We start from the raw sequence: 288,358 nt of genomic DNA on the forward strand, positions 1-288,358 counted from the left end.
GCTTTGAAAGTTCACAGATTGATCAGTATGTGCCATGCTGCCATGCACCGATCCAGTCCTGCCAAACCAACTAAGACAAGCGAGGACAAATAGAGTCGAAAAGGGCAGCGAACTACCCTCTGTCCCGGGAATCTCTGGAGCAAGCGAACGAAAACAAGTCCTCTGCGCAAGTAGGGCTCGGAGAGAGCTCGGCCAATGAATGCGCGTGAGGGGAAACGAGTGCATGCAGGGAAAACGAGGCTTCAGCTGCCAACTGTTTGCAGCACCGAGCACTGCTTTGCTCCACCCAAGGGCACCCGTAGTGAGGGACCAAGGAGGGGGGGCTCTAGCCCCCCCTGAGATTTCTCCGATTTCTGGAAAGAGTTAATGTAATTCGAATGGTGAATTTGTAGCGATATATTACAACAAAAAATGTTGTTTTCTGTGACTTACAGACAGTAAGTTACAGCAACTATTATTATTATTGTTATTATTATTTGAAGTAGGGTTACATTTAAGCTTTCAGCCATTTTTACACTGATTATCTAAATATGAAAAACAGCTTTTTGGCGGTATAAGTTACGCGAATTGTTTATAGATATACAGAATATGGAAATTACAAATGCATGTATTTTTTTTAAACATAAGTAGTAGTAGTAGTAGTAGTAAAGATGACACGTTCACTTGGTTAATGTCCAAGATCTGAAGAAAGCTGCCGCCACGAACGTGGATGGGGATAAACAGCGGGCGAGTTGTTTTCGTCCAATCACACTTAACCTTCAGCCAATGGGCGCAGCTGTCATTATGCTCGTCTACTCCACGTGGAGTCTCGGTCGCATGAGTGCGGATACGATGTTGCCGTACTTTGCAACTTCAATGTGAAGACCGTGGGAAGGTGCTTGTGCGCGGAGGGACAAGGTGGCGTAGAGTAGATGTGTGGCAACACTGTGGATTGAATGTGATTGTTGCAGCTGGTGGTCGCGCTCCGTGGACTTCAAAGCCAGCAGGTCGTTAACGTAGCTAGCGTGTCGACTATAGTAGTAGTAGTAGTAGCAGCAGCAGCAATAATAACAAAATAATAGCAATAATAATAATAAAGTTTCTGTGACCCTGCCTCCCCTGAGAAAAATCCTGCGGGCGCCCTTGGCTCCACCCATTCGCTTTCTCCCCTTCCCTGCCGTTACGAGCGGCACTGCTCCACAGATTCCACAGACACAGTGTAGATGGGGTCTAATCTCGCATCACGCGCGTCAACAACGGGCTGGATCCTTTCTCGTATGGCTCTATGGCAACACTACAGGTCGAAAATGGCGATAAAGAGCCCGCAAGGATGAAGATGAGCTGTTCGCAAGAGGAGGTCATCTCGCGCTTGGGTCACTCGCAAACATATCCGCTGAGCAACAAAAAGCAACAAGGAGTACAAGTATGTGGTATGCAATGCATGTGGAAGTAGGGTGGTTGAGAATGGGAACTGCATTCCTGAACAAGATCCTGAGAATGAAACTCCAAGAATAGCACAGGAACTGCATCAATCACGTCATTGCCGTTTTGCGTTTATTGTGGGAGAATCGTGACGAAGTAATTGCCGCAGAAATGCAACAGACATATTTTTTTACATACATACGAGGTCTGGCGTAAATGAAGTGGCATGCTTGAAATTCTTACCAACTTGTATAGTTGCAATGTTTGTTCCCTGACATTTAAACTTGAGCAATATAGAGAGTGGTCCGAAAAGGACTTTATAACTTTGTAAGTGTATAACCGTTTAGGGTAAGGACGGGGCAAACGGACACTGGGGCAAACGGACATCCCCTAATAAAAGTACGAATATTTTCGGTTTGAAGTTAGCAACAGTGCAGCAGTTGGAGTTGTGTACGAAACTGAAAGCTGCAGCAAAAAATCAAAGAAGTTTAAACGCACCACAAGTGATGAGTGCCGTAAATGGAAAGATGTGTACAACCAGGGTCAAAATTGGGTGCAGTGCTTAGTGTTCTCTCTGGTTCCATGTAAATTGTGTTGCAAAGGGTAATGGCCCATATTATGTGTGTTGTTATTGTGAGAGTGATCATAGTTCATAAATCATGACGTGTCCATCTGCCCCGATCAAATGTCCGTCTGCCCCGAACGTGCGGGGCAAACGGACACTGCCGCATCCGGGGATTGATCAGACTATTTTGAGCCAGATGTTCATTTGCTTGCATACTATGTGCTATCATTGTGTTAACTGAAGTTTCAGACCTTTTATGCCAATAGTTATTTTCATTCTTCAATAAAAGGTTTCACAGATATTTTGAAAAGTGTGCTTAGGGTGTCCGTTTGCCCCGTCCTTACCCTATTCGGAAACGTTACAGAACTTGTGGTGTCATTATGTAGGAAATCCATCAGGTTTGACTAGCGTTGAGGAATAGTACCGAATTCCGACACCGCAAGAGCCAACGGAAGTTCCACTAAAATTGACTGCTTTCTCAGGCGAGCTCGCTGTGTGTTTTGGCCGCGTTCACGTCCGGCAAGATGGCGCACTACCTCACCGAAGTCCGGGATGTCCTCAATAATCGATTTCCAGGTCGATGGATAGGCCGAGGTGGGTCAATTGCGTGGCCACCTTGTTCACCCGATCTGACACACCTCGATTCTTATTTTTGGGGGTTTCATTCATCGGCAGGGAGACAGAGGCTGGAGGGAGAAGGACGACTGGCCTTATCAGGGATTCGAACTGCGGTCCTTGACTTCACTAGACATACCACTATGCTAGAATACTTCAAGGTGCCACCTGTAACCAGAATCTCCCAGTCACTAACCCTGAACCACATCTCCACATCCGTAAAAAGACAGCCTCCTTAATCCCGTCATCTTTTCCTCGTTCACCATCTCCCAGTTGGTCCAATAAACTAACACGCTCTTCCAAGACTTCACGATTTTTTGTGCCCTTTTCTTCTTTTCTATCTTTCTTTTTTACCACACGATCGAGCACGTTCTGGAGAAGAAGTTCAACAATCTAAATGAAAAAAGAAAGAATTGTCACCCGCTTGGTTGGGCAACCGTATTTAAATGCAAGCCGAAATTCACGTTCCTCGTCTCTCTTCAGAACGAGACAGCAGCAGTGTTGCCATCTGCTTTTGAGCAAATTCCCAAGAATTTGAAACACTTATTCATATCGACTCGTCATTATAGGCTCCCTTTTTTTTAAATGCCTTGCTATAGTTTCATTTTAATTAAATGTAAGTATTACTGTTTTATTTTCTACTGCATTCATTGAATGTTTTATGGAAAGCTTCTCTTGTCTAATGAATTGGCTGAGTTTCGAGTTTTGATTTAAGGCCACTTTATGCACAGATAAGCTAATCGGCACTGGAAATACAGTTTAAACTGGGATCCGAACTACTGTGCCTCCACCAGGTATCGATCCCAGGACCCTTTAATTACAAGGCGACGATGTGACGGAGTGGTTAAAACAGCGCGCTAGGCCAAGGGCCCTGGGTTCGAGTCTCTGCGTGGGCATTTGTATTCTCTGTAAATGTGCCTTCATTAATTTCATCATAATTATCATCACTCGTCCACAAGTGGCAGAAAAGGGAGGTAAAATAACTAACTAAATCAATCAATCTAATGAAAAAAACAGACTAATAAATTGAAACGAGCACCTTGGGCTTTTAATTAAAAATCCGTCCCATAGCCCACATGATATCGTTCGAGATTGCTACGGGTGGCAACACTGAACAAGAGACAGTGATAGTTGGATGGGTATGTGCGGGAGGGGAAAGAGGAAAGACCCATACCAGTTTTTCAACTGGTATGTCGCAATCGCGCTATCACAAGAACATGCTGTTTCGACACAATGAATATCTTGCAAGTTTGGTACATAGGAACAAAAAAAAAGAAACACATGTACACCATTATAAAGATGCGAACATATCTATTACGAATGACATCAAAATTGTGCAATAACAGCCTTTCGCTTGAATGGGAACCGGTTCGTAAGGTGCCGTTCGGTCGTGGAAATGTACAGAGCGATGAGAGAGCCATCTCATGGCTAATTCGTCAAACTTTCTCTTCGTTTGGGATCCGAGTGAGGATTTTGCAACCAATCTCAACTTTCTGCAACTTCTACTGGAATTTTGAGAGTGGAAATATTCACTTTGCAGACGCTTAATTATGCATGACGATGCCAAACTGAATCAATTCTGGTTCGGAACAATTTGGGTAGACACGTTGAAAAGCGTGATGAAATTAGGAATGGAAAAATTACACGACGTAGTCTGTGATCCTATCATGGAAATTACATTTAATTCGAGCTTTTTTTAATGACAACTGACGATCGGTGATCATGAGAGTTGTAGGTGAGAGGTCGCACGACAAACGTTATGAAAAAAAAACTATCAGTTACAGCCTTTTCTTGAACGAGACGTGCAAAAGTTATTATCAAAATGCATTTCAGAAATTCGAGTCTCCCCATTTACATAATGATAATAATAATAATTATTATTATTATTGTTAATATTTCGAATAAAGTTTATTTTTGTTAGTTTATAATATTTATTATTGTATAATAACATTTATATCCATGATAATAATACTTATTATTTTTCTACTATTCAACTTTTATCGATTGCCAGACACACCGCCCCCCCCCCCCAAATTTATGGCGACGCCCATGCTCAGCACATATATGGACAGACAGGAAACAGAAAACAAAACACACAGCTTTACAAAAGATTACAATGGCCGTAGAGCCTTGTTGGGGTTACCGAGGTGTACTACGTTGAAGTGAGGTTGACCTTCTTGTGTGCATTCTCAAAAGGTCACCCCGTGTCCCTACGGGTGTTCTTTGTGTGGATCCCTTCACCAATTTCATCATATCATCACTCATCCTTATCATCGCAATTAGCCAAAAGTGGAAGAAAAGATAACATAAACAAAATCAATCCATAAAGGAAGCAAGGTCATTAGAACTGTATAAGTTGGGACTGTGTGTGGGGGGATTGCCTGATGTATGTAATTACATATTCTATTCCTTTATAGATACATACCTTGAACAGGAAAATGTCAACGAATTATACAACTGACATTAATTTGCGTAAGTTTTGTGTTACACATTTTCACATATTTGCACGATATTACATATTTGCTAATTTAATTTACATAAAACAACATATTTCGGAAATTCTTTCCTATCTTCATCCTTTTTTCTATATTTTCGTTCTCTGAAATGGAAGTCGAAAGAGGCGTTGAAGGAAAAAAGAGAAAAAAAAAACAAAAAACAAACGGAACTGTTATTTATCGAAAGATGCTGGAGTTTCTCTCCCCCCCCCCCTTTCTGGTTACATATTTTCGTTTCACTTTCAGGTTTAGGCAAAGCACCTAGAAACTTGACATCGGTAGACAAGAAAACTGCTTTCCTGTACGTAGCTAGTTACACAATATGCTTGTTCCCTTGTACAAATAGTACAAAGGTAGATATGGATTTTCATTTGATTGTTCTTTCTGTAAACGCATTTTTTTTACAATTTGTTTCGAAAGTTTAAAAGAGCTCTCTTACATATTTACATATTCTACAACAATTTGCAATTTGAAAAGTAATTAATAGTTTACAAAATTGGTTTCTTAAATATGTACACGTTGCTGTGCTTCTTTTGAGTTTATAAATTTGATACAAATTTTAATTTGAATAACTTTATATGTTTTAAATTACGTTGCATATGTTCAAATAAAATAAATATCTAGCAGAATTCTTGAAATTGGTTCGATACTCTATTATTATGGTTACATATTCTATGACACTACATATTTAGTTATATATCATTTTGATAATACATATTTCGGTACATATTTTATCAATTATTGTTACATATTCTATGATACTACATATTTAGTTATATATCATTTTGATAATACATATTTCGGTACATATTTTATCAATTATTGTTACATATTTATCTACATATTTTGTACTTTGATATTACATAAAAATTCGGGATATACTGATGACGTTATCTGGATGTAATATGAACTTATGCACGAGACGAGACAGAGAGGGTGACAGAGCTTCTCACACATGGGACGATTAATACTTTAAATAATATAAACTTTTCAATACGAAGTTCTGCTATAGCCGTAGAGTTAGGCAACACACACAACGCATTGCAGAGGAAGGCAGTATTTCAGGATCTACGTGTCACATTTTTATTGCCGTTGAGTGTACATTAAAATCCATTTTTAAAGATGTGTTGCAGAGAATCAATCTTATTTATGCAGATGACTTCCAACGACCCGCCGCAACACATACCCATACTTACTTGCCCTTATCAATTACTAGTTATGCAACCAGCCACCATTGCAACGCAAGATAGATAAAACATCCCGCATTACAGCATGCTCTGACGATCAGCCCTAAACGCATTGGAACAAATGCTGAATTTGCATGCGAAATTCGCGTCATTTCTATGCGCACAGGGAAAAATTATACGGAGTCCTCACCTCGTGCCGTTAGCAATTCAAACATACAACTCATCGATGCGTGTAAACGTGGTTTTTTAACAGTCAAATTGACCGAGCAGCGCGCTGAATATGTTGGAAATTTGCTTTTGCTTTTCGAATCTACAATTACCGTTGTAAGGGCAGGTTTCAACAAAAAGCTTCGTTATGATGGTGGTCCTCTAAAGATTTTTCATTTGATTCTTCCGTTTACATCGGTTAAACGTGACGACACACTTCTTTTCACAATAATTTCAGTATAGTGCAATTGAAGCTTTTTTACTAATATTGAGAAGTTCATATCAGCGTTTCCCTAATATTCACATACGTGGAGGACGAAGTGAAATTCAAGTTCAATGTCCTAAGTTTCTGATCACACCTCGTACATGCAGAAATTTCAAAGATCGTTCAGATCGAACTTCAACATCATTTCGCAACAACGTTCATATCAGCTTCTCTCATATATCCGCATGGTGAACGCCAACAACTTTCAAGGTCATGTCCTAAATTTTCGATCGCACCTCGGACATGAGGAAATTACAAAGACATTCAGATCGAACCTAAACTTCATTTCGCAACAAAATATGGCGGTGAAAGATTTAATTTAAACGCGGAACAGAACACGAGTCTGTGCTTCCTTAGCAAACGTATTTAATAGAGCGGAAAAACGAATTTAGATATTCTAAATAATCCCGTTGAGTTTTCAGAGACGCATGAATAATTCACTTGGCGAAGGGTGTCGTCGCTAAATGCTTTCCCGAGCCGATAAAATAATCGCTGATATTGCTCTTTATGTTTGTACGGGAACAGAATGCAGCTACGTGAATGCGATTTAAGTATTCAAAGCATGTCGGGTTCTGTTCATATTATGACCGTGAGAAAGCTCCCAATTCGAAACTGCCATCTCGTCTTTCGGGCGATGGCTGAATAAGGAGCCGAGGCTCTGAATAAATGCAGACGTGAGCTGTTACAAGCGAAGGAATTATGTCGCTCGGATTACCTCCCTGGATTCTTTCTCGTCGGCTGAGTCGTTAGCATCGCCAACTCGTATATCGGAAGCAATGGGTGTAGGTAGTGCAGCAAGAGGGGGAGAGGGCTGAATTGTTATTCAATGGTCTTACTCTTTTGGAAATCGGCAAATCTCGTCTCGCAACAATAATAAAATTCAACAAACGGAATGTGCGATTCGGAAAAACTGAATGCGAATCATAGCTTCCACGAATGGCTGATGCTATCGGCTTGTAGCTATAGGGTGACCAGATGTTCCGATTTTCGCAGGACAGTCTTTTTTTAGGGTCATGTCCTCTAGTCTGCGATGCTACTCCAAAAAACCAAATATGTCCTATTTTCTAACAGCGTCCTTCAAAACATCGAGACGAATTGTGTACCTCTGTGAAACTATTAGTCCCTTCTAAATTAACAGTATTGTTAGTATGCCAGAAATAATTGTAGATCTAAACATTTTCGCACTCGCTTCGCTCGCGGGCTTAGTCTTACGGAACAGCACATAGTTATTGCTTAGAAGCAGATATTGCATGCAGTCTGTTCATGATACGATATGAAGGTTTCAAGTCATAACTAAAAGTATATGCAGGGACGCTTTGAAAATTGTAAATAGCTCAATGGTGGGGGTTTGCATGTTTGATGCATTGATCAGATAATTACAGCTGTGACAACACAAATAAATTCTCAGTATTGCTTAATATTTTAATATTATTCCACAATGTATGGAAGTTTTATTATGGTAGGAAAGTAAGATAAAAAACAGTAAGAATGAGAAAGAGAGAGAGAGAGAGAAAGGAAAGTTAGCCTGTAAAATTAAAAAGATAAGAAAAAGGAGGAACGAAAAATGAAAAGGGTAATATGTAAAAAAGAAAGATCTCCGTGGCGAAGTGGTTGAATGCTAGGAAGCCAGGGGTCCTGGGATCGAATCCCGAACAGGACATGGATGTTCTTTGAGACATTAATTTATTCATATTATCACTCATATTTATTGTTGCAATTAGCCAAAAGTGACAAAGGCGACGTTAATTAACACAAATAAAATCAAGAAGAAAACATATTAATGAGAATTGTGTGATATTTCAGGAGACATGTAAGCAGCATGACTTTTTCTTTGCCAAAGAAGGGGGAGGGGCTGCACTTGACCTTGTGATCTTTTAATTATAGCTGCAATCCCCCTCCCCTCGGTACGCATCCATGGATGTCCTGCTTTTCGTTTCAGAAAATCTTGTCACCCTAGCCTTGTAATCAGAGGGTCCCGGTTCGATCTTTAGTGGAGGCGCCGGTCCACGTGGAGTAGTGGTTATCACAGCGCACTGCGACGCAAGGGTTCCCGGGTTCGAATCCCAGCCTGGATATGGGTTTTTCTGCATCTATTTCATCACAACTCAACTTCATCTTCGCGATTATCCAAAAGTGGCAGAAAAGGGAAGTAATATAAACCAAATCAATCAATAAATGAAATTGTACGTCCAGTCCCGATTAGTCAACCTGAGCATGAAGCAAAAAGGTAAAGTTATCCCCTCTACAGTCATTCGTAGGAGGTGGTGTGATCAGCACGACGCTCCGTCCGCCTTTACCTACCGGGCTCATTATTGTAGGCTGGGAGAACTCCAGGGCCGCTCCCTGCAGGGATACTGCTTCTAAAATCCCAACCTGAAATCAATCATCCTGGGAATCGAACTGGGGTATCCTGCGTGATTGCCAAACGTCCCAACGACTGAAGCACAGAGGCTGAAATTACCAACTTTGAAATGCGAAACAGTTACGATTGAACCGAAATAACATTTAAGGACTGATGAATTAAGGTTAGGTAATTTTACGTCGCTTTTTGACAGTTCTTATAAATCGCGAAAGAAAAGGATGAGTGAAGGGACACTCATAAAGAACGCCGTTGTCCAGGCCTGGATTCGAACCTGGGACCTAAGGCGTCGTAGAGCGTTGTGTCAACCACTCAGCCACGGAGGTCGGCAAACAAATAGGAAATTGAAGAAATCGAATGCCTGGCAGTTCGACCTTGAGAGTGATAAATGTAGGACTCGCCCAGGAACAGAGTTCTTGTCGAAGCTTCCCAGGAAATCTGCAGCTTTAGATAACCAGGGGCTGAATGGAGGGGAAAAAACCACCGCCTTCTGGCTGCAGCGATGCAGCAAGGACGACGGCAATCATGCAAGAAGGCGGCCTTGCACTTCGTAATTGTTTTCACAAAACTCGATTCCCTCTTCACTATTTTCTGTGCCTTTTAGAGAATATTATCCACTGTTGACCCTCTTTCAGTGCCTACTATCCGAGGTTGGCTCTTGGTCCTATCCACGACTGGTCCTTTTACACTGCACATTGTGTTATGGTTATACTGGCCCCATAGAAAGCAATGTTGTGTTCGGCTAACATCGTTTACTTTCGTGTCTCGAGGAGCCGAACGCTGCTCGCGGGAGAAACAAAAATAGTGCCAGATACACATAAGAACGGAAAATGTGTTGACACATGACACATTAGAGTGCATGTACTGCTAATGGTTAGGAAGACAAATTTATGGTAAATAAAAACTGAGGAGAGCGGTAAATAAAATGTTCGATCAGCGGTATATAATAGCGGTAAATAAAAAAAAAAATTGGTACAAACTTTTTCATTATGAGAGGAAACAACATACAAAAGAGCTATAAATTGATAAACTACTTCATTTTTATATACTGTACTCATACAAGTACTTAGCTGTCCAACCAAAAAGAAAACATCAACACAAAATAACTTCATTTCTAAATTGCATATCTCAAGTGATTTATTCATTGTATGTATTTAAAGGATATCCTTCCTGTCCAACAAATAAAATAATCACTACTGCACATACACAAACACATGTTGAAAATCACATGATGATAAACAAAATTCATTCACGACTGAACACAAATGACACCATTGTTTCCCTTGATGTGCGGGAACAGACTAATCTTATCGCTGCTACAGCTAGCAAGTTCAATGAAACTGGAAGTTGAGTAGACATTCGGGGGAAGAAAGGAATGCAGCTTGACAGGGAGCGAAGTTTTCGAACTGAGATTATGTGCATGGGAAATCCAAATTTGCAGGGTCTTCCTGATATGATCGAAGATAAAACGTTCTTCAGCTGCAAGTGGTAGGAAACTTTAAGCAAACGTTTCGTTACAAATCGACACTTTGCGCGCAAAACCTCGATTGTCGGTTTTTGCGTGTTTTCTACTTAATTTGATGATATTTCACGGTTATTTCGCGAAAAAGCGTTCATTTCGTGGAAAAGCACACATTTCGCATTACTTCGCGAATGAAACTCATGCATATTTCATCATTGGGGGTGTAGTTACGTGCAGAATGTTCCAAATTGCATCTTTTTTCACTTTTCGCGATTTCGCGCATCGCGAAAATTCAATGTCCCTACTAATGGTGCACCTTTGGGGCATCAAAAAACACGGAGAAATGCATTCAAGGCGTAGCACTGAGTGGCTACAATTACAGAGCCCTCTGGACCCTGTTCGAAGCATCGGATTGCGGTGAAACTTTGTATAGAGGCTATGGAGAAGCGAAAGCTGACGAAAACAAATAGCTCAAATTTTCACCACCAGGTTGATATGTGGCGCTGAAATATGATGCATGGTGAGCATAATCTCGGGAAACGCTTCGTGAGACTGTTGATAACGCTTCCAAAGCTTCATCAACGTTTCCAGGGCGCATACTGAACGCTGATGTACCGACATCAAATTACTGGTTGTTGCTACTGCAGCGCCTCATTTCCACCTAGTGGTGAAAATTTGAACTATTTCTTTTCCGTCTGCACTCGCTTCCCCAATTGTCTCCATAGTCACTCTACCAAGTTTCACTGCAATTCGCTGCTTCAAACGGCCTCCAGAGGGCTCTCAATAAAGTAACTTTAATTGTAGCCACCCAGTATGTGGCGCTGCGGGCGTTCAAGAAAAACAACTCGGATATGTACTGTCAGAGTAAAAGTGTTTGGTTCAACTAACTTATTGTTATTTTTATTACCAAACGGGCACTACTTTCTGGAAGTGCCTCGTAAAAAGTAGTCGCACAGGATTCAGCTGGAGGAACTGAGGAAAACCTGTCACGGTGGCCTCTCTTAGTGGAAAGAACCAATAAATGCAGAGTTGCGCCAAAGTATAACCAATGAAGATCTGTTTTCTTTTTTCGAGCCTCAACTTTGTTCTCCACTTACAAGGGACTAAACTTTTCCCGGAATTTGATTTGCTAGAAGATGAACTTTGCAGGACTTAATCTCATTAAAGACAAGAAGTTCATGGAAGTTCTTTGTATGCAAGGGGAAAAAAAACTTCACAATAAAGAACTGGGTTTCCTTAACAATCGCACACTATTGAGGAATTTAATCTCAGAGGGGAACGATCCAAAGGGAATACTTCTGAAGCCAATCAGTTTCGGAAGAGAAGTCATTTGTTGTCAACAACAAAAGTTTATTTTGATTTCAGTAAAGATATGAACTCGTATTACGGTTTACAGTACGACTATCTGATTACCCAGCGTTCCGCAGGTATTTATTTATACCAATCTTGTATTAGACAAAAAATGTAACTAATTTTAACTGTGATCGTGAATGTCACCAATTAGCTTAGCGACTCCGAAAACTATGGATCCGACACTAATCCAGGTCATTCGTGGCATTTTATTTTTCAACCCCTCTCACCCCCCATGCCGATAGGTGATGAACGTGGAGTTGAACCGCATTGGGAGTGTCACGAAAACTATGGATTCTTTCGCAACACAGCCTGAATGTTAGACAACCCGAGAAACACTATCGTTGTGCGGATTGCATAGAGTCACGGATGTCTGTTTGTGCGGAATTTAATATCGGTGGGTCTCGATTATTTTTACATGTCTCCCCTTCCCACCCCAGCCCCAGGGGTGTCTTACCCCACACAGTATTTATTTCCAGATTGCAAGTGACACGTGTCGAGAAGACCTACTATAACGGCTGGGGATACGTCGGGCTGACCCCCCGACTATTCCAATACTGGTTGAAGATCTCCACGCTTAGAGGTGACGAAGGAAAGCGTGGGAGGGAGATCGGCAGTCGGTAGGTATGCCTAGGCCCTTCATGGGCTGTTGCGCAACGGAAGTGACACGTGTACCAAGTTTGGTTGAAATTGCTCCAGGCGTTCGAGAGTTATGCCGGAACAAACAAATATACACACCCACACACACACACATACATCCATTTTTATATATATAGAAGATTCTAACCATTCGAATCTACCTCCGCGTCCGTCGTCGCTTTGTAATCAAGGATTCCAGGTTCGATACTGGAGCGTGTCTCTTCATCACATCATCACTCATTCTTATCTTCGCGATTAGCCAAAAGTGGCAGAAAAGCGAAGTAAAAGAAACAAAACCAACGAATGAACTACTTTACAATACGCTTCGGCACGTAAAAACATGGCTCAGAGGTACCATGAAGTACAGCAGATTAAGTGGTGTCTGTTTGATATCTGCGCATCGTGAAGAAGTACAAGACGACAAGAACTGTTCATCAAAAAAGTGATAGATTAGATGTTTATGGAAAGGATCCAGTTTATACCAAAATAGAAGACTGGAACCTCAACTTGTATGCAACGCCAAAGTATTTTCAATTCAATTTGACCTAATACCAATATATATAAATGTATGTGTGTATGTGTGTTCAGCAATAACTCTCGAAGCCAGAAGCGATTTCAACCAAACTTAGTACATGTATCACTTGAAATCTGGAAATAAATACTGTGGGGGTAATACATTCCTGGCGCCCCTAGGGGTGGGGTGGGAAGGGGTGACATGTAAATAATCGAGAACCACCGATATTAAATTACGCACAAACAGACATCCGTGACTCTATGCAATCCGCACAACGATAGTGTTTCTCGGGTTGTCTAACGTTCAGGCTGTGTTGCGAAAGAATCCATAGTTTTCGTGACACTCCCAATGCGGTTCAACTCCACGTGGAAGTTGAGGGGGGGGGGTGAAAAATAAAATGCCACAAATGAACTAGATTAGTGTCGAATCCATAGTTTTCGGCTTAGCTAAGTTAATTGGTGACATTCACGATCACATTAGTTACATTTTACACTATAGTCAGAATTAATTGTTTTCCAGTCTAATACAAGATTGGGATAAATAAATGCCCGGCCAACGCCGGCTAATCAGCTAGTAATAATAATAGAACTAAAGTTTCTATGACTGAACAGCAAGACATGAAATCTTACTTTGTCTCCCCCCCCCCCCCTTTGAGGAGAAAAATTCTGCGGGACGCCCTTGTTTCAAGCAGACAAGAAGTGGATGCACAACATGAATGATCTTGTGCTCTCACGAAAAAGACCGGTTGCGTCACGTTCTTTAAAATTAACAGGCACACTGTTAAATTTTAACGGCAGGATATTCTAAATTTTACAGTAACTTCTATCAGTGAATAAGTAAAGACTGTGAGGCCCTCTACGTAACCTAAGATAGCATAACCCCCTGATTTGTTTTTCTTTACATATATTCACCATAACCAGCATGTTCCGTGCTCAAAAACCATGCACAAGATGTTAATGCGCATTTTACATTACATTCGGAGCAAGGCCGTGGAAGGTTTACGAGATTTTTAATCTTTATTACCGGATCTGGTGATTTTTAGTGTTGGTCAAAGGTCTCGGCCTGGCGACACACCATTTCCAACATATCAACGAGTTTCTTGTTAATATATTACATTGTTCGTGTCTTAGTATAAAATATACGAGGGGAAGTCAGTAAACAGGTCACAAGTTGGGGCGGGATAGCTCAAAATAGTAGCGAGTAGTTTCTAAAGGTGTCATTAGGTGGCAGCACAATCCAGCTTGACGATATTCAATGAGCAGTCGCTAGATAGCAGAAGCGCGCATGAGGAGTTCTGTTTAAAAATGGCGACTGTACTCGAGGGCTGTATGTGGATATGTTACGGATGGAGGCGATAGTTCGAGCTGACAGGCGAGTGACGATAGACAGCTTCTCATAGTTTAGCCTACAGCATAATGCATGATCATTTGAATTTCCGAAAAGTGTGCGCACGCAGGCGGCAAACGTTTCGTTGATGATGAAGGTGTTGAACGTGAGGTGCGACTGTAGGTGGGACCGCAGCCCAAAGACTTTTATGCAGCAGGTTTTGGAGGACTGATAGAGCGATGGAATAAGTGTATCATTATGTTTAAATAAACGACTTACCCTTGTATTTACAATATTAAATAACAAATATCTCTACCGCGCCTATTTGCCGAAGTTTTGTTCAGATAGATTTTAAGCCTACCTTATGCACAGACAGGCTAATCGGGACTATATCTACAGTTTAAAAGTGGCTTCCGAATCACTATGCGCCTCCACTAGGGGGGATCCAACTCGGGACCCTTTGTGACAAGGAACAACTTTAGCACAACGTCATTGAAGCGTTTGAAGTCAAGCCATTTTAAAATGTGATGAAGCCATTTTCGCTCGCACACAATACTAGACCAAATGATCGAAATCCCAAAATTTACAGCAGTTATATCAGTCGCAAAGTAAGCGGCCTGACTCATGCTCCCTCCTAAACTATGTCCTATATTTTCAAGTCTTATTGACAATTTGCCCAAGCTATGATCTAAAATTCTCGCGAGTTTAGGTTTTTAAACTACAGGAATCTTAATATAATTGAGTTTTTTTTAGGGGAGCAGTTATTTGCAACCGTCACACTATACGAGGGCATATTTTGGAAGTTTTTAGTGCAATTAGATCTTCAGTCTACTTAACATTCATGTTCATAATCGCGATTAACCCAAGAAATAGAAACGTGACGTAAAGTAACAGAACTAGTAAAAAAGATAAACCTTTAAAGTAAGTCCACAAGATTCTTACATTGGAGCGAATTTACAATATAGAGAAAGTCTCCATTTTTGTTAATTTTCGGTATACTAACTAATTTTGACCTCCTAATCACGAATCTGTTGAAAAAAACCGGGGGTCACGTCTGAAAATTTGAAAAAAACCGATTAATTTTTTTATATATATAGGTGTATATGCGTAGTTTTACAAAAATGTAATCTCCTGTCATTGTGTCCAACCACGCCGTTGTTTTACAAGAAAATGATTTATGATGTTCAATTCTAGTACGATCCCTATTTTTTCGATGAATTTAGGGGTGAAATGAGTGCTAATGGAACCTAACCTTACAGGCCTAACCTAACCTCGTGTGATGGTTCATGGGGCTACCCGTGGATGGTTTTTGGTGCTAACGTCAATGGTTTGTGGCGCTACCCGTGGATGGTTTTTGCGGCTACCCGTGGATGGTGTTTGGCGCTAACAAACAATTTTTCATCAAAATGTACAATTTCCAGACGTGACTCCCGGTTTTTTACAACAGATTCGTGATTAGGAGGCCATAAATAGTTAGTATACCGAAAATTAACGAAATTGGAGACTTTCTCTATATTGTAAATTCTTACCTTACATTTTCCATGCAAAAGCAATTACATGAGAAAAACAAGCAGAGAAAACCGGAAACTACATCCGGGGTTCCGGCAGCCCGGAGCCAGAAACGGCGGGAAGGCGGTAGCTCTCCTTAATGTGTATTATTTTCTTTGGAAAAGGACGCATTACGCCTCGCCGCAACGAACTGCCAGTCCATTCCCACCAACCCTCTAATTTGCGGCCAGCAATCAAGCACCTCGCACTAATGGCTCCACCTATCGGACTACTTCGGAACTAAAATTCAGGGTTCTACGCACCAGCACCACCTCCTAGGAAGTGTCTGCGTGACGGTTGGAACCAGTGTTGCCAAATCAAAGAAAAAATTTCAGGATTCAGTTAATTTCACACTCGAGCATTTGACGAGTAGCATCTTGGTAAGTCTCGTCTGATCTAAGAACTTAGTAATTTAATAAACGGTGGAGCCGGCCCCCCTTGCGGAGTGGTTAGCACATCGCGCTACGACGCCAGGGGTCCCGGGTTCGAATCCCAGCCTGGGCATGGATATTTGCGAGTGTCCACTCATCAATTTCATCATATCATCACTCATCCACATCTTCGCAAATTAGCCAAGAAGTGGCACAAAAGGCGAAGTAAAATAAAGCAAATCAATCAATACTCTGTGGAGACACATTGCACAGTGATTCAGATCCCACTTTAAACTGTAGATCCAGTCCCGAGTAACCGATCTATGCATAGAGAGGACTCAAAACAAATCGCGAAAATAAGGATGAGTGATGATTGGTTTATTTTACTTCACTTTCCTACAACTTTTGGCTAATCCCGAAGATGAGAATGAGAGGCAATAAGATGAAATAATGAAGGGACAATTACGAATATATGGATGACACAACAAGAGCCCCACAGAGGATTATACTGGCCGAGTCCAGACGCCAGAGCCTCGCTAGTCTGAAAAATGCCGTCTAAGGTGTATTACGTAGACGAGAGGCTGACATTTGGCTGTCTTCGAAAAGGGAGCCAAAGACCCCGAGGATGAGTGACGACGAATGTCGGGATTCGAACCCGGGACCCCTAGCGTTGTAGCGCGCTGTGACAACCACCTTGCCACGGAGCGGCATAAATCAAAATTTGAGTCAAATGTGACGACACTTTTCTACTGCTTTAGGTTAAACGCGACGATGAGAATGATTTATGATTACATTAAATCGATGACAAAATACTCGCAAAGGCAGCCACAGAATTCGAACCTGGGACCCACGGTGGGGTGATCGTGAGTGCAGCACTCAACGCGTTCTGACATCGATAAATTGAGATGAAGCGAAAAATATTTTACGTGCTGAAGTATGGAAACACTGACTGAAGTTTCGAGGCACGCTGAAAAAATATAGATAGAGTGAGGCGTAAATGATATATTCAGTCGAAACAGACGTATGAAAAGAAATTGGCGTATCGAATTCGACATGATAACAACAGTAGGCGTTTCACGCTGCCGAAAAGGACGGCGAAATTAGCATGGGTCGGTTGATAAAGAAAGAAAGCTGTGAATTACCTGCTAACACTGGGAGATGATTAAATATGGAATTACACATTCAACTTTTTTTGTTCCGATTTAGTACCAGGTTACCACAATAGATGGCATAGTGGTGCAAGAGTGAAGATCATGAACGATACGTTAACAAAAATACCGAAATGCAAATTTAAAAATACCTGAATTATTCAGATAAAATTAGTCCGCATATAAATCCTCCAGACAGAGACATATAAGGATCATGAATATTAACATAATCTGTATGCAAACTGAAATCGTGGTGTTAATTAAATGGATTATGTGAATAAAAAGGACCACGTATAAAGCTGTTGTGCGTTTCTGTCTTTACGCTCCAGCTTCTTTAAATGATAACATTATGAATTGAAAACATGCATCCCTTGTATTAAATCTGCTTCTCCGCACGCGTTGAGAGATCGACTCATTATCGAGTATGTTTCCACGCACAGGATATATTTAAACGCAATCGATGCATCACATGTCTAAAAATGCTAGGAGCACCAAACTCAACCTTCTATGTGTTACTTTTACGCTTGCTGTTACGCCTAGTGTTAATATTGCCTATCACAGAAAAGCAAATGAATCATTTGGGGGGGGGAGGAATATCATAAAATCTGTAGCTCAGACCAAATGTGTAAGTGCATCATAGAAAGGTGCATCAAAAATGCATCAACTGATGCATTAAAGTGCATCTCGACGGAAAGAAATACTCTCTGGCATCATATAAAATTTATATCAGATATCAGATAAATTTATTACCAAAAGAAAGCTTAAACATTAAATTTCTATTTGTGGAAAAGAGTATTGGACAAATTGTGACCGTTCATGTTTTCACATACAATTATTCTTGAACTAAAGTTTTCGATCACTTGCCGAAGCATTGCACGAGGAATGGCATTGATTTCATCTGCAATGCTTTGCATCAATTCTCTCAAATTTTGTGGCACTGGGGTGTATACCTCACTCTTAAGGTAACCCCATAAGAAAAAATCTGCTGGTGTTAAATCGGGACTTCTCGGTGACCAGTTAATGTCCCCTCTGCGACTGATGGCCCTTTCTGGGAAGAACTGAAGAAGAGCATTCAGTGAATCATTGGTGACGTGAAAAACGTGTTCCTGTTGTAGCCATCATGGTTCTGAATTGCAGAAGTTAAAAAAGTCCTAATCATTTGGCATTAATCGACTTATTCAAATTTAAAGAAGCTGCACGCAGTCTTAACGATTGGCGAGGATCCTCACTAACAGACTGGCGCACACGGTCAACGTTTCTGTTCGATCTTGATGACCTTGGACGTCCCGGCGGTTTACACGTCATAGTGCTTCCAGTGTTTTCAAACTTTCTCACCCAATATTTAATTAAATTTGCGCTTTGGACGTCTCTCATTCCTGCCAGGTTATAATGACGCCAGTACAAACTACGCACAACAACATAAGAATTATTATTTTTTATAAAACGCACGGACACAAAAAGCACGTTGTTGCCCCGTAAAGCGCTACATGGCAACTAAATATTAACAATGTTGCCAAGCGTTTGCGATCTATCTCATTTCTCCGTAATGTGCGAATGGCCCTGAGGGCGGGTTCAAAAAGGAAAATATTTCTGAGACACCCCTTACAAAAATGCATCAAAGAATAAACATGAGTCTTGGCAAAGGACAAAAAACACACTTTAATAGATGAATCTACGAGTTTCTGGTGAATTTTAGTGTGTACGTGGTTAGCTGACGAACATCTGTTTAGGGCTTTTGGTACCTAATTACCGTGACATGTGGATGTATCGTGTGCATGCACACAGATCCACTCATTATTCCATCACCGAATGTTCCGAGGTTCGAATCTCGGTTTTGGCACGGATGCAGCTTTACGAGCGTTATTTCATTAATTCCATCTAATTATCAGTTATCCTCATCTTCGAAATTAGCCAAAAGTGGTAAAAAATTTAAGCTAAATATTTACGCACACAGACAGGTCATCTTCCTTTCCTTCCTTTACATAAATATACACGACACTTCCAATTAAACGCCGATCTCTGTATTGAAACTTTATGGGGAAGGGGAGAATTTTAGGATAAGATCATTGATGAGGGAACCTCCGCGGGGATTCTTGCTGTTGAGTTTTAAGTCCACTTTATGCACAGGAAGGGAAATAGGGACTCGACCTATGCTTTAAAGTGAGATCCGAACCACTATGTGCCTCCACCGGGTATCGAACCCGGGACCTCTTGATTATAAGGTGGCGACGTTACCACTACGCCATCGGGGGGCCCTCCAGAATCAGTGGAATATAACTAAGCTAGATGGGAGACATTAGTTACTTTTTGAATTACTTAGAAACGTTCGCTAAGACCTCTTTTCAAGTACGAGGAAGTTTTCAAGTTTGAAAAACTTTGGGGCCTTCATAGACATATTAATGTTCCAGCTCTTGTATACATCTGTAACATTACCCTCTTCCCTCTTTGAAACGAAATTCCTTTCACAAGTCAGCCGCCTAAAATAGAACCTAGGTGAAAGGGAAACAGATGTGCCAGAAAGAAGTCACCGGCGTTTGAACACAGCCTTCCGAACCACCACATCCAGCAGAAAGCTCCTGAAATTCAAACTTGATGGCCGCGCGGGCAGGAATTTATTAATACTTGCACCGAAAGAGAGATCATAAATGGAAGTTTATCTTTCCTTGCCCAGAGATTTCGGGAAATGCTACAAGAGTTAAAGGGCATTCTGTGGGGATCATCTGGTCTCCTGTTTTAACGGGCTTCGTCATCAACTGGAGGTTGGGTTATCGTGGGTTCTTTTTTATGTGCTTTGCATTCACTTGTAATCCACTGCTGCTTCATGATATATATATTTGTTGTATTATCCATTTACAGCTGATGGTGTGTTCTCCTAGGTCTTAACTTGTCGGTAGTTTCGAGCGGCATAAGAAAGGGATGGGAGGTGGCGATAACCCCGGTCGGCCGAGAGAAGGATGAGTTACAGTTTATTTAATTAATTCTTTTAGCACGTACGTGAATGTATTGCTTTACCAGCAACAGTACTGAGTCTTTACTTGTCTAAGATTTGCACAAGAGATGTCTTAAAGGTGCATAGGCAAAATATCATCTGAGCGCTTGAAATACAGGATCCGTTATAGTGCGTCGAATCACTATCCGTTACACGATGCCTTAAACGGTGCGTCGAATCACGATACCTTACACGGTGCCTCGAATCACGATGTCTTACACGGTGCCTCGAATCACGATGTCTTACACGGTGCCTCGAATCACGATGCCTTACACGGTGCCTTGAATCATGATACCTTACACGGTGCGTCGAATCACGATGCCTTACACGGTGACTCGAATCACGATGCCTTACACGGTGCCTCGAATCACGATGTCTTACACGGTGCCTCGAATCACGATGCCTTGAATCATGATACCTTACACGGTGCGTCGAATCACGATGCCTTACACGGTGCGTCGAATCACGATGCCTTACACGGTGCGTCGAATCACGATGTCGGTAGTTTCGAGCGGCATAAGAAAGGGATGGGAGGTGGCGATAACCCCGGTCGGCCGAGAGAAGGATGAGTTACAGTTTATTTAATTAATTCTTTTAGCACGTACGTGAATGTATTGCTTTACCAGCAACAGTACTGAGTCTTTACTTGTCTAAGATTTGCACAAGAGATGTCTTAAAGGTGCATAGGCAAAATATCATCTGAGCGCTTGAAATACAGGATCCGTTATAGTGCGTCGAATCACTATCCGTTACACGATGCCTTAAACGGTGCGTCGAATCACGATACCTTACACGGTGCCTCGAATCACGATGTCTTACACGGTGCCTCGAATCACGATGCCTTACACGGTGCCTTGAATCATGATACCTTACACGGTGCGTCGAATCACGATGCCTTACACGGTGACTCGAATCACGATGCCTTACACGGTGCCTCGAATCACGATGTCTTACACGGTGCCTCGAATCACGATGCCTTGAATCATGATACCTTACACGGTGCGTCGAATCACGATGCCTTACACGGTGCGTCGAATCACGATGCCTTACACGGTGCGTCGAATCACGATGCCTTACACGGTGCCTCGAATCACGATGCCTTACACGGTGCCTCGAATCACGATGCCTTACACGGTGCGTCGAATCACGATGCCTCACACGGTGCGTCGAATCATGATACCTTACACGGTGCGTCGAATCATGATACCTTACACGGTGCCTCGAATCACGATGCCTTACACGGTGCGTCGAATCACGATGCCTTACACGGTGCGTCGAATCACGATGCCTTACACGGTGCGTCGAATCATGATACCTTACACGGTGCCTCGAATCATGATACCTTACATGGTGCCTCGAATCACGATGCCTTACACGGTGCGTCGAATCATGATACCTTACACGGTGCGTCGAATCACGATGCCTTACACGGTGCGTCGAATCATGATACCTTACACGGTGCGTCGAATCACGATACCTTACACGGTGCGTCGAATCACGATACCTTACACGGTGCGTCGAATCACGATACCTTACACGGTGCGTCGAATCACGATGCCTTACACGGTGCCTCGAATCACGATACGTTACACGGTGCGTCGAATCACGATACCTTACACGGTGCCTCGAATCACGATACGTTACACGGTGCGTCGAATCACGATACCTTACACGGTGCCTCGAATCACGATACGTTATACGGTGCGTCGAATCACGATACCTGACACGGTGCGTCGAATCACGATACCTGACACGGTGCGTCGAATCACGATACCTTACACGGGGCGTCGAATCACGATACCTTACACGGTGCCTCGAATCACTACACCTTACACGGTGCCTCGCATCACGACACCTTACACGGTGCCTCGAATCACGACACCTTACACGGTGCCTCGAATCACGATCTGCTACCCAGCGCCTCGAATCTAGGATCCGTTATCTTGAGCCTCCAAATGCAGAATCCGCCAAGTGGGATCTCACTCAAATATATGTACTTTCTTTACAAAAAAAATCCACACATCACGAATACTATACTATACGAATACTATTGCCGTTGAAATACCAACCAAGGTAACTGAATCAGTATCCAAGATTCGCAAACACAAATCCTCATAGTATGATATTTGTAGGTGACTGATTCCAAGAACTTCCCCCGGGAGAAAGTAAAGTATTCCCTGAAGAGGATTGTAGTGACATGTAAATATAGGTTGATAAATAATACACAGCGTACTTTGTGCAGAATTACATATATCTTTAGTTTCTTTCTATTATAATACACAAAGAATAAATAAGAATTAACCAAGTAAAGGAACTTAGAATGAAAAAAAGAAAATAATCCAAATACTTTTTCTTTTGTCCAATATAGCATATGAAAAAAACTGAATATAACGCATAAATTCGTTCACAGGTGGGAATTTTCATGTGGTCCAAAAAACATACAAATACACAGGCCTTGCAAGTAGTCTCATAAGTCCAGACTGGAAATATCACAACGAATCGTTACAATCAAATACAACATGATACGTGAACAGTTACCCTTGTCCTACATCCAGCAAAAACAAATAACACCTTCACATCAATAATCTGCACGTCCTGTACAGGCACCCGTTATCTTCAAGGTTCTTTCCAGATAACACATAAACCCAGTTCTATCACACCTGCAATATTTTATAGTTGTCAATCAACGAAACAGATTATAGCAGTTGCATCACGCCACTCGAACGAATTCAAAAGCAAAGTTCAATGCATCGATCAGAAAGAGTCCCCTGTGACAACGTGGACCAATTGAAACTTGGTGACTTTGCAAGCTTTGGGAAAAAATCGATTAACGCTAATTACTTTGCAGTGTCCGGGAGCAGAAGTTCGATCAATATCATTCTAAACGAACTATGTGAAAACTATAGAACTTCAAGAGATAACAAAAGAAACGAAATAACAGCAAAGACATGCATTTTGAAAGGCAGTGAAAGAAGGACATAGGAAATCAGGAAGCCGGTAAATAAAAGTAGAAATGGGAAATTAGAAATTAGACAGATGGCGAAAAACTATATAGGTAAGCGGAAATGTGGCAAAAGAGGAGAAAAAGGGAACTGGAAGTGTGGCAAGAAATAAGAAATAGGAAACTGGAAGTGTGGCAAAAGATAAGAAATGGGAAACTGGAAATGTGGCAAAAGATAAGAAATGGGAAACTGGAAATGTGGCAAAAGATAAGAAATGGGAAACTGGAAATGTGGCAAAAGATAAGAAATGGGAAACTGGAAATGTGGTAAAAGATAAGAAATAGGAAACTGGAAATGTGGCAAAAGAGGAGAAATATAAACTGGAAATGTGGCAAAAGATAAGAAATGAGAAACTGAAAATGTGGCAAAAGATAAAAAAATAAGAAACTGGAAATGTGGTAAAAGATAAGAAATAGGAAACTGGAAATGTGGCAAAATAGGAGAAATTGTGAAGTGTGAATACATATAATAAAGTTGTACGTATTACATAGAATATTCCCACAAGAATCAAACAGATACAGTGCGGATTTGACACCATGGTCTATACCCGCAGTAACCGGGGAACACTTTGCACTACTATAGTGCGGGAGGTGGTGGGGCTTGGGAATACAATGAAAAAAAGAAAAACTAGAAAGTGGCAAAAAAAAATGTAGGCATAGTAGATTAAAGAAGTTGTAACGGGGCAGAAATAGGAGAATTCAAATATGCTTTTTAAAAAATGGAAAAAGGTGTTATTAATCTCGTTAATAAATGGGAATTAGACAGGTGATAAGAATAGAAATGTAATATTAGGATGGTAATACGACTGAAATAAGTAATTAGGTTGTACAGAAAAAGGGCAAAATTACAAAGATACCGAAAGAAGAAAACAGAAAATAGTGAACGCAAACAAATAGGGAATTAGATATTTACTGAAGGAGCAAAAATCAAATTACTGAAACAAACATCAAGCAAATAATGAACAAGTTTCTCATTAGCTTTCCGGATAAAACTGGTGATCGAGAATGACTTACATAAGAGACATTCGTTACGTTACAGTAGAGAAGAATGTGTCAAAAAGCTAGTAACATAAGTGTAGGGTATTGTCGACTGTCATTCTCCCCTTCAAAGACCTTCGTTCCAGCATTGTGAGACGAAATTAAGCTAAAAAATCAGTTCCTGAATTGTAACTTCAGAGGTGATTCCCCATCCCTTCCCGATATCTCTCCCCATTATGCAATTTGCGCGCCTCAAAGACTTATTTGTGCGATTATTCAGAAGACGTATGCACCGAGGAGTACGGCGCGGTACTCAAAGGGATGAAGGCGACTTGGCTGCAAAGCTTCTTACGAAGTTTAGTCGCATAAGATTTCGGCAATGAACTAACGAAGAGGTAAGGAGATTACGAACGAAGGTGTAAGAAGATTAGCGGAGGAAGAGATGAGGAAAGCGAGAAGGTGCGGGAAGTACTCGAAGGTGAAATATGGAAGAATTGTCTCGACGACAAAGACTCTCGAGAGGTATGATCCTGGAGCCAGAGATGTTCTTAATGAGTCGTTACTTGGCCTCCTGCTGGCTTCTTAGTCACTACTTTTCACTCCGTATTTATTCATCATTCACAGTTCACTTTGCTCCAATTCACATATTCGCATACAATTCCTCTCTTCATCCCATTTTCTACTCTTCAATCGTATCTCCATTCAACTGTACTGCAATTTATTACCATTCATTATAAAGATTTATATGAATTCCCAAACATTTAAGGATCCCGGTTTCGAATCCAGGCCTGGGCATGGGTGTTCTTTGCGAGTGTCATTTCATCAATTTCATCATGTCATCACTCATCCTCATCATTGCTATTAGCTCTTGTCTCTCATCTTCAAGCATTTATATATTTTTCCTCTTATCTCTATGCAATATTCGATTCCATTCCTTCGTGTATCCATTCATTGCCGTTCCTTTCCCTAATCTCCATTTATTGCCGTTTAGTTTCCTCTTGTCTCCATTCATTGCCGTTCTTCTCTGTCTTATCTCCATTCATTGTCGTTCCCTTCCCTCTTATCTCCATTCATTGCCGTTCCCTTCCCTCTTATCTCCATTCATTGCAGTTCCTTTTTCTCATCACCATTTATTGCAGTTTATTTTCCTCTTGTCTCCATTCATTGCCGTTCTTCTCTGTCTTATCTCCATTCATTGTCGTTCCCTTCCCTCTTATCTCCATTCATTGCCGTTCCCTTCCCTCTTATCTCCATTCATTGCAGTTCCTTTTCCTCATCACCATTTATTGCAGTTTATTTTCCTCGTCTCCATTCATTGCCGTTCTTCTCTGTCTTATCTCCATTCATTGCCGTTTATTTTCCTCTTGTCTCCATTCACTGCCGTTCTTCTCTGTCTTATCTCCATTTCCGTTCATTGCCGTTCCTGTCCTTCATATCTTTACTCATTACTGTTCTCTTCTTTCTTGTCTTCATTCATTGAAGTTCCATCTTACCTCAAAACATTACTGTTCCATTCTCACTTCTCTCGTCTCCATTCATTGTCTTGACTCTTTACTCATTTGAATTTAATCTACCCTATGACAGTTATGTCTTTCTTGTTACATTTTCCTACAGGTTATTTAACAACTTAACGCAGTAATCGCTTCGATCCTGCAGTTATTCAATGCACAGCCTCTTGCTTCTATTCCCAGACTCCTCACCTTCTTTCAGCCAATTCCGATTCACTCAACACGCGGCAGGGCTTAACCAAATCCTCCATTCTCCTTCCGATTTTCGTTTCTGTACAGTCCAAATCCCATTCCTCCCAAGACGTTTCCTTCTTAGCTTAACCCCCCCCCCCTTCCACCGTCCGCAAAAAAAACACCAGGCCGCGGATTTTCTTGTTTATGGCGTATGATGGTTCCAACATTTGCATGTTATTGCCTTCCGTATCAAATTTACTATTTATATATAGCACCCTCAGAGCCTGGGGTAGCCTTGTGAGACAAGCATATAAAACGGCTACTGGCTCCAGGTGGCTTATTTATACACTGTGTGAAGCATGTTGGGTCCCCCCTTATGCTATATCCTATTACATGTCAGGACGGGGCAAGAATGTAAAAGATCAACAGCGCATGTATACAAGAAAGTAGAAAATTTCACGACTGTAATAAAACTGTTCCATTACAAGGTGAAATTTTTGTATGAAGAGAAATAACCACAAAAATGTACAAAATAGCCAAGGGTAAATATGATGAAACTGAGAAGTATATATCTGACAGCCACACGCCATGTTTTCACTTGCTGAAAAAAAATTATGAAGGGGCCTATTGGTGTCGAAGGTTAAAGGTATTGCAACATGCTTTGTGTGGAGGCACTCTCGGCGATTCGTGGGGGTGGTGTGATCAACACCACACTCTGGGCGTCTTTAGCCACCCTCCTGAGTACCCATTTTGTAGAAGCTGGGTTACTAGATGGTATATACCCTCAAATGGAATCCCGTGAGAACCTTCTCAGATATTTTAACCTAACAACTCTCAAAAACAGACGCATCATGCATCAGCTTATTTTCCTCCACAAAATTTTAAATAATCTCATTGAAGCTCCTTTCGCCCTGTCACAGCTCGACTTCTACGTCCCCTAAAGCATATTACGACCAAGAAGGCAACTCTTCAGCCTCCGTCGTAATAGAACAAACGCTCTGACAATATCCCCAACTTGGAATATGTGTAAATTTAATGATACCATCAAAAGTGAAAACAGTGTGGACTTATTTTGCCCGACCGCAATTTTGAAAAGGAATATACTAAAATTACATAAATTACGATAGCACCTAAGACTTATATGTTTGTTAAATGTTTTCTGTCTATATACTACATTCATCTGTGCAATATTTCAATAATGTTATAACAAATTTATTGTATAATGAACGCCACTAATGGGTAATATACCTGTTGCGTTCAATTTCTGAAATAAATAAATAAATCTCAGAGTTGTTACATTGCCACCTGAAATCATTCACCCTCGGAATCGAAACCGGGTCTCCAGTCGCCCTACTGACTGAACCAAAGCGGCTCCTATTGGGCATACCTTTGAGAACCATGCAGTCTCGGTGGTCGATCGCGTTGAGCGGTCTGCTCATAATCTCCCTATCAACGTCTAAGACTTCGAATCCAAGTCTTGTGTATGTGTGGTCCTTGGTGAGCGTACCTTCATCAATTTAATCTAGGGGAGTAAGGGAAGACACGCAAATGCCAACCTTCCAAACTACCAATGATCTGCAACTGGACACGCAGCCACCATAATCTCCTGTAGGGCTTGTATTGCGTCCTGTCAATGCGCGTCTGTGATTGTCCTTTCATCAATTCCATTTTATCACCTGTCACCCTCATCTTTGCGAGTAGCCAAAATCGGCAGAAACTCTAGGTAAAATAAAAACCAATTATTTTACTATTTGTTCATAATACTCTCTCTAATCACTAAGGCTAGGAATAGGATTTTCATAACCTAGCATATTTATTTGGGTAAGGGTGATGTGTTCCCTAAACATATAGAAATTCATATAGTGAAGAAACTAATTGAATTAAGGTGCTTTTTCTACGTGATAGAGCATGTTTTTTATGGATTTTCGGTTATATTCAGCATATGTTTTGAGTTTTCAAGAAATATAGTCATTTTCGAAATGGATTCGTCATTTTTGTTTTTTTACTGTAGCAAAATCTTTTACATTTTTATTTGAAAATTTAGAGAAAGTATTCATTGTGCATTGCAACTCAGGGCCCATAAAGTGAACTAAAAATAGCACGTATGTGAAAATATCTCAGCATTTAGATATTGATGTTTTCAAACAGTCCAGTTATAAGGGCATATTTTTCAAATTATAGTGCATATTTTGTACAATTTTAGGTCATAAGAGCATATTTTATTTTGCATATTTTGGTGATTTTTAGGTCATAAAAATCCTAGACCTAATTATCACTTTCTGATTCTTATGGAAATCGCAGGGATATAACTCTCTTCCATGTAGTACATTCTGGACTGTAGTTTCCTTGCTAGCCATGCCGGCCCCAGTGGCAGAGTGGTTATCACATCGCGCTACGACGCCAGGGGTCCCGGGTTCGAATCCTGGCCTGGGCATGGATGTTTGTGAGTGCCCATTCATCAATTTCATCATGTCATCACTCACCTCCATCTTCGCAAATTAGCCAAAAGTGGCACAAAAGGCGAAGTAAAATAAATCAAATCAATCCTTGCTAGAGTTGACGAGCTGTATCTTTGCGGGTGAACTCTGCCCAAGCCTGGCTGCGCAGTAGCAAGGGGGAGGAACTACCTGCTGCGCGTCATTATCCTTGCGTTCTGTCCTTGCTGTTGACCACCCAAAGGGCGAGTAGGTGGCAACTACATAAACGTATCTCTCTCACACTCTGCGCGGAGTAGCCAAGGCACCCGCAAAGATACAGCTCGTCAACTCTAGCGAGGCTCTGGCGTCTGGGCCCACAACCAGTATAATCCTCTGTGGGGGACGGTGTTGTGTTCTGTCAATGTGAGTCTGTGATTTCATCAATTTCATCTTATCACCCCTCATCCTCTTCCTCGTGGTGTCAAAAGTGGCAGAAAAGCTCGAAAAACAAAACAAAGAAATCAACAATCAATCAATATAGCTTAGTTATCATTCATAATTGCCTTTGCGATTACATAAGAAGTGATCCAAATGCCCAATTGGAAATGCATTACTGCCGGCATGATCGTATGTACAGACCTGTCTTCTTATACAATCTTTTTTTGTGCGAGTTCTTAAATAATATATAGATTCTTATTCTCTCTCTCTCTTATCACCACAATAGAGAGAGAAAAATGAATGATTATATTGTTGGCCATTGATAGCTACTTGTGCCATCAGCTCCAATACATGTCAATTTTAAAATTTTACTGCTGGTATGCTTTTTGGCATTTTAATTTACTACCGGTATGCCACACCGTTTCATACCGGCCCAATTCGATCACTGAGTGACAGAAAAGAGACGCTAGATAACAAAAATACATACAGACAGGCAATCATTCTTCTAAGCAGGCGATACAAAAGAGCCCGTCACATTAAATATACAAAATAATCTGGGGGCGCAATCCATAAACTATGACTACTATTCCATAATGTATACAGCGTTATCTCCCGTGCTGAATTTCTAGATGCCATGTGATCTGTCCCAGGTCCCCAAGCGACGAGAAGGGTGGCCTCTACTTGCGAGAGCTTAATCTTGGAACTGCTAGGTGGATAATTATAGGCGGCACGAAGGGGAATTTTATCCAAGCAATCAGCAGAGAAATCTTAATGTCGTGGGGAAGAGGCAGAGCTGAGAGTTGGCAAGAGATCTGAAGAGAGCCTTCGGTCTGCGAAGACTTCGGTTACAATGAATGCAGGGTGCGCTTGCTGAGACGACGGTTTTGCTAGATTGGGGCACCTTCCATCACCATTCTCGCTTTAAGTTGTAGACGCTACCTGCATTTTTGCACGTAATTTGCATTGTTTAGCGTCGCTTTTCTGCCACTTCTGGCTAACCGTGGAGGTGAAAATACAAGGGTTGGATAAAAAGTAATGACAACACTGGTATAATTGGTACTTGACTGTATTGGCAGAGGAGCACGTGTTACATTCCTTCAAAGTAATCGCCCCTCATCTCTACGACCTTCTGTCACACGTATGGAAGGCGTCGTACACCGTCAGCACGTCCATCTCTGTCGATGTCCCGCAGTGACCGCCCTATAGCACGTATGATGGCTTCGCGCGTGTCGTAGTGCTTCCCGCCCAGTGGTTCCTTCATTTTGACAAAACGGTCGTAATCACACGGTCTCATACCGGTGAATACGGCGGATGTTCCAGTACCTCCCACTACCAGTTATGCAGGAGCGCCGTCACATTGTTCGCAGTGTGACACCTTGCATTGTCAAGCAGGATGATGGGGCACCGTGCAGTCGCTTCCTTCTTAATGCGAGACGAAGGTGGTGTTGCAAGAAGGTGCAAAAGTAGGCTGCGTTGACCGTCTGCCTGAGAGACGTTGTTCTTCTTGCTTAAACATATTGTTAGGGCGCTTGCACTCTCGTCCTCTGCTTCAGAGCACTGCTGTTTTTGACTGAATAACATACAATCGCTCCCACTCACTATACTTCCTCGTCTGACATTCCTTTATCAGCCACGAAACTCTTGTGGCGCTGTGACTCACCCCTTTCACGGGACAGCAGTGTTGCCATTACTTTTTATCCAACCCTTGTAAGTGAGTACGTGAAAACTGATGACAATACACACCCAAAGAGAGAGTCGTTCCCAGGCTCGGACACTAAACGTTCGGCCAGGAGTAGAAAACATATGAGCCGCCGTGGCGCCTGGAAATATACACCTTGCACCCGATTGATTTGGTGTTTTAAGTCCACTTGTTGCACAGTAAGGCTAATCGGGACTGGACATACAGTTTAAAGTGTAATCCGAACCACTATGTGCCTCCCGGGAGCCCTTGATCACAAGGCGACGACGCAACCACTGCGCCATCGGGGAGGCCCTCACCTTGCACCCGAATTTTTGAATTCAGCACTAAAGAATTTTTAAAATATATACATTTCAAGGTTGGTTATGGAAATTCCCATTACCCTTTTTTAAATAACGAGTACATAATGTGTTTTCTGTACCACGTGTCAGAATTTTTTTAAAAAAAAAATTTTTAGCGTAATTTCTTGACTTCTTGTTGCTTTCTTCACTTTTACTTGACTTTCATGACTGGTAGACATCCTGATCTCGTTTCTAATGCAATCCCGCTTTTTTCGCCCCCAGAATAGCCTGAATATTAAAGATACCTAACTAAAGCTGCCCTTACTTACATAACGAAAACAAACTTATTTTTAAACATGGGAGCGCGACTCAACAAGTTGTCCAATCGAGCAGACAAGCCACTTATCCTCGAAGTCCCGAAATCGATTCTCCTCCGTAGAAAACACAACATACTTCCTCTCATCAGACGATGGAACCGCAAGGAATTCTGGGAACCTGCCCGGAAGGGACGTCCAGTAAACACGCCTTCTTTTTCTTTCTCCGAAAACAATCGCCGGAAGGAGCAAAAATCGATATCCACCTTGGATGTCTCTTTTATAGACTCCATTGTTGCGGGTCATTAGTATTCGCGGGGCAGAGGGGACTCATTGTTAGGTCCACTCCGAGCTGGTCGCAAATGATAAATCAATAGCGTCCCGAAAAAAAGTCTCCCAGGAACACAGGTGACTAACACTGACCAATGGTGAACACCTGCAGGCAATTGTCTTGCAAGTTCCGCCAGCTAATCACAGATGGTGCCGGGATCGTTGCAGAGATAGGCACCGATTGTATCTTAGGATGCTAATTAGAAGACTAAAGACAGGCTAATATTTATTAGTCGATATTATGTACGTTACGTTGATGTGTGTCGTTAGTCGAGTGTGTAAACCTAGGGATTTATCTTTACTGTTTTATCTTACTGTATGTAATCAACAGGCCAGAAATTAGGTTTAATTTTACACACACACACACACGCATGAGACGTTATGTTTAATGTATCCATGGACATGGACTTCTTTCTGATACTGCACATATGAACCTACTTTGGAAAATTTTGTTGAGTGTGTTAATGAAACTATGAAACAATTTCAGTATATTTTCTTCCATTAACCATAAAATATTTTATTGTAAATTAAAATACGTTTTTTAGTCTTTGTAGCTGAATTATGCCGGCTTTCAAAAGATACTCTGCAAAATATTATCAGCTGTCATCTTTATTGAGGGTTTACTGATAGATAATAACATTATTTACAGTTTAACATGATTAGTATTTTGGGGTGCAGTCTCTGGGTTCTCGGCTTGTGTATAGGGCCGGTGGCAAGCCACCATCGTGAGGAAATTGGGGAGCTAGGAGTGAGTAGCGTAACCCGGTCTGGGAAATCTCCTATAACGGCTGAGGGTTTGACGTGCTGACCCCATATCATCCCCATTGTTGTGGGAGGGAGACTGGCAGTCGTGAGATAGGCCAAGGCCCTTCCAGGGCTGTAGTCACTGGTTATTATTATTATTATTATTGTTATTATTATTATTATCATATATATTATTATTAACAAACTATTTTTATTTTTAGCACACAAAATATTTCTATTTTTACCAATGAAAATCATTGAGTTTTAAAGCAACAGAAATATAATGTGTTTACAGTATGCACATTATATTCTCCTTTGGTATCAACTTCACCCCCATCAGGAAAATCTAAAAATGACAATGAACGAAAGCAAACCAGGCACAATCCTGTCAACTAACGGCCTCCACAAATCCACAAGGAAAATCCGCAAAGGATGCAGCGCAGATACGCCACTGGTGCAGATGTGAATAGCTTCCATACGATCGCCATTATCGCCAAGGAAAAAAGCATCCATCAATGAAATTTTCAATCCCAATGGCTCCCGGCTCTTCTCTTCAGTTTGTTTTATGACTAACAAGGAGATAAAATTCGATCCCTCACCTTACTATATCTCCCTCCCAGTGGCACGCCTAGAATTTATATCTAGAGACGGAGGGGGCTGGGAATCAATAGAAATGCTTATCTTGCAGCAGCGTCGCCACAAATCCCGGGTCGCCAGATGCAAAAGCGTCCTTTATGGTTCCGCCAAGATAAGTGAATATAAAAAATCTGACCCAAAGAGTGGGAACGGGACAGAATGGAAGCGTCGATGCTTTAGTTTGAGTGTTTAGACACTAAATTATCCTTAAAAATGCCCAGTCTTGCCATATTCAAGATAGTGTAATGAATATGTTTACTCAGATGTACTGCGTGCACAAAGCATTAATTATTGTTCGAATTTTGCTTGCACACATGCCCTCGGTTCCTGCGGCCACTCATCAATCGAGAGGGAAGTCTGCCACTGACTTCACAAGAGAGCACTTCGGACTGGCAATACTGTCTGTCTCTCTTCCTTCAAGCCATGTCTTGAAGTAAATATTATTTATTTATTGAAATTTCCAGTACAGCAGAAGCCATTTTAAACCGGAAAGAAACAACAGTAAAACAGTACACTAGTGTTAAAATGAACACACGAAACAAGATAAAATAAAATAAACAAAATATAAATATAAACAAAAACAAGTCGAGACAGTTCCAAGGTAAACAGACGTGTTTCACAAAAGCATTACTTATATACAATTTTTTCTATGTTGGTGATAAAAGATGGATATGAACTGAATATATCGGTTTGGTTTGATATGACATTGAACTGATTTGGTAGCCTATGAAATAGTGAACGTTGAATGAGTGAGAGTCTTGGAGTTGCAGTGTGGAAAGTTTCCTTGCTCCGTGTTTTGTGTCTAGGCACTCTGAGGGAAAGTTCGTGGAGTGGGATGCTGCATCTTAGGTTTCCATTTATAATCTTATATAGCAATTTTATATCTGCAAGGTTGAGATCTGGACTGCCAGATGGCCAATCTGAGAAAATGAAGTTGGGCGCATTCGTCTCAAGCCAGTGCTGGGTTGTTCGAACCATATGAGCTGGTGCAGAATCCTGCTGAAAGCTCCACTTAATAGGCTGTTCCTGAGATCCTTGACGATTGTCTCCTGATACACTCGGGCTGGTACACTTTATATCACCTCTTTACCTCAACTATGACTACTCGGGTATTCATTCTCGCCGGGGGAAGTCGTTGACTTTGAACACCAGGTGAGCACGGAAGATGTTTAATGTCCAGGAGCCCATCAAGGACCGGAACCTTTTTTTCTCGCACAATTTAAACCCGGTCCAACTTGCGTATTCTTTCATTTCAATATAGAACTTGGACCGTATTTAAATTGATCCGAAAAAAAGGTTCATGGACCGAATTGAAATACGTTACAGATAAAAAGCTTCTTTACGGTCCAGAACCCATTTACCCTTGCTGATTTTCTCTCCTGGACCGGAATTCCTGGACCTTAACAACCCTGCATGTGAGGAACCACCTTCCAAAGCTGTGAAAGACCTCGGGAACTTTGTAAACTGAAATTCTTGTTTCAGTTTGCAGAGTTCTCACTCATTTGCACCAAAGTTTCGGGGGCCTCCCCCATGGCGCAGTGGTAGCGTCATTGCCTTGTAATCGAGGGGTCCCGGGTTCGATACCCGGTGGAGGCACAAGTGGTTCGGATTCCACTTTAAACTGTAGGTCCAGTCCCGATTAGCCTTACTGTGCATAAAGTGGACTTAAAACAGCAACTCAAACCAAAGTCTCGAACGAGACAGAGACTCGTACGTTCTGTGTTTATCTCGCTTGATAGAGTTTCGATCTCAATTTCTACAAGGGCGTCTCGCACGCGGGTTTCCCTGAGCAATGAGCTTTCTGAGCTGCAAAATGATACGTGTAATACAGCCATCTCAGTGCGTTTCAAGACCGAATCGCATGCAATGCCGTTTCACGAAGCACGTAGCTAATGTGAGTTCCCTTGACGTTAAAAGCTGCGCCGACGAGCTGCTACCTGCAGAGCTCAATGCGGTACAACTTCCGTCCGTCAAGACAATATGATGAATGAACAACGGGGATAAAAGGAGAGAGTCAAAAACCAGAAATAATCACACGCCCCCCTCCCCCCAACATCCTCGCCACGACGAAAAGTTTCTCCATTTATCACGGCCAATTAGGGGATAGATAGGGTGAAACAAAAGACGTGCCGATGCAAGGTTCGCGTGCGGACGAAACAAAATTCAATGAAAGAGGGGGGGAAGGAGTGGGAAGGGGAGGGTGCTGACAAGACAGAACAATGAAGCGTGCATGGGAACAATGGCATTCGTTTTGCAATTTTCGCCGATATTATTTCGCGAAACTGAACACCTTCCACGCTCGCACAACTGTAGCGCAACAATGTCCGCCAAAGTGAATTCCCCCCCTCCAATTATTCACGTGAGGGGGTGGGGTGGCAGGCTTGAATGCGGTAGATAAGATAAAACTAGGAGAGTTGCATACAATTCACAAAAAAAAAGCAAAATTAAGGATTTCATTTGACTGTCCCTCGTGTATTCAATAAGTAGGAATTGTTGCGATAAAGCAGGTCAAATTTTCATAATGCCCCACTGTGCAAGATGAAGCATAATAATGCGATAATGTCGCCTATTTTCCATCTAGTGTAAGAACGAAGCTAATGTAAACAAAACGTGACTTCATAAAGTAAAAGAACTTCAATACAGCAGCTGTGTTCAGTGGTAGGCTTTCTCACATTCATTGTCATATATCACAGCTGCCATTCGAACCACGAATATGATCTCTCAGAATCTATGTGTAGAGGGAGATTATTTCCGTAACATCTTTGGCAGTTATGCATTTGAAGCTTAGGAACGAGTCGCAACTCTCGAAGCAGCCAATTAACCAAGCGTCATCTCAACCCAGAACCTATCGCTAAGCCTCTTACTCAGGTTCTACACGCCCAGTAGGCTCGCTAGACAGACTCGCGCAGTCCGCTGGAGATGTTCCGAAAGTAATTCGACTCTACTTGTTTACATTCCTTTCGTTCTTATAGTGGACAGAGATTAGTTAAGAGATGGGAGGGCTTTTTACATAAAATGTAGGTCTTTGTATATAATTAGCAGGGAGGTTAAACTAAAAAAAAGTCTGACCGACAACGTGAACTTTATCTCCACTGCTAAAAGAATCCAATCAATATTTACCGGACACAGGGTCAAGGAAGCATTTCCATGATAAACACTCTCTCTGGGTAGTTCGCCCACATCATAAGACCTAATCAGTTTCACAAAAGGACAAAGGAAAACCCAAAGAAGCACGGAAACAGAGGACAATAGGAATAATGTTAAAATCTCACCTCATCCTACTTTGGCGACAACACAAGCGGATGACGTCACCGCAGTTCAAAGGCCATTGGCTCTCCCTTCCTCCCCATCGCTTTCCGATAGAGAATAGAGAAACCCCAAAAAATCTCTCTCGAGAGGTCAAGAAGGGATCATCGCGTTTTAATTGCATTCTTCGGTATGTGTGAGCCGAGAGAGATTAACATGATGTCGATGGCCTTTTTGGCTTCTCACTGACCTCTGTACGGGAAGGGGCTTTGCTTAAAATGTAGGTCTTTGTATGCATTTAGCAGAGAGAGATATCGCCGAATCGTTTATTGGCTGCTTGCGGAAGAAGATAACGGCGACACTTACGAAATATAAATCAGAACGGAACAGAACTACTCGTTGTAAACTCTTCGGAGGCGAAAACAATTTATTTTCATCCAGTGGCGGATCCAGAAGTTACAGTTGAGAAGGGCGAATTTCATTCGAGTACCACACCTCACCGAGAATCTATACTAATCTACACGTTTACTGTTTTATACTGTGTATATATATCCTGTATATACCAGGGGGTAGACAAAATTAAAAATAGTTCAGGCGCCAGCCCCTTATACTCAGGACCCAGTATTTTCTTCTTTCAAATACGGGTTAAAAAGCCATGCATCCAACTAAGATAAGCTATGAAATGTGATATTAAAACATTAAATTTATTAATTAATACAAGGTTAGATTAAAATTAATTAATTCTTGCACCCGGAGTGGCTGGTAATAACATGAATGACTTTGCAATGAATTATAATACGTTATTCTGATCTAATGATACACATGATACAGAAAACACACAAACATTAAAAAATAGCCTATATATATATATATATATATATATATATATATATATATATATATATATATATATATATATACTGTACTAGTTATTTTTTTAAAAAAAAGGCAATGGAAATTTCCGTAGGCGAACTTGAAATATTAAAAAATATATATAACTGAATTTAAAAATTCAGACGCCCAGTGAAAGACTTTCAGGTGTCATGGCTACCGGGTGCCCCGTAATTTTCCATACCTGATATATGCATCCATATAGCACTGTAGTTAGGAACCAAGCAGGCTTCCATATTCTACATATTAGCGTATTGTTTTGCAAAATTCCAGGGATGGAATAGATCGTTAATGAATTTTAAGTCCACTTTACACACAGATATACTTATCGGGACTGGACTTTCAGTTTAAAGTGGGATCCTAAACAGTATGTACATCCACCGGGTATCGAGCCCGATACAATTTTCCTTTGTATTAAATGGGGCATTCCAGCGTTACGTGTGTTACATTTTACATACAAAACGATTGGATTAAAATATTCAAAATGAACTGATTTAATTGAATTTTAAAGTAATTTCTGATGTCTGCTAACATAAGAAAAAGTTGAGTATGTTGGCATATGATGAATGCATGAAAAGCACTAACAAAAGTATGGTACGTGTGCGACGCTTTAGAAATGTAGCAAATTTTGACTTCATTTGTCTGTGAAGCATAGAGGCTGCAGATGCCAGTAACGTTTATTGATGAAATGTGCAAATTATATGCTTTCACAAACATCTAAACTTTAATGCAGTTAAAAACAATAATAATTTTCATATTGATTCATTTTACTATTTACATGGAGTATGACAACTTTTCGTGGAATGCCACAAATAAATATTTCCCTTGTATTTTTATCCCCTTTCCCTTTGTCTACAGTACTTGCACAATTATAATTCCGATAAATCAGAACAGCTTATAGATTACGAGACGTGAAACGGAAGAAAATATTTTTAAACGCCTATTCTTCTTGATATGTTCCTGTACAAACCAGAGGACAACCCTGTCGAGATGTGATATCCTCTGAAAAAATTAAAGTACAGCCGTGCTGAATTATTATCCATTTCTCTTTAACGCACTAGCAACAATAAAGCATGCAAGTGGTGTATATGGGCAATAATAACGTTTTTGGAGTTTGGATATTTCTCCTCTTGTTGCAGACTTTTCTTTTAAGATTCTTATTTTAAAGTATTACTTATTCGCATATATCGTGTTTAGACATAATTTCTCGGGTTAAATTAAAGTTAAACGCGGAATTTATTATAACAGCAGCATGTAATTAAATGTCGCAAGCGCACGGATACAACTATTGTGCTGCCACCTGCAATTTGCTTTACCTGAACTGCCCCATTCCTTCCTTCCTCGTCGCGTAGTGCATGCGAGTAATCCTACAACGGAAAATTCTTATCTTTAGACTCAAGTGCAAAGGGAGGGAGGGAGATGAGGGAGGGGAGAAGGCAGCTCCCTGGCGCCTGGTTGTAAATAACGACAGAGATAGGAATGAACTGCATACTTCAAGTTGCAAGCAGATGCAAATAAATAAGTGCAATAGCAGTTAATTCACATCTTTTTCTTTAGCTTCAGTACTACAGTGACCAGACATCCATTTCTTTCAAAGCAGTTTCAAACCTGATTGTGCCCGACCCTGTGGCCGAGTGGTTAGCACATCGCGCTGCGACGCCAAGGGTCCCGGGTTCGAATCCCGGTCGGGCTTGGTTGTTTGTGAATGTCTGTCTATTCATCAATTTCATCATTTCATCACTCATCCCCATCTTCGCAAATTAGCCAAGAGGCACAAAACGCGAAGTAAAATCAACTAAATCAATCAATCAATCAAACAAACCTGATTGACTGTTAAACTAAAAACGTGGTGCGTCAGCACAGCACTTAAGACTATTTGAACCAGTCACATTATACGGTGCCAGGCCCTTACTATAACAAATCAACGCACGTCTCACGACTAAAATCTTACAAATATTAAAAGCTGCGTCCGTAAAGAGGCACTCAGCACACATATGGACAAAACACAACTCTAAAACCTCGCTGGCCTGCAGTTACCTGGGTGTATTACGTAGAAGTGAGGTAGTCTTATGGATGCCTTGTTACTCACGTATCGCAAGAACATGGTTCTTTTTGCCATTTGCGAACCCCATTTACGCACCATGCATTCATGTCCAGATATTATTAAATTATTAAATCAATAAGGCCATGTGACACGAATGGGAGAGGAAAGAAGAGGTTACAGGATTCTTGTTGGGAAACCTGACGCTAAGAGACCTGCAGGAAGGCCAAGACAAAGATGGAGGGATAACGTTGAGGTGGACCTAAAGGAAATCGGAAAGGATGCAAAAGATTGGATTGATCTTGCCCAGTATAGGGACATATGGAAGGCTTGTGTTGATGTAGCCATAAACCTTCGGGTTTAAGACGGCTAGAGAGTTTAGAGCTGGTGCTTTAAGTCCACTTTATGCACAGTAAGGCTAATCGGGACTGGACCTACAGTTTAAAGTGGAATCCGAACCACTATGTGCCTCCACCGGGTATCGAACTGCGGACCCCTTCATTACAAGGCAACGACGATACCACTGCGGCATCGGGGTGCCTACAGAGTTTAGAGTTAGATTTACGCACCAAAGGCTAGAGCGCTAACCACTTGCTTACGCGGGAGCGCATCCATGCATAAAATAAACCACCGGTAAAGTTACGAACTTTATACAAAATTTTAACATAATGGAGTTGAATGAGTTAGTTAAAATTTTGGGGTGCGTCGACACGTGTGGCTATTTTTGCACTCTTCAAAGTATACCAGGAAAACATCCTCTCATCTAAAACCCTTAACTTAAAGTCTAAAAGGGGGGTGTAAACAGCTTCTTGATTGATTTAGTTTCATTTACTTCGCTTTTCTGCCACTTTTGGCTAATCGCGAAGATGAGGATGAGTGATGATAACATGAAACAGATGAAGGTTTGATTGACTGATTTGGTGTTTTAAGTCTACTTTATGCACAGTAAGGCTAATCGAGACTGGACATACAGTTTAAAATGGTATCCGAACCACTATGTGCCTCCACCGGGTATCGAACCCCGGGACCCCTTGATTACACGGCGAAACAGTTTAAGGGACAATCACAAACACACAACAAAGTCCCATACAGTATTATACCGGCCATGGGTCGAGACGCCAGAGCCTCGTTAAAAGCAGTCTAGAGTGAACAACGTGGAAATGAGTTTGACATTTGGATGTCCTTGAAAAGGGACATCGCTTACACCACAGGTGCAAAAAGTCTCTTAAATTAATCATTTTGGGTCCGGGGTTATGTCAAGCTTATGATGATGTCTGCGGTCGAGGTTATCCCTCTATAAAAGTCCCAAATCGCACCCCGATCCAATAATCGATACCCCATGTTTGGTGATGGTGGACCGTGGAAGATTGGCCACGAGAATTCGCCTCGGCACTCCAGCCGGATATCCGACAGCGGGAAAGAATTTTTACCCTCAATACTACAAGGTAGGAATAGGGTTACCAGACGTCCGTTCTTTCTCGGACATGTCCTACATTTTAGCCGAATGTCCGGCGTCCGGGAGGAATCTGAAAATTTGAAATAACAAAAAATGTGCTTTGGTCGAAAAGAAGAGCAATCAAAGGAAGCATCATGCATTAAAATTAAAAACTCTCACACCAAGGACGTATTTAGGGTGGGGGGTCCGGACCCCCCCCCCCCGAAACAAGTACTAAGTAGTAAAATTAAATAATGAAATAATAAAATAACTAAAATTAAATAAAGAAAATATATATAGCTATATAATCTAGGTTTATTTACCTCCGCCTAATTGGAAGGCAAGGCTTATATTGGGATCATACGGCTTTCAATGGCAGTACCAAAGATTTGGATAATAAACCTTTTCGAGCAAGGCCTCATCTCCACGAAGCTTATCAACTCGCGGCACCTAGTGACCTATTGAGTGACATGAGTCAAGGCAAAATGGATAATAAACCTTTTCCTGCTCCCACAAAAATAGGCAATAAATAGGTTGGAGAGTTCAAGGAACTAACCGACATCTTATCCTATTAGATGGTTGCAGTAAGATTTATGCAAGCCATTACTACTTATAATATTATGTATAAAACATTACCAGGAACTTTTCCTTTCGTCAACTGGATCTAACATCCTTTTTTGAGATATTCAATAAATATTCAATTTTTTATCTATTTCACATTTAATTTCCTTTCCAGGGCTTCTTTCTTTGCCGACCATAGCTTTACGTAAGCTACATAATGAATACGTGCTGTTGTGTCACAATCCTTATACCGTCTTTTTACCTATTCATGTAATGAAGATATAATATTAACTAAATTGAATATTTCAATTAATACTATTATTAATCATATTTTTTAATTATTGTTATATAATTAAATAAATTTTAATTTAAACATTATCATTATTATTTACTGAGTTGTTGTTTTACGTCCGCTTTATGTAGATATAGTGCATAATCGGGACTGGACCTACAGTTTAAAGTGGGATCCAAACCACTATGTGGCTCCACCGGGTATCGAACCCACGACTCCTTCATTACAATGCATTATTATTACTATTATTATAGACGCTTGGTTTGGACTTACCCGAAATGTATTTCTAGATACTTGTCTGTCTCACACCCAATAGTGAAATTAATTTTGATTCAGACATTGCAAGAAAAGAAAAAAAAGTGGTGCCAGAACAAAGTAATTGAACTAAAGGGTGTTTCATAAAGTGCGCAGTTTTTAAATCGCTTGTCATTTTTTTGTTTGAAGGTTGGCTACACTGTTATTATCACTTACGTAATCTCTGATCACTCCGATTATTACTTGACCAATTTCTTGTCATTTGTTCAGTTTAGTTGCCATGGAGCGGTTCACTATCGAGCAACGCGTGGTTATCTTGAAAACACATTACAGAGACTGCAGTCTTATGCACAGAGAGTTCGTAATCTTCGCGCGATATTCGGACGTAACTATGCCACCACTGTTAGGAGGTTGGTGAAGAAATTCGAGATATCCTGGTCAGTTGCAACCATAAATTCACCTGGGCGAAAACGTAGTCGTCGCACAGATGAAAACATTGCAGTAGTACAAGATAGTGTGAATGTTAGTCCCGCGAAGTCACTTCACCGTCGTTCACAACAGTTGGGTATATCCTTATCCTCAGTGCAACGAATACTGAAAGAAGACCTTCATATGCACCTTTACATGGTTCAGTTGACGCAAGAGATCAAAGCAACCGATCATGCGAAACGAAGAAACATGCCATATGGACATAAAAATAATAATTTGGTAGGCTTTACTAAATTTTTGGTAGCCCATAAACAAATGTCCACGATTTCTAAGAAACATTTGATCTTGTGAACTCGAATAGCCTATTTACGTTTCCCAGATACTAATATTTCTGGTTATTTCAAACAAACCTTTTTATCTCTGTGTAAAGGATGGTATCGAGACTTGGTAGTCTCGGTCTCGTAAATGTCTGCTTCGTTCTCGTTTTCGTCTCGCAATACATAGTATACGTAACGTATGGAATGTGCGGAACGAGAAATTGTTAGGATTTTCATGACTTAGCATTCTTTTCTGTTAAGGGTGATGTGTTCCCCAAACATATAGAAATTCATATTATGAAGAAACTAATTAAGTTAAGGTGTTCTTAGGGGTACATTTGGCCATTTCTTCGTGATAGAGCATATTTTGATGGATTTTCGGTCATACTCAGCACATTTTTGAATTTTCAAGAAATATACAGTCATTTTCGAAGTGGATTCATTCTTACTCCCATGTTTACTAGAGAGTTGTTTTTCTTTTTGGACTGTAGCATAATCATTTTCATTTGAAAATTTAGAGAAAGTATTCATTTATCATTGCAACTCAGGGCCCATAAAGTAAACTAAAAATAGTACATATGTGAAAATATCTCAGCATCTAGATATTGATGTTTGAAACAGTCCAGTTATAAGGGCGTATTTTTCATATTATAGTTGCATATTTTGTAAAATTTTAGGTCATAAGAGCATATTTTATTTTGCATATTTTGATGATTTTTACGACATAAAAATTCTAGCCTTAGTGATGACTAGGGAACGAAACTTTAGGTAAATAAATGTTGTTGTTTTTTCTGTGATACGATAGAGACTCTCGTTCTTGCCAAAATTCTGATCATAGCCTTGCATGTCAATACAAGTAAATTTTATTTTACATAAAAACACATATTTTCCAGTTTTAAGTATGTGAATACATCTTTTGCGAATTTTCATTTTAAATACATAAAATCGCACATCGACTTCAGCTACCTCGAAATCCTCGAAGGAAAAATGTTTATTCTCCGCACCTCTTTCATATCGAGAGTGCTAGGTTTGTTTTGTCTTTGAACACGCTCACTGGAAGGCTTCTGGCGCATCGCTTACGATCCTATTGGAGGAAAATATTACCCCCACCACTGGATCTAACGCACAAGTGCTAATGTCTAAATGTACAAAAAATTTTGGGAACCAAATTGCACGTGTTTTGGAAGGTGACGTAGAGGAAGAGGAAGCTTTCAGCGTTAGTGACATTTCGTGCTTCAAATATGCAAGAATTGATTCTTGTGACGTGGAGCGATCTTTCTCACAATATAAGATGCTTTTTAGAGATAATCGTCACAGATTTACAATGGAGAATTTAAAAAAAAAAAACTATTTTGATCCACTGCAACGTTTCTAAAAAAAATAGCTCACCAAGAGGTAAGCATTTAGAAACTGATTTCAGGTGTTAAAAAATGCATGTAATATTTTGATTTTGTTACCAAATGTTTTTTATTTGTCATATTTTCCTGTTTTTATCACATATTTTCAACATTTATGACACATAAAAATATAAATATTTCTGAGTGTTTTAGCACATAAAGTTCCGTTCCCTAGTGACGATATGAATGATGAAACTGATGAAGGGACACAAAAAGAACAGATAATCAGGAAACGCCGCTTACAATGTCCGAATATGCCGAACAATAAATTACTTTTGGTTTTCAAATAGTATACATAATAGTCCATACGGAGAATAAAAACTCACGACTGGCAACCCTAGCCCAAAAGCATGATCACACCGCAAACAGTCTGCAGCAAAGAACGTCTCTTCCCAGGGAAGCAGAGACAGGAACGAACCTAAACAAGTAAACACAAGACTCCAGACAAGTTAGATGGCCACGTTGATAAAAGAGGGAAAGGGGCCCGTGTGCAGGTTTCGACTTGGGAGGAAAACAAAGATAAAGATCCGCCACTCTGCAAATGTTTACCTGCCGGCCTACTTTCCTGCAGGCCTGCAGGCCTGCGAGTGAAATCCAATGCAGAAGTGCGGTTTATCCCCGGGGGCCGAGGGGAGGGGGTCACGCCGCAGACCAAGGTTCGATTCCCACGGTGAGTGCTCTCAGCAGGGTTGGCAATTTTTTAATTTTCTTTTTCTTTTGTTTTGAACATCAAATAAAACGTTTAAAACATTAAGCCAAGAAGATTTATTTTCTAAGAACAATGATTAATAAAGAATCTGTTAATCGTCCAAGGATGGGCTGTGTTCCTATTATAAAGTAAACACTGAGTGCACAGTGGGATCCATGAGTATTACCGTGCAAATCGTCCATCACCATGTTCGGGCACTTTATTTGATCCACTAAGAGCTTCAAGAATTAAAAGAAAACTCAAAACAAGCTGTTGACAACTTCTGCATCAGCATACATAAAAATCCATGGCTTAAAAACACATAGGATGTAAAAGAAAAATTAATGAAAATAGTCGTGGACAATTTGCACGATAATAGGATGGATCCCACTGTACGTGGTAGCTACTCTGACTTTTTTGTTTGTTTCTTTAATATATTTTATTGTGAATGTGACTCATATTATCAACAATGTGCACATTTTGCAGTGTGTTAAGTGAGGAACAAAACGGTTTAATTCATGTAGTATTCAATTTTGAAAATATTTTAAACGCCCGTAAAAAAAATAGCTAGGTGCTTTAAACGTGACCCTGGTTCTCAGGGAGTTTTCCGCTGGTCTCCTGGGGAAAGCGGCTCTGGAGCTCATTCAGCCTCGAGGGGGCAATAAATGCTGCAGGATCGTGTTGTCGATCACACCATCTGCAAAATTTATTAAGTAATAAGCAGGAGTGGCTCGACATAAAATGTTCACCAGGCCAAGGTGGAATTTTCCAAGTGTCTCTCCATCAGTTGCATCCAACCAGCATTCATCGTTGTCGTATCAATTAGCCAGAAAGAAGATTACGAAAATACTCAAAGAATTAGTACAAAGGCAACTTTACTTTTATTATAATTAGGAGCCCTATGCATAAACTAGGGCTTCTCTAATTGCGTAGTGGTAAAGTCATCGCCTTGTTGGGGTCGCGGGTTGGATACTGGCTGGAGGTTATTAGTTCGGATCCCACTTTTGACTGTAGGTCCAGTCGCGATTTGCTTACCTATGCATACCGTGCACTTGAAGCAAAACTCAAACAAAATATATCATGCTCCCTACTCTCTCTCTAGGACATGTCTCTTGTATTAGAAAAATTAATTTACATCAAAACACACATACTACAGCATGCAGCCTGTAAGCATGCAAATGGAATACTGCTTGACACATTCAGAAAATGTTAGCATCATTTCCATTTGAATATAAATTGATTGAACTAATAAATCTTGTCTGTTTAAGTTCATTATATGTTCAGAGAGGACTCGATCTACAGTTTCAAGTAATATACAAACCACCAAGGAATATACACTAATGATATCTCTTGGGAGATATCTGAAACAGGGTCAGCTACATCACAAGTAAGAATTTTCACATAAAGTCTTATCAAGTGATCTTTGCTGCTATATTTACCCATTACCACCCTCCCTCCCCATTAACAATCCTTACCACCACCCTCCAAAAATTGAAATTTCAATACAATTACCTAAGTAAAATGCATTTGAAACAAATGTAATCTATTCAGAAATACGTACCATTAAAAACTAACTCAAAATGCCACCAGAGATTTTGTAGGTATAGAAAATAATATCCAGTTCTTGCTCATAATGAGCATGCAATTGTGATTAATATCAGTGCATGAGAAATAAAGAGTAATGAATGATCCATATCTATGAAGGGGTTTAATTATTAAATGATGGATGTATTATGAGGATTGGATTTGAAATTTTGAAGTCTGCTCTATCGATATTTGGTACCTGTGCTTGTGATTCATGTGTAAATATTTTGTACTTCTTCTATTTGTTAAGTCCACTTCATGCACCGAAGTTAATTGGGATTGGACATACGACTTAGAGTGGAATCCAGTGAACTTGTTATGTTCACAGCAAGGTATATATGTGCATGTGTGTGTGTTTAAGTTTTTAAATTTTTGTTTCTAGGCTAATCAGGACTGGACCTACAGTTCAGAGTGGATTTTGGATTGATTTGATGTTTCAGGTCCACTTTGTGCACTAATCGGGACTGGACCTACAGTTTAAAGTGGGATCCGAACCACTATGTACCTCCACCGGGAATCGAACCCGGGACCCCTTGATTACAAGGCGATGACGTTACCATTAAGTCATCAGGGAGGGTGTTTGTTAGGTGTGTACATGTAGTAAATGTACGTGTAAATATGATTGCTACCTTTTGCAATTGGAGACTTGTCTCTGTTGATGGAGAATAGATAAAATAGATTCTAATTACAATTGTTATTTGAAGCAAACAGCCTGGGTTCGATTCCTGGTGGAATATACAAATTTTCGGTGTTGAGAAATCACAATGAGAACAACTGAGAAGCTACTTGAAAAAAAGGTAACCGAATTCAGTATCGAAAGCCAGCAAACCACTCAATGTGCTGACCAATGAAAAAGCTGTTTCGCAAACCTTGGTCCTCAGAGAGAAGGTAGAAACATTACAATTATCAAAACATGCTATTTTAACTTTGACCAGATGTTTCTTGAACACTTCATGGTGCCCTGCAGAAAATACTCCGAGATATTTTGTCTTGTGGAAAAAAAAAATAGCATGTATTCTTTCCAGAAATTTGATCCCCTGCAAGTGCAGCTGAGAGAATGCATCCATTGTGCAACTGATACTATAGCAGAACAAGTCTTACTACTGGGATATTATCAAGAAAAGTATGAATCATAGGAATGGCTACAAAGCGAGAGATCTAGAACATCCAACAAAACCAGCCAAGAATTACACGTTCATATTTTTTTACACAAAGACATATGTGTAAAATGAACAGGTATTTCTGTACTGACAAATTGGCCCTAATTAGAAATTCTGGAACATTCATTTAATTGTGCACATTCATTGTATTCTTGTCTCAATATGTATTAATTTCATGCTACCAGAAACATATTTTCCATCACAGATATATTCGAATAAAAATGTACATGAATACTATGGGAGAAGTGTTGAGAACTCCAAAGCATTGTTGCAGTTATTTGAAATGTAGGCATATTTTGAAAATGTATCCTCAGAGAAAAGTACAGTTAGCCCTAGAGCATAGGAATTAATCAAGGATTTTGGAGGAAAGATCTTTTTTGGTTGATTGAGTTGGTGTTTTAAGTCCACTTTATACACAGAAAAGCTAATCGGGACTGGACCTACAGTTTAAAGAGGGATCCGAACCACCATGTGCCTCCACTGGGTTGGAGGAAATAGGATAAGAAGAGGGTAGGTAGCCGATGTCAAATTTAGGCCTAGGTGCCCATGAATTCCAAAGAAGGAAATTGCTCTATGTCTGCTTTATTTCTTGTTAAAATTATATTCAACTACCCGACATTTTGCATAAGCACTGAAACTGGAGTAGCCAATCCCAAGGAAAATTTCCAAGTGCTTTCGAATGAAAAAGTCCTACTTTAACTTTTGGAGAATTATCAGTGAATAACAGAATATATGCTGTTTAGTACTCAATATCCAATCCTGTGAACCTTGCCACTACCAGTATGAGAATTTTAATAAGCATTTGGGGCATTCCATGTGTGACATTCACACATTACAATGTAAGGTTCCAGACATGTAATTGGGTTAAAATAGTCATAATGAACTGATTTTATAGAATCATGAAGTACTTTGTGTTGTGTGCTAACAAATGAAAAAAAAAATTGAGTGTGATGACAAGGGCTAGGATTTTAATAACTTAGCATATCTTTTTTGTTAAGTGTGATGTGTTCCCAAATTATAGAAATTCATATTATGAAGAAACTAATTAAGTTAAGGTGCTTCTTCAGGGCATATTTGCGTGATATAGCATATTTTGATGGATTTTCGGTCATATTCAGTATATTTTTGCATTTTCAAGAAATTCAGTCATTTTCGAAGTGGATTCATTCTCACTCCCATATTTACTGGAGTGTTTTTTTTTTTACTGTAGCAAAATCTTTTTCATTTTTATTTGAAAATTTAGAGAAAGTATTCATTGTGCATTGCAACTCAGGGCCCATAAAGTAAACTAAAAATAGTACGTATGTAAAAATATCTCAGCATTTAGATATTGATGTTTGAGACAGTCCAGTTATAAGGGCATATTTTTCAAATTATAGTGCATATTTTGTAAACTTTTAGGTGCATATTTTGCATATCTTGGTGATTTTTAGGTCATAAAAATTCTAGCCCCAGTGATGATGACATATCCTGAATGCATGAAAAGCATTAAGAAAAATGTGTTATGCACGTAACGCTTTAAAACTGTAGCAAAGTTTGAGTTCATTTGTCGGTGAAGAATATAGGTTGCAGATGCTAGTAACTTTTGTTGATGAAATATTCAAATTATATGAATTCACAAAAATCTTAAAGCAATTAAGATTGATTCATTTTGTTATTTACATAGAGTAGGACCACTTTCCATAGAATACTCCATTTGTTATATTTGTGACAAGAAAACAGAAATATGTTTTTGACAAAGCTAGAAATGTTTTTATTTACAAACAACAGAAGATAAAACATTGGTGCTTTTGTGATTGTTTTCAACTTAACAACAGGTTTCCAGGCAAGGAAAACTTATTGTGTTTTGATGAAGTCAAGGGATCGTTATCAGGTGTCAAGGAGTAAAAATCAACATAATAATTAGGATAGGGCAAATGAGTCAGTACACTATCAGTATTGGCCACTATATGCATTTCAGTTTCTCAGTAAAATTAACAATGATTTTAGTTATGTGATATAAAGAGCCTGAAAATTAGTGTTGCCACTTTCTTATTATTTTTATGCAGATGAACATGCCACCCATATCATGGTTTTGTAAAGTAAATATTTAAGTATATGGCTCTATTTCAAAGATAAAAACCCATTGTAGTACTCTGTTTACATACATTAATTAAAAAGGTTAATGAACTAAGGTGGATTTTAGGAAACATTTGCAATTTTATATGAGACCAGTAGGATATCGAGGAAAAAATGTATATCTTCCCAACCCCAATAAAATAATAACTCACGAAACAGAAAAAAGAAAGTGTGGAAATAAAAAAAGTGAGTGACATAAAATATCTTTGATTCCTGTAAACTTCAATTAGATAGGAAGGGTGGGTGGTGGAGTGATACCGTAATAATCAACCACATAAAAAATGGGAGAGGGACTCCAACTTTGCACCAACCTAGGGAGAGAAGGGGTCAACATTTTAAATGACCCTTTCAGATACTGAACAACAGTCAAGAGAAAACTTGAAGGTAAGCAAATAAACTGTTACTCTAAATTTAGTAATGATATGCATGTGCACACCTCCTTCAATTTTGAGCCTTTTGTAGGGAGGGTTTTGGAAATATGATAATGAATGTCTGGAGTGTGCAGGGGTGCCCACAGGGTTTATGGTGCAGGCTGCGCCATCGAGATTTTTGGTGGGATTTTTTCCCTTCAAATAATATAAAATTCAACATTTATATCTTCTCCAAAATATATGTCAAAATTTTACACCTTAAATGCACCATATTTAATCCATTAGATGGGCTCTAAGGGGGATTCTTGTGTATTACTATTGTCTTAGACTGTTGTGGAAATTGTGGTGTGCAGACTGAGAATTAATTTTTTGGAGGAGGCAATATCCACTCTTCAATATTAGCAGTAAGTCTAAAATTGGCACGGACATTTTGGTGGTAGGATTGAATATGAAATTTAAAGGGGGAGATAGAAAGCTCTTGATAAAGTGTTAAATCTCAGATTGTCAAGAGATTTCTCTAGTGGAGAGAGTTTGAACATTACATTTTGGAGACTGTATTTAGCGATAAGGCATCCACACTTTTTCGACCCCGAATGTGCCAAAGGAAAAGTCTAAATATCCCGTGATCTTAAGAAAGTACTGACACCCCATTAAATTAATATTCTTCAAAGCCTGCAAAGAAATGAATGTAAAAATTTTCTTGCTCGTTCCGCTCGCAATAATTTCTTGCTTTTTGTGCTTGGCGCTTTAATGAGATGAATATGAAGTTTTTATACTAAAGCTACACTACAAGACAAGCGATATTCTCAATTGATTGATTTGGTGTTTTGAGTCCACTTTATGCACTCTAAGACTAATCGGGACTGAACCTACAGTTTAAAGTGGGATCAACGCGATATTCTCGATTATGATGAATGATTTTAGGGGTGGTCTTGAGTGATGGCACCCCTGTTTAGGGAGGAGGGGCAGATCAATTATAATGTTCAGTAAAGCTAAGGAAAAAGTTACCTTCGGTATACACGCTATCATAATTAAATATTTTGTGGGGATTAGGACATGGTTTAAGGGGGTGAATGATATGATTTGGGGGGGATGCACCATTGGCCTTGGGGAGGATAGGCATCCCTGGGAGTGTGCAATTATTTTCAAGAATATTGTGGGGGGGTTACATTATACTTGCTGCAAACTCCAGATGTAATTCAACCAATACATAAATAATCTAATGACAAACATAATGTTAAGCAACATACCTGTCATATTCAGCATTATCCTCATCACATCTCTCATCCTTGAGGTCTTTCCAACTTTTCCCATGTTTACACGTGGTAACTAACACTATATCCTTCCCGTTATGAAGGTGGTAGAGTGAATTCCGGGTCTCTGAACCAATCCCATGCACATACCGCTTTCCTTTGAAAGCCAATAAATATTTTTTAGTCACTGGGAAATTATTAGTAGTCACTTGACCAGCCTCGCCACCCCTCTCGGGGTGATTTTTATGAAACAGGGGGATAGATACATCGAAACCTGGCCTTATATGCTGTTTTGATATGCTCGCCTTTGCTAAAATGGCCATCCCAGTGTCGAACCCTAACTCTTCTGCATAATCGGGCCAGGTTCCTGAATATAGATTAAATATCACATGGTTTTGGCCATTGTTCCACAGCCTTAGTTTTTGTATTTTAGCTGGAACGTTGCGCACATAATCATTGGACAAACTGTCCCTGTCCAGCGTATCTATGCTCAACACAAATATACAAGCCTGACTAGGATCTGACGTGTAGTATCGTGACTCTTGTATCACATTTAACACTTTCTGATATGCAGGACTGGGAACGTGGGATTCTTCCTGGGGGTATATGTACACTTTGAAATCACCTCTACACCGACTATAGTCAAAACAAGTCTCCATACGACACTGTTGATGGCTACTGTACCTCGATAGTTTTGCAGACCTGCGTACGTGCGGGGAAAGCTCGATGTCTGTTTCATACAGCAAATTGTTAACATCGAAATATGACGGCAGGTTTTCGTATTGTGGAGAACTAGAGCTTTCGGTTTTTAACCGATAACCGCCGAAATAGCAGTAAGCGAGAAAAGCACATGACAACAACACTAGTAAATAACGTTTCTTAGCTTGCATGTTTTTCTGTGACGGTTCACACGAACGCTCCCATTGTTTTCGCTGGTCTGGGGTTGTTTTATCTGCGTACGGTAAGGCCGGCGTGTGTACACAGAGGGAACACTGCTAAACTGAGCATCTCAACGCCTATATTTTCGTTTTCACGCCATCTTACAACATTACTCGCCTTGCACACAAGTCGCCACAATCCATACACGCGCGGCGCCGTCAGAACACTTCCTACACATAACCGCACTGATTTCACACGTTTCGGTGCAAAAAAACGAAAGAACACAAACTTAAAACGTTGACGATTCAATCCCGATATGTTACACAGCAAAGGTGCATCATCCTCCTTCAAATTCCAAGCGATTTTTGCCAGCTGCAGCGAACTACACCTGCTTTCCTTGCAGAGTTTTGATTACTGGCGCAGTGCTGGCTCCTGGTGGTAGGAGAAGGAAGCGAGCGGCGAACAGCCGAAGTTCGGCTGCGCATCACAACAAAGTCCTGCAGGAGAAACAAGCGAAACTCGCACGTGCGCTCGGATAGCTGAAACGTGATGACAATGGCGTACCCATTTCATGACGTTACAAAAATGATTACGTAAAAGATGGAAAAGCGCTGACATTTCCTTTCTAAAAAACAACATTCAGTGTTTCCCTTCGTGATCAACAGGGAACGGATTTATATGCAAATAAATATGTTCATACGATGTTAAAATCAATCTCTTATTTTTTTATTATCTTTGCGAATCGTGGTATGTAAGCACGAAAAATTCTATTTTACTCTCTATACGTTTGCATATTTTATTTTTTAGCTCATATTTTATTTTTAGCTCATATTTTATTTATTGTTACATTTAATTTCCACAATCTTAAACATTTTCAGACATATTCCTGTTATCACTACATTTTTTGTAAATAGCAGAGGTTTTCCGTTCATCTGTTTTTGTTTTTTTTTTTTTTTTTGTTCTTTTTTAAATCCTGACAATAGACAATACATAGAGTAGCTACTCTGAAGACGGAGGCAGATTAAAATAAAGCACAAAGTTGTATCTTAATTTTGCATCACAATGGACATTTCCACTCAATTTTTTTTACAACAATTTTAAAAACTACACCTTGGAAAAATGACCCCTGCAAGTTCTCGCGTTTCTCTGCGTCCAGTTTAACGCAGAAACGAGACTTCCAAAGTTGCGAGGCTAGCGTTGCGCTGAAAACACGCCGCCGCCATGTTACTACGTCACTCCTTAGCGAGAGCTCGTTTGTCGTCTGCTTCGAGCGTCCAGATCCGGATTGGTAGCCCACGGTGAGCGAACACGTGCAGCAGTTTTACAAATTTGTACCGATTTAAATGATGGAAGAAGGAGCGATAGGAGAAAGGAAAGCTATGCTTTGTAATGATCATTCTTCTATGAAATATCCGTGCTGCTCACGTGCAAGATAAATGAAAGGGTTCAGCTGCGTGTGTGTTCTCAGGCCATGCGAAAAATATTGCTTATATAATTTGGTTGCTGACCAGACACTCAAAAATATTTTCTAAACTTATATTTATCGATATTTACCGTAACCTATGTAGTGCAAAATAGGAATTTTCACATTCTTCACTTTATTTATAAATCCTATTTAACTTTCTTTTCCATAAAGCAATTTCAGTTTGTGTTCCATTTCTGTTGTGCAAATTATGATCAAATATTTTTGTGCAGATAAGAGAAAATACACTGAGAAGATTACATTAGTTGCACAGTACATATCTATACTTAGTTTATGTATAATCATTACAAGGAAATAATGTGTATAACCATGGGCGCATTTAAGGGGGATTCAACGGTCCAACCCCCCTCTTTTTTTGGTTCACTAAATTACCAGTTTCCTTGTTCTATCCGCTTGTTCATAAAAAATTCCTTCGGACTTATTTCATTCTCTTAAATTAGAGACGTATAGGACGGGATACGGATGGGAAGAAAATTTCGTAATTCCACACACCAGATGGGACTGCAGACCAATATCTGCAATTTCCTGATAGTTTCGGAATTTCTGCGATAAGAAACTGCATTGAGACTGTCAAATCAGTTATTTTTCCCCCCTCGAATCATATTAAAGAAATTTGGTTCTTAAAAACGTAGTGACACAAGATGAACAGAAAAGTATCAATACTAAGTAGCGTGACTTCCTGACTACAAACACACAACTTTGTCGGGTCCAACATCCCCTCCCCCCATGCTGCCCAACAAGCTTCCGGCCAGCAGTGTCCTGGATTTTCACTTACGAAATAAAGCAACCCTAATCATACCAAAAGTTGATCCATCGCTCCCCCCCCTGTGAACTATATATACGTCCATGTGTATAACAATATCCCATACCATCATGTCCCATACTGGAAATGGTACGATATAATTATTTTGAATTTTGTACTGCGAAAAAAGCCGCCTCTTCTCGTTACCCCGAACTCATTAATTGGTTGGTTCACAACTTCACCACTAAGGATCTTATCGAGACGAGACATGGCCGCCTTGGTCTCGTTCTCGTTGAGAGTTGTAAATGTCTGTCTCATATTTATTTGTAAATGTCTCATTGACAGTCTCGTCTCAATTTATAAACATCCGTCTCGGTTTGGGAGGGCAATTCTCGTTCTCGTCTCAAGTCTAGAAAAATATAGAATTAACACGTATGCAAAGGCTTATCATTATAAATACAAAAAAAAACCTTTCTTTTTATTATTTTTATTTTGCCTCCTCGTTTCGACGGTACAGCCCTCGAAAACTAAATATTATCCTGCTTATATATGCAAACCAAATTGCAGATTCAGAATTACCAGGAATGAACTGGCGTTGTAATTATTATACACAAAATTCTTGATTTATCTGAGGAAGTCGCATGTTCCAGGTTTGACTCTCGACCTGGGCATGACTGTTTCCTTGTGAGTGACATTTCATTGAACTGGAAATTGTTACATGGGAGGATGTTTGCGTTTGCTCGAGACTTTGGGGACAACGCTCACGAGACGAGGCATGTTCCGTCTCGTCTCATAAAAGGAGATGGGACAAGTGAATGTTTTCGAAATGAGATGGGACAGAAGAAAAAGTTCGTCTCTTATCATGGCAGGTTGGGTGATACTTAGATTGTGCAGTTGGTGGTAGTGTGTGTGGGGGGGGTGTACTCCTGCATCCCGACTTCGAATACTGCTTGTAGTTATTCATCTTCATTGTAGCGATTAGCCAAAAGTGGGAAGAAATGTGATGTTAGAGATGATACATAATAAATTAACCATGCGTTCTCATCGTTGCGGTTAAACAAAGTGAACGGAAAAGCGACGTAAAAGTAGGCTAAATAGAAAAATTTGCAATATATACGTATATATATATTAACTGAAGAAAACTGTCATTTACTGCAGGAAATTTAAAAACTCACAGTACCTTTTTATACCGTATCACCTCTTATATTGTAGAAATTGGCGTGTAAACCAGTGTGTTCTAAAAGCATTATCTTAAAATTTGTGAAGAAAATATTATGACGAAAATAATTGTAATTCCAGAAAAGGCATTCCTATAACATTAAGTTCTTGCCAGTCAGAACTAACCTATGTATTCGCAATGAACAAGGCTCTTCACGTGTTTGCTTTGTCACCCTAATGGGAAAACTCTCTACCGAGTGGCTGAATTATCGTAAATACTACTATACTGCTAGGGCATAATTCATCTCCAAGAAATGGAGCACAGATTTTTGCACTGGAAGTTGTAAGATACTTGTTTTACACAGTAACAAGTGAATTTGCTGTCGATTCCCCGACTCATGCTAAGTTGACGGGACGAGCAGAAGCCCCGCCTACACGCATTTCTAAGTGATGACGTCAGAGGACCTCCTGTCTGTGGAGAGGACGTTTTCAAATCCGTGACGTAGTAGGTGAATTTCAGCGGTGTTTGAAGGCGTGTTTCTCGAGAACCGAAACAAATATCGCCGAGATATTTTGCACGTCTCATGTTTGTGTCATTATCTGTAAAATGAATGGATTTAAAACGTTTTTCATGTCAAAGTGGAAATGTCCATTAGTGTCGTGTAAGCCTAATGCATTTTATTTAGCTAGATGAACCGCTTGCTTACTGAAAATTCCATTTTTCACAATTGTAAGTCCATATTTAATTCGATATTTTGAATAAAGTAAATAAATATTTACATATCTAACACTTCTTAGTACATATAAATCCATTCCCTTGTGATATCATATTCATTCGTTCATTGCTCTCTGTTATCATTCCCTGCAGTGATGGTGCCCTTACTGGAAGTTAAACAGGTTTCTACATATTTATCTATGTATTTTTGCCTTTGTGTTCAGCCAGAGGAAAAGTACCGGTACAGAATTGCAGAAGAAAAACACTATGTGAATGTATAAATATATGAGGGGGAATTTCCCGCGTGACTGTTGCATCCCCTTCTTGTTGCTAATTTTTCTTATCGGACCTCAACTCAAAACGAGTTACTGAGCTCTGAATGAGCTCCAGGGCCGCTTTTCCCAGGAGACCAGTGGAAACAACAGTTTTATAATGGAGGCTGGATTTACACTTTGGACATGCGTAACGATACCGAAATTAGACGAACACATCATTTTATGGCAATATGTATTTGATATCAAGATTGATATTATTGAGATGAAAATTAGGTGTGCTCAAGGGGTGCACAAACACCCCTTCGCATCCCCTGGCACCGCCCATGATGCTCCCCCTTCATATACCACATCATACACTGTAACAAGTTTACTGGAGTTATAACGGTCTAATTGATTGAATGATTGATTTTGTTTATTTTACTTTGCTTTTCTGCCACTTTTGGCTATTCGTGAAGATGAGGATGAGTGATGATACGATGAAATTGGTGAATGGAAACTCCCAAAGAATACTCATGCCCCGGCCGGGTTTCGAACCTTGCTGGCGTCGTAGCGCACTGTACTAACCACTCCACGGAGAAATTCTCTCACTTCAGTCCCAAAAATTTCCCAGTGGAGGGAAAATTCCCTCCCTCGAAAATATTCGGCGAAACGGGACCAAACCATTTCTATAATCAGAACAGACCCTAAGTTTGAATATTTATTTCATCTAGCATAATGATAGATGATCATAAATTGCTGGTGTCTGCACCATAAATATATTTTAAAAACATAATCATTAATATAACATTAATAACGGTTAACTGTAATAGCCGGTATTACTTTAAGAACGGCCATGGACATTGTACGGTAGTTGTATGGAAACGAAAATTGAAGGTCTTGGACCGTTATTAGCCGGCCTCCCTGGTGGAGTGGTTAGCACATCGCACTACGACGCCAGGGGTCCCGGGTTCGAATCCCGGCCTGGGCATGGATGTCTGTGAGTGTCCATTCATAAATTTCATCACATTATCACTCATCCCCATCTTCGCAAATTAGCCAAAAGTGGCACGGAAAGCCAAGTAAAATAAAGCATATCAATCAGTCAATCCATCAAATACATTATGGTACATATTGCCATAAAGTGTTATGTTCGTTTAATTTCGGTATCGTTATGCATGTCCAAAGTGTAAATGTAGCATACATTATAAAACTGTTGTTTTTTCTACCATTCAAAATTATTAACCTTTTAGGGAGAATTCACACCGAAGCGACAGGCGGCGACACGTATCGCTTGGGAACGACAATCAGCAGCAACGCATCACACCTTAGCGTCATGGTAGGCCGCACAAGCCTGCATTTAATTGGTGAAATCCTAAAGCGATACGTGTCGTCTGTCGCTTCGGTGTGAATTCTCCCTTAAAGCTGTCACGATCAATTCCATTCTTTACTTCTATTTTAACCTTAGATTATACTATTTTCCGAGTTAAATTTTCTATATTTTGGCTGTACACTATCAGCATGAAATATATTAACATTAAGCTTTTTTATGTGTAGAACTTTCAGAGCAGAGCGATAGGCTACAAGCAACACGCGAAACATGTCTATTGGTTTGATTGATTGAGTTGGTGTTTTAAGTTCATTTTACGCACAATAAGGCTAATCAGGACTGGACCTACAGTTTAAAGTGGGATCCGAACAACTATGATTCTCCACCGGTTATCGAGCCCGGGACCTCTTGATTACAAGGCGACGACGCTACCACTACGCTCACATGTCTCTTGGACACCAACCTTCAGAAATAAATGGAACTTCTCGAACCGTAGGACACGACAAGCTGTATGGGTCGCTTGCCGCTTGCGTCTCGCTTGGACTGGGTCGTTTTCTCGATACTGTGCATCGTGTCGCCTAGATCTGTTCGCGCATGCGCTGTGAATGCTTGCTTATAGATTGAAGATGCCCGTGTCGCTTTTCTCTTCGGTGTGAACCCGCGCTGTCGCTTGTCGCTTTGGTCTGAAACATACCTTACACGTAGTCAGTGGCGGTGATTAGGGGGGCGAGGGGGGTAGTTACCCCCCCCCCCCCACACACACACACACATTCGGCACTTTTGCTCCCGCACCATGCTGCACGTAGTTGTAAAAGACAAAGACGTGTCTTTGTGGAGGTGTCCATAAATTGAAAGAAAAATAAATGATAAGTATAATTATTATTATTATTATTACAATCCTAGACCTTTATTTAAATCCGGATACCTGTTTAACATGTCAATAATTCTTCTAAATTGCTCAACTGTTACTGCCGACTTGGCAACATGCGGTATCTGGCAACGAAGATTGGACATATGAATTATTAACGTTCCACTCCCCTCAATTTTTCGTCTCTTTCGAGAAAGCCCGAATAATAGCCTTCATTCATCATTAAACTTTAACACCCTAGCTCAAGAGAGAAAGTAATAAAGCTTCGCCTGCAACGTCAGAAGCATAGAGGTTTTATAGTGTCATGTTTTCAGTAAAATATGAACAATTCACCAATCCTTCGGATAAGAAACCAACGTGAAAGATGGAGATTTTAATTAACACTTCGTGCTGCCATCTAGCGGTAATATTTTAAACTGCTCTTATGGAATTTCTACAGAGAATGGCTGTTGCGTTAGTCATGTAGCCGTCTGAGACACAACTTAATCTTATTTCACTGAAATATATACAGGATGTATCCGTACAACACTGACAAATGTTCACAGAGCGTAGGGAACATCCTAATACTGCTAACAAGTATTAACAATTATATATTTTATATATTTCATTATATCCCCAGCAACCCTACTACTATGAGATAAAATTTTAAAAAAATGACTTCTTGACTGAAATTTTAAGTGTATGTCTTGAAAACATAAAATAGAATGTAAATATTCTAGAAGTCTTCACATTCTAATTATTATGCAACTAAATATAAATTGATACAATCAAGCCCCTAAAACCAAGCGAATTTTTAGCAACTTTTGCTCGCTGAGGGACCGTTTCGATACTAAAAACACAGGAAAAATTAGCATTTTCTATCCTGTGCGTATGCAACCACATAGGACAGATTCACGACGGTGGACATTGGTATTTACTTTCTTATGTGGGATAATGTACTAAAAAAACTTAACGAGCTACGGACAAACTGTGAAATGACTGAATCACTGGGTGCGTTCCAAAAGTCTTAACGAAACGAAGGAATCGAACGAAAGTAACTGGCCTCGTGAACCTGGTGAAACCAGTTATTTTTCAGACTTATGGGCAGCGCCGGGTTTTTTTTGTGTTTTAAAACAATTCGTAAAAAATATATAAAATATCGTGTTTATAGTTAAAAAATATGGCAGTAATTTCGTGAAAATTTCGTGGTAATTTTTAATGCCATGCACTTATACATAATGTTACTAAATCAATGCATGATTTTATACAAGGCATAATATTTGCAACATTTATGGGAAAATAAGCTTAAAATAGTAAATAGTAAATTTCACCTTCTGAAAATCTGCCTTAGACTTAGGTGGTTAAATAACTCTGATGATACAAATGTAAACAATTATAATAGAATAAAGCGAGAAATTAACCGCACGTTTAGAAGTAAAAAAAGAGATTACGTGAAAAGCAAAATTAACGAAATTGAAACAAACAGCAAAAATAAAAATATCAGAGATTTATATAAAGGTGTAAATGAGTTTAGAAAGGGGTGGCAACCTAAAGTAAACTTGATAAAAGATAAAGACGGTGATTTTCTAGCTGACCCAAGCGATATTCTAAATAGATGGAAGAACTATTTTAATGACCTTTTAAATGTCCGTGTAGGAGATAAATCAGAAGTGAATGAAGTACACACAGCAGAACCTTTAGTTCCAGAACCTAACTTGACTGAAGTTAAAGATGCTATTAAAAGGCTAAAGAATAACAAAGCACCTGGCATTGATTTAATACCAGCTGAGTTAATTAAATATGGTGGAAATACATTAATATGTCAAATTCATAAATTAATTTGTTTAATATGGAATAAAGAAGAAATCTCTCAACAGTGGAAAGAATCCATAATTGTTCCTGTGTTTAAAAAAGGTGATAAAATGAACTGCAATAATTACCGTGGAATTTCTCTACTCTCAACAACATATAAAATATTAACTAACATTATTTTAACAAGACTAACCCCATATGCTAATGAAATTATAGGTGATTATCAATGTGGATTTAAACGCAACAGATCAACTACAGATCAAATTTTTCACATCAGACAGACACTGGAAGAAAAGTGGGAATATAATCAAAATGTCCATCAGCTATTCATTGATTTCAAAAAAGCATATGATTCGGTCAAAAGAGATAAATTATATAATATATTAGTAGAGTTTGGAATACCTAAGAAGCTTGTTAGTATGATAAAATTATGCACCAGTGAAACAGAAAGTAAAATTCGTGTGGGTATTAATATGTCTGACAAATTTACAATTCATGATGGGTTAAAACAAGGAGATGCATTATCTCCATTGCTCTTTAATTTTGCCTTAGAATATGCTGTTAGGAAGGTAAACGAAACTAAAGAAGGACTAAAATTAAATGGTGTGACTCAGTTGTTAGCATATGCAGATGATGTAGACTTACTGGGGGATGATATAAATACAATTAAGAATAATGCTAAAATATTTTTCAAAACTGCTAAAGAGATAGGTTTGGAAGTTAACAAAGAGAAAACTAAATATATGCTTACAGGTCGAAACCAAGTGTTAGGTAATAATCAAAATCTAATTATTGATAACAACCCGTTTGAAACAGTTGCCAAATTCAAATACTTAGGAGTAATATTAACAAATGAAAATTATATTAAAGAGGAAATAAAAAGTAGGCTTCATTCAGGAAATGCATGTTACTTCTCTCTTCATAAACTTTTGTCTTCTCGTTTAATATCTAAGAAACTAAAAGTTAAAATATACAAAACCGTAATTTTGCCTGTAGTATTATATGGGTGTGAAACTTGGTCCCTTACATTGAAAGAAGAACATAAATTGAGAGTATTTGAAAATAGGATCCTTAGGAAAATCTTTGGACCTAAAAGGGATGAGGAGACAGTTGAGTGGAGAAGGTTACATAATTTAGAACTACATAATTTGTATTCATGTCCAGACATTATTAGAATAATTAAATCAAGAAGACTTAGGTGGGCAGGCCATGTGGCACGAATGGGAGAGGAAAGAGGAGTTTACAGGATTCTTGTTGGGAAACCTGATGGTAAGAGACCAGTAGGAAGGCCAAGACGAAGATGGAGGGACAACGTCGAGATGGACCTAAGGGAAATCGGTAGGGATGGAAAAGAGTATATAGATCTTGCTCAAGATAGGGACAGATGGAAGGCCTGTGTTGCTGCAGCCATGCACCTTCGGATTTAAGAAGGCTAGAGAGTTAGTTAGTTAGTTAGTTAGAAAATCTGCCTTACTCAGTTATATTTATATTTTAGAAAAAGTGGAAGGTAACTTTCGGGTTACTGTGCCTTTCTCATTTCTTTGCAGCCAACATCTTAAAATCGAATATATTTCTTAAAAATAAATTTGTAAAAAATGCCACTTTTTCGTTTTTATCATAAAAATGAAAATGTTCCCAGAAACGGTCAATTATCGCGAAAATTCGCGACAAAATTCCAGCCGTAAATCAGTCACATTTGTGATAAATCGTGCATATACTATTTGCTGCATCTCTCAGTTACATTTCGCGTTTATCGCTAACAACAAACAAAACCGGCCCTGCTTATGGGACGCTCTAGACGAAAGCGCAGGTGCAGCGTTTTGTTTATAGAAATTTTCCGCATGGTGTCCAGCGGAAGGCATTTCCTTCTGACAGAAATAAACTCTACTGCGGATACTGTTACTCATTTTAAACACATTGTAAGAACAGTTAGGGCACACTCATCTTGTGCGTGTTGCTTCATATCGCTCTCTGTTAAAATTATAATACAATTCCCGAACTTGTGCAGTTTGAATCCATCATGCACGCGCGTTGTCTGCAGCAGCAAACGATTCTCATCGAACAAACCAGCCTCCTGGCCCGTGCGTTTGGTGAATCTCGTTCTTTCACGAGACGCACGGGATGCGACTTTTGGGACAGCATAATGAACCTCACGAAACGCACGGAAGCACTTATGGGACAGTCAGTTACCATAACACGTTGAACCCGTCCGACTTTCGGAACGGACCCATCATGTGCCTCCATCGGCATCGAACCCAGGAGCCCTTGATTACAAAACGAATGCGTTATCACTGCACCATCAAGTAGGCTCAAATTATGTATATTATAATAAAATAAACAAAATATAATCCTGCTAAATTTTGAAATATTAAGTTTTTAAAAATTTAATTGAAGTGAAATCCGAAATTAATCCACACACTCTCCATGAAACTCCTCTTCATTCAGAAAAAAGTAACAGTGTGGTGTGCATTATCATCTCGTGAAATCATCGGCCCCTACTTTTTCGGAAATGAACACGGTAACACGGTGACGGTAAGCGCTGGACGTTATGCTGACATGTTGATAACCTTTTTCCTGCCTGCCCTTGATGGCTATGACCCAGATGAAGAAACACTCTTCCAGCAAGATGGTGCAACTAGCCTACTGTTAGAGTGTGTATGGATATGCTTGGACTCGCATTTGATGGTCGTCTCATCAGCACAGTCGGCGATATTCCGTGGCCTGCCCGTCCACCCGATTTAGCGGTTCCTGACTTTTTCCTTTGGGGTTACCTCAAATCCCAAAGGTATTCAAGGACAACCCTCCAAAAACCATGGATAATTTGAAGAAGCGAATTCGGCAAGAGATCCACAACATTCCTTTGGAGATGCTACGAAGCGTCATGGGCGGATTTACTCTGAGACTCCGACAATGTGTGCAAAACCAATCTAACTGACACCATATTTAAAAAATGAATATTTTTCAGGTACACTAGTAATTTCAACTCATGTACAGTACATTCATGTTCAAAAATTAACTAAAATTTGCTCTCTCTATTTTTTGTGATTTTTTTAAATCTTCCCGTTTGACTGTCTCACCCTATATATCAGTTTAACAATTATTCAATTATTCTAAAAAGCTTTGTTGATGTACTTATGATAATTTGAGCATTGTAACCTTGTTTATAACACGCAATGTCAAATAATTAAAGTAATGAAAGCTTTGTTAGTGAAGCTCAAAGGTAAATTTCTTAAAACTATAATGTTTTTTCATTTAATTAACATTATTATAATGACATCAAGACAAATAAATGTAGGAAAGTGATTCAAAATAAAAATAAAAATCATTTACAAATTAATGTTCATTAAAATTGTGAGAAGTCATACTTTATCTGAAATTTTCAATTCTGAGTGAGCCCGAATTTTGAAAGTCGTACTTCTGATTCATACTTGTACACACCTTGTTCTTCAGATAAGAACGGAAATGCCTAAAAGACGCCAATTTCACTATTCTCAGTATTCATTCGTTTTTTTTTTTTTTTTTTTTTTTTTTTTTTTTAATCTCGATCACACCATATCTGAACTCACCCCCTTGCACCTACATTCTACGAAAAGGACAAACGACCCACTTGATCTGGGAAAGACAAACACCACTCCTTGTCAAGTGAGTCTGTAAGTAGCGTCACTGGAAATCGAACAGTTTGCTGCAATTATCTACCTTGAGCTTGGAGGAGCAAGTGTTGCCAACTTCCTACTCGTAAATCTAACCAGTTACATGCATATTGCCAGGCTTTGAAAGTAACGAGTTTACATGTAATGTAGTTAAGGAAACGAAGAGTTACTTGTACAGTTACTTTCTGTATACGTTTCTGCATGATAGGAAGTTTTCTTCAGCCATATTCTTGCAATATCTTGAACCAAATGCTCGCCAGAAGAATAAGCGGATTTTAAATAAAATATTAACCTTTATTTGTCAAAGTTTCTATTGCATTTGTGACTTCCCGATTGCGCAATGGTAACGTCGTCGCCTTGTAATCTGGCGGTCCGGGTTCGATACACCTGTGGAAGCACATAGTCGTTTGGATCACATTATCAACTATGGGTCCGGTCCCGATTAGTCTTTCTGTGCATAAAGTGGACATAAACAAACTCAACAGTAATATGGATTTATTGCAATATAATATTGAGTGAAAATATCTAGGAATCCTTTCATGGTAATGAGAACTTCAAAAAAGTATAAACAACGACAGAAGCACTTTCGTTCACCTTCTGAATAGAAACTACAACATACCGACTCAATTTCCATCAAAATCGGTCACGTAGGCTATTAACAGAGATATGAGATGAGCAGTTTTGTGATCGAGTGGTGGCCATCTTTGATGACGTCATAGCGGTAAAAGGTACAGGGCGGTTCACCCTGTGTAAGACCTGCTTTAGACGAAAGCATTTTCATTAGCATTTTTCTTAACATTTATGCCATGACCAAAATGCTACCGTGTAAAGAAATCTTATGGCATTTCTCAAGGATAGGATCCGTCCTATTTCCGTAGCATAACCAATCAGAAGCGACCTCTAGATCATTAGCGCAGTTGTAATGGCGGCCGCGTGAGATGTAAACAACGTATCACTTCACATTTTTAAAACACGATAATTATTCAACCGAGAGGAATTACGCTTCATATTAAATGGTTGTAGATAGAGAAGAATGGCGCAATTTCCATGACGCAGGCACGTCATGAATCCCCCCTGTGGGCACCCCTGACTCAGTGCTTAAAGTGTAAAAGATGACAAAAAGTGAACTTTCTTACTTGTTCTACCATATGCAATGAACATGTGATAGATACTGTAACGTTAATTTGTAATTTGAATTTCTCTTGGTAGTTTATAAATTTGTTCTACAAATCTTTCAGAATTTTTAGGTCATTTTTCTAAGTTTATAGGGCATTTTAGGTTATAAATGCACTTTTTAAAAGTCATTTTTTTGGCAACTTTAAGGTCATCAAAATCCTAGCCCCAGTTATCAGCTTTTAAAAATGTGAAGTGATGCATTCTTTATATCTGACGCGGCCGCCATTACATCCTCATTCGTGACCTAGAAGTTGCTTCTGATTGGTTACGATACGAAAAATGCCACGGAAATAGGACCGATTCTATCCTTGAGAAATGCAATGAAATATGCCATAAGATTTTTCACTTTACGTGGTAACATTTTGGTCATGGCATAAACGTTAAAAAAAAATGCGAAGATGACGTCAGTTCGATTCACTGTTTTGGCGTGAAACAAGACGGATCGTCACCGAGGCCAGTGAAAAAATATCTGGATTGGAAACACTGCCCGAGAGGAACAGTGCCCCTCTGTTTTACACAGATCGCGAGCGGGTGCTACAACAACACTGCGAGAGGAGTTTCCGTGCAACAGATTTCGGGGCTTGCTGCAGCATCTGGTTCGACACCAGACTGCTCGCGTTTGCAGAAATGCTAATTTGAGAAAGAGAGGGTGAAGGGGAAATTTGAAGGAAGAAGGACACAGCTGTGGGACTCGAACATAGCGGGATTGTTCTGTTCCTTACCACTAGCGGTTTCGCGTATATTATCGTACTGACTTTCGCTTTTAACATTAATCTTCATCGCGTTTAATCCTTGTGATGATTAATCCATATCGCGATTAATCCTTATCTCGCTCATCCCATTACTTTTGTTCAGTTTGTTAGTCCTGGGTTCCCAGGCTAACAAAGAAACAAATTTAAAATCCACTTTATGCTCAGATAGGCTGATTAATTTAGTTCATTTTACTTCGCTTTTCTGCCACTCTTGGCTGATCGCGAATATGAGAATGAATGGTGATAACTGATAAGTAGAGACCGGATTTTAAAGGGAAAAATTTTACTCTAAAAAGGACAAAAAAGGGGGAAATTATGGTTACAGCCGGATTGCGCACACTTTTCCGGTTTTATCAGTGGTATCTGATAAGACGTTGACAAGCTGTCATGATGTACAGGATTGCGCACAAAACTTTTGAGTTTGAGTAAATTGGTATTAAAATTGTATCTTGAAAACATCAATAGTGACTTACTGTATTATGTAAATTGGTATGAAAATTGTAACTTGACTTGCTGCATTTACTGGTCAAATTATATTTTTTATTTAATCCTTAAGAGATTTACTATTTTAATTCTAATTTCTCTCTCTCTTCTTGTATAAAGAAAGAAACAGTTTTGCGCACAGACTTTAAAGCTATCAAAGTGGCAACGTTCGATCAAAATCTGTGCGCAATTCTGGATCTAAGGTGTGCGCATTTCGGTTGCGGCGGAAATTATTGCCAAAAAAATGGACATCAAAAAGGAATATGGTTTATTATTTTAAATGAAAACACAATATATGCCATTCATATGTTAAGAAGGGATTCATTAAATTTCTTGCATTTTTACTTTACCTTATGAAGTAAAGTAAAAAATGCAATACTTTAATGTATCCCTTTTTATGTATGAATGGTATATATTGTGCTTTCACTTAAAATATTTTTAGTGTAGTGCAAATCTTCCTTGAAACAGCTTACCGCAGTTACTGTCACACAGTAAATTAACACTATTCTAAAAACTTCACAATAAAAATCTAAATCTAGCAGACAAGTACATGTTCAAGTGCCGCCTATAATGCGTTTGTTACTACTTAAGTCCAGATTGCATTGTTGTTGCAACAATCGCTGCAATGTAATCCAAACACTTATGGAGAGAAGGTAGAAGGCGCTGGTTTTTTCTAGTCTAAGCTGTACGAGATAGACAATTGTTGAATGTTTTGTTCCTGGAAAATAGAGTCGTACAAACTTGTCAATAAAGGGACCAAGGAAATGTTTCTAAAAAAGGGAAAAATTGACATGTAGGCTGAAAAACTTGTCAATAAAGAGACCAGAAAGGAAAATGTTTCATAAGAAGGGGAAAAAAAGGGAATGTGGGCTGAAAAAAGGGAAAAAAAATGGAAGTGAAAACCATGTAATCTTGTTGGTGGAAGATAATTACCAACACTGTTATTATTTATTCCATGATCCGTGTTGAAAAATAAGAAAGGACTTCCCTTTAAAATCCGGTCTCTAGTGATAAAATGAGATGGATGGAGGGACAATCACGACACAACACGAGCTCCACAGAGGATTATCCTGGCTGCAGGCTCAGGCGCCAGAGCGTCGTTAGTCTGCCTAATGCAGTTCAGGGTGTGCCACGTGGAAGAGAGGTTGACATTTTGGTGTGTGTAGAAAGGGTCAGCCCTTACACCCAGCGCTTGAAGTGGAAATGCTTAGCTGGGGGTTGCATGAGCCTTGGAGCTAGCTGGGCGGATGTCCCTATGGTTTAACACGGGGATAATGAGATAGCTGGGGAGATGCTTTATGAAAATTCCCGCATCCCCCTCACTTCGAGTATTGCGTCACACCTCTAACCCAGATTGGCGGGGCCCCCCTTGGCGCAGTGGTAGCGTCGTCGCCTTGTAATCAAGGGTTCCCGAGTTCGATTCCCAGTGGAGGTACATAGTGGTTCGGATCCCACTTTAAACTGTAGGTCCAGTCCCGATTAGCCATACTGTGCATAAAGCGAACTTAAAACACCAACTCAATCCAATCACATAGGCGGGACTGAACCTATTCTTCAAAGTAGATTTTACTTGATTTATTTAGCGTCGCATTTCCGCCCCGTTTGGCTAATCGCGACGATGATGCTGAGTGATATGAAACTGATAAAGGTACACTCATAAAGAACAACCAGGCCGAGATTCGAACCCCGGATTTCCGGACCCCTGGCGTCGCAGGGCACTATGCTAACCACTCCGCCACGGAAGTTGGCCGGTTAAAGTAGAATCCGAGCCACCGTGCCTCCACAGGGTATCGTGGCTAGTAGCGACCACGAGGATGAGTGATGATACGATGAAATTGAAGGACACGTACAAGGAAAACTCATGTCCAGGCCGAGATTCGAACCCGCGAGTATGGTATTTAGGTCAATGCAAAATGCAACAGCCTCTCCCTCTGCTGCCTTTTTGTTATGATGCCGTTGCTAAGGCAGGGTGCGAAATTCCGAGGGCGACGGGGGGAATTCCCCCCACCAACAATCTCGTCCTGAAATTCCCCCCCCCCACCAAATTCTTCCGGGGGGAGAGTTTTTGTTTTAACACCAAACAAAAACAATTAGTTTGGGATTCGAACATATTGACTGGAATAATATCGAAAACATACAACAAAAAATAGGACAACAAAGAGCCCCCCATCTCTTAGGACACTGAACCCAGCAATCCCCAGAACACAGAAATTAGACCGACTTGTTATTTCTTCTCCATTTCTCATCGCCTTTCGTTAGCAACCGCGAAGTATATAAATACACTTTTGTTTTAACACCAAACAAAAACAATTAGTTTGGGATTCGAATATATTGACTGGAATAATATCGAAAACATACAACAAAAAATAGGACAACAAAGAGCCCCCCATCTCTTAGGACACTGAACCCAGCAATCCCCAGAACACAGAAATTAGACCGACTTGTTATTTCTTCTCCATTTCTCATCGCCTTTCGTTAGCAACCGCGAAGTATATAAATACACTGCCTGATAAAAAAAGTTAAGCACCCAGAAGGAGTGGTTGGACGTGAATGAAACTACATATGCTGAAAGTCCATGTACCTTTATTGAACTGATTACAATATAGGATGCAAGAGTCAAGCCCGTTGGCAGTTACAGGTGGAATGGTGGCGCCAGGTCAGTAGGGTGTCGCACCCCCTCTGGCCGCAATGCATGCCCTTATGCGGTTCGGAATAGTGTCAAACAGCCTTTGGATCCTCTCCTGAGGCACGTTCGTCCACAGGTGTTGCAGCTGTCCCTCCAGATCCCGCAGGTTGGCACTAGGACGGAGTCCCCGTCCAATGTCATCCCACACATGTTCAATGATGGAGAGGTCCGGGGATCGTGCTGGCCACGGGAGGACCTCAACATGCTCTAGGCAGTCCATAGACACATGGGCTGTGTGTGGGAGTGCATTATCTTGTTGGAACACTGTCCCAGGGTGCTGTGCCATAAGGGGTAGGACGTGTGGACGCAGAATGTCTGTGACGTATCGCTGTGCCGTCAAAGTCTGCCGAAGCACTATTAGAGGTGACCTAAACGCATATCCAATGGCTCCCCACACCATGATGCCAGGGGTCACACCTGTGTGTCTCTCCACAATGTAGGCAGGATGTGCCCTCTGCCCTCGACGCCGCCACACCCGCACACGATGGTCATCGGAGGTCATGGAGAAGCGGGACTCATCACTGAACATGATGCGACGCCATTCGTCCTCTGTCCATGCCTCCCGAGCACGGCACCACACCAACCGCAGGTGTCGGTGTTGTGGTGTCAACGGCAACCGGCGCATGGGGCGGTAGGACCCGAATCCGGCGGATGCGAGTCGTCGAGACACTGTGCGGGAACTCACAGGATGTTGTAGAGTGTCCAGTACATGTTCTCGGATGACGGGTGCCGAAGTTGTGGGATCCCGCACTGCTTGGAGCGCCATACGACGGTCCTCCCTCGGGGTGGTGTTTCTTGGTCGACCTGAACCTGCACGACGTGCATGGGTGGCCTCATGTACCCATTGATTCCAACATCGGACCACTGTGACATCTGAATGGCCCACATGCCTGGCAATTGCCCGATACGACCAACCCGCCTCATGCAGTCCCACAATGCGGCCTCTGTCAAATGCTGTCAATTGCTGGATCGGCTGTCTAACGCGTCTGCGAGGCATCGCCGGTACTTCGTTTTCCTCTCTGAACTTCGTGCTGCACTGTCTGACTCACAGCTGGTGACTGGTCCCACCTTATCAGCAACAGGAGGTGACGTCACAAATGCCTTCTGGTGGGCGTTCTACACATTACAGATCCTTGTACATCTAATCATTTACTCACACATCAATGGTATGCAGGTATACCGAAATGGGGTAATCTTCGACCACTCCTTCTGGGTGCTTCACTTTTTTTGTCAGCCAGTGTATATTAATGAAACACGTAATGCATTTGTATGTGGATTTTATAGAGGAAACTATTATCTTCTTAATGTCTCTTAATTTTTGCCCCTCCTCCCTTACGCAAATCATTGTTCATAGCATCAGTAGTACATCAAAATCTTCAATTTGCAAATTACATTTTGAATGAAAGACAGTCGATATAATATATTGTATATTTTATAATATAATTTAATTATTTAATAATTGACATACATTTAATGGCATTATATATACGTGTGTGTGTGTACACACACACACACACACACACACACACACACACACACATATATATATATATATATATATATATATATATATATATATATATATATATATATATATATATATAATTTGTGTATGAGTTCGTGTGTCTGTCTTTCTGCTCCCCCACCCACCAATCTGCAGTGCTTTCGCACCCTGTGCTAAGGACGAAACAGTAGAGAGGGCAGAGACAAAGCAAAACACGTGTGAAGACACCACGCGACGGGCAGCTGGCATTGTCTTCCGTTTGAAAGCCCTCTGGACAACGAGCACCCACCGTGTCAATCGGACTCTTGTTGAAACAAACTCCAAACCATCGAGAGCTCGCTTCCAATTGTTCGGGGGTCCGGTAACTCTGCCTAATTTATTGCCAATTGCAGGTCACAGAGCTCCCCCGAGCTCTATTCACATACTGATTGGTAGCAGGTGCAGCGACCGCTGTTTCTGCTTCATTCTATGGCTCATTGAGTTCGGACATCCCCTCGGCTTGGAGCGTCCATGCTGCAAAACCTATTGGAGAACTAACTATTGGATGCTCGCGAACGATGCACAGACTCCATATTAGCACAATAGTCTCATTCGGTTAAAGCTATACATTGTTAGAAGCTGCCGTAAAGTTTACAATGTTCTACTTTTAAGTTTAACAGTCTAGCTCAGTGGTTCCCAAAGTGTGCGCCGCGGCGCCCTGGGCTTACAGGGCGCCGCGAAATGTTCCAATATTTTCATTGAAATGACACTTATTCCAAATACCGGGGGTGTTCAAAAAAATGTATACACACTTTAAAATGGAATAGCTGCTATATTATTGTGAGTATTACAACAATACAAAGGGAAAAGTTACAACATCGAACACAGTTTCTGCGTGCAATTACAATAAGTGCTCAAACTGCAAACCACCAGCCTGCAAACACCTTTGCACACGATGCTGTACATTCCTGCTCCAGTTCCAGAGTAGCCACAGGGATTGCTGTACCAGGACGTTGGATAGGACGAACGGGCCCGCCCCGTTCGCCTGATCTAACCCCCCTAGATTTTTACTTGTGCGGGACCGTCAAGGACGTAGTGTACAGTAAGAAGCCACGGTCACTAGTGGACCTACGCCATGAAATTGAAATGACTTGTGCAGCAATCCCTGTAGCTACTCTGGAACTGGAGCAGGAATGTACAGCATCGTGTGCAAAGGTGTTTGCAGGCTGGTGGTTTGCAGTTTGAGCATTTATTGTAATTGCACGCAGAAACTGTGTCTATGTTGTAACTTTTCCCTTTGTATTGTTGTAATACTCACAATAATATAGCAGCTATTCCATTTTAAAGTGTGTATACATCTTTTTGAACACCCCGGTATGTGCTTATTTAGTACTTTTTACATGTAAAATGTTTTGAATTTGAAATATTTGTTTATTTTTAACTCAAGACAAGCAACCTAACCACACTAACTGAGCGTTGCAAGTGTTAGATGGGTCTACATTCTGACTTGGGCACCGCGGAAAAATCTTGAAACGCTAAGGGTGCCGTGAAACGAAACAGTTTGGGAACCCCTGGTCTAGCTGTCAATTTACAAAAAAGGGGCAAAGCCGCTTTCTTCGTGACCACAGGCGCTTTGATGTCTCTGCTGTGGCACGCGCCACACACACACACACTGAAATTTTTCACCTGGCACCTGAATTTTTAAATTGAGTTCCATTTTTTTTGGAAATTTCCGTTGTCTCTTTTTAGTTTTTAAAAAACTGGTACAGTGTGTGTTTTTTAATGTTTGCATGATTTCTGTATCACTAAATGAGAATAATAAACGTGCCATTTTAGAATCTTCCACTGTTGCTAGACGAATCGGTCATATATTATAATGTAAAAAGTAAGGTAAAGTTCCCATGAAGGTACATTTTTAGGGGATGTGGGGATAGGGCTGCTTTTTGCGGGGACAAGGCCCGAAAAATTCCGACCTTAGATCTCCCACCAAAGAAATCGAACCCGGGTCCCCAACGTGGTAGTCAGACGCCCTACCGACTACTCCTCTATATTAATGTTTTTTAGGGAGACCACTCCGACGCAATGATTAGTTAGGGGAAGGTGGGGTACGATCGGGTAGTGGGGTGAAACCGGGTACCTTGGTTCTGGCGTCATTAGTTCTCCTCTCTAGCGGACAGATTGTGAACTACACTCCACTAGTCAAGAAGAAGCAGCGGCCATATTGGCGTGTTGTTGCTGTTGAATTCACGGCGTCTGTGTAGGTGAGTTTGTTTTACGATGTCATCTCTCTAATGTTCTTTTGTTTTCAAACCATTTTTATTTAATAGTCATTACAGTTATAAAACGCTCTTTAGTCTAGCTTATTATATGTTTACTCAGGATTTATACTCTAACATACAATACGGATTTAGTCCAATAGTAGCGTGGTTCTGTTTAGTTTTTCTAACCTCTGCACTCGGGGCAAGACCGGGCACTACCCATCATCGCCCCATCATTTAAGACTAAATTATATTTTTTGTAATGATGTATTTTCTAACCCAGAACAAGGAGAAGGGTGGATCCAATGTGGAAAGTGTCTTGGCTGGGCCCACGAAAGCTGCAGTGGAGCGGAGGAAGAAGACAACTACTTTATTTGCGGTTTCTGTAACTAATATTCTTGAATTGTTCAGCTAAGGCATGAACCAACTTGTCATAGGTATGAAATAAAAATTTCTGCTACCTTTCCACTGAAAATCTCGTTTTTTTATTTTCCCATGAAGTTAACATATGCACCCAGACCGGGTGATTTGACTTTTTTTCAGAAAACAATCAGGAATGATATATAGCGTACTCAGTTAAACAATACATATTTTACTTAAAACTGACAAACTCTAGGTCGCATAGTTTAGCTCCAGCAAGCCTTCGAGTGTTAGCTACCCGGTCTTACCCCACTTTCCCCTACTTTTAATCCACTCTTGTATTAATTAATAAGTTAAATGTTTTAAGATCACATTTCGTAGCTTATGTTATTTGGATTCATGACTTTCTTAGTTCGTATTTTTTTAAAAAAGAAAAATGCTGGCTTCTGAGGGAAAGGGGCTGGGGCCTGAATTATTTTTATATTTAACCGCCCCTGTAACTGTAACGGATTTACTTCTTGGGCCAACGCGCCGGTAACTCATACTCTGTTATTTTTTTAAAAGGTAGCTTTTCTCAAAGATTAATTAATAATAATAATAAATTAATAATAAAAATAAACTTGCCTCCACAAGAGAGTGAATTTCGTAGCACCTCCCTCCTGCAAAAAAAGCAAACAGTTTTTTTCACACACTGAATATACGACAATACTTCGTTCCGAACAGCTTTCAACCAGTTTTATGCTAAACGGGGGATTTCCCCGGCAACAATGATGGGCGATTGTTGTCGGCTGAATTCCGAAGCAAACCTCAGCTGAAAATGAAGGCTTAACAATGCGACAAGAAAAGCCTTTGTGTTGTGCAATTGACTCTGATACTGTCACGCCTATCGTGCAAACGGATTGCGAATCAATTTCACTCCCTGAGCGCGATAAATCGTCAAACGGTTTCGGACACTGATTGTTGGCTTGACAGTTGGGCCTCATTTGGCGGTAACAGGCTTTTTTTGTTTCTGATTTTTCAACGATTTCTCTCCTCATTTATCCAGTACTGCGCCATTTTGCTCAGTTTCAAAGATAATTCTCTGAAATTGCATTGATTGTTGACCAACGGCGTGACAAAAATCGATTCACAAGTTTTAGAAGACATAAGGGAGGGTGGGTTAATGGTGAACACTTAAGGGAGATGTGCGTTTTGGGTTACTTGTTAACAATTGAGGGGTCTAGTGAGAGAGGGAGCTATGCCACTTTGACAAGAAATGGAAATAAATTGAGTTTTCTAAAGCATTGCGTTGAGTCATAATTTGTATAACAAAGGGTATTTTTTTTTGCTGAACATATTGTTAGGTAAATTATTCAAAAGGAAAAATATGAATTTCAATATAAATACCATTTATTATGAACATGTATGGTATATTGTTGTAGTATACCCATGTGAAAAAATCAATCTAGCACATCAAATACTTTGAACAAGGCTTAACAGTAGCGTACGCAGGATTTCATCAAGGGGGGTGTTATTTTGAAAACTTTCTACAAATTCACATTACGATTGTTTTATTATACTTTAATTATTATTAATAATAATAATAATAAATAATTCTTATAATTAATTAATTAATTAGTTTAATTAAAATAATAATTACTAGTAATGCAGCAGCTATTTATGAAAGAAATAGAACAAAATTACATTTCTTTTGTTTCTTTGTTACAAAATAATTGTCTAGTCAACGGTTATTTGTATGTGATAAGTGAAACATTTTAAGTGTGAAGAAAATCCATAAAAACAAGCAAATATATTAAATTTATTGAAATAATCGAAATATGAAACTCATTCAAGGAGCCGCGCTGGTCTAGTCTGTCAACTTCGTGGGAGATCCAGGTTCGATTCCCGGAATTGGTTTGAATTTATCCAACCTTGTCTCCGCACCCAGCCTGATGGCAATGGGTACCTGAGAGCAACCCTAGGGGATGAAGGCTGCCGGAGCATGGTGCTGATCACATCACCTGCAAAATTGTTCGAGATCGAGAATCTTTGGGGCCCACCACACCACTACGTGCGCCTTCATGGCACGGCGCTATATGCACGGGGGAATTTACATTACCTTTACCTATGGAACTCGCCCAGGATGATGATGAAGCGCGAGAATACATGTTGCTAAATTCCACTGAGTCTATGTTTTCGTTGAAAAGTAAGTTTATAGACATTCCAACACATTTATCACTTCTAGGTGATTCACAAAGCACTTCTTCAACATTATTTAATGATGTGGATGTAGACTCAGCATCACTTGAGAGTTCACAAGGGGATGTGAAATCATTACCGGGAAGAACGTTTGCAATAAGGACAAAGCAAGGAATTTTCACAATTCTCGCGAGAGTCACTGCGCGACTTTTTGCAAAAAAAAATTGCAAAATTGAACTTTGTGGCTGCTTAGATTGTGTTTGGAATGTTGTGTTTTTCTTCATGCTGCATGGGAATAATAATTCAAATTATTATTATTATTATTATTACTGTCGCAGATCTTTGACTGTGATAAATTAGCCATTTTTATTTTTTTTCTACAGCATTTTCCATAACATTTCAAAAGTTCAAGGGGGGGGGTTTAAACCCGGTAACCCCCCCCTTGCGTACGCCACTGAGGCTTAAATAGTTTTGCCTGAGTGTAAATCATGTTCACAGGGTTACACATGATCTACATAAAGACAACTTCATATGTCTTCTGGAGGATCTTCACTGTCCATTGTTTCTGTGGATTTTAGTTTTTGGTAAACACCATGAAAAACTGGAGGAATATAAGGCATTATTGCCATGAGGTCTTTTAATTTCAGGGCTGATATTAAATCTTGCACTGGTTACTGCAACACAACCTCTGCCACTCCTATTGCAGACACCATCAGTAAGTGGCATAGCTCCTTCTCTCACTCAAAATGCTGATGAGGACGTATTCAAGAACTCAGAAAATCTGCTGCAGAACAAGCGGGAGCTATGACACATGGTTGTAGTTCACATGATAGATGACAGATGGTAGGAGAAGACTGAAAATGGCAAAAAATAAAATTTTCAAGATTTGTGGCATAGCTCCCTCTCTCACTAGACCCGTCAATTAAAATGCTTCCTCACATGCAATAATTATAATAAATAGGTTAGATTGTCTATTAAAATATTGTTACTTAAATAGATCCCTCCCGAAATATAGTTCTAGATACGTGCCTGTCTGGTTACCCTAATCATTCAAATGCTTTGAGCATTTAGATAGAAGAGATGGCAGCGAATCCATTGTGCTTTCATGATGCACAGAGAACAGACGCCATGTTCTGCTACACGACTTCCGCCCCCAAACTCTTGACCCACTTGAAGTAGAATAATAGGCGCTGACCGCGCTGAGAGCTGAAAACCACAGACAAAACACTACTACAGTTTTTCAACGCCGCTCTGGTGGTCACAGTCGTAAGCTAAAGCCAGCAAACAAGCTACATTAATCACCGAACTCCCGGAAATGCAAAACACGAAGGTCCATTAGACGTAACTGGTTCCGGTGCAATTTTTCGTTCGTAGCGACACAGATGCCGTCCCTGCCAAACGTCCGTGTAATGTGCCTCCTGAGAGTAACCTAAAACAAAACAAAAAAGGAAACGAAAAAAAAAGCTCAAATTGAAAAAGATGAATCCCTTTCTGTAATTGAATCAGGAAGGACAATATTTCATGTTTTGCGGAACGGAGTTTGGACCGCGAAAAAATAAAATAAAAAAAGTACTGGAGACGGTTGACCAGCTGCGTCACCTAAACAGGCGTAGCGTTCTAGTGGAAGCGAAGAGCTTCTTGCAGCGTCTGAATTTCCCCAATAGAGAAGCATGATCTCTTGAAACACTTGCTTTTAAGCTCTTGGTAATATATGCCGTGTTATTCGTGTTAAAAAGTCATGGTATAACTTTGTGATTTTCCAAGCAACGAAGGGTACAGTGGGATCCATGAGTATTACCGTGCAAATTGTTCATGACTATTTTCATTAATTTTTCTCTTACATCCCATGTTTTTTTAAGCTATGGTTTATTATATATGCCAGTGCAGAAGTTGTCAACAGCTTGTTTTGATTTTTCTTTTAATTCTTGAAGCTCTTATTGGGTCAAATAAAGTGCACGAACACGGTGATGGACAATTTGCAAGGTAATACTCATGGATCCCACTGTACCTATTATTCTCAACCCTTCGTTTACCACCGACCTCTTTCAAGCTTCTGGTTCATTGATTTGCTTTATTTTATTTCGCTTTTCTGCAACTTTTGGATAATCGCAAATATGAAGATGAATGATGATATGATGACACTGATATACCAACACTCACAATGAACAGATATGTCCATGCCGGACTCGAACCCGGGACCTCCTGTGTCGTAGCGCACTGTCCTAACCACTCCACCAAAAACTTAACATCTGAAATCCTAAAGTGCGTCAAATATTTATTTCAAGTTGGTCTTCAAAGATCTCTTTTTTTCAATTAAGTAGATTCTTTTTTAGGTGCTATTTTGATTGTAATAATGATGTTGATAATAATAATGAACAGTCGTTACGGAAGGAATCAATTAATATCTTCCTATGTCTTAGAATCAATTTCTTATAACGCCCTCTCTCTCTCTCTCTCTCTCTCTCTCTCTCTCTCTCTCTCTCTCTCGTTGACTATTTCTTTTATTAGTCTACCTTTAATCTTTTTTTTGTTTCATTTTCCTCCTCTAATCTCTTCCACCTCCCTCTCTATCGAACTCGTTTTACTTACGTCTCTCTTTTATATTTCGTTTCTTATGTTTATATCTAGGATGTTATTGGGGGGGACGAAGCACTTCAGTCACAAATTGCTATTTCCTGTGACACTGAATATTTAAATAAAATATTGAAGTATAAATTTATATAGGGCATGTGTAAAGATTCTTAACAGTAATGATTGATTCAACTTGTACACGTACTTGAAAGAATTAACATAAGTAACTGCCTGCTGTAAAATTTCATTTTTTGACTTAAGTGCCTTTTCTCCCGAACACACTATCTATCTTGAACTCAATTTTTCTCCTTCTATCTCTTACTCTCACTGTCAAACTCCACTCTCAATCACTCGGTTTGTTTTCTTCCTGTTTCTTTCTTCCTGTTTCTTTCCTTAATTTGTGGGGCCTCCCCGATGGCGCAGTGGTAGCGTCGTCGCCTTGTAACAAAGGGGTCCGGGTTCGATACCCGGTGGAGGCACATAGTGGTTCGGATCCCACTTTAAACTGTAGGTCCAGTCCCGATTAGCCTTAGTGTGCATAAAGTGGACTTAAAACACCAAATCAATCAATCAATCCTTAATTTGTCTCCTTCCTGTTCCCTTGTTAGTAGACTTTAGGAAACCTATATCGTGACGTCACACGATATTCAATATGGGCATATCCTACTTCAAGATACAACTTTCGAAACCCCGCACCTCATGGTGGATTTAAAAGTTCTCCTCCTGAAGCTGCCATAATGATACACGGTAGATAAGAGGTATAGTTCCAACAAACGAATGCAGAACGTCGATTCGCTTAATTTAAAATTGAAATCCGTTGCGGATATTGAAAACTTTGGGATGCAAAAACACAGTCCTTTCCCACTCCGACAACCAAATCCTTCCGCCTTAATCTCGATTCAGTTCGTTTCTTTTTATTGGCTTGGTACCACTGATGGCGATTAACTGCCTTCCGGTCGATTTTAACTCCATGCATCGATCTACCCGTGGGAGATACAGTGTAGCCAGGTTGATCAATTAAAAACACAGAAATAGATTACTGTTTTGCGGACGAATGGTAAAGCCCCGTGTATCGCAGAGCCAGTTGTTTATTGGTTCCCGTTATTCCAGGGAAACTCCTGGGAGTGATTAATGCAGAAACACGATTTAATTGCTCGTCCACTTGCTGCTAGGGACATCGAGTGGTTAGGGGCGGGCGGGCGGGAGCTTTTTGGGGATGGGGGTGGAAAAATTGGTCAGAGTATTGGGAAGAAGTTTCCCCTCCAGGCTTGCATTAGCAACAATGATCAATTGAACGCGTGTAAATCACGCACAACGGCGAAACGTTCGAAAAGAATATGGATAAAAAATGTTCATATTTATTTCAAATGACGTTTGCATAATCGCTCCTGACAGACGTAAAAAAATTGAACCGTGGTGGAAAAAAATGAACGTCGCTACTCGAGTATCGTTTCCTCGCATTGGAATCGTTTGAAATATTATGTTCTCTTGTGTGCAAGTGCTGCGGATGTAGTGCACATAAATCAAGTGATAAGCCTTTCCAAAAACGATCTTGATTTTTCGCAAATGCGATAAGATCGAAAAATGTTAATTGTTGCCAAAAAGTGTTTATGTGTATTGCCATGCTCTAAATATATTTTTCATACATTCGACAAAGCGAAATAACGCGAATTTGGCATAAAATGCGAATTGTGACCTTCTTCGCAAATTTCAACACAAAAACGAAAAATACTTATCGTGTTTCAGACTTTAAAAAATTATAATGTATCATATGTATTTATATTTATGGGCGTTTTCCAAAATGTTATCCCACCATAAAACTATGATGCGGGTTACACACGGAATAATTTCACCACCTTAGTGAAACCACGTGTAAGTGGATGTTAATTTTTCACCTTATATGGGAAGGTTTTGCATCACCGAGCTAAGTCAGGACTCTAGCGGAAGCTCGAGTGATCACCTACCGTCACACGGGAGCCGTAACATCGGTAGAGACTAATAATGGAAATAATTGAAAACTATTTTTGTGGAAGTAATTTTCCAAGTATGAAACTGTCACAAACCGGCGTATGGTATGTTTAAGAGTACAATGAAGATGTAATTTTGGTATATTTAGCAGAAAAGTGTGCTAAAATAAAAAAAACGCGAATTTTGGAAAAATATAACACCGAAAAATCAAGGTTTCTACCTACTACCTTCTCTCATTCTCTAACACTTCTTTCATCAATCTTTTTCCTAACTCCCTGAAAACACATCATTTTTATGATGACATGTAAACATGATGTCTAGACCTTTAACTTAAGGATGAAAACTTTGTGCAGGTGCAGATTGTATTTTCACCTATAAGAAGTCGTGTAGAGTAGTCACGGCAAGGATAGTGAACGGGTAGAAAAGGACAAAAGATGATAGAGAAATACAATCAAGCATTTTAAAATGTAAATGTCGTCTGCATATTGTAAATCGGCTGAAATTTTAGTGCTGCATTCTAACCCATGCTTGGGCAGCAGCTGAAAGAGCCCCACTTTTAATATAAATTATCGCAGAACGTGGAGCATCTTCTTTGGTAAAATCCTAGGTCCAGACTTTCGAGGAAAGGATAGACTCTCTTTAATCCTCGAATAAAAGTCTTTTTCAGTGGCGGGGCAATTTTTTTTTTCTGGAAGACAAAAGCGGCGGGTTCCAAGATGGGACAGGGAGTGTCTTTTCCAGTTAACCCACTTGCGAATTCCAGGCGATAGATGGAAAAACTTGGAATTTTTCCAGTCTCCCCTCGCTCTCTTCCAGTAGACTTATAGGCATTGCAATGCTGATGTCTGCGTTAAAGAAAATGCTGTCGCTGTCTTCATAAGCAGTGATTTATGCTCGTACTCCCTACTTTTCTCTTTAACCCCTTAACCGCGGTGGAACTATATATAGACTCTCGAAAAATGGGACTATTTTGCGGCGCGAGTATATATAGACGGTGTTTGAAAATTAACGGCTGTTGTATTGCGGCAAGTCATATTTATAAGCCCCTCTTTTTAATGCTTTTACAGGTCTGTGCAAGAAGTTTGCAAGCAAACAGTCCATTTTTATGCATTGTTGGTACCGAAAAAAAACAACTTTGTATTGTAATTTCACCATTGTTACTATATGGACTCTATTGAATATCGTATACTGCTTTGTGTTAGGTGGCTTTTCTTTTAGTTCGAGAGCTGCTTCCAAAGAGGAAGTTTTGTTAGCTAGTGGTGTGCATTGTGCAATGGTACATATTTATTTTGTGTATTGCAGACAGAATTTTTGCAATGACGGGGAGAAACCTCAGACGTACTGATATTCAGCATCTACTGGAGCATGACTTAGATGATGATTTTCTGGATGAAATCTCTGATGTTGAAAGTGAAGGTACTTGCAGTGAAGATATTGTTTCAAGTGATGAAGATGCTCGTAACGATAGGACAGGAATTGAAGAAGAAGATGGTGAAATTAGCGGCAGTGAGTTGGAAGATGAAACTGCATCTGATACATGGACTGAATCTTCAATGGTAAGCAGAGACCCTTTCCCATTCACAGGTGACAGTGGTGTGAAGTTAGTGCTTTCGAATCCACAAAGTTCATTGGATATATTTCAGTCTTTTTTTGATAAAGTTCTGATGGAATATATTGTGAGCGAAACAAATAAATATGCTAGTAAAGTAGGAGATGACAAAAGAAGATCAGGTAAAATGAGACGGAAAAGCAGAGACCTTTTATGGAAGGATGCAAGTGTTGGTGAGATGTACGTCTTCCTAGCTCTCATTATTCTGCAAGGGATTGTCAGAAAGCTGACAATCGAATCTTACCACTCTACCAATCATCTGATATCCACTCCTTTCTTCTCCAAGTGCATTAGTAGGGACAGGTTCAGCTTATTTATGAAATATTTGCACTTGTCTGATAAAGTAGAACAAGATGTGCCAACCATAAAATTTCGAGATGTGCTAGACTTTCTTCTCGGAAAGTTCAGATCCCATTACATTCCAGCTAAAAATATAAGTATTGATGAATCATTGCTCTTGTGGAAAGGAAGACTCAGGTGGAAAAGAGAGCCAGGTTTGGCATTGAATGTTACATATTAGCAGAAGCAGAAACTGGCTATGTTTGGAATCTTCTAGTTTACATGGGTAAAAAAACGACTTATCCCTGTAATATTCCAGGAATATCTGAAGAAATTAGCAAAGGATTCACCAAGCCAACGAAGATAGTTTTGAGTCTTATTGAACCATTATTGAATAAAGGATACACTCTTGGAATAGACAACTTCTATGCCTCTCCTGAGCTTTATGAGATTCTTGTCACTAACAAAACAGATGCCATAGGAACAGTGCGTTTCGCGAGGAAGAACCTTTGCAAGGAAGTAAATGACAAAGTGTTGAAAAAAGGTGAAACTGTTGTTAGGTTCAAGAGTAAGCTCATGCACATGAAGTGGAGAGACAAGAAATATGTACATATGCTGAGCACAATTTATGATGACACGAAGGAAGAAGTCCAGGTTGCAGGAAAACCCATTAGCAAACCCACAGTGTGTGTACAGTATAAAAGGTGTCACATGGGAGGAATAGATCTAATGGACCAAATTACATATGCTTCCTCGCCTACAAGAAAAGGAGTTAAGAAATACTACAAGAAGATATTTTTCAGATTGCTTGAGATAACTCTTCTCAACAGCCACATCATTTACAGGCGCAATGGAGGTGGAAAGAAATTTCTTGATTTCAAAATGGATCTCGTTGAGCAGCTCATCAGTGCTTATGGAAAAGATATGTACTGGATTAGAAAACCAATAGGTCCCCTCAACTTAGGAAAATGTCCCACAAGGCTTACACGAAGACATTTCCCAGTCGAACTTCTTACAGGTGATGCACCTGGTCCCAAGAAGAAGCTTCAAAGAAGATGCATGTTTTGCACACTACAAAACAAAGTTAGAAGAAGTATCTATTGCTGTGACGTATGTGAGTTGCCATTGTGCATCAAACCATGTTTTAAAGAGTATCATACAGTGGAGAACTTACCAAAGTAAATATGAGCCTGAGAAAAAAAAGACTATTGAAAGTGACATTATATATTGAATGTAGATCCCAATTGCAATTATTAGTTCTTTTTATTGTAAGTTAGGTATATACTGACTCTATAGCAACAAAAGTTTTTGTGGCATTATTGTAATCAAAATATAAAAAAATTCACTAATATTAATTTTGTAATTATGTGTATTTTGTTTGTTATTGAAGAAATAAAAAAAAAATTTGGATAAACAAAAAAAAACTATTACACATTTTACCCTATGAAAATAATTAAAAGTACAAATTAAAAATATGTCCATTTTAAAAATATAAAAATAAAAATAATTTATGAATCCAAAAATTAATATATAATGGTAAATTGCGGCAGAGTCTATATATAGATTGTTTTGATTAACTTCATTTTGCAGAGAGTCTAAATATAGTTATTATTTATGATGAATTTATTTTGCGGTGGCGTCTATATGTAGACGATCTTTTTTTTGTCGAACTTCTCTTCAAGGCTGCCGCGGTAAAGGGGTTAACACCCTTTTCCCAGGACTGTGGTCGAGGGTATACAGCGATGTACGCAGCATACCCTCTGATTAACCTCATTCACTCGAGTATACCCTATGCTACAGTGCGTCTACTTTCGTCTTGTTTATATTTATGTAATTTGGCCAGTGTAAAAATTTATAAAATTTCCAGGCTAGTCTTTGTTTTGGGCCCTGCTGACATCATCATTATTCTTATTAATAGTTTTGTTATCACGGTACTTCATTTCTGGGGTGTAAGAGGTGACCCTTCCACGTAGTACACCCTACCTGCATTTTGCAAACTAACGAGGCCCTGGCGTCTGGACTACGGCCAGTACAATCCATGTGTGTTGTCCTGTGTTTTGTCCTTATGCACGCTGAGTGCCCTTTACAGCCTCAGCAGTAAGAATATTTTAGTCCTGTGACATTACAGTTATGATATACAACCTTTGTCAGAAAAGTTGCAGGACTGAGCTCGTAAAAAGTAATTTATTCAACTTATGGACTAATGGTCCTAGGTTGTCAAAATAATTCCCTCGGCTGCCTATGCACAGCTGCAACCGTTTCTGTAGGCCATGGAAGCAAGCAGAGAAAGCTTCATCCTGGATGCTTCTCAACATATCTGTCGCAAATTGTTTGGATTTCTACAATATCTTCATGACACATCCCTTTCAGCGGCTTTCACATGGGGGAAACAAAAAAAAACACACGGCGACAGTTCGGTTGAATATGGGGGATGTGGTAGAGCAGGGATACGATGCTTGGCCAGATTCTTCTGGACTGATAAAGCAATATGGGGCCTTGCATTGTCGTGCAATAAGAACCACTACCAAGATGCCGACAAATTAGGACGGCTCCACCAAATTGCTTGGCAAAAACGTTTCAGCTCGTCAATATAAAAGTTTTGATTTATCGTTTATCCTTGAGGCAGATATTTATGATGCATCAAACCTTTAGCATAAAAAAATGTAATCAACATTGTCTTTGGATCGTCTTGAACTGAATCTCTGCCCTCCCAAAACCTTTTGTGCCAATCAAAGACACGGCTTCTCGATAATGCCTTGTCACATATACTTGCTGTATCATTTTCCATGTTTCACTAGAGGTTTTCCTGGCTTAACAGTTAACTTAATGTTAACTCTCTGCTCAGGATCCACGCCCATCAAGTCACTCGAGTAACTTCCAACTAAATATGCCAACAAGCCGAACAGTGGGTTGCAAAGCACAGTCCTGCCACCTAGTGGGTTTAGATGGAAACACTTCCAAGGCCATGTTTATTCAGAACACATATCAGGTAACTGAATAACACCTATTTCTCGTGTTTCAATATCATAGGTAAATAAAAAAAAATCAGTCCTGGAACTTTTCTGACAAAGGTTGTATTTAAGTTATGGAAAAGGGCTGGACCCCGTATGATGTGCCGGGTGAACAATAGCCTAAGTGCTGACGAACCCAGAATTTTCATTTGAATCAATTAATCTATCTATCAATCATGGTACTTCACTCCCACTAATTGCATGCTCTGTATTACTAATACTTGTAAACTTTGAAACACAGACATATCTGATTCAAAATTGTTCACTAAACTTCGATGAAACAATACGCTTAGATCTAACGAGAGAACACTCAGCTACAACTGCTTCCTTCAACCTTCTTTTATGAAATAAGCAAGTGAAAGGACTTGGCACGTTGTTTTATTAAGGAATGTTAATAGTCGATGGTCTTTGTCACTTCTCAGCTTCTCATTTTTGTGTAGCCTCTCTGGACTTGCGGCCCTGCTGATTGGGGGTAAAGGTATCGTGCATAGAAGCTGGTCTGTTATTGGATGGTTCAAGGTCAAAGTCCCGTTTTCATTTCTTCGGTCCGGAGGGTTGGGTGAAATACACAGATGATTTCTCAAATCGCCACAAGATGGTGCTAAGGGTTGCCATCTCGAGAAAGAACTGACCGGGAGGACAGCAAGTTCATTTCTTCGAGATGGGAGAAAAATAAATATTAAAAAAAAAACAACTAAAACAAAGCATTTTGAAACTGAGCCTTGCTGTACTGCAATGCACGCGCATGTGCGTAGATACATAGAAGTTTTTAGTTAGATGAATATTACACAATATCTAAAGCTTTGTGAATTTATCCAGGTGAAAACATCGATCAATACGTATATAGCTTATGTATGAATAAATTAGCCACACACATGACACATCCCTTTGTATATGTTTAAATAAGTCATGCAGGAAAGCAATTTTGACTTGCACGAGATTTTCACACACTATGCAGTGTTGTTTTAGTAAAATTTCGAACGCCACCTCGATTTTACAAGGTTGCCTCATTATCACAGGGAGAATACACGGAATTTCATTGGTTCCTCAAAAAAAACCGACCAGTGACGTCACCAATGAATGCGCTCCCGCAGTTTAGTATTACAAAAGCCTTCTAATTCCCGCGCAAACGGCAAGTCGAGTGTTAATAATCGAGACAGAGTGCAAAGGTAAAAAAAAAGTTAAAAGAAAAATAAAAGGGGGGTAGGAAAAGGAAAACTTTAAAGGGTTGACACAAAAGAAGAATTTCCTGCGCAGATTTCTGTCTTCTTCTGGGAGGGATATAATTAAACATTCAAGTGCGAGGATGCCGCCTCCCCCCGCTCCCCAACGGTCGGAATTCAACACGACGAAATGAAAGTCTAATTAGGAGAACTTCCGGTTTTCTTTCATCCTGGCCCACGGCCGTGCCGAAAGTGTATTATGACACCTAATTATTCTTACAGAGATTACCCCCACCCCCTTTCCTCCTGCGCGTTCGTTCTCCGCTCTGCGCTTTAAGTCTCTTCCTCTGCCTTCCCTTTCTGCTTTTGTTTCACTGCGGTGTCACTGTTGCCAGTCCGGTTCTCTTGGAACTAGAGATAGGCCGTGTCCGAAAGGTGGACGACCGTACTTGAAGCGAACACGCTCCAAGAATGGTCAGTCTTGAATCTTTGGACTGGAAGCGAAAATCTTTCGAACTGTACTTCGACTGCAGCGCCAAATACGGCCAGTACAGACAAAACTAAGACCACATTGTTTTTCCTGCGTTATAAGCACTTTGTTTTTCACCATACAAATCACATAGCATTTTAAAACGTTCTTGGCCTTACATTACCACAAGATAGAAGAGCCACAACCAACATCTGACTTACATTCGACTTCCGACAAGTGAACAACAAGAGAACGAGTGAAGTGAACAAGTCTGGAATGTCGCGTACTGCACGCTAAAGACTCGTTTGCTCGTGTAATTGGCGCTTTGGAACTTCACTAGGTGACGTCACATCAGGTTACGCGTACTGAATAGACGGTCTAAGAAACTAGAGCTACTTGGATAACACGTATTTACAAAAATTGTAAAAGAAGAAATCGCACACAACATTTACAATTTTAAATAGAAAATTGGTAGAAAGCATTATGATTAGGACTGATACCACTTAGAACCGATAACGATATTCTTATCGATTCTCACCGATATCGATTAAAAGTTGTTCAAAGTAATGACTATTATTAGTGGGTGAGTATTTCACTCTTATAAACATCAATTTACCATCATTTTTACTTTAAAATATTTAAAAAAAAGACACCAGAATATAAAAATACCTGTTATGTAACTATAAAATACCGTATTTTCACAATGATAACACCATTAACCCTTGTTTCCATGATAACCAAAAGCTCAATATTCTGACCAAGTCAGAAATTTATTTTATTCTAAAACATAAACTAATCGTTACGTTTCAACCTTCTAGCAAAGTCTTCTTCAGACTCTGTACCAAATACAAATTAAATAAGGTACATATATACATAAAGTGTAAACAATGTCAGAGTGTGTACATAGGAGAAACAAAAAAGAGGCTGAAAGACAGGTTGAAAGAACATAGGGATGATGTACGACTTAAGAGAGAGAGAAATGAGATATTTAAGCACACGAGAGAAACAGGACATTACATAGAGTGGGATGAGGCTAAGCAGATAGGAAGGGAGAAGAGAGTACTAGTGAGAAAATGGAAGGAGGCCAAGGAAATAGAGAAGAAAGGAGAAGAAGACACAATGAACTGGAATGGGGGACTCAAGATAAACAAAGAATGGAAGAATGTCTTTGAAAAAGTGGAAAGCAGAAGAGCAAAGGAAGAGAAAAAAAGGAAGAGGAATGAAGAAAGAAAGGATAAGAAAAAAGAGCGTGAGATAAGGAGTCCAACCACGTTCCAGATGAAAGGAAATGTTTATCTAAATCGCCTGTCAGGTGAAACAACAGTTGACAGGAGAAGGCCACCTGCTGGAACAACTGGAAAGGAATGTTCCAGATAAATATCTTTCTAATAATCTTGCGTCTGAAGGGAATGATTTTTGTGTTTATATATCATCCTGTTTTGTACCTTATTTCATTTGTATTTGGTACAGAGTCTGAAGAAGACTTTGCTAGAAGGTTGAAACGTAACGTTTACTTCATGTTTTAGAATAAAATAAATTTCTGCCTTGGTCAGCATATTGAGTTTTTACAATTTTCACATAATATTGATACAAAATCAATGGAAACTTGGAATTTTGCACAACGTCCAGGATAATTTTTATCCGCAAAAGTGTCACGTGGAATTTTTGCTGACCCCGCGAACGATCAAAACGCCGGTATCGGTAAATAAAACCTACAGATACTTTCCGATACCTCATCGGAATCTGTATCGGCCTAACCGTAATTATGTTTAGTTGGTGTCTGCCTTCTGCTTCGTTTTGTGTCTCCAGAGCGTGGCAGGTGACGTTCCAACTGATACCTGGCGGGAAAACTTGCAACTATGCTACTCGGGAACCTTTCGATCCGGACACAACGGGGAACAACGTGATATGATCCATATTTTTATGTGACGTCACAACTTTAAAATATGTCACTAATATATTTATATTGAGCAAAGAAAGCGTAATTTTTGTGTTATTAAATGTAAATTGCACTTTGTTTATAATGTATATCCTTTGCTTAATATTTATTGTATTTTATACTCTTTTATGAGTAATTGAATGTATCTTTATATTTGAGAGAGTGCACTATGTGAATTTGTATTTCTAAATTTATGTAGATGTCAGTTTTGTTGGTAGCATCTTTTTGTAGATAGTAAGTGATTCATCTGTACTTGAATCTGTGTTCACGAAAATAGTATAAAATCGAGTATATCGCGTAAGAAATAACACACATTCGCCACCGATCATCGAGGATTTTAAACTTAAAAAGAACTCTTCGGTGTTGTGCATACATCTTGGTATGGTAGTTCGGGGCGCAAGCTAAGCCTATGTGACTATAGGTATGCCTATGGCCATGCATTGATGCTATGCACAATACTGCAACCATTCTACGTTAAGAAATAAAGCTAGCCTAAGGATTAATTTGTGATAAAAGTCTTAAAGAGCAAAAATTGGCTCAGTTATTATTATTATTATTATTGGCTCTTGGTGTGGTAGTTCGGGGCGCAAGCTAGGTCTATGTGATCATAGGCACGCCGATAGCCACGCATTGAGTTTATGCGTTTTAGTTGAGTCAAGTCATCGTCAAAGCGAAATCCTCACCTTCGTACTAAGCCTGTTTGTATTATAATCACAAAAAATAAAGAATAAAACCTTTCATTATATCTACTGCAATAATGTGGTTTTATTCCTCTGTGCTGTGAAGCATTGTCTTTCCTAACACTATCCCTGTACCTGAGAGAAGTCCGTGTACTTCGCCGAGTCTCATCGTTCATCGTTCATCACTGAGTATTACTGAGTTATTAATAATAAGAATACCACAACGACATAGTAACAAAACTAATAATAATAAGTTTTAATAATATAATCTAAGAACGTATCAAACGTAGCGTCAAGCTTGCAAATTCGCACACGGTACAGGATATCAGTTAAGGAAACAGCCAAACATATCAGCCACGAATTTAAATATCTTCTGTTCTACGAGTTAGCAACACTGAAAGAAAGTACGGAGAAGGGAGGACAGTGCTTTAAGTAAACATTTATTACGATCTCATTTCCCCGCCGTTTCCTTTTGTCTAGTCCTTTCACCCCCACCCGCTCAGATGACGAAATGAAAGTCCTCTTAAGAAAGAAGAAGAAAACTAAAATTTCAAAGTTAATAATACTCCCCCAGACTCCATGAAAAAAAAGCAGGGAGGGGTAGGGTTTTTGTGCGTGGGGTTTCGATGAATTATTGAAAATGAATTGCCGACTCGAAGGAATGAATGCGAGAAAGCGACATCTTGGGGCAATGCAGTGAGAGAGGAGACGAGAGGGTGGGATAATATAGAGGATCGGTAAAATGAATAGAAGAAAATGGCGATTGTTACTTACGAAACATATCTTTAGTAGGAATTGTAGTTGCGCAAGTTCCATGTATTTGCATTATTATTATTATTATTATTATTATTATTATTATTATTATTATTATTATGGCAGAATTCTCAAACAAAAGGGCGAAAGATAAAGTGAGATTATTTCCGTAACAGCTCTGGCCGTTCTGCGCTTGCACCTTGGGAGCGAGTCATAACTCCCGACGCCTCCAATCAAGAAGTGAACCGCTGACGTCATATCTACTCTGCGCATATAGCTAACTCTATTGATCACGCTGTACATTGCTCGTAGGCTCGCTGGCTAGACTCGCGCAGTCAGCTGGAGATGTTCCGAATGCACGCGGACTCTACCAAATATTTTGGGCAAATTTATGTTTCTGGAAATTGCGAAAGGGGGAGGGGGGATGGAGCCTGAAATATTTCTACCAAAAAATATTCAATTCAAAAATGTTAAACCAATACGTAACACCTAGAAACAAGACGGATTCATACACGATAAAACGAGAAAATATGCTCTTAAAATGTCAAAATATGTATTTCATTATTTATTTATTCAAATTTCAGATACAGCACTTGTAAGGCCATTTTACACTGGAAATTCTAATAAATCAACAAGAACAAGTCAAGATGGTTTTAGGTAAAAACAAAAAGGGATACATATAAACAGATAAGACATAAACAAGGAAACAAACAAAAGATTTACATATTCGTTCGTTAGAGAAGATCGGAAAATACTTTCAGGTGCAAAAATATCGATGTTTGTATGTAGTTTATTATAGAACTGTGGCAGTCTGTGGATCAGAGAGCGCTGTATAAGGGAAAGCCTAGCCGTGGAGTTGTGGAACAGTTCAGTGTTCCGGGTCGATCGAGTGGGAACTCTGAAGTTGAATTCTGTAAGTAGAAATTCAGATCTTAGTTAAGTTACTGCAGTCACTTTTAATGAGTAACTAATGTAACGAATGACGAAATTTACAGTAAAGATAACTAGTAGTTACACTTGAATTAACTTTACATGGAGTTACTTTTCAAAACTGGTAACTTACCAGAACTACATCCTGAGTTAAGTAACTCTCACAAAGTAACGTCCCGAAAACCAACAGCTGCGATTGGGTGTTAAAACTGGGGGGTGGGGAGGACAGTTTAATTTATCTCGGTAGACAAGGCTTAGCATTAAAAGGCCATAGTGCCAGTAGCTGCTGTGAAGATCATGCTAGTCATGCTCGGCATACTGTGTCATCCTTTTTTTTACTTATTTTTCTTTCGAATTCTTAGTTTTTCTTAGGCGCACGGCCAGTGATGTGCCGTAGACTATAAGTTTACTTCTACATGCGTTGTCTACACGTAATCTACGCGTAGATTACATTGGGTTGTAGTTTACATAGACTACGTAGACAATCTAAAGTGCATTAAAATTAATTTTCAAGGGTTTCATGAAAGGAAAGTGACATTTTCAACTATATTGATTCGTAACGAACTGAAAAGAATCCTATTTATAACAAAATTTCTCTTCTCTTCTATTATCAACTACGTAAGAAAATAAATAGTTTGAAAAAAAAAAACAGATGGCAGTCGTGGGGGAAAAGTGGTCTTTTCCCATAAAACACTAGAATATTTCCTATATTAGGTTTCTTCCTAGGTGAGAAATTGTTCGAATTTGGAAGAAAGAGTATGAAAAGTTCTCCTCAACCATCAGCAACTGATACGCAGTATAATTTTCTTCTAATTCCACTGCGCCCTTTGCTAAGTTATCACCTTTCGCCATGTTGTTTACATAGATTACGTAATGTACGTGTATAAAATAGTCTACGTGTAGAATGTAGAATATCGTTGTTTACGCGTAGACGCACATCACTGCGTGCGACCGTCATGCTCCTCGTTAGAATTAGTACTTTTGCAATGGAAACGTCGTCTGCTGCAGAAGCTCCCGTCGCTTCGCGTTACGTGGGAAGTCATACCATTCTCCTTAGACAGTACTTTTCTCTGATTGGTCGAGACTTTGACAGCATCTACGCTGACACATGCGTCACCACAGTGGTTTGAAAAGGGCATGCGCGCAAGCGATTTGGGTCAGCTGCGGTTCCTCTCCCGATGTCCAAGTAGTGGTTTGTTATGGCGTTCGAATATAATATAATTTATGTGTCTGTCTCAACGCGATTACTAAATTCAAGCGTTCTGCTAATTGGTGAGCATGACCATATTGATTTCTTTCCAGCCGCCAATGCATAGTGCGGGTACAGAAAATGGCAAAGGGGAGACGGCAGCTGCCCCCCACGCCGCCGATAAACGCCGCCACTGCCGAAAACTAGTACGGGTCATTTTTTTTCCAAAATGGCTTTTCAAGGCGCAAAAATGCAAGAGACGTCAAAACGAAACCAAACCTTGTAAAGAAGTGGCAGAGTAGCAAGATGATGATTCTTATTAAAGCATAAGTTGCATAATTATTGTTCTGCTGTGCTACCAAAGCAGTGATGCGGAAACCAAGGCTAAAAGACGAACACTTGGGAATCACTCTGTGCCTTGAAGAAAAATTATCCCTGCTGAGAGAATCGCGGGATATCTACGAGGTGTTCGCGGTATACCGTTTGGCAATCCTGGTAAATGCAGGCAGCGAGGCGAGGACACATCTTACGTCAGCAGAAAATGAAAAGTATAATACTTGGTAAAAATCCGGCTGACACCGAACTGTTGCAAGCGGGAAAAACGATCTCGTTCCAAGACGCCACTGCTCCACGATCAGTGTTGCCAGGGTTCCATCTGAAAATATTATTATGCAAATTAAAATGATGTATTCCTGAAAAATGCTAAATCGAAATAAATTATATCCCCCCCAACTAAAAAACTAAAATATAGCATGATAAAAACCTAACTTACTTCATAAGAGATAGTTTAGCAACGGCGATTGATTGATTAAGTTTATTTTACCTCGTTTTTCTGCCACTTTTGGCTAATCGCCAGGACGAGGATGAGTGATGATATGATGAAAGCAAAGAAGAGACACAAAGAACACAATTCCCAGGCCGGGGCTCTTGACGTCATAGTGTGCTATGATAACCACTTCTCTTAAAATAATATAATTACATTTTGTAACGATTTCTGTATATAATTCCAGATAAATCAACGTACAACCACCGGCAATAAACCTGAAACAGGCCCGTACTCAGGGGAGGGGCCATGGGGGCCAAGCCCCCCCCTCGAGCTATGATATTTTTATATGCGAACCAATAAAAATCTACGAAAATAACATCGATGTGTTCTCAAACTTGCAAAAATTAAAATTTTGTCCTTGCATAAATGAATGTGTATGTCGTGTAGAGAGGCAGTCTCCGAAACCTGCAGTCTGCGATATTGGTAGTTTTATAACCATTGGTGCAAGGTTACAAGCAGTGTCGGCGATTAGAGGGGCATGGGGGCCGCTGCCCGCCCTTCCCCACTGTTTCTACCTTTGCTCCTGCACTGTGGCCTCCTAATGCTAAGCATTGTCTAGGCAGACCCGGTGAGGTACATAGTGGTTCGGATCCCACTTTAAACTGTAGGTCCAGTCCCAATTAGTCTATCTGTGCATAAAAGTGGACCTAAATCAAAAACTCAAACTCAAACTTGTCTACTAAGAAAAAGTGAATTGTCCTTGCCCCCCAATTTTGGCACCCAATCGCTGCTATTGGCTATCAAGTCAAAATCTCTCTCTCTCTCTCTTTTTGGTTAACCACAGTCCGCTGCAATCCTTCGTAGCAGGCTATGGGTTAACTCACATTTAGAATTATTTATTGTAATAATAATTGCGAAACTCAGAACTGTCCGAATAAAGTTATTTTCTCTTGGTAGACAAGCATTAAGAGGGCACAGTACAGGGGCAGAAGTGGCAAAAAAGTCGAGGGCAACTGCCCCCCAGGTCTCCCCAAATAGCCGCCACTGTGTATTTAACATTATCCCCTCCCTTAAAAAAATCCTGGGTACGGGCCTGTCCTGAAATACTGGTTTCCCTCTGTGTTGCGTGTTGCCTCACTCTCAGGCGCTAGCAAAACTTCTTATTGAAAACTTGCTATTGAAGTTAGTCCATCGCCTTAAAGTTAGGCAATACTAAGGACACTTTTGGTGTGTATAGCTACTAGGTTTGGCCTTCACGGCTAGAAGAAAAAGTAGTAAACTGTCCTTGCATATCCTCCTCCCCCAGTTTTGGCACCAATCGCCCCTACTGAGAATAATTAATCCTTGGCATTTCGACGCAGTGTCCCAAGTGGCGAGGCTGAAATGACTAGAAAGCTTCCACGTCTAACCGTAGTTACAATCTTGAATCGTTTTCTACAGAATAATCCGAACATATAGATCTGGCAGCAATTCGATAAATTTAGTGTACTTGGCAACCCTGTTCGTAACGGACAAGGGTCTTCAAATTTATGTTCCCGCCATGGAAGAGAGCTTCCGTGCTGCCACCTAGAAGCGTTTCACTGAAATAATGATGGTTCCTCTTGTCTTCCAAAGTTACTATTTTCTCTTTAGGCATCATCCCCTTCCGATGGGTCGGAAAAATTGAAGTCATATTTTATATAAATTATGCACGTCAGGTCTGAAGGTGTATGATGACACCTGGACTCCATTTTTGGAAAATTTTGCACACATTCTTATGTAGCCAAAGTACAAATATGTGAAAAATTTGTATAAAATGAAATTTTTCGCGATCTTCGCTTGCTTTCTTCATTCCTGTTTTTTTTTTAGGTTCGAGTGGACCCCTCCCCAGAAAACGAATGATGAAAATTTTCATTCTGATTATTTGCTTTTTTATGTGGAATGTAAAATATATGTTATTCCTTTTCCAAATAAGTCGAAATATAGCATTGCCTCCCTGGGAAATTGTTGCTTGGCTCTCCCTGCAAAAGTGTTGTATGTCCTCCTGATATAACATATATTGCAGTTCGATGTAAACGCAATCACCCACACCTTCAAGTATGTCGTGGTAGTTTTAAAAGTTCCCGGTAGATGGCATGAAACGCACCGATCATGACATCTGCCGACTAGCCTACTAAACTTGTACAAGAAACTCTAAATAAACTTTTGTTTTTACACGTAATCGTGGGTATAATGAAAGCTAGTTACGTTCAAATGAAGCTTGGGAGAGCAATTTACACCATTACGTTATTTTCTAGTTTCTATATTCGTTACATTGCATATCAGATAGAAGTATTATCCTGGTGCATTCTAATATAAGAGGAATGCCACTGCGATGATCTTCTTTCTACCACTCACGGTACTTTTCGATTTCTCCTTATTTTTTTTCGGTAAAAGTCTAGTGAATTAATGGAGTTACGAGCACGAGACTGTAGTTTGAAATATAAAGTTTTTCACATTATGGTGCATTAAATTTCGATTTTATTACCCACTTTTCATTTCATCTTAATCACTATCAAAGATTTGTAAGTCACAGATCCACCATACAACCGCCTTTCGGGGCTGAACTCCTACCAGAATCTGGGCCCATGAGAGGTCCTTAAAGCTCGGTCTAACAGTAGCTCAACATTGAGTAATCAAAATTCGACAACATAATTCATTCTGTCAATACATTTATTCAAACCGATATGTGACTTAATTACATAGTTTGGGTTCAACATTTACTTAAGAATACACATTCAGTGGGAGAGCTCGCATGAGAGAGAGAGAGAAGTTCCTTTCTTGAAAGTGGTAATTTGAAAATTCAACTAATTTGACTTTCTTTGTCTTTGGAAAATATAATCAAAACGTCACAATACCAATAAAGAAAGGTTCCTTTTAGATCTCCAAAAATAATTTGCATTGCTCTAGCTAGAGCGGCTGAACCAATCGCCAATCCGAAGGGAATAGTACGAAACTGAAATTGATTGTCTTGGGTTACGAAGGCTGTTAATTTGCTACTCTCTTCGTCTAACAAGATTTGATGGAAAGCCTTTTTGCAATCCGAAACAGAATCAACATTTCCTTGACTTAAAATTGATAAACTTTCTTCTAGGTTACTAGGGGGAAACCCATCAAACAGTATATGTTCATTTGTCTTAGAATAATTAACAACTAAACGTTTAGATTTGCCTTTCTGATCGACCAAGAAACAAGGTGCAGCATAACCACTATTGGGTGGTTCAATTGCATTTTGTTCTAGCAAATCTTTAATTATATCGGGTGGGCTGAAAAGTTCGTAGGCTGACTCATAGATGGCGTTACTAGAATTAAATCCATGTGATTTTTTCTTAGTACTAACCTTCAAAAGATACGTGTATACATTTCACAGCTGCCGGATAATTAGTTCGTGAGACATAGCATTGTGAGTGAAGCAGCTTTTGTTATTGTGAAAAAATGGATAAAAAGGAATTTCGTGTGTTAATAAAGCATTGCTTTTTGGCGAAAAAAAATACTGTTGAAGCCAAGGCTTGGCTTGATAAACATTATTCGGACTCTGCACCAGGAAAATCAACCGTTGAGAAGTGGTTTGCTAAATTTAAACGAGGCGAAATGAGCATCGAAGACGATGCACGCAGTGGACGCCCCAAAGAGGCTGTTACCGACGAAAACATCAAAAAAGTCCACAAAATAATTTTAAATGATCGTAAAGTGAAGTTGATCGAGATAGCTGAGACTTTAAAAATATCAAAGGAACGTGTTGGACATATTGTGCATGAATATTTGAACATGCGAAAGCTGTGTGCAAAATGGGTGCCGCGCGTGCTCACAATCGATCAAAAGCAACAACGTTTTGATGATTCGGAGCAATGTTTAGCGATATTCAACCGTAATAAACACGAATTTTTCCGTCGATATATTACAATGGATGAAACATGGCTCCATAACTACACTCCAGAGTCCAATCGACAGTCAGCCGAGTGGACTGCACGTGATGAACCGAATCCAAAGCGTGGAAAGACGCAACAGTCGGCTGGCAAGGTTATGGCATCAGTATTCTGGGATGCGCATGGTATTATATTCATCGATTACCTCAAAAAGGGCCAGACCATCAACAGCGATTATTACATAGCGTTGTTGAAGCGTTTAAAGGATGAAATCACGAAAAAACGGCCCCATTTGAAGAAGAAAAAAGTGCTGTTTCATCAAGACAATGCACCGTGTCACAAATCAATGAAAACGATGGCAAAATTATATGAATTAGACTACGAATTGCTTCCCCATCCACCATATTCTCCAGATCTGGCCCCCAGTGACTTTTTCCTGTTTGCAGACCTTAAAAGAATGCTCGCTGGAAAGAAATTTAGCACTGATGAAGAGGTAATCGCCGAAACTGAGGCCTATTTTGAGGCTAAAGAGAAATCGTACTATAAAAATGGCATCGAAAAATTGTATGACCGCTATAATCGTTGTATCGCCCTCGAAGGCAACTATATTGAATAATGAAATCGAATTTTGTCAAAAAAATATTTTTTACTATGTTAGCCTACGAACTTTTCAGCCCAACTGTTAGCGTTTACTTCTTTCATTTTTTTATAGTGTACACAAAATCCTTAATTCAACCTATCTCATCAGTTATTACATCACTGTACGTTCATCTTAACTCACCGATTCTTTGAGTGTACACATCGTCAGGAGGATCGAATGAAGTTGCTAAAGCATTCATCTTTGTAGATAATCAGTGGTGATTTATTCATTCTAGTTTTTGGACTTTTAACCACTGTTGTTTTTTAAAAGAGATTTACCTACGTTTCGGAGGCTGAATCTGCCTCCGTCTTCAGGGTAGCGTGTAGTCTGTTAGATCATATAAATGGTCTATAAATGGTTGCCTTTTCTCCACCACGTCTGTCGGTCACATGGACCTCTATATACATAAAGTTGCCAGATAGGATTATCAGTGACCCAGGACCACTTCGTCAGATGACCACGTCAAGGTGGTCAAGGTCACGATCAAGGCTTCGTGTGGCACCGTGCTCTCCGGGGACTGGACCGCCCCAGATTGCATGTTGACGTAAAGGATAATGGATAATAAACCTTTTCGAGTAAGGTCTCATCTCCAGGAAGCTATCAACTCACGGCAAGCCACGGCACCTAGCGACCTGTTGAGTGAGACGAGTCAAGGCAAAATGGATAATAAACCTTTTCCTGCTCCCACAAAAATAGGCAATAATTAGGCTGGAGAGTTCAATGAACTAATCGATCTCTTACTACCCACTGGTAATGATCAGGCTGGAAAGTTCATACGAACTAACCGATCACTGATCCTTCTATAAATATGTGCACATGTTGACGTAAAGCGGGGTTGGTGTGCAATATAATGAATAGTCTATAGAGACTATGCGTGAGATCTTATGTGTGTGGAGGGATAGTGTCCGAATTTTGTACCTGGTCCGGTTGTTGTTTATGATTTTTGTAGAAAATATTATATTATTGATTAATTGATTTGCTTTATTTTTGTTCGCTTTTTGTGCCACTTTTGGCTAATTTGCGAAGGTTGGGGATGAGTTATGATTTGATGAAATTTATGAATGGACACTTACAAACATCCATGCCCAGGTCAGGATTCGAACCCGGGACCCCTGGCGTCGTATATTATTTTATTACTTTTCTTGTTTTATCTTATTATTTTTATCGTTATTTTATGTTGACGTTCCAATGTAAAATGGGTAACGATGTATTGGAATCTTCTTCTGTTGAATAAAAAGTTAAGAAATAAAACATCAATTGGTGCTCACTCACTGCCTAGTCCAGCAACAGCCCAAACCCCTGAACCTAGAATTGATTGATTGATTGATTGATTGATTTGTTGTTTTAAGTCCACTCTATGCACAAAAAGGCTAATGGGGACTGGACCTTCAGTTCAAATTGGGATCCGAACCACTATGTACCTCCACCGGGTATCCCCTGAACCTAGAAACCTGAAAGTTTGGGATATCTTCCACTTGTGACGTAAGCAACGACCGAGAAAAGGTTTTCCTATTTTGAATCCCCTGCTAGCGGGTATGGACATAGAAACATGAAAATACTTATTAACAAAAGTCCTCGACAGATGGCGTAGTGTATATTACATAGTTCAGTGGACTAAGCTGCAGGCGTGTCGCTAGTATGTTTGTACCTAGAAAAATAAATAATTTCACAAAGAAATTAAAGATATATCCTCAATAATAGCAATAAAATGAAATATTAAGTACAATTTCAAACATAACATGAAAATAAAGGAAGATACGAATGGAGATAATGCAAGTAATATTGTCTTCGTCACATCGAGGAAAAAAAAGTACGCGTCAAATCTCCTGCATATGGCCTTGAACGGCTGAACAGCACCAGCGAATCACAGACGTGCGGCGTTGCCTAGTTCTGTGCTCTCTGTGACAAGGGGTTTCGCTCAACCGTGTGAGATTTCGACATGGCACCGCTGCAGTGCGCTGCTATTGGCTATCGCTATATGCAGGAGATTTGACGCGCACTCTAAAGGGTGTTTCGTATAGGACGCCGAATTTGAATCGACTGCTATTGTTTTGTTTCGAGGTTGGCAGACCTGTTCTTACCAATGTTGGCATCTGTTGTCATGCCGATTAATGTAGCCTCAATTGTTTTGACTCGTTTGTTGTGGTTTCCTTCCGAAAATCCTCGAATAATCCAGGAGCGTGAAATCCATCCATCCGCTGAGAACGACTGTGTGGTGTGGGTTTTGGGCAGGTGGAGTGTGATCTTACAGCCTGTGATTTCTCCGTATGGGGGTTTGTGGAATCACAGGTGTACGCCAACAAACCACGAACCCTTTTGGAACTGAAGGCGGAAATCATACGGGTGATTGGAGGCATCGGGACAGACATGTGCGAGACGGTTATCAATAACTTTGTGGAGCGTATAAATGCATGCAGACTCAGTAGAGGTGGACATATGCCTGACATTGTCTTTCATACGTAAATGGGAGATATTTTCCCTATTTCTATTTAATTTTCTAATTCGGCGTCCTATACGGAACACCCTATATTTCATCAATGTATGATTCGTCCATCCTCAACCTTGCTAATTAACTAATAATAATAGTTTTAAGTCCACTTTATGCTCAGGCTAATCGGGATTGGACATACAGTTTAAAGTAGATTTGTATTTTTGTTATTTACTTTCTTTTGCCACTTTTTACGTTGATGAGGATGAGTGATAATTAGATGAAGTTGAGACTAATTCCACATTGTGTAAATCGTATAATCAATTCTTACTTTTAAGGAAAGAAAGAAATGTAATAGTATGCTGTTTTGTTGCTTAGCAACCAGTTGTTGAAAGAAAATGAACAGATATAACAAGAACGTTTTGTGAGTAGTTCGCATCACACTAAATCGAACATAAGTTAATGTATTTATTTAGTGCAAATAATAAGTATATTCACCAGGGAACGATGTTGTGATTTTGAACTCTCGTACGTACATTGCTGTTACTTGTATAATTTGCTGGAAGTGGAGCAATGATTAACTGAGCACAATGTAAAATGCCGAAGCCTCTTCGACATTAGCAAAGTTGGTGAAGGGTGTGACTGACCCAAAGATGTTCGTTTATTTCATTTATTATGTTTTGTTTAATTTTGTGCTTAATACGCACGATGATATATCTATGTTATCAATTTCTGTTTTGTTATATTTTGGAAAACGTTGTTGCATTAATATGATGTATAATTAATTATAATCACATTCTTCATAATGTACAATTACGATGTATACATTTCTATATACATTTTTGACCATAGCAACGAAAAAGAAACAAAACACAGTTGATCAATATGTGAAAAAAAATATATATGGAAATTTTAAAATTAGTGACTTCCGAGTTTCATTGAAGTTATAAAAATCCTAATTGCTATTTCGTAAAGTGAATACTAGGATGCTTCGTTGAAATTCAAGTACAATTGTAAAAGGCTTGCTTCAAGGGCTACTTTAAAGTGGCACTGAGAATCGAACCCCGGACCCCTCATCATTGCGACTAACCCAGTGTGTAGAAAAGCGACGTAAAATAACCTAACCAGAACGATGTAACAATAAAATAATACAAAGTATATTGCACTTAGGCTGTAGCCACAACCCCCTCCCCCCCCTTCCGGTTAGAAACTCTTATACGTTCTCTGATACATATTACGAGAGAATTGCAACGTGACGTCCACAGAGAAATTACTTTCGCAATCTCATGCAAATGGATCCTTAATTAATGGAATTTACTCGTAAGAAGGCTGGCTGTAACTGACCTGGATTTTTTTCAGCCGGTTGATGTTTGCAGATCTGTTTTGCACCTGCTTTACTCTACTTCACCTGTCTCATTACGCAATCAAATATGTCAAGGAAGAAATGGATCACGTTGGTTTCCCACAGCGTCCCCACCCCCCTTTTCCTGCCGCTCTTATCGCCACTGATTCAATTCGACCTGGTTTCTCTGCAGCCTCGCTTCTTGAGTTGGAGTCTTTTGAAGTCCTGGACTGGGACTGGACCTAGAGTTTAAAGTGGGATCCGTAGCACTATGTGCCTCCCCTTGGGATCGAACTCGTGACCCAATTATTCGAGCCGACCGCGTTACAAACGGCATCCGTCGCCCACCGTGGCGAAGTGGTTATCACTACGACGGCAGGGATCGCGGGTTCGAATCTCGGTCCGAGCCGAGCATGGGTGTTATTTGTGAGTGACCCTCTTCAGCATTGGATTGTATTGATTTGGTGTTTTAAGTCCACTTTATGCACAGTAAGGCTAATCGGGACTGGACCTACAGTTTAAAGTGGGATCCGAACCACTTGTGCCTCCACCGGGTATCGAACCCGGGACCCCTTGATTACAAGGCGACGACGAACCCTCTTCAGCAGTTTCAACATGTAGTATAATAGATTCACCGAGGTTTGAATTCTTTTGGATAGGGAGATTGAGCAGGAAAATGAAACTTCTTCAGTTCGGCTAACAAAAAATTAGATTTTCTTTTTCAACAGCAGCATCTTGCGTCTGTCAAATTGTTTGAAAAGTGCACTACGGGTAAAATCGCACCTTGTACTACGTGCGTCACTGGATGTTACTGTAAGGAAGAGGTTCCTAAAGGCAATTGTCTGGAGCATGTCACAATAAGGATCTTCCGAGAGACACTCGAAATCTCTTTAAGAACTTTCTCCGACCAGGCCTCATCTCCAGGAAGGTATCTACTCGGGACAAGCTCCGGCACCTACCGACCTGTTGGGTGAGAATGAGTCCAGGCAAGGACTTTAAGAATCTTTTTCTGCTCCCCTAAGAATAGGCAATAGACGAATTATACCATGGCCCTGCACGCTTACAGTCTGGACCGGGAGCTTGTGTAATCCCTTCCAGGACCAGCTTTATAGGGTGCGGTCCCTGGTCCCCACTGGAGGAAATTTGCTTTGAAAGTGCCACAAAATGATGGGGGGGTATTGATAATTGAAATGTGGTCAAAGTTTAAGTCCATTTTACGCACAGATAGGCTAATATTGACTAGACCAGTGGCGTGCCTAAGAGGGAACTAAACCTCCCCTTTGGCCCAGTATTCCTAAAAAGAACGTCACAGGAATTGAAAATATGGCAAAACGAGAGCTGGCTGCTAAAAAAGTATACGTAACTCCGTTTCGAAAACCCTGGGCACGCCACTGAATTAGATCAACAGTTTAATGTGTTTAACACAATTACAAATACTACAGTGATTGAAAGTAAATACAGCTGAGTCTGAAAATATCTAATGCAAACTATTTTTGGCGGACCAGGACTATTTCATGATTGGTTAGAGACGATCTTTACCCAACCAATGTTATCATGTCTGTTCCAATACTACCTTTCGATTTTTTTTCCGGTCAACATCACTGTGATTTCAAGAGCATAAGAATTTAGCAAAGCAGTTTTAAAAAAAGAATTCAAAAGCTCCAATTCGAAGCAATCGATTAAATAACTACGCAACCAGGTTACGTAACCATAACAAATGATGTTGCGAGGCGTTGTAAAATGCTCAAAAAGCCTTGCATGACTGTTGCATGAATGTCACACGTACTTTTTTTTTTCGGCTGACCTCTCCCCCCTTCTCCCCCGCTACTTTTCCTTTGCCGTACACACGTATAGAAACAACACACACCCTGGAAAAGTCCAACTAGCCGACGCATTGCTCGACCTTAACCGGCACCGGATGTTGGACAATGGGGCCGGAAGTAATGTAACAGCACCCCTCCCTCTCGGGCCCTCGGAGGGGAAGATACATGTTGTGCGGATGCAGGTATAAACACCAGTATGTCCCTGAATCTTTCCTGTTTCGTTTCACGTGAAAAAGCGTCCTGTGTATGTGCGTTAACACGCCCGTGCATTGCTGACGACATCTCTGAATCTAGTTCACGTCACTGGGGATAGGCCTGTCCAGCAAGGAATCCGAATTTTGCCGCAGGATGTCGCTGCTGTCTTGCCCTGTTGATCGCAACATCTGCACAACGCATCTGTGCCAGAATTTTTGAACGTTCCGGACAGATTTTAATTACAAAATGTCCTAGTGCACGCAACGATGGGAAAGCACGTTTTGTGTGGTATATGGCAGTGCCGCGTATGTAACGAATATTGATAAATTGTTTCATTTTGTGCCCATGGAAAGTGTTCACGATGTGCGTGTACTATGATCTATTATTGACAATGCTAGTATTCAGTGTGGTAAAATGCCAAGAACCTTACGTCACAACAAAGCGTGGAAATATAAGAGGGGTGAGTACAAAACTTTAGCAAGATTTTTATCACTTTGCCTCATTTTATTCCTTTTTGACAGAAGTTGCAACAGGACTCATATAGCAGCAGTGGCGTACCCATGATTTCCGAAAGAGGGGAAACGTATACATCTTTTAGTAGTCAGCCCTCATTTTGACATTTTTTCGTACCCTTGAAGTTATTTTTTAGGAATACTGGACCAAAGGGACCGTCACCAACCCCCCTCCCTTGGGCACGTCACTGTATAGCAGCATGTTTGGATTAAGGGGGCGGCAGCCCTACCTAATGAACGCCGTGGCGTGGCAGAGGCTTGGTGGGGACGACCTCTAATAAATAATAATAACCGAACGTCGAATTCAGTGACGATGGCAAATCTTAGCATTGACTGACAAAAAAGAAGACATGGCTCCCACCCCTGGCTACGCCAATGATTGATTTTAATTTATTAGTGATTATTAAAAGTTGTGTTAAAGTTTTAAATAGTTAAATGTTAACGCTAATAAGTAAATGTGAGTGTTTTCATGAAATAGATTGTTGATTTCGTGCAATTAAAAGGTAAGGTGCAATTTGCACCATGCCGTGGAGGCACATTACAGGGCAATGTATAGGTCGGTTCCCACACATTCTCGATCTCGGTCAGTTTTGGAGGTGATGTGATCAAGGCTGGCTTTACTCCCAGGGTTGCCTCCAGGTACCAATTTATTTGAGACTGGGTGAACCCCAGAGCCGCTTTTTGTAGGGATAATAACATAAAACTTCCTACCTTGGTACACCCATACCGGGAGTCATCGAACCCGGGTCTCCCGGGTGGCAATCACAGCCTTACCGACTTCTTAAAGTTTCCCCTCTTATTACCTTTTTTCACATATCCGTTTTATTCAATTTTCTATTTTTTTTATGGAAGACAAACACAAACATCCATGTCTTACGCGGGATTCGAACCCAGCACCTCTTCCGTCGTAGCGCGCTGTGCTAATCACTATGTCATGGAGGTCGATAATCGACTAGGCAACCGTAGCTCCTGATTCATTGCAATTAGTATGTATTAAATTATAAAACTTGGCGTTTTATTACAATTTTGTAATTGTATTGCGAGTTCGTTACATATGTTGCATCTTTTGATGTTGATAAGAGGACAGAAGAAGGTCATGAATGACCAGTGGCGGCGCTTGGGTTCCAAAACGGAAAGGGGGGGGGGGGTTGGGCAAGGAAAGTTTACGCGGAGGCAAAAAGTGGAGGGAACCTCCGTAATCGCCGCTACTGTGAATGACTATCAATGAATTAGCTTGATGTAACTTACATGTCATCAATTTTGATCAACCTGTCAACTTTGTTTTGTAGCTTTGCTTATTAGTTTGAATTTGTTCCTTTTATCATTCACCCTTTTGTTCTATCTGGCTTTAGCACGTCTCTGAATCGGTGTTACAAAAGCCAATTCGAATCAAGCTCATGCGGGTATTGGTTCATTTATCCACTCCCCCCCCCCCCTCCCAGTTGTAGACGCCCCCTTGAACATCGAGATGCGGGTTGTTAGCTGGAGTTATTTGTGTTATCAGGTGCTTGTTTGATTTCCGATACACGACCACGCGACACTAGCGCCACGAACAGAGAAGAGTTTGTGTCTATGCTCCAATGTCTTACCGTCTTCATTTGTCTTCATTTATTATCTTTCAAGTTATTATTTATTTTACGTTCGTAACCAGTTACATACCTAATGCAGAATTGGAATAACGAACAATAAGAGATGTGAATGTGGCTGAGAAAGTGCAGACGCGCAAGATATAGGCCCAAAATATAATAGAGAGAGAAATATCTTGTATAAAACTTTATACTATAATCTAAAGGTTCAGTTTCCAATAAATCTGTGAAGTTTGCTTGTCAATTCAGATGTACGGATGGGTTATAGTTTGTACATTTTTAAGAAAGTGTAACATACAATTGTAAAACGTCGTCGCCTTGTAATCAAGGGGTCCCGGGTTCGATACCCGGCGGCGGCACATAGTGGTTCGGATTCCACTTTAAACTGTAGGTCGAGTCCCGATTAGCATTACTGTGCTCAAAGTGGACTTAAAACACCAACTCAACAACAACAACAAAAATTGTAAAAGGTAGAGTGTTCTCTTTTTTTTAAATCTAATATCTGTAAAATAGGGGAGAAAGACTAAATTTTCATGTAAAACAAATATGTATATTTTATATGAATATTATAATGGACAAAAAACGGCATAAAAGCTGTTAGGTCCAAAAAAAAAAAAAGGAATAATAATATGCGTACCTGATGTTCCTGCTGCGGGGAGACAAAATAGTATTCTGTTCCATGGAATTTTCGTGTGTCATATCTTTCAAATAATGCTTCCCGCTACATAGCACGGCGAATTTGGTTGCCTACAGAGAAGGTGCGAAATTGCTATATAAAAAGCAATTTCAACCAAACTTGGTACACGTATCACTTACAATCTGTAAATAAATACTGTGATGTCGCCCCTGGCTCCCCTAGGGGTGGGGGGTGGGAATGGGTGACATGTAAAAATAATCGAAAACGACCGATATTAGTGTGGAATCCATAGTTTTCGGGGTCGCTAAGATAAATAGTAACACTCCAAATGCCGTTCAACTCCAAGTTCATCGCCTATCGGCATGGGGGTGAGAGGGGGTGAAAAATAAGATGTCAAAAATGGCCTAGATTAGTGTCGAATCCATAGTTTTCTGAGTCGCTAAGCTAATTGGTGACATGCACGATGACATTTATAATCAAGTTTTGAGTTAAATTAATGTTTTAGTGAATTTCTAAAATATTTTAATTTATAATTTGTATACTGTACTTATACTTTTAAATGTCTATAAATATAATTGGTTAAATTTTACACTATAGTTAGAATTCATTATTTCCCTGTCTAAGAGAAGATTTGGATAAATAAATACCCGGGCAACGCCGGCTAATCAGCTAGTACGTGCGTCCATTTCGATCTTCAGCCGAGAGATCGGGAGAAGCGTGGCGGGCGGCGCTGACGGAGATGCCGACATTTGCGGCCTGTAATGCCCGCTTATTTTTATGGACATACGCAGACATTTATATAAATATTGCAAAACGAGCACTAACCTGTGTTATAAGATTACGGGTTTTAATTTTAGTAGCTTAGTGGCTGTATGTGCCGATGATTTTGACACGCCCACCTCTTTTGAAACACGGCGTAGAGGTTTGTTTGGAGAACGTTCTAACGTTGCATCAATATCATCGAGTTTTGCTTCGGTTAGAATCCGTCGTTTTTGCTTAGGTGTTATAAAATTTAACGATCCAGTTTCTCGTAATTTAAGGACAAGATGTCTAACCGTATCTCTATGTGGAGTTGAAACGCCTGGGAATTTCTGTACAAATTGCCTACACACGTCTCGATACGAGTCTGTTTTCATGTACGTGTCATACATAATAAATCTTTGTTCTAACGTGAACCTTGCGGCTGGCATTCCAATCGTCTCACTGACACAACACACATACACACTGCAATAACACAAGCAAGTAACTGCAAGTAACCAAGAATAACACTCTTGCGCACAGTACGAAATTAACACGCTCTTGGTTTACATTGCTCTTCACTATATTTACAACTCTGGCTTCATCTAGTCGCGAAGGAACAAAAAAACTCGAGCTCGGAGATTTCGGATTACAAGGAAGCTCACGAAAACCATTCACTTTTAACGGTTTCGTCTGCAGCGTAATCTTGATACAGTGTTGCACATTCGAAACCTCCAAACGATTCCCATCGCCACAAAACTCTTTCAAGGATATAAACTTAAGCAGGACGTTACTGGTCAAAATTATGATTAAAATGTTCTATTATCTGTGGCTCTTAACATCGTTTCTAAAGCGTTTTTTTTTGTGTATATAAGGGCAGAACTTGGATGAATTACAGATGATAAATTATAACACAGGTTAGTGCTCGTTTTGCAATATTTATATAAATGTCTGCATATGTCCATAAAAATAAGCGGGTATTGCAGGCCGCAAATGTCGGCATCTCCGTCAGCGCCGCCCGCCACGCTTCTCCCGATCTCTCGGCTGAAGATCGAAATGGACGCACTGTATTATATATAAAAATGCCGGTCACTGAGAAAAAGGAGCTGGGGACTGAATTATTTTTAGCTTTGCTTTTGTCTACTCCTGCCGTGTGTGTATTAAAGTCAGGGTTGCTAGAGGTCCAGGGATTTTTAATGCAATCAATTCCGGTCCAGGAGAGAAAATCAGCAAGCGTAAATGGGTTCTGGACCGTAAGGAACCTTTTCATGTTTTAAGTATTTCAATTCGGGATCAATTTAAATACGGTTCAGGAACCTTTTTTCCCGGATCAATTTAAATAGGGTCTAAGTTCCGTATTGAAATGAAAGAATACGCAACTTGGACCGAGTTTAAATTGTGGGAGAAAAAAGTTGTTGCCGAAACCCAATAGAACCCATTAGAATTTATTGGTTCCTGAACCTTTTAACAACCCTGATTGAAACATCATGTAATCAAGAAATGTGAAATTGCTTACGTAAATACGTAAGTTAACTTATGTAAATTTATTGCATTAAAATATTTTATATCTTGCCATTCAAAAGAGGAAACTGGTCCAATGCAGGAGTTGCCTTAAATCTGGTATCCAGCTTGCTGCTCATTTAGCTGCCAGGATGGCAATTTTCTCTCGCCCTGTCCCCCGTAACCTGCTATCTGTTAACCAGTGGAGCGTAAATCCCTTTTTTCACGCTCAGAAGGAGATAGTTATCAAAAGAATTGCGTGGATATCGCTGCGGTTTTTGTGGTCTGCGTATTAAACGTTCCTCCCCAGTTTGTATAATCCTTCTGACATAGGCAACGAAAGAGAAAACGTACTGGCTTCACTGCTTTGTGATTTCCTTCTCTACTTAACTTCCTCACTTTAGCATCTTCTTTGCTTATCTTCTTTCATTCCTCTTTCATTTCATCTCTCCTCTCTTCCTCTTCTGCCTTATATTTCTGCTCTCTGTTTCTGCCATTCTCTCCCGCTACGTTAGTGTGTTATTATCTTATTTCCTCTCCTGTTAATTTCTCACTTTCTTATTTCCTTTCCTATTAATTTCTCACATTCTTATGTCCTATCCTATTATTTCCTTTCCCATTAATTTCTCACTTTCATATTTCCTTTCCCATTAATTTCTCACTTTCTTAATTTCTTCCCTATCAATATCTCGCTTACTAATTTCCTTTCCCAGTGGCGTACCCAAGGGGAGGGGTCATAACCCCCTTTCACCCCGAATTCCTAAGAAAAAGAAAGCCAGAAAACTGAGGACTAACACCTTCTCTTTCAAAAATCCTGGGCACTCCACTGTCTTTCCTATGAACTTCTCACTTCCTTATTTCCGTTCTTATTAATTTCCAATTTTCTTATTCCCATTCCTATTAATTTCTCTTTCGTAGTGGTTTCTACTTCCATTCTCTACAAATACTGTTATATCTCGCTCTCTGTCTCCTTCCTCTGTGTCTACTGTCATCTCTTTGTTGCTGTTTATCCTTTTCTAAGATTCTCATTCTTTCTATATCCACTCCACGCTCACTCTTATAACCTTACCTCTCCATGCTTCTCTTTCTTCCTTTCCAATTTATCCACTAGTCGGACCCTTTTACGATAATGTTCAAAACAGACATAAGGCATAAGCATATACATAATCAATCCCATAGAGCAGTGGTTCCCAAAAGTGTGCGCCGCGACGCCCTGGGGAGCCGCGAAATGTTCCAATATTTTCACTGAATTACACTTACTTCCAAATATGTACTTATTTAGTGCTTTTTACACATAAAATATTTCTAAATTTGAAATATGTTAATTTCTTAACTTAGGCAAGAAACCTAACCACACTAACTAAGCGTTACAAGTGTTAAATAGGCCTACATTCTGACTAGGGCGCCGCGGGAAAATCTTGAAACACTAAGGGCGCCGTGAAACGAAAAAAGGTTGGGAACCTCTGCCATAGAGGATTATATATATGGTGATTAAAAAATCCCTTAACACACCTATAAAATTTCAATGAGTTAGGCTGGGTACAGATGGTCATGATAGAAACAGGTTAGGCCTAGGGGAAAGCATATTGGTGTGTTCCAAGCGTACGTCCGCCATAATATTGGCCGCCATATTTAATTCAAATCAAAAGTTTTTAAATCGGAAGGGGGTGATGTGACACATCAAATCAGGCTAGAATTTCACGAGAAATGCAATGGTGAAAGTTGTTTCGACGTATCTTTAACCAGTAAAAAGTTATGATTGTAACAAATGTCTCATTTTCCAGGTGGCTCGTTCCCAAGCGACATGTCACGGTACTGAAATCTTCCTAAAACTTTAGATCCAGTCCCGATTAGCCTATCTAAGGAAAAATAATATTGTAATAAAAAAAAGTGGACTTAAAACAAGCTTTCGACAATGATGCACACCGTAGGTTCGAACATGGGACCTTTGGCTTCTTAGCGTGTGACGTTGACCATTCCGGCATGGATACAGACAGGGAACGACATGGAGATCAGAAAAAGGGGTGGAGGTTCCGATCATTGTCCGGTGCGGATATATTCGCGTGCGTGCAGTTTCGTCTTGTGTGCGTGGTGCCCCATTTACCACATGTTATCGGTCTGGCCGCGGTTGGACGGTTGCGCTAACTTTTAGTTCAGTGACTTTGTACGCGCCACGGAACTTAAACAACACCGGAACTTCCCGCCGCACCCACGTTTGCTTTGGGCACGAACGCCCCTCCAGGCCAAATATCCTAACGTTGTTAATAATTCCATAATGGACTTTTCCGTGTTCCGCCGAACTTGAGCGTTGAAGTCGTGTATTTAGTTTTCCATTGTTGCGGAACAATTTGCATATTGTTTAACTGTTGAAGTTTCATTGTGCGAACTTTACGAACCTCGGACTTTGCATGCAGCTGTTTTGGAAGCAGTTTACCCAGTTCTGAAATTTAACAACTTTGCAGCATCGTCTAATGTTGTTTCTTATGTCCAGAGTTGAAGAATGTGTGGAACCTCCAACTGCTGTAAGGTCCGTTTTATACGAAAGCTTTTTCCTTAACATTTATGCCATGACCAAAAAGCTACCGTGTAAATTGAGAAATCTTATGGCATTCAGATGCCATGGCATATTTCATGGCATTTCTCAAGGATAGGCTCGGTCCGAATCATTTTTCGTAGCGTAACCAATCAGAAGCGACCTCTAGGTCACGAGTGCAGTTGTAATGGCGGCCGCGTGAGATGTAGAAAATGTATCACTTCACATTTTTAAACTACGATAACTATTGAACCGGGAGGAATATCGCTTCGTATTAAATGGTTTTAGGTAGGGAAGAATGGCGCTGATTAAATACATATTTTACAACGTTTACTGTACACGTATGGAAGAATATTTTACCTTTTTTAATTGTAAACACCGTGCACACAGTGTAACTCGACGTGCACATCTATGTACAATACACACAGCTAGCAGAAATGTTCCATAAAATGCTTTCGTGTAAAGTACTACCTGTTATAAGATTTTTGGAAGCATTTACGTAACATTTATGCTAGCGAAAATGTTAAAGGAAATTCTTTCGTCTAAAGCCGGCTTAAGAAGTGGGAGATGCTAACCAGCAAGAAGCGGAGGAGGGTGCGAATTAATGGAGGAAATGCTACCCACCCCCTACTAGAGGGAACTCCCACCTATTGTTGATCCCCAGAAGAGTGACAGTTTCGCAGCAGTTGTGCATTTACTTCAATATTATCGGAATGGGCACTGCCACTAAAAAGAAACCCGACTACTGTATACAGGAGAGTATGAATTTCTCCGTATGTTGATAGTGGAAGCGATTTTTTCAAGTTGATTATTAAGCTGGACACAATGTTTGAATAAGAATTTTCATATTCTCATGCATTCCTTATGGAATAAAGATAGCGCGACTTCAAGTTACGGCTAATCAAATGGGAGTTTCGACTTTTCCGACGACAAATCAAATCTTCCACGTGTCCTCTATTCGTTCATGTGTTTTCCTACGCCATCGGAAGTTTGGTATTCCCAAGAGAACAAGTAAAATAATACTCCCATGGGCGTGATGTTAAGTTTTCTCCCCCTCCTACAACCATCGGGGGAAGGGGCAGTTTAGGGTCCTCGCATCTGACTGTACAGTAGGATCCATAAGTAATACAGTGCAAATTGTCCATCACCATGCTCGTGCACTTTATTTGACCAAATAAGAGCTTCAAGAATTAAAAGAAAACTCAAAACAAGCTGTTGACAACTTCTGCTCCAGCATACTTAAAAATACATCGCTTAAAAACATATAGGATGCAAGAGAAAAGTTAATGAAAATAGTCATGGACAATTTACCGAGCAATACTAGTGGATCCCACTGTACACAAACTGTTCCTGAGGCTTATGGCAACAATGTTGTCTCGTGGTGCGTAGCAGAAGACGATTTTACAACGCATTGAACGTCTGCTGTAGTACACGCCGAAACTTGTATGAGAAGAATGAAAATTCCAGGACAAATCAATGACCTTAAGGAACTCTAATTTTAAAAGTAATTAAAGAGAACACGTAAAATGGTTATGAATATTTGTGTACTCAGAATATTACTAACTTCTCAAAACCTTACATTGCTTCATCACCATAGGCGTAGCTAGAACTTTATATTTTGGTGTGCACAAAAAATATGAGGTCTTGTACCTTTTTAATAGCACATTTTGCAGCACAATCACTTGGCTCTTTAACTGCACTGATGTTTGTAAAGGAATATAAATTCACTAAATGACAGTGTTGGAAAAAAATTAAATTGCATAGAAATTACACACACACAAAATGTTCATAAATGTTACAAACAAATACATCAAAATACACGTCATCTATAACAAGAGACGTCTGTCAAAAGGTACAATTCATCAAAAACTTCATTTACATCAATAGACTAAGTTTTTCCTGTTCCACAAATAGCAAGAGCAGGGCTTCCTGCTTCTGAGTTGCTCTTAATTTAGTTTTAACTTGGGTAAGCTTGGAGAAAGCTCTCTCTCACACGTGCAGCTTGTGACAGGTATAGAAGAAAAGCGCTGTTGTACAGAGTAGAATGCAGTAAATATCTTCTTTGTCCAATGACATAAAAAAATCGAAAAACTATACACACTCGTTTCACCAGCCATAATGCACACGTTTGTACCAAGTAATGACATTTTCAACTTCTTACAAACTGCCGATTATTTTCTCTCTTATTGAAATATCTGTTTTTAATTATCTTTGATAAAGCAGCCCATTAGGGTGTGCCTAGGCACACCCGGCACACCCTGTAGCTACGCCTATGCTCATCACAGCTTCAAGAACCACTCAAAACAAGAAAGCGTAAGCAGATGCAATAAACCGCTCATATCCAGGGAAGGCTGCTGATGAACTTGCCTTCATTCTTCCCAAGACGTGTTTGCAACAAGTGCTGTTACCTTTAGCCCCCCAAATCGCGGAAAACATAAGAAACGAAAGTAAAACCACTAAATGATACCGAAAACAGGACGAAACTGTTAACGAATATCGAGTAGAAATAGCTGTTTAAAACCGTGTCATGCTTTAGACTGCCGATACCATAGAGGTATATTTAAATTCGTAACAAGCAGCGGTTGTTTGTTTGATTGGGTGTGGTGGAATGGACGTTTGTGTGTGTGAACTGTGCAAGATATATTTGCTTGCTCCACGAGAGGCCGAACAAATTCCGGACATGACACACACCCTTTCTGCATACAGAATTTCCTGTTTGATGCTGTTAACAATAAATGTTCCTTTGTCCACGCACATTCGCTTTACAATAGTCACCCAACTGCAATTCTTCCTGAAACGAAATTGCGAATTCCTGCAACTAGCCTAACTGGAAGGACGGAATGAATTATTATGAATTGCACTAATACAAAATTCAATCCAAATTAACAATGTTCATAGAAGCAGCGTTTCAGCATCACTTATGAAGGTTTCGTCAAACTAAAGGAAAATTCCATTGTCATGTGTATAGCCAAGACTACTTTTTTTTACATTAAAGTAACAATTTTCCTGATAGTTAAGCAATATTTTTCTTGCAGTTTCTGTTCAACGAATTATGAAACAAGTGAACAATTTTGTGTCACGAGTGGAACAGAAAGAACTGGCTTTTTACTTAATAAGTAACTTATTTTAATTTCTGTGAATTTCCAAATTATGAAAAATAAATTATTTAGGACAATGACCTTTGAATATTCTAGTGGAGTTGAAGGGAAAACGTAACAGTCAATTACAGGAGAAATTAATTGTCTCTTTGTGACACGGGTTGGACACAATACAAAACAAAAGTAAATCAAAAAGTTAAAATAAACGAACAATGTGTAAAATACCTCATACATTCTAACATAATTATGAAAAACTCAATATGCTGACCAAGGCAGAAATTTATTTTATTATAAAACATAAACTAAACGTAACGTTTCAACCTTCTAGCAAGGTCTTCTTCAGACTCTGCACCAAGTACAAATGTTTGATTGAAGACCTTGCTAGAAGGTTGAAACGTTACGTTTAGTTTATGTTTTATAATAAAATAAATTTCTGCCTTGGTCAGCATTTTGAGTTTTTCATATCATGGAAACAAGGCTTAATGGTGTTATAACTTAATTATGTACAACAGTTGAATTTTTATCCAAGATAGGGTGAAGTTACAGCACCGGTGGAGGCACATAGTTGTTCGGATCCCACTTTAAACTGTAGGTCCAGTCCCGATTAGCCTTGCTGTGCATAAAGTGGACTTAAAACACAAACTCAATCAATCGATCAAAGTTAGAGCATTTTATTTAATTGCAAAAATTGAGAATGACATGGAATGTCCCTAAATTATTTTACGATGATGTGTTTTCCACACAGGTTAATAATATGTGGTGTTCATATTTGAACAGTTACTTCAATAAACTTATTTGAGAAATCTGTGTTACATATATCGGCGTAATAATTATTGTTGATCTTTCAACTATTCAAGTTTTACCAGTGGCATGGTGTGATTAGCACAGCGCTCTACGATGTCAGGAGTCCAGGATACCAGCCTCGGCCTGGTCATGGGTGTTCTTTATGAGTAGGGAACGGATTTTAAGGTGCAGCACCTTTCAAAAAATGTATCCGTTTTCATACCGATCGCATTTTAGGACATGAAATCAAATACAATAAACACACTTTGTTGCACCTTTTCGTGAGATTAGTACATTTATCCCCTTATTACCCCTCTTTGATGCTCCAGCACTTTTTTCCTTCCTGTTTTGTTAAAAAAAATGGACAGAAAAATAAATGATTTTCACTCTTCTTGAGCAGCCACATAAAATCCTATAGTCTCATCTTGTAGAACAGAACGATAGCTATAAAATGGTGTAATATAATCATTGCAGCCCCAATAGTTCAAGATAATGTAGCAAAACCCGCGAGAGAAAACATAAACTTCAACAAAACCTATTCCGAATATGCAATCTAATTACTAATTATGTTATTTGCTACAGTGTTGAATAGAGAATGTTTATGTAACTGGTTTAGACCTGAATAATGGCATTTTATCAGCACCTTTTCTTTCTTGCACCTTTTTGAACTCATTTTCAGAACCTTTTCTTTCTCTTTTCCGACCATAATTTTGCACCTTAAAATCCGTTCCCTATTTACGAGTGTCCCTTCGTCAATTTCATATCACTCATCTCATCCCCACCGTCGCGATTAGGCAAAAGTGGATGAAAAGTGACGTAACATAACTTAATTCGATCAATAAATCAATCAAAAACCAATCGCCTGCCCTCCCCTCACCCTTTTACAGAAAAACAGCCATGCTCACATCTTGTCCGTGAAGTTTTATGTTTGCGTAGATAAGATACCAATAAAGGAAAAGAGCGTAGAAGTGGGTTTTTTTCGCATTGTAACAAACCTGCCGTCCTGCGCCAGCGATGTTGCATTGTTTTGGAACCTTCGTGTCCTGCGGATATTCACACTTAGTGATCTCAAGGTCGTTCAAAAGCGTTATCCTCGAGCTCTTCTGACCCATATTAGACTACTGTTACAATGTCACAAGGACGCTGGACGCCACTACAGGGATTTCCCCTCGAACTCAACAAGCAGTTAAGCTTTGGAAGAAGGGGAAGACAAGTGAAGTGTATGTTTTTAGCATGTGGCAAAGTAGCACAGGCCAGGATGGTAATAAGGCCCAGGCACGTATCTAGGAATATATTTCGGGGGGGGGGTCCGAACCAAGTGTCTCAGGAATAATAATAATAAAATTAAATTATATTAATTAAAATATGTAAATTAATCAATATTGTATTGTTATTAATAGATGAATAGGTAAAAACACGGTATGAGAATAGAGATATAAGAACATGTATTCATTATCTAGCTTAAGTGTAGCTAAGAACGCCAAAATTTGCATGAAACTATTGCCCTGGCAAGGAAATTAATATCAAATAGATAACGTATTGAATATTTATTGAATAACAAAAAAGGATCTTCCATCCAGTTCACGAAAGTACAGTTCCTGATTAACATTTTATGCATGTTAATATAAGTAGTAACATCCCTAATTCTTCTTTGGTACTGTCCATCAAAGTTCTATGTTCTTTATCTAATCCTTGTCAGCATCGATTGTAGAACAAATGTGAAAATAATTATATCTTGATTATTTCATTTTAATACTACGTTCCTTTTTGGGGGGAGGGGGGTCCGGATCCCCTGGACCCCTCCCCTTAAATTCGTCCTTCAATTTAGGTCCCTAGCGAGGGGTAGGCTAGTTTTTGTTTTTATTATTATTATTATTATTATTATTATTATTATTATTATTATTATTATTATTATTATTATTATTAAAGATAACAAAATCCGAATATTGGACGGAGAAATTTACATCGGCAGAGGTAAGATCAGAGGGAAAAGATACAAGGTGTTACTCGGCCCTTCTTTCCATGGAAGATTTTCAAGAGATATAATTTATAAAATATACACACAAACCTCTTTAAATGACCCCCCCCCCCGATTAACATGTTTGTCTTTGAACAATTTTTAAAATGAGGAATAGAAATAGTAATTATGAAGTATCTTATGGTGTATTCCGCCCCCGCTTGAACATAGCTATGTAACATCCACATTTACAACTCCAGCCCTTTCCGGAAAAAAAATCCTGCGTACACTAGTGTCTGTCGCGGTGGGGGGAGGGGGATGTTGGATCACAAGTGATGAGAGATTTTAAAAAAAAACATATATACAATAACCGCTCCCCCGGGTATAACAGCAAGAAATCAATGCTGATGGCCACGTTGACTTGAAGAATACATATGGTATTAGACTGTCACGTGTATTGATACGGTTCAGATAAATAACTCCCAATAATTAAATTAATAATGCATTGATTTATCGACATTAACACACAGATACAATTACCAATTGATCTCAATATGATGTAAATTTAATTTAAAACTACGTCGTAGAATGGTTTAAACCAGTGATTCCCAACCTGGATGCCGCGAGATCGGCCTAGGGGTGCCGCGATATATTTTAGGGATAAACGAAAAGAAACGAAAAGAAAAATATGATTAGGAAGTAGACAAAAGAAATATTAAGTCGAATTACAAAACAATGGACACACTTTTGCCCTTTTCAACTTCATATTTTGTGAGAGCAAGCCTTCACTGGTATGGCGACAATAAAATCCAAAGCAAGAAATAAACTGCATAACATTGAGGATGAGGATGAAATCAGACATTTGTGCTCTAAGCACCAATCGCAAGCCTCACATTAATAAAACAAAACTCTTTTGAGTGATTTCCATCGTAGTAAACTTCATTCTATTCTGATGTTTGTTCCTTCTGTTATCTTTCAATAAATGAATAACATTAGTACTGGAGTAGGTATTTATTTGACAATAAATTTAACAGGGTGTCTACCAAAAAAAAAATCAAAAATTCTTGGCTATTTCTTGACCTTTTATTCCTTTTTCTTGACCATTTTATTCCCCTTTCTCTTAACATTTATTTAATCGTCTCCTACGTAGGTACAGTTGGAAATAAAGAAAATATATATTATTTTTCAATGAAAAACTCCTACCGCAAGGCCGTTAAGATCAAAACTGAAGCTGAAATTTAATAACAAGAGATTTAGACTTGATTTAATTATTATTAATGCATGTAAAAATTAATGCTTCAGACTTCATCCTAGATGATGAATGGCTACATAACTTTAATATTTTTACAAAACTTCACGCACACAAGAATGTAATTCTTCAGAAAGAAAGTGAAAAAATCTTAACCACAGTTCAATACAATTTTAGATTTCCAAATATTCAATTTTTATCAAATCTCAATATACTCTATAAAAAGTAGCAAAAATTCTTGACCAGAAGTATAATTTCTTGACTTTCTTGACCTATTGGTTGATTTCTTGACTTTTTCTTGACTTCCTTAACATTCTTGACTGGTAGACACCCTGTTTAACTTGGTCAAAATACCATACTATTCCACTTCGATTTAAGATTAAAAATTGGAAAATAAAAGGAGCGACCACAAGGAAGAAAACCTTGGACGAAAAGTTCCCGCGCAGCTTTCCCTTCTTCCGTTCAGCTCGGGCCATAAGGAAGCATGGTCCACTCTCCCCCTCCCGGGAGTACGGTGCACAGGAGTCGTGGGTCTGCGCAGGTCGTTTTACTTGTGGTTCCACTTATAACAAGAGTGCCCCAAGTTTTAATCTCATTCCTAAGGGTGCCGGGAACGTAAAAAGGTTAGGAATCCTTGGTTTATACTATGAGAGTTTTCAACACGACATTTTGTAGGATGACCAGAATCCTGGACATAGAATGGGGTGTCGGTTACGTAAGGATTCAAAACACGGCCAGAAGCTGTGTAATTTCACCGGAAATTCGTAATTAAACTCTCGGATTTGAAATGCGGAAGACTACGCTAATTTCCATTTACAATACGTAGTAGGCTGGAATTAGGATATGATCCGGAAGCAATTACTAAAGAAATGATCTTTGGAGATGTTGTTCATCTACTTCAGGGCAACTTATAGCCAAAATGCTTAAACCGTACGCCTTGGGCAAATCTAGATATCTAAGGAACAATAATAGAGGCTAAATTGCCTTTGCCACGAGTATTCTGAAGAACACAAAGCTTTATCAAAAGGTTGTTTCTCATTCATGAATTGTAGCAGTAGCTGGAATGCGTTACATTTCAATGTATGAAGTTATAATAGAGTGTAAAGTCCGAATTGTAGAAGTACAGGGTGGGGCATAAGTCGGTTGACCCATGGAACTAATGACGGAATGAAGAAATAATGATCGAAATGACATTTCGTGATCACTGATAGGTTGGGGTTGCCTTGCAATTTCGCTTTGTGAGGAATGGTGACGTAGCGTGATTGTGACCGTTTTGGTGAACTGAATTTGCGCCACCTTGTATTACAGTGAAAACATGTAGTGGAAACTTATGTGTGCTGGCACGTTGTAACACCAACGCTTTGAAATGTTTTAAGTCTATGTGGAAATATAAATGTATTTGAGCATAGGTCTAACGTGGCGGGCGCAAGGGGGACACTACTCCCCTCCCATCCAAATGTTCAGGTTTATGAAAATATACACGTAATGGTACTTTTGTTAACCTCCTTAAACCTGAGAGAGTAAAATAACAAAATTGTTACGATTTTGAAATTTGTAATGGTCGGATTGACCATTACTAGTTTTGGTATATTGTAGGTATATTGTAATAATTAATTGCTGGCCAGCTACAAGGTGTAGGGTTAAGTACTATGTTTCCATGAGTGTACTTTTATGTTATTATTGCATGTAAGTGTATATGCTTATTGGATTGTGCTTTGCTGGATATTAGATTCCCCCTTTTTTATCTCCCCGGTTGGGGGAGCTAGCTGTCTTACAAAAGACCGTTGGCAGTGGAATTTTCCAACGCTACGGGGTCCACGTCCACGGACGTTTATCCCGACTATAAAAAAGGCCAGTGGGCTTTAGCAAAAAACAGTGTTTCCCCATTGATCGACGGCGAGGAACGTCTCCTCAAGTTTAGTCCACTTTTGGTGGCTAGACTGGATATTATAATGTAGCATTTGGTGTAAGCCAACCCCTGTTGCTGTCCCAAGTCCCCTTTTAGAAACAGCTTTGAATATGTGGATATTTCCGTATTGAATAATTGATGCCCAAAAGAAAGAGTGAAGGCGTAAGGAAACGTATTTGTATGAACGGAATATCATCTAAGCTGAGGGTAGGCCCGCAGAGATAGTTATGCTAACTCTGCGGTAAAGGAAGTGCCGATGGTGTAAGCCATAGGTGCGCAATTATGTTGAATTAAGGAAAGTTGTTGATTATGTAAATGCACACGTGGAAGCAGTATGTAAATATGTAGATATATAACAACGTATAATAAACCAATATATCCTGCTAGAAATGTTATGATTCCAAGAACTACGGGCCTCCCCCATGGCGCAGTGGTAGCGTCATTGCCTTGTAATGAAGGGGTCCCGGGTTCGATACCAGGTGGAGGCACAAGTGGTTCGGATCCCACTTTAAACTGTAGGTCCAGTCCCGATTAGCCTTACTGTGCATAAAGTGGACTTAAAAACACCACCCACCTCCAAGAACTACGGTACTGTCCATTTTAAACCAGTTGTATATTCACTTGCTGTACATGTGTAAACGAACCAGGGACTAAAAAATATAAATTGTTATGTGAAACCCCCCTTTCGTATTATAATCTGCTCGCTTGGCACCCAGGGTAAGGTGAAAGGAGAGATTTGAAGGATTAAGACAGGAAGTAATCCAGAGGGCCGGAAAAAACAAGGGACTGGGGGGCCGAACTTTCACAAATTGTAACCGTTAATTATTAAAATAGTCTTGGATGTACTTTTATAGGCTTGAAAACTTTTTAATTCTGCCCCCTCCCCCAAGTTAAACTCCAAGTTAGATTCTGCTTCCCAAAGTTATGTCTATGAAAGTTACAAAAAAAAAAAAGTATGAGAATATTGTGGTATAAAAGATAAGTAGGAACTAAGATATTACCTAGAGACAGTGTAAACGATCCGTGGTTCTCAGAAATTTAAATAATTGGTTAAACATTGTCATCTCTTCCCAACATGGACGATAAGGTGTCGGGAAGAAGAAAACATTCAGGATATTAAAAACAGCGCATTCCATAAGAATGTGTCGAACATTTAAAATAACATTAAATACACTGTAGAGCGGAGGTTCAACTATTGCAGATCAGAACTATATGGGTGGGAAGGCCATGTCCAATGAGAAGCCGACTTAATATTATCCCTTCTCTGCGGGAAGGACGGTGTGAGAACGTCATGCACCAATGATGTGATCGACAGTGTGGAGCTTGTTCCCTGTTACCCCATCCTGCCAAATGGGCCTCCCCGATGGCGCAGTGGTAGCGTAGTCGCCTTGTAATCAAGGGGTTCCGGGTTCGATTCCCGGTGGAGGCACATAGTGGTTCGGATCCCAGTTTAAACTGAAGGTCCAGTCCCGATTAGCCTTACTGTGCATAAAGTGGACTTATAACAACAACTCAATCAATCAACCCATCCTGCCAAATCACATTTTCAAGGTGCCTGGCCTATATAAGGTGGAAAGCACTTCGGAAGACTTTGGCAGCAGCTGCAGCTGCTTTGTTGCCATTAATGCCCAACCACAGTTACGGAGAAGGACGCTCACCATCGAAGAATTCACTGACCTATAGGGACTCCGGAAGCGAGTGGTACCAGACTCTGGAGCACACTGAAGTAGGGATGCCCACAGGGTGGTTTCATGACGCTTTTGCATCCTGGGAATTTTTGAGGGACAAAATTTAATACCAATTCTATATATCTTCACACAAATATGGGGGTGGGTTATCGTATCGTTTGATTGACTTGTTATTGATTTTTAGTTTTTGTTATTATGTATAGTTTTTCTACCTACCTGTGGGTGATCGCGGCGATAGGGTTGAAATAAACACCACCTCTTATGCCTTGAGAATCTGTTTGGATGGAGGGGAGCGTGGTATTCGCATTAGTACAAGGTTAATCGAGCAGACAAACTGTGCAGAATAAGGTTGACTAACAATGGCAGTGAGCCTAAAGTATCTAAAGTAAACATATACAGGGTGATTCTAAAGGTATAGTACAAACGAAAACCACAGATACCTCCCATGAAATAGAGACGAAAGTTCCCCTTCCACTTTGCCGAGAGATGCCTCCGTGAGGAGCTAGACAACGCCGAAAACGTGTGAAAATGAACTTCACACCTCTGTACAGCCAGTACCAGTGAAGATAGAAAGGCGGAACAAACGAAGTCAAAAGGAACACCAAAGTCGCCCATCCGAAAAACACTAGGCGGCAGCTGCGCAACGCATGCGCATGGGGTTCCACAAAGGAAATAGGAGTGTCCCGCAAGACAAGTAAAGGGAAAGGGTAGCGATCGACAACGGTAGGGACAAAAGAAGCAATGAAGCATGAAGTAACAATTGCACAGCGGGAAACAAACACATGCAGCGCGTGGGGAGTCCCCAAACACAGTGGGGAGACACCGCAGCAAGAACAAAGCACGGTTCAACAAAAGAGAAAGAGGACCTGACGGGGAATGGTACCTGTCAAGGAGACAACAAATGCGGGACGAGGGATTCTCCGTAGCAGCACCGAGGGGGTGTCACACAGAGGTCGTGCGCCAGCAGGACAAACACAGCAACTACGGGCACAGGAGGTTTATTGCCACGCAAAGGTGCACTTACAGATAGGAATAGTACGTAGTACGTAGTCGTACCCCGGACTGACGTTGTTACAAAAGTTGCTCAAATTGACGACCACCACATTCAATGCAGGCATTGCAGCGTCGCAGGAAATTCTGGCGAACCCTATCAAAAATCCCTGGCATGGTACACACCTCGGCCGATGCTGCAAGTATCCGCGCTACCAATGTTTCCTTGTCAGGCACCGGGGTCTCATAGACGAGTGTTTTCACATGGCCCCACAAGAAGAAATCCATTGGTGTGAGGTCAGGCGAACGGGCGGGCCAGGGGACGGGGCCCTCTCTGCCGATCCAGCGCTGTGGGTAGGTACGGTGCAAAAGGGTTCGCACTGTGCCATCAAAATGTGCAGGCGCTCCATCCAATTGAAACCACATACGATGTCGCACGTTGAGGGGTACATTTTCTAGCAGCTCTGGAAGGACTGATGCAAGAAAGGTGCGATAGAGGCGGCCATTTAAACGTGGTGGCAGCAGGTATGGACCGATAATCTGTTCATCGATGATACCTGCCCAGATATTCACTGCAAACTGGGTCTGATGGTGCACCTCGACTGCTGCATGTGGATTTTCATAATCCCATACATGGCTGTTTCGGCAATTGAAGATGCCCTCACGGGTGAATGTTGCCTCGTCCGTGAAAAGCACATGGCGCAAAAAACGGGGATCGTCGGTACAAAACTGCAACAGTCGTTGACAGAATTCCACACGTCGTGGGTAATCCCCAGCATGCAACGCGTGGACTCGCTGTCCAGATCATCATGAAGGACACGCCACACTGTCGACTGTGCTACTCCCACTGCACGTGCAATGGTACGGGTGCTAGTGGACGGTGTGTCGTCCACGCGAGCAAGTACGTCCTCCTCGACCGCCGCGGTGCGCACATGTCTTGGGTGACCGACATGATGGCCTGCACGTAACACACCCGATTCACCAAGGGTACGGTGCACGTTCGAAAACAACCTGCTGTCGGGTTGTCGCCTCTCCGGATACCGTCCGCGATAAAGGCGTGCAGCTGCTCGGCCATTGCCATCTGCAAGGCAGTAGACAAAATGCATGTCCCTCAGTTCTACAAATGTGTAGCGTTCCATGGTACGGTGAGGATAGTGCCAATTATGGAATACTGTACTGCAGTGCACAGGTGGCACACACACACACACTGGTCACAACGGCTTCGAAACAACGTACTCAATTGTCGTACGTCAAGCACACCACCATCGCACCGGCTCTTTCACTGACACGCTCCCTGACTCAGCACTTCCAATCAGCCCACACGTCCGCACGGCGCTGTGGTACAATCAGCTGACGTTCCTGAGCCACCCGTGCCTGTGCTCTTCACTACCTGACCACTGCCGTCAGGTGGGGCCATGTACTCTGGGGCCTTGTTATTGTGGAACACATGTAGCGTCCTTCATTCTTGCCCCATTCACCCATAACACGTACTTCGTCCGTCTTGCTCAAGCCGACGGGGATCACTACGTACGATCGTGTGGTGTTTGTGTACACCAATGTGGGGTAACCCAGCAGTTGAACAGACGTGCATACCCCCACGTAGCTTCATTACACGATTGTCCCACGCAGTTTATCTGTCCAGCCTTGCTCGGCCCGGTCTCACACCCACGCGGCAGTGTGCGGCTGCGGTGGTGTGAGGCCACGCTTGGTTTCGGAGCGGAAGGCTGCGGCCGAGGAGGGACTCGAGTTGTTCGGCTGGGGTTGCGCTCGGAAGCAAGCAGCCGCGTCAGGTCTGGGAACGGTGGACCTGGTGATCGGGATGGAAACATTCCGACCTCGTCCATTAGTGTCGTCCACCGTACGGAGTGGTGGGGTCCGTACGACACTCCAGCAGCCTTTCGCCCCCTCCCACCCAGCGAGGTGCCTCCGGCTTCATTTCTAAGAGGCTGATTGGGCCCCATCACGACGTTTGTTACAACGTCAGTACGGGATACGTGGTCCTATCTGTACGTGCACCTTTCATTAGCAATAACCTCCTGTGCCCGTAGTTGCTGTGTTTGTCCTGCTGGCGCACGACCTCTGTGTGACATCCCCTCGGTGCTGCTACGGGGAATCCCTCGTCCCGCATTTGTTGTCTCCTTGGCAGGTACCATTCCCCGTCCGGTCCTCTTTCTCTTTTGTTGCACCGTGCTTTGTTCTTGCTGCGGTATCTCCCCACTCCCCATGCTCTGCACCGCCAGCGCCGCCATTTCTGCCCGGAACCATGTACGCGTCTGTTGCCTGTCGAGTGTCACGGACCACTTTGCTTGCACTCTCGGTGTGTTTTTACATCCTACGTCGTCCTCCCGTGGTTCTGCAACCCCGCACTACTTTTCTCGACTGCACTGCTTCAGTCATGGTGTTTGTTTCCCGCGGTGCAATTGTTACTTCATGCTTCATTGCTTCTTTTGTCCCTACCGTTGTCGATCGCTACCCTTTCCCTTCACTTGTCTTGCGGGACACTCCTATTTCCTTTGTGGAACCCCATGCGCATGCGTTGCGCAGCTGCCGCCTAGTGTTTTTCGGATGGGCGACTTTGGTGTTCCTTTTGACTTCGTTTGTTCCACCTTTCTATCTTCACTGGTACTGGCTGTACAGAGGTGTGAAGTTCATTTTCACACCTTTTCGGCGTTGTCTAGCTCCTCACGGAGGCATCTCTCGGCAAAGTGGAAGGGGAATTTTCGTCTCTATTTCATGGGAGGTATCTGTGGTTTTCGTTTGTACTATACCTTTAGAATCACCCTGTATTGCTTAAATATGTCTATATTATACAGTGACGCAACCACAGGGGGCAGGTGGTCACCCCCCCCCCACACCAACCTTCGATGGAAGTCAATTCTAGGGTAGTAAGGGTGGACAAACATTGACGGCCAAGGGCACCTCCAGGGGGGGCACAGAGGAGCAATTACCCCTTCGATTTCAAATTTTATGCAAATAAAAATTCATTTTGTAAAATTTTCTTGCTTGCTTCGCTCGCATTATCTGCTTCTCTCGTTTTCGTCAAGTTCAGAGCTGTAGCTAGGGGCGGCGGGAGTCGGCCATGGGCGCCGAATGATCTAAAAGAGAGAATGCCATGGCGTGCAGTGAAATTATTTGCGCCCTATTAAATCAATATTGTTTTCAATTGCAAAACATTAGATCTAAATATTTTCTTGCTCGCTTCGCTCGCATTCTACTTGTTTTCTGTAATGTAATGTAATTAAATAATATGTGTTGTATATTTGTATTGAATAAGCTTTGAATGCGTACACGATTTAGTGTTAGCTTGTTGCATATGTATTTTCTATTTTATATCGCTCCATGTTGCTTATGTGTAAAACATATACATGAAAGTTATACATGTATCTAATATATTTCATATTATTACCTAAGAGTAATAAAAGTTTCTATTGTTTCTTTTCATTTCTGATGTGCCAATAGTGTGACGTTCATTATATTTACAAAACTGGATGGATCAAACTATTGTTTTGCGTATCAAAGTATCAATGGTTTATCATATCCAGTAAGTGGTAAAAAGGGTTACCTTTATTTCTGAAAGTTCCACTATCCACTGGATATTCATTAATCTGGTATTTCGAGTAAATAGAGTCTCCCCAAGGTTATGATAATAGTAGTTTGACAAAATATTTACGTTATTATTATTATTTAATAATAATAATAAATTTAATATCAATGGCCTGATATCTACAAAAGAATTATGGCAGCACCCATGGCATTTTATAATCACTTGCAAAAATATTAGCTGGTTATGAATTACAAACTCACTCTGCGTGGTGAATTATAAGATTTGACACATTTTTACACTAAATCCAAGAACATGTAATTATTTTCCCTCTTTCTCTTTCCAGAACCACATGTTAACAGATGCCCGAATAGCAGTTAGCGCGTTCTTAGGAATTCCTTATGTCGAACCACCAATTGGCCATCTTAGATTTGCAGTAAGTATACTCTGTTGCCAGTCTTTGTTCAAAAAAGTTAACTTTTTTTTTAACGTAACTCAGTTCTGGTAACCCTACTTTAAGACGGTAATGACAAGTAAATTTTAGTTACCTTATTCTAGCTAAGATATAACTCATAGAACATGTTACATTATTGAACTACAAGTATGCTGGTCTTTTCTTTGCTGAAGACTGGAATTAACATACATTTTATTTAAATTATAATAAACTTCATGTATTTAATTATGAAAAGTAGAGGAAACAAAATGTAAAGTTAAATCCTTACATTTGAAAAATTAAATGCAGCAAAATATTTACTTGTAACAAGCACAATGTTCTTCATTCTTTTGAAATATACAATAAAAGTACCTGCATTACAAGTTGTTACCCATACATTCTGATGATTTTCTGGAAATAGTTCATTACTTTCTATGTTCCCTTAACTTTGAGGACTATTCCCCCTCCTGGACACCTCCATATTGCTTCTATATTTATGTTAGAATATGTGTTATTTCAATGTAAGACGTAAAAACCTAAGCCTAATTAAATAATTATTTTTTTAGCCACCTGAACGACTCTACACTATCAATGGAACATATTACGCTCGTGATTTTGGACCTGCCTGTCCACAACTAGACATGGGTCCTTCAGAAACTGATGAAGACTGCCTTAGACTCAATGTATGGAAACCACAAGTAAGTGCACAGAACATGGTGATTTTGTTATGAAAAATTAATCACCTGTGTATCCCTTTACAGAGAATAACAAATCTCATATTTCTTTATTTATTTATGAACACGTAAGATATTGACGATGGTCAACTGAGGACAAAATGATATTATTATATTACTCAACACTCACCTAAGATGTTACTTATGGCCATTTTGAAGTTAACATGCTAGATTTAAAATTCTGAATAAACCACTAGATTAATCAAGTTGTGTCAGTGAATCAGAGCATTTTTCAATGTTGTCATATAATTATACAATTTAAAGACCAAATTCTTAAACGCAATACAAACAGGATGAGGAAAAATTGTTACAAAGTATTGTTTGCCAACTTGTTACTTAAATTTTTAATGAATAACTGTATTTGTGATATCACAAGTGTGAATGCAGTATTTACTGTGAATCTAAATAGAACACACACTTCCATTACTACAATTACAACAGCAGTAAAAAAAGTTAATTTGGTTGTACAGACGTAGACTGTTCTGTAAAGAGAACTCATTGTTATTTTTTTTTCTTTTATGTAGATGGCCATCACCTACCATCCTGTATTGCTGCCTGTGGTTATATTCTTTGAAGGTGAGGGATTTAGCACTGGATCAACAACTCAGTTTCCGGCACAGGACTTGGCAGCTGAAGGCCTGGTGGTTGTGTCCGCAAACTACAGGCTGAATGTCTTTGGTAAGATTAAATACGTTATTTTTCTGCCTCATCAGCTTAATCACAACAATGGAGATGGTAATTACATGGAACTGATGAAGGTACAAATATACAGATACACCTAGCCCAGGATTCATCCCATGGATGGCACCAGGATCAAAAATCTATGGGTGCAGAGCTTACTGTGAGGGGTGCGATGTTATTTTTACAGTATTGTTTTTACACACATAAAAGTGTAATATTAATAGTTCTCTTATACATTATTCCCCCAATAGTATGTAATCCAGTGCTCGAAGTGAGGGGGTGTCTGAAGGGTATGATATCTTTCCAGCTGGAAAATTAGGAATTGCAAAGCATCTTCCCAGCTTTCTCATTGTCACCACGTTAAAACATCAGAGAATCCTTCCAGCTAACTCCAAGGCTCGACCAATCATCCCCCCAGTTAACATGTTCCGCTTCAAGCGCTGGTATAATCAAAATATAGATAATGAAATGAGGCAGTAACAGAATCAGAAAAAAAGTATAACATTAGTACAAGAGTAAGAAAAAAAGAAATCACTCGTAACTGGTTGACAATGAATGAATGAATGAATGAATGAATGAATGGATTTATTTTATTTTGCATTAGGTTGAGAATGAATTGTAGTCAAGTAAGTATAGTTATATTACAAACAGGCTAATCTGGACTGGATTACATTTTGGACATGTATTACACCACTGAAAATGGAGGCGTAGGTCACTTTATCGCAATCTGTACTAGTTAAATTCTCCTCGTGTTTGATTTACTGTTAATTGGTGCTATTATTGGTGGCATGGCAAATGGGGATGTTGAACAGGGTGTGGATGTGAAAACAAAGACTGAGAAAGAACCCCCTTTCACCTCTCTGCCAACACCTTTATCTCAAACTCAAGACTGTTGGTGGCAGAGTCGTGGGTTGAGCTCTCGACAGCCATAACCACATGGTGGTATAGTGGAACCACAAGCAAAACAACCTGCGCAGACCCTCGAGTCCTGTGCAAAGTACCCCCGCGAGTAGGGGGGGGGGGGGAGAGTTGACAATGCTTCCTTATGGCCCGAGGTGGGGGGAAGAAGGGAAAGCTGCGCGGGGACTTGTCCTCCCAAGGTTTTTTTCCTTGTGGTCGATCTATATTTTGGCTGGTACTTTGTGCACTTGGACTGGTAGTATTATGGCATAAGTAGCTTAACTTCAACTTTACAATTAGTGATTTTAGTGTCATACAAAAACTACAATAAATTTATTTCAGTAATTTCTGAAACCACTACGAACCAGGCCCATAGCCAGGTAGGGGCCAGGGGGGCTGAGCCCCCCCTGGAACTGCCACCCCCCCCCCTCCGGCACTGTCATCAGCTCCCTTGACATTAGGTAAAATTATTTTGTATAATTTGTTTGCAGTGAAGAGTGAAAATGTAGAAAGCTCACAACTTTAAGGATAAATCTACAGAACATGAACAATAGGTATTACATTCGCTCATCTTGTTTATGAGCTGAAGTCTAAGTAGCTGCAAGTATTTAGAACATTTGTACCTTCACTGCCCCTCTTGCGGCCTCCATTTATACAGAGATCTGTGACTGTCATCATGCAAATTTCCTTCGCATCTGCATCAAAGGTCAAAAGCTCCCAAGTTTTGGGAACGAAGGGAAGTTTTATTGCTTTGGCCGGGGATGGAATATACTGTAGGCACTGTGATTGAATACTGTGCATTTTTTGTGTGATATAAATATCTGTACCATCTAAAGCAATATGGAGTGTGTAAGGGAGGTTTCAGTAGCAGTCAATTAACACTTCAAGAGATATTTTAAAAGATGTAGAAATATGTAGTATTTGTGTGATATTTTTAAATTTTATGTAACGTAATGACCCCTTCCTCCCCCCCCCCACACACATAATGTACCTTCACTTAATAGTTAAATTTTTAAAAAACAGAATTGGTTTACAAAGCCCCTCCTGATAACCTGCGAGCCCCCCTGGAGATCAATTCTAGCTACGGGCCTGCTACGAACACTAAACATTACATTGATATATATAAAAAAACTACTACCATAAGTTTTTACAGTTTACCACCAAAACAGTAACAGGTTAGTGGGGGTGCCAAAAATCCACCATGTCCAGGTGAAAATTTTATCTTGAGTCTATATATTGTATCAATTTCATTGTTTGTTTTTTTAATCATTTGACTAGCTGGGAGAATAATTTTAATTAGGGAAAGAATCAGGCATATGCCACAGTTTGTTAACTGTGCTAACAGAAACACTCAGAAGAAATCTTCAGCTGCAGGTAAGCATGAGAAATAAACAGACACTGACTTTGTCCTTGAAAAAAGGTGTGATTATAATCTCTGTAACAAGCATCTTCACCAAGCGTGCAATATATACACAACCAACAATTTGCAATTTCCTCCCTACAACTTTGTCGCTTTCCAGAGATGAAGAGTTTCAGCTACTTGAATTAATAAGATAGAGACCAGTCAACATTTTAGCCGCCCCCCCACCTGGTGGAGTGGTTAGCACATCGTGCTGCAACGCCAGGGGCCCCAGGTTCAAATCCTGGCCTGGGCATGGATGTTTGTGATTTCATCATGTCATCACTCTTTGTAAATTAGCCAAAAGTGGCACAAAAGGCGAAGTAAAATAAAGCAAATCAATCAATCAATCAATCAACATTTTAGCACTAACACTTACAGTTTTTCCTCAATAAATTTATCTTTCAAGGGCGGTTACTGATATTGTTCAACAATGACCGGATACTTTACCATGAAATTTCATAATTTTTGTTAGCAATTTTTTCACAATTTCCCTATTAAATATATTGAATATAAACAAAAAACTTTGCCCTTGTTTCAAAAAGCTAATTCCATTATGATCTGTTAAAAAGGAGGAGGCAGCCTATGAGGTTTCACAGTATATGAGTAGACACACACAGGTGGTCGTTGCATTGCTGAAGCAACAGCCTGATTTCTACAGCACGTGCTATTGCAGTGAGGTTCAATCCTCTTCTTCCTATTCCTGTGCTTCAGTCCGCTGGTCATTCCAGATCGCCTGCAACAAATGCTGGGATGTTAATTCTTTTACACGCCGTAAGAGAGCAACAGCATGGAAGCAGTAAGCAAGGTCTTTGGATCATTGTCTTGCACCGTACAGCAACAGACAAAATGTCCACATTGAGCAAAGATAAATATTTTCTTTTGTGGGGAATCTTAACTGTTTCTGGTACAATGCTGTTACCTTCTTTGTTGACAATTTAGCTCTTTGGAGCCAAATCCGGCTCTTTCGTATACTTAGCAAGTAAAATTACCCCAAACCTGGGTTTCTTGTGTGGGCAGCATTTTCCGTATAAAAGAAAACAAGCATCACAATTTTCTTATTTTTATCTGTTACAAAGCATCGTTTTGCCACACACTCTATTAATCACATGTTCAATGTCTATAGACAGAACTGATAATGTAGTAGTTCAAGATGTGGTCTTCTAATTAAGGAATTCTGAGTTAAATTCCTGGTGGGTGCATTTTCCAGTAACTTGAATTTTGCTTTAAAATGTAGATCTAGTTTTGACTAGCCTATCTATCCTAATGTTTGGCATTCAAAGCTGAATCCTGGATATGAAATCTAAATTGAAAAAATCTTAGAAAGTTAGATCCTAGATTTGGTATCCAAATATCAGATCCTTGAAATGGTAGCCACTGGATCTTGGATTCAGTATCCAAACCTTGGTTCCTGTGTTCAGTACCTGACTCTGGGATCCTGGATCCAACACCTGAATCTCAGATCTGATGTCTGAATCTTTATCATAAGAATTCATTAGGATGTTGGAATCTTTGCAGGATATTCGAACCCTAGTCTTATGTGATTATCCCACATTTCATAAATCTACATCCTTAAACTGCATGTTAACTCCATTTTAGGTGAGAATTAGCTCTTTTGTACTTATTTGGTATAATGAATACTGATCAACTTATGAAGAGTATACAAGAAGTATTTGATACAAATATTGTCTTGTAAAATAACAGAATAATCTCTCAACAGGGTTTTTCTGCCTCGAGGATAGAACTGCAAGAGGGAATTATGGTTTGCTCGACCAGTATTTTGTTCTCCGATGGGTTCACGAAAATATTGAAGCCTTTGGTGGAGACCCAAGAAATGTTACTCTGATGGGTCATTCTGCAGGAGCAGCAAGCGTGATGTACCATTTGTTGTCACCTAGGACTGTAGGTATGCAAGTTTAGTATTGTATGCTCAGATGGAATACGGAATAGATATATTCTCCATGAAAAGTTGTTTTATATTGGAGCGATACACTATCAGTAAATTTTATACCAACGCCTTACCTTATCTATAAAACAAAAAGCAGTGTTTTGAATGTTACTTTTTATAAGTAACTTCTGCAGTTACTTTATTCCAGAAAAGATGTAGCTTTTTTTCATTCATGAACTTCAAGCACTTTTCCATTTTTTTTTACTCATGTGACCATCTAAAATTAGGCCCCCGCATAGCCAAATGGATAAAGCTCTCACCTATGATACTAGTGGTGGCAAGTTCGATTCCCGATGAAAGCCACTAAAATTTCAGCATTGACTCAGCATCGTGAGGACAATAGATACTTGACAATAAGAAGTAGCAGGCTCCGGTCTCGAAAGCCAGTAAACCAAGAGCTCACAGACCTGTTACATCATGGAGTTTGAGTTTTGACCATCTAAAATTATCGTTGATTTTCATTAACTTATGACAAAGGTCTTATAAACCCTTATACTGAAAAATGTTACAGCACTAGCGTAACGTGGTATACATGTTTGCGGTTGTTAGGAAATTCTTATTTTGTTCATTACTGTTGAAACATGCAGAAAAGCAAATGTAAAAGTAATTATGATTTTAGTTACTTGTTACCTGAAATAGTAACAGTTACATTCCCAAGTAACCACCACCATTGGGCCAACGTCAGTTTTTACATGGGTAAGGTTGGCTTTACGTTGGTCTTACGTTGGGCCAACAGTGGTTGCCAACGTTTGACCAACCATGGAAACGTGAGTCAGTTTTATAAACAACTCTTTAATGCTAAGAAGACAACTTTCAGGAGAATGCTGAAAATTCTAGAGTGTAAAATAAGTGACATGTAACAGTGTTTCTTTTCAAATATTTCAGTCACAGCACATACTGGAAATATAATATATTCTTAATGAAAGTAGAAGCTATTTTTAACTTGCAGTCACTCACCAGTCCTTTGTCAGACGCCATGAATGAAGGATGTGTTGGGAATTGCTTATTGTTTGTCTCTTTTGCTGTAGTAGATCAACAACATTCTTACAGGTATTATTGTGAAGGTGGTTATGCGCAGACTAAATTCCATGAAAGGTGGAAATCTAAGTAAACTCTAGAAGGTTTTTGTGCTACCAATTGAAGGTATGGTGCCTTGAAAATAATTCACGTGACTGAGAAAGGGCTGTGTATTTTTTTTATTTTCATAAATAACTTGAACTACATATTGTTTACATTTGGTCTTAAAATAAATTATGTATATATCAGAAAACAAACCTATCCATTTTTTAGTTTTCAGTACGTTGGCCCAGCTTAGTAGAACCATACGTTGGGCCAATGTAGTAAAACCATATGTTGGCCCAATGTAAAAGCCACACGTTGGCCCAACGTTGGAACCACGGCCAAAATTACCGTTGGCCAACGGTATATTCTTGCGTTGGGCCGACCACTTTTGGTTACTTGGGTTTACTCATTTCTAAAAGTACCTAGTTACAGTTACTGTATTAAAAGTTGCAAATAATGAAAAAAATATCATAAATTCTGAATAATTATATCATTATTGTAGTCGAATTTTTACAGGTGTTCATTTTAAGTTGCAATTTCCTCAACAGGGCTCTTTCACAAAGTCATCTTGATGTCTGGAAGTGTCACAGCTCCTTGGGCACGGTCAGAGAACCCAGCCAATGCTTCTAGATCTATTGCACGAAGTTTAGGATGCTTAGCTTCAAGCTCCTATTCCATTGTTCAATGCCTTCGTGCGAAAAGTGTAACAGAAATTTTACGAGCATATGAAACTCTATACAGGGTATGTATGTACTGTTGATCTTTATTATGTAATGATCCCAATTCATTGTATTAGCCATCCCCTATTGTAGCTAAAAATGTCATTAATAGTTTATAAGGTTAGGATCAGCATTGCTAACCTCTGAAGGCATCAAAACCTTCATTCATTCATTCATTGTTTTCTGCCCAGGGGCAGGTCTTTCCTTGCAACCTCCATGCTGTTCGATCTTGATCCTTTCACTTTGTAGATTCATAGGATCTACTTATTTTGATGTCGTCAATCATTTGGTATCTTCTTCCTTAGATTTTCTTTCCATTGATCATCCCTTAGAATACAGTTTCTTCTCATCCAGTAACCCAACTGATTTCTTTTTCTCTTCATGATTATCTCCAGCATTTATTTTAGGGATGGGACCGATTAATCGGTACTCTATCGGTATCGGCCGATATAGGCATATCGGTTTATTGGTAAAATTACCGATTATTTTACCGATCCGATATATCGATAAATATCTTATAATTTAGTGCAAAATTCTGCCATTTTGTTGTAATTTTTATGGATAATCTCCATGCCCTACTTTCTGAAAAAGTAAATGTCTAAATATTCAACTTCTTTTGCGTTGCAATCAGCTTGAAACACACATTTATTACTGAGATCAATGAAAATTTCAGGGTCTTCAAGGACCATTTCTAATTTTATATCGGATCGGTAGAATATCGGTTATCAGTATCGGTAAATTTTATATCGGTACTGTATCGGTATCGGCCAAAAGTTCATATCGGCCCATCCCTAATTTATTTATTTTCCCCAACTCTTTCTAGCACCATTTCACTTCTCACATTTTCTGTCAATTTTACCATTCCATTCAACTCCATAGCCACATTTCTAGAGCTTCCAATCACTTGTTCTCAGTGTCCATGTTTCCGCACAATATAGAGCTACACTCCATACAAAGGATTAAATTATTCCTTTCCTCAGTTCTTTGTAAATAGATCCACAGAAAATATTTTCCTTTCTATTGAAACCTTACACACACGTTTTTGTCTCCAACGATCATATACTTGCATTTTAGATTCCTGTGGGTCATTCCATGTCAAATCATCCAGAATTTTGTGAAAATGTCACCCACTATCCCCGATTTTGATGAAATTCGGTATGCTTATAGAACTTTTGATGGTGATTACAAAATTGACAACTTTTTTAAAATTGGTCAAGGGGATCAGAAGTTACGCGCTTTTTAAGATCTCCGTTTACGCCACATGCGGCTCCACTTTGAATGACACGCATTAGGTTATAAACGATCGTATCTTCCCTCGGGTTTGCCGTAGAAACTTCGACTTTGTTTTATTTTCTTCAGAATAGTGTAAGCTTTTATTTAAATAACGTTTCAGATTAATGCATCAATAAACATGTATTTTTATATATAGTTTTATGTATTTTTTTAGAAAAATAAATTACTAACTTCAAGAGCGAATTTCATGCAATGCCCCCCCTTCAATTTCCCCCCAATTTTATATGTAGGTAGCTCAAAGTGTGTACTAATGGCTGATGGAAAAATTGGGATGGGCGGTTCAGACACAGGGTGATAAAAAAATCATTTGCATAAAATGACATTAAAAGTAAATCTTATTAAAAATGTTTATGTATTTAGCACAAAGCCTGAAGTACAATATGTTTCAAGCTACAATATTCAAAATTTATGTTCACTATGTGTGAATGTAAGCATAAGCGTAACCTGGCGGGGGCAAAGGTAAGTTCTTGCCCTCTCCCAAATTTATAGATTAATTAAAATTTACAAGTTAAATATATCTTGTGATCCTCCTGGCACTTGAGGAACAAACGAATAAAGAGTAATAATTGTGATTTTTCAAATGTGTTTATCAAATAATCCTGTCCACTATTTTTATGAGATGGAAAACTTTGTGATTATCTCAACCCAAAAATAGTTTCCAAGTGACACCCATTAAGATAGTACCTCAAAATTATACTCTATGCAATGCCAAAATTTCATGTACTATAAATTGTGCTGTTCACATTTTACATGGATATTTTGACCATTTCAAACACACTAAAGTATTTGACTTATCACTAAGTACATATGTCCTTCCATTTGTGTTGTTAATGTTCTCACTGGACACAGCATACTTTTTGGCTAGTAGTAGGCAGTTGATGGACCAAGTGGATGCAAGAATTTAATAGCTTCATCGCCATTTTCACGTGGACTTTTGAAGCAATCCTACAAACAAGTTGAGTCACGTACACACATGCTACTACATAACTGATTACAGTTGGAATTCGGAAAGCCACTCCTTCACAAAAGTCAAACCATACAGTTACAAAACATATTACATCAGCACTTACTATTTTTGCTATGACTGTTAAACAACTAGTGTTTGGAAGTAACTAGTTACAAAGTTACAAGTAACAGTTACTTTTTATTTAGGAATTCTAACTGTAAGTAGCTACTTTTAATAGTAAGTTAACAACGGTACAGAGTTACTTTTTGCAGTAGGGAAATAGCTAAATTGGACAATTCTGTTCCATACTATAAAAAAAATATGTACCTTCTCCAGATGCTACGTGAAAGGATTTTCTTGGAATTGCTGGCAAGGAAGCTATGCTTTGTTGCATGCTAAATTTAGAACATCCACGCTTTACTGTAATTCATTTCTAATTGTATGTGAAAACTCCATTGTTTTTGGTAGACTGCTGCGTTCGTTTGGAATGTGGTTGTCCAGCTAGGAAAAAGTCATTGTCGAGGGAGTGGATCTTTGGATCTTGTTGAACTTGGAATGGAGGAGAAAGAAATAGGTGCAAGGGGAACCAATGACACCATATTCAAAATACCGCGGTCAGCACACAAATGATTTTTTTAATTATAATCGTTCAAGCAAAGCTGACTGTGTTTTCCATCATTTATTAGCAGTAATAATGTAAATATATGAATACATATTATGTACTAGAAACATAAGTCAAACATGAAAGTCTTCATGATCATTGATTGTGTGTAACTTTTACATAAATCAATGATCATTAATAGTACGTTACTGTTACAGTAACTGTAAAAGAAACTCAGTCACTTTCAAAGTACCAGTAACAATAACTGAGTAACTTTTTAAATGAGTGACTGTAACTCAGTTACTTGTAAAAAGTAACTTACGGGACCTGTAAGTTCAAAATTATGCATACTTTCTGGTACTGTTGTAGTACTTTGCAATCGCTGACACATTGTACTGTGTGTCGTTGTTACCCTAGATGATTACTAAGAAATTTATGCCTTGAATACTACTTCTATAGAATTGGTACATAATTGCCGCACTTGTTGCTTCATACTATAGAAGTCTATACAAGTATTTTTACTGTTCCAACCATCCCGTCACAAGGATATTTTCTGTGGCATGTGGCGAAAAAGCTCCATTTGATAAAAACTTCAATCAGCACAAATGTGTAGTATTCATTCTTACTTCATATTACGTATCCCCATGAAGAGTAGCCAAAAGAGAACTTCCATATTGAGATAAAATGCACAAAAAGAATGTTCTCGAAGATAAATTTGCTAAACTTGGGAATGTTAATAATGATTATATATATAATTATATAATATATAAAATTTTAAAGAAACTGAAGACAGTTGAAACTAACTTAGATACAGTGGAACCTCGATTTTACGTTATCCAGGAGAGCAAGCTGAAAAAAAATAATACACGGGAAAATGTAAAAATCTTGGAAAATTTCTAAACAATTTGCTATGTTGGGACCACCAAGATTGAATGCAAAATGAAGGAAAATGTAAAATCGAGGAACTTAAATCGGGGTTCCACTGTAATTATTACTTGCAAATTTTAAATTAATCTATAAATTTGGGAGAGGTCAAGAACTTACCTTTGCCCCCGCCAGGTTACGCCTATGCTTACATTTACACATAGTGAATATAAATTTTAAATATTGTAGCTTGAAACATATTGTACTTCAGGCTTTGTGCTAAATACATAAACATTTTTAATAAGATTTACTTTTAATGTCATTTTATGCAAATGATTTTTTTATCACCCTGTGTCTGAACCGCCCATCCCAATTTTTCCATCAGCCATTAGTACACACTTTGAGCTACCTACATATAAAATTGGGGGGAAATTGAAGGGGGGGCATTGCATGAAATTCGCTCTTGAAGTTAGTAATTTATTTTTCTAAAAAAATACATAAAACTATATATAAAAATACATGTTTATTGATGCATTAATCTGAAACGTTATTTAAATAAAAGCTTACACTATTCTGAAGAAAATAAAACAAAGTCGAAGTTTCTACGGCAAACCCGAGGGAAGATACGATCGTTTATAACCTAATGCGTGTCATTCAAAGTGGAGCCGCATGTGGCGTAAACGGAGATCTTAAAAAGCGCGTAACTTCTGATCCCCTTGACCAATTTTAAAAAAGTTGTCAATTTTGTAATCACCATCAAAAGTTCTATAAGCATACCGAATTTCATCAAAATCGGGGATAGTGGGTGACATTTTCACAAAATTCTGGATGATTTGACATGGAATGACCCCTGTGTGTGCACGTGTGTAAACAGTGATTTATCTACACACCCCAACTCCCCCTAAAAATTCCCCATAAAAGCCCAATTTATGGTCCTTTTGACTCTAAATTTACCCTTACCCCTCCCACATAATTCGGTGTTGTACGTACTAATTTTCATAAAATACAGTTGATTTGTAAGTAACCAAGCTACAACAATGTCACAGAAGTAACAGTTGCTACTGGTCGGCCATGGAGAACAGCAAGATGAAAAGTTACATGTTTGACCAGAAAGTAAAATTTATACGGGAAGTGGACGCCAATCCACATAAAACTAAAACTGAAACAGCTGCAGATTTAAGCATGGCTTATACCACACTTTGCACAGTCGTAAGTAAAAGAAATGCTATTTTTGACAATATTTTAAAATTGGGTAGTGAAACTATAAAACTTTAGTGTCTAGTCTACTGTAGTATTTCAGTATCAAAGTGTTCACTAATAAAGTGGCAAATGTAATGTATTTAAGAATCAAACTTTTACATTTGTTAATTTACCACTCTATGACAGAAATAACCTGTATTACGAATATCTTGTTCCTCAAAATATATGCAATTACAGTATTTTAATAATGATATGACATGATGCCTAAATCTGATTTGTAAGTAATTCTCAGTTATACATATTATTTTGTCTTTACCTTGACATACTTGTAACTCAGGTTCAACTGTAGGCAGTTAATTAAATTCATACTCATTTGAAGAGCCAAACAAATTTATTTCAAATAAACATGTTCACTTCTTTCAACTAATTTCAGAATGGAAACTCTAGTGAACTAATGATGCCTGTGGTGGATAAATTCCTGTCAAAAGGTGAGCAATACTTGCCACGGGATCCTGAGATTGCTTTGCAAGAGGGAGCATTTCCCCCACTGCCTATTCTCACTGGTGTCACGAGTCATGAAGGAGCTATTATATTGCGTAAGTAAGAAACTAAGATTTCTCTAAATATATTTTTTTAAATTTTAAAAACAAAATGCTTTTGGGTGTTTTTTCTACTCTCCTGGAGTTTCATCCATAGCATAATGGATTTACACGATCGTTTCTCAACCTACGGGGCACGACCCACTGCTGGGTCCCGAGGGAGTGTTTGGTGGGTCGCAAATTAATGCTCGAAAATTTATTTACTGTCTCTTAAAAATCTATTACATTTATATTACTACGATATATTGTTTTTAACATTTAAATTCAACCCATGGTGTACGTAGTCTAAACTCTACATTTGTGTTATTTGCGCTCTACCATTGCACATTAGTTACATTAGTTCGGTGAGTACAAAAAAAATTTGTTTTCAATTTGAGCATGTGTGTTTAATTAGATGTTAGACTAGAGTAAATTAGTCCTTCAAATTACATATTTACTTTTCTAGAATGAAGTATGTGTAATTTGTTTAAGCAAGCATAAAAGAGGGCTTCTTAAAATGCTATATATTAGCAAAAATATGATTATAAACTGGGTGCACACCTCTACAAGTAATTTTGACGGCGCCCATGCTTTTGGGTCCCATGAAGTGTAATATCCTTCAAGGTGGGGCCCGGACTGGAAAATGTTGAGAACCACTGATCTACACAATATACAGCATTAACCTTAGTGAGGCTGGACAAACCTAAATCTTGAATTTGTTACTTGAATCCTTGCCAAAATTCTAAATTCTAGTTGCATTACCTAAATCTTCACTCTAGATTCCCCACTCAAATTCTAGATCCTTTACCTGAAATTCCATTATCAAAATTTCCAAGGTTATGATCCATCCAAGCCTAATTAAAAAATTTAGGCAGCTGGGTTCACAACAAAATATCGAACAATATGCTTAATTTTTAGAATACTTAAAAATATATGACAAAAACAAATGAACATAAATTATACTGTGGAATATAACATTCATTAAAAATAGGTTTGATTTGATTTGATTTAGTTTATTTTACTTCGCGTTTTGTGCCTCTTGGCTAATTTGCGAAGATGGGGATGAGTGACGAAATAATGAAATTGATGAATGGACATTCACAAACAACCAAGCCCGACCGGGATTCGAACCCAAGACCCTTGGCGTCGCAGCGCGATGTGTTAACCACTCGGCCACAGGGTCGGGCTCCATTAAAAATAGGAATTGTAGCTTTCCTGGCGACATGATTCGAACAGGTGTTGTAGGGTTACCTGGCTGGTAACCTGAGAACACCTGTTCGAACATTCATTAAGTATTAACACATGTTTGATTTTCTCAGTTACCAATATGTAAATAAGATTTTCAAATGAAATATGATTTGGATTCCACCAAAATCTGTAGGTCCAGTTCTTTATTACCCTTTCTGTGCATAAAGTGGACTTATACCAAAAACTCAAATTCGATATGTAAAATTACGTTCCAATCTTCCTTTTCTGATATTTTGAATTTTATTTATTTATTGAAATTTCCAGTACAGCAAAAGCCATTTTAAACCAGAAAGAAACAACAATAAAACAATAGACTAAGATTAAAAACAAAAGAACGGATAACATAAAATAAACAAAAATAAAACAAGCCAAAAAAAAGTACCAAGGTAAAAAGATCAGTTTCACAAAAGCATTACTTATGTACAATTTTTTCTATGTTGCTGATAAAAAATGAATATGAAGTGAATATATCTATTTGGTTTGAGATTATATTGAACTGATTCGATAGCCTATGGAATAGTGAACGTTGTATGAGTGAGAGCCTGAGAGTTGTAGTGTGGAAAGTTTCCTTGCTCCGTGTTTTATGTCTAGGCACTCTGAGTGAGAGTTCGTGGAGTGGGATGCTGCATCTTAAGTTTCCATTTATGATCTTAACAGTTGGGCTGAAAAGTTCGTAGGCTAACATAGTAAAAAATATTTTTTTGACAAAATTCGATTTTATTATTCAATATACCGGTAGTTGCCTTCGAGGGCGATACAACGATTATAGCGGTCATACAATTTTTCGATGCCATTTTTATAGTACGATTTCTCTTTAGCCTCAAAATAGGCCTCAGTTTCGGCAATTACCTCTTCATCAGTGCTAAATTTCTTTCCAGCGAGCATTCTTTTAAGGTCTGCAAACAGGAAAAAGTCACTGGGAGCCAGATCTGGAGAATATGGTGGATGGGGAAGCAATTCATAGTCTAATTCATATAATTTTGCCATCGTTTTCATTGATTTGTGACACGGTGCATTGTCTTGATGAAACAGCACTTTTTTCTTCTTCAAATTGGGCCGTTTTTTTCGTGATTTCATCCTTTAAACGTTCCAACAACGCTATGTAATAATCGCTGTTGATGGTCTGGCCCTTTTTGAGGTAATCGATGAATATAATACCATGCGCATCCCAGAATACTGATGCCATCACCTTGTCAGCCGACTGTTGCGTCTTTCCACGCTTTGGATTCGGTTCATCACGTGCAGTCCACTCGCCTGACTGTCGATTGGACTCTGGAGTGTAGTTATGGAGCCATGTTTCATCCATTGTAATATATCGACGGAAAAATTCGTGTTTATTACGGTTGAATATCGCTAAACATTGCTTCGAATCATCAAAACATTGTTGCTTTTGATCGATTGTGAGCACGCGTGGCACCCATTTTGCACACAGATTTCGCATGTTCAAATATTCATGCACAATATGTCCAACACGTTCCTTTGATATTTTTAAAGTCTCAGCTATCTCGATCAACTTCACTTTACGATCATTTAAAATTATTTTGTGGACTTTTTTGATGTTTTCGTCGGTAACAGCCTCTTTGGGGCGTCCACTGCGTGCATCGTCTTCGATGCTCATTTCGCCTCGTTTAAATTTAGCAAACCACTTCTCAACGGTTGAATTTCCTGGTGCAGAGTCCGAATAATGTTTATCAAGCCAAGCCTTGGCTTCAACAGGATTTTTTTTCGCCAAAAAGCAATGCTTTATTAACACACGAAATTCTTTTTTATCCATTTTTTCACAATAACAAAAGCTGCTTCACTCACAATGCTATATCTCACGAACTAATTATCCGGCATCTGTGAAATTTATACACGTATCTTTTGAAGGTTAGTACTAAGTAAAAATCACATGGATTTAATTCTAGTAACGCCATCTATGAGTCAGCCTACGAACTTTTCAGCCCAACTGTTATATAGCAATTTCATATCTGCAATGTATCTACGAGTTTCTGGAGTATTAATATGCAGATTTACAGTACAAGCAGATCTCTCTTAGGCAGGTGTCTCAGGGCAGGCACTCTATATCGAACGATGGAGAGGAAAAAGCTGAGAACACTGTCGATCTTGGAGGTATGAGAATGGACAGCCATGTTCCAGATTGATGAACAATATTCTAGAATGGGGGATACAAATGTCTTGAAGTAAATGGAAAGTGCTTTCGGGTTATTGATTTCGGTGAATCTGTAAAGTAGGCCTAGCATATGCATTGCCTTTTTTGTGATGGTTGATATGTGCAGGGTTCCCACACACCTGGAAAACCTGGAAATCTCAGGGAATTTGAAAAAAATACAAATCTCAGGGAAAATCTTGTAATTGATTAATGGTTCCCAATGAAGCAAAACTGAGGGATAATAATATGCTCCTGTCTGTGGATAATCCAAGCTGTTGTATCATTTCTCTTTCAGCAAGGAACTCATATCTATTTGTTTGTCTGTTTCTTATTTTTAAATGTGATTCCAGGGCTGGTGACCAAGTGTATACCCTCATAAATTTTGCACTTTTTAAAATTTAATTAACCGATTTCGATCTTTTACATGACGTAAAATATATTTCAAGATGTGGAAAACGCATAATAAAGATAACCTGATGTCTAAATTAACCAGTGTTCATCTGATTTCCCTTATTAGGTAGTAGTTTTAAGTTTTTCTTCCTTCTTTTTTACAAAATAGTAAAAAAATGGAGTGTCCTGTTTAGGGAAATATTTATTTTCTGCCATCTTTTGTGTACAATATTGTTGATTGTGTATTTACTGCATTTAGAACAGAATTTTAAATATTTACTTACTAGTGCCATATATGAATTATGTACTGTTCATATACTGTACAATATTGTTGATTGTGTATTTACTGCATTTAGAACAGAATTTTAAATATTTACTTACTAGTGCCACATATATGAATTGTGTACTGTTCATAAATACTTGTTCATATTTTAAGTTTTTGATCATGTTCAACTATTGTTATAGTCATGACATGACACGTGAATTTTTACATGCCTCAATAGCTCACATATGTGTAAAATCAAAATACTTGTAGGACCAGCAGATCTACATTAATATCATGTAGTGAAATAGTTTTCTCAACAGATATGTCAGAATGACATATTTGACAATGTTCCAAACCCCCAAACCTATGTTCCCATTTCTTCATGACTCCCTAGAAAGTGTTGTTAGAGATGTAATAGGGAGATTCATAAAAAGTGACATCTTGAACAATGCAAAAAATAGTTCTAAATTAATGCAAATTGAAGAAGCAGCTTATGTTTTACTAGCTGTAGATTTTTTTTGCAACCAACGACAGAGAAGATTGTGGAACGTAGTCCCTTAAGTTCAGGTTGGTGAGAGCCGCCAGTTGTTTAGTTCCGAAGCAAATGACTCAGTTTCCAAAGCAATGTGCTCAGCGCATGGAAGACGTGATACAGGAACTTCTCAGGAGAAAGAGAATGAAGGCTGTAACTGGTGATAAAGTAATTCGCCAGTTTAAGACATTGTTGCACAATGTCAGTAGTGAAAAGGAATTGAAGAGAAGTTTTGTAACTTTTCAATCAAAACTGATGCACTAGATTCTTTTTTTAACAAGTGTCATGAAGGGCAAGGATGACTTCTCTGAGTTATGCAGCACTGTTAAGTTGGTTTTGATTTTATCACATGATAATGCATATGTGGAAAGTGGGTTTTCTGTAAATAAGCAGGTTTTAATAGAAAACTTGAAAGAAGAGTCTGTTGTGGCTATTCGGCAAGTTTATGATGCAGTGAAAGTGGTAGGAGGAGTGCCAAATGTAGAAGTAAACACAGATATGATCCAGAGTGTTACAGGTGCACGTATTAGGTACGAAGAAGCATTGCAGAAGATGAGAAAGAAATGTGATCACAAAGAAAACAAAAGGAAAGAAATGAAACGTAAAGCAAGTGAGATCTGTGCTTTACAAGCCAAACAACAAAAGATGCAAGAAGAAGCAAAGGCTATTGCAGAACAATTGAAAAAAACTTGAAGCTTCTGAGAAGTAAAGTTTCTTAATTTGCTGTATCCGACATCAAGTACATTTCTTGTTTTATATTTCAGTCTCAATAACTTATTATTCCTTTTTAAATTGGTACTAATAATTGTCACTTCATTTTTATATGTTTTAAAAAATCCAATAATTTGTTTGTCTTAACTATTATTGTACGCATTACAGATTAATTGATATTGTATCCGTTTATAAACATCTATGAAAGTGTGAAAATATTTCAGTGTTCTATATCAGATATGTTAGAAATTGTTTCAGAGTTGTTTAAAGTTCTAGAAAACTGGTCATCTTTGTTCTTAATTACATGCAAAGAAGTGTAATTTTATTTTATTATTGAACTAGTATTGTTGTTATTTGCATCAGAAGACAACAGTAATAAAGAAGGTGAGGATGGTATGGCTGAGGGGAAATGGAGGAGGCCATTGTAAAATTATAGTAGTCATTTACTGTGCATTCAATACTCTGGAAAAAAATATGAGGATTCTGGAAAACTCAGGGAAAATGGATTTGGAGTTTGCGTGGGAACCCTGTATGTGATTATCGAAATTTAGTTTTGAATCTATGAGGATACCTAGATCTCGGTGTTGTGCTTCTTTTGCTAGAGGGAGGTCGGTGAGTGTATAATTAACTTCAAGAATGTTTTGTTTCAATGAAATTGTTATGCAAGAGCATTTAGAAGGGTTTCTGGACAGTTTCCATCGCTTACACCATTCAGAGAATCTGTTAATGTCATTTTGGAGAATTTGCATATCTGATGGCTGTTTTATTTCTCTCATAATCTTGCAATCATCGGCAAACATTGCAATTGTGCTTGAGATGGGGGAATTAAAGAGGTCTGTGAGATCATCCAGATATAATACAAATAACAGAGGGCACAGATCAAAGTACACAACATCTAACTGATTATGATTAGTAATTGCGTTTATGGCACAGAATTGCATAGAAGACAGATTGGTAAGGCATGAAGAATTTGGAAGAAAGCCGTGTTGTGCTGGGTTAATGTAAGGGGATGTGAATTTCAGAAGTATTTTTTTCAGAATTTTTTCACAGACAGTAGCAAGTGTGGAAAGGAGAGAAATGGGCCTATAACATGTAGTATCATTAGCATTTCCAGATTTAAAAATAGGAATGATATTTGCTTTCTTCCATTGAGTGGGAAAGCAGCCTTCAGAGAAGCACCTATTGTATAACATTGTATTGTGTGGTCCAGATGCTCGGTGAGAAGAAAAGGATGTAAGGAAGTGCAAGACTTCACCTGGTTCTGTAAAGATGGTAGAAAGAGAGTGAGAGCAGATAGTTTTGGTAGGCAGATGATCTAAAACATCATTTGCAACAAAATTATTTTGAAATGTTAGATTAAATAGTTCAGCTCTATCATTACCAACAGCTGAAATGTCATTGTGTGTTACTTCTAAAGGGATGCGCTTGGCTTGTCTCCGTGAATTTATTATAATGTCCAGAATCTCTTTGAATTAGTAAGGAGTTCGCTTGTGACTGTGTTGACATATTCGGTGCATTTCTGTTTCATAAGGTCTTTACTATGCTTTCGAAGTGCTTTGAAAGTGTTGTGTGTGTGGGGATTGGGGAAATGTTTCCACAGTTGCCACGCTCTTTTTGTTATGTAACAGATGCTGCAACTCTTTATTAAACCAAGGGTGGAACTTTTTACTTTTCATTGTTTTATGTATCACATAGTCCTAAATTAGAGCATGAATCACGTCCGAAAACAGTTCAACAGCCGCGGTCATGGTCCTTTTGGTGAGCAGGTTTCAATCGAAAAGGTCAATGGCTCGACGGACGGTGTCCCATGGCATTTTCTTCCACAAGGGAGTCTTATGCCTGGGGGGTGCAGAAGGGGAGCTTTGCGCTTTCACTGGAATTTCGAAAATAGCACAAAGTGACTCGTGGTCCGACTGAACGAGATTCAACGAGGGTGTGACCTCATAGTTTTCAAAAGAGGAGAGAATGTAATCGAGGTTTTTATCCTTCCTGGTGTTGTGCATATTGTGCTGGAGAAGACCTAGTCCATGAATAAAATTGTCTATGAACCAGTCATCGTCTCCAGTGGTTGGTATGCCATTTACAGGATTATTCCACTTTATATGCATATTAAAATCCCCACACAAAATAACTTCGTGGCTGGATAGAGCTGCCAGAGTAGATTAATAGCAACACTCTAAGAGTTCTTTGGGACTCCGCCTATGAGGCTGATAGAAACAACCTACAAGCATTTTTCTATGGTGGTTTGTACTTACTTCTATTCAGAGTAATTCACAGTCTTGTTGTAAATCCAGTCGTATCTTGCTGCGCCACTTCTTGTTCACACACAGCACACACACCATAACACCACCACCCCCACACATTTCACGATCTTTGCGATAAACATTGAACTGCTCATATAGCGATGCTATATGCTAACCAGTACTGAAAAAATAATAACTGCAATGTAATAATGACTGTAGTTATAAATGCGGCATACTAGTGTACTTTAATCTACCACAGCACAATCCATGTAAGCGGTTCATTAATAATATTTATACTACACAAGAAGTTAAAGTAGGGTAAGATCACTGAAAGTTATGTAATTGATTTTAAAATTGTAATTCAGTAAATCAAATTATTATTGACTTTCTTCATTTTCATCTATTTTCTTTACAGACAAGTGGGGAGACTTAGTGAGGCAAGGTTTTGACCAGATTCGAGACTTCTTTGAGACGTCCGCCATACCTGCAGCAATTTCTCAGTACAAGTTTAAAAGAAGAGTAAAGGTGCTGCAGGAAATCCTCAGATTTCAGTACATTAAAAGGGCACGAGAGGGAGACACCGCAATGCTCGTCTCACAATTAACTCAGGTATAGGATGGGAGATTAATTATATCCTCTTGTGGAAGCAATTGACATTTTTATTTGCATTTTGTGTTACCACCAGTTCTATTCGACAAGAGTTTACTGTTAGGTTGGGCAAGGTGTACAGTTTCTATCATGAAGCGTGTCAAGCTGTACAAGAGAGAGGTCTAAGCAGCCTGGTGTCAGATGGAAACTAGAATTTAGATGAAGTGCAGGTGCTGGAATCTGTACCAATGTTGAGTCTGAAGTCTTCAAATTTACCTAAAATTTTAGTATTTGTAATCGAATTTCCCTATGTATTTGTTTTTGCTAAATAATCATATGCAACGTTGTACATCGGAAATGGTTCAAAAATTTATCAGCAAAAGCAGCAACTTTCATGCATTGACCAAGTATGAAAAATAACTAAAATACAAGCACAACTGTATACATATACCAAGAATACCATCCTCAAGGTTTACAACTAAAATATGACTGCAATATTTTTCTTTACTATTTCATTGTTAATAAAATATGAATTTACATACTACCAGTTAAGACGACTGGTGAAATAACTTATCTATTTTTCTTTTCAGTTTTATTCGGATGCACTATTCCTCGCACCTCATCACAAGCAACTGAAATATCTGGCTAAAGCAGGAACCTATCCATATGTATACTTCTTTGGACAAAAAGGACCGAGTCCATATGGATCATCACTTAACATTTCAGGTATGTTCATACAACAGCACCAGTTTACATTTACTTGGAAAAACATGTTAATTTTAATAATAATGTGGGGGCTTTTGTAATGTGCTAAATTTTTGTAATACTGTACTAAAAGTTATTGCTGGGTTGGTGGCCAAAGAGTTGTGGCTGACTTTCAATTTCCCCACCAAAGTTCCCAGGTTTGAGTGCTGGCCTGGATATGAATGTTCCTTCATAACTTTCATCTAATCATATCTCATCCTTCATATTGGCAGAAAAAACGACGCTACATAGCAAAAATACAATACAAATACAGTTATTGATTGTACATGTAATATCATAAGTTCTTCCAATTTATTTTAATAACCCAAATCTTAAGAAACAAATATTGTTTGTTTGAATTAGGTTATGATGTAGATTTTATGCCACTTTTGGACAATCGCAAAGATGTGGATGATATGAAACTGATGAAAGGACACTCACAAAGAACGTACATGCCCAGTATTAGATTCAAACCCTCTACTCCTGGTGTCATAGCACACTGTGCTAACCACTCTGCCATGGAGGTCAGTTTTAAGAAACAAATAACACTGGCTAAAGGAGACATCTGGTCGCAATGATGAAGAAAATAGTGTTATTATATGCTGTAATAGTCAGTGGTGTAGCAAGGGGTGGACGACCACCCGGGTCTTCGCTTCCCATGAGATTGATAAGAACAATGTAAGCGAGAAAAAATGGAAAGTACTAATTTTTGTGTGAAATAAAATTAAAACATTCTGTTTTTATCTGGTTTTAAATTGTAGTTAAACATTATAATTTTGAATGAATACGTCAAATCAGAGGCATCGTAGCATACACGCAGACGGGCCCTAACCCCATGGGGGGGCCTGAAAAAAAAACATTATTGTCATATCTCTCATGTGAAACAATTACGCAAAAATCCACGATAATTTGCTTGGACATCTTTACCCATTTATTCTTGTATTGAATCAAATACACTTTCTTTTGTATTTTCTTCTTTCCCTTGACCTTGCACTTGCAATTGCAAGTTTAATAAGTTAACAATAAACCATATCCAACTGCCATGAAGCAAGTGTGAGGCATACTTGCGTTGTTTCATTCCTTCCTCTACAGCAGACACATACCCAGGATTTTTTTGAGGGTTTTTATATATTCACATTATAATATTTCACAGTTTGAGGGTCACCATTCCTCAATTCCTGGGTACGGGCATGTCCTACAGCTTCAGATTTCAGCTCCCGGGTGAGGTGAAATTATTAAATATCATTTTCGTCAGTTATTTATTATTATTATTTTGTAAATATGATAAATTGCTGATGTACATACCCCTGAAGATCTTGTATTGATTCACATTAAAATTGAAATTTAAAGAACAGATGTGGGCCTCGCATTCTAATCTCGCCAGGGCCTCCCGATATGTTGCTACGCCACTGAACACAGTTATGTTAAAATAGTTATAAAATCAAGTTAGGAAAAAAATCAATTCATATGTATTTTATGCACTGTTCCTGGGATATTTGTAGCACTTAGAGCATATACTCAATTTTATTACCATGATCCAATTAAATACTAAATTATGACAACTCTTTCGTTGAACAGGAGCTGTACATGGATCAGAATTAATATATTTATTTGGACCCAGCATGCTATTGCAAATTGAAAAGAGAAGATTTACTCCACAAGAGGACAGAATAAGTAGAGCAATGAAAAGACAATGGGCTGACTTCATAAAGGAAGGGTGAGACAAGTATATTACATATATACACCATAGATTGGGTAACTCTCAGGTCTGTTACCTCATTTGTACAATGGTTACTAAAACAAAAAAGTATTGTTCAAGTTGCTTAATCAATTCATTGAACTTTTGAGGAAAAAATGCAGCATAAAATCTGAAATTAATATTTGAATAGATACATGTATAAAACCACAAAAATACATGCATGACACTTACCTGGCGTTAAACCCTTCCATCAAAGCACAATAGTAGATGCACTTCACATACAGTAAATTCCACCACACCACACTGATAATAATCACATCAAATGTGTACTGAAGTATTGAAAAAGAACAAAGATAAGGCCTGCAAGTCAATCCACGATTTTCAACCAACTTTTAAATCAGTAACTTCAATTGTTCCACTTGACAGAAGTTAATTTAAAGATATTAAACGTGTATTACTTTTAATGGTTAAAGAAAGTATTTGTAATACACTGTACATACAAGGCACACACTCAATTGTAAATATTATCAGTTGTATATTTCATATCTAGAACAAACTTAATCAGTGCTGCCAGGTCAAAAGTGTGGACTGAGAAATGCCTTCATATACATGACAAAGAGAGCATTCATTGCTTTGTACAGTCAACGGCAAAGATAATGGTAGGCAAATTGTCCACCACTACTTTCATTACTTTTCCATTCTACATCCTGTGTTGTTTTAAGGAATGAAACTATGTTGGTTCGAAGCAGGCATTGTTCTCTGCTTATTGACGTAATTATTTCAATTCATTGTCATCACATTGTGTAATACAGACCGAATGAAAATGGTGGTGGACAATTTGCATACTGTTTCTTTTGCCATTGGGTGTACACCACATTTGAAAAAGGTGGTTTAAATAGTTTCTTTTTTCTCAGGGGGGCAGTGGTCGAAGACCCCCCAGTTAAGAAATTCTCATAAAACATCCTCCACTAGGATAGTTTGCATAGAAAATCCCCACCCACTGCATTTTCTCAATGTTTATCTATGAAAGTATCCCTGACCTGGTTTTTCCGGGTATGTCAGGGAGCTCTTGCTCTTCTTTCATGCAATTATCTTCCCACTTTTTTATAAAAAAGCAGAAAACGCTATTAATCAAGCTTACTAATAGTAGATATAAGGTGCGTTGCAAAATGATAAGAACGAATCAAAAAGTAGGTGTGACACGTTTACTAAGTTACAGGTACAGGCACACAGCAAATTACAACACTCACCTAATGCATGCCATGTGCATCTTGGCCCAGGACACACGATGCTCCTTGTGTTGTGCTGAGAGTCGTGGCTGTCGTTTGGCCTTGCGATATCAGAGACGATTGCTGCGTTTCACAGCCCGTGATAGTGTTGATTGATGCACATGATATGAGGATCACGAGCCAACTGTCTGAGGGATGTTTCACCAGCAGCCACCTTCCTCAGGACATCACGTTCCTGTCGGGGCATCAATTTCCACGACCTTCCTGGTGCTTTCTTCATTCCATACCAGTCTTCAAGTTTTAGGAAATTGTTCACCACACAGGCGCTGCAACAAATTCAGCATGCAATCTCATTCCTTATATGCCAATATCTGGCCATTTTCACGTTCCGACAATCCTGCTCGAAGGCCCATTCTGCACCTTCATCAATGATGTCGTACTCCTCAACAGGGCATGAATACCTCGCGATCTGCAGGCTAGCTGCAACAGCACCCTCTGTAGCTACTGGCAACATCTACTGGGGTAACCCCACTCAGTTCTTATCATTTTGCAACGCTCTTTTGACTTCGGCCTTGCCTACTGTTACACATACACCTCTCCCTGAACAGTACCAGTTTCCTTTTTGTTCCCACAATATGTTCAAATTCCATACCGTTCTTATCATTTTGCAAGGCACCTTACCTAAGTGGAACATTCACAAGTTGACTGCAAATGCATTTTACAATGATCAAGTATGTGTTAAGTGCTTTCATGGAATCCTCCCTGAAGTATTATGTTGTATCGTGATGCTCCTTTGTTTAGTGTTATGGAATGTAAGATGATTCACAGGTATTGAACTGTTTAGGGATTCCAATCAGCTTCTTTATCTTGTGGACATATTGAACCCAGTCTATGATGTTATTAATGCAAGTAATATGAACAAATTAGCAACTCCATACATAATGATGCAGCACAACATTGTAGGTTACTTGGTACTTTTATAAGGTAACACACAAAATTAGTTTCACGGATTTAGTATTTATTGCAGGGAATGTAGGTTCATTAAGTATTTGTAATTTTCCATGTATCTACATTAAAAGTAGAACTAGTAATATTAATTAATTATATTTGTAGTACTGCAAGTTCATTCGTAGTAATTGGTGTTGGTGAATAGAGGTAAGAAAAGAACAGCCATCACCTATGTATTAGTTTCATGTGAGACTGGAGATAGTAAAGTCTAGATTGCTAAATAAAAACCAAACAATTTGCAGGCGATAGTTTTGTGCACACATATTATTTATCTATCCACATCTTAGGTTCTCAAAGTTATTCAGTCTTAGGAACATTAACTGTTGGTTCCTAGGTACATTTTCTCATTATTATAAAGCTTAAATAATACTTCACCATCTATTAAGACATTTTGACCTTTCATCTATTCCAGAAAGTTTAGAAGGCAATGATCAAATACCTGATAGTCCAAATGATACCACATTGCACAATGCACAAAAGAATAAGTGGCTTACCTTAGCTGCTCCTATCACATCAGCAATAGCTCTATGGTGTCACATTTTGGTGGCTATGATCCTACTTCTAACTACAATCTCAACCACATTATCCTTGCATTAACTTTAGCAACCTGATATAAAAAAAAAAAAGTAACAAAGTTGAGCATTCACCCAAAGCAGCACGACAACCTGCAAATCACCCATCACTTGCAGGTCACTCAGACTGGGCCATTTTCCCAATAGTATGCATCCTGTTACCTTTGTTGGTCACGCATGTACAGTCACGGACTCTTTTGGGTTGTAACAAATTCATTACAATCCAGCAATGTCCGTGACTGTACAATGAATGTTCTTTTTATAGACTGTGCGCCCCAGTGTCACTTGTCACATCAGGAGGAACACTCATGTCGCATGTCACTTGTCTGAAAACTCCCATAGTACTTTGTGTCATTTTTGTACTTCTCTGAATTGCAATGAGGAGGAAAAACATTATGTACATAATTTACTTGCAGCATTTGCGTTCACAGTTTATACTTTGGATGTCTTTAATCTTGAATACACCCAAAAACTTACTAAATTTATTTTCTTGCACAGAAATCCAACACCAACACGATTTGATACTCTGTGGAGGCCGTATGTTCCTGAACAAGACAATTACTGGATCCTGGAATTGCAACGCATGCAATCGTCGCTCATCAGCCACCAGTTGGATTTGTGGAATGAGTTGCTACCTCAACTGGTCAACATTGAAGACTCAAACACTGAGAATGACATCATCAACAATCAGGAACCACGTACAGGAAATGGTGGTAAGCATCATTCGGGTTTACCACACCAGATACTTTCAAATTAGTTCTGCAAATGCGAGTACATCAGCAACACAGCATGATGATGGGGCAAACACAATATTAAATGATTTGGTTTATTTTTCTTTTAGCTAATCGCTAAGATGAGGATGTGTTAATATGATGAAATTAATGAATATACACTCAAAGAACACCCATGCCGGAATTTGAACTCGGGACCCATGGCATCGTAGCATGCTGTGTACGTCAGCAAAAACAAAATACATTCATGTGTTATCCAGTGTTCAAAGCTGTGACTTCTAGCTGACCACTCTGCAATGATGGAGGTTGTCAGTATCCAAGGAATGTCATCACTGACCTCCATAGCAGAGTGGTTAGCACAGAACACTACAATGAGAGAGGTCCTGGGTTCGAATCTGTCTGGACAAGTTTGTTTTTTTGTGTCCCCCTTCATCAAAATCATCATATCACCACTCATCCTCACGATTAGGGCCACACGTGACAGAAAAGCAAAGTACATTGTAGAATAAAACAAATCAATCAAAGTAACGTCGCATCCAATGCACAAACGATGTGTGATTGTTTTGGTTGGATTTATACAGATATTCAACGAAAGTGACAAAGCTACTATTTCACGAAACTCGTGGATCTGCAATTTCATTACAAACTTGCATTTTGTAAAACAGGCTTCAAAATGCTTGCTTAGCGTACTTGATATTACTAAACGATTGTTCCAACCTGGTTTCATTTTTTTTCCCAGATCCAAGCCAGCCGTTCAGGAGCGTTATGTACACACTTATCGGAGTAGTAACAATTCTACTTATTCTGCTCATTTTGTGCCTTCTCTTCCTGAAGAAACGCTCCAAAGAAAGGGACGGGAATGCCTTCTGACAACCAGACGGCAGGGCAGCAGGAGCTTGGCGCTACAACCTCACAACAAACAGGTTGTAATATACATTTCGGAACAATAAGAACTTCTAAATTGCAAATAAAAATGCCTTCCCTGTCATCCAGAGAGAACTAATTATGGTTAACCTGCCGTTTAACATTGCATTATAATCTCTACTGCATGTGCTCAGATATCCCGATAAACTTCGCTCTAGAGTCAAATTTTGCAAGCTGTAGCAAAACTAAATAAATTCTGGCAGAATGTAGTTACGATAAAAATTGCTGTCATGAAATCATTAAAATATAACCTAAGATTCTTGTAATATATATATAATATATATTACCACTTGGCAGAAAAGCCAGTGGTAATACACAATGCAAGGCATTTTTCAGAATTATTATAAAGAATATGAGATGTCGATGATAAATGGTATGTTAACCTTAACAGTGCTTAAAAAAACAAGAAAATGCACTGAAAATGCCATTGTAAACAAAAAAACAAAACAAAATATATTAGTACTATCATTACAGTGCATATCTAACTAAACAATTTTCTTTAATTTGACTGGGTGATGGTGCAAAGGCTTGCCAGAGCTTCTCTGTCCTGCCGATTCTTGAAATGGTAGGTAATCTTTGTATTAAAAACTGCTGTGAAAATATTTGGACAATACTATAGTTGAAATTATACATAGGTAATAGTGGATTATGTGTCTGTGTTTGTACCTAACTTTTAATACTGTAAATGATTCAATATAATATTGCTGAATAAGAGTTTTCAGGATGGAATTATTTTTTTAGTAAGTGATTTATATATTACTGTAAATTATTTCTTCATGTGTATCTTTAATAACTATATATGCACTGTAATATACGTAGTTCTTTCTAACTTGCTTGTATGTTGATAATTTCACTTGTAACTAGAAGTTTAATGGCTTTAACAGTTAAAGTTTAATCAAATTTGTATTTTTAAACTATGCATTCTGTGGAAAATTTTAATCACTTTGACTTGTATAGATTGTCATTATTACATAAACTTATATTAGTGATAATAAAGCCTTGGTTTAAACAAGTTCAAAAAATGCTATTCTCAATATCAGAATGGATTACAGAAATAAATAATTTGCAGTGAATTTAAATACAATAAATATCAAAATTAATCACGTTCAACTGTATATAATTTTATATCATGTGCTATCCTTGTGGTCCCATTATGCTAAAGTATATCCATTATTCATAGTACACGCAACAAATGTAAATATCAACACATTTACTTCTCTGTTCCTTATAAGTGTTGTGTAGGGCAAATTTCATTTTGTTAAGACCGTGTTTATGTAGTAATCAATGGCAGCTGTTATAAAAGGAACTAATACATGTATGAACCTAAAAATAAAGTTGTTTCAAATTAATATAAATTAAGTGTTTCACATCGGCTCGGCCTTATTTTTCACTAATCACAGCATTGTTAATCATTTTTTGTAACAGCCAGTTCTTCAACATTTCTTATTTCCGTCCATGTGGTTTGTTCAGTTATATATTAACCTTTAGTGGTTGGCTGTTAAAGATGGCTTACCAAACAGGTAAGTCAGTTTGGACGGCTGGTAAGATACCTTTACCAGCACCACGTGGAAGCAATTAACACAGCATTTCTTCAAAACTACACATGATATTTCATTTCTGTAGTTTTTGTCCACTTGTATGCACATGAAGGTATGACATAATTACATCACAATCCATTGTTACCAGCATTAACAAACAAGAGTTAAAAAATGTTGGCCCTGTGGACACTCGATGGACCAAACATGCAGCGAAGCACAAAAAAAAAAAAAAACACTCTTTGGGACATGTAATGTCCCTTCATACAATTTTGAAAAAAAAAAAAAAGAGAAATTTCGGAACATTTTCGAAAGTTAATTTTTGGGGAATTGGGCATTTCCACTGGATCCCTAATTGTCGTACGTTGTTAAAATGTTTCTTTTCTTCCCTTATTACATCATCATCATCCTTCGTAGGGTTACCAGATCACTATAAGGAAAATGTAGGACATGCTGTCCCAAAATGTAGGACATTAAGTCAAAATGTAGGACACAAAACATTCTCAGTAAATAATACATATTTCTATAGAACACGTTAGAAAGTAATTGAAAAATGACACTTTTTTAAAAAATGAATTCGTAAATGCAAAATTTCAAAACTTGCAATCATACTAAACAATGCACCTCTTACTACATGATTTAAGTAATACTTCTCAGAGAGGCACGTATCTAAAAATATATTTCAGGGGGGGGGGGGGTCCGAACCAAGTGTCTCAGGAATAATAATTATATTAAATCAAATTAATACTAATTACAATACATAAATTAATATCATATTATTATTACACGATTAGGTAAGAAGACTGTAGCTATAAAAATAGAGATATAACAGTGCATATTCATTACGTAGCTTATCTTTAGTTAAGATCGGAATAATTTACAAAAAAACAAGTGCTCTGGCAATGAAATTAATGGCAAGTAGATGAATAATTGAATATTTATCAAATAACAAATATGATGTCACATGTAGTTTGAGAAAAGTAAGTTTCTGATTAAAAAAAGTTCAGAGAAAATTAATAACCATCGATTACGCAACAAATGCTAATATTTTCATTACTTAATTTTAGTACTTGGTAAGTCTTTAGGGAGTTCGGACCCCTGGACTCCTCCTAAATAAGTCCTTCCTGTTCCTCAAAGCTGTATGATCCCAATGTAATCCTTGTCTTCCAATAAGTTCAGAAGAAATTATACAACAACAGCTACAAGAAATAAATTTTTCATTATTTAATTTTAGTACTTGATAAATCTTTCGGGGGGAGTCCGGACCCCCCTAAATACGTCCTTGTTCTCAGAGGAACCAATTTTTATAAAAATTTCAGGTTTAGTCAAGATATATTTAGGTTAGAGTGGACAGTCAAACTCTTGAAATTATAGGGACTAGTACCAAACATTTTACAGACTTTATGAAAGAAAATCATTACTCTTGTGAGTCTGTTGTGCTGATTGTAATGAAAGTACTCTTGTCAACATCTGCATTATGACCTGTAATGGCAAACAAATATTCAGCAATTTGTAATTTGAAATGGTTCCAAAAGTTTCATCTTGGGTAGTTTATAGTTCAACAACAGGGTGTCTACCAAAATAACACATCCAGAATTCTGGACTTTTCTAGACTTTTTCAGTTTTTCTTAACATTTATTTATTCGACCCCTACTTAGGTAAAGTTGGAAATTCGTAATTAAGAAAATAAATATTTATTTAATGAAAACCCCTAGATGAAAACTGAAGCTGCATTTAAAAAGAGAATTAGATCTGCTTTATCTATTAATGCAGCCTGGACTGTTTTTGGCAGACTAGCGAGGCTTTGGCATCTGGATTGATTGATTGATTGAGTTGGTGTTTTAAGTCCACTTTGTGCACAGTAAGGCTAATTGGGACTGGACCTACATTTTCAAGTAGGATCCAAACCACTATGATTCTCCACAGGGTATCGAACCCGGGACCCTTTGGCATCTGGACTGATCCAGTATAATCTTGTGTGGGGTTTGTGTCTTTTGTCCCCTCATCTTCGCGATTAGCCAAAGGGGGAGAAAAAGTGAACTAGAATAAACTAAATCAACCAATCAGTTATGGTGATAACAAAAATTCTTGACCACAAGAATAATTTAATGCCTTTTTATTGATTTCTTTCCTTTTTCTTGACTTCCATTACTCTCTCGACTGGCAGGCACCCTGAATAACTTTGTTCTCTATACCCCTGCTTTACAATCAAAATATTGAATAAGAATGGGAAGCACCTTATTTCATCAGACGGAAAGAAATTGCACTTAGGAATTTAATAGTAACATCATCAGAAAGTGGTCCCAAAACTTTGTTCATTAATTGCTTTCATTTTATCGTTTGTTTTCTAGCAGGACAAACTTTCATTTTCTTTTTGGGCAATGACTGTATCAAAATAAATTTCACTATTAAGTTTGGAAGGGCAGGCCATAGACTTGTAACTTGCATGATTTTTTTTTTGTTACGTATTTCCCTAATTTAATTAATATTATGTGATGCTTGAAATGTAGGACACTTATGATATTTTTCAAATTCCTCCCAGACACCGGACATAAGGCTAAAATGTAGGACATGTCCGGAAAAAAACGGACGTCTTGTAAACCTAATCCTTCGTCGTTTCCTGCCTCCGGCTCGGTCAGACTCTCCAGTTTTTTGGGGTCTTCCATCACTCCTCTTTCCAAGGTGTTCCAATCTTGTCCTCTTCTCCTAACGTTTCTCCGCTTCATACTTAATTATTGGAACATAGTTTGTGTTATATATTACCTTCTTGCATTTCATAGGCACATCCCTGTTCCATATTAATCTTCAAATGCTTTGAGTCATAAATTCTATTCCATAATACTCAAGAGGAGGGGGGAAATCGACGTTTTTTAATTCAGTTTGTTAATAATAGTAACAATGGATGAATTGTATTGTGATTGGAGTACACCATACCTTCACATGCATAAATGAACAAAAAAGATAGAACTGAAGCATTATGTGTAGTTCTGCAGAAATAGCACATTAATTGCTGCCATGTAGTGCTAGGACAATTTTTTTTTTAAAAAAAATCATGATTTACACAGGTTTCCTGCATTGATAGAAAAAGTAAAAAACAAGTTTCTTTGAATAATAAATCATGTATGTAATCAAAAATAAATCTAAATTATCAAGGGGCAAAAAAACACACATGGAATTTTAATAATGAAAAACACAAGCATTGCAGTGACTACATGTACATTAAAATCTTTAAAAAAATGTTAACCATCTTTCTTCAAAAAAATACATGGAGGTATTGCACAATTACACATAACAAATCTTAAAGGAAATCACCTCAAACTTAAAAAAAAAAAAGTTTTGGTTCAACAAACCATTTTCTCTCATATTCTGCAACCTCCATTTTTTTCTTTACAACGAAAACTTTGGCAAAGCATCAACATTTAACATGGAATGTAATATTGAACACTAGGGAAAAAAAATACTCGGATTAACAATTCAAAGATAACCTGTACACATATGTACATACTCTTGAAAATGAACATTGTGCTGTATTTCTGCATGAATTATCATTTGCATAATACAATAATCATCTCAATATGCCTGACAAGCAAACACACAATATCAGACCGTTTACATTATTGCAAAAATATTGCATAATAAAATGGGTTTGGATACTGAGGAAGAAAATACACATGTACACATGCACGTTCATAACATGGTGAATATTTATACTAATGAACTGTAACATATCTGCCGTTTATTATAAATAGCATGTGTAACTACCTTGTGGCATGCATATTTATGCACTACTGCTTGGAAATGAACATACAGATATAAATGAAAACCTTTTATACCGGAGTAACACAACAAGTTGTACATGTTGCTCGTCACCTCTTCTCTGTCAGTCGGTAGCGAATGCTTACTTACAGACTAAAGCGGCCTGTGTTGATTGTCATTTTTGTGCGAACCCCCTGGGTTGTATATCACTTGTTGTGTAGCTTCAGCATGAATGTTCCCATACAGTAGAACCTTGGATTGACGTTTTTCAGGGGACCAAAATTTAAAAAAAAAAAAAAAAAAAAAAACTTAAAAAGTTAGAAAATTGTTCTTGCATGTGCGTATTGCTTGCATTGTAGAATTATTTCTCCTGTATTTTACGTTTTATATAAGCACATAAAATAATTTTTATGTAACGTTTCGGGAGAACACATGCTCCCAAAGGATGATATTGAATTACCTGATATTTGGGACCCAGAATTAAAATTTGATAACATTCATTTAAATAATATTTTTATAAAAAGAAACAAATTGCTTGTTCACAGTTAATTGGTTGTGTTTCAACAATGTAAGATTATTGACAAGATTCCTTATGTAACTACTTCCTACTTTTGTTAAATTTACTACATTGTTATTACTGTAAAATTAATCAAACTAAGAAAAAATGTCAGATGATTGGAGCGTGTCTTTTCCTGGAAACGTTACATCAAAAATTGTGTTTATGTGCTTGTAAGTTTCGAAAATGTAAAATACAGGAGTGTAAAATCAGGGTTGCACTGTATGTAATATGAATAAAGGACAGTATTCATAATTTTAATACTCAACAAACTATGGCTACACAAAGGTGCATGAAAGTAGTAAAATATTAGAATGAAGAAGTTTACTGAAAATATAAAAAGATGCATATTTATCGTGACTTGTTTTACAGTACAGTCCTAACAGGAATATGAAAAGATAGGAAGAGAGGAACAAAGATCGTCAAAGGTTCCATTCCAGAATTTATCTGTAATGGCGAAGAAAACCTGAAAACTCCTGGCCTCTCAAATCATTTCAATGTTTAAAGTTAAGATTTATAGAATGGGAATTTCAACAATGTATTTAAAAGTGCATTTGCATTGGTATTACTTTGGGAAGTGTGTAAAAGTTTACAAGTTAGTACGGTAATAACAAAACTAAAATACTATTTGATGACGTCATCAGTACTACCAATAATTATGTACGCAGCAGAGACTTGGACAATGACAGAGAGAGAGAAAAGAAAGATGCAGGCAGTGGAGATGAAATTTTTAAGGAGTATATTGGGGAAGACTAGAAGGGATAGAATAAGAAATGAGGAGATCCGACAGACAGTGGGTGTGGTGAAGCTTCAGAAGAGATCAGGCACAGATGAGATGGTCCGGACACATGAAGAGGATGACTGCAGAAAGACAGCCAGTAAGAGCAGACAATGCACAGGAGTGGGAGTAAGGCCAAGGGGGAGACCAAGATGTTGGTGGAAAGAGCAGATAGTGAAGAGTGTTAGAAGAGGACAAGATTGGAACACCGTGGAAAGAGAGGTGTGGTGGAGGACCAGAAGAAATGGAGAGGCTCTACTACTATGCCGACCCAGATAGAGGCAGGAAACAGCGAAGAATGATGATGATCAGTAGTTCTTTGCTATATTTGAGGACAACGAACATACTTTCAACATACAATACTGTCCCAGAAATGGTTCAGAAATCTGTGAACACAATCAGACAGAGAAACACAAAACAGCCTTCTATATAATAGTCTTTCCAAAAACTTCTAGTATTTTAATTTTTCACTTCCTGATCAACACACACCTCCATTAGCGAAACAGGACAAGTAACAAATATATCACCACATTGATTAAGTTACATGTTAATTACAAAAGGAAGCTAATTTATTACTTATTGGATGCATGATTGCACAATGCCATTTTGTCTAGGCACTGATTTGTTGAAAGATTAAAAAAAAAAAAAAGTTATTGTTTTCATATGTAAGACACAAAAAGCACGTCATAAAGAAGACTTGATCCCTCTTAGTTTTAATAAAACAAAATTTTTAAAATGATCATTTCCAATTACACTCAAATAATTTTGTGGCAAATGAACTACGAACATAATCCTCAATCCTATTCTGCATTTTAATGAAGAAAGGTGAAAATTATTATTATTATTATTTATTTTTTTTGACAACTTACATTTAGAATATTCACCAGATTACGAAGATGTATATGTAGCTCTTGGATAATCTACATGTCTTTTCTTAAACTTCCTAAATCAATAATTCCAACTGAAGGCAATTGCATTTTATTGCTTTAATACCAAAAAATAATAACTGAGGTAACCAACAGAAACATAATCTGTAAATTACATTAGGTGATCACCTTGAGCCTTGGGCAACTGTTGCCAAAGCTTTGATATTGATCTTCGCAGTGCAGTCTTTTAACACCATTTTAAAAAGCATGACAAACAACAAACAAATTATACAATCACAGCATCTTTGCAATCACTGCCCTATTACTTTACAGGCAAGAACATGAACACTAAGGACATCTGTTTCATAATTACCTTATGCACAATATTTACAACAATCTGTTGTTATGAACTTTAGCAAAGGGTCTTCGTAAGGTAATGCAAAGTTAACCAATGGAAAGTGCACCTCTTACCTGAACAAATTCATGTGGGTAAAAAAAAAACGGAACAGAATTGAGCTTAACTTCCAGGTACCATAGACAAATAGAAAAACATATCACCGTGGCTGCTCGAACTATCAATGGTGGTGCTAGGAATTTTTGGCTTCTCTTTTTTTACTGGAGAAACACCCCATCAATGCTGGCTGACAATTATATCTTCGAATATTCCAACACCACTTTAGGTAAACACTGCTCTACCTTCTTCAACTAGTAGTTTATGGACAAAAAGGTCCTTATCGGGATCACTCGTGTCAATCAACTTCAATCCGACAACGGTGTCGTTGGGGTTAATCAGATCTGGACCAGTCTCGTGTACCGTAGACACGAAAGCACGATCAACCACCAGTTCCTGGAATCGCAGGCAATCCTCAACAGACCAGTCACTATGCTTTGGCACGATTCCTAGAAAATAACATAAAAATTTACATACCTGATAATGATATTGATCGAAAATAAGCCCACTTGTATAAATAAGCTGATGGCACTAGCACTATGATTTGCGATTGAGTGTGACTTACTGGAATGTACTCAAACCTTGTTACCCTCTTACCCTTTAACACATTGGGGTCTCACGACGGGCATAGCCTGCAGTGCACTTACAGTCATGTGGACGAACGACAGGCATAGCCCATCCTGCGGTATGCAATCGTTTTGCCGATTGAACTACGGGCTATATTCATACTTCATCTCATGTGCATGTTCATTCAAGCCTCTTTGTTGAAATTCCGACTGCTAGGTGACTCATGTGCTATTTTTATCTCGCACCTGTGACTGTTTGTTGTCGGGTCGTCATTAGATCCAGACTGCATAGCAGAAATTCTGCACGAGAATTCCGCCTCAGAGTTTAAAGTTAGCGACGATTTTTATGATGCAGATGAATTTGAAGATTTGGAAGGTAGGTTATATTCGTAATAATTAATTGTTGACAATATAAACAGTGTTGCAAACTCTAGTATTTTATGAATGAAGTGAGAAGAGGTAATTTTTTTGGGTCTATTCATCTTGCCTCTTGCTCGATTCTCCTACATGCACTGTTACATTTTTAGTTTCTCCATTTATTATTTTGTATAGTGTATGTCAAATGAAAATTTATTTCATTTATTTGTTTAATTTTTACAGATGACGCAGAACCAACTGATACATCGTCTGATCCTGCAGCCACTTTTTCATACAAAAGCTAATTACCTGTAATTTGTAATTATTTTTTGTTATGTGCACATAAGAAGTATTCTTATGCAAGATTCAAAAGATGTATAGATAGTTTATGGAGTTAATTATTGAAAATTCCTGATTACGAACTTAAAATATCTCTATATTAACATTTGTTAGAATGTTGTACTTTTTTTTTTCACAAAACAACATTGCTGAAAAAAATATTTAAAAATGTTTGAAAATGAAAAGAAAATTTAACAAATTTTTGTTCATTGAAAAGAGGAAGTTTTGTAGATTTAAGAAATGTGTGGTAAATAAAAACATATTAAAAATATTTTTTCTATGATTTTTTGAAAAACAACAAAAAACCGCAGACCAGAGGTAAAAATGCTGTATTATGAGGCCAGACCCGAATGTGTTAATTAACAAGCTGATGGCCAACATAGATACTTACTCGGAGGATATTCTAACAATGATGTAAGATTTAGTTGTAACAAGCCAGCTACTCCAGCTCCAAATCAATATTCATGCAGTTTTTCAGGTAAATATCTCTTACTTCAAGAATTTGCAAAAAATGTTAGTGTACATACATATTTTTCTTGTTTTCTGTAATTTATTTGTTACTGTATAATCTCTGGTACATGTAATGAAACACAGCATATAATTAAGGATTCATGCAACACATTACAACCAATGACACTGTTCAAATGCTAATTCTAGATATAACAACAACCCATGGTGAAGCAGCCTTGCGAGGGCTAGGGCCTACATACCAACTGCCAGCCTCACTTCCACCTGCCGAGGTGGGAAATCATCCAACAAGTTACAGGGTGACGTGTGGTCAGCACGACGAACCCCCGGTCATTGTTGTACAATTTCCATGACCAGGTGACTACTCATTCGTAGCTCACCAATTTCCTCATGATGGTGGGTGGCCATCGGTCCCCTTTAACCAACACACCCTCTTGTAAATGCTGTAAAATAAATCAGTTATGCATGCTACCATAAAACCTGGACTCAACCTAGATGCTCAGTAACCATCCCTATTCCAACCACTTCAACCCCAACCACATCCGATATTGTCCATCCCACCTCACCCAGCAAAAAGTCAAACACCGGTAAAAGTACCTTTCTAGTCTAATGTAGTGCCTTTTCTGTGGCACACCTCAACACTTTTTTTTTTTATTTATTTGAAAAGTCCTGAATACAGAAAAATCCATTTTACATCAGGATATCAACCGGAAAAGAAATAAACAAAATAATAAGATGGACACATACACACACATATATACATATATAACAAGAATAACAACTAGGGCAAAAGAATATTACTTACTCTTCAGCTGCTTTATGCACGCCGTTCTGTAAATCTGTTTTGATAAATGGAAGCCCGGAGCATCTTTTAATGAGTTGTAAATGGTTTGTAGCCTGTAGAGAAGTGATCTTTGTTCTAAAGATAGCCTTGAAGATTTAATGTAAAAGAAGTTGTTGCATTTACTGTTGGGACGTGGGATTCTGATATTAAGAAGTGGCAAGAGTTCGCTGGTGAAAAGTTGTCCATTAATGATTCTGAAGAGTAGTGTTAAATCTGAGAGTTGACGGCGAAGAGAAAGGTCATGAATTTGTAGAGTGGATAGAATTTCTTGTTTGGAGAAGTTTGCAAGGGCTGGGCATCTGTGTTTGACTATTCTGATGAAACTTACTACTTTGTTTGTTTTCTTTAAATTGCTTTCACATGCCATTGACCAAATACAGGAGCCATATTCAAGAATAGGAACAACACACATTGTAAAGTAGGTTTTGAGGGCAGAAATGTGTGTTATGTCTGTAAATATGTAAATTAGTCCAAGTGTTTTTATTGCTTTCGAAGTTATGTAGTCTATGTGATGGTTGAAAGTCAGTTTGCTATCAAAAATGACACCAAAATCCTTGTGCTGTGGTACGAATGGAATAACCTGGTTGCATAACTTGTAGGATGGCGCTGTGCTATTGGATTTTAGGGTGAACCTCATGACAACAGATTTATCCGGATTTAATTTCAGATTCCAGTCTTGACACCAGCGTTCAATGTGTTTGAGATTGTTTTGGATGTAGCATGTGTCCTGAAGTGAGGTAATGTTTCGGAATAATTTGCAGTCATCAGCATACAATAATACTGCACATTCGGAAGAAATATATTCGTGAATGTCATCCATGAAGAGAGAGAAACAGAGGGGCCCCAGAGAACTTCCTTGGGGCACACCGGAAACTACAGGAAGCCACGACGAAGAGCAACCAGATATGATAACCTTTTGCTTTCTATTGTGCAAGTAAGATGAAAGTAGTTTAAGAAGAGCCCCGTGAATATTGAATCTATTTGATAATTTGTGGATGAGTTGCGTGTGAGAGATAGAGTCAAAGGCTTTGGAAAAGTCTAAGTATATGACATCCATGTCTTGCTTGGCATTCAGGCAGTTAACTGCTTTAGTAAGCAAGCAAGCAAGGTTTGTGTCACAGGAAGCATGAGGGAGAAAACTGTGTTGAGTGGGAGAGAGAAACGGAGAAACATGTGCAAGGATACGATTAGAAATGATTTTTCCAGCTAGCAGTGCAAGTGCAGGAAGTAAGGATATCGGCCGATAGAAAGTGACATGAGTTTTGTTTCCGTGTGTGAGGATAGGGACTATATTTGCTTGCTTCCATGTACAAGGAAACACACCTTCGGAGAAGCATTTATTAAAGATCGTGCTTATTGGTTTGGATAAAATATGGGCTAAATGTTTCAGAAATATCGCAGGAATATCATTAGGAGTGGTAGCTTTGGAACTTGAAACAGATTTTAATAATTCTTGAACTTCATTGCAATTGGTTGAGATTTGAAAGAGTGTGTAAGGAATAATGGACTTGACTTCTGCTGGTGTGGTAGCAGCCTTCTTTGTAAAGTTACTATGAAAGTACGAGTTAAAAAGCAATGAACGCTCATCCTTTGTAGCAGACTTATCGTTCCAGGAGACTTGAAGGGGAATACGATCATGTTGCCGGTGTGAGTTAATTAGCATCCAGAATGTTTTAGGATTTTTAGCAGCACTTTCTGTTACACTTTGAATATAATTATTATAGTCCCTTTGAATTAAGTTTTTACTATGCTTCCTTAAGTAAGTAAAAGTGTTCAGTGTATGAACGTTCGGAATTTGTTTCCACAGGATCCACGCATTCTTTTTGTTCTTTAGCATAAGCTTAGTCTCTTCAGTATACCACACAGGGAATCTGGATGTTTTTGTTTTCTTTAGGGGCATGTGATCTTTAATTACAGCCTGCACACAGTCCACGAGGAAATCCACTGCTTCTTCCGCGGGGAGGGGGTACATCATTATCCAAGGAATGAGGCTGGTGAAAAGGGAAAGTTGCTCCCAGTTGACTATTTTCCAGTTGTAGACTGGTCTGGAGGAGGGAGAGTGCCTGGCGGCTTTTCCAGGGATTTGGAATTCGGCATGCACGGGGGTGTGGTCTGAGGTGATGAATTGCTCACCGGGAGTGGCCGTGACCTTTGTGTGCGAGAACAGCAACAGGTCGAGAGTTTCTGTGCATCTTGTGGGAAAATCTACAAATTGTTGAAGCCCGATCGCCTTGATGTAATGGTCGAAAAACCACCTACCATCATTGTCTGTGCAGAGGCCAGAGTTCGATGATGACCATTTTATATGAAGGTTAAAATCACCCATAAGAATGATGTCAGTTTCCTCCATAGCATTTAGCACAGAGTCCAATAATGTTGACAAGGTTGCAGTCCCAGATTTAGGGGCTCTATAAAAACAACCGATTAAAAGTTTATTTGAGTCCATATTAACTCGCATGACGTTTCGAGGTCCAGGCATCTGATGCAGGGCCACTTGTTGTTTACGAGTAACATAACTCCGCCTCCACGTGAACCTCTATCGTTACGGAATACCTGAAATTCCGTCAGCGGTATTTCATTATCGCCGATCATTTCACTGAAACCAATCACATCGTACTCGTTAAACTCGCTACAGAACATTTGTAGAGTCGATAGCTTTTTTGTTAGGCTTTGCACATTTTGATAGTATATTTTCGCACCAGACTCATCACGGGAAGCCACCTGGGGACCAGGGTTGACATGAATGTCGCCTGCTAGCAGAAGGGTGAACGCAGCCATGATGAGGCCGTGCTGGGCCGAACCACGTGGCTGGCGGGAAGCGTTGTTCTTGTGGCTTCCGAAGACTGCCCACACGAGGCTCCGATCCGAACCCATGGCTGAGAAAGAAAATTGCCCGTAACTAAACGACCGGTCCTTCACACACTTGCAGTTATCCGGCATTTCATGTCTCGCAATACTACGAATCCACGTCACAAATAACACAAACACAAAAGCACACAAACAACCCGAAAACAGTTGAAATTTCGGAGCACTAAATGCGTGTGCATCAGGCTTCGGCGCCATCTTCAATAAATAAAACATATACAGTGGAACACAGATTTTATATTCCTGGATATTACATTTTCCCACATTATAGATTCAACCTTGATGGTCCCAACATAGCAAAATGTTACAAAAGTTTCTTCGATTTTACATTTTTCTGCATTTTAACCTTTAAAGGTCAAGCCGCGACACGGGTGTCACAGCAGGATTTCCCTTAGGACCATGACCCAGGTGTCACCGCAGGTATTTCCCTTAAGGATGACTTGTGACACCGGTGTCACAGCACCTTTTTCTCCTACTATGTTACTTTTCTAACATACTGTAACTTGGATAATGATCGGAGGTACATGTTTTGAGTTCTGCATGAGTCTAGAGGCATGTAATCAACAATTAGTAAAGTTTAATTTCATTGTTACTATTTGAAGGTGGAGGGGCGATGTCCGAAAAATTGTGAGTTTTTTCTTTTTGTGATTTATTTTCATTGGTTTAGAAAACATCGCTTCTTTCTTAATTTTGGCGTTTCAAAACACACTTTTGGCAAACATACCAGGCACTAGGCACTATGCAGGTACCTTTTGGAGATTCACTTCCTGGCCTACATGGGGGTCCAATGAATTTTAAATTTCGTGTAAAAAAATAGTTACTTTCCCTTTTTTCTTCTTCTTCTAACTGATTACAGAAAATTATTCCTTTTTCCATCAGGATTATAGGGCAAAGTATACTGAACAAAACGAGGTATCATTTGTACCTCTAATGTTCTTAGTCCCGGAAATATAAAATGTCATTTAGAAGGATGCTGAATGCTCGGTGTTTAAAGGTTATTTTTTTTTTCAACTTGTTCCCCCCAAAAAACACAAAATCGAGGTTCCAAATAGTAATTTCATTTAGAAGCAGTAACTTCAGAAAACGTTATAGGTGCTGACCATGAGATTGATCCTGATATAGGGCTGAAACATCACGTGTAAAGTTCTTAGTGTATAAACTGCCTTAGTCAGCAACTGCACTGTTTTTTAACATGGAAACAAGGGTTAATAGTGTTAGCATTAACGTAGTGCAAATATGATGTAATACCCACAACCAATTCGTCAAGTTAATGACCCTGAATGCAAAAAAAAAAGTTTGGGCACCCCTGGTAACACCTGTAGCTATATTCTGCAATCATGGCAACACTGCAGTATGATGTCATCTTTGTTTTAACAACGAACGTTCAGCTATGGTAAAAGGACTGGCAAATTCGACAATAACTTCATAAACCAATACATCTATGTCGGCCAAAAGACAAAATGTAAGTTCTGTAACAATAAGCTTTTTCTTACCTACAAGTTTTGCCTTTATTGCCTGGTAAGGTAGCTGGTAGAAGTGCGTTGCAAGAGGCTGTAGCTTATCCAAACTAAGCACACAAATATCCCCAAAATCCAAGAAGTAAACAGACGCTGCGTTGTCCATCACATTGGTTAGGCAAATCCTGGAGAACAGATAATTTCTTTTACACTTCTTCACTAGTGAAACCATGCAAGAAGGATATAACTAATTCTGATTTCTTACTTACACAATGCAACAGAAACAGTCAAACTTGTGTACATGTATGAAAATTGTTTGAAATGAAGTGCTTGTTTTCAATCCATGTGTGTACACTCTGATAGTGATGTTAGCCTCATCTCCAACACTATTTTTGGATTGTTAAAAACATTACAAAACACACAAAAACATCTTGGAATCGTCATCAGGGCTGGTCGAGATGGCACAAAGGGGATGCCATTGAGATTCCACTGGTGCTTCTCAGTAACTGCTGGAAGATGTTGTTGCAGTGTTGCAGGATTGGCAAGTTCTTGTTTGCTGAGAATGATGGGTTTTTAAGTTTGACTGTGTTATAGCATGATAAATAAAGATTTACACATAAATTGTTGTTGAGATTATTTGTGTTTTTAATCATGTGCACACCTTCCTAAACATTCCATTCTATTTTTTCTTTAGCATGTCAAAAAGAAAATGCAATCCTGTTGTTTTTTTACTGTCATTCAATTTTTTGTTATGTAATTTGGAACCAGGACACTAAAAACTGTACTTACATACCAGTTTGATTGATTTGCTCTATTTTACTTTATTTTTTGTGACACTTTTGGCTAATTTGCGAAGATGGGGATGAGTGATGATATGATGAAATTAATGAATGTACACTCACAAACATCCATGCCAGGTCGGGATTCGAACCCGGGACCCTTGGCATATACCAGAGTTTGTTCATTATAGACCAGACTATAAGATCATGCTCATAGGTCAGATATGTTTTGTAATTAGATTATTTCAAATGAAAAATTAATGTTGACCTTGTCCCCAGAGACAATGTCCACACTTCAAGTTTAAGATTGGTGGTTACATGCTTCACTTCACAGACAATAATAATGCACTTCAGGTCAAGTAAATCTCTCACCCACTAAACCTGCCGCAAAATTAGTTTGGTATTGACACTTGTGAAGCACGTGGAGAAATCGGGCCTACGTCACTGCGGGAGGGTGGGTTGCTGGCATGCGAGCCAATCAAAATCTTCCCAGTTTTTCACCCAAACCCTGGTTACCTAGCAACAGAAAACATTTATCTCGGTGTTGCCGCTTATTGGGCGATTCTTCCTGCGATCAGTTTTCATGTTGTTGGGAGAGGGCGTGATGTTTGTTTGTTGCGTTGCTGTGATATTTTAACAGGTCCGTTTGTTTGGTGTTTATTGAATTTAGAGTATTCTTTGTTGTATATAGCATGTTGTTTTAGTGCGTTATTTTTTTGCACATAATTTTCTGTGTCGTGTGCTTGTGTGAAGAATTTCAAGCACAGGAGGCAATACTCGAGATGACAATGTACCAAAGAGGCCATGCACTAAAAGAAAAAGGAATTCTTCTCAATGGACAAACGCGGGAGATGGTTTGGTCTGAGCGCAAATAATTTCAGCAAGAGAAAAACAATGGAGGTCCAGTGTCTAAGAACACTATTTTTACATAGGGAAATAAATAAATAAATGCGAGGCTTCAAAACTGGGAACCCCAGGAAAGAAGAGGAATATGTATCAGTAAAAGCGTGACATATTTAGATACCTTTCAGCTAGATGCTATTTGTCGCCATGTTTATTCTTATTATAGGAGGAAAGATCAGCCCACTGTTGGGAAACTGCACGTTTCATTGAAAGATTCAGGACATATTCAAGGTAGGGAAACATCTTTAAGGACAGTCATAAAATCTCTGCGATTCTCATACAAAAAAAAATAATAGACGGAAAATAAAGTATGGAGGCATATGGTGTTGTGGAGGTAGGGCTCCACATATTCTCGACCTCGGCCATATTATGGAGGTGGTGTGGTTTGCCAACCACCTTTACCCCAGGTTTGCCCCAGGTGCTCACTTGGGCTGAGTCGACCCCGGAGCCGCTCTGGATATTTGAAAAAGTCCCACAAACCACCGCGGGTCTCCCGCGTAAAAGTCAGACGCCACACCAACTGGACTTTGTGCAATTCAGTTGCGGTATAATTGAAAGATGGGCAGACTTTAACGGCAACTTCGGAAAGAAATTATTATTGAAAGTGTAATATATTCAATATTTTCAGAATGGATTGAAAAGGTTAACATGTAAACAATGTTCGTTTCGTTAATTCATTCATGTTGTAAGAGAAATAGAAATGAAGAGAGAAAACAATAACACATTTCATCATTGTTGTTGTCATCGTTGTTATCCAGTTTTCCTCGAAAAACAATGACACATTTCATCATTGTTGTTCCTTTTCATAACACGTGTTCCTCGACACAGCGTCAGATGGCTGCACTGCGTACCGTACCGCCGTACCGCATGATATGGCAACACCGTGACGCGTGTTCCTTCAGCTCTCAATACCAAACTAATTTTGCGGCAGGTATATTTCTTCAAATGGCTACAGTAGTGATCAGTTTAGTCAGAACTAGAATTAAGAATTGGTTGGAAAAATTATTTATAAAAACAGATTTATTTCGAACCATTATCTCTGCTGGTATGTGCCAGTAATGTACCAGTTAAACCTCTACAGAAAAACCAACATGAAACATTCCCATTTGCATAATTAACTGATGCCATGATTCAATGATCTCACCCTCTTCCCACGTTATAATACCTACTTTTAGCAATGATCCCAAATCTCTGCCAACCTTTTTGTCCCAGTCATTGCAACTTACCTGTACCACTTGCCATCACTATGATACGCAGCATACAGTCCACCTTCCTTGAGTTTATCTTTGGTTTGCGGATTGTTCGATATCTCGTAATATCCTTGCATTTCTTTCATCATTTCGTTTAATTTGAATCTGTCGCTATATGGCTGGACCTGGAATGAAGAACATGCATCAGTGTTCCATTTGGTGATGTTACATAATTTTTCCACATATGTTAATCATGATAAAGAGAATGAATAGATGATACAACAAATAGTGAAACTCGACTTTACATTTTTCAGGGGATCAAAACTGGAATTATGTCTATTAAGGTTTTTTCATGATGATATGGAGAGCTTCCGTCAAGCTACTGATTCTATTTCATTTATCACACGAATAAGTTTATGATTACATATTTAAAAAGTACTTACAGTGAAATTCCCTGGATTAGCAGCCATCGTTACATAAACATCAAAGTAGCAGCCAATCTCAGGAATCTGAGGTGGGCTCAGACCTCTCAAACTAGCAGTATTGCCTGCAAAATAAAATAAATACATTAAATATATGAAACAATGGAAACTGGGAAAAATAAATCTAGAAATGTATGTAAAAATGCAGAAAAACATGAAACCGACCAAGCCAGTACTGTATTTATTATACACAGAGGCATCTCGTGAACGCATGTGGTGCATGCGTCAATTGTGGGAAAAAGGACAGCTTGCTCTGCGACAACATTCATGAGCGTTTCTACATTCTAATTTCTTCATATAGGAGAAGTATTTATTTTACACGAGAGCACTGAACTAAGCTTATATTACATTTCTTGGATCTGAAGTGACGCATGCATCAATTGTGGGAAAAGAATTATTACTTTATTTCGCTTCAGATCCAAGAAATGTAATATAAGCTTAGTTCAGTGCTCTTGTGTAAAATAAATACTTCTTCTATATGAAGAAATTAGAATGTAGAAATGCTCATGAATGTCGTCGCAGAGCAAGCTGTCCTTTTCCCCACAATTGACGCATGCGCAGAATGCACCACATGCCTTCACGAGATGCCTCTCATTATACACTAAAAACACTGTGTGTAACACTTCAACCTTATACCTTCAGACTACGAACTAAACCACAATATTTTAGTTTAGTTCTTATTCTGAAGACCCTGACATAGGGTTGAAAGATTGCATGTACAGTGTTTTTAGCATATAATAAATAGTGCCTTGGTCATCATCTTTAATGTTTTCCTAACATGGATACAAGGCTTAACAGTGTTACATTAAAAAATGCAGGCTCAATTAGGATTTGAACCTAGGCCCTTCCATTGCTCAATCAACTTAGCTGCCAAGCCAGACCTGTTGTTGTCCATTTTGTTCACTTCCGCAAGAATTGGCTTGATGATTTAAATTGGTGTTTTAAGTCCACTTTATGCACAGATAGGCGGATCAAGACTGGACCTAAAGTTAGTTTAAAGTGGGATCCAAACAACTGTGCCACGTGTCTCCACTGGGTATCAAACTCGGGACCCCTTGATTACAAGGCGACAACAATAACACTACACCATCAGGGAGGCTCAGAACTGGCTTGTTAGCTGTTGGTACACCACTGGCATGATATGCCAAAGACCTATGTTCGAATCCTGGTTGAATCTGGTTGTGCGCCAAATTATTAGATAATTCAAAGGTAGGGAAAATAACTGTATAATCAGTTTGATGTGAACACACTTAATGACACACACACACACACACACACACACACAAATGCATAGGGGCATCATCAACAACAAAAAAGTACCTACTTGTCCAAGGTGAATTCTAGAGGAGGCAGTTTTTGTCCACTTATAGGGAGGGACTGAAAGCACACTCTCTTTGCAGCTGACATATCAGTAACATGAACAGAATGATAGACACAGGATCCACCATTTAAATCTTAAACTGCAGCAAGAGTCGTGCATAATAACTTGTAATGATAATGAGACTTCATGGACACCCTGTATTTTTGCAGCATGGAAGATTCATTAAATTTATTCCATGAATGGTGCTTAACCTATGGATCAAAAAAATGCTGAAATTTAGACTATGATGTGACAAAAAAATTATACCGTATGGAATATTTGGTTCCATAGTAGAACTGGACCGAGAGCTGCTGCGAGAGAAAACTCCGGAATCTGTAGATGGCATTCCACCCAAGCTGTGGGCTCTCTCCAGCTTCTTTCTTGAATCTCCGGCACTTGTAGGCCTTGGAAGCGTAACAGGCCTATTAGAATAAAATCAAAATTTTATTAAGTACATGGTGATAAATAATCCTCCCACTTCTTAGCCAACCAATAAATATTTTTTACACACAAGTAAGTTATTTAGGATCGGACCTACAGGTTTACATTTGTAGCCACTGAATTGTGACATACTCAGAATTAAACTGTGATATGTTGATCACAATAACTGCTATGCTACTGTGAAGGCTGAACTGTTATTGCCAGATGAGAAATGAAAGTCAAATTTGGAAAAGATATTTGTGATTAACACAATATAATACACATTTATTATACTTATAAATTTAATTTAAATAGTATACATGGAATAGTGGCCGCGATGGCTCAAATATTACAAAAAATGAACACTTACTTGAACAGATCCTTCTCATAGGCTACAGTACTATTTACAGAGACTAGGAAATTGGCAGGTTGTATTCTTCTGAACAGCTCTACTGATGCAGGCTCTGTATCAGTCGCTGCCAAAATTACTTTTAGCAAAACAGGATCTTCTTCTCCAACTAACTCCTTCAATCTCTTCAGGGTTTTGTCACAGAACATCAAATCATTGGAAGGAGGAATGTTATGAAGTTTGCAATGGATGGCCTGAAAAAGTATATAATCCATGAACATTCTGTAAAATGGAAGCAAGAACAATCATAATGGCATGAAGTCAATATTTACACTTTCATAAAATAAATAATGTACGAATCAACAATAACACTAGCAGGTTATAATTATAATACATCACACACAGCAATGTTAATTAATTTAACATTTCATTAGTGAGCATTTTTAAGAAAAAAACATGCGTAACTCACCATTATATGTATATTTTTAAATTTCACCCAAACTTAGATGCATCCAGAAACAGAGTGTCCCATAACGATGGTGCACATTTTATCTTTAACTTTCAAGAGCATGGCCAGCCGCTTATCTTTATACTGTATTGTATTTCCAAGTCTGAACTTGGAATTAATGTTGGTCTCCTTCCCAGTCATTGATCCTAGATGATGCAACTGTGGACACCAATGGAAACTAAGCATTCTTCATCAGCGAAGTTTCATTTTCACAGCACAAAGGTGGTAAGACATCCAGAAGAGTAGAGCACCTCTCTGAAAAGTGATTAGTAACTTCCGGAAGACAATGCCAAGAAACAATCCTCTGGATGACCTCAAACATCTCGTAATAGATGAATAATAGTTTTTTCTTGTATGTACGCATTGCTTGCATTGTAGAATTATTTTCCTGTAGTTTACGGTTATTACAAGCATAAGAAAACAGTTTTTCTTTGTGACGTTTCAGAACACACACTCCCTTCATCAAACATTTATTTTCCTTTTGAATAAAGATAGTTATAACAATGGTTAGTAATTTTTCAAACAAAAAGAATCCGTTACATAATGGATGTTGTCAATGTTACATTGTTGTAATATAGTTACTTAACTGTGAAAAGAAGCAGTCTGTTATATTTTTATTTCAGATATTTATATATATTTTTATCACATTAGTTTTTATTTACAATTATGAATCCCAAATATCATCAGGTAATTCAAATTCATCATTGTTTTCACAAAGTCTCTTGATGTTTTCTGTTACATTAAATTTTAAAGATGGTGGCTTACTCCATTTGTGAAAAAGAAAACTCCATACTGGATCTATGTTACCTTTTTCATTATTTAATTTATTCCAGTGTTCTTCTGCAATGAATGAAGCTTCCCAGACATTCAACTCTGTGTTTCCCGTTAATCTTTTTAAAACCCTTCTCTTTTTAAATGTCTGATGAAGGGAGTGTGTGTTCTCCTGAAACGTCACAAAGAAAAACTGTTTTCTTATGCTTGTAATAACCGTAAACTACAGGAAGACAATCAAACATCTCGTAGTGCAAAGAAAATTGAATGCGTGGTAAATGAAATTGAATCAAGTATCAAGAAGTCTGCCCACCGATTGGCCCAACAGGTTAACGTTATTCATACCAGCATGCTCTCTCACAAAAAGAGAGGAAGGAGCGAGAGAGAGAGGGGGGGGGGAAATTGACCTCTCTTCCTCTCTCTGCACCCCCTCCCCCTCTTGCTCTCGCTCTCTCACAGATGATTTTGAAAATGACCTGAAACCACATCCCAAACAGACTGTTGGTGGAACTCCTTGTAGATGGGGTCACGGTGACGTTCAGCGAATGGTTTATTAACAAGTTCAGGGAGAAGTTGATTTTATGAAGCACGTGATCAGATGAAGCTCATTTTCAACTATCAGGTTATGTCAATAAACTGTGTGCTTTGGGGTAAAGAAAACCCACAAGGCAAGTTCTGGAACTCTAGTCAAGATAGTGACCATCTAAGGAATGTTATATTCAAAACTTAAAACTACTAAATACTCCTGTACCTTGGTTATGTCTTGCACATAGTTCTTAATAAAGGTACTTCTTCAAATCCTAGATAATTCTGTTTAAATATGTCCTATCAATATGGGACAGCCTGCATATTTTTCAAGATAATTAAAAACTTACGGAGATTTCAAAACCAAAGTGACAAATGACACCCAACTCACCCCTAGTGCATTCACTGCACATGGACAACAAACAGATCAATGACACATAAAGAGGCCTGCTCTGAGTGAGATGTACACATGTCATGTCACACTTCAGTGTAGAGTCCAGCACAGTTATTTCTGCCGTGCGATGCGCGAAACAACTAAAGAAGCAGTGTTGCTAATGGAGCAGATAGAAAAATCGCTGCAGTGCTCCGATGGACAGCTGTTACGTACAACAATAAAATTAGAGAATTCAGGTCTATCTAACGTTCAGTTTTAAACGTCATGCATTATACCAGGACTAGGATTAATATGTACTAACAAGTGGCTTTGTATGTAGCTACATACATATGAACTAAAAATTCGCAAAATATGAACTAACACATAAGTAAAATTACCAAAAATGCTGCAAAGAAGACTTCTTCATACGATTCCTTATTTGAGTGATTTCAAACAAAATAAAAAAAATATATACGTATATATTATTTTTCATTGCATTAATGCACTGGTGGCGTTCTAACTTTTCACTCCCAAAACCCGTATACACTGGTATGGAACTGCAACGGCAGATAATAACATGCCAACGTGTTAAACCGCTACAATTGCACCATAACACTCCTCCTCAAACAGTATTATTATTTCCTCCTTAAAATCTGCGACAGTCGGTTGCCTTTGTTGTACATTTACAAAGGATGCCGGCTTCGACAACAATAACAAGTACATATACTGCCACTAGACGATAAGCTGCGCGGCTTTTTCTTTTGTTATGAACCAGGGCCGGCGCTAGTCATTTTGCCTCCCTGGGAGGTGGCGGCAGATGCCGCTCTATTTCGACCCCCCCCCCCCCCCGGTCATTAGGCAGCAACGGAAAATTGAAAATCAATATATTCCTAACTAAAACATCAAAATATAAAATAAATAATGAGACTTCTTATGCTATTTCAATACTATTCAGCGCAAAAGAATATCTCGCTCGATCACAGTTTTCAATAGGCTTATTTTTTTCTTCTCTTCAAATTTTGCCGCTCGGTTCGCCCTCCCCTTCCGCCGGCCCTGCTATGAACTTGGTCACCCATCAAAGCATGGCAATTTTAACACAGAAAACAATATGTATCGCATTAAGCAGCAAAAATGACAGCCTCCTCTATGCAATTTCTACAAGAACACCTGCCGGAGCCAGAGTTGAATTGCTTAGAATTTCCCGAGCTTGGCTATCCAAGGTTTTTGATTTCAACTTCGAGAGAACTGGAGGCATTATGGAAATTAACGTTCATTAGCAAACACACACTTTTACATACACACACGCACACAACGTCAAACCGGTCAAATACTTAGTATAAAATAAAAATATGGTGCTTCCAATCCAACAAAACTCACCGCAACGTTACCTGCCTTTCCCTTCCGTGACAGAAATAGTGCTTCATTATTACAGTTGGTAACACTAGTTACTAGCTAGCCAATGAACATGCACTGCATAAAAGAAGCAACGACTAGGCCGTGCTATATTGCCACATTACCGTCCCTGCCGAACGGTATGAACCGCGAGCTGGAGCGCTATTCAATTGTTTTCAATGATGTTTGCGCGAGTGTGTCCAGGAATGGAATGACAATATGGCAACAATAGCGAAGGTTTTCGAGCAGGGTAGAACACGTGATGCTAAGAGAGAGGGAGACGAAACGAAAATTCGTTTCTACGCAACGGCAAATTTACGTGTGTGGCACTCTAATGTCTTCTTTAATCCATCTGTAACGATCTCTTACCACACGCGTATCATACGCCAGGGAGACTCGTACATGCAATTTTTCCGAGAAATAACCGAACACCACACCAGCCCTTTCATTTGAGATACAATTACTTGTTTACACAACTTTGTGATGAGAGAATGACAAGAACTGTAACAGCACATGGTCTCACATAACTTTATAACATACATATACTTACCTTTATGATTTTGCATGGTTCCACACTTCCATACTGACTTAATTTTGTTCCTTCTAGCACGAAATGACATGAAACTCCCTACATAATACTGTGAGGGAGAATGAAGACATGTTCAAATTGCGCTTGTTAGTAATAGCAACAATGGATACATTGGTTCGTAATTTGAGAATGTCATATATTCGTATGTATACAAATGAACAAAAAAGACAATGAAAAATCATTAGTAGTTTTCATTTGCTGCCAAGTGGAGGTGGTTTTGAACAAAACCAGCCATCCAGAACAGCATAATTTGGGTGGTTTAGTTTAAAAATGAGTGTAAATGTGTGCTCAAGGAGCGAAAGCTTCATCAGAACAGCCTTACAACTGTCCAATAAAGAAGAATCAACAGGCAGATTCGACCAATCCAACAATAGATGCGTAAACAAGAGGAACAGTGAGCCAGTTTATGATGAGATACAAGCCATTAAGGATAAAGACATGCCTTAGGATGATTCTCTGTGTTAGTTGAAAAAACAGTTCTCCCATATAAAAAGAGTGTATATGCATAATAATGTATTATTGCGATGAAGTGATTTTACAAGTCTAATTTTCAATGTAGTCAAGTATTTACAGTGTACGGAAGGTACTACATGGACTTTCACATATATTGTTGATGCAACCTATTGATAAAAAGCAACATTTCGAGAATGTACCTCTATGGGTAATTTATTCCCAACAATTAAGACTGACAGCAGTGCTCCCAGTGCAGTGTAACATAAACAACAGTGTGTGAGAAGTCATACAGAGATATAGAAGCAATTGTAAGAATAAAATATTTATTAAAAAAATGTTTTGTCAGAGGTAGAAGGATAATAAATTTTTTCCTCAGTTCCAACTTTGTATTTTTTTAAAAATAATAATAAATGTAACACAAAATTCCATTCTAAGAACTGCTTTTAATGTAAGAACCATAATTTATGTTTCATATCTTCACTTATATTTATACTTAAGCAGTAAATTTGTGATTATCATCTGCTAAAGAAGCTTTGTTCAGACACTGATGCTCAATTTGTATATTGCTATATGAGGAAATTGGCTGCTTTCGGCTATTTTCTATCTTATTTTTTGGTGAAAAAATTGAATATATTGTGAACCAGTGGCATATCCAGGGATTATACTGGTCCTGTACTGAAGTGAACCGTACTTTCACAAGTAAACAGAAATTGAAGAAAAAATATAACATTTAAGTATGTGCCTTAGTCATTATCACAAAGTTTTGAAAAATGAAACCAAGCAGTTGCACTGATTAATCCAATACTTTATATATATATTTCTGCTAGAAACAACAATTGAAATTGATGATACTAAACAATACATCTCTGGTCCAATTTTAATTTTCAGAATTTATGAAATTCCCAATAACTTTCAAAATGTGTTCTGCATTTAGTCTTAGTCTTAGCACACATGTTGTTCTGTGCAAAGTAGAAACTGCTATCAGTGTCATGAGCTTACTTAGCATAATTTTATGCTATGTCTAGTTGTAAATATTGAAAGAAGAAAGTGCCATTTTTTTATTGCAAGTAATTAATCGCTTTAGGAAACGCTGGATCAGTGTTACCAGTGATATATTTTTTCAAGTGTTTTCCACAGTGTCACGCACATGTACGTCGTGCAATGAGATGCCGCCGAGACTACCATAAGTGCCGATTTTGGTTCCCTTCGCTTCGGAATACACGACAGAACAGTGCTACACTTCAATTAGTGTATTATCCTTCGTAATGTACAGGGCCTGTCAATATGACACTACATACAAGCCTACTGTCCTATGATGAATTGTGTTATATACGGGGTGCAATCATTTATTCAGGGACTGGTCATTGTACATATTTAATCATATATTTTTTTGTAAATAAAGAAATGGGCTTGTCCCCTGGTCAACCCCATTTCTTTTGAGGGGGAGGTGGACCACAACATCTTTAAACGGTAGTCAAGTGCCATCCATACCTTTTGTAGCATTCCCTGTCAATGGTCATCATAGCAGCACTGATGCATTCCCTGAAAACTACCAGTGTTGTTGGCAGTGGGGTATGTAAACACGGTCCTTACAACACTGGTAAACACATTTGTAATGTGTAAGGAAAACTTGGTGCCTTTCCAGTTCATTTCATGTATGGATGGATCATTATTGTACGTGTAATACTTTTGAAAATACAGTGTTTTGAAATCAGATATCATTTATAGTAGCCCTGTATTGCAAACAGAAAATTTTCTGCTTTGTCTTCACTATAACAAGTCGTACATTGCATTCTTTTCAATCATGTACCTAAAAAAAGCAACAGAAAACACAAAAAATGTATCCAAGAAACAATTTTCCATGCACAAACTGCAAAGCATTTCAAAAACATTCACATTACGCTGTTACATAAATGCACCATAACTTTCAGAAGCAAGTTACATGGAGAAAAATGTTAAAGGAAAAGGAATGACTGCACAAGCAATAAGTTACGAGGAACCAATCTTACCTGGTACGGCATTCGAGTTAGTAAGGCTTTTGGGCAGTCCAAAGCAATCAGTTTGGTCAATGTGGTTAACTGAGTATTCCCGAAATCAACAAAATAGACTTCCACCTACAAAGAAGAGAGATTTCTAAATTCTCAGCCGCAACCGAAAACTTGTCATGTAACCTTCATAAGCATGCTTTCCCCAGCATGAGACAAAGGTTAGGAAGGGCAGATTTTGTGGGTAAGGATTACTTATCAACTGGATGTGACCTTTTGAATACAGGAAAACCTCGTTAATACGAAGTTTTAGGGACCAAAAAATGCCAACTTCGAATTAAACGACTTCGAGTGATCCAAACTTTCAAGATGGGACCTATTTTTCAGGTGTAAATAAAGTAGAGTATAAATTACCCCCACAACGGATGTTTTATACTTGGTGGTAGCCCAGAAAATAAGCTTTATATGTACTATATAATAATATTGTACGTTTCAAAGGAAGTGTAAAAAATGTTACACAAAATGAGAACACGAAGCTTACGCGGACACAAAGATTCCAAGAAGACAGTTAACACCATTTATCCTGCCTAGTTATACAACCTGTTATGCACGGGATGCATGTTGTGGCAAAAAGTCTTAAAAAACGGTATTTCTTTTAATTATGTAAAGTTGGTGCCCTTCCACGAAATTCTTACAATTTTAGTTCACAAGAAAACAGTTTGCACGGAGACCTACGGAAAGGAAAACAATCTCGTTTATTGCAAGAAGTGAAACTCGGAAGAATCTTTACAGTAGTCTCACTGGCGCGAGCAAGAGATGGGAGATAATCGGACAGAATGAATATTGTTTTTTAATGTGCATTCACTAGAACATTGTCCTTTACAGGATTAACTGGTAAGAGAAGATTCTCTTGGGAGAGAACACAACCTTTCCCTGGCACAAAAAAAAGGGGGGCTGTAAATTTCGTTCTGGTTCGGCTGTCTAAAACACATCGTAAAAAAAGTCACGTTTTCTTTGCTACAGTTAACTTCATATTCGCCCCTCCCCCTTTGCAGGGATCAGTCCAAACTCTTCCTCAACTTGCATTGTAATCCACTCTGAAAAAGTAAACACACAACTTGCGATCTGTTTGCACCGAATGTGTATCCTAGGACACATTAAACAGTGCTGCACTCGATAATCACCCTGGTTTGGATCCCACTTTAAACTGTATATTTAGTCCCGCTTAGCTCATCTGCATAAAATGAACTTAAAACAAGATTTATGAAACTTGCGTATTTTCAGATTAATCAACAATTTATTGTAGGATTCTGGAGGTCAAACACTCGCTCTGCCAAAACTTTTCCTCTGGTATTCCTACAGTGAGCAAGTTTTTTTAAATTTTTTTATTTTTATTTTTATTTTTTTACAGCAGAATGCTAATGGTTCTGAAGAAAAGTGACGATTATATAAACTTTATGTGCATCAAGAAGTTGTTTTAACTCTTGTTTTTCTTTCTGGAGATCGAATTTCGTTATCGTCAAATCAAAACAGCTTTGAGAGATTCAAAACAATGACACTTCCTTGGCTCTGGATGAGTCATTGCCGATATCGGCAAACGACAGCTTTCCAGACACTATACTAAACACTGGTGCCAGATGCAGCGTAAACACAATGAGACCGGCTAGAAGTTAGAGCAGCAGGTGGGAGAAAGAAAATCATCCTCATTTTAAAGATAACACATTTTAAAGATAACGCAATTGTCGAAGACCAAACTTTTATCAGCAGTGTGAAAAAGAAAAATGATCCTTGCATTACATTTTACCATGCACCAGACAATAATACGGGCAATATTTCCTATCCAGACAGCTGCATTCAAACAAAAAAGAGGGATCTGAATTCTGCAATTACCGCATTACCATGCACACCAGTGGCGGATAATGAGCTGTTGTATCCTGCGGTTTTTGTTTGTTTTGAAGACGTATTCAGAACTGGTTGCTTCATTTTAGACACCAAAGGAAAGGAGCCCGTGTGCGCACACGAGCAAGAAAATCGTGGCCGAAACAATTAGCAACTTCGTATTAAATATTATCCGTACTGAAATACATTATAAATCCTATCTTATTGGCTGGGGAATGGGAAGAACTTTGGATTAAAGGGTACTTCATATTAACCAATATCGTATTAACGAGGTTTTCCTGTACATCTTTTGTAAATAACTCTTCATCCATACTGAAATGGTACAGTACTCCTTGTAAAAGATGCATGACTGTTAGTGAACATAGGGACTTATTTGGACTAATAAGTAGGGCCTGGATTTTTAGCTAACTAAATATGCACATAAATATGAGTGTGTTACAAATTCTCATCATGGCAACTAGAGCCTAAATGTGGGTTTTAGTTCAAATAAAAATGTGTCTATGTAAATATATATTTGTTTATGAGTGCACAAAGCACATATTTTTGTCTGAAATTCAAGTAAATTCTATAATTAAAATTTTCTTAAATTTTTCTCAAGATTTACTGTAATTCTAATATCCTGGTTAGAATTTATGGTTGGGTTGGTGTTTGAAGTCCACTTTATGCGCAGTAAGGCTAATCGGAACTGGACCTACAGTTTAATGTGGGATCTAACCAACGTGCCTCCACCGGGTATCGTTGTACATATTAGTGAAGGGTTTAAATACATATCAATCAGGTAAAAATATAGTTTTACAATAATATTTATGTTCTAGCCTATTGTTATGTAATTGTAAAAGTGGAAATGGCATATTAGTTAGGAACCCGATATGAATCAAAAAAGATGAGAAAACGAAGAGTAAGTGGATAATTTCGAATATTTCCTAGAAATAGCAACCATTGATAAGTAAACCTCCACCCTAATTATAAAAAACTTGGCTGTTATATTTGACATGCAACAAAAAGGACAAGCATGTTAACATGGGCAACAATCACTTAAGCATTTACATCACCGCAAGACTAAAAGACAGGGTAAACTGTTCTATGCAACTGTCAATTGCATAACCGAATAGAAAAACATGATACATTAAAATTTCATGGCACTTTTCATACAAAGTACATATGCGTTCCTGAAGTATCGTAACTGCAAGAGAATAAATTATATTACATGGAAGAAATTGTAGATTGTACACCATACTTTTCTAATTTAGGCAGAAGGAAGAAAAACTGGTGAACATGTGAAATGTTACAAAGATGGCCAATGTTTTGTCCACTTCCAGCAATCATTTTCGAAATGAAAATAAAAGCAGCATTAGAAGAGTAATTTACACATAATGGAAACACCACGGAAATAACATATTGATAAGTAAACCTCCACCCTAATTATAAAAAACTTGGCTGTTATATTGGCTGCATAACAATTTAGTTCCATCTGCAATTTTAACTGTAAAATTTATCAAAAAGTGGGCAAAACATAGGCAATATTTGAAAGAACAGGGTTCTCACATGAACGCTAAATGTATTGTTCCTGAGTTTCCAGAACCCTCAATTTTTTCAGAGTACTCAATTCAATGTGGACTGCTATTTTAAATTTCTTTTACAGTAGCTTCCTTCATTTTCCTTCATAGCCATACCATTCTCACTTTATTGTTATGATTATTATTATTATACAAGGGTTGATCAAATGAAAAGGTACGAAACGTCGTAACAATGGAATCGTTTATATAATACCGATGCCGCGATGGGAGGGAGAACATAGCGTAATATGTAGGGGTGCGATTGGAGTCGCCACGCGGCATCGGAGCATGCAGGGGAACGCGCATGCGCAGGAAAGAGCAGAGGCTCCGATACAGAGCGCCGTCCAAGTGACGCGGCAGTGCGTGTTCGGACAGGATGGCGTTAACATTGGCAAATTCGACTGTTGAGGAGCAGCGAGGCGTTATCCGTTTTCTGACAGCGGAAGGTGTTAAACTGGCCGATATTCATCGCTGGATGGTGAACATATACGGGGAAGACGAACGAACGGGGCTGCTCACGGAGGGTGTGGTTCTGCTCCATGATAACGCACATCCACACGTCTCCAGAGTCACACACGCGGAACTGGCCAGGTTCAAGTGGAAGCAGCTAGACCATCCGCCCTACAGTCCGGACTTATCCCCCTGTGACTTCCATGTGTTTGGTCCCCTGACAAAGCATCTCAAAGGAAAGCGCTTCACCTCGGACGATGAACTCAAGGACGATGTGAAGGACTGGGTCGCGTCACGGCCAAAGGAATTCTGGGAAAAAGGAATCATTGGGCTCGTTCATCAATGGGATCAATGTGCTCAGGCCTATGGAGGATACTTTGAATAAAGTATTCATTTACACAGACAGTGTCGTTTTGTACCTTTTCATTTGATCAACCCTTGTAGATGGGGCAGGATAATCAATATTCTAACAGTTTTTGCCGATACATGCACATCAAAGTATCGGTAATATTACTGATAATTCTATCAATCGAATATACCGTATTTACCCATGTATAATGCACACTTCTTTCCACAATTTTTGCCCCCAAAAACTATGGTGCATATTATGCACGGAATAATTCAGAAAGCCTTGCATTGATTTTTCATGTTTAAGGAACATTATCATGTTATAGATCGTTGTAAAGCTTGAATCCTGCAGTTTCTGAATATAGAAATAGTATTCCATACAAGGTAACGACACTAATGTGAAATGCGATTGAAATAAGTTCATCAAAAAATGAAGAAACATTCTGATTTTTATGGTACTTTGGATGAAAGAAAACATAAGGAAAAAGATAATAAACATTAAAATGTATTACTGGCCAAATAATATGACATACATGGAGTGTGTAAATTCCTTAATGGAAGAAATCTTGTTAACTGCTATTTGGAAGGTCCTGAATGTGCCTCGTCTAAATGTTACATTAGTCACGGAAAGAAAAAGTACATATTTTGAAAATGAAGGAATGAGCAATTGAATGGGTATGACGTCATTCACTCTTGATCAGCATAGCAACAGCTTTACGACCTACAACTAAGAAAACCATTTCTTGAAACTGGATTGTACTGCGCATTATATACGAGGTATAATTTTTTCACTTTTACCCATCCAAAACCAGAGTGCACATTATACACACACACACGCGCACTATACACATGTAAATACGGTAATTATAAATAGCCTGTAATTTCGTGTGATATTCTGCCATTTTGTTGTTATATTTATGGAGAGCAGAATTTTGCACTAAATTACAGGCCATTTACAGGTGCGTTGCATTGGTAAAATACACTGTACCAGCTAGACACCAACAGACAATGAACAAGCTACTTGCAAGGAACAGCAGGCTCCAATGTAGACAAAAACCTTAATCTGTCAATGAGATAAAATGCAATGACTATGTATCATGCAAAGCAAGATCCCTTAGCATGCATTCATCTGTACCGGGCTGTGGCACCTAGATAAGAAACATTACACACACACATTGATACAAAACTTGCTTTCCTAATTGGTTAAAAAAAAAATAATTATATTGACACTGCAGATGGTCATCTTTAGTTTCACACACATACCCTCTGAAGTGTATCGGGTGTTCCCTTGATGGCTGCCCTGTACCAGTTTCCATCCAAGTGATACTGGGCGAGATGCAGTACCGACGAGTCCACATCTTTAACTCCTTCTGGTATTTGACCTTCGTTAATCTGCTCGGTGATCTGTTCCAGTAAATTCCCTAGGGTTGCTTGGCTATCAGCTTGCATTTGAACGTATATGTCCCCATCATCTGTGAAGTGCGACACGAATACCTCCTTCACTTCTCCTACCTGCGTTGAAAGAATAAAATTTTTTTTACGTACACCACACACAAAAACTTACAAGCAATTTATTCCAATTGTAGTTATGCTGTTTTTAGACTTATGATCTTCCCTAGTATTATTAGATTAAATAAAATGAACACTACTGAAAATATTTATGAGTGAAATCACAGACATTTACACAACCAAGACAAAGTAACAAGAAGTTAGATATCATTGGGAAAACATTTTTTGTTGCTTCAAATATGAGAAGACTACTTGTGCTGAAAAGTATATAATCAATCATAACTGGATTAAAATCAATAACAAAAAAGCAATACACTAATAATAATAATAATTCTGAGACCCTTGGTTCAGACCCCACCAAAATATATTTCTAGATAAGTGTCTGGTCGCAATAATGGGAAACTGAGAGTCATTCTTCTTGTTAGCATGTTAAGAAGCAAGGTGATCATGATTAGGTGGTAAGTTATCTGATTTTACTGTGCATAAAAAAAAGTAAAGTGTTCCCCTGTGCTTAGCACCACGCCATGAAGGTGTATAGGGGGTGTGGGGGTAACGCCCCACACTTTCTTGATCCGGTCGTGAGTGGGGGTGATGTGATCAGCACCACGCCCCTGACGCCCCAGGTATCCCCAGGTACCCATGTTATTCGACGCTGGGTGGCCGCCGGGGCCGCTTCCATCGTTAGAAAAGTTCCCGGATTTGAACCGGCCGGGGATCGAACCCGGGACCTTTAGCATGGTTGTCAGACGCGTTACCGACTGAGCCACCGCGGCCATTTTACTGTGCATACGAGGCGAATTTTTTAAGTAAGTACAGTTTTGATATGTACAAAAAACAAGTAAACTTTTTGTAACAATTTTATTGTTACATGAAAGACCACACTTTTATCTACTTTTCCACATAATTGCCACCAATATTAAGGCACTTATCATATCAAACAACAAGCTTGCCACCTGAGTTGACAGGCACAGCAACACGACCGTTTTGAGGCTATCGTAGTCATCGTGGCGCTGACCTCCGAGATGCTTCTTCAGTTGCAGAAACACGTGGTAGTCACTGGGAGCTAGATCGGGGCTGTATGGAGGATGATCAAATTGTTCCCAGCCAAATGATGCGATGAGATCTTGACAATAAAGTCAAGGCGCTACCTAAACATTTGCTTTTGTGCACCTCAGTTAACATTTTTGGTACCCATCGTGAGCACAATTTTCGATAGTTTAAGCGTTCGGTAACAATTTCGTAGATAACGCTTCTTGAAACTTCAGGGAACTCCTCTGATAACGAAGAAATCGTGAAGCGTTTGTTCTCTTTCACTTTTTCGTCGACTTTCTGCACCAAATCGACAGTGATCACTGAGGGTCGCCCACTCCGTTCCTAGTCATGAACATTCTTTCGGCCATCTTTGAAAGCTCTTACCCATTTGCGTACCATTCCATCACTCATAATGTTTTGTCTGTACACTTCACAAATCTGACGGTGAATTTCAACTGCTTTCACGCCTTTAGCAATAAGAAAACTAACAGCGTGTATTTCACAGTCGGCGGAGGCATTTTAAATACGCAAAAGCAAATGTATACATGATCGATTGTTGCCGCAATGGCATCTGTGGCTTGCCAACAGATGTAGGTACACAGTGCGCATGCACAGGACACCGACCGCAGCCCTGCAGCGGCGGAATTTCAAAACGGTACTTACTTTAAAAATACGCCTCCTATTTACATGTTTTAAACTTAAAAAAGTGACATCCTCTGTATGTTGCAGAGAAATTAATAAGAATATATTTCTTGTACATCTTGTTTATAAACCAAGAAATAGTCATAGAAATTCAAAGCAAACTTGGTAGCTCGCTAGGCATTTTCAAGTGTGGGAAATAGCTCAACGGTTCATGGGGTTTGAAGACCTGTCAAAGTATTGAAAGCAATTCTGCTTAGGGTTACTAAATGTCCTCTTTTTCGGATCCTAAAAATGTTCCTGGTTCTTTTTAGGAAAATAGAGAAATGTTCTCTTTTTTTGTGGTATCGACAACAAAGAATGAATATAGTTTATGCACTTCATTATTATGTAATATTCTCCATTCCCGTGTTTCTTCATTTGTTCTAGGTCCAAATATTCTTCTAAGTTAGACCAAGTTTCCCAACCGTATAATACTACCGGCATAGTAAATAAATATTAGAATATTCCGACATTTGCCTGTAATGAGACCTATTATTAGTTACACTGAAATGGTGTAAAATTATTTTACAGGGGTGTGTAATATACAGTACAAACTCCCCAAAACACTAGTAAACACAAAACTTGTGTTCGAAGTGCTACATCTAAAGATGTCCTTACGTGAAATTTTCTAAATTTCACCTAAGTAATTTTAACCGCGTTTACTGCAACCATCATGAATAAAGATGTCCTCTTTTTAAGATTATGAAATCTAAAAATGTTCTCTCTTTTAAAGTTTGTCATCTGGTAATCTTAATCTAGCGGACATATTGAGACACATTTATAAAAAATAGATGCTTGAGGAGTAATCTCGAAACTTGACAATTGCGTTAAGGATATTTTTCACTCTTCCAGTATCTAGAGATACAATGCTTGCAAGGGGGAGGAGGACCCTGAGGAAGGTCTTGCCTCCCTTGGTATCCCGCCTCTTAGTAACCAAGATGAATTTTTGACTTTCGAAAGTTTCAGTAAACTAAAACTAACAAAAAAAAATTCTTAGATAGCACCATGGGGGCATAGAGGCATAGAAAAATAACCAAAGGAGATTCCGCAACTCTTGATTAAATTCTGTGGTCTTCATTCAGTAGCGACATCTGTCCGTTGGTAAGATGAACTACTCTCCCAACCTGACCATACATTGTTTCCTTCCTTCAACAATAGATGGCAGTATGTTAAAAAAACCAGAAACTGGATCCAAAATGTGAATTTTTATTAGATCTATCAGGCCAAATATACTGATATTTTACCATAAAAGTTATATTTAACCCACAATTTGTTTATTTGTTTAGGGAGTATCAATGATTTATGCATATATATGGATCTGTTGGGAATCGAAATAATTTTTGCTGCTCAGCCGGTTTACAATCTCTTACATGGCAACGAGTTTTTTCCACAAATCGTACAGTTGACAAACATGAAACAAATAATTGTGACATGGACAAATATAAGGTGCGCCCAAATGAAAAGGAAACTACGGTTATATCTAAAGAGTATTATAATACAGAATATTTGCATTACATAATATGTGAATTACAATTAATGTGTAACATGATACCTACACATAATTGCCATTGATATTGATGCACTGATCCCAGCACGTAGGAAGGGGGTGGATGGCTTCAGTGTAGAAACTCCTGGGTTGCTTACGGATCCAGTTTTCCACGGTGTTCTGCCTTCCTTGTCACAGGTGAACCGTTGACCTTTCAGTGATTGTTTTAAGGGGCTGAAGATATGGGAGTCACATGGGGAAATATCGAGGCTGTATGGAGGATGTGTGAGGACTTTTCATTGTAATGTTCTCAGCAGGTCGAGGGTCTTCTTGGCCACATGTGGCTCAGCGTTGTCCAGGAACAGCACTATCCTCTTCGAGAGCTTACCTCTGCGCTTGTTTTTGATGGCCTGTGTAAGCCTCAGCAACGTGTTGCAGTACCGCCAGTCGATGAGTAGAGGTCCTTCATCCTGCGATAAATTTGTTAAGCATACTCGCCTTTTGGGCGAAGAAATTGGATTACAGCTCTCTGCACTGATCTGGAGGAATCCACAATGCACCTGTCCTCACAAAACCACTCTAGCCAACAGCAGGTGAAGCCGTTCGCTACATCTGCAAACTGGGACAAAGACTGCGCCATCTATCAGCAAACATATTTACCTTCTTCGATTAGATACAACACCGATACAGCAAATCTCTCCTTTTCATTTGGGCACACCTTATACAAGCGAATATACTCATGTTAGAAAAAACGCGACAACAAAACCAAATACACGAATAGGCAACAATGTGAAAATTTTTCAGCACATGCATCAGGATTTCAGTTTCACTCCAAGCACGATGTTCGTACAGTTGACAAACACAAAACAAATGATTGGGACACGGACAAAGACAAGCGAATAGAATCCCGTTAGAACAAACACAACAAAAACAAATATACGAATATCAACATTTTTCAGGACGTGAATAAGAACTTTCGCTTCGCTCTAAGCACGATGTTCTAGCATCTCCAGCCGGCAGCAAACTACGAAAGACCGTAACAAAAGCAGCGTAGACAAAGCAAAGGGTCTCCCTCATCGCACAACGTGCTACCAATCTTCCGTTCTGACGTCAGCACGGAAAGCTTTCATTGTAACGCTAAGTGATTAATTTTTTAGGTTAGGCTTGTTAGGTTTAGTTCACGTACTATAAGTAATACATTTACAGGGTATTTATGCTAAGAGAACCAAACCTAAATGACCTAAACTAACAACATAGTCTCGTTACCTCTGATGTCAGAACACGAAGTTGGTAGCGCGTTTGTGCGATAAAAAGAGGCCCTAGAACAAAACGCAAGTGGGCCTTCACTGCCATCTAGCATGCCAGTATAGAAACAATGTGAAATAACTCCTCGTACTAACGGTTAGATGTTGCTAACGTCGCAATGACACGAGAGCCACACGGACAAGCCTTGAAGTTTCACCCCCATGCACAGAGACTTACAAATTTCAGTATAATCTCCATAGAAAATAAGAGAGCATTCTAAATCTGTTACAATGATTATTTGCTGATGAAAAAAAAAAAAAAATCTCAAATTAAAGCTCTGAAAATTTTGATGTTTAAAAAGTTCTATTATTTGATTCATTAATGTACTTATCACTCACATCACGTAGACAATGTTGAATCAAACTGGGACATGTAAGTTATGACTGAGAATTGTCATAAAAAAAATTAGTGTAACATTATTTGCATATTTTATTTCTAAAACCTTAACTAAAGTATGATTTCTTCTACCACTCTTTGAGTACATGCAATCCCTATCCCGCAATTTTGGGAGGAAAAATGGACATTGTGCACTTAATTTTACAAAAATCATAATCTTCTGGTAATTTTGAAAATCTGTACTTCCCCCAGTCCCAATTGTCTCATCCTGGGAAAAAATTGTTAGTGTAGTATGTATGACTGTATGTAACAGAATAAAGTTTCGTTGGCATGCCATGAATAATAAAGTGTGTACAGTAAATACAAAAAAAAAAATCTATTGCAATTATGTACTCTATTTGAGAAGTCTGTGTAAAGGGGGGGGGGTGAAATTTCAATTTTAGGTTTTGCAGGGGAAATAACCTAAAACATTGGAAAATGTGAACTGTCAGAAAATTTAACATTTTGCTCTACTTCGATTATGTAGATTGAATATATATATATGTAAAAATTGTGTTTCCATTGCATATCACCAAAATACACACACATTTACCTCTGGCAACTGTGGACTCATCACATCCTGACTAATCTTTTCCAGTAAGATGGCATTCAAATTCATGTCTTCGTCTCCACTAGTGTCATAAAGAACAAGTCCCACACCATCATCTTGAACGACGACGTCAGCTACCAATGTCCTTCCGACAATAGTTTGGATTAAATGGGATGCAGCACATGCGTTATCACTATACTCTTCAAGACCAGTTAGGTAACACTGCAATGCCTAGAAACATGGAACACATTTGGTTACACTCATGCCTTTCAAATAATTAATTAATCTTAAATATGACACTAATTCACAAGGGGCAGTCAAAGAGTTCCCAAAATTGTGATATACTGCTGTAATGGTAGGTCCTTCACATGTAAAAGTAATAACAAGAAACCAAACAGAATTTGACTGTTTGAGATGGGGTATCTGGGGTGAGCTTATATGTTGTTTAACATACAATGTCTACTGTAACAATCAATAACACTCAGTATATCAAACTGAAGTATAGTTGTCCACAACAAATTGAAATTTTTTTGCTTGTCTTGCATTTCTTTGCTAAAAAACCTACTTTTAGTGTAATATGTGACGATTTTCTACGCGAACTTGATTTTCAAGTATAATGTTAAATTCCGCGTCGAATATCCTCACAGTTCTCCTCATACTTCCGGTACGCTTCGCGTCAGTGTTTTCAAATTCTACTTAATTGATTGACCGCTAGAGGTCACTAGTGACTTTCCCCTGCTTTACGAACTTGATCGACGAAAACGGCAGTTCCGTTCCAGCTTGCGAGTCGTGAGGGATTTCTTGGTGTGACGTCATGGACTACGAGAGAAGTAGCGGCTCGTGGAACTCAGTGCTTCTCTCTCTCGTCGATCGCAATTTGTAGGACGCCACAAAATAAGTTCTTCGAACATTACGAGGAATCGTTGCTTTGTTCACGTATAGTGCTAGTACGTCTGAGAAGTGTTGGGATCTTTTGGAAAACGAACGTTGAAATAGAAGGATGGCAAATTGGAGCTTACTTGACCATTGACCTTTTTGACCGAACACAACTTTCCTTGGTTCGCCTGCCGGAACTCGAAATATGAAGGACGGATGGATTGGTTGCTGAGAAGGAAGGACACGAGTGAATAGAGGACAATACCTTTCAACGTGCGTGAAAGTGACCAATTTGATGACGTTCCCGTTTTCCCTTGATCCAGTGGATTTTGCCCCACTTGATGGAGATGAACAGTTATCCAACGAACTGAGGTATGTACACCATGACTACTTTTTATAAGTGAACAGTGAATGCGTGTTTTTGGACAAGAACGTCACTCTCCCCTTCTTTTTCCGTTCTTTTGCGACGGGGTAATAAATTGAATCAAGAAAATAACGCGTGATGGACAAGAACGAATTGTATGTAAAACAATTAATCGATTCAATTTTGGAAGATTGGACGTTGTAATGTTGTGGTCAGCATAATGGAGAAAGAAAGTGACGCTTGGACATGCCCCCTTGCCCCCCCCTTTTTTGCATAAAAGAGAAAAAAGACGAATCACTCAATTAGAATCACGTGAGCACAACCTGGGAATACGATTAACATGATTACAAACTAATCCGTGAGCTGAGATAACTTTTGCGAAATGTATCTGACGAGTTTAAATAAGAGCACCAAAACAATTAATATGTCAAATGGGCGGTTTCTTTTTGAGTAACTTGAATTAACAAAAAGAGTTGTGCTAAAATGCAATTGTATATTGACCTTAACGTATTTTAATTAATTGCATATATTATGTCATTGTAGTTGCCGGATGTGTTCTAGTTTTATTATCTTGTTATTTGCCGGAAACAAAGAATTGTTGATCCACCTTCAAGTCACTTATAGTTATATGTTGAAGGAAATAATTTGTTACGATTAATATTATGTACACGTTGTTCTTGGAAAACGCCAGCCATTCTTCGCTGCGAGGTTTGGCGTAATAAATTTCGACTAGAGTCGCAAAATTAAACTAAGTGTACGTAATTATCCCTTATATCACAAAACTAGAGTATTAGTTTAATTTTGACAATACGGGAAGAGAAATCATGCTCAGAAGGACAAGAGGTTACATTCATTGAGTGAGAAAAGAGTTAATTCGACTTCTGCCTTTTTTACGTGCATCGTTTCGACCACGTTTACTTTGGTCAAGTTGGTTCTCAGTAGAGACTGAGGCGACAGTCCAAAATACTGTCATTAGCCTCAACAAAATCCCTGACTATTGTAACTGATTGGTTTGTTTTCTTGTTTATCGTGCGAGTAATTGAATTTCCACGGACCTCTACGCTTTCGTTGCAAAATCTTGACTACTTCGTTCCGCACGCAACCACCAGGTTACAAATATTACAAAAAAATTGACTTTTCCAGAAACCCAGTACATCTCCCCAAAAAAAAAAAAATTTCCTGACTTTTCTAGGATTTCCAGACTGGTAATATATTTGTAAAACTAAGTCTTGAATTTTATTTCACATACTGTACTATTGAAGCGCACACATACCTGGCATGGCAAGCCTACAAATCTCTTCTCCAGCATTTGAAGGTCCTGCAAACTGAAGGTCTCTTCATCTCCATGGTCAACATAGAAACACCTGGCGTGGCCATCTTCTATTTCCAAGATTTCAACACGGTGCCAGGATTCATCGAATTTCACAGCACAGAACATACCAGCTTGCGGGTTCTCCACTGGCAAATTGTGGGTCATGTAATATATTTCCATGTCAGTCACCATGTTCTCATATTCTTCCTGCAACAGTTTAATTACACATCAGTTGCATTATTTGATAAAGTGTACTTTGAAGCGGACACACAAAAAAATTCAAATTGAAAAAAACAATTATTTATTAAAGAAAAACAATAAAATAAAACTACTGTTTCATGATGGTTGCGGTAAATGTGGTTTAAAATTACTTACGTGAAATTTAGAAAATTTCATACTTCCGCATTCATTATTAATTTCGAAGATCCACTGTCTTCATTCACAAAAGGGTACGGCGTTTGAAGCGGAGATTGTACCGCGTCACTGCATTGTTTGTTCCCGGGTAGCGGTAGATGAGATTTCTCCTGTTCGGCAGCGCTGGCGTGCGCATCCTGGTTTGCGTTGTCTGCTTCCTGTTGTCAGGTGGCGTTGCCGGTTGGGGGGCTGGGTCGTGCTGCTCGGCAATGTGCGGAAGTGCGAAATTTTCTAAACTTCACGAAAGTAAGTTACTGTACTATGGTACTATTATGCTTACAGGCCGAAACCAAGTGTTAGGTAATAATCAAAATTTAATTACGTATAACAACTCATTTGAATCAGTTTCCAAATTCAAGTACTTAGGAGTAATACTAACAAATGAAAATGTTATTAAAGAGGAAATAAAAAGCAGGCTTAATTCAGGAAATGTATGTTACTTTTTTCTTCATAAACTTTTGTCTTCTCGTTTAATATCTAAGAAACTAAAGTTATAATATACGAAAAAGTAATTTTGCCTGTAGTATTAGGCGGATGTGAAACTTGGTCCATTACATTGAAAGAGGACCATAAATTAAGAGTATTTGAAATAAAATCCATAGAAAAATATTTGGACCTAAAAGGGATGAGGAGACAGGTGAGTGGAGATGGTTACATAATTAGAACAGTATAATTTGTATTCATGTCCAGATATTATTAGAATAATTAAATCAAGAAGACTTAAGATGGCCAGGCCATGTGGGACGAATGGGAAAGCAAAGAAGAGTTTGCAGGATTCTTGTTGGGAAACCTGATGGTAAGACCTGTAGGAAGATCAAGATGAAGGGACAACGTTGAGATGGGCCTAAAGGAAATCGGTAATACAGAAAAGATTGGATAGATATTGCCCTGGATAGGGACAAATGGAAGGCTTGTGTTGCTGCAGCCATAAACCTTTGGGTTTAAGAAAGCTGGAGAGTTAGTTACTGTACTACTGTGGGGAGCCAGTGGTCTAGTTGCTATGGTACCTGGCAGGTTCCATTCCCAGGGTGGGTGATTAAGGTAAGAATTATTCCAGCTCAGGGCTCACCCAGCAGTGAATGGGTACCTGGGGAGTAAAGGCAGCTGCAGCATGGTGCTGATCACATTACCTCCAAAACGGCAGAGGTTGAAGAATGTTTGAGACTCTACCCCAACATCCCCTATATATACCTCATGGCATGGTGCGAAGTGCACGGGAACTTTACCTTACTGAACTACAGTGTAAACAAAAAAAAATAACAATATTCAGTGGACCTTGCCATAAAAATGGATGTATTTTGTGCATGGTCCTATAGTGCAAGCGAAAACAATTCTCTCACATTAATTAAGCTACTTATGTGTTTCCTCTGCCTTGTAGGCTCCAGCTCTCCACATTTTTCTTTATTTTTCATGAAAGATGATATTCTTTAGCCTTTTTTTCCCCTCACACCTCCTTCCACTTCTCTTCGAACCTGTACTTCTTCTCTGATGTTAATGTAGTGTACGTGCCATGCTTCGACACTATGAACAATGCACCTTGACTAACCACAACTGACAACTGAGGGCTGATAAGACTTTCACACATCATTCGCTACTGGATGTTCAAGGATGAACGCCTGCACTCAAAAGGGGTGGGCAATCTTACTGAGGAGAGAGTAGAGGCTGTGTACCAACAAACGAACTTTCTCTTCCCTGCGGCTGTCTCTGGATGTAATTTGAATTTTTAACATTGGTTTCAATAGGAATTTCAACTTCTGTTTGAATTACCGAATAATTTGAATTCTCCTAGTTTGAATTAGAAATAAAATAAAATAAATGTGATTTTCTTTTTCAATTTTTCTTTCAACCTCACAAACTTTAGCTGTCAGATATTGAATTGGTTGAAGAAAGATAAAACTGGGGGAATTGAAAGGTTAACATTTTTTGACACTGGATAATATTGTCAGGAGCTAAAAGATCAATTATGGGTGATAATGAATTTCTTTTGACCTTTGAAATAACCTCTCAAAAATTAATGCATTATTTACTGACATTTGACATACCGATGCCGATATTTAACAGATTCCGATACATAAGATTATTAAACATAAATGGGATGTTATTTTCTGCATGACAAAAATAAATTTGCTATGTACATTTCTATTGCATATCATATGTATATACATATATATTCTCAAGAGATGCGAATGTACATTTGCATCTACAAAAGGTTATGTGAACCTAGAGATTTAACATTAGTACACAAGCAGTTCTTTGAAATGCAAAATAAATTCCTGTTCTGCCAGATTGAACTTCAGAAATACGAGATTTGGAAGCACTTCAGGAAGTAACCTACTTCTTCTCTTATCGCAAAATCTGTTCAGCAACAATGAACACTCAATCACTGAATACTGGTGCAGCAGGTATGCCCAAGTATTTTCTCAGCACTTGCTTCAGGTTTGAATACTCATTTTTGAATTTCCAATACAACAGCAATGTACTGTTTTATTTCCGATTTATAGTTAGGTTGATCCTCTGAATGAGAGTTTGCAATAATTTTATTACAAAAACTCTACAATAATGACAAATCATAACCAAATTTTCAATAAATCTTACAAAACTAGAATATAAAACCTGTTAGAAGGTAAAACTCTAGTATAATCTGTACCAGTTTAAATATCGGATTTTTGCCGATTCCGATACCGATATCTCAATTTCTGCCGATTTTCATACATCTGTAATTGGCTTTGGCACATCCCTACCCCCACCCCAAGGTACCCATTGCTTTGAGGCAGTCATTTTACGCAGGAACAAGATCTGAAAAATTCAACCCTTAGATCCCCCACCCTGGGACTCTAACATGGGTCTCCAGCATGGCAGTGAGATGCCGTACTGACAAGATCACTGGGCTGAGTTAAAGTATCAGAGGGCAATAAGAGCAAAATGCCTACTTGAGCATTACATAGTAAATGGGGACCCAATTCTGTTCACTGATGAAAAAATGTTTACTGTTGAGGAGGTTCTTCAACTTGCAAAACGATAGGGTGTATGCCACAAGATCACGAGAAGCAAGTTCAAAGGCTCCAAGGATCTAGAGAGGCCCTGCTTCAATCATGGTGTGGAGGGGGTGAGTTATGTCGTCACCACTGAGCTCCATTTCTGTGAAAAAGGGGTAAAAACTTCAGCCACAGTTTGACAAGAGACAATGGTCAAAGATCTCAGCAACACTCTCTCAGCAGAATTCTGCACCAGCTCACATGGTTCTCGAACAACCCAGCAGCGACTTGAGATAAATATGCCCAACTTTATTTTACCCTCAGATTGGTCATCTGGCAGTCCAGACCTCAACCCTCTGGATTACAAATTGTGATCCATGCACGAAGAGACACATCTTGCCAGATTGAAGCACTGACTTGTGAAGATAGCAACATAGTTCCCTCTTAATATACTGCGTAATGCAATAGATGAATGGACACCGAGACTTAGGGAATGTGTATGGGTCAAATGTGGTCATTTTGAACGATGCATAATGTTTTGAGTACACAATATAGCCATGTTATATTAAATCAAGCATAAAACCGAATGTATGTATACATTAATATAATATGTGTACTTCTGCTTTCGCATTGTGAATAAGGTTTTTTAAAATGTTCTGAAATACCTGATAGTTTAATTGACATCTGTTTAATATTATACGATGTCTATCTTCAAATCTGGCAACATCTTTTGAGTATGCATACACACATGGAAAAAATAAGTAACTATGAGCAATGGCAAATATCTGCCTCTTAGCTACTTGCAAAAAATATGGCATTACGAAACCTCTAACTCTCTAGCCTTCTTAAACCTGAAGGTTCATGGCTGCAGCAACACAGGCCTTCCATCTGTCCCTATCCTGAGCAAGATCTATATACTCTTTTCCATCCCTACAGATTTCCTTTAGGTCCATCTCAACGTTGTCCCTCCATCTTCATCTTGGCCTTCCTACAGGTCTCTTTACCATCACGTTTCCCAACAAGAATCCTGTGAACTCCTCTTTCCTCTCCCATTCGTGCCATATGGCCTGCCCACCTAAGTCTTCTTGATTTAATTACTCTAATAATATCTGGACATGAATACAAATTATGTACTTCTAAATTATGTAACCTTCTCCACTCACCTGTCTCCTCATCCCTTTCAGGTCCAAAGATTTTCCTAAGGATCTTATTTTCAAATACTCTCAATTTATGTTCCTCTTTCAATGTAAGGGACCAAGTTTCACATCCATATAATAATACAGGCAAAATTACTGTTTTGTATATTTTAACTTTTAGTTTCTTAGATATTAAAGGAGAAGACAAAAGTTTATGAAGAGAGAAGTAACATGCATTTCCTGAATTAAGCCTAAACTCACAATTGAAACTAAAATGAAATAGGCTAGCAGCACCTGGCAACAAAATCTATAAAGTTAAAATTTCAATTTTTCTCCGAAAGTTTGCTTTCTATCGGGGAAGAAAAATATCCATTAAGAAAAAGCTAATTTCTTGGCAATTCTACTTACACTAAACAAATCTCCAATAAGCCTGATCCAAACAGAGCATGTTGAAGGTGCTGTTGTCACGAAAATGTCCCAGTACTGGTCTTCCGGAAGCTGCAGTGATCGAGGCATGCATGAGTCATCTGGAACGGGGCTTAACGGCTGTGCACTTTGCTCTTGCGTGGAGTTGGCTGATGGGAAGACAAATGGAGCCGGAGGTGGACTTTTCTGAAATAAATGAAGGCTGCTAAAAAAAACTATCCATGCAATGTTATCATAAATTATATTACTGATAGAATGATATGACTTTTTTTTTTGCCAAACAATGAACTGCCAATTAGGGGTAGAAAAACAAACTAATTCAGGTGCCAGTCCCTATTCTCAGGAGCCAGTGTTTTTTTTTTTAAATCTGGTCTAAGAAAAAGATAAAGATACACATTTTGAAATATGATATTAAAACATTCAATTTATTAATTAATACGAGACTGGATTAAAAGTCATTAATTTCTACCTGAAGCATCCTCAACTGGTAACACCATGAATAACTGTGCAATACATAATACTTAGAGGCATGCATATTTAGTTTTTGACAAAAATACGAAATGTGAAATAACACATGTTTCCAAAAGGTGCGAGGTCCATTTTCCTACCCTGTTTTGTTATGAAATAATGCGAAATGAACTGCAAAATGCAAAATAGACTCTTAAAACACGAAATTTAGAGTTTATTTACAGATGCGACACTTTGTGAAGTCAGAATTATCCTGTGAGTTATGCAATTCACAGAAAATTGATTAATTCTGCTGTAAATATGAGAAAAAAAGTGGACCCCTTTATACAGGAATAAACTTAATAATCTGATACTGATATAAATGTGCTATTATGTTTATTTTGTGTAGTAAGTGCAGTTTTTAAATCAAATTTGGGATTATATTCACATTTTTTAAAATCATAATGTCATTTTATATACAGTTTTTTCACCGCTATAACAGCAAAATTTTATTTTATTTAGAGCTTTTGAGCCCGAAATTGACTCTGTTTTTGTACCGAAATTTTGCTTTTTTATTTACCAAAAATATGTGCCTCTAATAATACTACATGGCCGAGTCTACCATATTGCTGAAGATTTTAAAATTTGGCTAGCATCAGTTCAAAAAATTGTAATGGCATGTTTATTATTCTGATTTAATGATACAGAAAACACACAAAAATGACTATTTCTTCTAGAATCACTATGGACATCTGCCTACAAATCCTCAATAAAATTACTAATCATACTTACCCTATTCTCTTGCCTTCCATTTTCTGGATAGAGAATGTACCTATTATCAGCAACCCGGTCAATATTAATAAGAGGATGTCCTTTGAGAAGATCTAGCCAATCATCGGGTAATTTTTCATGATAACTATTCTTATAATCAAGGGGTACTTGAGTTGCCCAGAGACCATTTGGACGACCCTCTAGCACCTGAAATGGAAAAACAACCAATTATATGGCACGAAGTATCATACAATATTGTAATACAGTAGAACGTTGTTTATCGACATGCCAATTATCCGCAACATCAGTTATCCGCACACACAAAAAAGCAAGATTCAACGAGTGTTTTCTCATGTCTTTTGTCTTCTTGTATTATACGTATGTAGTACTGTGTACTGTATGTATAAAATAAATCTGTACTGTAGGTGCTTTTTTTTGTTAAATAAACACATGTTTGATTATTCGCAAAACCTTTGGTACCAATTAATGCGGATAAACAACGTTCTACTGTAAGTTGAAAATGTTTAAAAAGCTGAATAAATACAGTAGTCTTGATAATCGGATGGTCCATACAGTTTGAGGCAAAAAATATGAGGTTTCTTCTGTTAATTGCTTGTGAACAGAAGCTATGCATGGTTCTGAAGCACACAACACTTAACCAAAGTGTAAGTTCAATGTCATTCAACTACCTATTTGTTTCCTAACATCATTGTTACTACTGTACTGAACAATGTAAGCACAATATTCACAATAATAGTGTAGTTTTTGTTACATTTGTTTTCTTTCACCCCTTCTGATTTACCTAGGTTATTCTATACAGCTAGAGTTGTTTTTAAATTCAAGGAATAGTGTGACCAAGAAAAAGAATCTTCGCGTACCTTCCCCTTAATCCGTTCAGCTCTGGCCATAAGGAAACATGCTCCACTTTGCCACTCTCCTCCTCGTGGGAGCATGGTGCACAGGAGTCACGGATCTGCACAAATCATTTGCTGGTGGTACCACATCATATTATCTGGACTCTATGGTAAAGTCAAACTTCAAATACATGGTGGACAGACTCATGCAGGCCTCAACTCACGTTCTCAGATGTGAACTTTGGCCATGATATTAGAGATGCAGTTCCTCAATGCTCGCAATTACTTTGGAGATTCATGTTGATGTGGTAAACACGATCTAAGTATTACCTACGTGAAGTTTCGTATTTCCACTCTGGAGCAGACGACGCAAGCCAGGAGAAGCACATAGTGCCGCCAAACGGGAGAAAATGCACTACCACTTCCTGGAAACTAATTACTCGCTATCATCTCTGCTCCAGATGCCGTACACTTAGTGAATGAAACCCTTCTAAATTAATCAGTAAAAACTATACAATCGTGCAATGCGGAAACACAAAACTTCACATACCTAATACTTTGGAGATGTCGACATGTAAAAGTGAAGGAAGGGAAATAAGTATGTTCACTTTCTTGAAAAGTTTACAACTTAAAAGTTCTGTGTGTTCATAAATTTCCATGATAATTAAACTCCCATCAACTCCATGAAAGTGTCATGTGGAATTCTTGCTGACCTTACGAAAGAACGCAATATCGGGCAAGTATCGGTTGGTATAAAATCATTGGGATTGGTATCGACTGAGTCCTAGTCCTGTCCCTAATAGAAATAAAGAGAAAACATGAACACTGAATTCGAATACTGAGAATATGTACCTGTACTACTCTCTCAACAATGAGTTTGGCATCCTTTGTTTCAGCATAGTTCTCTCCCAAGTCCCCATACATATTTATGAGACCCTCCAATGCGGCTTTGGCTGCCAGCTGTATAGCCTCATCTGGATTCGGAGTTTCATGCGGATAGGACGAATACGACCCATCACCAGCCTAGGAGCAAAGAAAGGTATTAAACATTCTTTATTGCACAAAAAATCTACAAAACTTCCCTGTGCACAATATTATGATTCAATAATTGATTCATTTACTTCGCTTTTGGCCAATCACGATTATGAGGATCAAAAGTGCTGAAATGAAATTGAAGGGTTGCTGGAAGAAGAGCATAATTCAAGCTTCCAAAAATTTTGATTTATATCCTCCTTCTATGGACATAGTCCATATTAGGGATAGAACCGATTAATCGGTACTCGATCGGAATTGGCCGATATAGGCATATTGTTGTATCGGTAAAATTACCGATTATTTTACCGATCCAATATATTGATAAATATCTGATAATTTAGTGCAAAATTCTGCCATTTTGTTGTAATTTTTATGGATAATCTCCATGCCATACTTTCTAAAGAAGTAAATGTCTTATATGCAATTTCTTTTTCACTGCAGTCACCTTGAAACACACATTTATTAAGGAGGTCAATGCATGGACCATTTCTAATTTTATATCCGATTGGTAGAATATTGGTTATCGGCGTCAGTAAATTTTATATTGGTTCTTTATCGGTATCGGCCAAAATTTCATATCGGCCCATTCCTAGTCTATATATATACATGGTTATTATAAATGATGGACCCATTTTCAAAACATCATATTTATTGAGGTACAAATCCAAAGTGAACAACCTATATACCAATGGAAAGAGGAAGGTTCAAAGTTTGTTACCACAATGTTTGTAACTGTTATAAATGTTCAATGTGGCCACTGTTGGACATCGTCCTCTGACACACGCGGTCGGCCTGTGCTTTTTCCTTTGCACACACTTCCAGTCGCTTGAAATTGCTGAAACCAACGGCTAATGCTTTTCCTAGTTGGTGGTTTGCTACCGAATTTGGTATGGAATGCCCGCTGCACTGCAATTTGCGACTCACTTTTCACGAATTCAAGCACGCAGAAAACCTTGTGCTCCAAGGTCGCCATCTCGCTCACAACTGACAGAGACGGTCCTCTCGCGAACTCTACCGGCCGCTGCCTGCCATAAACTTTGAACCTTCCTCTTTCCTTTGGTATATAGCTTGTTCAATTTGGATCTGTACTTCCCTACCTATGACGTTTTGAAAATGGGTCCATCATTTATAATAACCCTGTAATTTGTATTGCTGTGAATATTCTATGTATAATTTCCCATCAGGAAGTCTAGAAAAAACATACTCTACAATAATGAGGATGATTAAAACGTACGATTTACAAAAGAAAAAATCATTTTTACAGTTTACTAGACTGCCATCACAAAATGTGGTTTCATGTTACCATTTTAACATGGAAGACATGTACTATCACAATTTCTCCAATACACAGCGTCATTGTGCAATATGGTTACAACAAAAGGATGATAACATCCATTCGTTACTCTCCTAGAACAATGCTGCAAAAAGAGGGGATCAAACTACATCTATATGAAGAAAAGAGAAAACATTTCTTATTCCTATTAATTCCCCCTCTCCGTTCCCATATTTCAGTGAATTGTAAAGTGGCAAGCAAGCCATAAAAATGACCTTGGTTGTGCAGTGTTTACGTTAAGAGTAGTGTAATATATAATATATAGTAATCGCAACAATAAACCAACAAGCAAGAGCCCTTGAGGAGATCATCCAATCAGTTACGGGTTATGTGGGGTCAGTATGTCAAATCCCCAGTTGTTGATGTAGGTTTCCGTGACCGGATTACTCATTCGTAGCTCCCCAATTTCCTCACGATGTTGGGTGGCCACCTGGCCTATAAGCAGGCCAAAATCTTAGGAGCAAACTTGTTACGCTTCCCCCAGGAGACTAGAACCTGCATGTGTACCATAGTCGGAGTCCAAAAAATGATGGCTTAGACTGCATGGGACCATAATAATAATATCACAATTTCTCCAATACACATGTAAAACGTTGAAAGTTTCTTTTCATTTTTATTTCTGATTTTGTAAAATCCAGCACACATTGTGGAACATGATCTTCTATTAGGCACATCCAGAAAATAAGTTTCCCCTCGCCCACAGGTGGGAGGCCATGCATATTGAAACCAGTTTTGCACATGCGTGAGAGGCACATGCCCTGGCTAGTGAATGTCCTAGAAGATGTCTCCCAAAAGTTTTCAGTAGCGTCGCGGCAGCGATGATACATGGCGGCTCTTACTCCATCTCCCGCTGCGTGCGACATTCGTTGGGTGATCAAGTTCTTGAATGCACAAAACATACAGCCGATCGAAATTCATTGTCAGCTGTGTCAGGTGTATGGGCGAGACATCATGAGCAAGCAGATGGTGCGTCGTTGGTGCAGGACTTTTACTGAAGGCCGGCAAAATGTGCATGACGATGAGCGCAATGGGTGGCCATCGGCCGTTATGGACGAGCTTGTGGAGCAGGTGCAGCAGCGCATATTGGGAGTATCGTCGCGTCACGATCACTGAATGAAATAATGTTTCCTTTTTGTGCATGACCCCAGGGAAACTTACTTTCTGGATGCACCTAATACAGAGTGTTTCAAAAGTTGCACAACCCAAACTTTGAAAATTTATATCATGAAAACCATAAGATATATTTGCACCGGGTTTTTTGCATTATAATATCTCATCATCCATTGAGATATTTTTCAATGCTTAACATTATCAATTTATTCCATACAGAAAATTAAATACATTAATAACTGGCGGAGGGCAGCTTTAAAATTTTTCCAGAAATGCACTTTTGGGTGAGAAAACTATGTAAGAAATTATCGGAGAGTCTTGGCACATATCTCCGTAGCTGGCAAGACTAGCAGGTCGAAATTTTGTCACCCGACGCATGCAACATGTGCCTAAGTATTGCCCATACATTTACGTGAAAAATCTTAAATCATGATTTTGTACCGAAATTGGACTCTTTGATAGAATCCTACGCTGCCCCTGGCTACCCTGAATTTTCTTCGCTCACGCTTCGCCACTACAGTGCCTGGTTGATTCAGCATGGCATATTCATTGGAGCAGCGCATGTGCATTGTTGAAGAGTATTTTAATTATCCATTCTTACATTCATGTGCAAGAGGTTTTCCAGGAAAAATATCCTGCTTCTACTGTACCTCACAAGCAACTGTTTTATGACTAGTGCGTCGATTTCCAGAAACCGGCAGTGTATGTGACAAAACACGAAGTGGTCGCCCATCGGTTTTAACCCCTGCCGCAGTGGGGGATGTGCGTACATGTCTGGAACAATCTCCAACCAAAGCTTGAGGAAACTTGTGTCCCAAGCAGACTAGTCACTTTCCAGTGCTCATAGGGATGTGAAGAAAACTACCCTAACACCATATCATGTTCGCGCTGTTCAAAAACGCGAAACCTTGAAAAGGATAAACGCTTGAATACTGCAGGTGGTTTCGATCTCTCATCGAAGAAAATGGCATCACAATTCTTCATTTCGTTTTCTTTCACTGACAAAGCTTGGTTCCATTTGAATGGTTATGCTAACAGCCAAAACAGCAGAACATGGTCTGATGATGATGATGATGAAAAAAAAAAGGGAGTTTTGTGTAATGTGACCAGGGTTGGCATGTTTAAAACAAAAACAACTTGTTTTAAACACCTGGCTTTGTTTTTTAACAAATGTTTAAAACAAAGTGTTTTAAACATGTTTTTTTCAGACTTGTTTAAAACACGTTTTGATGCTTGTTCGTTTGTGGTTATTTGCGCGTTTTGTAACTTTGCCTTTTCATTCAATCCGTGTGGTTTTGTTTATTGTGCTTAGAAATCTGTTGTGGCTGAACATATATATTGAATTAACAAAGAAACATGTCGTGATGAATACCTGTGGGCCGTTTAAAACACCTGGCTATGTTTTTTTTCCAAATGTTTTAAACATTTTCAAAATTGAATGTCATATGAATGAAACCGTTTTCTTCCTCATCTAATATATTCTGCACATAGTTGTTATTCTTGTTAAAGTCAAGATTTTGTTGCATTCACGATAAAATGTCAAATTTTGAAAAACAGAGTAGCTACCACGTGGACTGAGTGGGGCCTGGCAACTGTGGATTTGTTGAAGCTTCTCGAAGAGCCTACAAGTGAGATTTAAGATTAACATAATTGTGTATTTTAAAGAAGTTAGTCAAGCGTTTACTTTATAATAGGAACACAATCCAGCCTTGGATGATTAACAGATTCCTTATTATTCATTATTATTAGAAAAAAAGTCTTCTTGGTATTGTTTTAAACAATTTAAACTGTGACACACGAGTATTGCACTTACTATTGTTGTCAGACTGTTTTTGTTTTCCGACTTGACATTTGATTGATTGATTGATTTGCTTTATTTTACTTCACTTCTTGTGTCACTTTTGGCTAATTTGCGAAGATGGGGATGAGTGATGATATGATGAAATTGATGAATAGACACTCACAAGCATCGATACACAGGCCAGGATTGATTCAAACCCAGTACCCCTGGCGTCGTACCGCAATGTGCTAACCACTCCGCCACTTGACAACAATCAACAATATTAAACACCAACAAATGATCCCACATATTGCTAAGAGTTAGTATTTACTGTTGAAGATAAATTCTCGGAGGTTTTCAGCAAATTAACAATGTTTATAAAATATTTTAATTGCTTTTATTTGGATAAATTTAAATAATAACAAATTTATTAACCTAGTGATAGCCTACAGATTAGTTTAGTGATTTAATCAGAACACTTAATGTCCAAATTGTAAAATTAGATGTTATGATTTTGATTTTTCACGTATATGTAGGGACAATACTTAGGCACATGTTGCATGCGTCTGGGGACAAAATTTCGACCCGCTAGTCTTGCCAGCTACGGAGATATATGCCAAAAATGGCACTTTTTCACTCAACTCATAAAATCGCCAGTCATAAATCCATCAAATGATCATTTTTTGTTGCAAATGGCAGATTTGCATGGCATCACTCATTAGACATCTAATTATGACTCTCCCATAATTTCGTACATAGTTTTCTCACTCAAAAGTGAATTTCTGGAAACATTTTAACGCTGCCCTCTGCCAGTTATTAATTTATTTAATTTTCTGTATGGAATAAATTGATAATGTTAAGCATTGAAAAATATCTCAATGGATGAGGCTTTATAATGCAAAAAAAAAACGGTGTAAATATATCTTACGGTTTTCATGATATAAATTTTCAAAGTTTGGTTGCACGACTTTTGAAACATACTGTACTTTTAATCCCCCTTTTCTCCTCAGGGACGGGTGAGAAAAATACAGAACTCAGTTATATATTGGACTGCAAGAAATTAGACCACTCAAGGTCACATAATTTCACACCTTCCCTATGTCTCTTCCAACAGCAATGGCCTGTAGCATTGCTACATATGTCAACCACCACGCACATATCATTAGTCAGCTTAAGATAAGCACAACATCGATGCACACCAAGACTCATTCAAATAAAACATAGCTGACATGTCTCACTACAGATTGTGCATGTGTTTTCAAAATTAGTTTCCTATGGACTCAATGGAATTTTTACACGCAAGTTAGCCAGCAAAGATATTTTACATCACATAGCCAGCGAAAACTTTGTGACTCTTATAACATTTTTAATTTTTTACTTCAAATGCTTTGAAATTTGTGTATAACGTAAGTATTCGAGGCATCTATGAACCATCATAATGTCACACTAATTTTTTCAACCCTCTACTGTCACTGGTTCTAACATTTTCTACAGGTTGAAATAAAATTCCATGGTAACATGTTCATATTAAGTTTTTCTTTTCGCAAAGACCAATTATGTATTTCTATTGAAAAATACATAATCATATGCTTTTAAATACTTTTGCCAAAGAATTTGTTCGGTACTATTATTGAAAGTTGCAAAGTTTTGTGTGGTTACCTTTATTCAAAACACTCATTCTGCCCTTTATTTTAAATGAATATTTATTTATTTTACTTTACTTTCTATTAATGTATATATTCATCCTCATACCCATTTATTGGAGACTAAGCCCCGCGACAGGTTAAGTTTGCAGCAGGTTTTATGTATTAATCCGCGTGAGAACGACACTGCACCTCCCGTGCCAGTCTTGCCTCAACCATCGAGCTGTTCATATCGCAGACAGTTAGAAAATCGTCAGTATTGCAGCATAACTATATTCTGCGTGCACGTTTGGGTCTATATATGCAAAACGTTGCTGCAAACTTAACCTGTCGCGGGGCTTAGGTGAACACAAGAGGCCCTTTACCCACCCTGGTTGCACACCAATGAAATCCACTTACAAATAACACAATGTACTACTTTGCACTATACATCGTGATAATTCATTTTTCAGGCTACGTGCAACTTACTCACTTGATAAACAATAAATAAAATAAAATACTTATTATTTTTACTTATGTTCAGTGAGTATGCCTTGAGTAATTGACAACGTTTCAGGGACCACTGTTCCCTTCTTCAGGTCGGTTTTTCGGCTTCACGGTTGCCCACGAAGCTTCGTCGATAGCAATGGCAAGGATTAGGTTTACATGTTTAAGATAAAAATTGGGATTCCATTACAACTGACCTGTACTATGTAAAATTACCCATTAAAATCCCACTGTTACACTTATTATAAAAGAATCCCTCCGGCCTTTTGCCGATCACATGTTAACAGTCAATGTCTTCCTTGTGAATGCCGTGTTGGGTGCTGTATTTACTTGCATGAAGTCTTTGTTCTGTTTCATGCTTTGGTAACAGGCATACTTTACTTCACAATAAGACCTTCCGCAAGCTAAAAACAAACAAAAACATGCATAAACAACATAATCTTCATAAACCATGCAAAATATTTCACTTTCTCAAGTGAATACTGAGGGTCAAGGGTACCGGTAATATCATTAATTACTACACCATCAACAAGGTGCATGTAAGTATTTAAATAACAAGTACTACAACATACATACCTTCACAGAGGTAACGTACACTGAAGGTCCCTTCTTCGGTTTCCTTATAATAGTCTTAAACACTGCTTTATCCAATCCTTTCTTTTCAACAAAATTATCCAGAGCTGCTTTGTAATCAGCATCAGTTGGGTAGATGTGCGGCTGTTCACTTATAGGAAAATCTACCGGCGAAAGTTGGGGACTAAAATCTTGAATGGGACTCTTACTTTGAAACAACATTTCATTGAGAGATTGGCTATTATTATTCTCAAAATAAACAGTTCGTGTTATATTTGCCTTAGAGATATCTATACTGCATTTTAACGGCCTTCTCGGTGAGTATTCAACAGTTCTACAGGAAACGTCTGTTGGTTTTGGGGCTTCAACGGTTTTCTGTGGGCGTTCAACACTTTTCTGCGTCGACTGAACAACTTTGCGAGGCTCTTCAACAGTCTTGGGGTTGTATTCGATCGTAGGGCCACGATGAATACCAGAGCCCTTCCCAGGAGCCAACACGGTGGTAGTCCTGTGAACAAGCTTTGCATCATTCGATTGCGAAACAGTTTTCTGAATGTGTTTTAAGAATCGGGGAGGCACTTCAAATGGGCGAGGAGACACATCGGCATTATTCGGAACGGTGTTTCGGTACTTTGTTGGTTTTGGAGGATCATGGGCATTCCTCTGCGACAACTGCCTTGGCTTCTCAAAATTTCTAGATCTGCTTGGTGGAGGTCTAGACCACGAAGAATGTGGTCTCCTTGCTGCACCCTATTAAAGAAAATAGAATAAAAATTAATCCAGCGATTACTCATCCGAAGATACATTACGAATGCTCAAAAAATCTTCTTCAGAGCTAGGTGCCAGCTCTAAGAAACTGAGCCAGCCCCATGGCTGAGTGGATAGCACATCCCACTACGACACCAGGGGGGGTCCCAGGTTCAAATCTCGGCCTGGACATGGATTTTTGCGTGTGTTTATTCGTCAATTTCACAATATCACTCATCCCCATCTTCGCAAATTAGCCAAAAGTGGCAAAAAAAGATAAGTAAAATAAAGCAAATCAATGAGAAAAATATCAATCTATAAGAAGCTGAGCATCACCATATTCAAAACATCGCCAAATCATGTGAGAAAATGGGAAATGGAGGGGTTAGGGGACAAATTGTAAGAAATTGTTACTGATTGTATGGAATGTTCACAACGGTATAAAAAATCACTTGCTAACTTACGCTGTACTGCAATTTGAACTCAGAATTTTCAAAGTTTTGTACATGCAAACTTAAAAAACAATAATATTACAGCAAAAGTCACAATCGCCAGGCGGAAATTTTTTAGTCGCCATGGCAACAGAGATTTTCCGAGCCCTGTATACATTACTGTGACGGAAAGGGTGATTTTGTGTTCTATAATTGTTAGGTTAGGCCTGTTAAGTTAGTTCCTGCTCTTAAATTGTTGTAGCTCTATACTTGTCCTTAATCCATTGGGCAGTATGTATGTTCAATTGCAAGTGAAACCCCCCCCCCCCACCTTTTCCTCTCCCTCTTACGGTAAGGGATTTTTTAATGCATCAAATTAAACATTGGATTACAATCATTTTATTGATTGATTTGGTTTATTTTACTTTGCATTTCTGCCACTTTGGCTAATCGGGAAGATGTGGACGAGTGATGAAATTGATGAAGCGATACTCGCCAACACCCATGCCCAAACTGAGATACGAACCTGGGACCACTGGCATTGCAGCAAGATGCGCTAACCACTCTGCCAGAGAGACGCTGCAATTATTTCTATTTTCATAATTATTATTATTTAACATGAATGATATAAAATGACACCAAGTGTTATACAGGAAAACCTCGTTAATACGATATTGGTTAATACGAAGTACCCTTTAATCCGAAGTTCTTCCCATTCCCCAGCCGATAAGATAGGATTTATAATGTATTTCAGTACGGATAAATCGAAATACGGATAATTTTTAATACGAAGTTGTTTACAAGACCCTTCCGCAAAACTGGTTTCGCTTAATTCGAAGTAGACACCTGCGTAAGTCGACAAGAGAAGATCGAATGTGGAGAGAGCTTGGACGTTATTTTAACTTGACCTTGACATGTTTCCTTGTCCTAAGAGCTGCTGAAAACTCGAGGGAAGCAGCCCGAAATGCCCGCTGGACATTGACATTCTTTGTCAATGTGCATGGGAGGTCAAGCTCTTTCCCCGCTGAATGCGCCACCTTGGAAATATTGACCAGTGCCAGATGAGAAATGCGAGATAAGATCGCACGAATGTTCCAAAATACAAGACGCGTGGCGCCTGGAAGTCTCACCAATCTGTCTAGCTCTGAGCTAGAGATACAGCAAGTTCCCGTGAGCGAGCAACTTTTGGCCTGGTAGCAGACAACTTCCGGTGTTCTTTGTGCCCTGTAGAACTTCATAAAAAAAGGGAAACTGTTACAGATAATCAAAGCCGCATAGGCCAACTAAAGATCATCAACCCGCTTAATGCGTTGTCATCTAGGTTTCCCGCAAAAGTTGACATCGATCTTACGTATGTTGCAACTCCAGTTTCCCGCTTCATACGCTTCCCAACTGTGCCGGTCATAAAATTTGCCAAAACAGCGTTTTGTTGTCTGAGTGACTTCTCCCCTTTATCTATCATCAAACGGGGGGGGGGGGGCAGTGGCGTGCCCAGGATTTTCGAAAGGGAGGGGTTATGTACACTATTTTTGGTAGTCATCCCTATTTTGCCAGCTTTTCCTACATTTGACGTTCTTTTTTTTTAGGAATACTGGGCCAAAGGGGGTGGTTATAACCCCCACCAACCCCCCCCTTGGGCACGCCACTGGGGGGGGGGGGGTCCGTTGCTAATTGTTTCGGCCACGATATTCTTGCTCGTGTGCGCCCACCGGCTCCTTTGCGTCTAAAAAAAAGCAAACAGTTCTGAAAACCTTCTTTAAAACGAACAAAAACCGCATGATAAGTAAAAGAAAAGTGACCCCTTCCTTCTCCTACAACAGCTCATTATCCGCCACTGGTGTGCATGGTAATGTGATTTTTCACACTGCTGATAAAAGTTCGGTCTTCGACAACTGCGTTATCTTTAAAATGCCGATGATTTCCCTTCTGCCACCTGCTGCTGTAACTTCCAGCCGGTCTCATTGTGTTTACGCTGCAGCTGGCGCCAGTGTATAGTCTAGCGTCTGTAAACCTCTGGCTTGCTGATAAATGCAATGACTCATCCAGTGGGAAGGAATAAGCTTCATTGCTTCATTGTTTTGAATCTCGCAAAGCCATATAATCCCCGCTTTTCTTCAGAACCATTAGCGTGAAAAAAAAAAAAAAAAAAAAAAAAAAAGCAATGCTTAATGTAGGAATACGAGAGGAAAAGTTTTGGCGGAGCGACTGTTTGACCTCCAGAATACTCCTGAAACCTACAATAAATTGTAGATTAATCTGAAAATACGCAAGTTTCTTCTTTTTAGTTCATTTTATACTGCTGAACTAAGCGGGACTAAGTATACAGTTTAAAGTGGGATCCAAACCAGAGTGATTATCGAGTGCGGCACTGTTTAATGTGTCCTAGGATACACATTGGGTGCAAACATCGCAAGTTGTGTGTTTACTTTTTCAGAGTGGATTACAATGGAAGTTGAGGAAGAGTTTGGACTGCTCCCTGAAAAAGGGGAGGGGGGCGAATATGAAGTTAACTTAAGCAAAGAATACATGACTTTTTTTTTTACGATGTGTTTTAGACAGCCGAACCAGAATGAAATTTACAGGCCCGATTTTTTTGTTTTGTTTTGTGCCAGGGAAAGGTTGTGTTCTCTTACCAGTTAATCCTGTAACGGACAATGTTCTAGTACATAAAATCCAATATTCATTCTGTCCGATTATCTCCCGTCTCTTGCTCGCGTGTGACTACTGTCAAGATTCACTTCTTGCAATAAACGAGATTGTTTTCTTTTCCGTAGGTCTCCGTGCAAACGGGTTTCTTATGAACTAAAATTGTAAGAATTTCGTGGAAGAGCAACAACTTTGCACAATTAAAAGAAAATACCGTTTTTTATAAGACTTTTTGCCACAACATGCATCCCGTGCATAACCGGTTGTATAACTAGGCAGGATAAATGGTGTTAACCGACTCCTTGTAATCTTCGTGTCCGCGTTAAGCTCCATGTTCTCATTTTGTGTAACATTTTTTTACACTTCCTTTAAAACGTACAATATTATTATATAGTACATATAAAGCTTATTTTCTGAGCTACCACCAAGTATAAAATATCCTTTGTGGGGCTAATTTATACTCGACTTTATTTACACCTGAAAACGGGCGCCATCTTGAAAAGTTTGGATAACTCGAAGTCGTTTAATACGAAGTTGACATTTTTTGGTCCCTTGAACTTCGTATTAACGAGGTTTTCCTGTATTTTTATTCTTCCATTGATTTTAATTGTACAATTATTTACTGAAATTTATAACATGTATTACATAATAAAATAAAAATTGAATAGCGGTACTCCGCAACAGAGGCATGTACAATCGTGGAAAGAAATACTTCCTGTTCAAAGCAATATTAAATGAGAATGAAGTTCTAATGTGTGGTCAACACATCACAGAATACTTAGAAATAAAGTTGAAGCTGAATATCACATTACGTCAGTACTGCTATGGTGCTAAGTTCAAAATGTATGTGTACATCTGTACTGCAGCAGGCCACATCATCAGACGTTGCAAATGAACATCCATCCTACTCAATGGATTAATGTGAGTAACATTAGTGTGTTGTGCCTCACATGCACACAACTTTTTTCAGCATGATTTTCTTTCTTACAGAAACATGTTTTAAGTTAGTTTCAAGTCTTGTGGTGCAACAATACCCTGTAACAAGTTTCACAATGTTTCCTTGAGCATTTACTTAAGTATTGGAGGGGCCTCCTGATGGCGCAGTGGTAGCGTCGTTGCCTTGTAATCAAGGGGTACTGGGTTCGATACCCGATGGAGGCACATAGTGGTTCGGATCCCACTTTAAACTGTAGGTCCAGTCCCGATTAGCCTTACTGTACATAAAGTGGACTTAAAACACCAAATCATGAGTGTTGTGTAACTCACAGCCTGCCAACTATCAGCCATGACACATGATAATTTTTTGTCTCGTTTTACAGACAGAAAACATAAACATTGTTTCCCTTACTGGTAACTATGAATATAATGTTAGTACATAATACAAGTTGTGATGCATACTTAACACTTTGCAGTTTACAATTTTCATTTTCAAGTATCTTCACTCATCAAGTTTAAACTAATTTTATGTAATACATGAACCAGTTATAATTTCTTCTTCATGTTATTATTCTTATTTTACTTGCAAAGAAAATTAAAACTTTTGTCCACAGCTCAACACTTCATGTCTAGGATCATTTTGCACAATTTGCTGCTTACATTCTTTACAATTTTTGCTTCAAGTAAAACTTATTTTAATTTTAAATTGATCTTATTTTCAGAATGCAAAAATTAATCCACAAATATAATTGTTTCCAGCAGTCAACTTAGCATGTTTCAATATGGAAAATTTAAATACATGTAATATATACGAGGTGTGGCTAGAAAAAAAAACTGATTGATGTTGCGGTCGACAAACGACAAGCACGTCAAGGTCAAGCGGTGCATGAGTGTATAACATGGTACAGTGTTGCCAGAAGCAGTTGATACAAATGTTAAGTACTTTCACCAGTGTGTACTGCATGGTGGCTGGTTTCGGGGAGAAGGGGAAGGGGAAAGGGTTATTGGTTGGCTAGGCTGAATCCAGGGGCAAGGACATATTTTTTTACACCCCCTTATTAAGTACAAAAATTAAATGAAAATATACTCGTTTAGCCTTTGTTGTGTAATTTCCTCTGAACATATTGAAGACAAGGATTATATTGGGATCATACGGCTTTGAAGGACAGGAAGGGTGCATTTAGGGGGGGGGTCCAGGGGTGCACCCCCCAAAAGACTTACAAAGTACTAAAATTAAGTAATGAAAATATTAGCATAATCAATGGTTTTTAATTTCCTTTGAACTTTTTAGAAGGCAAGGATTATATTGGGATCATACGGCTTTGAATGACATTACAAAGAAGATTTATGTACACTACTACTCAATATGCATAAAATATTAATCAGAAACTTACTTTTCTCCAACTACATGTAACATCATTTTTGTTATTCGATAAATATTTAATTATTCATCATCTATTTGACAATAATTTCATTGCCAGGGCACTTGTTTTTATGTAAATTATCCCGATCTTAACTACAGGTAAGCTACGTAACGAATATGCAGTTATATCTCTATTCTTATACAGTATTTTTATCTATTCCTGTAATAATATAATATCAATTTATTTAATATAATTATTTTAATTTAAACATTATTACTGTTCCTGAGTTACTTGGTTCAGACCCACCCCAAAACATATTTCTAGATACGTGCCTGTTCAGGGGGTATAGTGGTGTGCATGCCTGATATACAGGCCTTTTCCCATAGCCTGTGGAAAGAGGCATGTCAGAGTGGGTGGGAGGGGGAAAGATGAATGATGGCGACAAGGAAAATTGTTGAAGGTGGTATTATGACTGTTGGTATGGATGGCAACTGTGAAGTCGAAGTTTTGAGTGGAGGAACGATGGTTGTTAATCCTAAGGTTCAAGTAGGTGGAGGCACCCAGGTAGAAGTTGCCACAGATTTCGCAGACGAGGATGTAAAACAAGCTCATTTACATGCCACTATACATATATATATATGTACAGTGAAACACAGATTTTACATTACTGGATTTTCCTGTATTATACATTTAATCTTGATAGTCCAAACATATCAAAATCTTATAAAATTATCCTAGATTTTACGTTATCCCACACTTTAATCTTTTTTTTTTCAGCTTGGTTCCCATAAAAATATTAAGGTTCCCATGTATATTAGGGTTGAAAATCAACAAGAGGCAAAAATTTGAACACAAAAAATGTTCAATACACACACATAAAAACAACACTAGCTTACCCCTCTACTTCCACCACGGGTTTTACGACCAGCAGTTTTCTGTTTAGATATGAGATTTGCTAGATGCTCCGTACTCTTGTCTGGCAATGCTTCTACCATAACCTCACCATCCCTGTTCCGGGTGACTGCAATATTTGGCACGCTTCGGAGGAAAGCTTCCAGAGAGTTAAAACCGAGATCTCTGTACGCTATTGGTTCTCCAACGAGAGACAGATAATCTCCTGTAAAATTAAAGGTAAAGTCTAATACATATTTATGGTGAGTAAAAGATAATATTTAGGAACAAAAACTGGGCACATTTCAGGATCAAAAGTGGTATTTAAAATTGCATAACAGTGTTAAAAATATGATTTGCTTTGCTTTATTTGACTTCGCTTCTTGTGCCACTTTTGGGTAATTTGAGAAGATGGGAATGAGTGATGATATGATGAAATGGATGAATGGTCACTCACAAATATCCATGCCCAGGCCAGGATTAGAACCCGGGACCCCTGGCATCGTAGTGCGATGTGCTAACCACTCTGCCTCAGGGGCCGGCTGTTAAAATTACTAATATAACCCTATATTTGATTTAAAAATTACACTTATTACACAAAATAAACATTTCCCTTCTAATAACTAGTTATCACAGTATTAATTTTATTCCTGTGTCAAGGAGCACGTTTGTGCTTCTCAAATATTTATAGCAGAATTGATCATTTTTATGTGAACTACATAACTCACAGGATAATTCAGACTTCAGAAAGTGTCACATTGGTAAATAAAATCTAAATTTAAAATCTGTTGATTAAAACAAAAATTAACGGTCCCCTTTCATCAATATGGATGGTGTGCATTGTTTTTTGAGCTTCACTACATATTCAAAATGGTTGTCAGGTTGACTGTCTGGAATTTTCTAATCTTGCAATCTCTTGAAAGGAATCAATAACATTTCTCATTACATGAAAATATTTCCTCAAACACCCATGCATTCTGAAGAGGATGCTGCCATGACAGGAAATCGAATTACAAAATCGGTTGCATTGAGACTTCAAAAACTGAATGAACAGTCACTAAAATAAAGACATAAAAAATAAAGGAGCAAATGCAGAATATCTCCAATTTCGTTAATTTTTGGTGTACTAACTAAGTTTGGCCTTCTAATCACGAATCTGTTGTTAAAATGTGGGGGTCACTCTGGAAATCGTGAAAATAGCTGATGTAAGTTGAGATTTTTTTTCAAGCTGTATCACATTGTTTTGCGAATAAAATTTTAAATAAGCTTGCCTAACCTAACCCAAACTTAATGGAAATGGTTCATGGGGCTATCTGTGAATGGTTCATGGCAACATATATAGACACGTAAGTGTACAATTTTTTCATGTGACATGCGTATTTTAACAACAGATTCGTGATTAGAAGGCCAAATTTAGTTAGTACACCAAAAATTAACGAAATTGGAGACATTCTCTATATTGTGCAATCATACCAAAATAACTATTTATATCAGACATTGAAACTTGGGAGGCCTAACTCGAACCAAAGTTTGAAATTTCGTGTGTGGATGAGGATGTTCATAGACGTAATTTTAAGAAACGGGACATATTTTATACTTACGGTTAATCAATCCTACAGGAACACCACCTTTACTCGAAAGTAGACATGCATTGAGCATGCCTATCACTTGTTTTCTTTTCGCTTCCATATCTGGCTTCTGTCTATTTGCCATTGTTAAGGCCTGGAAATACATGAATTGTCATTATTAAACACATGCTCATCAATTTCTATTAATATACATGTGTTGATTGAATTTTTTTATTTAGTTTCTTTTCTCCCACTTCTGACAAATCAACATGATGAGTGATGATTACATGAAAACTGGTGCAAAGAATTCCCATGAACAGAATAGAACTCGAACATTGGCTCTTCGGAGGTGATATCAAGAGGACCATTTAACATTCTCAAGTCACTGGGCTGATGCTTCTATGCATTCGTAATTCAAGTTATAAGTATGAGCAAAATTTCTTGTTGATCAGAAAAGCAAAAGCCGATGTACAAATGAGTTCAAGAAAGAAATGATGATCATTTTGTCGTGAAACTGTTCTTAACAGTCACGTCTTACACAAACTGTGCAAACAATTACAGAAATGACATAATGGTAAATTTCTTAAAATTTACAGGAGAAATTACTTACCGAATGCCGTTTCTTTATAGTTGTGGACGTTTGGGGAAGTGTTTTCTCGCATCGTTCATTAATTTTGCCGGTAAATCATCTATTTTTCGATATAAATGTGTGACCGATGCACGAAAGCTCTTGCATCCATTTACTTCCAGGTGGATGTAGCCTGTGTGATGACATAATCCGGGCCAGTTTCCAAACATGCATTTAGGTAACTGGTCACACGTTTCAATACCTATGTTCATTTGAACGTATTTAAAATGACGTGTGCAGGATGCGTGGTACAATTGAAAGGCATTGAAGATGTAGTTGAAATTCCATTATAATGAAGCAGAGCTACCATGTCTTACATGTAAGTTGAAAAGAGAATATATGTTACCGTAACATGGATTATTTCTTTTTCTTTCTAATATGCAATAACAATTTTAACTGTTAGCCTAACCTAACTTCACCTAACCCAACCTAGCCGTGCATGTTTCGTGATGATGTATCACGATTGTTTGTGATTTTACATTTCTAACATGCCTTTAACAGGGACTCTATAGAGAAAGCCGTGTAGCTGGAGCGGAGCCCGGAATCGTTTGAAATTTTTGGGTCCAAATTTCCCACTGATTCTGGGCTCCGTCCTTGGGGTAATTGACATACCGCGGCCCCGCCTACGCTCCGGCTACCCAGCTTTCTCTATAGAATCCGTGTTAAAGGCAAGTTAGAAATTGGCCGGAGTCACCTGGCCCCAAATGAGTTCCAAACTTCAACTGCACATTCACTATTAGGAGACCAAAATTAGGAAGTATAACGAATTTCACATTGCCGACATTCCTCTTCACCGGTAAATAAGGAGCAATCGTGACGATCGTGGACCATTCAATTTGGCTTATCTTGCACTTTCTATGCGTCGTGAGGTGGAAACATTGCATAATGAATACGGTGGTGAAACTATGACGGGCATTTCGCATGTTATGGAAGGGAAGAAACAACCAAGAAAACTTAATCGATATGTCGCAAATATAGATTATTTCCGTGAAATAAGCGAAATGCCACCTTAAACAATGTTTCTCAATGCAGAATATGTAAGTACGAATATTGAAATTAAAAGAACTAGCGAATTTCATCAGTTTTCCGGATATAAGAATTTATAGACATCATTTTTAAAGCTTTTCTGAAGGCAAACAAAGAAGAGATTCAATTGAGATATATATCATCCAGGCTGTGAAGGATTACGTAGAGATATATACATGAAATGTTTCCAAACATTTCTGATGTTCAATCCTTGAGGACAAGAGCAACATGGACAAACCTGGCTTACCGTAATCTATATCATTTAACACATAATAAACAAGAACTAAATTCCATGGTGCAGCAGCTCTCTCTCTCTCAGAGCCAGGACCTGCCAGAGCAGGTGAAGCATGGTCAGAACATCCAGTACCATTACCACTATATTCTGGCTTTTGTGACAGTAGCTTGCTACTACTTCTTTTCAAGTAGATTCCCAATTGTCCTTACAACCCTGAAATTATGGGGTGGCCCACTGGGATTCAAGCCTGGCATCATTCACACCAAAAGCGAGCTCTAACCATTTCGCTACATGGGAGCTCCATATAACAAATAATATTTTAGACACATATACCTGACCAATCCTTCCTGGCATCAGATATTATACCTTGTTCAAAGGCTTGACCAGCGGCAACAATTCCTACTGTGAAGAAATCGAGGTAAGGAAAAATGAGGATCTTGTGTGTACGGTAACAGTTTAGTATATCGGAAACACATTTCTTCATTTTTACAGAAGAAACTACTTACGGAAATGAGTTTGTCTAAGGATTACAACGTTCGTCGAGGTATTTTCTTTCATCGTGGAATATATTTGACCGGGAAATCATGTAGAGAAATATCTCACCGATGCACAATTGTCATTATTTTCATTTGCCTCCCGTACCTAAACCGGATGCAGCATACATTTCATGATGTAAGCCCCTGTCAGTGTTTCCAACCCCCATTTTTTTCACTATGCTTGCCTAACCTAACCAAATCTAACCTTATCGGAAATGGCTCGTGGGGCTATCCGTCAGCTACCGTGCCTAATGGTTTGTGGAGCTATCCGTCAGCTACCCATGCATAATGAAAAACTAAATATGCTGACCAAGGCAGTAATTTATTTTATTAAAAACATAAACTAAACGTAACCTTTCAACCTTCTAGCAAGGTCTTCTTCAGACTCTGTATCAAGTACTCTGTATCTGTACTTGATACAGAGTCTGAAGAAGACCTTGCTAGAAGGTTGAAAGGTTACGTTTAGTTTATGTTTTTAATAAAATAAATTACTGCCTTGGTCAGCATATTTAGTTTTTCATAATCATGGAAACAAGGCTTAATGGTGTTATAACCATGCATAATGTACAATTTCCACCAGTGACGAACGCGATAGTAGCTATTTTTTGGTGAAGAAGGTTGGAAACACTGTATATCCACAACATGAGTCAAATGTGGCCGCCATGTTGTGTGTTACGGAAGCGAGGAAAGGATTCAAAGAAATCAGTCTGTATGTGAAAAATTGTGTTTGTTTTCGTGTAAAAAGCATAATGGCACCTTGAACTAAGTTCCGCAATACACAATTGGTAAGTACGAACCATGTGAAACAAAAAATATCCGATTTTAATGTGTTTCTGATATACTAAACTGTTACCGTGTGTACTTATCAAACATTGTTAAATAGGAAGAGAAAAATGTATGTAACTGACGAAGCAAGTCTACAAGATAGAATTGGATTAAGTGGCTGAAGTTATCTAGACTAACCAAATATGACAACCTGGCCAAACCTTAGCTCATTACATGTAACATAGCAAAAAACAGTTTAACCAAACCTACTGTAATCAAACACATATAATTAATCCTAACCACCAAAAATACATAAACTAACAAAAAATCAGAGCGAAAATTCACATGCAAGATAAAGATTGTTTACTGGAGTGAATTGACAATATAGAGAAAGTCTCCAATTTTGTTAATTTTCAGTATACTAACTAATTTTGGCTTCCTAATGACGAATCTGTTGTAAAAAACCAGGAGTCACATCTGAAAATTTGAAAAAAAGAGCCGATTGAATGTTTTTTTATATATATATAGGTGTATATGCATAGCTTTACGATCGAAAATGTAACCTCCTGTCATTGTTTCCAACCACGTCGTTGTTTTACAAGAAAATGATTTATGATGTTCAATTTTAGTACGAACCCTATTCTTTCGATGAATTTAGGGGTGAAATGAGTGCTAATGTAACCTAACCTAACAGGCCTAACCTAACCTCGTGTGAATGGTTCGTGGGGCTACCCGTGGATGGTTTTTGTGGCTAACGTCAATGGTTTGTGGGGCTACCCGTGGCTGGTTTTTGGAGCTAACGTCAATGGTTTGTGGGTACCTATGGATGGTTTTTGAGGCTAATGAACAATGTTTCATCAAAATGTGCAATTTCTAGACGTGACCCCCCGGTTTTTTACACCAGATTCGTGATTAGGAGGCCAAAATTAGTTAGTATACCGAAAATTAACAAAATTGGAGACTTTCTCTATATTGTCAATTCTTACCTGTTTACTCACTGTCAGCAAATCATCTACAGCGCTGAACTTTACGAGACCATTACTCTAGAACTAGAGACTTACACGAAAAAAAATGGAATTGTACTAAGTACATTATTTAAAACTGTACCACGTAACTACTGCCTGATGGTAGAACCTACTTAGTATTCCACACTACGTGCCTGAAGTATAACGCACGGCTTATCCGGCTCTTCCAAAACATATAACATCCTGAAAACATTTCCATAGTCATTCCCTCCGCAATATTGAGATACATCCAAATGAATTTGACTACACAAAAACAGTAAAAGTATGCCCGTACAGTTTCCCATGCAACTGAACCCATGCGTTAACGCTTTCTGTAACATACTTTCTCATGCCAACTCTTTCCTGGGCAGATGCAGTACTATACTTTACCATTTTCGATGTAAACATACCCTCCCAACAATTCCACGTTTCTACTCAGACACGTCGCTTATAATCAAACATGTTTAACCATATTTTATACACAAATTGTTTCGAGCTCATGAGTACACAACAGACTCCCGCGCAAGATTAGCCTGGTAGGAGAAACAATAGGCGAACTGCACAATATTTATGTTTTCGTCATTTTGCACGCATAAATTCCTGTATATGTTATTTCTTGTGGTTCTTTTATCTTATTGGTACTTATACACTCACGATCAGACTAAATCATACAAAATTAAGCAATTGATTTTGATTATATTAACAAGTCTGTGAACTTTACATACCTTTCACCATCCACCAGGCCGACCGACACGACAGGATTGGCTATGGCTAATCAAAAGAATGTCTATTTTCATATACGAATTGCGGAATTTGCAGACGAAATATGAAATTGAATAAAATCTCCCTTGTTGCTAAGTAAAAATTGTTATCATTATATTATTTACCCTAAAATCGCATGTCATGCACTCTGCATGTTAATGAAAAAGCACCTTCCTGAAAGTCAATCAGGAAGACTAGGGCAAGCAGGATTGCCAGGCATAGATATATTCAAAAAGTGATCGCTCGTAATTTTGACTGTTCATTTTCGTTTATTTGTTCGGCTAGGAGATGAATAGAGATCGAAGAGTGAAATGGAATAGAGTATGGCTACAAATAGAAATAGAAAGGTCTCAGTAGGAAACTTACAAATTTACCAGTAACGAATTCAATTCAGATTTTAATTTGCTAAGTTTAGATTTACACAACTTGTTCTTATTCAGGGACAAATAAAATAACATTTTGTTTATTTTTATGCATAATTAACATAAATATTATTTGAAATATTAATTTACTCCTGGGCAGTGAAATGCTACCATGGGGCGAATTGTTTTGAGGTGATCGCCCCTTCCCCCTTTACGGGACGTTGTGGGTGTCTCGAGAGCAGGGACGGCGACAGGGGTGGGCACGGGTGGGCAAGCGCCCACCCAAAAATTTCTGTGCCCACCCGATTGCCCACCCAATCAAATTCAATAAGTACATATACTTGGGGATATATGAATGATTCAATAAATGAGTGTATTCTGGTGTTCATAACATGTATATTTTACTTGTGAATATTATCTATGCTGAAGTGTTCATATATTATCAACCCATAGAAAACCAATTTTGTCATTAAAAAGTGAAAGTAATTACTAGGGTTATTGAAACAAAAACTGTGATCAAATGAATATTTCCATGATTAAAAGCAGCTAGTAGGCTTAGGAGGCTCACAATTATCAGAATTTAGGGCGAACTTGAGGACTGCATCTCCGGACCTCCACATACGTATATAAATCCCGGCCTGGGTATGGTTAAAATAATCTCCAAATAAACAAATAAAAACATCATCTTAGCGTTACTTTCTTCAGCAACACAATAAATTATTTCGACTTTTTAATTATTATTATTAGAATAATTTAATCAAGAAGACTTAGATGGGCAGGCCATGTGACGTGAATGGCAGAGGAAAGAATAGTTTACAGGATTCTTGTTGGGAAACCTGATGGTAAGAGACCAGTAGGAAGGCCAAGACGAGGATGGAGGGATAACGTTGAGATGGACCTGAAAGAAATCGGTAAGGATGGGAAAGATTGGATTGATCTTGCCCCGGATAGGGACAGATGGAAGGCTTGTGTTGCTGCAGCCATAAACCTTCGGGTTTAAGTATGATAGAGAATATAATAAAAAGTAATGTAAAGTGCTCCCCTGTGCTCTGCACTACTCCATGAAGGCATATAGGGGGTGTGGAGTTAGGGCCCAATACTTTCTTGATCTCGGTCGAATCTGGAGATGATGTGATCAGAGTATAATATAGTTTTAATTAGCTCTGCATTGAAATTCCAGAAGTGTCCCTTTTTTATTTCATTACAATTTTTATATACCTGTCATCTTCATATATCAATATGGTATTCGAAATATCAACTTTATATTCATTCTACTAATAAGTAGGAATCACAATAATCACTACAATACCTAAGTAAATAAATTTTAATAAACCATTTATGTGTGGAAAAAGCTACAGAATTATTCAATTGCTAATGAGTGGCTTATCCTATTTAGAAATCCTCGTTCCACACATAAATTTTGCCACATGAATCAGCCGAAAATGTCAACAGAATCTGTAGATGCTGCTGAAGTAAAGAAAAATAAAGTTATGTCACGAAGTATCCAGAAGATGATTTTGTTAAGTTTGTTTTTAAGCCCACTTTTATGCTCATATAGGCTAATCGGGACTAAACCTACAGTTTAAAGTGTAGTCCGAACCAGTGTGCATTGTGCTTCCTCCAAAGGAGAGGGAGTCGAACACATGACCTCTCTATTATAACGACAGCGTTATGCCATTGGGAAGAAAATATATATACAGAAAGAACTCGCACCAAACGTGTCATTTTATCACCACAGAAGATGCGTCCATTTTAAGAGGGTGATTGCCTCGGACATATATTTGAGACTTTCGGAAAACAACGTCATTGTTCACGGAATTAGCTGCCTTGATCCACTAATGAAACGCTGTGCAATTGAAACTACCACCTCAACTTTCTAAGAGCTATGGACTAATGAAACTCCATTTTTGGAAAAGAGTAAGTTGTGGTTGATTTGTTTTATTTTGAGTAATTTTTCTGCTAATTTTGATAATGACGACGGTAAGGTTCAATGGTGATTAGATTAAAGTAACGAAGGGGCGAAAACAAACACGTGCTGACACTCAAAATACAAACCCTCATAAATTATTACTTTGACAGTGGTTCCAGGCGCCAGGGACTCGTTGCCCTGAAAGAATAAAGTTTCCAAGGTATGCTGCACAGGATAGAGGTTGACATTCTAGTATGTTCGAAATGGTCATGACATACAACCCAAGACATCTATGAAAAATAGATGAATTATTACTGGCACGGTGATCAACTTCTATGAATTCCTTGTGTCCTAAATAATTTTGTTACCTCAAAAAATATGTTCATGTAACCATATGTGTATTGTTTCTCCCGCATTAGTAACATGACTGTTCAGAAAAGGAATAGCAACTTAGCTAATAATCTCTTCAATTCTGAACAGATTTTTAAATCTTACTTGTTTATTACTTATGAGTGATATTTTGTCAAAATAGCCTTTCATTAGCCTAGGAATATTTCATGGACAATGAACAAAGAATTGGTTTTCCGTGTGTGTTTTAAATCATTAATAATAAGACGTTCATTTTAATCCAATCATTCAGTGGCGGCGATTAGGATGACCGGGAAGTGGGGATGTAGTTCCCCAGCCACATTTTGCCACTTTTTGCCCCCGCACTATGGCCTCTTTATGCTACCAAGAAAACGTTATATTGTCCTTGCCCATCAAATGTTGGCACCCAATCGCCGCTTCTACAAACATTCAGATAGATTTGTCAGTTGTATAAACCTTGAATGCTAAGAAAAGTGACCCCCAAGGAGTAAGAAAACTCTTTCAGTCAAAAACTCGTACGATGAAAATACTATGCTCAGGAACATGCATTTAAATTACGAGAAACTTCACGATTGTCTACCATCGCACTTTCTATCATTGTCGCCGAATACATAAAATCAAGTATGTGCCTTGTATTTGCAACACAAGCTTAAACCTAATTCACATTTCTTTCACTGTATTAACATGCATGGAAGAATGTGGTTAGAATGTATGGCTGTGCATGGGTAAACACTTCCTTGAAATGATTGTGTCCATCAGAGACAAAGGAAATGGAACAAGATGCGAGAATAGATAAGAAAATAATAAAGAGGAAAACAAGAAAAGGAAAGGAAAAAGAAGTAAGAGGAAAATCGGGAGTGTAAGAGAGAAGGAGGGTCTTACTGCCCACCCTAATTTATCAATATGGAGCTTCTGCCCACCCGGTCGAAACTTTCTGGCGCCGCCTCTGCTCGAGAGCCTTATTTTATTTTTCTCATATATGTTGATAAATAATTTGAACAGTTGGAATGAAACGAAACAAATATTGTATCATTTTGAGCGTATTAAAGAGGAGTGGAAGGGACTTCTTCCGAGGACCCTGAGGGGCGCTGGTGGGAAACAGAACCACAAGAGCCTTATTTTAATTTTATCGTGCACTGATAAGTAATTTGCACATATGGAATGAAATTAAACAAATAGTATAGCATTTTACGACAAACATGAGCATAACAAGGAATGCACTGTGGCTAGAGGGCAGAGGGAAATTGCCTTGGCCCTTGGGTTGATTGATTGATTTGGTGTTTTAAGTCCACTTTATGCACAGTAGGCTAATCGGGACTGGACCTACAGTTTAAAGTGGGATCCGAACCACTATGTTCCTCCACGGGTATCAAAGGCGATTACAAGGGACGCTACCTACCACTGCGCCATCGTGGAGGCTGGCTAGCCCTTGGGTGCTGAACGTTGCGAGTGGCGATATACTCTCTCAAAAGGAGTGGGAGTGGCACAGGGGGTGACTGTGAAGGGCCTATTTTTTTCCAGATATTGATAAATAATTAGCACAGTTGGAACAAATAAAGCAAACATTGAGGCTTTTTACTACACATGCAAAACACTGTGAACAAGGAGGAAACCCCAGTTAAACACTCTTCCACCCTACCACCCCCTCCATCAAACGAGGCCTCCCCAATGGCGTAGTGGTAGGTAAAATGAGAAGTAAGTGTTATATACAGGGTGTGAATTAAGCTTGGGGAGAGTGTGGCCACGCAGTGAAACAGTTATATTTATGATTTCATTTCCGGAGGGGGGTAGTTTTTTTTGGCTATGCAAATTTGTGTATGTTACCAGTTAGTAAACTCTACTATTGTCTTCCAGTTCTAAGTACCTAGAACATTAAATCTTATGATGATAGCATTTAGACGTAATTTAGAAACAGTTATATTTACATTACAAGAAAACCCATACACAAAAAGAGCTATTGAACCCAGAGAAAATCTCAAATATCTATTGCCCGTTCATCTAAATGACGGACGGCGTGCGGCGAGAAATGTGATATACCTCCAATGAATAAAACTGATGAAATCAACCAACTCTAAATGCCATAGCGGAAGGTTTTCCTAGATTATTTGACAATGGTAGACAGTAGCAGCGTTAGTCAGCTCTTTTTAAAACCTATGCACTCGACGACAATAAATAAATAAACAATGAGCTATTTAAAAATATAACTTCAGACGCGAAGTATGATGCAATTCTTTTGAAGGTTAATTAACTGTTTTCAAAATGATTTTTTCAGTGGTTTTTTTTCCCTAGTTAAGAAATGGAACCCTATATGCTTTCAATTCCAATTTTTGGTGTGGATAAAAGCATCCCTGGGAATGATTTTTTTTAAAAAAAATCTTCTGCTGGGGGATACATTTTTTGTGTGGGGGAATTTCACAAAAATACTTGCGATATATCATAGCATGGCTGCTTATAATATTCTGCATCCGCCTATACGATAAGCCTACTAAATCTTTCATTGCATATGGCAACACCGCTGCGCTGTCATGGTCATACCACCCACATCCCTGCATTCCAATCTTATCTGTCCGCACTTGTTCAGTACTTCCTCTTCCTCTCATACTCTTAACTGCAACTCAACTGCATGCAATGTTTTGATTTTGATACACAAACAAAGAGGGAAGTGGACTAGGGAAAGAGAGTTAAAAGGTCAACCTTGATAACAGTAGCCAACCTGAAATCGACAGTTACTGCGACGACTTGTGAACAACCACAGTTTAGCGACGAGGAAAACATTTTCTGCCACTCTGAGAAGTTTTCCCATCGTTTTCTTTTTCAGTCACTCCAATCCAATGGTACGGAGAACACGAACTGATTTCCTCTCTAACCTACACGTAACTGTTAACTTAATGGTACAAATTACCAATATTCATGTTGTTTGTACATTTCCTTTCAATGTTACCGCAGGTTTGACCTTACGCTCCCCTTCTATGGATTGAAAAGTCTACATAAACCCCTAGACATGAGACCAAGCGTATGAGGTACCAAGAAGGAAGCGGGACTGATTTTCTTCACTTGTGGTTTGCGTCCCCCCCTCCAGTGTTTTATCCGCATACCCGTAACACTCCCCTAAAATTTCGTTAACTCCCACCAAAAGTTTTCACGAAGGCCCAAATTATGATCATTCTAGCTCTAAATTTATCCTTCCACTCCTCTAAATACGAACGCACACCCCCGGACAGATAAACCCATGCTGCCCGCATTTCGGAGCACTGGTGCAAGAGGAGTGTGTAAACTCCACATCACCTTCCATACCCAAAATTTCATTTCAATAGCACTAATTTTTGATGTAATTAATTCATGGAAGAAAGTTATGCAGTACATGATGCGTTAACGTGATGTGCTTTGATCTTTGACAGGAATGGATATGTGTTCAAATTGTAGGTCCAGTTCGGTTTAACCCTCTGCAATACAACAACTATTCTTGATCTACGCAACGATCCATATCTTCCATTTCGTCTACTTTATAAATTAGTTACAAAATTGCTTGAATTATATATCGGTGTTATCATTCTTTCTGTTATGTTATTGACTTGTTTCGTACTTTACGATTCGGTTATACTCAGCACATAATAATATGTTGGGTAAATCTTGATATTTAAATCATATTAATTTATGTGAGGCAAAGATTGTGTGTATAGTAATATAACATATACTTTAACTTCACTGCAATTTTAGTGCTAAACCAGCTGTATAAGTATTTGTAATAATGGACTAGTATATATGAGACTAAATAAATACATAAACTTCATATACATCTTCGTACCCCATCCATACACCCCTATTCCAGGTCCTGGTGCTACGGTGCGAGACCCGAATGCTTATGGACAGTGGTGTGCTCAAGGGAGGGGGTGTTGGTTTGGGTATTAACCCTTTTTTGCCAAGTATTTCTAAAAAAAAAATAAATGCGGGAAAAGATGACAATACGAGGACTTGCTATTTAAAAAATTAAATTTGTGTACCCCACTTTCGAAAAGACTGGCACGTCACTGTTTATGGAGCTAGTGCTATTTGTAGTTTCAGTACAGAAGTTGATTACATATAATGCCCATTCAATGTTAAGCATTTCCGTGTATGCAAATAAGGAACATTAACCTTGTTACGCAACTCGGTTGCTATTCATTGCGAATATTTCCACGTGTTTTTGAAAGTAGTGTAATGTTCATCAATACTTTCTGCAACAATACACGCGAATAACGCACAGAGAATCTTCCAAGAATGTAATTCCAAATAGTACCATTCTTTGAAACTTACTAAAACTCTGAAGCCGAACTGACGATCGCGTGGAGAAAATGCTGTTAATATTCACGATTCAGCTGATCAGTATGGATAGTGGAATAACTTTCTCCAGTTAATTCTTGACGAATTCATCACCCGATAAAGATCAGTTGTAATTGCGAGAAATTATAGTAAACCATCAGATATACGGTTAACAACGATAATTTAACTGCTCACTCTGGCAACCCTGACTGGAACCTGACCTCATTTCCTCGCAATAACACCAGGTTGAGACATGTTTCAATGCACCGGACAACCGCTGGAGGGGGGGTTGTAAGGGAGAAGTATTTTGAAGGGGGAGTGTCTGGGAGAACTCGAGAGAATTGTATCAGCAATAGCTGCGGGGAAAGAGACAACCAACCAACCCACTGACCGCGCTAAAGACAAGCGAAATTTGCTCTGAAAATCGCATGACGTTTCGTTTCGCTCTTTGACAACCTTGGCCTCTATCACGATAAAAATTAACCTTGTATGCAAAAATGAATGTTTTTTTATATATATATATTATTATTTGGTTTTATCGAATGAAATCTTCGGTCCACTTCGTGAATGAATGAACCGTGTCAAAAGTAAGGTTGCCACATGTTTCGGTAAAATTGACCGAATTTTTACTCTGTTTCGGTTATGGAAATATGGTTTCGTCTCATTATACAAAATGTCCCTTTTTTAGGTAGTAGTGTAGTGAACAGGTTAGGTTATAAATACTGAAAGTAATGAAAACGAACTTATGGATCAAGTTACAGAATGCGTGATAAAAAAACAACAACTGCTTCCAGTAGCGTACGCAGGATTTCGTCAAGGGGGGTGTTATTTCTAAAACTTTCTCCAAATTCACATTACCTTTGATTTATTATACTTTAATTAAATAATAATAATCACAATTAATTAATAATACTTATAATTAATTAATTAGCTGAATTACTACTAATAATACTACTAATACCACTACTACTATTATGTAGTAGAGATCTACATAAATATACCATTTATGAAAACAATAGAAAGAAATTACTTTCTAATCATTCAATTTTTATCAAATCGTGGAAGCATTTTTTTGTTTTTGTTTTTTGTCTGGTCAACGAGGTGAGACATTTTAAGGGTGAAGAAAATCCATAAAACAAGAAAAGATATTAAAATAAATTGAAATAATTAAAGTATGGAACTCATCCATGAAGCTGCGGTTTTCTGGTCGGTAGAGCGTCTGACAATCACGTGGGAGATCCGGATTCGATTCCCGAAATTTGTTGGAATTTTTCCGGCTTCTTCCCCGTATAAATGTTCCCGATAATTCACATCTGGATTGTCTCACTGTTCTTGTAAAATTTTCACTTTTTGAGAAATTGTGTTGATTTGAGTCAAATCATTTGACATGGAATGACCCAACTATTTATATATAATCTTTAAATAACGGCCCTAATAACTGGTACACAGAAATATTCAGTTATGTCAAGGGGGACTCTCAGGCAAAAAGTTTGAGAAACACTGTCTTAATGGCATTTCGGATTTTTATCTATTTCCAAATTTTCGGATCTGGCACCCCCCCAAAAATACCAAAATTGTTCACTACGAAGTTTTATTCCTGTATAGAGGAGTCCAGTTTTGCTTTTCAAATATTTACAGCAAAATTAATCAATTTTCTGTGAATTCCATAACACACAGGATACTTCAGACTTCAGAAAGTGTCGCGTCGGTATATAAACTGTAAATTTCGTGTTTAAGAGTCTATTTCGCATTTTGCAGTTCATTTCGCATCATTTCGTGACAAAACAGGGTAGGAAAATGCACCTCACACCTTTCAGAAACCTTAAAAATTAACATTGCTTTCAAATTTAGTTTTCTTTTTGTCAAAAACGAAATATGTATGCCTCTACCGATGATGCTACAGCCCCTAACAAAATTTTGAGAAAATCAGAATTTTCAAATAAAAATCCGTTAAGAACTTTAAAAAATCAAAATGTGTAAATACGAAACCTCTTTTAAAGTGAGTCCCGATTACCATTTTTGTCTTTGAATACAATTTCAATAGACTGAAAAGCTCCAAAAATACGAAATATTTTATTATGCATCCTGCCCTCCAAAACGAAGTCATGTGTTATCCACATTTACTATTCCGGCCCCTCCCCCCAAAAAAACTGCGTACGCCAGAGTATTGAACATTGCTTCAACTGAAATACGAAACATCTTATTTCTCTTTTAAATCATAGTTACCCTCATATTTCACTTTCAAGAACTTGTGCTTATTTTCAAGGCATCACTCTGAAAGACGCGTGTGCTTGGAATGCTGTGCTTTTCTCCATGCTACATGGAAATAATAATTCAAATTATTATTATTAGTGGTAGTAGTAGTAGTAGTAGTAGTAGTAGTAGATGTAGTAATAGTAATAGTATTGTCCCAGATCTTTGACTGTGGTAAATTGGCCATTTAATTTTTTTTCCACAGCATTTTTATAATATTTCACAAGCTCAAGGGGGGGGTTTAAACCCCGTAACCCCCCCCTTGCGTACGCCACTGACTGCTTCTTGAATTTTAAAAGGTATTTGTCTTTTTTTTTAACCTATGACGAATAGATATGGATTAAAGAAATATCCAGCCCTGGATTTGATCCCAGAACATCTGGTTCCACCAGTCCTGACAGTTCATTTCTTCTTATGGCCTGTTGTTCTGCTTGTTGCTAGCTCATGAGGGAAACAACAACACGGACAATGATGAGAGTATGCAATCCCTTCAATCAAGTTAGTTACGATAAGAGGTTTTTCTTCAACTTTTATGTGGTATTGAAAATTTTAAACTGTTTTCAGGGCCGGATTTACCTCCTTGCCGCCCCTAGGCCAAACAAGCTCTGCCGCCCCCACACCGTTTATCAAGAACGAAAAAAAATCATTATTTTCTGTATTACTATTTTTACTATTAACGGCATGCAGTATTAATTAAATGATAGTTACACACAGCGTATGTCCTCTTAGATTTACTGAAATCCATTTCCAAGACCTGTTTGACGCCATGTAGTCACGAATTTGTTCATCAATTTTCCACAATGCTGGGTCTGTTAGATTGTGTTCTTCAGTAACACTTACGCTAACACTGCCACTTCTCTAGTTTCAAGTTTACCAGAGTTCGCTATTGCAACTGAAGAATCATTGGGTGATCCGCCACTGATGACTGATACCGATGCCTGAGATTCATTGAATGCATGAGGAACATCTGTAGAATTGACAGCACACACACTGGGCTCATCAACGGCACTTTCCTCACTTTTTCCTGATTACATTTCTATATAAAAAAATAACTGATTTTCGGAACCTTCTTCAAAAATGCTTCCTGCTTTTCATCTTTCTCCGCTTTTCTCTTTTTGTATTGTGGCCCACTGAGTCTTACTCTTTGATCACTCATATAATGAACGTAATGACGTTTTTAACATACCCCAGAGTCATTCCATGCGAAATCAACACAGCCCCCAACCTGACCATCTCCGATTTTCATGAAATTTGGGGGGTTGAAATTATGCACGGAACTTGGTAACTATGATTTTTTTTAGTTTCGTTTGTCTTGTAATTGTTAAATTATTCAAGGTCAAAGTTAGCAGAAATTGCCCTTTTTGAGCCCGCTTAGCTATACTAAATGTGCTGTAACTCCGCCACTATTTCGCCTAAGACGCTCAAGTAAAGCTTATTGTACAGGGAATTGAACTAGCTTTCCAGCGATGTATAACAAGCCTACCTTAGGATAAAAATATAATTTTGTCACGTGACCTTAACTTTTGACCTTGAATATCTCAAAACATGTCATCACCAAAAATCATGAAAAAAATATATTTGGTCCCTCATACCATACTCTAAAACATATCAAAAAAATCATTCTGGGTCTGCAATGCGATCACAAGATACAAAATAATATGTGTAACTATGTGACTGATAAAAGCCCCATTACATGAACTATAACGAGTCAAATGTCCCTTAACACCCCCTACAAAATGTAAAGGAGTTATCCTGCGTATAATTGGTCATGAAAGAAATAGGTTAGGCACAGGGAGATCTCTAGCCGTGTGTGTCAAGCGCAGGTCCGGCATATTGTTGACCGCCATATTGAATTCAACGCAAAACTTTCAAAGGAAAATGGGTGATGTAATATATCAAATCAGGCTAGAATTTCACGAGAAATGAAGTAGCGAAGGTTTTTCCAACTTATTTTTAGGCAGCAAAACGTTATACTTATATCTTTCACTTACGATATATGCACATTATAGTGTTGTCAATATTCCTGTGAGCACACTCGTTGACGTCTCTCACACTCACATAGAACATTTCGCAATGTAGCAAATGCAACATCATCGCAAGCAGCAACTATGCCTTCTCTCAGATGGTCAATATCAGGGACTTTTAATGCATGCACCATTCTCTTCAAATGTTTATGAAGGTAAAAGTCCTCCTAAGATGTTAGATCTGGGGAATTTGCAGGCCTTTTAATAGATCCCCGTCTGCCCATCAATCTACCTAGAAATTTACCATGAAGAAATTGCCAAAATGTTCACATAGTGTGGTCACACACTGTCCTGTTTCAAAACTCTGTAAAAGTGTCATATCCCGTAAGCAAGGATAAAAAACCTGTTCACTTAACACATTCAAGAAGCCCTCACCATTTAAGGTTTCGTTGTTGAACACAGACCAATCATTCCAGTTCTCCATACACTATACCACATCATTAGCTTACCAGTAACAACCATTCGGCTGGGCAAATCACAGGTATTGCATATTGTTCTTATTAACTTTACCGAGAACATAAAAATTAGCCTCGTCACTGAAGAATTTTTTATTCCAAAGGAAGGGTCACGTAATTGTTTGAGATACTTTTCCCAATATTCTTCACTATTCAACTATTTGGTGAATGTCGCTGATTAAAATCATATGCAATGGTGCGTATACTTCTTTCTCTCCCGACATGTCAGCGTGATCTCGATGAGTTCGTAACACGTTAGGACCATTCCAATGCTTTGTTTTTAACACCTCGAAAAGGAGAAAATGGTTACGACCATGCAGTAATAACTTTTTGCTGGTTAAATATATGTTGTATAAACCTTCGTCAATGTATTACTCGTGAAATTCTAGCGTGATTTGATATATCACATCACCCCTTTTCCTTCGAAGTTTTTGCTTTGAATTCAATATGGCGGTAGTAGTAAATTGCTACGAAGCACTCAAAGAATTTTGACACCAAGCACTCAAAGAAAGATGATAAGAAGAGAGAGCGATAAAAGAGGGGGAATATAGAGAGATAGAAAAGAGCACACACACACACACACACACACACATACATACACATACATACACACACACACACACACACACACACACACACGGAGAGAGAGAGAGAGAGAGAGAGAGAGAGAGAGAGAGAGAGACGGAGATAGACAGAGAGGATATGAGAAAGAGAGAACACACACACACACACACACACACACACACACACACACACACACACACACACACACAGAGAGAGAGATAGAGGATATGAGAAAGAGAGAACACACATACACACACGGAGAGAGAGAGAGAGAAAGAGACATGTAAATGTATGTACCTTCACGGAAATTTCGAAGAGGGCGCCCCCTGCGGAAATTTTCGCGAGTTTTTCTAAGCGTGTGTGGCGCTGTGGTTTCAATTTGCAAGCAAATTGAAACCAAATCGCCACACACGCATCGGGCACGGATTAAATATTTGCGTTGGTGGCCATTTCACTGAAAAATAAAATCTGGATAAGTCTCAAAAGAATTATTTTTTAATTTTATAAATTTACTACATATAATACAATTTCAGGGAATAGTTATGTGCAGCAGCAGTTAAATATGCTAAAGCAGCTCTCTGGAACCAGCATGGAGGAAAATGGTGCCCAGTCCTCTTCCACATGGAAACCACGGAAGCAATACCTGTTGGAGGTATGTTACCCTTTGAGTAAAACTGCATTCAAGAGTGCAACTGTTGGATTTGATGTGGAGAACGATTTTTCTGTGTGTGTGCGTATTGCTCGCCACAACAGCCAAGGAATTGTGTTGTGTATGGAAGAATGGTGTACACTGATGGAGTTGGGGGGAAATATATCTAATTATTTATCTAGTGAAGAAGAGTTGGTTTTGTCGCCTGCGTTGCTAGGTGAAAAATACATGCTTTTTTTTTGGTAAATTGTACAATAAGAAAGTTATTCAGTTTGTGGATATTTTTGATTCGGAAATACCAATGACAATGATGTTAACTACCTGGACAGAGCTTTTACGCTGATTGCCTGTTACCACTCAAAGAATAAGAACATAAGAAAAAAGGGATAAAGATGAGAGAGAGAGAGAGAGAGAGAAGAGGAAATGAGAAAGAGGGTGAAGAGAGCGAGTTGAATAAGTGGTAATTGATGGAAGAATATTCACACAAAACAGAGAGAGAGAGAGAGAGAGGGGGGGGGGGAATAAGAAAGTGGGAGAGAGATAAAGAGGAAATGAGAGGGAGAGAGAGAAAGATGAAATAAGAGGGAGAAAGAGAAAATGAAAATGAGAAAGAGGGAGAGAGAGAGGGAGAATTGAATAAAATAGTAATTGATGGAAGAATACTCATACAAACCAGCCATGTTTTGTTTGGGAGTCGAACACGGTGGTCAGTTTGAAGGCGAGAACGAAATCTGAGCTGATTGAGAATATAGGAAGAATGGCATTGCTGATCATCCGTGGAACTGTTGTGTTGTGCTGGATATTTGAAAGTAAGGAGGACATTTCCGATGTTGTTTTGAAAATACTACAAGAATGGAACTGTGACACCCTTTCTCCAGCATATTTACTGGTTTCCAACGGGAAAGCGTTTGAAATGTAGAGTAATGACACATTTTTTTTTGGATCTATGACCGTTCATCGACAGGAAGTGTATTTCATATTTTGATGGCGATTGTCTGTTAATACCCTGAAGTGTTAACGGGAGACGCACTATTTCGGAAGATTGACTTCCCGCAAATTGGTGTCGTCGGTTTAAAATTGGAGACAAACATGCACAATGTGTTTGCGGAAAATTTTGTGCACCGATGACGTTGAAGTAGTTACTGTATCGACAACAGTATAAAATTAGATGATTGTCACCAGTTGTCACATTTCCGAAAGAAGCTCAAGAAGACGCAAGCTGTATTTGCCGACTTGTATCTGTAAATTAATAACAGGTAAGACTGTAGTAAGTTGTTATAATTTTACTGATTAATATTGCATTGTGTATTTGAGATAAAAGCTTAATGCGAATTTTGTGCATTTTGTTAATGTTTTATTAGATTGGTTGGTTGGTTGATTTGTTGTTTTAAGTCCAATTTATGCACAGTAAGGCTAATTGGGACTGGACCTACAGTTTAAAGTGGGATCCGAACCACTTGTGCCTCCACCGAGTATCGAACCCGGGACCCATTGATTACAAGGCGACGACGCTACCACTGCGCCATCGGGGAGGCCAGAAATGTTTTATTAGACTAATCGCGATGATGATGATGATGATGGCAAAATGATAAAATGGCTTCTAGAGTGTATTTTATGCTCGGATAGGTTAATCAGGACTGGGTGTATATTTTAAATTAACATCCGAACCAGTGCTTGGTGTTTCTAGACCGATATTTTAATACATTAGTCGCAGTGAGGGTTCACGAGTAGGAAACACCACAAAGATGCGAACTTAGATTTTTTTTATTTTTTATGGGCACTGTATGTTGTTAACCAACCGCTACTATTCTTAACTTTTTGCTTTGTAGCTACTGTCTCGGAGAATGGTAGCAAGACATCTGGATGTCTTTCAAAATAAAATTTGTTGTGATTTTCGTTTAGAGCAAAGATGAATTGAAAAATTTACCGAAAACACTAATATTATTATTATTATTATTATCATTTTCAGATTAACACTGCAGAATCGCCCTTCTACTTTGTGTGAAGCATATTTGAAAATAAAAAATCGGCAAGTAAATTTTAAAAGAACATTATTCTTTAAAAATAACGATTCAGTGATCATTGTAGTGAATATATTTATATTATTTCTATGAATTAGTTATTGCTAACTTGAAAAAACGAGTCAGTGTGCAATATTTTTCTAGACCGAGATTTTCTTGAATACATCGCGACGATGAGGCTGAATGTTGACAAGATGAAAACTGCTTTATTAAGGTTATTTTATCAGAGGCGGCGCCAGAAAGTTTCGACCGGGTGGGCAGAAGCTCCATATTGATAAATTAGGGTGGGCAGTATAAATGTAAGACCCTCCTTCTCTCTTACACTCCCGATTTTCCTCTTACTTCTTTTTCCTTTCCTTTTCTTGTTTTCCTCTTTATTATTTTCTTATCTATTCTCGCATCTTGTTCCATTTCCTTTGTCTCTGATGGACACAATCATTTCAAGGAAGTGTTTACCCATGCACAGCCATACATTCTAACCACATTCTTCCATGCATGTTAATACAGTGAAAGAAATGTGAATTAGGTTTAAGCTTGTGTTGCAAATACAAGGCACATACTTGATTTTATGTATTCGGCGACAATGATAGAAAGTGCGATGGTAGACAATCGTGAAGTTTCTCGTAATTTAAATGCATGTTCCTGAGCATAGTATTTTCATCGTACGAGTTTTTGACTGAAAGAGTTTTCTTACTCCTTGGGGGTCACTTTTCTTAGCATTCAAGGTTTATACAACTGACAAATCTATCTGAATGTTTGTAGAAGCGGCGATTGGGTGCCAACATTTGATGGGCAAGGACAATATAACGTTTTCTTGGTAGCATAAAGAGGCCATAGTGCGGGGGCAAAAAGTGGCAAAATGTGGCTGGGGAACTACATCCCCACTTCCCGGTCATCCTAATCGCCGCCACTGAATGATTGGATTAAAATGAACGTCTTATTATTAATGATTTAAAACACACACGGAAAACCAATTCTTTGTTCATTGTCCATGAAATATTCCTAGGCTAATGAAAGGCTATTTTGACAAAATATCACTCATAAGTAATAAACAAGTAAGATTTAAAAATCTGTTCAGAATTGAAGAGATTATTAGCTAAGTTGCTATTCCTTTTCTGAACAGTCATGTTACTAATGCGGGAGAAACAATACACATATGGTTACATGAACATATTTTTTGAGGTAACAAAATTATTTAGGACACAAGGAATTCATAGAAGTTGATCACCGTGCCAGTAATAATTCATCTATTTTTCATAGATGTCTTGGGTTGTATGTCATGACCATTTCGAACATACTAGAATGTCAACCTCTATCCTGTGCAGCATACCTTGGAAACTTTATTCTTTCAGGGCAACGAGTCCCTGGCGCCTGGAACCACTGTCAAAGTAATAATTTATGAGGGTTTGTATTTTGAGTGTCAGCACGTGTTTGTTTTCGCCCCTTCGTTACTTTAATCTAATCACCATTGAACCTTACCGTCGTCATTATCAAAATTAGCAGAAAAATTACTCAAAATAAAACAAATCAACCACAACTTACTCTTTTCCAAAAATGGAGTTTCATTAGTCCATAGCTCTTAGAAAGTTGAGGTGGTAGTTTCAATTGCACAGCGTTTCATTAGTGGATCAAGGCAGCTAATTCCGTGAACAATGACGTTGTTTTCCGAAAGTCTCAAATATATGTCCGAGGCAATCACCCTCTTAAAATGGACGCATCTTCTGTGGTGATAAAATGACACGTTTGGTGCGAGTTCTTTCTGTATATATATTTTCTTCCCAATGGCATAACGCTGTCGTTATAATAGAGAGGTCATGTGTTCGACTCCCTCTCCTTTGGAGGAAGCACAATGCACACTGGTTCGGACTACACTTTAAACTGTAGGTTTAGTCCCGATTAGCCTATATGAGCATAAAAGTGGGCTTAAAAACAAACTTAACAAAATCATCTTCTGGATACTTCGTGACATAACTTTATTTTTCTTTACTTCAGAAGCATCTACAGATTCTGTTGACATTTTCGGCTGATTCATGTGGCAAAATTTATGTGTGGAACGAGGATTTCTAAATAGGATAAGCCACTCATTAGCAATTGAATAATTCTGTAGCTTTTTCCACACATAAATGGTTTATTAAAATTTATTTACTTAGGTATTGTAGTGATTATTGTGATTCCTACTTATTAGTAGAATGAATATAAAGTTGATATTTCGAATACCATATTGATATATGAAGATGACAGGTATATAAAAATTGTAATGAAATAAAAAAGGGACACTTCTGGAATTTCAATGCAGAGCTAATTAAAACTATATTATACTCTGATCACATCATCTCCAGATTCGACCGAGATCAAGAAAGTATTGGGCCCTAACTCCACACCCCCTATATGCCTTCATGGAGTAGTGCAGAGCACAGGGGAGCACTTTACATTACTTTTTATTATATTCTCTATCATACTTAAACCCGAAGGTTTATGGCTGCAGCAACACAAGCCTTCCATCTGTCCCTATCCGGGGCAAGATCAATCCAATCTTTCCCATCCTTACCGATTTCTTTCAGGTCCATCTCAACGTTATCCCTCCATCCTCGTCTTGGCCTTCCTACTGGTCTCTTACCATCAGGTTTCCCAACAAGAATCCTGTAAACTATTCTTTCCTCTGCCATTCACGTCACATGGCCTGCCCATCTAAGTCTTCTTGATTAAATTATTCTAATAATAATAATTAAAAAGTCGAAATAATTTATTGTGTTGCTGAAGAAAGTAACGCTAAGATGATGTTTTTATTTGTTTATTTGGAGATTATTTTAACCATACCCAGGCCGGGATTTATATACGTATGTGGAGGTCCGGAGATGCAGTCCTCAAGTTCGCCCTAAATTCTGATAATTGTGAGCCTCCTAAGCCTACTAGCTGCTTTTAATCATGGAAATATTCATTTGATCACAGTTTTTGTTTCAATAACCCTAGTAATTACTTTCACTTTTTAATGACAAAATTGGTTTTCTATGGGTTGATAATATATGAACACTTCAGCATAGATAATATTCACAAGTAAAATATACATGTTATGAACACCAGAATACACTCATTTATTGAATCATTCATATATCCCCAAGTATATGTACTTATTGAATTTGATTGGGTGGGCAATCGGGTGGGCACAGAAATTTTTGGGTGGGCGCTTGCCCACCCGTGCCCACCCCTGTCGCCGTCCCTGTATTTTATGCTCGCATAGGTTAATTGTGACTGGATCTATATATATTAAATGTAGACTGTAACTAGTATGCAATGTTTCTATGCCAAGATACATCACGAATATCACTGTATCATCGAATATCAAGAGTCAAACATAAAATAGGATTCGAACTTAGATTTTTTTTTTGGCATTATAGCATGCAAACTATTTTTAACGATTTTGATTTTCATTAATTGATTGATTTACTTTATTTCACGTTGTGCTTTTTGGATAATTTGCGATGATGTGGACGAGTGATGATGGGATGAAAATTGATGAATGGACACTCACAAACATTTATGCCCAAGCGGGACTTCTAGCGTCGGAGAGCGATGTGCTAACCACTTGGCCACGGGGTCCAATATTTTAACGATCTTGAATGCTATGCTTTGTAGCTAACTTCCCCGCCTGGAATATATTCCTTGCAGTGAATGTATTTATATTATTTCTATGCATTGGTGGTTATTGCTAACTTGAAAAAACGAGTCAGTGTGCAATATCTTTCTAGACCGAGATTTTCTTGAATACATCGCGACGATGAGGCTGAATGTTGACAAGATGAAAACTGCTTTATTATGGTTATTTTATGCTCGCATAGGTTAATTGTGATTTGATCTATATATATTAAATGTAGATTGTAACTAGTGTGCAATGTTTCTATGCCAGGATACATCACAAACTATCATTGTATCATCGAGTATAAAAACGTCAATCATAAAATAGGATTCGAACTTAGATTTTTTTTTTTTTTTGGCATTATAGCATGCAAACTATTTTTAACGATTTTGATTTTCATTAATTGATTGATTTACTATATTTCACGTTGTGCTTTTTGGATAATTTGCGATGATGTGGACGGGTGATGATGGGATGAAAATTGATGAATGGACACTCACAAACATTTATGCCCAAGCGAGACTCCTAGCGTCGGAGCGCGATGTGCTAACCACTCGGCCACGGGGTCCGATATTTTAACGATTTTGAATGCTATGCTTTGTAGCTAACTTCCCCGCCTGGAAGAATGGTAGCAATGCATGCAAATGATTTTCAAATAAAATTTGTTGCATACAATAATCTGTTTTAATTAATTGAACAATGTACCGAAAACACTAATATCATTTATTTATTTTCAGAATATTTGTGCGGTTCAACTTTTCTATTTTGTTTGAAGTGTATTTGATAATACGAAGAGGTAAGTAATTTTTAAACAAGAACTATATATTTTTGTTTTATTTTTTAATAGATTCAGTTACAGAGTAGTTTTGGTTTGATTTGGTGTTTTAAGTCCACTTTATGCACAGTAAGGCTAATCGGGACTGGACCTACAGTTTAAAGTGGGATCCGAACCATTTGTGCCTCCACCGGGTATCGAACCCGGGACCCTTTGATTACAAGGCAATGACGCTACCACTGGGCCATAGTTACAGAGTAGTGCATATAATTATTTTTATTACTGTGAAAACGAGTGATGTTGCTTCGGAGTTTACTACTGAGCGTATTGAGGGGCGGTGGAAGATGAAATGTGTTAATTACAGTCACAGTCACAATCGAACAGTTTGTATTACAGTGAGGATTTTTTTTAACTACCCAAGAAGCTAGCGTTATTTGAAAAAGATAGATATTTGTATTTAGCAAAACAGAGAAATTTGAAGAAAATGGCACATTTACGATTCGAACCTAAAATTATTTTTATTTTGATGTGCACCAAGATTTTTTTTTTTTTTTTAATTTTATGTTATTTCTTATTTTATGTTATTTTTTCTGTTATTTTTGGCTAAACGCGACGATGAGTGATGATGTGATTACATATAATACATATAATATTTTTGTCTAAGTAGAGATTCGAACAAGAAACCTCTTTGGCGCGCCAGAATTCTTAAAATATAATTTTTGTAATTTAATGTCGCTTTTTCTACCGTTGGGTAACCGCGACGGTGAGAATAAATGATGATATGATACAATTGATGAAAGAATACCAATGCAGAAAGCAGGAATCGAACCAAGGATCTTTGGCGCTGTCCTAACCACTTCACCAAGCGGTAGGATATTTGGGAATCTGGTTTTTTGGCATAAAGTTATGTAAAAAAGTAAAAGTGTTCCCCTGTGCATAGCACCATGCCATGAAGGCATATAGGGGGTGTGGGGGCATAAAGTTATGTGCATTGGAATATTATATTGTGTCAACAATGTAAATGTATGTACATTCACGGAAATGTCGAAGAGGGGCCCCTCTGCGAAAATTTTCGTGAGTGTTTTAAGCGTGTGTGGCGCTGTGGTTTCAATTTGCATGCAAATTGAAACCAAATCGCCACACACGCATTATATTTGTGTGTGTGTCTGTCCACAAGTGTTAGAAGTTTGATTAGTGATTGTTACTTTGTATCGTTAAACAGGAACTTATTATTCTATGTTTGTAGGAGTTGAAGAAGAAGAAGAAGAAGAAGAAGAAGAAGAAGAAGAAGAAGAAATTTACAACATCCACTGCGTTCTATTGGGATATACTTTATATTCTAACTGCAGAAACGGTCATAATAGAGAAAAGAATGGATCTGCCTATAGAAATTTATGTAAAAATTTTCTCGCAGGTTATTGAAACTGAACCCCTGGAGTCAATTTTTACTCTAAAAACATTTAGTCCAGCATCAGAGAAAGCTGTAGAGATGGTATTCTCCGACTACTGCTTTACCAATTTGGGATATTGTATACAAAATATCCAAGACTTTTACAAAGTGGGGAAAGCCCTGGATGATGAACTAGACGTTATAGAGAGGGATCGCCTCCCTTTTTTGACCCGATGGACTGAATCATGGTTTATGCGCAATGCTCAAATAGCTGGTTTAGTGACAAAAATCCTGCGTTTGTGTGAGTTGAGAAAATTATGTCAGAAATGGCGAGTGTTTGTGAAGTAGAAAAGTAGTGTGTTTTTTGATTTCTCAATTATGTCAGAAATTGTGAGTGTTGTAAAAATATGAAGTAACATGTTTCTGATTTCCTGCAATTTGGTTTTCTGACTATTTTGTTTATGCATGTGGTATATAATTTGGTTATTCATCTATATTAACCTCACCCAATATTCAATAAAATATTAAAATATCGGTCTAGAAACACCAAGCACCAGTTCGAATCTTAATTTAAAATGTATACCCAGTCCTGATTAATCTATCCGAACATAAAATAAACTAAAAAACAAAACATTTTCTAATTTTGTCATCATCATCACCACGATTATTCTAATAAAAAATTAACAAAATACACCAAATTCACAATAAACTTTTTATCTCAAATACACAATGCAATATTAATCAGTAAAAATTGTAACAACTTACTGCAGTTTTATCTGGTATTAATTTACAGATACAAGTCGACAAATACAGCTTGCGTGTTTTTTAGCTTCTTTCGGAAATATGACAACTGGTGACAATCATCTAATTTTATACTGTTGTCGATACAGTGGCTACTTCAACGGCATTGGTGAACAAAATTTTCCGCAACCACATTGTGCATGTTTGTCTCTATTTTTAATCCGACAACAGCAAATTGGGGGAACCTTTATGGAAGAATTCCAGCGTCGGCTAAAATGTAACGCCTATGTGACGTACAAACTTTGGTAGAGTATTTTTATATATATGTATATATACATAATTCTGTTATATTCTATATTTGTATAATAAATAAAAATAAACTTTTTTAAAAATACACCAACTCTTTCATTTGCTGTGTTGACCTATTCTCTGTAAGGTTTGTATTATTCTGTGATTAATCAATAGTGTGTGTGTGTGTGTGTCTGTGTGTGTGTGTGTGTGTGTGTGTGTGTGTGTGTGTGTGTGTGTCTGTTCACAAGTGTTTAGAAGTTTGATTAGTGATTATTAGTTTGTATTGTTAAACAGGAATTTATTATTCTCTGTTTGTAGGAGTTGAAGAAGAAGAAATTTACAACATCCACTGTGTTCTATTGGTATATATTTTATATTATAGCTGCAGAAACGGAGATAATAGAGGTTTGTGTGTGTGTGTGTGAGAGAGAGAGTGTGTGTGTGTGTGTGTGTGTGTGTGTGTGTGTGTGTGTGTGTGTGTGTGTGTGTGTGTGTGTGTGTGTGTGTGTGTGTGTGAGAGAGAGAGAGAGAGAGAGAGAGAGAGAGAGAGAGAGAGAGAGAGAGTTATTTGATTGGCTTGCATGAACAATTTTTGGTCGTCAGTTGTATAAAAAGGCAATGATTTTTGTTGTATTTGCTCAGTGGTTAATAATGCTTCCGTTCAATCACCCGTGTACCATTATTATCAGTGGTCCGTCCAGGGCCGGAAAAACACAATTCACACATAAGTTGTTATCAAATTGTAATTCAATGTTCACCCAAAAATTTAACGAAATTATATGGTGCTATGGTGCTGTGATTCCGAAATTAACAAACAGTCAAAATATACGGTTCCATCCAGGAATTCCCAATATGGATAGCTTTGAAATTCAAAACAATAGTCTAATTATTCTTGACGACCTCATGGGTGAAACGAACGATGATGTGGCTAATCTCTTCACAAAATACGCTCATCATAAAAGTTTAACTGTTATTTTTATTTTGCAAAATTTGTTCCCGAAAAGTAAGCGAGCAAGAGATATTAGTCTAAATGCACATTATGTTATTTGCTTCAAAAATCCTAGGGATAAATTACAAATTCAATATCTTGCCCGTCAGATTATGCCACATCTTAGCAAATCTGTGGTTCAAGCATTTGAAGATGCTACGCGTGATCCTCACACATATTTACTATTCGATATGACGCAATCTACCCCTAATGCCTTGCGAATTCGCAAAAATATTTTCCCGGGAGAAACTATGCATGTATATGCTCAACAAAAAGACATGTTCAAAGCCTTTAATATTCAGTTCTAGTAAAAATGCAGAAGTTGAAACATCACTTCCATGTGCTTCGCGCACTTTGTAAATGTAAACCTAAAAAACGTAAAGTTATGCTACAACAGGCATCTGGAGATGTCATACGTACTATCTCTCAAGTTGCTAACAACACTATAAAAGGAAATGTTAAATTATCGGATCGTCAGAAACATAGATTGCGAAGACATAAAAACATCTTGCGTGCTTTAGCCCAAAAACGTGTGTCTCTGAAAAAGAAACGTAATCTATTACTGCGTAAAGGTGCTGGTTTCTTACCTTTCTTGCTTGGACCTATTATTAGCGCTATTGCAAGTGCCGTCGCCGGTGGTGGTGGTGGATCATGAGTTCGCAATTAAGGAAACTTATACTTGTACCAGAAGATGTAGTCGGTCAAGTTCAAGCTTCCGTCCAATCAGTACAAAATTTTCAATCACTTCTCGATTCTGAAATGCACCATGTATTATCTAGAAACGATATAAATATTCATGAAAAATGGAAATTGTACCAACAAGCACTGGACAAATATTTAAAATCTGTACCTCATGCACAAAAACCTTTAGAAATACCTATTGTTGAACACGAAGCGGTTGAAACAAAGGAATACCAACCTATAAAAAGCAATCCCGGTACATTACCAATTTCTGAAATTATTGAAACAGTTCCAATAATGCTTCGAAAAAATACAGAGCTATTGCTAAAAAAAAGTTTTAAGTTCACACAATATATCATGGGATACAACGGGCACCGTAACTATGTACGGTAAAATATATCCCAATTCCAATATTGTAGATTTAGTGAATGATGTGGTTAGGCAACGAAGAAAAAGTCAAAATCCTGTTGGACTTGATCAGTTTGTCAGAATCCTTCGTTCAATGAACATTCCACACCAGTTTCTTGGACCTGCAGCACTATCGAAACTATCACCAAAAAGAAGGGAAGCTTTGTCACCATTATCTTTTCTTGAAAAGTGGAAAGAATATAAATATTAGTAGTAAACATGAAATTACATCAACTCTATTATGTGTGTACAAATCCAGCTTCATTATCAAATGCGTCTAAATTGTATAAAGCAGCCAAACAAAAAATTTCCAAAGCTAAAATAAAACATTGGCTACAATCTCAAGATGCTTATACCTTGCATGCTCCTGCATATAAAAAGTTTCCCAGAAAACAATATTATGCTAGTGGTCCTTTCGAAACTGTGCAAATGGATTTAGCCGATATGCAGAATGTTGCAAAATTCAATCGTGGTTATAGATATATTTTGTGTGCTATAGACATATTTTCCAGACTAGCATTTTGCATTCCGGTAAAGAACAAAACTGGTCCCGTTATAGCAAAAGCAGTGGAGAAAGCTTTGCACATGTACAAAAATGTTCCGTTAAATTGTCAGACAGATTTCGGCAAAGAGTTTTACAATAAACATGTTAAAACAATATTTAAAAAACACAATGTAAATCACTACAGTGTTTATTCGGAAATGAAAGCTGCGATATGCGAACGGTTTATTCGTACAATAAAAGAAAAAATTTATAAGTATTTTACAGCAAATCATAGTTACAAATATATTCATATTTTGCAAGATTTAGTTCAAAGTTATAATAATTCTAAACATTCAACTATCAAAGTTGCACCAGCACAAGTTAGCGATGAAAATATGAATCAAGTATGGTATACATTATACGGATCAAAGAAAAACTTTCGAAAGAGTTGCAAATTTAAGCCGGGCGATTATGTGCGAATATCAAAAACAAAAATGAAATTTGAGAAAGGTTATTTAGCAAAATGGTCTCGGGAAATTTTTATTGTAGACAAATGCATAAAATCAAATCCGGTAACATATCACATTAAAGATTGGAACGGTGAAATGGTGAAAGGTATTTTTTACGAACAAGAGTTACAGAAAATTAACGTAAATAAAAATACTGTCCATAGAATCGAGAAAATTTTACGTAGAAAAGGTAATTGGCTCTATGTAAAATGGTTCGGTTACTCAAATATCTTCAATTCTTGGGTTAAAAAGAGTGACACATTGTGTTTATAGTTCATTAGCTTTGTGATGGAGCGTGTGAATGAATTTTATCTCTCGCTCCCGTCTAATGCAAGCTCCGATATTTTCCAAAATAACACCTCGACCTGTTATACAACAAAATTAGCTCACCCTATTGATCTCACTGATTCTAAATGGGTGGTCGGTCTTGCCGAATGTAGTTGTACATGGAGTTTTTATAATGTGCCAACAGATCAACAGATTATTATCAAAGCGGTGCACGCAGACAACTCGGAAGTTATTCAAGAAAGAGTTGAAATTCCTGCTGGTTTTTATGCATCTATTCAACATATTCTGAATTGTGTTCCAGAAAAAATGAAACAATTTATACATTATGACGAGTACATAAACCGTGTATTTGTTAAAACTGACACGTCCATTCAGCAAATCATGATAGGTGTAACACCTGCTTTAATGTGTATTTTCGGATATGCTCAAAATATACCAAAAACAAAAGAACCTGTGGTGGTTGCGGTGAATCACGAACCTCTATTTTACAAAGAAGCACCTTATGTTTGTAATTTGAATTATTTTCTCCCCCAAGAGATTAATGTTTGCGTAGACATTGTGAAACCTCAACTGCATGGTCATATATTACGAAAAATCGGAATCAATCATTATACCTATGGTCGAAATAAGAACTTTGCATTCGATATACCACGATATATCAAAGTCGAAAAACACTACTTTGACACAATCGAGATAGATTTAAAGGGACATACATGGGAAAATCTACCATTTCGGTTCGGTTCATCGTACATTAAGCTACATTTCAAGCAAACAGGAAAATGATCAGTGAAGGCACAGAAAATGATTTTTACATTACTCTTACTTCGAATGGCTCGCACAAACATTTCCCTCACAACACAACATCACATTTTGTGAATATGGTGGAAAGCGAAGTTCGTCTCAAACAGTCTGATTGGAAAATTGCATTAGCCGAAATTCAAATACCCAATACATGTTATAATATTACCGAAGATCAAAATATCATCTGGTATAATTTGCGTCTCGAAGAAAATCTCTATGAGGCCCACAAATTCAAAATTCCGTCTGGGTATTATCACACTGTAGATAGTGTGCTGGAACAAATCAATAAAAAAACAGATCTTTTTCGATTCACATATCGCAAATTAGCAAACAATATACATTGTAGTCACGATTTCCGTGTAGAATCAATTAAATTTTCACCAGTTTTGAGTCTACAGTTGGGATATGAACCGTACACTAACATCACAAAATACATCAATGGATCGCGGAGTCCATACTTGAATATTGGATATCCTCAGCAGGTATTTGTGTACACCGATATTATACAGTATCAACTGGTTGGAGACAGTAAAGTTCCATTATTGCGTATAGCCAGCATAGAAAATGTTAACTATGGTCGAACATATTCTGTTTGTTTCAATCCTATGCATTATTTACCATTGTCAAAATTTTGTTTCAATACAATAGAAATCCTTTTAAAGGACCATGCAGGTCGAAATTTATCATTTCAATCTGGTACAGTGAACATAACACTTCATTTTCAACGGTCATGAAACATCGACAAACAGGTCGTGGAATACCCTATTTTGCTGGTCCTGTGTACCAGCAGGGTCATGGTCTTGGGGGATTTTTTCGCGGTCTTTTTAGATATGCTCTACCTATATTAAAACCTGTTGCTAAAAGTGTGGGACGTCAGGTATTGCGTACCGGAATGCAAGTTGCTGGTGACATGTTGGAAAATAAACCTATCAAGGAATCAGTTCGTGTAAGAATAAAACAGGCCAAAGAAAATTTACGTGACAAAGCAGAACAAAAAATTAACCAGTTGTTATCAGGTAATGGAAGAACAAAAAGAAAAAAAACAGTCAAAAGAAAAGCTATAAAAATAGGGCCTCCTTCGCTACAGTCACACTCGACTAAACGTCGTAGACATAGAAAGGACATATTCGATTGAGCGACCATGTCTAACATTCATCCTTGCAGTCAACCATGTTGCACAAGCGATTTTGATTTGTTTTCAGTTCCTATGACACAAACTATAATTGAGCATACAGATAATGTAGAGTATCGACCTATATCTACTTTAACTTCAGGGGGACCTATAGAATTTCATATTCTAGGTGAAACTGGTGAATTTATTCATCCTGGATACCTTTATCTTTACGTAAAGTGTAAAATTACAAAATCTGATGGTGAGGATCTTGACGATTCAGACAATGTTGCACCTGTCAATAATTTTTTGCATTCTCTTTTCAATCAAGTTGATATTTCACTTAATGACAAACTGATCACATCGTCTTCAGGTTCATACCCCTACAGAGCATATTTTGAAACTTTATTGAATTTCTCTAATGACGCCAAAAAAACACATTTAACATCTTCGCTCTGGTTCAAAGATACACCTGGACAGTTTAACACTCTGGGAAATGGAAATACCGGATATACATCTCGTGCCCAGTTCGCTAAAAACAGTGCTACTTTTGACATGTATGGAAGAATACATGCAGATATTGTAGGACTGGACCGTGTTTTGCCCAATAAAGTGGGAATGCGCGTGAAACTTCATAGAAGCATGCGCGCCGACTACGTGGGTGCTCCGGGGCTCGAGCACCCACATAAATAATCTTGTGGGTGCGCCGCACCCACAAGATTTTTATTTTGATAAAAACAAAATAAAGTAAATATTTCTCACTTGCCATTATCAAAAAATAATAAGCAATTAAAACATTGAGATGGAAGTTAAAATTTCTAACCTCTAAAACATAATTGTTTAAAATGTGTTTGTGCAAAGGCAACCAAGCAACACATTCCCCCTTCCTTGCCTCTCTCTGGCCAAGTCAAAGGCAGTCCCCACAATAACAATGGAAGTATATTAACATTACCAAAATTGTAAACAATTTCATAAGTGCAAATGACGTAAGAAGGAATGTGTTTTATATTGAAAGTTAACATGTCATGATTATCTTTATTATTATTTGGTACATAAAGTTAGTCATTTTGTTGTTTCTGTTCACAACAAAACCCTTGCATGGTTCTTTCTGCAATACAATTAAAATGATTTGCATTTATGAAGATTTTTTTCATTTTAATTTGTATGAATGTGGTATTTTCTTTTAGTAACGTGTTGATAATATCATTGCCTCTTGCAATCATTGTGCATGTAAGTTGTTTAAAGTATACAATACTTGATAATTATAGATCTAACCGCCTTTGATATGCACCCACAGAAATTTTGGAAAGTCGGCGCCCTTGCATAGAAGTAAAGATTCCTTTTGTTTAATGAATGCTGAAAATTCGTCTTATCTTGTGCATTTAGAAGATGTGACTTTATGGGTTCGGAGAATAACTGTTTCTCCCGATATTGGAATGGAACTCAGTACTAGAATGGAGCGTGAAACAGCTAAATTACCTATAACAAGAGTAGACACTCTTACTCACACCATTCCTCAAAATATAACTTCTTATAACATAGATAATCTATTTTTGGGTAATGTTCCAAAAGCTCTTGTTGTTGGCTTTGTTTCGAATGCTGCATACAATGGAAAAAACAACTTGAATCCATTTCATTTTGAACATTTCAACATTAACCGGCTACAGCTACAAGTCGGCTCCAAATTTTATCCATCCACCCCTCTAACACCAAATTTTTCAAAAAATAACTACATTCAAAGCTACTATACATTGTTTTCTGGAACTGGAATGTATTATTGTAATAGTGGAAATTGTATTGCTAGAAGAGATTATCCTCTAGGCTATACCCTCTTCGCGTTTATTCTTTCGCCTACAAACTCTTTGAATGACAATACATGGGACATGGTACGTGACTCGCCTGTTACTCTCAAAATACAATTTGCAAATTCTTTGACGTCATCTGTCACATGTGTTATTTACGCACAATTTGATTCGCTATTTCAGGTGGACAAAAACAGAAATATATATCCCGACTTTACAAAATAGATTTTAGTATCTTTGTGAGTGTTTGCCGGGATGAGATTTGTTATTCATTTCACTGCCTTCCAGGGCAATCAAGGTGAAATTATAGTCAAGGAGCTTGCACTTGTCAATATTGATAACTTTAGTTCGGACTCCTGGATCTTTTTACCACCATTTCCATACGGTGAATTAGAATCGACCTCTACCCAGTTAAACAATTATGCATCTCAAAATTCACATGGTCTTGAATGGAATCATGGGTATATAATATACAATCAAATAGTCAACATACTGACATCCTACACAGAACATGCTACAGCGTTGTATGCTCATGGCATCGAGCGCTGTACCTTCCTGGGAGACCTTCTACATCGCACCATCATCAATTTAGAAGACTTGCTTTGTCCGAAGGCTTGCCTGCTTGGATTTCCAGCTGAAAATTGTTGTCATCCATCGCATAGATTCGTCGAATTTCGCTGTGCAGCAAAAGAGTGCAAAGTGTATGCCAAGTACATTCGTTGCTACGAACTAAGAGGGTACCAGTTAGGTGTCATCTCACCATATATACCAACGCCTAGTTTGAATAATATTTATTCAGATATACATACAGTTTGTTCCAGTGAAAAAACGCAAGAGCAAAAATATGTGGACTGACGACATAATTTATATTATACTTCAAGATTGTAAAACTGCTGTTCAATTCGTTGGTGTGTATGCTGATAACCAGTTGCCGGTATCAGTAAAATTTCCAGCAGGTTTAATTATTAATACAAGCACAAGTGAAAATATTGATGGTCATTGGGTTGCTGTGTACATTAACAAAAATGGAATTGGTATATATTTCGACTCCTTTGGAGAACCACCCTCCGAAAATGTAAAATGTTTTCTCAACAGAAATACTTACCGTTGGATTTGGAACAATCAACAGATTCAACATTCAGAATCAGTGTTTTGTGGTGTATTTTGTATAATGTTTCTTTACTACTCTACCAATAATTACACAATATTGGATTTTGTCAATTTGTTCAGTAAAACAAACTTTGTAATCAACGACAACATTGTTTTAAATCAACTGAAAATATTGTTATCTTAAAATATCTACATTTTTGTATATATTATTTTTGTGTTGTATGTAAATATATATATATATATATATATATATATAGTAGAATAATAAAAATTATACTTTATATTTTGTCTTTATGTTTTCATTTCCATATAGTGTTAATATATATACAAAAATAATAAAAATTATATTTCACATATTTGTTTTTGATTTTATACTTTAAAATATTCTTGGAATGAAACAACAAAATTCACAATTAAACTTTATTTTGCATTCATTAATATATACATAAAATTCATTTGCATAAAATCTCAACATATCTGAGATTTGTTATTTCATATTGAACCAAGTAACAAGTCTTTGAACATTTCTAAAAGCACAGCCTGATTGAGAAAATGGTTCGTTTGATGTATGGTAACTACAACATCCACCCTGATACATAACAAGATTTTTTAATGATGGACAGCGCTTTGTATCGAGATCGACAATATTGTCAATATTAAATACATTTTGAATCAACTTTGATTTTTCCAACCCTTTACAGTAAAATATTGTATTTTCTCCCTTTAGCTCACTAAAAAACACCTTCACATGTTTGATATCATAACCTTTGGGTTCTGCAAATAACAAACCATGGTGGTTATATGTTAACCACTTACATTGTTTGTAATCTAAGTCAAACTTTCCAATATCAACAAAAGCATGATATACAATTGTTAAATCTGTTGAGCAAACACAAATTTCACGAATTAGAAAACTATTGTCTTTACTTCTAAAACCTTGCACATCAATTATAAAAGCCATTTTTTTTTTCTTTAATGCAACTACTCACAGCAGAAATTGTCCCCGTGATGTATCTCGTTTTGATGTATACACCGAACTAAATTGTGCATCAAATCTCTCTCATCACCAAAGCAGCAAATAGGCGTCCGACTCTGTTTCAAAATCGTATTCAATCTCAGGGTGAGTATCCACAAAAATGGTAGAAAATGTGATAAAAATTATCCGGCTCCCTAAGATAAGTTTTTAGGTTGGAAATCTTCCATGTAAAACAGCGTTCGCATTCGTCAGCACTTTCAGCACTATCACACTCCAAATAATGTTTACTCAAGCACTGGTGAGCCAGTTGATTTGGTGCATTCGTAAAACAACCATCACAAATAACAGCATACTTAGGTACATAAGTATGTAGTCTTTTTAACAGACAATACTTGTCAATGAAGCCAGAAAAGCATCCACAACTTTCGAAAATAATATGTTCAATATCTTCTGTGTCAGCCAGAGCTGAAGCGTTCTGTATGTTCTAACTTGCCATAGTGATATAGTAAACATCTCACATCTTATATATATATATATATATATATATATATATATATATATATATATATATATATATATATACACTAGGAACTTTCCACATAACTGTCTCTCACAAATAACTTTCCAAGAAGAGAAAATTTTCAGGTCAATAAGCTCCCAACACCGTTACAAGTTGTCACAAATAACCTCCCAACACCATTACAACCTGAACTTTACCAAAAGTTCTCATCACTTGCTCAGTTTAGAAGTGATAACCTCCACACATACATCGCGAAAAAATAGTCCCAACTCACATTTCACTCTTTCACTTAAAAATTCAACACAATTATCAAATATCGGCAGTTCATGTCGCTCTACTTGATCTTTTATATTGGTAATATCCTGACAATTATGATCATTTGAATTATTAGTACAACCATAACAAGTATCCTTAATTGATCCAACACATAATGAAATATAAGACTCGTAATATTCACGTATTTGGGTCTGATATTCACAATACATTTTAGTTATCTTAGATATGCAATCAGACAATCGTAAAAGCTCTGTCCAGGTAGTTAACATCATTGTCATTGGTATTTCCGAATCAAAAATATCCACAAACTGAATAACTTTCTTATTGTACAATTTACCAAAAAAAAAGCATGTATTTTTCACCTAGCAACGCAGGCGACAAAACCAACTCTTCTTCACTAGATAAATAATTAGATATATTTCCCCCCAACTCCATCAGTGTACACCATTCTTCCATACACAACACAATTCCTTGGCTGTTGTGGCGAGCAATACGCACACACACAGAAAAATCGTTCTCCACATCAAATCCAACAGTTGCACTCTTGAATGCAGTTTTACTCAAAGGGTAACATACCTCCAACAGGTATTGCTTCCGTGGTTTCCATGTGGAAGAGGACTGGGCACCATTTTCCTCCATGCTGGTTCCAGAGAGCTGCTTTAGCATATTTAACTGCTGCTGCACATAACTATTCCCTGAAATTGTATTATATGTAGTAAATTTATAAAATTAAAAAATAATTCTTTTGAGACTTATCCAGATTTTATTTTTCAGTGAAATGGCCACCAACGCAAATATTTAATCCGTGCCCGATGCGTGTGTGGCGATTTGGTTTCAATTTGCTTGCAAATTGAAACCACAGCGCCACACACGCTTAGAAAAACTCGCGAAAATTTCCGCAGGGGGCGCCCTCTTCGAAATTTCCGTGAAGGTACATACATTTACATGTCTCTTTCTCTCTCTCTCTCTCCGTGTGTGTATGTGTGTTCTCTCTTTCTCATATCCTCTATCTCTCTCTCTCTGTGTGTGTGTGTGTGTGTGTGTGTGTGTGTGTGTGTGTTCTCTCTTTCTCATATCCTCTCTGTCTATCTCCGTCTCTCTCTCTCTCTCTCCGTGTGTGTGTGTGTGTGTGTGTGTGTGTGTGTGTGTGTGTGTGTGTGTATGTATGTGTATGTGTGTGTGTGTGTGTGTGTGTGTGTGTGCTCTTTTCTATCTCTCTATATTCTCCCTCTTTTATCGCTCTCTCTTCTTATCATCTTTCTTTGAGTGCTTGGTGTCAAAATTCTTTGAGTGCTTCGTAGCAATTTACTACTGGCGGTCAACAATATGCCGGACCTGCGCTTGACACACACGGCTAGAGATCTCCCTGTGCCTAACCTATTTCTTTCATGACCAATTATACGCAGGATAACTCCTTTACATTTTGTAGGGGGTGTTAAGGGTCATTTGACTCGTTATAGTTCATGTAATGGGGCTTTTATCAGTCACATAGTTACACATATTATTTTGTATCTTGTGATCGCATTGCAGACCCAGAATGATTTTTTTGATATGTTTTAGAGTATGGTATGAGGGACCAAATATATTTTTTTCATGATTTTTGGTGATGACATGTTTTGAGATATTCAAGGTCAAAAGTTAAGGTCACGTGACAAAATTATATTTTTATCCTAAGGTAGGCTTGTTATACATCGCTGGAAAGCTAGTTCAATTCCCTGTACAATAAGCTTTACTTGAGCTTCTTAGGCGAAATAGTGGCGGAGTTACAGCACATTTAGTATAGCTAAGCGGGCTCAAAAAGGGCAATTTCTGCTAACTTTGACCTTGAATAATTTAACAATTATAAGACAAACGAAACTAAAAAAAAATCATAGTTACCAAGTTCCGTGCATAATTTCAACTCCCCAAATTTCATGAAAAACGGAGATGGTCAGGTTGGAAATTGCACATATCTGTGTTGATTTGGCATGGAATGACTCCCCAGCAAACGCACGTCGGACACTGACACACGCGAGACGCGACACACCACCAACTTCTTGAATAATATTCTCGAGCAACTAACAGTAGAATAGTACAATGCGAAACCCCTTTATTAAGGCTTGCGCCGACAGTTTAATTCTCAACAATTCAACGCGAATCACATGCTTGTGATATGCGGCCAATGTCGGCAGTAACAAGGAACGGTGTTGTCTTTTAAAGCAAGCGGCATCGCCGACCCGGCTCAGGACAATACTGTACATTACAAACAACAACGTCAGTAATTAAAGCAACAAATTACTAAACTAGTTCCGAGCCCTGCTAGCCTATCTCTCTTAAGAAATATTCTTCGCTAACTTATATTTGCAACTACATTAAGTCATTCCATTCGTGTGTCCAGAGAAAGAAGAGGCAATCCGAGAATTAGGTATTCCTTATAAATTTAAAACAAGCAATCGTGCCGTCCCTACCAAAGTGCCGCTCTAGGCCTGGGCCTATGAGCCCTAGTGGGAAATCCGGGCCTGACTGTTTGCAAAGAGTTGACGTGCGTACGAAATTACAAGACAGTCAGTCTATTTAAGACGGCACACATTATCCGTCACATACTGTACGTGTCTCCTCGGTGGCCGAACGCGTTAAGTGGTCGGTGCCGGGTTCGATTCCTCGGAATTGTGAATGTCTTTTCATCAATATCATAGGAAATCGACGTAAAATAAGATTTCTCTGTGACACAAAATAATTGTACACCACGAAAATACCTTGGAAACGCACGTGCGTCGTGCAGATTCGGAACATATCTCCCCTTTTTTGACAGAGCTCTGTACTGGCCTTGAAAAGACGCCCTATAGCCCTTCACTTTTCCAAGAAGTCCCTTGTTCTTCCTACTGTCCTTCTAGAAAGTTCGAAGCACATTTATGAGGTCATAAAATGAAAAGGGTGCTTGGAAGGGACAATAAATTTCCAGGTTTCTTTTCTACACGTATATTACGCGACACCGTAAATGTAAACTATACTCGTACACTTTGACTGCACAAAAATATTATAAAGTAGTTCTATCAGTTCGTTGCTGTGAAGATATTAACGGCAAGTTGAAGCTGTGCAAGAGAGGGGATGGCGGGCCCACAGGCTACGTATTAACGTACGTCTTGCTTGCGCATGCACGAACCAAAGTCACGAACTGTGCATGCAAGACGTAGCGTGTTGACCGGAAATTTAGAACTGCGCACATGCGGAAATTGTCAACCAAAGACTGACCCCAGGAGCATAGATGTCTGCGCAAATCTCAAACATCTGCGGAAAGAAGTCTGTGCGTGTGGATGCTCCTCTCAGTCTTTTGTCCCCCTGTTTCTCAATTCCCTTCTTCCCTAGTGATGAAACACTATTAATGGAATTCGAAAATATTGCTCTCTTTTTTTTTCTTGATAAATTCGTTTTTGTACAACGACGAAAAATCTTCGTCAGTGTTCACTCGAGTTTTTAGCGGAGTTCATTGAACTCTACAAGAAATGTCCGTGTTTGTAGCGAGGAAAATCAAAGAACTAACTGACCAGGACAAGAAGAATCAGGCCTATGAAAGGTTATTACAAAAATACAAAGAGGTTGACGCTTCAGTGAAAAGTACAGTAGTAATGAAAATCAATTCCATTTGGACCAGGGCCGGCGGAAGGGGGTCGAACCGTGCCACCGCCCAGAACGCCAAATTTTCAGGGCGGCAAAATTGGAAGAGAATAAAAAAATAAGCCTATTGAAAACTTGAAAATCATAATATAATATTATACAACTGAGGTGGGGCTAGCTAACCATTGTACGTCCGTCCCACTCTGGCATCTTCTCGACATTTTTTTTTTCACTAAGGGCCCCCCAATATTTTACTTGCAGGGGGCCCCCTGAGAACTGCGCTACGCCACTGATCCCCTGACAAATTAAGAAAAGATAATCGGTGAGCTCCCTTAGGAAAACTGAACAAATTAGCTGCTGAATGCTAAATATGACATACTACGATGTGAATATTTCAGTCTGTGGTTTCATTCTATTGTGTTTCATTATTCAAGTTGGCTGTATAAGGTCATAGAAATATCTGCAAATTATTTATTTGTTAAAAATTACATGGCATTTTCGGAGCATTATTTTTTTTTTCTAGCCAAATGAGGAAAATTTGAATTCTGCTTATAATGACGGAATATGAATATCTTTAATTTATCTGTTTCGAAAGTACTCAAAATCCACATGTTTTGTGACAATTGCATCAAAGAGGGAAAAAAATAATATTTTGACCAAGAGTGACTTGAAAAGTGAATTTTTGTTATTAAATAGTTAGTGTGTTTTACTATCTTATGGTTTTATGGAAGTTAGAAAACAAAATAAAAAGTTGTTCAGTTTTGAACGTTGAATACTTTCACGACTTGATAACATTTTTGAGTATGTTAAAATTTTGCCATGATTCCCAACTCTTTTTCCTGTTAAGAAGGATCTTTCTCATTTACTCATTCCGATGTAACATTTATTTCCTGAAACTTATTGTACAAAAATTTCAAATTTCAAACTTTACCGTATAGTTTCGATGGGCTCGGGTGTCAAACATGGTAAGTGACATTTCGGTCATTTTTGAGTTACAAAGTTATGATGCCATCCTTCAATTTTCGAGTGAAATTGCCATGCCATACAATTTGCATTGGACTCAGTGAAGCCTTCTGAAATTGGTAAACATAACACGAAAACAATTTATCTACAGCAGAGCATCTACTAACCTTTTTTCTTAATGAACTCAGAAATGACCAAAATGTCACTTATCATGTTTTATACTTAAGCTCTTCATTTTATAGTGCAAGTATATAGTGTCTGAGAATTCCATTTGAAAAATTCGAAAGTGAAGCTCAGCGCTACTCTTCTGAAGCATATTTATATATTTTCTTCCAATCAATTATTTCTTTAGAGTTGTGTACCCCCTTAACATAGCTGAGGATTAGTTTCCTAAAACCAAACTTTATCATAATCAACCATTTTACACTCATTTTCATGTCCTTAAAAAAGTTTTCCCGCAGTGCAGATCAAGTGAACTAGGTTTACAGCGGTTTTAATTCTGTTCGAAAGGGATTTGAAAACAAATAACTTTTTGTGTTTAGCTACTAAAAAATAGTTTCATTGAACAGCTTCTAAAACAGTTTCTTTGAACAGCAGCGTCTTGCTCCTGTCAAATTACGTGAGGGGGTACAAGGGGTACAGCTTGCATCAGGGATTTAGGGGGGTACTGTACCCCCTTCAAAATTTTAGGGGGTACATTGTACCCCTTCCCCCCGTTCTTGCGCCACTGACCGTGGCAAGTGGCGAACGTAGTATTTTTTTTTTTAAATTAAGGCTAATAGAAATAATATCTTCGGTCAATCATGTCTGCAACACGCTTATTTCCATTTTATGCAAGATAGCATTATACGAAAAAGAATATTACATGTAAAGGTAAAAGTAAAGTTCCCCTTGCATATAGATAGTACCATGTCATGCAGGGACGTCGGAACTTATTTTGGAGTTTGGAGGGCAGGTTTTTTATTATATGAATATCCACAGTGGCTCATAAGAGATAAGAGGAAGCCGAGAGGCCTCTATTATGGATTATTTTATTACTTATAATTCCATTAAACGGTGCTTAATGCAAGAAAACTGAAATATTATGTCTTATGATAATTACAGCAAATTTCCATCCCTGCCTGGTACTCGATTTTCGCATTCAGTTAGGCATGATGGTATTGAGGCATTTCTTTAATGATTAGTAACATAACTGAAAACGAGCTACTTTTAAAAGTGGGTGAAGTTCACGTGCAAATGTATTGAGAAAATCCATGTTTCTGAATGTTGCAAAGAAAGTCGCCCGTGTTCTCATTTACCATTTCATCATTTCATAAATCGTAGAATAATTTTGACACAAACGTCGCATACTAAAGAAGAATTACATGAATGAAAGAGTTAGAAAGAAATAATAGATTTAGTTTATTTTACTTCACTTTTCTGCCATTTTTGGCAATCGCGAAGTTAGTCGATGAGATTGAGACAATATGGTGTCTTTTATTTTGTAGGCGCTATATTTTTAAAATTTTAACATATAAAACATTTCTGCTTCTAAAAAGGCGTAAAAAATTGCGTAAGATGGCGCAAAAAAAAAGACCGATTCTTTCACTTTGTACTGATATTTGCAAATCTCACACTTCTATTCAGAGACTGAGATTAAATAATGAAACTCCCAGTAATTTTAGAGGATTTGCTAGGCTAAAGTGTTCCAACGAAGACTTTCAAATGTAGTGCATGGTTGGAGAGGGCCGAGGTATCAAATATGGGTCAAGTCGCCACACCAAGCCAACAGCTTTAAAATTAGATATTTTGATCTGTAATTATCATAGCAGCTAGGTACCTGGTATTGCATTTCAATGAAATAAGTCTGAACTTTACAAGACTGGAGGCGTCAAGAGAGACCATCCCCCTCTCACCGCCGAGAGATGTAAAATATCGATCATGCCTCGACCTTGCCACCTAAAACTATACAATTAGCTACTAATGTCAACGTAAAAATAAATCACCTCCTAACATAAGAATAAATGGTTTAACTTCTCTCTGAGGTCTAAAACTAAGTCATCAGTCCTGAACATGACGTTTAAAGGAAACAGTAAACTTTTAATAAAAATGCGCAAGGAATAAAAGATCCTCCCTTCCCACTAGAGGAGGTGGTTCATACAATCCAAAGTTTGCAGCGTTAAAACCCGAAAGGGCAGATAGTATATCGAGACGATACTTGTCTGTCTCTAGTCTTTTTCTGCCCTTTCACACAGAAAATATAAATTAGTAAAAATACTTAAAGAGAGAAGTAAAACTTAACAGTCATTTGATTCTAAATCAGGCGACTAAGTGCAGTGCAATGATCTTCCGACGCTACCTTGCAGTCTGTGTACTTTCTGCAAATGATTTACACGTAAATGTGCACAATTATATCGCTTGGTGTGGAAAGAAATCCAAGCTTATCACTACAATTTCCAGAGGAAATGCCGAAACACACCTTCTGCAGTTGTTCTATTCTGAACAATAACTGTGTCGTCTGACCAAGTCTAAATTTGGAAAGGGAAGGGGAGATTAGCCTAGACTTGAATTTCCAAGAACTTGCAAGGTGCACCTTTTCTATGGCCGATGACCTTTTTGACAGCAATAGGTCCTTAATGAAAGCTCGTGTTCGGAAAGTGCACCGAAAGATTTAAAGTTAAGCTGTCCTCTGTCCCCCTCCCCGGGTGTATTGTTATATGCGAGCTTCAAAGCAAAACTGGAAACAGAAGGAGGGAATACTTGATTTGCAGAGACCTGACCATGGCCGTATTTAGAGGGGGGGTTTCTAGGGTTCAAACCCCCCCCCGAAACTTCCGACATGTTGGATTAATGGAATTTCAGAAACCAAAATCAGTAACAAATTTTCAATTTTTTTTTCAGCATCACAAAAATACATGGAGACAATGTTAAAACGATCGAGCTAGAATTTTCATACATTTGAAATTCTGGAACTTGAGTGAAACAGGATTTATTCTCAGAATCGTAGCCAACCCGCGACCCCTCCATTATCACTTCTGTCATCTTTCCAGTGTTGCTCCTGCGTCACATGGAATATAGACTGAAGATTCCCTTATGATTGTCCCAAAATTCCCTTTCCAGCTTTTAAATTCCCTGTCCGATAAAGTCGAAAATCCCCCTTGATAGGAGTTCAAACCTAGGATCTCCAGTTTTGTAGCGCATTACGTTCGCGATTGAGGTTACAATCCATGCACCAGGCTAATTTTTTAAAAAGAATAACTGGTTCCACACTTTTCAAAATTCCAAAAATGTAATTTAAAAGTCAAACAACGAAAGCTTTATGACTAAAATTTCCATCTAACTTTTAAAGCTTTTCTCGTGAAGGTATCTAAAGTTTAATGACGAAGTATAATAATTGTGCATTTCAGTACACACTGTTATGAAACGCAAAAAAAAAAAAAAAAAAAAAAGAAACGTGCTGGATATTCACTCATCTGCTGGTTTGAGTAAGCCCCTCAAGGATATAACAATAATATAATAATTATTATTATTAGTATTATTATTATGTTTTATTATGAAATTTTAATTATTATTGCACAATTATTGTTATTATTTCTATTATTCAAATTTCTGGCGACGCCCATGGGAACAATTATGAATGAACCCCCCCCGAAATGTTTTCCTGTCTACGGCCATGGACCTGACTGCAATTTCACCTGATTCTTGCTGTTAACGGAAACTTGAGTGCACGTTCACAAATGTAGTGCAAAAATATTTTTCCAAATATTCTTCAAAACCAAGATAAGTTGAAATAGATGTAGTCTCATTTTTAGGGAGTGACTGGGGGTGGAGGGTGTGGTGGGAAGGTGAGCAAAAATACAATCTTGCCCCTCCTCTGTGGTTTCTTTACATCGGGCAATAACGAAAGCATTTGTAGGTATAGGCGGAACAACAAAAGGAGGAACGTTTGTTTCTTGGACATTTAGATTTAAGAAAAGTTTACTGTTTGTTTTGAACGTAATGTTCAGGGCTGATGGTTTAGTTTTAGACCTCAGAGAGAGGTAACACCATTTATTGTTATGTTCACGTGTGAGCTTTTTACCCGTGCATATAGCACCGTGCCACGAAGAGACATATATTTACGAAATATGGGGGTAAGGCCCGCACATTCTCGATCTCGGATATTTTACAGGTGATTTGATCAGCACCACGCTCCAGCTGCCTTTACTCGCCAAGGTTGCTCCCAGCTACCTATTCATTTGAGGCTGGGTGAGCATCGGAGCCGCTTTATGCTGGGAAAAGGCCGAAAAAATTCCGACCTTAGATCACCCACCCCGGGAATTGAACCCGTCTCTCCGCGTGACAGTCAGACGCCATACCAACTAGACCTCCGCGTCCTCTCGCATTCGTCTCGAATTGTTTGCCACCTTGAACTTTTAAGCTAGAAGACTCAAGCTTCATCTGCCCCCCCCCCCCTGTTCGGAGTCCTTGCATCCATGCAATGTAGTTGTAGATGGAAAAGAATAGATTTAAAATTAAGCTGTTCTCTGCCCCCTCCCTTCCCATCGGGGTACACTGGGTTTATTGTTTCACACCCACCGCACCTGTACATACAAAACCTGGTAGATACAAAGGAAAACTGGAAACCGAAGCTGCGAATTCCTAGGGGGATAATTCCATCTTACGCTTGATTTGCGGAGACGTGGTTGTGATTCTTATCTGCACGTAGATTTTTCTGTCACACACTTCTTGCTGGGAGCTAAAACTTGAGTCCGCGTTCATTTAACATGTGCGAAAATATTTTTTCCATTTTCTCAAAACGAAATATAAGTTGAAAAAAAATAGTGTCTAATTTTTAGCACGCTAGGGGGGGGGGGGCAAGTCGCCTTCCCTGTTCCCCGGTTCCGACGTCCCTGATGTCATGGAAGGCACATGTAAGGGATGTGGGGATAGAGCCACACACATTCTTGATCTCGGCAATTTTACAGGTGATGTGATCAGCACCACTCTCGGCCGCCTTTACCCCCCAGGGTTCGCCCCTGGCACCCATTAATTTCAGACTGGGTGAACCCCGGAGCCGCTTTATGCGAGGACAACGCAGGAAAATTCATACCTTAGATCATCCAAGCAGGAGATCTGGGAATATTAAGTACATGTAATTCTTGTAAAAATCCAATCGTATATCACAGACCTACAGCGGTAAACATACGAAGTCAAGTCTTCATTTCTTTCCTAATATTGGTATACATTTAAGATACGTTTAAGAGAAAGAGTTTTCATACAATAATAATAATATAAAATTAGTGTCGTATTTTTAAAAGTGCTGTGGTCAAGACATACCTTTGTGCTTAATACGCGTAGAATTGCAGTAGCGTAACAGGTATCTTTATTTATTTTATAGTTTAATGTTTTACTTACATATTGAGGTGGGGGGAGGCGTTGGAGACGAAGCGGCATTTGACGCCACCGCCCAGAGCAGCAAAATGCCGAGCGCCGGCCCTGATTAGGACTGTTTACCGAAAAGAGTTGGCCAAAGTGAACAAACCAATCAGTTCGTTCTTGTGCTGGGGATGATGATGTTTATAAGTCAATGTTACGGTAATTTCATTTATTTGGATTTTTGATTGATCAAGAAACTACGAGAGAGTGCGAATTATTTTCTGCCTTTCCTGCTAATCGCAACGAATAAGATTGAATGTTGATTTTATTGAACCGATGACACCATGGTAACTCTGTCGTCATGTAATCAAGGGGCCTCGAGTTCAATTATAGATCAAGCCCGGATTAGCCTATCTGTGGCGGAGTGGGCATCACACTGTGCTCTGAAGCCAGAGGTCCCAGGTTTGAATCCCGACCTGGGCATGGGTGTTTGTGTGTCCATCATACATTACCCATCCCATCGTAATTAGCCAAAAATAGCGGGAAATCAAAGCAAAATAAGCCAAACCACAAATGGTAACAAGGTGGTACTTTTTTCAGCTCCGCAGGAAGTGTGTTTTAAAAACTTCTCTTACCTATCTCCGTGGCAATACTGTCTGAGTAATGCTCTAGAAAGCCAGATGTCCCACGTTCGAACCACAGACATGTGCGTGTATATCATTGTGTTCGTACCATCACGATTGAATCACTTCGTCATCCATTATCATCGTCACGATTAATCCAAGAGGTAAAAGAGCGACATGAAGTAATGGAAATATAAATAACTTGTACATTGTAATTAATTTGTTATTTATAATGGAAATATTTTAAGAAAGCTGAATTATAAAACATTTTTCATAAGAGAATCATCAAGAAACGGTATTTATGTTAACTTTTCATTTTCGAACATTGTAAAGTATTCTATAATATTAGGAAAACTAATCTTAGTGAACTATCGGAATAGTTTTTTAGGTAGTGCTAATATAATATTAAACGTTTAAAATGGAGGGTTATTTATTCAGTAGCTAATTCCTGTACCATCCTGAACGCCTCGTGCTCTTAAGATGTTTAATTTGCCTTCTCTTTGGACGACAAACTGCGAAAATTGACAAGAGTAGCCCTTTCTCCATGATGGACAGCGTGGAACTGAGTAGGAAAAATGTACAGCAAGACGTATCGTGTGGACGTGCCACAACTGTAACATCTCTTCCTGTACAGTTTTGAACTGCGCAAGCTAAGACGTAGTGTGTGGACCGAACGTTTTGTAAATCTGATCACGCGAATTCCACTTCTCTTCGGCTCTTTCTTCATATACGTGTGTGTGTGTGTGTCTATATATATATATATATATATATATATATATATATGGCCTATTCTGTGTGCCATTTTTCCTTTCCCTTTTACCTATCCAATTCGTGGTTATTTATTGCTCTCTGCACTTGATATTCCTAAAGTTTCCGATATAAATTTCTACAAGCCACATGCTGCAACCACGAAGAAACATCCTTTCTTTTCTTCGGCTCCCACTCTCGCACACATACAGTGAAAGCAACTTCCATAAAAAAAACACCTGAGAATTTAAGTTTGTTTTCTGTGTTAATTGTCTCGCAATATACCTTTTGTTCAAGTTCACTCTTCCTTTTCAGGTCCTTATATTGTTCACTAATTAATTATTTTAATTATGGAAAGAATGCCTTCCAGTAACATTACAAGTAATAATTGACAGTTATTGTCAAATGAATAAGACACTTTCTAAACTGTCTTCTGTAATTGTTAGGGGAGGGTGGGGTAAATGAGACAGGTTGGGCAAGTTCGTCCACCCTAGTTAAATTGTAGACCACGACAGGAAATGACTCCGCGAGATGTTTATTTTCGGTGTTATCTTTATAAGGATTATGGCGTATACAGAAGTCTGCATTCCATTTCGTCAATACATTTTAACACTTGTAATATATTTATTTATTGCATAATATGTATCTTTATGAACCTCATACTGACATACGGTGAATGAAGCATTATTAGACTCGCATACAGGGGTTGAGTAAATAAAAGATGTGGGTTGGGGTAAGAGCGTCCACCTAGAATTTTAGACGGTCGCACTTGTTCCAACAAGGTAGATTGATTCACTGGTAGGTTATTTTTCGTTGCTTTACCGTTAGTTTAATTTAAACGACAATGGCCCCATGTGTATTGAGCAGTATCCGTGCAAAATTTTTCGCTATGGGGAATGCTCACTCATTTCTTTGTGACAGTCAGATTTACCGTCATTATTATTATTATCATTATTATTCATGTAGGTAGCGGTAAAAAGACGTGTTGATTCAAAGTGTTGAGTGTTTTAATTTGTAAGATTACATATTTGATTTTTGCCAAGCCGACGGGAGGAACGAGACTTTCGCGTGTGTTAAGGGTGAGCACCTGAAGGGTCACGCTATGCGTCTAAAGCTTAGGAAATTCGACCGTAATGACAAACATTTAAATATCTCGGTTTCCAACGGTCAGATTCATGTGAAACTTATACCAGCGCAGCGGCATGTGTGCAAGGACGGATGTGTGGAGTTTCGTCACGATCAAGCGACAATTACGGACGCCAGATGAAATCGGTTCTAATTGATCAGTTTGTGGACAGCGATTGCAATTGAGCTATGGGCGACAGCCAGGCGGAGGCTTAATCCGCACAAGTAAACTTCGGACACGGTCCGTCCTAGTTTGGAGACAATAGAGCGTGGTGGAATAACCTCTCCGGAAGCGTCACTCCAACGTGCGCCTAGCGTCCTTTTTCAAAATCCAGATAAAACGAAGGACATGGTTTTTCGTTACACAGTCTTACCGCGATCCTTGTAGTGAGAGCAGCTCCGTGCTACCTCTCCATATACAGTTTTGCCGCGATTCTTGGAACGAGAGCACCTTCGTGCTACCTTTCGTGTACAGTGGACTTTGTTGTGTTGTGCGAACACCAGTGTGTGTGATAGGCAGTAAGTCTACACGAGTGCGCCTACCTCAACCGCTGGGGGAAGTTGAAGCGAAACCGTGTTCCGTGATTACCTTACGCCATTTATAATTTTTGGGAAACGAGGAACACCGGAAACTATGGCGGGCTAGAGGAAGAAGAGAGATGAGGGCGTTACGTCGATTCGCCAGATGTCAGACGAGACTACGCCGACGATGCCTACCCGCCACGGAGAGTGAGACAGAAAGATGAGCCACGCCGACGATGCCTACCCGCCACGGAGAGTGAGAGAGAAAGATGAGCCACGCCGACGACGCCTACCAGCCGCGACAGAGAGACGTAGAGAGAGAGATGTTGACGCCCCGACGACGCCGACGACGCCTACAACGACCGCTCAGATGCGACGTCCGAACCGCGCCATACCACGGAGATCCACCGATCTCGAGAGGAAGAAGTGCCGGGGAACTAGGTGTTTGAACCCTTTTTGCATCTTCATCGTCGCGACTAAGGAAACCTTTCGCGTGGATACTATGTGTTTTCAATCGCCCATAAAGACGCCAGGATGCGCCCGGGAAGCTGAGAGATGGTAAAGTATTCATCTGTGTGAACCTTAACACGTGACGGCCCGATTGATTTAGAAAACGCCCACTCAACTCGAACTTCATACCAAACTCCCGTCGCGCTTGTCATTTGTAATTTATTCGTCTCAGGTCAATTTTTCTTATTCCTTGTGATATTTTTTATGATCTTAAATTCATTGTTGTTTGTGCTCCTTTGTATTTGGTTAAAGTGTGTACTATTAGAGTAAAGCGCCGCCCGCTTAATTGCATATTCTACTTGAGGTTTGTTCATTTTTATGTGTCAGCGCTGTGTCGCTGCTAGCTATGTCAGGTCGCATATGTGATTAGTTGTTAAAGTATTTGCCTGGTAATATGAATTGCTCGTCGCGGCGAAGTGTTTAAGTCCCGCCTGCTAGAGAGTATATGTTTGCGCCACTCAACGGAGGTTATTTGTTATGTTTGGAACCACGTGAGGTCTTGTAAAAGGAAAACGTCCGCCCACGTGAATGTAATTGCCGTTGAGACGCCTTTGTTTATACTGGTCAAGTAATGTATGGTCACCGCGCCGACTAGTTTCTTTTTAAAAACAAAAGGTGAACTTAAGTAAGGGCTGGCTAGGATTTAAGTAGCACTGGAGCAAAATCACAAATGACCTGATTAGACAAAAAGTAAGATAAAATTAATTGAGAATGCAATAATTAGGGCTTGTCGTCATAAAACCTGTACATGTCATGTATAATTTCTTGTGTCGATGACCCCATGAGGATTGAATCTGAGAGAGAATGTGAGAGTGCAAGTGTGGGGACCTGTAATAATTCCATTTTTGTTGGTTATGAATAGAATATACTTTTTATTTTCATGTTAATTTTGGGCTATATCATTTTCGTATGCATGTCGCTACCCGTGATTTTCAGGTATGCAGCTAGCCGCTTCCCGGCTACAGGTAAAGAGGTGGTAATTTGAAAGTACATATGTCTTTGTTTTTATTCGATATGGCTTATTACTATGCACTGTTGGTCACCGGTTCCTACACACGAACTTAACCTGGACCGTAATGCTATTTCGCTTGTCCGAGGGAGATTTTGCCGCCTCTATCTAGGTAGTGGTTGCATTTGTTTTCCCGGGCAAGGGAGGGCGTAACATACATTTTTTGCCAGTTAATTTTGCTGTCGGAAGGACTCCCCAGCACATTCCATTAATCTCGACACATGATTTAAGTGATTTAGAACGTTTGTCTGGTGAAAGTTATTTGCCAAGTTTCATTGTTCAATTTCTGTATCTGGCTGGCCTCATTTGCCCCACTCGGTGGGGCAAGTGCTTCCACATGCAGACTTGATTTATTTCAATTTTTCAACATAGAAGTTAATTATATTTTTGTATTTGAACTAGATAAAAATGTTCCTAACTGTTCCACGTGTAGCCTGGGAGAAGTTTGTTTCTTCTCAAATAAATAATGTGCACACCAGTGGCGGTGTGCACATTTTGGTACCCAAAACCGGGGTTAGCAAGGTGCCAGAACTAGGGGGCAAAGACAGTATATTTCCCTTTGTAGATAAGATTTAGCATAGTGCGGGGGCAAAAGTGGCTAAAAGTGGGGGGCAACTGCCCCCTAATCGTCGCAACTGGTGCACACTATGACCTTTTTGCCCCACTCTCTCCTACTTGTACCTGGGTTCTGTACAGAGATGAGAAGATGTAGAATAGCTTCTCGAATTGTTTATCACCATTTTCATTCAGTCTGTTTTCCACAATGTGAGATCATGAATTGAAATAAAAAACGCCAATTAGTAGAAGACAATATCTGCTTCACACCAACAGAATTCCATTCTTTAAAACAACATAAGATAGAAATAGAAAAGCAAAAGAATGAAAATAGCGATTTGCCTACTATTAACTTTGCCGTTGGCTGTACATTGCAATGGTTTGGATCGAACTATAGATATTAGATTGGACTCTGTGCATAAAATGGCAACCATTTTGCCGCAACTTTTATACGAAAGTTGCCCCAGGAATGCAGTTATACATGCCAGTCTTTCATTTTCTTTTATCTAGTGGCCGTCCTCCGTGGCGAAGTGGTCATCGTAAAGCGTTACGAAGCCAGAGGCCCGAGGTTCGATCCCTGGTCAAGGCATGGGTAGCGGTTAATCGTAGAGATAGAAGAAAGCGACGTAAATCACCGAAATAGAAAGAAACGTTGTAAACATGGAAACTACATTCTTGCAGGCTAACAGAGCTCTGGCGGTTATTGTGTTGTCTTGTCCGTATGTGCTGAGTGCCAGCTTTTCACCGTCTTAGAACTTTTATCAGGATCTAGATTTGAGATCTTAAATGTGCTTCAATTTGTTATTGATGAGGCGTTGATCTCTAAAATAAATATTTTAGTGAATATATTTTCTTCTAATTACGTAACTTAAATTAGTTTTGGTTTGATAAATCGCTTATTTTCCATATTAATAGAAATATGCAAATAACCTCAGTGCTGACACACCCATCATATTTTTAAATGTAATTAATCAATAATTAAACAACCAGTCCAGTGGCGTTCGTACGATTTCCGTGGGGAAATGTCAATCATTCTTGTGCTATGTTTTCCTGTACCTGAAGTTTATTTTTGGGGATGGTTTGCCCAGTGGCGTGCCCAAGGGTAGGGGTCATAACCATCCCCTTTTGGGCCAGTATTTATTAAAAAAAAATACTCAATTTAAAATATATTATTATTATTAATTATATGAAGGAAATTAATTTGTTACTTTTAAACATATCAGATATTGTATAGAAGCTAAAATTCCTTTAGTAACTGGTTAAAGATGTTAATAAATTATGAAATAGTTGAAGTGGTTTTATTTTGTGTAAGTTTTTGTTTAGTTTGTGTTTATGTTAATATAAATCAAATAGATTTCATAGTTATCATTTTTTTGCATTCTTGTTTTATTTTTATTGTGCGTATTGATGTAGATTTGTTAATGATCTCTTGAGAGAGAAAGCATTCAATACTCACAACTTCACAAATTTGTGTGTGTTTTCGATATTATTCTTACTAAAGTATATTTGAAATTAAAAGTAATTGCTTATATTATCTTTTGTTTGTTATAACAAAAACTCTTTTCCCCCCGGAAATTTTTGGTGGGGGAGATTTTTGAGGCCAAGATTGTTGGTGGGGGGAAATACCCCGTCCCCCCAGGATTTCGTACCCTGACTAAAAACTAATACGTAAACCAGCCACTTTCGAAAATCCTGGGTACGCCACTAGCCTTACCACAACCCTGCTTAGGCACGCCACTGTACTTATCACTTCCGTCTATTCATACAAGCATTTTTAGCGAGACTAAGTCCTATGCTGCTGCATGATTGTTGTGAAGGATTACCGAACTGGAAACAAGTTGTAAAATGCCTGCATTTATCCTCTGTGAAGTTTTAACCGCATTTCTTGTCAATCAATGTCCAGCAATTACGGTAGCCTACCAACAGTGTAATTAGCCGAAGGAAGACCAGACCAGAGATACAGTTCGCAACGCATATATACTTCGCGTGACCACTAGTGTGTATGGAAATGCTGACATAAACATAGGAGCCTGTAATTAGACTCCGGAAAAACGTGAGCTTCCTGCCTTCGGTGTCCTTGTTGTGACATTTTTCTGCGCGCTTGGCTCGGCGCGGATAACGGGTCTCTGAAAAGGTGAGTGACCTTGATGCATGACCAACGGAAGCTGCACTTGCTAACATTTTTGCTTCGGCCAGCATAACTCGCACAGAGAATGGGATCTCTTTCATATCTCCTTGCGTAATGTGAATCTTGACTCATGGACCGCCGTGAGAATTCTGAGAGCCTGGGACCATGTTGATATCAGGGCATGGGTGTTGCCAGAAACTTTTGTAAGAGGGGGATCAAAGATTAAACTATTGTTATCATACTTATTATTATTATTATACAATAGTAAATATAATTCAATAAATATAAACAAACTTTATTCCAAATTTATAATAATAATAATTAGTTCCCCATGCAGAACCGTGCCATGAAAGCACATTTAGGGGATGTGGGGGTAGGGCTCCACACATTCTCGATCTGGGCCATTTTGGAGGTGATGTGATCAGCATCACGCTCCGACCGCCTTTACGCCCACGCTCCCCGGTTACCGCTTTTATGCGGCGTCAAGGCTACCCACTCCAGGAATCGAACCTGGGTCTCACATTATTATTATTATTATTACTCTACCATTATTATTATGTCCTTGGAGAGATTTTTCAAATCGCTTCAAAAGATGAGCGAATATCCAGCATAGTTGTTTTACATTATCTTCTTTACATTTCATACAGTTAGTGTAATGAAGTGCATAGTTATTCTGTTAGAAAAGAACAAATAAATTTAAGTTGTTTGACGTCTCAGGTCTCACATGAAACTAAGTTTTGGAGTTTTGAAATCTGTGGAAGTGGAACCAATGATTTTATGGATTACCTTTAAATGGAACAACAGTGGCGCATCCAAAAAAGGGGGATATTGGTGGCGGGTGGGTGGGTTCAGAAAGTGAGAAGAGAGAGAGAGAGACATTCTCTCTCTCTCTCTCTTTTTCTCTCTCTCTCAAAAGACAGAGAGAGAGAGAGAGAGAGAGAGCGAGAGAGAGCGAGAGTCTCTCTCTCTCTCTCTTTCTCTCTCTCTTTCTGGCTGGCCGGAAGGAACCCCCTCCCCCTTGACACCCCCCGTACCCCCCCACACTCTCTTTCTCTCTTCTCTTTGTCTTTCTCTTTTTTCAGACTTCTCCCTCTTTTCTCTCTCTCTCTCTCTCTCTCTAGAGATGGAGAAGAGAGAAAGAAAGAAGAGAGATAAAGGAAAGGAGAGAGAAAGTGAGAGAGACTCTCTTTCTCCCTCCCAGAGAGAGGGAGAGTTCCTCTCTCCCTTTCTCTCTATCTTTTCTTTCCAGCTTTTTTTTTTGGTAGAAAGAAGAGAGGAAGAGAATCTCTCTCTCTCTCTCTCCTCCTCCTCCTCCTCTTCGCTTCTCCACCCCTCTTATCTCCTTTCCTAAACTCTTATTTCCTCTCTTCTCTCTCTACCTCTCTCTCTTTTCCAGTTTCTCTCCTTTCCTTTGGAGAGAAGAAGAGAAGAACAAAGGAAAGGGGAAGAAGAACCACCTCTTCTCCCACCCCTTCTCTCTCTCTCTCACTCCCTCCCTCCCTCCCTCTCTCTCTCTCATTCTCTTTCTCTCTCCCTCTCGCCTCCTTTCTTTCTTTTTTTAAAAAAAGGTCTCTCTCTCTCTCTCTCTTTCTCTTCTCTTCAGAGAGAGAGAGAGAGAGAAAGAACCGCCCCCCTCCAAAAAAAGAGGAAGAGGGGGGAGAAGGAAGAGAGAGAAAGACTTTCCTTCTTTCTCTCTCTCTCTTTTTTTTTGGGAGAGAGAGAGAGAGATAGAGAGATAGAGAGATAGAGAGAACAGTGGCGCATCCAAAAAAGGGGGGAATTGGTGGTGGGGGTCATACCTCCTTGGGCTCAGTATCCCTAAATAAACAAACGCCAAAGGCAGGAAAAGATGACTACTGAAAAAGTATACGTAACCCCCCCCCCCCTTTCAAAAATCCTGGCACATTATTAGATTAAGAAACATAACTTGATTCCTGCATTTTACACTCATATTTTTCAATCTAAGGCAGTTTTTACTTCGGTTATTCCGTTCGAATACAAATTAACGGAACTTTACTTCTGTTATTGACAATAAAAATAACAAGCTTTCTGTTTTTTTTATCTTGAAATAAACTATGTCAATTTCCAGGGAGAGGGAGGTGGGGGGATCGAAGGACCGGCTCGGCCCACCTTTCCGACACCTATGTATCGGGGTCTATATTTCTCTTTGTTACAAGGACGTATTCAGAGGAGGGGTTCCGGAGGTCTGGAAAGACTTACAAAGTCCATATTAAACAAGCATTATTGTATCATACGAAGTTTGATAATGAGACATTACACAAAGGTAAGGATTATAGATTGTTCGAGTTAGGGTGACCACAATATTTTGACCCAAAAACAGGACATCCCAAGGAGATCAGCTTACCCCCTTACCCTAACATCATAAACAATAAATAAAATATTATCTAGAGGGGAGATGTGGCCATCCTCGCTCCCCTTCCAGACGTCCATGCCCTATATTATTATATTTTCACCTAGGAATTTAGGATAGAGGAATCTTAACACCGTTATTAAACGATATTATACTCTTGAAGAAAAGCCGAAGAAAGTTCAAACCAAATACGGGGGAAGGGGTGCAGTGGCGCAACTACAGGAGGGGGGCAGAGGGCAGTGCCTCCCCAAGCTTGGACGGAAATCAATTTTAGCGGGGCAAACATGGAAGTAAAGGAAATCAAAACTAGCAGAATTTAACAGTAGCAGGACAAAGGATACTCAAGATAGAATTAGTTGTCTGTCTCTCTTGCATTATTTCTTCCAGACAGCCAAGAGCACCTGCAGGGGGGAGTGGCACAGAACTGCAATTGCCCCCCTCGATTTTAAATTTTATAGGGTAAAATCGGGTAGCCCCGGACATCGGGTACCATCGGACAGTGTGAGTTCCGAAACTGCGGTATGAGCTAGCAATACTGTATCAGCAGAAAAAGAAAGTACTTTGTTCTACCCTGCACGTGCAAGTAGTAGGAGTTGGTCGGTGAAGAATAGCGGACGTACTGCAAGCCGCTCTGTTTCTGCGTATGCAGTGTTCGTCCCGAAGTAACTTAAGGAAGGTCATTGCTATTATAAAGGTAAGTAAATGAAACACAAATAGTTGTCAGTGTACTGGTTAGGGTTTGAACAAATCGTGTGTGAAACCGCAAGTATATATTTGACTGTGTGATAGTATGAGGCATGTTATTGTCGAATGGTACGTGTCGGGTAGCGCCGGACAGGCAATTGGAGGGTAACACCGGACAAAATGTAGCAGTTCTTGACACTGTGTGATAGCGTTCCAGTTCTGCTACTTGTTGACGGACATTGCAGTCATAAGGGTTTGAAAGTGATCCAATATGCGAGGGATCACAGTAATCATATGCTCAGTACTCCTCCACATACCACGCACAAGACTCAGCCCCTTGACAGGTATTTTATGAAACCGTTTAAAGGAGCATACAATGAAACTTGTTCGATGTGGATGCGCAAGAATGCTGGAGTAAACATAACCGTTTATGATGTAGCACACCTTGTTGCAGAGGCATACCGTAAGGTGTGTCGCATGGACATTGCTCTCAATGGATTTTCTTGCACTGGAATATATCCATTCAAACCGTAATATATTCACAGACATTGACTACCTGCCCGCAAACGTGACTCGCGTTGAAAGATGTTACACTCCTCAAACCTGTGAAGACCCAGAACCTTCAACTTCAGCAGCGGTGGAGGCAACGAGGGCTGCTTCTTCTCCGTCGTCTGCAGTGGATCCACGTTCTCTACATGTCACCGAGGAACCTGAATCTCCTCGTCCATCAAGTAGCAAAGAGCTCTCCATTATTGAAAAGTTATCACCATTAACAGAAAATCGTAAGGGACGTTTAGCGTCACGAACAAGAAGAACTGCAGTGAGCGAGATACTAACATCTTCACCATATAAGAAGCAACTTGAAAGAAAGGTGACCTCAACACATGTACTAGCAAAGCAAGGACGCAAATGGGCCACGATCAGCTTGCTTGTGACAATAAGAAAGAGGACATACGACCAGACGAACAGGAAAGCACAACTGAATACATCATTTGCGGTGAAACGTTCAATGAAGGCTGGGTTCAGTGTCAATCCTACGATGGCTGGGCCCAGGACTGCTGCACCGATATCGAATCAACTGATATCCATTACACATGTGATCACTGTAAACTTCGTGGGTAGGTGTTCTTATTGTTCCTTCCAAGTGTAGAATATGATTTTTTTCAATTATCTTAAGTGTCCGGTGGTACCCGCCAATATGTGAAAATATGTAAAATGTAGCGATCTGTATTGTCATTTGTTTATGTACTTCTTTTTGCATTTCTTTCGATAACTTTGCTTTGTCAATAAAGATCACATTCCAAATAAATATTTCAGGCTTGTTTTAAAACAATTTTGCATCTTATTACCAAGAAGCACATCACTGTGTGAACATGTCCGGGGCTACCCCATTTTCCCCTACAGATAAAAATAGCTACATTTCGTAAAATTTTCTTGCAGTCTTGTCAAGTTCGAGCCGTAGCTATACCGCGTTTGTTACAACCTGTCCCGGTTCCCGCGCTAGGCGCTCCCTGGCTTCTCTCCGTGCTGGGGAAAGTCAAAGCCAGGCAGCCAATTAAAATACGCAACGTCGGAACAGCGCCTACGTAAGCGCCTCTCTTCTGGCTTCCATTCGTTCCTCGCTGCCCAGCAGACGATTTTTTCCTCGTTTCTCATTGGCACCGAAACTGTCGAGCGCTCCCTAACGCGGGAAACGGAACAGGTTCTACCAAACGCGGTTTTTTTTTATAGGGGTCGGCGGGAGTTGGCCCTGGACGCCGAACGGTCTAAATGTAAAAAATGTAAAAATGTAAAAAAAATGTAAAAGATAATGTCATGGCGCTCCATGAAAATTTTGCATCATATTACATCAATATTGTTTTCATTTTGCAAAAGTTTGGACCTAAAAATTTTCTTGCTCGCTTCGCTCGCAATTTATTTTCTCTTTTCTCTTAAATGCGGGAACAATTGTTTGGAGGAAAATGAACGCGCACATTAGAGAGACAATTTATATCATTTTTGCTGTTGGCCTGTTATGGGGCGTATGAATTGATTATGTATGTATGTATGAGTCTATGTATGTACGAGTCTATGTATGTATGCATTAATGCAATGAAATTAGTTTTCTCCCAACTGAACATTCATCAAGGCTTTTGCCCCCCCCCCTTAATCAGAGGGTCTAAGCACGCCTATGGGTGCAAGCTGTGAAAGTTCCAATAATTTCGGTGTTGACCTAGCATCGTGAGGAGAAGTGGGGAGCAATTTGAAAAGAAGAAGTAGTGGACAACGGCGGTGGGACACGATGCTCTGATCATGTGTCGCCCAATGAGAAACCGCTTGGCAGGCCTTGGCTCTCAAAGGGCCGAGTTTAGTTTTAGTTTTTCTGCTACTTTTGGCTAATCGCGACGATGAGGGAGTGATGAAGGGACTCCACCCATTCTAAGGCTGGGGATGCCTAGAACTATAGCAAAAAACACTCACTTAAAATTTAGTGATTCATATTGATTACATCTAACACGTCTGTGAATCCAGCGAAGAAAGAAAGAAAAAAGTGAGCGGGAATATGCAACCCCCACCCCCAGGAGGAATGGAGGGACTGGAAAGCATTAATATGCCTCTGAAATAGCTATTCATATACATATATGTCAGCATTTATTGACTCATAGGTAAAAGTGTAATATTTACGTAGGGGTGCCAAACACACCCAAGGCCTATGTCGCACTCCCCCCCAAAAGGTACGATATTACCCCGTCCCCTCCCCTCTTTATGCCGAATTATTTACTCAAATAATTTTGGTCAGACAAAATTTTCTGAACAATATAATACAGACATATTTAAGCGGTAAAACTATTAAAGCCGGGAATCCTGTGTAACTCGTTTATTCTCTAATTGTTTACATTCGTACTTACTTATTCTGCATTGTGAATAATATGTTTACTTTTGAGTACTTTAGGCTCACTTTCATGTTTGCTAATATAAAACGTACAAACTGCTCAGGCTCACTGCAAGTGTTGTTAGTATACTGAACCTTATTCTTAACAGTTTGTCTGCTTCACTAACCTTGTATTAATGCGAACAGCATCACCCTCCCCTCTTCTAAACCGATTTCTAAGGGCATAAGAGGTAGTGTTTCATTTCAACGCCATCTCCAAGATCATTCGCAGGTAGGTAGAAAAACTGTACAGAATAACCATAACTAAAATTCAATAACAAGTCGAACAAAGAAACGACTTCCCTTCATTTTTGTGTTAAAACATATAGAATTGGTATAAAATTGTGTCCCCCCTAAAAATTCCCATGACGCAGGCGCGTCATGAAACCCCACTGTGGGCATCCCTGCATTTATGTATAAAATACATAATTAAGGAGGAGGTAACCTGTGAAACTATAAAAATGATATTCATACAATAAATGTGATTTTTTTTCTAAAAATAAGCACATAAACATTGAAAATTTGATAATAATTAATTTATATAATCACAAATAAAAATCTAACATTGTCATAACATTGAGAGTACAAATATAGGTGTTTTTATGGACAATATAAATTAAACTAATATTTATGTGCAAGATTTATTGTTCCACTGTAATCTGCTTAATAATAAATGTTATTATTTTAATATATTATTATTATTACATCTTTATATCATTTGCATATGACCATTCTTTATCTAAATAGGTATCAGTGGCATATTCTGAAAATATGACCTGGTTTACTGTAACAATTTTTATTTATTATATCTATTTATTATATATTAATTAGACACAATAGAGATGAAACACCAATGCAGGCGCCAGGCATGCAAGTAAACAAAAACAGAAGTGTGAAAACTTCAAATTTTCTGGAAATTTCTATATGTATGAAAGTTGGTTTACTGGCAGTAAACAAATGGCATGTGGTGTAAGTTATGCCTAGAATATATTTAATTCATGATATGCAATATACAATTATAGTTACATTCACACTTAGTAGTAATGTACTGAACTATTTACATAAAGCGTCCCGTATAAAGTAAGTGAAACTTATTGTTTTATGGCATTCATCTCCTCTTGTCACTGTCAATTCAACATCATCAGGAGTATGTTCATGACAAGTCTCAATTGCATTTTGTGCATGTTCTTCGGAGGAATAGATGACATGTCCTCCGCCTACTTCATGATTTACCTGCAATAGATTAAAATGCAACCTATAAAAACTAGATTCAAATACTGAAATGAATTTACCATATTTGCCGGCGTATAAGATGCACTTTTCCCCTTCAAAATTAGTTCTGAAAAGCAGGGTGCATCTTATACGTCAATACTCAGTTTTTGATTATCTTCTTTTCTGAAAATTTTCTCTGTTCTAAGTTAGACAATTTCCTTGCGGTGTGTGGTGAAGAAGATTAAAATGTATTCTTTCCTAGTTAGATTAGGTAAGTTATTTTTTGAAAGTAGACCTACTTATTACTTTATATTTGAAATACTGTATATTAATTATAATATTAAGTGATAATGCCTTTTCCTCAAAAATGTGTCTTATATGCCGTCACATATGTTAATTTTATGAAAGGTAAGGTTACCCATGCACATGGGTAGGGACACATGCATGCAATATGACCCATCTTGGGCATATTTTTTGGCATAATGATCCCGTCACCTTTTCCCTAGGTAACCATTTATTTGAGGCTGGGTGAACCCTGGAGCTGCTTTATGCAGGGGGCATCCCCAGTGGCACAGTGGTAGCATCGTCGCCTTGTAATCAAGGGGTCCCGGGTTCGATACCCGTGGAGGCACATACTGGTTTGGATCCCACTTTAAACTGTAGGTCCAGTCCCGATTAGCCTTACTGTGCATAAAGTGGACTTAAAACACCAAATCAATCAATCAATCAATGCTTCATGCAGGGACAAGCTGGAAAAATTCCAGCCTTAGATCAACCACCCTGTGAATTGAACCTGGGTCTCCTGCATGACATAATCTTAATCATAATCTTTATTTATCCGTTGACCCATTTTTCCATGGGTATGGATATCTTCACATACATGTAAATATAGATAATATATAGTATAGGAGATATTACAGTATAAAAACATCAAAGGTGTTTACATAACGCACATATGTGATACACAAATTTACATAAATTGAACATTTACAATATTAAAAACGATGATAAACAGGTATATGCCATAATAAAAATATATATTGTATGCATGATTTTTTTTCTTAAGTTAGATACATAATTCCTTACATTTATGTGATAGTATTTATAAACACTAAGGTCTATGAGATTAGTAGATTTTCTTAAATACATAATTGACAGTTGTGCCCAATCTATTTTATAATTCATTTGTGTCATACAGCGCTCTTTCTGCGATCAGTTGTGTTAATTGCCCAGCAAGATTGTATTGAACCTGCTGCAAGTTTCAACACCTGCCTTGCAAGTTTCATGTTAACTTGCAGCAAGCCTTTGAGACTTTAACACTTGCCTTGCAAGTTTCATGTTAACTTGCAGCAAGCCTTGAGGCTTATAAAGCAAGTTAGCTTCAGGATACAGTTAGAACTTGCTGCAATTTCAAATGTTGGTAATTAGTACTTTTGCTTTCAATTTGCTGCAAAATTGCAGACTTGCTCTGAAATTTTCCTGCAAGTTCATGTAACTTGCATTGCAAATTTAATGTGGATTTGAGGTAAGTCTACCTTGCTATCTGGGGAGATATTGCTTGATTAACTGCATTTTTTCTTAAAAGGAGTGATATTTTTTAGCCAAGAAGGACGTTTGTTGTAAAATTTTATACCTGCAGAATGTGGTGATCTGTCTGTCAGAGTTAGTCTGTCTGAACATGAAAGTTTTTTTCTTTTTCTTGTGTTATGTCGATGGATGTGTACATTTCTAACTTGTGTCTCGTCATTTAGTATGAAAATAATAGATTTATAAACATACAGTCAGACACCCTACCAATTAGAACACTGTGGTTCCATAATTTTAGCAGTGCCAGTAGCATACGCAGGATTTTCTCAAAGGGGGGGGGGATTATTTCTAAAACTTTCTCCACATTCACATTGCCATTGTTTTATTATACTTTAATTAAATAATAATACTTATAATTAATTAGCTGAATTACTACTAATAATAATACTACTAATACCACTACTACTATTAAGTAGTAGAGATCTACATAAATATAGTATTTATGAAAGCAATAGATCGAAATTACTTTCTAGTCATTCGATTTTTATCAAATTCTGGGAGCATTTTCTTGTTTCTTTGTTACGAAATAATTGTCTGGTCAATGAGGTGAGATATTTTAAATCTGAAGAAAATCCATAAAAACAAGAAAATATATTAAAATAAATTGAAATGATCAAAGTATGGAAGTCATCCAAGGAACGTTGTGGTCTGGTCAGTAGTGCGTCTGACAACCACGTGGGAGATCCAGGTTCGATTCCCGAAATTGTTTGGAATTTTTCCGGCTTCTTCCCCGCATGTATTTCCCGATAATTCACATCTGGATTGTCTCGCTGTTCTTACCAACAAAACATTTTGCAATAGTTAAGCTTACTGTCGTTTGAATAATTGTCTAGTCAACAAGGTGAGACATTTTAAAGAGAGACATTCAAACGTGCTGCGGTAAACAATGGGAAGGCGGACTGGTGACTGTATTCTTGTCCGCCTAAACTTGGTCTATACATTAGCCGCTTACAACGAACTAAGAACTTTCTTTAGTTAAGTCTCATTATTCCCACAAAAAATACATGTTTATTGAACACTGGTGTACGTAGAGGGGTGGCTGATGATGTTACAGCCCCTACCAAAATTTTGAGAAAATCAGAATTTTCAAATAAATATCCGTTAAAAACTTTAAAATATCAAAATGTGTAAATGCAAAACCTCTTTTAGAGTCAGTCCCGATTACCATTTTTGTCTTTGAATACAATTTTAATCGACTGAAATGCTTCAAAAATACGAAATATTTTATTATGCATCCTGCCCTCCAAAACGAAGCCATGTGTTATGCACATTTACTATTCCACCCCCCGAAAAAATATCCTGTGTATGCCAGTGTATTGAACATTGTTGCAACTGAGATACAAAACAACTTTTTTCTCTTTTAAATCATAGTTGTCCTCATATTTTATTTTCAAGACTTCGTGTTTATTTCCAAGGCATCACTCTGAAAGACGCGTGTGTTTGGAATGCTGTTCTATTCTCCATGCTGCATGGAAATAATAATTCTATTATTATTATTATTATTATTATTATTATTATTAGTAGTAGTAGTAGTAGTAGTAACAGTATTGTCCCAGATCATTGACTGTGATAAATTGGCCATTTAATTTTTTTTCCACACAATTTTTCATAATATTTCACTAGCTCAAGGATGGGGGTTTAAACCCCGTAACCCCATCCTTGCGTATGCCACTGAGCAGTGCATACATAAAAATCATAACAAATAAATCACAAGTAGGATATAATTGTGTACAAGATCTATGCCATGTAGTACTATTAAAACATGACAGTGATATATATATGTATTGGGGGGAGATTGACATTAACGGTATAGTGCATGTCTGTGAGATCTGCTCCACTCCATGAGTTTTTAGAGGGGGAGGGTCAAAAGTATCTTGCTCCCTGTGAATTAATTTTATTTTCCAAAGGTACTGATCATATTTTGACTATTAGAAAGATGCTGAATTTCAAATTATGAGTAGAAAAAGCTATCGATATTTTATTATATCTATTTTCAATATGCTGGCAAGTAAGTTCTTTGCAATATAGCATTAAAAACAAACATATAGTATGAAAATTCATAAAAATGTCAGCATTTGATCAACATGTGCTGGTTATGTATACTATCCAAAGCTAAAATAAATCAAGTTCACATTAATAACCTTGCTCATCATTCATGGTACTTCAACAAAAATGTTGCACTATTATGTTCTAATAGATTTCAACTGCATATAGTAAAATGGAACTTATGATGAAAATTCTTACACATTCTACAGATACAGAGTATCGCCAAATGAAACATATAATTATCTAACACTGCATTTCTAAACAGGGTGTCACACACACACGCACACACACCAGAACATATAAGGGTAAACGTGTATATACATCAGAAATTTGATTGTGCCTGTCTTTATTATGATTAGAACCAGGACATGAAGGGGAGGAATTTTCCCCACCAACAGTTTTATCAATCTAATAAAACTTTTCCAGGGGGAAGGGGAGGAGGAGTTCCTTCATTATAAAATGAAAAATAAGCAATTAGCATTGACTCAGATACACACTACTACGCAATTGTGTGCCCAAGAAGATGTAGTGGGGATCATAATATCTCCCTGAGGCCTGCAATTATTAAGGGAAAGAATTGTCAAATGACAGAAAATATGCCAAAATAGAGGGGTGGCTAGTAAGAAGATATAACCCCAAACTTAAAAAAAAAAAAAAAAAATCTGGGCATGTCACTGCTACTAAAGATATTGTCAGTCTATTTCATTTACGGAGAGATATGGAGGGGGAGTAATATCTTGCATGTACGCACATGGTGACACACCACCAACTCACTTGCTGACTTTATTTGAACCTATGATAACATACCTGAATATGTTCAATTGTGCCACATCTCTCAAAAATGGCCCACAATTTGTCTTTGTGATCCTCAGACATTTTTACTCAGTTTGGCAGTAGATGTTTGACTTGCCTACAATGGAAAAATAAATATCATTTATTATTTCTACTTGCTTCAGCCTTAGTCTACAGAATACAGTAATCTCGAGATTATCCACAGAAAGGATGACGGTGTACAATCTAGCTTTGTCTCAAAACCCTGCACAATATCAAGTGGAGCTCCACAAGGATCTATTATTGGACCCTTACTCTTCTTAATATACATTAATGATTTGCCGATAGAGGACTGGAGGTGTAAAAACCTCTAGTCCAGCAGAAGTATAAAAGATGAAGTCCGGAAGGACATGTCTCTCAGTTAACTCAGTTATTCATTCGATACACTAGGTGCGGGATAGTGGAGGAGCGTTGGTCAGAGTCGAAGTACAGACTCTGACAAGTTATGGACACAACTTGCATATTCATCTAGGACAGGACTCTACAGGAACTTCGGGCAGGTATGATAAGTGTGGAGAGAGCATTCTCACTCAGTTATAACTCATCTTTTCCTTCATTGACTGGGGCGGGCCCTTTTACAGTAGATATGAACCGTAAACCTCTCGCATTATAATTTGCTACATCCCAGTGACTCTTGATCCCCAATCTTCATTTGAGTCACACTTCATTAAATTCAGCAAAAAACACTCTTTATGCAGATGATACAATAAGTGGCCATCACCGGTGGTAAGGAACAAACCCTTAACTCTAATATCAAACATGTAACAATCAAACTCAGCAAATGGTTTTCTGACAGTAATTTAGTACTCGTATTAAACAGCAGCGAAACTGTTGCTGTAAATTTCCATCACACAAGGAATAAAATGATAAATGAACCAAATGTTACATTAGGTAATATGACAGTAAATCATGTTAAAACAGTCAAATTCCTGGGAGTATGGATTCACGAAAGCTTAAACTGGGCCACACACACATAGATCACCATTCCGCAAAACTAGGCAAAATTATATTTGCCATTAGTACACTGAAATCAATATCAAATTTAGAAACATTGAAAATACTATATTTCACCATGTTTCAATCTTTATAAGTATATGGTATAACCCTCTGGGGAAATTCCACTAATAGTAATAAAATTTTTGTGCTACAAAAGAAAATTGTCATAATAATAGCAGGAGCTAAGAGAAATACACCCTGCAGAAGACTGTTTAAACACTTAGGCATATTACACTCACCATGCTTGTCTTAGACATACTACCCTTACCCCCCCCCCCTCCCTGGCCATCATGTTATTCAGAAAATAACTTTTTTCTACAATTTTATAATGGGAAATTTCTCATCCTTGTATCAATATCCAAATGTAACGAGGTAAAATATATGTATGATATTTTATATTCGCAAATATATTCTGATAGTATATTCCAACAATTCAACTTTGATTATTTCCTTCATGCAGTGCGATGAACATTGAACGGGAAGGAAATGGCACAATCATTTTCCGTCCTTTCAAATTTCATGTAATAAATTTGATAAATCTCAGTATGCTTTACTATTTCACACCTTTCGCAGAGGGAACCAACGAATAAGGCCAACAATAAAGTTTCACTGTTTTTCTACTCAGTCAATCAATCTGTAGAGATATTATTTCTTCTCAAAAATCAAAATGCCTAATATACTGCTTACCATCCTTCACAACTCCTGCCTGAAACAATTTTTCCAAATCAGGAACAGACCTTCCATTTCGGATTGTTTACACTTTTTTCGTAAATTCCGAAAATCCCTTCTCCAGTATGTCATCAATAACTCCCGGTCCCCTTTTTTTTTTATCACTTCACAGCACCGACAAACAAGAGAGATGGTTCACCTCTTATTTAAAAGACAGATGTCAGTATGTAGATATTAACAAAATCAAATCAGACCAACTGTTCCTCAATACAGGTGTACCGCAAGGCTCAATTCTAGGACCAGTTTTATTTTTACTCTACATAAATGATCTTCCAGAAACCTTATCAGAGTCTCAAACAATACTTTTTGCGGATGATACAAATATCATAGTAAAAAGCCTGAAATATGAGCAACTTCAAAAGAATTCCATTTCAACAACAACACAACTAAACACCTGGCTAAACAACAACAAGCTTTCCCTGAATGTTAATAAAACATTTCTAATAAATTTTAATCCAGCAAAACAAATCAAAAACTTAAATGTGATTATTAACAATGAAGTTGTCAAAGAATGCAATGCAATAAAATTCTTAGGAGTATGGATAGACACAAACCTGTCTTGGGACATGCATATTACTAATTTAACTCAAAAGTTAAGCAGGCTCTGCTACATGATGAGAATTTTGAGAAATGTTTTAACTTTGAATGATTTGAGGACAGTATATTTTGGACAGATTCAACCTGTACTCACATATGGTATCTCTTTCTGGGGCAGTTCACCCAAAATGCAGAAAATTTTTATTTGGCAAAAACGCATATTAAAAATTATGAAGAATATATCCCTCTCAAACCCAACAAAACAAATTTTCAATGAATTTCAAATATTACCTCTTCCATGTTTGTACATATTAGAAACGTTGTACTTTATTCATACAAATTCTAAAATCTTCTCAAAAAATCTGGACATACACAAGTACAGCACTCGTATGCATAACTCCCTCCACCTTTCTACTGTCCGCACATCCAAAACACATAGTGGTCTAGGATTTCAAGGTGTAAAACTCTATAACAAGCTGCCAGAGGAATTCAAGAATCATATTCCAACCAAATTTAAAATAACAGTAAAAAGCTTGCTTATGAAGTATTTGTTTTATAGCACAGAGGAGTACTTAGATCATATTTTTCATTAATAGACATAACCTTTGACTTTTCTTGTATTTTTATGTTCACTAATAGTCATAACCTTTGATTTTTCTTCTATTTTCTATGTTATTCCATACTCTCTTATACTTTTTAATATGCATAAGTATGTGTTAATTCCTTTGTACTCAAAATCATACATGTAATTTTATTTTATACTCTTTATACTTTTTAATATGCTTAAGTATGTGTTAATTCCTTTGTACTCAAAATTATACATGTAATTGACCTATCTCATATCATAGTGCTATTTGTACTCATATGATCAAGTGGATGGAAATAAATCTTATCTTATCTTATCTAATATGAACGAAACACTCGCTGCAAATTTCACACAACAGAAGAAAGCAAAAGTCAACCTCCCACGGTACGTTGTGTCCGGTCCGCTATGCCCGAAAACCACCCGTTCTTGTGGACAAATGAATCGGAGTTGCCAGTCGACAAAGTATTTTGTAGAAGGGAGATAATTAAGGACAAGTAGAAAATACGTCAGCATACATCCCAGAACACTTCAAAAGCTAAACTACCGTACATCACTTTGCAATGTCTGGCGGGAGGGAGGGGGCTCATTCGAATCCCATTGTAAGCATTGTGTTTTATTATGTTTTTCTTTTATCATTCATCCATATCGTCGGGTCAACAATCAACACCCATGCTATGGAACTCAAAGGAAATGTTGATCCCGAAAGGAGATATAAACAGATACTCTCATACTCTGAGAATTGTGCGAACTTGCAAATTGTTCACATATTTTCCCCTCGACACAGTGACAGTCCATTCTGGTCCTCACCTCCCTATATGAAAAAAAAAACAAAAAAACTTGCTAGTGTAACTTTAACCTCACATAAATATTTTATATGTGATAGTTTACGCGTATATTAAATATGATCTTCCACCACTACATATTCTTGCCCTCCTCTCTGATTCCTGTATCACTTTTTATAATGTATTTTTATTGCAACCCAACAGTGATCTATCTACGCGTGGCTGCTAAATGCTAGTAAGCTAAGCATTCCAGAAAAAAATATGTTGACTACTGTCAACACTGCATACGCTGTCAAAATCTTGGGTACCCTCGATGCTTAGAACCGGGAAAGAAGTGAGAGAGAGGTTAAGCGCGGGCAGACCCAAACACGTGGTCGGGGCTGATATGAGCCAATGGGGTTACCTTCTGAATTTCTAGGGTACCAAGCAGAAGAAACAGCATCTTTCTGCGGAAATCGGCAGGAACGCGGATCGGGTAGGTGCCGAAGTCACAATCGGGATCATTCGGGACTGCCTACAGGAAGGCAGCAGCGTGTTCGTGCGGGAATCGGAATTTCTTGCAGTGGAACTGCTTTCGGAGCGATAATTGTTGAATTTTCATGTTCGGGGAAGACGAAAAAATATTTATTTTTTCTTACTGTGTTGTGGGTATGCAGTGCGTACCTTGCGTATCCTGAATGCACTCCGCTGTGATTTTATCTATTACATGTATGTAAATTAATGTAAACGTACCTTGTAACTAACATTAGCAAGAACAAGGAGAACTCCAAGAATCCTTAATCAAATCAATTATAATGTAATCATTGTTTTTAAATGTTATGTATAATATCTTCATACTTGTACCTATTTGAAAATAATTATTAACTGTAATCTAATGTTCCGACATGTTTCATACCATGTGTGGAAAACAACCACTGTTCAATGGTCAACGGAATAAGTTATTCATATCATATATCATATCATATCCTTGAGTTATATGACTCTGGTGTAGCCTCTAATTGCATAAATAAAATAAAATATTTTAGACCATCCATGCTCATGAAGCATACTGTTTCATCATCCTTTCTTTCTTGATATTTTGAAGTAAACAATATTTTAATTTTGA

General features: G+C 38.5%; 3 protein-coding genes across 6 annotated transcripts in view; 1 reads left to right on the forward strand and 2 right to left on the reverse strand.

The window, feature by feature from the left end:
• Nucleotides 1–52,280, reverse strand: part of ttv (exostosin glycosyltransferase 1 ttv) — a 592,853-nt gene extending 540,573 nt beyond the window's left edge. The window contains exon 1 of the mRNA XM_083127269.1: nt 50,997–52,280. Coding sequence (XP_082983395.1) covers nt 50,997–51,889 — 893 coding nt within the window. The 5' untranslated portion in view covers nt 51,890–52,280. The remainder of the gene's footprint in view (nt 1–50,996) is intronic.
• A 50,612-nt stretch (nt 52,281–102,892) lies between these two features.
• LOC145991629 (pyrethroid hydrolase Ces2a) lies at nt 102,893–155,334 on the forward strand. The gene is made up of 12 exons (XM_083127691.1): nt 102,893–103,341; nt 125,949–126,038; nt 126,602–126,733; nt 127,294–127,447; nt 131,470–131,655; nt 133,308–133,501; nt 138,816–138,978; nt 146,917–147,110; nt 147,680–147,815; nt 149,412–149,550; nt 152,840–153,054; nt 153,812–155,334. The coding sequence occupies exons 1-12, from the start codon at nt 103,243–103,245 to the stop codon at nt 153,940–153,942; spliced, it is 1,833 nt and encodes a 610-aa protein (XP_082983817.1). The 5' UTR covers nt 102,893–103,242; the 3' UTR covers nt 153,943–155,334.
• A 6,249-nt stretch (nt 155,335–161,583) lies between these two features.
• tapas (tudor domain-containing protein 7 tapas) lies at nt 161,584–223,369 on the reverse strand. 4 transcript variants are annotated; one of them, XM_083127265.1, is made up of 17 exons: nt 223,304–223,369; nt 218,256–218,376; nt 216,660–216,880; nt 209,643–210,389; nt 202,532–202,702; nt 200,847–201,032; nt 199,590–199,793; nt 194,618–194,863; nt 192,108–192,335; nt 186,430–186,678; nt 180,938–181,042; nt 174,339–174,571; nt 173,816–173,970; nt 172,150–172,253; nt 171,743–171,891; nt 168,871–169,019; nt 161,584–162,387 (listed from the first exon to the last, which is right to left on the reverse strand). In XM_083127265.1, exons 1-17 carry the CDS (start codon nt 223,319–223,321, stop codon nt 162,164–162,166), a joined length of 3,510 nt encoding a protein of 1,169 aa, XP_082983391.1. In that variant the 5' UTR covers nt 223,322–223,369; the 3' UTR covers nt 161,584–162,163. The 4 variants fall into 4 exon arrangements, with proteins under 4 accessions (XP_082983391.1, XP_082983393.1, XP_082983392.1 ...); XM_083127267.1 differs by lacking the exon at nt 223,304–223,369 and adding an exon at nt 223,142–223,289; XM_083127266.1 differs by lacking the exon at nt 223,304–223,369 and adding an exon at nt 222,807–222,957.
• Nucleotides 223,370–288,358: the final 64,989 nt, after the last annotated feature.

This window comes from Lepisma saccharinum, chromosome 8, assembly GCF_977018435.1.
Source record: "Lepisma saccharinum chromosome 8, izLepSacc3.1, whole genome shotgun sequence".
In the NCBI taxonomy this organism is placed as follows: Eukaryota; Metazoa; Arthropoda; class Insecta; order Zygentoma; family Lepismatidae; genus Lepisma; species Lepisma saccharinum.

Bases quoted from the DNA above. Each gene is read 5' to 3' on its own strand.
- LOC145991629 (XM_083127691.1), top strand. From the start codon at position 103,243: ATGTGCGTGTACTATGATCTATTATTGACAATGCTAGTATTCAGTGTG. The intron at 126,734-127,293 runs GTAAGTGCACAG...TCTTTTATGTAG, and splicing joins TCAATGTATGGAAACCACAA to ATGGCCATCACCTACCATCC. The intron at 153,055-153,811 runs GTAAGCATCATT...TTTTTTTCCCAG, and splicing joins ACCACGTACAGGAAATGGTG to ATCCAAGCCAGCCGTTCAGG.
- tapas (XM_083127265.1), bottom strand. The intron at 201,033-202,531 runs GTACATATTCTC...TTTCCATTTCAG, and splicing joins TTGTTGAGAGAGTAGTACAG to GTGCTAGAGGGTCGTCCAAA. The intron at 171,892-172,149 runs GTAAGTACTTTT...TCTTCATTCCAG, and splicing joins CTAATCCAGGGAATTTCACT to GTCCAGCCATATAGCGACAG.